This window comes from Bos indicus x Bos taurus, chromosome 8, assembly GCF_003369695.1.
Source record: "Bos indicus x Bos taurus breed Angus x Brahman F1 hybrid chromosome 8, Bos_hybrid_MaternalHap_v2.0, whole genome shotgun sequence".
In the NCBI taxonomy this organism is placed as follows: domain Eukaryota; kingdom Metazoa; phylum Chordata; class Mammalia; order Artiodactyla; family Bovidae; genus Bos; species Bos indicus x Bos taurus.
Window position 1 is genome coordinate 96,565,712 of NC_040083.1, and position 288,358 is coordinate 96,854,069.

The 288,358-nt window shown below is 43.0% G+C and overlaps 1 protein-coding gene across 8 annotated transcripts; it reads left to right on the forward strand.

The window, feature by feature from the left end:
- Positions 1-45,548: 45,548 nt before the first annotated feature.
- ZNF462 (zinc finger protein 462) lies at positions 45,549-202,966 on the forward strand. 8 transcript variants are annotated; one of them, XR_003512380.1, is made up of 14 exons: positions 48,463-48,715; positions 105,795-106,044; positions 107,220-112,828; positions 113,583-113,747; positions 115,328-115,614; positions 119,300-119,418; positions 124,530-124,721; positions 158,417-158,684; positions 160,565-160,701; positions 170,767-170,990; positions 194,345-194,477; positions 198,711-198,834; positions 200,153-201,189; positions 202,249-202,966. XR_003512380.1 is itself a non-coding variant. In XM_027550445.1 (13 exons), the coding sequence occupies exons 2-13, from the start codon at positions 105,822-105,824 to the stop codon at positions 200,358-200,360; spliced, it is 7,689 nt and encodes a 2,562-aa protein (XP_027406246.1). In that variant the 5' UTR covers positions 45,549-45,630; positions 105,795-105,821; the 3' UTR covers positions 200,361-202,966. The 8 variants fall into 8 exon arrangements, 7 of the variants coding, with proteins under 7 accessions (XP_027406246.1, XP_027406249.1, XP_027406244.1 ...); XM_027550445.1 differs by lacking the exon at positions 48,463-48,715 and adding an exon at positions 45,549-45,630 and having other exon boundaries at positions 200,153-202,966; XM_027550443.1 differs by having other exon boundaries at positions 200,153-202,966.
- Positions 202,967-288,358: the final 85,392 nt, after the last annotated feature.

The following is a 288,358-nucleotide window of genomic DNA, read 5'->3' on the forward strand; positions in this document are numbered from 1 at the left end:
AGAACTTCTGGTTCTGTTTCTTATTATTGCTTTAATTTTTTTTTTCCTTCAAATACAGATTCATATCCTCAAGGAACTCAATATTGAGTACAGTGGTGCCCGAGTCTTTTTGTATCTGTAAGCCACATTGCACAGTTTTTGGGATCTTAGTTCCCTGGCCAGAGATTGAACCTGGACCCCGAAGCCCTGGAAGTATGGAGTCCTAACCACTAGACCACCAGGGAATCCTCTGTAATACACTTTTAAATACTAGAATTTGGGTGTGAATTTGAAGGGTTTAACTTTCCCTCATCAATTACAAAGCACTGTTTCATGGTTGGAATAGAACTGTGGACTGGCTTCGTATAAATTTCTGATCTCTATTCATTCCTGGCCTTCCATTGACAATTCTTACCTTTTCCTGCAGCAAACACCATCCTGTTTTATACCACATTGTACAGCTTGCTCAGCTCATCATACCTTCTGACAGAAGTCACTATAATAAATGTGTGTACTCGGTTGTAGCAAAAATTAGCCTCACACTTGAACCCAACGTTAGTAGTACATCAGGGGAAGATTCAGGATCTAGCTGTCAGTCTTAACACAATAGCCAAGAATCACTGACCTGTTTCAAGAGACAGATTTGTAAACAACTAATTACAGCATAGTCTAATGGATTCCAGAAAGGGAGGCCAATGCAGAGGATGGAACAATTCAGTCTTCTTAAGGGGTTACCAGAGCAGGCTTCACAGAGATGTGAAATTTTCAGCTGGACCTTGAAATATGAGTAGAGTTATGCCTACCTGAGAAGGCAAGTTTGGAGGAATGTGGAGCAGAAGTGAAGGGAATGAACTGGGCAGTCATGGTGGCATGACATTTCCTCTTGCAGTCACAGAAGAGGGGGTGGACCTGTGATTGTGAGCACGGCTTGTACTAAGAGAGAGTGTCAGCCAGACCATGCCCAACAACAAGGAGAAGAGAGCCTTGTAAGATTATCTATGAACTTTAAGATAGAAATAATAATTATTATCCTGAGATACATAATACACTCCATACTTCAAAAGAAATTTTGCATATATTATCTAAGTTGGCATTTACAATGACTCATTATTTATTCTGTACTTCAGAAAGGTTAGATATCTTGCTGATAACCACACAGCAAATACTCAGCTTAAACTTTACATAAAATGCTCTTTCCATCTCTCCTTTAGCAAAAGCAGAGCATCTCCCCTTGAGCATCTCATAGACTAACCATCATGGGGAAATTAACATGCATGTTTATGCTAATGCAAATAAACAAAAGACAATTACTGAGTAAATCAAGAAATTGAGGTAATAGAACTTTTTCTTTTTTCTAGCTTATATTCTCCAAAATTACACTTTTCCAAGGAAAAAAACAGAAACATTGTGAGTGTACCTTAAATGGAAATGGTAACATTTCTCTAAATTTCAAATTATTCATTTTATATTTAAGAGTATTGCTTTCTTGACTACAAAGTAATTTATACTCATTTTATAAAATTTGAAGAAGAAAATCTCACTTTAATCAAATCATCTGTTAATATTTTGAAGCATTTTTTGTTTCTATGTATTAATGTTTGCTGTATATACGTACCTCACGGGCCACCAGTTTATTTCTCAGATTGCTCATCTACAGAGGCGGAAGAGAAGACAAGCAGACTATCTGAATTATGTAAAACACTTCATGCTGAACAAGTCCCAAAATAGGATTGCCAGGATTTCTCTAAGTCTCGCTATTGGAGCAAATATAAGAATATCGCAAGGAAGTGTTGACCTAGTTCAACAGAAGATATCTGAACCTTGAGAGTATATTTATATTGTTCAAACCCAGAAATCCCAATTGGACATACCAGAGTGAATAGAAAGGATGTCACTTTGAGACATGTTCTAATAGGCAAATCACAGCTCTGTGGGCCCAGAAGGATGGACTCATTTCATGAATCTAAGACCCAAAAGGCATTGCTACCACTTGCTGGTCCCCATGTCCTAATCTGAATGCTAACCTATATTGCCAAAAACATAGGGTCAAAACATGTTAAGATACAAACGTGAACAATGAGCTCTAGAACTGTGAAGCTGGTTCTCAGCCCTAAGATAGTGGCCAGTAGGGAAGTCAGAGAACAGAAGGACATTCTTAGGATCAGAAAAGAGAAAAGTAACTTGCCTCCTCATCCGTGCTTCCTGTAAAAGACAAAAGCTTAAGCAAGGATCACCCAAAATAACATTCTGAAAAGAACATGATTACCACTTGAAATAAACAAGTTAACCATGAATCATCTCAGCTACCCCAGCTGGAAATACAATGCCCCCCATTATGCCTGGATGGAAAGGATTATTACACATGCCCCATCTCTGTGCTTTTGCTACCACTAGGCATCACTTTGGCACTTAATGAAGCTTCCAGCTCCAGGATCTTGTTCCCATTCATAATGAGTAAAGGATCCAATCTCTACACTTCACAGCTAAACTTCTCTCTCACCAGTGGTTATAAAATCAAAAAACTTTTTTCATGGGATTTGTCTGTGTTGGGAATAGTGTTCATCTTTTGTAGATGTCAGCTTTGGAAACCTCTGAGGACTGTCATTTATCCCTGCATGGTATTTTCAATTACTTAAGGAATATGCAGAAATACATCGATCCCATATACACCAAGCTTCATGTGAAGTGCTAGGAGGAACAACAAACTTAAAGTTTCTTCTTTCTGCTCTAGACAAGCTTGCAGCCTGTTAAGACAGATATAAATAACACAAGAGCCAGACACATGTCAGAGGAATATACAACTGAACACTATGTGGGGAGGTGGTTACGATGATGGACTAGAGGAAGATAAGACCCTGAGAGCTATAGGCAGAGCCATCTAATGGAAAACAGACTGAAGTCAGAACCTAAGTTCAAGTCCTGGCAGCACTACTTTCTAGTTGAGTGACCTTGGGCAACCTGGTTGAGCCTTTGAACTAGATGGCTTTGTCCTTTTCCTGCCATAAAACTCTATAACTCTCCATGACACAGCCTGAGTTACAATGAAGGTGAAATAAACATTGTGTAAGTAGAGAGGAACAAAAGGGCATTCAGGATAGGAACAATGCCATCCAAGAGTGATGGATTGTGTGCAGCAGGGAAGACCCTAAGGCGATGACAGTGGTGCCTTCTGGATTGACAGTAAACAAAAATAGACTATTGTCAGGCCAGGCCTCCCATTTGCTCTCCTCTCCCAAGCGAGTGTGTTAGTCTCTCAGGCATGTCCAACTCTTTGTGACCCCATGAACTGTAGCCCGCCAGGCTCCTCTGTCCATGGGATTCTCCATGCAAGAATACTGGAGTGGGTAACCATTCCCTCCTCCAGGGGTTTCTTTCTGATCCAGGAATCGAACCTAAGTCTCCTGCACTGAAGGCAGATTCTTTACCATCTGAGCCACCAAGGAAGCCCCTTAATACTAGCAGACCTAGAAATAAGAACCCAGGCATACCTAGACAACCATCTAGATAGGCAAAAGGTAGGGTTCAGAAGGGCTCTGTTCTGAGGACTTTAGCTTTGCCGGAACCATTCTGTTGCTTATGACAGAAACTAGTTCAAACTAGTTTAAATAGGGAAGGATTTATTGAAATAATACGGAAGGATGTGATGGGATCTAATTGTAGAACTTAATAATCAGGTGTTACATGATCTAGAATGTCGTCAGGCATCTGCTTATTCCTTCTCACTCTCTGAGCCATATGGTTTCTTTGCTGTGCATCAAACTTCACTCTCTTCTTTCTGCACACCACCTTGGTTATTCTTGTCCCATTCACCCCAGGACCGTAGCATGGGTTGTCTCTAACTGGTCAGTGTAGCATCTCAGTGTCCAACATTTAGGATACAGTTTTGAAGACTCATTTCAAATTTTAAGGAGAGCCTCTGATTGACCACTGGCCAGCTGATCAATTCATAAATTCTCCTCGAATTATCAGAGGTCAATAAAACATGGAATATCTAATTCTGGCTCCTCCATGGCTACGAGTGGAATAAGTTAAGCCAGAAGAAAAATTTAGCTATGACAAGCAAATCAATTACTGTCTTTGCTACAAGCTCTTAGTATAACTTAGACATCTTATGGGCTAAAGAAGATTAGGTGGACTAACTTAACTACTTATCATCTATAACATAATGTTTTAAAGAAAATATGCTCAAGTTCCAAATTGCAACAGTGTTTTGGGGAAATATATTTTTAATTTGGGGGCCATTTCTATACAGTGTCTACCAACTAAACATGACATCTGAAATGAAGGCATTGGTCAGACTGTGTTTCAACTTGATTCAACAAAGACATTCCTTCATACCACAAAATCTTTAACACTCTGAAACCTCTGCCTTTATGTGGAGAACAAAAACTAATCACTTAGAAAAGAATTTACTTAAAAAAAAAAAAAAGAATTTACTTTTGAATGGCAGATGAGTGCTGAGAAGGTAAGATGGCCATGCTTCCTCCAAGACATTAGCGTGAACTTCAAAAGAAGGAACCTAACCTTTGTTTGATGTCAGTCATATACCAGAAACTGTACCAAGGGCTGGACAGGTATTTTCTTATTTAATCACAAAAAATCCTAAGAGGAGGCTATTATTAACCCCACTCTCCAGACAAAGGAACTGAGACTCAGAGAGGACAACCAACTCACAGAAAGTTCAAAAGCTGTGTAGAGCCAGTACTCAAATCGGGATCCATCTGACTTCAAAGGACATGCTCATTCATTTCCCTCCCTCACTTGAATCAGCATAGTGGTAATGGACATGAACTCTGAAACTAAACTGCTAAATTCCTACCCATCTCCATCTATCCTTGGCGGGTCCTATGATGGAAGCAAGTGAACCTGTGCTTCAGATTCCTCAGTAAAATGAGTTATTTAGAACCTATTTCAAAGGCTGTTAAAAGGATTCTGTCATTGTTGTTCAGTGGCTAAGTCATGCCCAAATCTTTGAGACCCCATGGACTGCAGCATGCCAGGCTTTCCCGTCCTTTACTATCTCCCAGCATTTGCTCAAATTCATCCATTGAGTCAGTGATGCTATCTAACTATCTCTAGAGAGTTAGAAGGATTAAGTGGGTTTAAATATGTAAAGTGCTTAGAAAAATCCCAAATACAACTTAAGTGCTGCATCACTGTCTTGGTGTATTCCATTGGGATTCCTGGGTTTGAGAAGTACTAGCAACTTAGAAAGCTCTCAAGGTCCAGATATCTTCAGCTGAACTGAATCAAGGACTCCTTGCAAACCCTATTTGCTCCAATAATGAGATTTGGAGTGATTCTATTTTGTGGTTCATTCAGCCTGCAGAGTTTTACATAACTCAGATGATCTGCTTGTCTTTTCTTCAGCCTCTATTGATGAGCAATCTGAGAAAGAAATTGGTAACCAATGAGGTACATACATACATATATGCATAGAAGTAAAAAATGCATCACAACTATTATTATTATTATCCCCACATGGCTTTGGAGGCTATGATCCGTGAGCAGATGATTGATGCTCTGAAAAGGGAAAAAGCATTTGCTTAGATCCGGTTATCAGCACACAAGAGTATTTGCAAACTAGAAAATGTGTTCTAAATGTTGAAGAAATGTAAGGAAAGCCAAGAGAATATACTTACCCAAGGAAACAAACCGAATGTCTCTTAATACAGACATTTGAGAATGAGAATGGACCAAATACTAAAGAAGTAGAATCAAAAATAAAATATGCAATCAAAGTCATCTTCGGTACTGGCCCTGGGAGGATAAACTAGTAACCTAATAGGTGTTTTCCATCTTTGAATTCAATGACTAGAATAGCAATGAAGGTGTTAGCTCAAAATTGGAATGCTATAGCCAACTCAGGTCTGCAGAAAGAAACTTTTTTATTACCAACCCACACCGTGTCTGGCTTAAACTAGTGCTGACTGACCGCCATTTTCATAAGTGCTCACCCACCATAACCGTGTTTTTACACATTGTGTGCAATCCTCCTGCACACATGCATACAATTATAGCTCTGGCTACATGAGCATTTGTGTACAGATAGATTTTGAAAGGTAATGTTCATTCCTGATGCCTCGGTTCTCTGTTTTTACATTCAATACACACAAGATGAAAGCATATTTCTTTTAGAAGGGAAATAAAAAAAAGGTAGCTGACATAGTTCAGAATTTATGGGTCAAATATTAATTCCCTGAATATTTCAGTAAATGAGTATTATACATGTAATGTGCAATGTTTATCAAAAATGATAGTGTCTGTTGGGGAAAAGAGGCCAGCAGGAAGAGAAAGCCGTAACTTTCTTGAGACTTTATTATCAACATCACTTGGCCTACCTATTAAAATAATGATGATTATGTCTTTAAAGGTAAAAGTATGCTTATACTGATCACATTAATTTTCTTATGGTGGTAATCAGTTTGAATGACAAGGTAAGAATATTGAAACTAAATAACCACTAATACTCTTGCAAGGTTATTAAGAATAGAAGATTTCTCCAGATGGTCTAGAAATTATGCCCGTTAAATCAAAGTTAAATAACATATGGGTCAAATTCCATGATCTTAAATTCAGTAAAAGTGTATTTTTTATGCTATTTCTTATATTACATGAATAGATTAAATATACTATTAAATGAATAGATTTTATGATATAAAATGAATAGATTATTACCTGAAGCTTTCTTATCTTCTGCAAACAGGTATTTGTTGAAATGGTATGTGACCCACAAGAACAAACTTGTCTTTATGGATGTGAATCCGATATGGCAGAAACCTTTTCAAAGTTCCATGTCACATGTTCTTTCCATTGTTAAGGACCTTTAAGGATATATTCTAAGTGCATGTAAAAGTTATTTCCATTAAATAAAGCATTGAATACTATATGAATCTCAAAAGGTGGTAAATCATAAAATACTATCTCAAACTATTACGTTTATAGACAGTCATTGTGAAATATACAGGTGCATGGAAAAATTCCTGAATAACGATTTCAGCATTTCACTCTAATTAAGCTTAGAATCCTTCAGTTGCAGAAGATGAGTATTGCCTATTCGGTTGTTTTGTTTTTCTTTCTCCCTTTGTAGTCTAGGGACAGAAAAAATAACTTGCTTGCTTAAAGTCTCCCACCTTGGATTTTTCCCCTAGGTGCTTGCATTTACAAAAAGAAAGTCCTAGGGTCCTATGACATGGAGACTCTCATTGTACAGTTTATAAACAGAGAGCATCCTTTTCTGTAGGGTACCAGCCAGATGCCATGTTCAGAGCTTGTACAACCCTCATTCACTCATATATTCTTTTTTCAGCTAATAGGTATTCATTGTGCCAGACACTGTTCTGAGTGTTTCATGTGGCTAAAGACAGAATAACAGTCAAGTAAGGAACACAGAAGAAATCCTTCATTCTTGAAGCAAGGCACTGATTATACAGTACCTCCTTTGTTAACAATAATTGCTTGTTACCTTACAACGCTATCCTTTAATTAGAAATGCCAATACAAGAAAATGTTAACTAGGTCTCGCACCTATTATCAAATATAAGATATGTCAAAATCACAAGTAGTTGTAGAAATGCACACTCCTAATAATAATGGTAGGAATAATATGATAATAATAGTAACATCTACCACTTATTAGTGCTTCACACGTGCTTGACACCATGACAAACACTTTACATTTAACCACTAGACAGTCAGTTCTCTTAGGGCAGGAAATATGTGTTTTGTTCATGACTACATCTCCACTGTCAGGCAAATTGTAAATATTCAAAAAGTACTTTTGTCAAAAGAGTGAATAGATGAATGAATGAATCTATTACTTCATTAAATGCCTGAGCGATAGGTATTATTACCTATCTTTACAGATGAGTAAACTTAGGTACACATGACAGAGATGAAGTATGCATGGCAAAATTAGAGTTTAACTCCAGTTCTTCGGTGTTTTGTTTTGGCAGTGCTGTGCAGCATGTGGGATCTTGGTTCCCTGCCCAGGTATCGAACCCGTGCCCCCTGAATTGAAAGCCCAGAGTCTTAACCACTGGACTGCCAGGGTTAGCAGCCCTTAACTCCACTTCTGAGGGACTCCAAGGCCTGTGATCATAACTACTATGCAGAATGTCTCCGGTATTATGGGTCCCAATTCTCACTTTTTCATTGAATTAAACATTTTGTTGTTGTTGTTCAGTCACTAAGTTCTGTATGACTCTTTGTGACCCTATGGACTATAAAACTCCAGGTTTTCCTGTCCTTACTATCTCCCAGAGTTTGCTCAAATTCTTGTCCATTGAGTCAGTGGTACTACCTAACCATCTCATCCTCTGCCACTCCCTTCTCCTTTTGCCTTCAATCTTTCCCAGCATCAGGGTCCTTTCCAATTAGTTGGCTTTTTGCATCAGTTGGCCAAAGTATTGGAGCTTCAGCATTAGTGCTTCCAGTGAATATTCAGGATTGATTTCCTTTAGGATTGACTGGTTTGATCTCCTTGCAGTCCAAGGGACTCTCAAGAGTCTTCTCTAGCACCACAAATCTGAAGCATCAATTCTTCAATGTTCAACCTTATTTATGGTCCAACTCTCACATCCACACATGACTACTAGAAAAAACCATAGTTTTGACTATATGGACCTTTGTCGGCAAAATGATGTCTCTGCTTTTTAATATGCTGTCTAGGTTTGTCATAGTTTTCCTTCCAAGGAAATTTAAACATATTCTTGATTAAAATAAGCATACAATTCTCTTTCATTTGATAAATCGATTTGATTACCTACTATGGTTCTTACTTTTTTCATCCCATCCCTCTATAAACACTAATTCAGACTTTATTCAGAGCACCTATAATTAACTTTCAAAACAAATGTGTCTTAAAACAAGTCTTCTCCCTTCCACCCCTAAATTCAACATTTGCATCCCCAAAAAGCAGAGAGCCCCACAGGGATGCACAAATGTTTTCAGTAACTCAAATCACTCCTCTGTGTATTGAAATCTGATGTAGTAAAAGGAACTCAAGCACCCGGTAAGGCCAATCTGGGCTCAAGTCCTCCTCACCCCATTACTTTACCAGCTGTGTGACCTTCTTAGTTTGACTATGCAAGGCTCAACTCTTCAAACCTAAAATGGGAACAATTAGAGGAAATAGTGATAGAGTATCTGCCAAGTTCCTAGTACAGTACGACATATGAGACTCTCAATAAATATCAGATTCCTTCGGAGAACACGTTAAAAGGATACAAACTACTGGCACAACCAGGAGCAGATGGAAATACTGGTGTGTAGTGGTTATGCCCCTTCTGGAGAACACCACCAAGGAGGCAGGCAGGAGAGTTAGCCTGGGCAACTCTGCTGCAGGCCCTGGTCGACTGACAGTCAAATGAAAAGACCCCGACACTGGGAAAGACTGAGGGCAGGAGGAGAAGGGGGTGACAGAGGATGAGATGGTTGGATGGCACCACTGACTCAATGGACATGAGTTTGAGCAACTCCAGAAGATAGTGAAGGACAGGGAAGCCTGGCTGCTGCAGTCCGTGGGGTCGCAGAGTCAGACAGGACTGAACAAGAACTACGAATGTATACTCTTCTCCAGGAAAGATGCTCAGGGGGATGGTCCTTCAGTATGAAGCGTGGAAAGGGAGAATTGTCCCCTGACACAGAGCCTGAGCTCTGTGGTCAGAGGTCAGTGTCATCTCTGGTAGGGGAAGTCTCTGGAGTAGAAGCTGGTAGAGGGTACAAGACATGGGACTGGACGGCTTTGAGATTCAATCCAGTAGTTACATACTCTAACTTCTGACCAATTTGCAAAAGTCATTTAAGTGATCTCAAATGGCTTATAAGTGTATCAAGGCAGAACTCCCAGGTGTTGAGGGAAAGAGACGAAAAGAGAAAATTTACGTCACCCAGAGGGCAGAAGCTCTAAAGCTGATTAAATTGTTTTGAATGGAACTAGGAAGCAGCGCCAAACCGACTTTCAGAAAGGCACTGGCTCTCCCTCTGCCCAGCACCCCAAGAGGGCTTTCTGGGCTCACCGAGTATTCCTAAATACATGTGAGTGCAGCCTCAGATAGACCATTCTAAAAGCATACAGGAAAAATAACCTATCAAATTTCACATCGAAAAGAGAAAGCTCTGCTCTCTAGCCTGGCAAAGAACATTAGCAGCGTACTGAATATCTGATCTGTGTCTTTTACTAGAGAGATACAAAAACAAATAAGAAAAGGTTTCTATCCCCAAATATTTTGTAACCAAGTGGAGGAAGATAGCAACCAACATGGCAGAGTAAACCGATCACTAAACAGAGGTACAAATAATGTGCTGTGGGAAAATAAAGATTCAAACTAAGAAACCAGAAGACAGTTCCATGGAGAAAGTGAGTTTGAAGTTTTGAAGGATAAGCAGGATTTATACTAAGGAAGAAAAACACATAAAAATAACCTCCCTAATTAAATTAAAAAAAAAAAAGGACAAAGACCAGGGACAAGCAATTTTTTCCAAAATGCAATGTAAATGACCAATAAACACACACACACAAAAAAAGACTAATCTCACTTATGCTCAAAAATGCATATGAAAATAATGCCAAATTCTTTTTCATCTATCAGATTGGCAAACACTTCGTAAATGATAATACTCAGTATTGGCACAAATAGGGATATGATGTGTGTAATTTTTATGAGACATCAAGCAATATATATCGAAGTCCTTAAATGTATAAATATAATTTAACCCAGTAAATCCAAATCTAATATTCAGAGGGGCAAAAGAAATCAGTGAGACATGTAAAGACAAGTATCAAGGCATTATTTATAAAAAGAAAATATTAGAAAACACTTGAAGTGAAGTCGCTCAGTCATGTCCGACTCTTTGCGACCCCATGGACTGTAGCCTACCAGGCTCCTCCATCCATGGGATTTTCCAGGCAAGAGTACTGGAGTGGGTTGCTATTTCCTTCTCCAGAAAACACTTAAATGTTCAATAACATCTGTATAATATGATGTATCCATTAAGTATATTTTAGAAGTACATTTAATGACATTAGAACTTTTCCATATACAGTAAGTAAAAAAGAGTTCTAAATACATATGTATGTATAAATAAAATATGTGTATGCTTTTAAGTAAAGACTAGAAGGTATGTACAAAGATATAATTCTACTTCTGGATTACGAAATTATGTGATTTGATTTCATACTTAATAACTTCCATAATAATCCAAAGTTTTAATCAGAAAAATAACGCTATTTAAAAACAAGTGTTTAATGACTCAGATTTAGATAAGTGGAGAAGTGAAAATGACATTTTAGGCCATGTCAAAGAACAATGTGGGTAAAGACAAAAAGACGAATGTGAAAGACGCTTTTGGAAAAGATAGAATAGCCCAAAAAGGAAAATAGCAGTAAAGTGACTGTGGAAAAACAGTCAGAATTACTAAGACCTTGACTGCTATGCTCATGAATTAGGCCTATATGTAGTGAAGATACTTAAACAGAGTGATTTTGTGATCATGTTAGTTTGTAGGGAGGTTATTTAAATGACAAATTGGGAGATATAGGATGGATCAAAGGGGGAAAACTAGAGTCAAAGAGATTGTTTCTATTCTAACCTAGCAGTGGCTTCCAAACTTTTTAGACCATAACCCACACAGTAAGCAATATGTTTCATCCTGAGACCAGTACATTCACACACACACACACACAATTATCCTTAAATATGACTAAAACAGAAGTTTTATGAAAAAGTCATACCCTTCTCTTGTGAAATCTATTCTACTGCTTTCTCTTCTGTTGTGTATTATTCCTTTCAACTCTATACCACTGCATTTTATTTTTTTAAAATGCTGGTCGTAACACCCAAAACGGAGAAGGCAATGGCACCCCACTCCAGTACCCCTGCCTGGAAAATCACATGGATGGAGGAGCCTGGTAGGTTGCAGTCCATGGGGTCGCTAAGAGTCGGACACAACTGAGCGACTTCACTTTCACTTTTCACTTTCATGCACTGGAGAAGGAAATGGCAACCCACTCCAGTGTTCTTGCCTGGAGAACCCCAGGGACGGGTGGGCTGCCGTCTGTGGGGTCGCACAGAGTCGGACACGACCGAAGCGACTTAGCAGCAGCAGCAGCAGCAACACCCAAAAATGATTTCATGACTTACAATGTGACAACACTACTCTGGGAGAAATCCAAGTCTCCCTCCCTTCTCCCCAGTTCCACTCCTGGGGAGCAGAGCAAGCTCCAGTCATGGGTTAAGACCAAGAACCCACTGCCGGGCCATGATACAGGAGCCAGAGCTTTCCAGAGAAAGAGCCAAGGGAGAAACAGTTTTTGACCCCATGTTGAGAAATACTCAAAGGGATCTTGTTCCTTGGTCTCCCCTTCTTTGAAATGCTGCTCTGGCCTGTAAATCAGTTCCCCTATAGCCAGTGGGATTAAGAAGGCTTGGTCCTTGTCTTCACCCTCTGCCAACCTACTCCAACCACAGAAGTCCATCAGCAAACTCAGCTTAGCCCAGAAGAAAGAAGCCTGGCAAATAAGCATTGAACACAGACACAAGCAGTCCTTCCAGCTGGCCTGTCATCCAACCCAATTTCCAACATAGGAATTTGGAACAAAAGCTCAAGCCACCAGAAAAATATGGTAAACTGGTAGGCTGCTGTTGGTTTCCGGAGAAGGCAATGGCACCCACTCCAGTACTCTTGCCTGGAAAATCCCATGGACGGAGGAGCCTGGTAGGCTGCAGTCCATGGGGTCACTAAGAGTCGGACACGACTGAGCGACTTCCCTTTCACTTTTCACTTTCATGCATTGGAGAAGGAAATGGCAACCCACTCCAGTGTTCTTGCCTGGAGAATCCCAGGGACGGGGGAGCCTGGTGGGCTGCCGTCTATGGGGTCACACAGAGTCAGACATGACTGAAGTGACTTAGCAGCAGCAGCAGCAGCTGTTGGTATCACTTTCCTTTGGACACAAATTCATAGGCAGTGACTATGGATAGAAGTTGTGTTTTCATCTATCCTGACAGAGGATTCAATTGTCTTAGTGAAAGGTGATTCAGGCCTTACCCAGGAGCAGAGTCTGTGGGGATGGCAAGTAGAAGGAAAATCAAAACTTCTCTGTAAAAGAATCCGCTAGATTGCAAGGCCAGTTGGATTGAGGCAGGGGAGGAATGACAGAAGAGAGGAAAGAGAAAGTGGCGGTGAGGGGATAGATTTGGCAGGGATTAGCTCCAAGGTTTTCAGTTTGGGAGACTGAGATAGAAACTGGATGTATTCTGACATTAACAAGGATAGAAATATGGGAAGAGGAGGAGGCTTTATGGAGAAAGTAATAAGTTGTTTTGGTCGAGTTTCATGTCAAGGAAAATTCAAAGCAAAGGAACAAAGGTATTATATTCTCCTCTCTTGAAGTATCCCTATTTTTTATGGAAGGAAGCAGATAATAAATCAATTTATTATTATTACACATTTCTGGACTTAAAGTGAGCTAAGACATCAGCTACTGCACATGTCAGATGCACACAGCAATACTTTGACACTTAACCAAGTTTTCTTGTTACCTGTTCATTTACAAAGCTCCAAACAACTGGCAAATTCAGGGGTTATTACTTGCAATTTGTAGATGAAAAGCCTAGGCACAAAGATTTGAAGAGGCTTGCCTGAAATCACATTTAGTTCTGGCACTTTTTACCACTGCCTGTTCTATTCTGCAGCCCCCTCTTATTAAACAGGGAGTGTGTAAATTTGACCATGAGAAGAGAGGGGGAAGTACCAGCTGAAGAGGTCCAAGTGCCAAAGTCATCTCTAAAAGGAATTTGGAATATTCCAGAAGTCAGGATTAAAAGACATGCCTTACTCAGACTGTCAGATAGAATAAAATTGTTGAACATAAAATCTAGGCCATTAGAAAACATCTTCATAATTTGATGCTAGTTATGAAATTCAGACCCAATGAAATCCACCTTACAGCTTTACAATCACTCAGAAAAATCATTTCAGAAAGAAACTAGAAAGGGAATTAATTTTGTTTTGTTTTGTTTTGAATACTCTTATATTTTCTTAGGCAGAAAAAAGTTTTCAACCATTTTGCAAGCATGCTAAATGACCATATATGTTTTAGCCATCTCAGAAAGGTTAGTATGTATGAATGATGTTTGTATTAACAATTTGCTTTTGATGTAAAAACAGCTGAGTCAGACTTTCCTGGTAACCAGTGCTGTGGAGAAAGAAGAACTTTGGATTCAGGGAAGCTAGGATTTTAATTCTGGGTCTACCACCTACTAATGTGCTGATTGCAGTTGGACAAGTTGTAGCATAATTTATCTGGGCCTCAGTTTCATCATCTGGTAAATAAAAACAACAATACGCACCTTACATATGGATGTAAGGATTAAAAGAGATATAAATGTATATAAAGCCCTGAGTCCAATGCCTGACATACCAGAAGCTCAAGGAACAGTCACTATGATGATGAAAAAGAATGAAGAATAAAACAACTGCATATACCAGCTTAAAAAAAAAGTAATTTTTAGGTCACTACAACAAAATTCTTTCTAGAAGTTTCAATCTTTTAATAAAACACAACCAATACTTGTGAATATATGTTTGGTTCTAACACTCATACTTTGGGTAAGCATGAAAAAGACACCTTGTCTTCTTTGGCTCAGATTTTGCAAAACACCAGGATAAAACCACTTACTTCTGACCTTTCCAGAAACAGTGAATATTTGCTTTTGAAAGATCAGACAGGGTTAGAAGTTTCCTCTACCAGAAGTCAGTCCAGCTCTTGTCTTCAGATAAACACATACACATTCATCATCACGAAACCATTTCAGACAGATAAGCCTTTTGGGTCTAGGTTTTCAGAAAGGAAACGTGGCTATTATTTCCTTTCTAGGGAACCCATTAAGATATTTATCAATTTACACTATTGGGAAAATTTTCCTTGGAAATGAACACAATGTCTATGTCTCAAATGTATTTCCTAAGGTTCAAGCCTTAGCAGACTTCGTGTACAATTGGTTGCTACCCTCTCAAGAATACCTCTTTAAATATTGGAGGATTTATAATAGCTTCCTCTCACTCTTCTCCAGGATGAGTCATCTGAGTGTCTTTAACCTCTGCAGTGCTTGCTGGAATGCCCTGATTCTATTCAAGTGCGTGGCACCCCATGAACCTTAATAAAATCACTCTGGACAAACTGGCTAACGGGTTGACTTTTGCCATAGATCTTATTTCCCAAACTTCTAAACATGCCTGTAGCTTTCCTGTCCAAGTTCAAATATAGTATAACACATCACAAGTGCTGAGAAGCAGGAAGCCCATCACTGGATCTGGCGCTGTAGTACTGAGTGGAAAATACCATTTGTTTCCTTGAAAATCTATCCTTGGTAACTGGCCAATTGGGGAGCAAAGGGTTAACACTGCCATTGGACGTCTTTCCAGCCTACTAGCTCTCAGATGACAGGGAAGGGTGGTAGGGACTGGAATTCCTGGGGCTATTGAACAGGAAGTTGGAGAAAAGGTCTAAGGGTCTAATGGCCTCCTAATTAAGGACTTCTAGTCCACAACAAGTTTATTATCAGGAATTGTCCCACAGGAAGAAAAGGAAAGGACAACAGCAGAGGGGAAAGTCACTTTTGCATTGAGAACTGGCCAGCCTGGAGGCTGGAAGGCAGAAGACCTTTCCAACATGTGAAGAGCCAAAGAGTACCTTTTAGTATTTGTTTTGATTATATTTGCCTGTAACCCGGCAACTGGACCCAGATGCCAGGAGCCCAAAGAGAACACTGCTGGTGACTGGTGTATGGAAAGAAAAAGAATTACTTTTGTTTCCTTACTTTTATGGTTCTTCTCAAGGTGAGTGAAAAGGGCTAGTCAGGACCTTTTGAAACTGTTTAGAACCCTTACTCATTTTTCTAACAACAGCCAGGATGATTTATAACACCACATGTTCTCATTGGTGGTTTCCTCTTTTTTATTTTTGAAGACAAGACACAAGTGGGAAATGTGAATCTTGAGCCAGGGTAAAGCTGATCTTTTAAAGCAACCGAATGAATTTTCCAGTTACTGTCTGCCCCACCCCCCAATCTGGAGGCTTTCTTCCCTGAATCAGAGTTCTCCCCCTTACAAGGGCGATCATGGCTCAGAATCACTTGAAACTTTTGGATTTCTTGAGCTCCATGTTGCTCAAGATTCTAAGTTGCTTCTGCTTAATACATTCCCTTTATTTTACTGGAAAAAAAGAAAGTAGTATAATCAGTGTAGAAAACTGATTAGAGCTTTTGTAAAATCACACTAAAATGATTTGAGAGACAAAAATAACATTATTTCAATAGATATATAGAAAAAGAGAATACAAAACTAGGTCATTCTTGATAATCTTTGTAACTAGGTAAGTCTTCTTTCCTCAAGCTAAATCCTTCTTCTTTTAGAATTTAAATTCTCTTGTTCTTAACTCTGTGGAAATAGGGAAGAGAGAGAGAGAAAGGACATGTGTGCACATGTGCAGAGGTGTGTGTGCGTGTGGCAGTTTTATTTTAACCATCATCACTCAGGCATTTGAAGACAACTATTCATACAATCCTTAACCTCTTCTTTTCTGCAGAGGTGTGTGTGTGTGTGTGTGTGTGGCGGTTTTATTTTAGCCATCATCATTCAGGCATATGAAGACAACTATTCATACAATCCTTAACTTCTTCTTTTCTAGATGAATTACTCCAAATTCTGATAATTTCACCCTCCCCCCTATCTTGCTTGATATGTTAGAAAATAACTTTAAACTAAAATATTTTATTATTTCTTAGTTAATTCAAAGACTCCTAGAATTTCCCATGATATGTTGGTTTAAATGGAGAAATGACAAGTAAATTTAATTTGGTGGATTAATTTTGTGAATGGGTTTTTTTGATTAATCAAATATTCTCCATATATCAATATTCAAAAATGTTGAAATATACCTAATACTAAAATTATGTATAACAGAATTTAACCACTCTGATGATTCAGATGGCATTTACAAATCCTAACTTACTTCAAAAACAGTTTTTGAGAGTCCATTATGCAACTTTATGTTGGTAACCTAAAGTCAGTCTTGATGGGAGTATTTATATCACTGCTGCTGCTGCTGCTAAGTCGCTTCAGTCGTGTCCGACTCTGTGCAACCCTGTAGATGGCAGCCCACCAGGCTCCCCCGTCCCTGGGATTCTCCAGGCAAGAATACTGGAGTGGGTTGCCATTTCCTTCTCCAGTGCATGAAAGTGAAAAGTCAAAGTGAAGTCCCTCAGTTGTCTTCAACTCTTCGTGGCCCCATGGACTGCAGCCTACCAGGCTCCTCCATCCGTGGGATTTTCCAGGCAAGAGTACTGGAGTGGGGTGCCATTGCCTTCTCCAATTTATATCACAGTAAGCAGTAAGTTCTTCTATAGAAAGACCCAGTTGTTAAATATTTAGTAGTGTACCATTGGGCTTCTTGGTCACTGTAACAAATATAATGACCAAATACCTATAAAATTCTAATTCAAAAAAATCTATACCCTCAACTGTGCTGCAAAAAAAAAGTAGAATAAATAGAGACTAAATAAATAACCAAAGTCTGAAAGTTTCCCTCATGCTGAAAGTTGCAAAAATGTAGCTTGATTTTAATTATCATTGCATGCTCATTCAGTCTTGTCTGACTCTGCAACCCCCTGGACTGCAATCCACCAAGCTCCCCTGTCCGTGAAATTTTCCAGGCAACAATACTGGAGAAGGTTGCCATTTCCTTCTCCAGGGGATCTTCCTGACCTAGGGATTGAACCTGAGTCTCCTGTGTCTCCTGCATTGGCAGGCGGGTTCTTTACCACTGAGCCGCCTGGGAAGCCCCATTAATTATCATTAATAACCATTTTCTAAAGCAAAAAAGTTGCCTCACTAAATGTGAGCAAACCAATTCTACATGCTGAAAGGACAATGTTTTAAATGCTATTGAAAAGATTAAAGGTGGTACTTAGCTGGTGGTCCAATGGCTAAAACTCCACACTCCCAGTGCAGGGGCCTGGGTTCGACCTCTTGTCAGGAAACTAGATCTCGCATGACTCAGCTGTAAGAGTGCCCATGCTGCAGCTACAGATCCCACACGCAGCAACAGAGACCTCTCATGCTGCAAACTAAGACCAGGTGCAGCCAAACAAATAAATTGTTTTTAAATTCTAACTTGGAAAAAAAGTTTAAAGGAGATTTACGATGTAAAGAATCCTTGAAAATCAGTAAGAAACCTTCACAAAGTTACAGATACTAATTTTGAAAAAAAATTTACATATCATGATAGGCAAATATTTTAAAAACTAAGATTTCTTTTATCTATAAGATGGGCAAAGCTTAATTTCTTAATAAAAACATCCAAAGTTGGTACAAGTACAGAGAAACAAACATTCCTACACTGCTAGTGAGAACTTAAAATTTTCTGGAGAAATTAGCAGTGTTTCAAAACCCTCAGAAATCCTCTCTCCAGTACTTTATCCTAAGAGAATAACCAGAGTTTTGAAAAAACTAATTATTCAACAGTATTAGATTGCTAAAGTAAATTAGATTATTAATTTTCTGTTAAAGCAGCTACGTAGCATTGGGCGTTTCATACAGCGTTTCACATTTAAGCAAACAAGGTAAAGGTCTAGTAATAAGTCTGATGGCAAGACTTTTGGGGAACAAAGTTAGGGGCACAACTGAAATCCTCATACAGCTAAAAATTAAGATTACGCATCTTAACTATCATTGGGTTGCACCCTGAAAACCTACAAGGCCTGTTCTTGCCCAGTTTTAAGACCAAAGAAAGAGCTCAGAGTCAGCAAAAGAGACATCAGGGGTTTGGGGGTGCTTACAGGTCTGAAGCATTGTCCTAGAGCGACACTCGAGGGTCAGCGGCGGGCAGGGCAGAATATGGCGCCGGCTATTCTTCCCTGGGGGGTGTGGGGGGAGGCGTCGCCAGTTGTAGGGGAATTAATATTAGGTGGACTCAGTTACCAGGGAAACCAGCTGAGGGGCATGCCCCTCACAGCCCCTCTTGAAAAGGACAATCAGTAGCAGGTCTGTGAAGTGAGTAGGGTGTAGGTAAAGCAGACACTGGTCTGGCAGGGGATGCACAAAGAGCAAGAGAGCAGTCATCCTTTTTTTGTTATTGCTGGTTTAAAATATTTATTTATTTTGCTGCGTTGGATCTTAATTGCCGTTGGAGAGATCTTTCCTTGCAGCGCAGGGACTCTGGGGCTCCAGAGCAATCACTGGCGTTCAGTTGTAGCGGTGCTCTGGCTTAGTTGCTCTGTGGCAGGTGGGATCTTGGTTCCCCACTGAAGGATCAAACTTGCATCCCCTGCATTGCAAGGCAGATTCTTAACCACTGGACCACCAGGGAAGTCCCTAAGAACAATCGTCTTGAGTGGCATGACCGTAGAACTAACAGCCTTCATTATCAAAAACAAAGCAAATTATAATAGTGTTGTTCTGTTTACTAAGGCCCCAAATCATGCTCTTTGGTTCTGAATTCCATTTCTTCACACCATATACAGTCTTCCCTTGTACATTTCCAATAAAAAGTAAGCTCGTCACTCTTTTAATGTGTTTTTGTTCAAAGCTTCTATAGATATTGCCATGACCCCATATTGTGCTATTTTATCTCTTGTCCATCACTTCAGTAGCCTTCTAATTGTTCTGTTTCCCTTGCCCCTCCATGGTGCAGCACCAGACACTCAGCACTCTTAAATACTCAGCCCTTAATACAGCCTCCATGTTCAACTGTCAAGGTTGGTCGCTCAACACCTCTATGAGCTTCCCCATCTCTAGCTCGAGTCTGGCGCCCTTCCTTCAGCCTCTCCAGCTCACGAGGCACACGTTCTTTCCAGAAGCTGCTCCCAGCGCAGTGAATGGACTTCTCCCTGTCCTCCCCACCCACCATCATCTCCCTCCTCCTTACATTTTTTTAAATCTTTCATTTCAAATCTCACTTTGCTGTTGTTTTCTCCTCAAAGAAACCTTCCATGACCTCTCCAAATATTCCAGGCTCTCCTAACTTTTCTGTCAGGGCCCCTGCTGTCCCACCTTTGTGGGAATTCAGAAATTTGTCCCTCTCCAGATGATAGCTGGAAATAGCAGACAGAGCTCTGGCTGATGTTCGGGCCTCACTCACCCATTGGTCTGCAGCTTCCAGGTGAGGCCCAACCTGTCCTTATTTAACAAGTATCACAGTTTTCACTTTTACTGGCCCAGTAAAGGTCACTTTTCATTTTACTGGCCCAGCCTCTTCTAGTCTACTCACGAGAATCTGTAAGTTTCAGAAGGTCAGTGATCTTGTCTGGATTTGCTTACCATCGTATCCCCATTGTCTCACACAGTGCCTAGCTCAGAACAACCACTTAATAAGTATTTACAAATCAATGAAGGGGTCTAATCTTCCTTTTTGTCGTTGTTATTATTCTCTCACCCTTTCCACTGCTGATAGTCCACACACAAAGACTACTTAAACCTACCAAGAAGACTCCAAAGTGACTTTTTACACCAAAATTACACTGGGAATAGGAGTCACTTAAGAGCCTCAAAGGGAGAAGGCAATGGCACCCCACTCCAGTACTCTTGCCTGGAGAATCCCATGACGGAGGAGCCTGGTAGGCTGCAGTCCATGGGGTCACGAAGAGTGGGACCACTGAGCGACTTCCCTTTCAACGAATTGGAGAAGGAAATAGCAACCCACTCCAGTATCCTTGCCTGGAGAATCCCAGGGACGGGGGAGCCGGGTGGGCTGCCGTCTATGGGGTCGCACAGAGTCAGACACGACTGAGGCGACTTAGCAGCAGCAGCAGCAGCAGCAAGAGCCTCAAAACAAACAAACAAACAAAGGAAACCACCATTTCCACAAGAGATCCAGCACATGCATTATCATTATTCAGTGTTTCATCATTTTTAACACGTATTTAATTTGCATTGTTGTTTTCGTTCAGTTGCTCAGTAGTTGCACTCCCATGGGCTGCAGCACGCCAGGCTTCCCTGTCCTTCATCTATCTGCATTGTAAATGGTCAACGAAGAGACAAATATTTAGAAAATGTAAGGATGAACTTGCCTGGTGGTCCAGTGGTTAGGATTTCAGGCTTCCACTACAGGGGCATGGTTTCAACCCCTGGTCGGGGAACTAAGATCTCTCATGCCCCGAGGCATGGCAAAAAAAAAAAAATTAAGGTTTCAGTCTAGTTTGGCAAATAATTTTAAAGCATTTCTGAACTAACAAAAAAGGGATGAGGAAGATGACAAGAGAAATGACTAGGTTAAAATCACACTGAGGAAGGGAAGAACCTAAAAAGTAAGATTTACCAATCACCAGTTGTACTTAAGATTGACTAGGGTTTGTAGAAGGCTCAAATCCAGTCCCCCTACACCCTTTTTTTTGGCCTCAAAACATGCAGGATCTTAGTTCCCTGACCAGGGATCAAACCCGTGTCCCCTGCACAAAATCCTAAAACTGAAACTTTGTAACTGCTAGGGAATTCCCTGAAATCCAGTCTTAATCTTGGCAGATTGCAAAGAAATATCAGATTTCACTGATTTGATAAGTATGAAAAAAACAACAACTGGATTTCAGCTTTAGACAAAGAATTAAAAGAAGACAACTACATGTCTATAATCTTTAGATTGATGTTTTATAATTTTCTAAAGAATTTCTCAGAAATGACACAGTTATTAGTTAAGATAGGTGGAGAAAATACAAGGCAATGAACACACATCAATTTAGATAGAAAAGAAGAAAGAATGAGATTCCATGTCTTGGACTAATTGGATAAATGCAAAATCGGTATTATTGTCCTTTCTTCTTTTTCTCTTGATTTTCTAAACATAGCATATAGGTGAGTGAAAGTGTTTAGGAAGAGGGCCAGTTCACGATTGGAAGGGGAATTCTTAGTCCTTTTTACTTTGAAATCCAAATCCTACTGGAAATACAATACACCTGGGGGAAAATGGGATGCTTATAGAAAATATAATCAAAGTGGGAAGGAAAAAACCCCACTGTGTTGGCCAAAAGTCCTTTTCAGTTCAGTTCAGTCGCTCAGTTGTGTCCGACTCTTTTGCGACCCCATGAATCGCAGCATGCCAGGCCTCCCTGTCCATCACCAACTCCCGGAGTTCACTCAAACTCACGTCCATCAAGTCGGTGATGCCATCCAGCCATCTCATCCTCTGTCGTCCCCTTCTCCTCCTGCCCCCAATCCCTCCCAGCATCAGAGTCTTTTCCAATAAGTCAACTCTTTGCATGAGGCGGCCAAAGTACTGGAGTTTCAGCTTCAGCATCATTCCTTCCAAAGAACACCCAGGACTGATCTCCTTTAGAATGGACTGGTTGGATCTCCTTGCAGTCCAAGGGACTCTCAAGAGTCTCCTCCAACACCACAGCTCAAAAGCATCAATTCTTCGGCGTTCAGCTTTCTTCACAGTCCAACTCTCACATCCATACATTACCATTGGAAAAACCATAGCCTTGACTAGACGGACCTTTGTTGGCAAAGTAATGTCTCTGCTTTTGAATATGCTGTCTAGGTTGGTCATAACTTTCCTTCCAAGGAGTAAGCGTCTTTTAATTTCATGGCTGCAGTCACCCTCTGCAGTGATTTTGGAGCCTTTTAGATAGGTATATATTGGGACTTCCCTGGTGGTCCAGTGGCTAAGAACCCAAGTCCCCAACGCACGGGGCCCAGGTTTAATCCCTGGTCAGTGAACTAGATCCCACATGCCACAACTAAGACTGAGAAGAGCCAAATAAATAAATATTTTTTAAAAAGATAGGTATATAAACTTATAAAATCAATTTCATTTAAATATTCTACATTCCCCAGTGAATGGAAAAATGTAACAGGAAACTTTTAGAGATTAATAATGAGAATGAAAATCAAGTCTTTTGACTGATTAAATAAGTTACAGTCCATATTCTTTTTTTTTTTTCACATATTCTATACTTTCATCATCAACTAAGATCTTGTAGTATTTGATTGAGAGGGAGACAAGAGATCTTGTAGACGAACCTTCCCTGATCTCTAGCTGGCCTGTTAAATCATTCACAGTACATGGTTTGGGTGCCTGGTTTGTGCCCCCAAAACTGTGGTGGGCGCTGGGGATTCAGCAGGGAACAAATCAGAATCCCTGATCTCAAAGAACTCATGTTCTAGTTGGGAGAGGAGGGTAACGTACAAATGAAGCAATGTGGAATAGGCCAGATGGACAGTGTTTGTATGTGTGTGCTTGCAAGCACAGGTGTGTATTTGTGTGTGAAGTAGATGTGATAGTGAGGTGAGGGAAAGCATCTCAATAAGGGGACATTTGAATAGAGACTGTGGTGAAGAGAGTGTCCCTGAGGATACATGATTGCAGAAAATTCCAGGGAGAGGGAATAGCAAACACCAAGAATCAAGTAAGAGAAAGTAGGCCAGTGTGGTTGAAGCAGCCTGAGCAAGAAAGAGGGTAGTAAAAATACAGCTGAAAGGGTAGTGGAGACAAGGTCGGGTCAGACCCTAGAGTCTGAGATAATCCAATGCACTTCGGATTTTATTTTGTATGAGCTAGGATGCCTTAGCTCATACATTGTCACTAGATCTGACAATGTTTTAAAAGAGCCACTCAAGGGAATTCCCTGGTCATCCCGTCCAGTGCTTTCACTGCAGGGGGCAGAGATTCCATCCCTTGTCACTGAACTAAGATCCCACAAATATACACTGAGTGCAAGATTATTCTTCAACAATATGTAATACATCTTTTGAGTAATAAAATATGGCTTGATTAATATAAGAAGGTATAACACTCTGCTCACATGTTTGTATCTAGAAATATCTGGAAAATCTTCAAGTTTCTGCTGTGTAGAAAATGACAGAAAATTACTGAAATACAAATACTATAAATAGCATTCTTTTCTTCTTTTCATTTTAAAATTTATTATTTCATTCCACCTAGTACCAAAAAAGATTTCATCCAGCTAAAATAAATGTTGTTGTTCAGTCGCTCAATTGTATCCAACTCTTTGCAACCCCATGGACTGCAGTATGCCAGGCTTCCCTGTGCTTCACTATCTCCCTGAGTTTGCTCAAATTCATGTCCATCGAGTTGGTGATGCTATCTAACCATCTCATCCTCTGCTGTCCCCCTCTCCTTTTGCCTTCAGTCTTTACTAGCATCAGGGTCTTTTTCAGTGAATCAGCTCTTTGCATCAGGTGGCCAAAGCATTGGAGCTTCAGCTTCAGCATCAGTCCTTCCAATGAATATTCAGGGTTGATTTCCTTTATGGGTGACTGGTTTGATGTTCTTGCATTCCAAGGGACTCTCAAGAGCCTTCTCCAGCACCACAATTTGAAAGCATCAGTTCTTCGGTGTTCAGCCTTCTTTATGGTCCAACTAAAAAAATATTAATACTTTTTAATGTTTTTATGGTGCAGATGTCTATGTGAGTATCACTAAAGTGAAATTATTCATATATTTGTCCAGTGAACTACCATTATCTCAAGGAGCTATATTTTCCCCCTGACAACCAATATGTCTTTATTAAATAGATGCTAGATACAAGTCTTAGTAATGTTTCTTTACTTTCTACAGGGAGCTTATCCCCACAGATATTCCTGTAATTGGCAACACAGACCATCTAAAGTTCCGGTTCTTATTCAAGAGCTCAGCTATACCAAACAAACAAAACACTCGGTGGCAGAATTCCCTTCCAGTCCAGTGATTAGGCCTTGGTAGCCTCAGTGCTGTGGCCCCGGGTTCAATCCCACATACCGCAAGGCACAGCCAAAAAAGAAAAAAAAATCCCATAGTGGCAAGCAATGATATTAATAGGGGATTGACTGAAGCACAAGCAGTATATCCTGTTCTCTGGGTTGTCCTGGAGGAGGTCAGACCGTGAGAAACATGTCCATGTAGGGACATTACTTTTGCTTTTCTAGAACTACTGTCAACTAATCTAGATTTGGCGTTGTCCCACCAGCCTATTCAGAGGCTGCAGATGAACCCACAGATGCAATGGTTCTCTTAAGTGTTTTGAAAATAAAAACAAACAAAAGCTTGTTTTGCCTTTATCTGTTCAACGTCATGTCACTATGTCTTACCTGTATGGACCTTTCCTAGACACAGGAGCCTATACCGGGCATGTCTGTATGCTATCTGAACATATATAACCATCTGTTTCTCATACTAAGTAGGTCAGATACTAACTTAGCTACGTGACTGCATCTCTGATTGAACAATAATAATAAAGGAGGATTGATTAATGAATCTATTCCAATGTGGAAGAGGTCATTAATAGCACAGTTCAAAACTCCTCCTTTGCCTTGGTCTTTTGAAGAGCCACAAAAACATTGGGCTTTGTGGATTGAGGATTCTGTAAAGCTGGGAGAGATACTTAATAAAATGGGAAACAATATCAAGACTAAAAAAACGTTAGGCAGTCTGAAATGCTAAGCCAATTTAAAAGATTGTATTTAATAAAAATAATAATATAGTCTCAATTTAAGAATTAAGAACTTGGTCTCCCAAGTAAAATGGAAGAGAAAATCAAGATATATGAAACAGACTAATATTTGTTTAAAAAAAAAAAAAGTGAGGTAGGACTCCCCGGTGGTCCAGTGGTTAGGACACTGGGCTTCAAATGCAGGGGATATGGGATCGATCCCTGGTGGGAGAACTGAAAAAAAAAAAAGAGGGGGCTCTGAGTGGTATTATGTTGACTTAATATAAGTAAATAACATGACTGTAATCAAAAGCTAGAGCCACTCGTGCAAATATTAATGGAAGTTGACATTTAAATGAAAGTCAGTCAAACCTCCCCTGTACTACTATAGCATTAACTTCTTGTTTTAGTTCAAAACCCTGTCTCTTAAGGACAGCATCAGGTACACATCTGGAAAAAGAAAACTGAGACTGTGGAGCTCTGGAAATATAGCACCAGATGAAAGAACTGAGGCTAGCCAATGCGAAACAACAAAAATTTCAGCCAGAGGTAGAGGGTTTTTTGAAAGGGGCGGAGGATGGATTTTTTTTTTTTCCAGACTATTGAGAACTCTCTGGTAGAAAAGCAGGTGACATTCTGCACACCTCCAAGGAGAAAAAGCAAGAGTATAAACTATTTGAGGGTGGAAACCATGTCCTCAATATTGTTGTATTCGTGGTAAGTCCAGTTACATTGGAGGTGTTTTCTGATGCTCACTGAGGTATGGAACTGACGCTCCAAAAAGGCAGATGCCTGCGCTGTATAGGAAACACCTGTGCAAGACATGAAGCAACAGTCTTTCAATATATTGAGTTTCATATCATCAGAAAGGTGAGTTCAGATTAAGAACACAGGCTCTGGGATGAGGCTGACGTGAGTTTGAATTTTAGCCCTGTGAATTAGCTGTGTGACCTCAGAAAATTACTTAACCTCTCAGAGTCTTGGTTTCTACCCATAAATCATGAATAGTGGTAACTAGTTTTCGGTTTTGTTGTGATGCTTAAGTTGAGAAAATCTATGTGAAAAGTCAGGCAGTGTCAGCAACAGTAGTAAACATTTAATAAATCATAATTATTATGTTGGCAGAAACTATTTTACAGTCTTCCAAGAATGTCGTGGAAGGGATTCTTGCATTGGATGGAAAGTTGAATAAATAATGTCTTGGTCTTGCTCAATTCAGAGATTCTCTAGTTCTGTGATTTCTCAGCACGATTCTTCTTCTTTTAATATTTATTTTTTTAGCTTTGCCAGGTCTTAGTTACAGCACTCAGGATGTGGGACTTTGAGTTGCAGCATGTGAACTCTCAGCTGTGGCATATGGGATCTAGTTCTCTGACCAAGGATCGATCCTGGGCCCCCTGCATTGGGAGCGCAGAGTCTTAGCAACTGAACTGCCAGGGAAATCCTACTATTCTTTATTATATCCTTAGCATTTTACAAATGTCTCTAGAATTGCACTCATCTCACTAAACTTAAAGCACTAAATTAAAGCTAACCTCAAGCTCCTCAATAGAAAAAGCTATCTCTTGTTCATCTTCATCCAACCATCTCATCCTCTGTCATTCCCTTCTCCTCCTGCCTTCAATCTTTCTCAGCATCAGGGTCTTTTCCAATGACTTAACTCTAACCTCCAGAGAAGGCAATGGCACCCCACTCCAGTACACTTGCCTGGAAAATCCCATGGATGGAGGAGCCTGGTGGGATGCAGTCCATGGGGTCGCTAGGAGTTGGACACGACTGAGCGACTTCACTTTCTCTTTTCACTTTCATGCTTTGGAGAAGGAAATGGCAACCCACTCCAGTGTTCTTGCCTGGAGAATCCCAGGGACGGGGGAGCCTGGTGTGCTGCCGTCTCTGGGGTCGCACAGAGTCGGACATGACTGAAGTGACAGCATAGCATAGCATGCTGCTGCTGCTGCTGCTAAGTCGCTTCAGTCGTGTCCGACTCTGTGCGACCCCATAGACAGAAGCCCATAACTCTAACCTCAGCCATTTAAGAAACCAAACACGTACTTGTTGAGCACCCACCATGAACCAGTTGTTTTTCATATGTAGTCTCATTTAATCTGTTCATGCAGTTATGACAGAAATATTATTTTACCTACTTTGTAGATAAAGAAGGTGAGTCTCCGAGAACTTAAAAATATTCAAGTCACACGACTATGAGGTGATAAATATGGGATTTGAACCGCTGTCTGTTTAATCCAAATAATTAGCTGTCCCTTTTTAAATATTTTTAATTGCAAAGGCAACATGATACATGCTTATTTTGAAAAATTGGAGCAGTTAGAAATGCACAGACTACAATATTAAAGCCCCCTTATAGATAATTTTCCCCAACCCCATGCATTATATTAATATTAATATCCTCCAATCTTAAGAAATCATTTGTGAAGGCATCCTATTAGATACTATTGAATGCATTTGAATACTTACATGATATAATATATAAACATAAAATTTGTAAGAAATATAATATTAAATTTATAATAAATACAGTATATTATATATAATTATTATATTGATAATTATATATAATAATAAATATATTATAATATAATATTAAAATGTAGTTTAAAAAATATATATGGTAATTTTTTCATTTCATGGTATATCTTGAAGATCTTGCCATGTCAATACAAATAGATCCATCTAAATTGTAATGGAAACATAAAAATTTGTTAATAGCATAAATTTACATGCTATAATTTATTAAATAGTTCTACTATTGTTGGATATTTAAGTAGCTTCAGATTTTCTTCTATTAGAAATAATACTACAATAAATAATTTTGTGCACAAATGTAAATATTTCTATAAGTTGGATCCTTAGAAGTATAGTTTTGGGCTCAGAAAGCAATGAATATTTTAAATTTTTAAAAGTATTTTTTAACTTGTTTTTTAGCCATGGAACAAGCGTGATTCTAGTTCCCTAACCAAAGATCATACCCCCGTGGAGTCCCGACTACCAGACCATCAGGGAAGTCCTGAATATTTTTGATTTTGACAAACCTAAACCTTGTATTTCCACATCAACACTAAATAGTATCAATTTTCAAAAAATATTGATGATCTGATGAATGATTTCATTCACTTTATATTATTTCATATTTTATTACATTATTTTATTTATATTATTTTATCATCATATTTTACCATTATTATAACTTTCACTTCCACAATTATTAGAGACAAGATTTCTTCCTAATACATATTTTGCCCTTTTTGAAGGCCTCCTGGGCTTGATGATCCCCTATATTCAATTAGAAATTGTAGACTGTCTTTTTCTTATTGAATAAGAATAATAATATTTACCCTCTGTTATATATGTGGTAAATGTCTTCTCCAGGTCTATCATCTGGCTTTTAACTTTCTTCACCTATAAAATTTATTATGTAGATTAACTGGTCAATCTAGGTCATTTTAGAACATCTTTTCACACCCAACATTATAAACATATTTCTCAATGACTTCAGTATGCTACAGTTTTGTTTTTCTGTCCTTATAATTTTAATCCATCTGGAATTTATTTTTGTACATGGTGTGAGAAAGGAATATAATTATTTCTTCCCAAGTGGAGACATTTTTCCAAAATTAAATCTAAAATAATCAGTTATTTCCAACTGACTTGAAATAGTAAATTCATTATCCACTAATCTTCGTGTGTACATAGGTGGTTTTGAGTTTGTATTCTTCGCTGTGCTCCATTCTTACTTTGCCACTTATATTCTATTCTTGTGCCAGTACCACACTGTATTCGTCACTGTATCTGTGTAATTGTTTTGATATATGATGAGGAGTTCGGCTTCATACCATCCTTATTTTTTTAAATTTTCCCCTTATAAATAAACTTTAGAATCAGTTATCCAATTAAAAAAGAAAAGGTCATTTTGATTTGGACCACTACTAATTTGTAGATTATTATATAGAGAATAAAATTTTACCATATTAAGGATTTTCATATGAGAGCGTGATGTGTCTCCATGTTTTCCAAGTCTTATAAAGTATTTCAGTAAAATTTCTTTATATCATCACACAGGTTTTACATATTTCATTGCTTATTTATTTTAGAAATGTTATGAATTTTAAAACTTTATTGAAATATTGTTGTTTTATAATGTTGTGTTAATTTCTACTATATAGCAAAGTGATTCAGTTATACCTATATATATATGTTCTTTTTTCATACTCTTTTTTATTATGATTTATCACAGGATATTGAATATTTTCCCCCATGCTATACAGTAGGACCTTGTCGTTTATCCATTCTATATATAATAGTTTTCATTTGCTAATCCTAATTTCCCAATCTGTCCCGTTATGATTTTCATACAAGTGGTTGGGATCGTCTATTCTTATCATATTTTCTACTTGGAGAAGGAAATGGCAACCCACTCCAGTGTTCTTGCCTGGAGACTCCCAGGGACGGGGGAGCCTGGTGGGCTGCCGTCTATGGGGTCGCACAGAGTCAGACACAACTGAAGCGACTTAGCAGCAGCATAGTGACATTCTGTGGGAGTCATCTACCAAGTAGTTCTCTGATTCCTTGTCCGTTGCTAACAAAATCCTAATTTTATTTGAGGTCAGTAATGGACCCATTCCCAGAGGATGAATCATCCATCTTTGGTCTAAGCCAGTCATGGCAATCTAAATGATTGTGACTTCTGCTACTTGCTCACATTTCCTGGCATACTTGCTACCAAGGCTGGCCATATTACCTAGCATTATGCAAATTATGATACTTATTCCTCCTTGACCAAAGTAAAACCCCTTTGCTTCTGCCCTCTTGTCTTCCTACTCTCACTGCCAATGAGTAGGCATGACACCTGACTGGGATAGCCATAACGTGACCACGAGGCCACAAACACGAAGAAGAAAGGCAACAACTTGAGATGATGGGCAGAAAGATGCAAACTGCCTAGGCTCTTGAAGACGCTACGGGGCCACCGAACATACCAGTCAACCGCCTTCTTCCACATTCCCTTTTCAGTTCTAGTGGTTGTGTAGTTGCTAAGTCATGTCTGACTCTTTCGTAAGCAAAGGTTAAACCTCAAGTAATTCAGCATCCTCTAACTGAAGCTGAATGCAACCAAACCTATTTAAATATTACTGGAACATGGGGAAATTATTGATTTTTGTGTTTCCCTTGTCTTCAGTGTTCTTACAAAATTCTGAGTTCTATTCATTTTTAAGAGGTTTGTTTGAGAGTTTCTAATTTGCTTTTGCAAATAATGGCAGTTTGGCCCCAATATTTATGATACTTATTCTTACATTTCTTGAATTATTTCGAAGGTTGAGACTTTACTGAAATGTTGAGTTGTGTCTATGGATAATAGATATTTTCCTTTTCAGTTCCTGACCTTAATGGGAATGCTTCTCATACTTCAGTAATAAGATATTACTATTATTTTTGAAAAATATCCTGATAATAATTTTTAAAAATATACTTCAAGTCATGGGGCACTAAAAATTCAATTTTTTTAAAATCAGAAATAGGCATTAAATTTTATCAACGACTTGTTTGATATCTATCATGTTACTATGTTTATCACATAGTAATTCTACTGTGTACAGTTAATGTCATGAACTATAGATATCCTGGTTTTGAACATCCTTGCTTTCTGGGGATAACCTTATTTATTTTCATTCATACACTGTTGGATTTTTACATAAAATATTTCATAGTGACTTTTGTATCTATATTTACAGGTCACATTCTTATAAAGTTTGATGTATTTGGTTTTCTTTGTTGGATGGTGGGATGACAGAATAACAACATAAAGAATGAGCATAAACTGTTTCAATAGCATAGGGCTTCTATTTAAAAGTCTCTGTATTAAAAAAAAAATTTCTGTGAATATCTATTACTTTACAATAAGAGTTTAAAAATAAATACATAAATACATGCATATATTTATAAAGAGGAATTATCAGTTTCTATAATGTATACTAGAATTTACCTAGTACCTTCTGGTGTGGTAGAGAAGGCAATGGCACCCCACTCCAGTACTCTTGCCTGGAAAATCCCATGGATGGAGGAGCCTGGTGGGCTGCAGTCCATGGGGTGGCTAAGAGTCGGACACGACTGAGCGACTTCACTTTCACTTTTCATTTTCATGCATTGGAGAAGGAAATGGCAACCCACTCCAGTGTTCTTGCCTGGAGAATCCCAGGGACGGGGGAGCCTGGTGGGCTGCCGTCTATGGGGTCGCACAGAGTCGGACACGACTGAAGCGACTTAGCAGCAGCAGGAGAAGGCAATAGCACCCCACTCCAGTACTCTTGCCTGGAAAATCTCATGGACGGAGGAGCCTGATAAGCTGCAGTCCATGGGGTCCCTGAGGGTCGGATACGATTGAGCGACTGCACTTTCACTTTTCACTTTCATGCATTGGAGAAGGAAATGGCAACCCACTCCAGTGTTCTTGCCTGGAGAATCCCAGGGACGGGGCAGCCTGGTGGGCTGCTGTCTATGGGGTCACACAGAGTCCAGCATGACTGAAGTGACTTAGCAGCAGCAGCGGGTAGTATCACATAAGCCTCAATATTTAGTATTCTCTCTATTGTTCATATTTAAATGGTTTATGTTTCAGTTTGGTTTTCTCTTTGACTAAAGGTTATTATGAAGTTTCCTACTATATAGTTTGTGTTTGGTGATGTGTCCATCCTTTGGCAGTTGTTTATAGTTTTATTGCACTCTGATATATGTGTTCTGCCTGCAATAGTTTTTTTTGGCTACACCAGTTTGTGAGATATTAGTTCCCCAACCAAGGATGGAACCCAGGCCTCTGGCCGTGGAAGTGTAGAGTCCTAACCACTGGGAAACCAAGCAATTCCTGATTTCAATATTTATTGAGTTTTTAGAGCTTTTATTTTTGTGGCTGAACGAATAGCCAATTTTTGTAAATGTTCCATGAGTATTAGAAAAAGAGTATCAGGCACATTGTTCCATACATATATCTATGATGAATTTTAATGATTTTGTTACTCATTTCTTCTATATCCTTTCATATTTGGGGGCCACTTGTTGAGGCATGTCAAAGATCTACAATTATTGTTATAGTTTTGTAAACTTTTTGGTGGATATAACAGACTGCATATATTTTAAAGTTATATTATTAGATACAAAAATGTTAATTATTCCTTTTATCAAATAAAATGTTTTTTTATTCTGATGTTTTTGGTCTTGAATTTTATTTTGTCTGTTATCATATTTTCTCCTGCTTTCTTTATGGTGATACTTACCTGATTTCTGATTACTATCTTTTATCTTCAAAAATTTCTGGTCATTTCATTTATGACCTATTTAAATAGCTGTTTACCCTTTCTATTTCTAGGACTATCATGTTGTTTAATATCTAAAAACTGACAGATTCTGTGAACTTCAAATTTCAAAAAGGATATAGAAGAATTATATAACCCATTTAATAAATTTGATTAAAGTTCATGGCTACTTTGATTTATTGGTACGAGAGTTTCTATATCTTAATAGAGTAATTTCATCCATTAAGATTTATTCTAAAAATTGACATGAGTATATTAACCAAACAGTTTTATTTCTGACATCTTATTCTTATTCTGACATTGTATTTGTGTTTTCTCTTTTAATTTCTTCTTGTTTGTTTACATCTTTTTTCTTTTACTGCATTAATTGTGGCTCAGACGGTAAAGCGTCTGCCTGCAGTGCGGGAGACCCAGGTTCAATCCCTGGGTTAGGAAGATCCCCTGGAGAAGGAACTGGCAACACACTCCAGTACTCTTGCCTGGGAAATTCCATGGACTGAGTGGCTTCTCAGAGCCTGGTAGGCTACAGTCCATGGGGTCACAAAGAGTTGGACATTACTGAGCGACTTCACTTTACTTTTACTTTACTTTACCTTTTATCTTCAAAAATTTCTGGTCATTTACTTTTATTTATGACCTATTTAAATAGCTGTAACCATTTCTATTTCTAGAACTATCATGTTGTTTAACATCTAAAAACTGACAGATTCTGTGAACTTCAGATTTCAAAAAGGATATAGAAGAATTATACAACCCATTTAATAAATTTGATTAAAGTTCATGGCTACTTTGATTTATTGGTATGAGAGTTTCTATATCTTAATGGCATCCGGTCCCACCACTTCATGGGAAATAGATGGGGAAACAGTGGAAACAGTGTCAGACTTTATTTTTCTGGGCTCCAAAATCACTACAGATGGTGACTGCAGCCATGAAATTAAAGACGCTTACTCCTTGGAAGGAAAGTTATGACCAACCTAGATAGCATATTCAAAAGCAGAGACATTACTTTACCAACAAAGGTTCATCTAGTGAAGGCTATGGTTTTTCCTGTGGTCATGTATGGATGTGAGAGTTGGACTGTGAAGAAGGCTGAGCGCCGAAGAATTGATGCTTTTGAACTGTGGTGTTGGAGAAGACTCTTGAGAGTCCCTTGGACTGCAAGGAGATCCAACCAGTCCATTCTGAAGGAGATCAGCCCTGGGATTTCTTTGGAAGGAATGATGCTGAAGCTAAAACTCCAGTACTTTGGCCACCTCACGTGAAGAGTTGACTCATTGGAAAAGACTCTGATGCTGGGAGGGATTAGGGGCAGGAGGAGAAGGGGATGACAGAGGATGAGATGGCTGGATGGCATCAGTGACTCGATGGACGTGAGTCTGAGTGAACTCCGGGAGTTGGTGATGGTCAGGGAGGCCTGGCGTGCTGCGATTCATGGGGTCGCAAAGAGTCAGACACAACTGAGCGACTGATCTGATCTGATTTGATCTGATATCTTAATAGAGAAATTTCATCCATTAAGATTTATTCTGAAAATTAACATGAGCATATTAACCAAACAGTTTTATTTCTGACATCTTATTCTTATTCTGACATTGTATTTGTGTTTTCTCTTTTACTTTCTTCTTGTTTACATCTTTTTTCTTTTACTGCATTGATTGAATTTTCTTATTCCTTTTTCCTTTATGAATTTTGATTCTCTATTACTTTAATTGACTTAGTATTGAGATGAAATAAAGTTGAACAGTGAAGGGCAGTGTAAGGCATTAGATTCAGAGACCTGAACCTAACTATATTAAGAAAAAAGCTTAGAATTCTCTGGTGGTCCAGTAGGTGGGCTCTGTGATTTTTAACTGCAACAAGCACAGGTTCAATCCCTGTTTGGGAAACTAAGATTCCACATCCTTTGGGACATGGCCAAAAAAAAGAAAAAAAAAAAAAACTCATGTAAAGTTTGAATGAATTTTTAATCCACTAATGTGCCTATAATTTTGTGAAATGATAAAGCCACCATTTAGGGGCATGAGCTAAACAATAACCTATGTTCTTCTTGAGGGAATTCAGACTGAGTTATACAGAGGTAAATTTTGCTCAAAGAATTAATAATATCTAAAGAATACTGTGATCATTTTCAGTTTAAAGGGATAAATCTGATAATAAAAGAGTAAATTAAAGCCAAGAATAAAACTGACACACATCTTCTAAGTTCAGTTCAGTCACTCAGTTGAATCAGAGCATGCCAGGCCTCCCTGTCCATCACCACCTCCTGGAGTCCACCCAAATCCATGTCCATCGAGTTGGTGATGCCATCCAACCATCTCATCCTCTGTCGTCCCCTTCTCCTCCTGCCCTCAATCTTTCCCAGCATCAGGGTCTTTTCCAATGAGTCAGCTCTTCACATCAGGTGGCCAGAGTATTGTAGTCTCAGCTTAAACATCAGTCCTTCCAAAGAAATCCCAGGACTGATCTCCTCTAGAATGGACTGGTTGGATCTCCTTGCAGTCCAAGGGACTCTCAAGAGTCTTCTCCAACTGCTACCGCTAAGTCACTTCAGTTCTGTGCAACCCCATAGATGGCAGCCCACCAGGCTGCCCCGTCCCTGGGATTCTCCAGGCAAGAACACTGGAGTGGGTTGCCATTTCCTTCTCCAATGCATGAAAGTGAAAAGTAAAAGTGAAGTCGTTCAGTCGTGTTCAACTCTTAGCGACCCCATGGACTACAGCCTTCCAGGCTCCTCCATCCATGGGATTTTCCAGGCAAGACTACTGGAGTGGGGTGCCATTGCCTTCTCCAGTCTTCTCCAACACCACAGTTCAAAAGCATCAATTCTTAGGCGCTCAGCTTTCTTCACAGTTCCACTCTCACATCCATACATGACCACTGGAAAAGCCATAGCCTTGACTAGATGGACCTTTGTTGGCAAAGTAATGTCTCTGCTTTTGAATATGCTATCTAGGTTGGTCATAACTTTCCTTCCAAGGAGTAAGTGTCTTTTAATTTCATGGCTGCAGTCACCATCTGTAGTGATTTTGGAGCCCAGAAAAATAAAATCTGACACTGTTTCCACTGTTTCCCCATCTATTTGCCATAAAGTGATGGGACCAGATGCCATGATCTTAGTTTTCTGAATGTTGAGCTTTAAGCCAATGTTTTCACTCTCCTCTTTCACTTTCATCAAGAGGCTCTTTAGTTCTTCTTCACTTTCTGTCATAAGGGTCATGTCATCTGCATATCTGAGGTTATTGATATTTCTCCCAGCAATCTTGATTCCAGCTTGTGCTTCTTCCAGCCAAGCATTTCTCATAATGTGCTCTGCATATAAGTTAAATAAGCAGGGTGACAATATACAGCCTTGACATACTCCATTTCCTATTGGAACCAGTCTGTTGTTCCATGTCCAGTTCTAACTGTTGCTTCCTGACCTGCATACAGGCTTCTCAAGAGGCAGGTCAGGTGGTCTGGTATTCCCATCTCTTGAAGAATTTTCCACAGTTTATTGTGATCCACACAGTCAAAGGCTTTGGCATAGTCAATAAAGCATAAATAGATGTTTTTCTGGAACTCTCTTGCTTTTTTTAGAAAAGGCAGAACCAGAGATCAAATTGCCAACAACATCTCCTAAAGTAGATGGATAAATGGAAACAGATGGATAATCTAAAATGTCACTACATACAAAATTATAGTGTGCAACAAAGGTGACCTTCCAATTAATTGGGTAAAGAAAGAATGTTTTTTGAAATAATTCTGAGACAATTTAGTTAATGATTTGGAAAACAATTACATTTAATATCTACCTCATATCACATTTTAAAAATTAAATTCTATATCAATTGTAGAATTAAATGGGAAAATAAAAATCTTGGAATTAGTGAAAACACAACAAATCATGTAAAAGAATTGTTGTCCTATTACGGGGAGTGAAAGCCTTTCTTATACTATACCAACAAGAGACACTATAAAGAAAGTGATCAATAAATGTAAACACACATTTTTAAACTTTTAGGTATCTAAAAGCATTATTAAAGTTAAAAGTAAATAAAAACTAAGAAAAATATTTTACTACGTATTAGAACAAATTAACATTCTTAATCTATAAAGTGAACATCACAAGTCAATGAAAGATACACACACAAAATATACATAAACAAAAAAAAAATACACATTAAAAAAAAAAGCAAGAACAGAAACTATCAAACTGCAACAGGAGAAATATAAAGAAACAAAACAAGATTTCAAAATTTTTTCTCTGTTTCCTACATTTGCTAAAATATACGTTACTTTTATAATCAGGAAATACATCTATAAATAGATAGAAAAAACATATTACTATGTCATGTTGGGAGTTTAACACTTGACAGTGTGGAAAGATGATGCTATCTGGAATCAGAAGTCCTAAGTTCAAGTCCAAGTGTTCGTTGAATGACCTTGGGCAAAGTCACTGGACTGATTGGAGCCTTGGTTTCTCCAAACAGAAAATAGAAGAAATAATTTTCATGTCATGAATTGTTGTGAAGAATAGATTTTTTTTTTTTTTGAAGAATAGATTTTTTAAATGTATGTGGGAAATACTTTGTGAGATCATTTAGAGATGTGTAAGATTCCTATTTCTGATCTAGTGCATTGGGGCTTTTCCCAGCTTTGGGCAAAATCTGTGTGTCTTCTCACAAATACCATGTCCCTTTGCTGTGTGAGGGCTTATGTTTCTGAGTTGTTCAGGTGACAGCTCACCTGAGATGTCTTGGATTCTCTAGTCATCTCAGTGGATGGGACAGGAGCATCCACTAGATCTTCACTGTGGTCAAATGAAGCTGAAATAACAATCACTGTTGCTTTTCTTCTTCCATGTTATATGCTTTACCATTCAGCTCTAGTATCCACAGAATTAATCTGACAACCAAGTTGATACTATAATTCCAGATTCATGACATTTAAAAAGTCCATACTAATTTCAAATTCAGGGCACTGTTGTAAGTCAAATGAGACCACCGGCCGATCTCCTTTTCCAGTGGTAGAAATAATTCCTTTGTGAATGCTGCGTGATATCGAGTGAGCACAAAACGGCTAGAACAATCAACTTTTCTTCTTTCACATGATCCCCGATAAGCAGAACAGTGCTATCTTTCTACATTTATATCTCTATGAGAAATAAAAGCAGAATTATAATTGTCCCAGTGAAAAACCTTACACCGCCTTTGTCTTTTTTTTTTTTTTTTTTTTCTCCTCTTGGTCAGAAGCCTATAAGAACCCTTTTAGAGTGAAAGATGAAAAGAAAAAGGTGAAGGGAAATCCCTAAACATCCCCAAGGAACAGCAGATGTGGATCTATGGAGAACACAATTAGCTGTTCTGCTAATCCTGTGAGGTTAGAAAAAAAGGATGAAATGAATTGAAAGTCATCAAAATAATTTAGAGAAAGCATTAAATTATTTATTGGTTGACTAAGCTGTTAATTACTGCTGGTTATGTAAAGTACAGTTTCTCATGTCTGGGAAACCTTAGAAAGGAAGAGAGAGAAGCAGGAGGGTGGGAAGGAGGGTTGGAAAAGTTCAATACCAGCTCAAGGAAGTCTCTTTTGCTAGAAGAGACAAATTAGATGTGATGGAAATTGCCATAAAGAGGATCTGGGTAGGTCTGGATCTTTAATAACTTGGTCTGTAATCATGGGCAAATCACTTTTCCTTGAGACCATTTTCTCATCTGCAATAGATCAGTAGTTTTCAATGTGCTCCCATAGAACAGTGCTGATCCAGAAGCCAGACTAATGAACGATGGTGATGTCTATACAACTCACAGAAAAATTAAGTGAAAGAAAATGCTCCCCATCTGCTATAGTTTACTTATTTACATTTATTATAACAATTCCTACATTGTGTGGACTTTTCTGAGCATACACAACCATTTCTTGGATTTGAGATATCAATACAAAAATATTTTTCTTGATTTTAAGATTTTTCTTTTCCACTTTCAAAAAACCTGTGGCTCTACTGCCACGTCTGGTGGCTGAGCTTTAGCAAATGACAAAGTAAACTAATGAAGAGAAATAAATGGTAAGAGAGGAACTTAGATACAATTAACCATACTTAGTTTTTTATTTCAAATGACCGCTGTTGATTTTTAAGATTTGTTTACATAGTAATGAATTTCTTTCATTATGTGTGCATATTCTGTTTTTGATTTCCTGGACTAGATACCTAACTCTTGACTCCAAATTTAAGGCTCTTCACCTATGCCATCTCACATTAAAACTTTGAGAACACAGTTCATATTAGCTTGCAGTTACATATCTTCATATTCTTTACATGCATTAAAAAAATCCTCATAACTACAACATTATAAATCAACACCAATGCAAATTAATTTTAAAAAATCCTAATAGCAATTCTTTAAGTATTTAATTATACTTCTTTTACAGATGTGGAAACTAACACACAGAGCCCAGGGTTATCACTTGTAAGACCAGGAGTTGGAAACTGGTGAGTAGATGTTCATTGTTAGAGCTGGATCTGTCTTTAGTATAAATATTAAATCAATAAACACTCACTTAAAATCTGCACCTTGAAAAACATCAGAAAGATAGTAAAAAATAAACTTGTTCTGCATTGGAGACACTTAAAAGAACATGTATCCATGACTAACTTTTGTGAAATACTGTTTTTAGCCCTTGCTGGGAAATTAAACCTCAACATAGTAGACAGGAGAGAATATGTTTCAGGATATGTTTTATCCTGAAACAGCAATGCCTATGAAATCTACAAGGGTCAGTCACCAGGTGGTGGGTGGTAGATGCAAGGTCAAGTTACCTTGGTGCTGACAGTTATTATCCAAAATCTGTTCTAGAAGCATGGAACTGTGGGTAAAGGCTGTTTGGGAAGCTAAATGAATGCGTGTAAAAATTTCTAGGTGTGTGTATTTTAATTAATGATTAATAAAATCATATATATGTATATTTACAAATTAGACAAATATTTGATTTTGTCAATCTTTACGATAGAAGAGAAATCTTGTGGGACTTCCCTGGTGATCCAGTAGCTAAGACTCTGCACTCCCAGTGCAGGGGTCTCAGGTTCAATCCCTGGTTGGGGAATTAGATCTTGCATATGAAAACTAAAGATCCCAAGTGCTGCAACTAAGACCTGACTCAGCCAAATAAATAAATACTTTAAAAAAGAGAGAGAAGGAGAGAAATCTTGTAAAGCTAGCAAACTTTATTTGGAAGTTCTAAAGTTTTATCTTTCTAATTGAAAAAGATATTCATTGTACAAATATTTAAAAACCTAAGAAGCCACAGCAGAAAATGATATATAATGTACCCATAATTACATCACCTAGAAAAAATTACATCACCTAGAAACAATTACACCACCTGGAAAAAAACTAGTTAACATTTTGATTACACATTTCTAATAATTCTTCAATGCCTAGATATACACACATATTTACAAATATGGGACAGTGTTATTATATTGTTTCAAAATCTATTTTTCTCCTTATCAAAAATCATGTAACTATTTCACTATCATTTAATTTTTCTTATAGAATTTATAGATATATAACTTCCTATAGGGATTTATCTGGCAGTCCAGTGGTTGGGACTCATCACTTCTGATGCAGGGGGTACAGGTTTGATCCCTGATCAGGGAACTAAGATCCCACATGCTTCGGGGTACAGCCAATAAATAAACACATCTTCCTGTTACATGGATGAACATACTTTAACCATCACTTATCGTTGGGTATTAATGCCATAATTAACTCCTTTGTACAAAAAATTTTGACGATAGTTGAGTTTTCCTAAGTCAATTTTTAAAAGTTAAATTCCTGGGTTAAAGACCTCTATCAATAACCACAGATATGCAGATGACACCACCCTTATGGCAGAAAGTGAAGAAGAACTAAAAAGCCTCTTGATGAAAGTGAAAGAGAAGAGTGAAAAAGTTGGCTTAAAGCTCAACATTCAGAAAACTAAGATCATGGCATCTGGTCCCATCACTTCATGGGAAACAGATGGGGAAACAGTGGAAACAGTGTCAGACTTTATTTTGGGGGGCTTGAAAATCACTGCCGATGGTGACTGCAGCCATGAAATTAAAAGACCCTTACTCCTTGGAAGGAAAGTTATGACCAGCCTAGATAGCATATTCAAAAGCAGAGATACTACTTTGCCAACAAAGGTCTGTCTAGTCAAGGCTATGGTTTTTCCAGTAGTCATGTATGGATGTGAGAGTTGGACTGTGAAAAAAGCTGAGTGCCAAAGAATTGGTGCTTTTGAACTGTGGTGTTGGAGAAGACTCTTGCAAGTCCCTTGGACTGCAAGGAGATCCAACCAGTCCATCCTAAAGGAGACCAGTCCTGGGTGTTCATTGGAGGGACTGATGCTGAAGCTGAAATTCCAATACTTTGGCCATCTCATGCAAAGAGTTGACTCATTGGAAAAGACTCTGATGCTGGGAGGGATTGGGGGCAGGAGAAGGGGCTGACAGAGGATGAGATGGCTGGATGGCATCACGGACTCAATGGATGTGAGTTTGAGTGAACTCCGGGAGTTGGTGATGGACAGGGAGGCCTGGCGTGCTGCGATTCATGGGGTTGCAAAGAGTCAGACACGACTAAGTGACTGAACTGAACTGAATACATCGAGAAAGATTGAAGTTTTTCATATTTCCACTAACAGTGAACTAGAGGATCTATTTTTCCATATCTTCAGGAAATGGGAATTATATATATGCTTAACAAATGGAAAAGGTAAATAAACATACATATATATATATATATATATATACACACACACACAGTATCTATTCTAATTTTTAGGTATAAAAGAGCATCAGAGCTTTCATTCACAAAACTGATAAAGATAACCTTTTTTCATATAGGTCAGTAGAAAATTTCCTTTGATAATATTTGGTAATGTTTTTGAGATTATATGGAAGTCTAGATTTCAAAATATAAGAGTAGAAATTGGGAGAACTGGATTTTAGTCTTCTTTACATTATTACGGTTGGAAGGTCTTAAGTTTAATCACTGGTCCTAAATTTCCTTTTATATATAAAATGAACTCATAATATTCAAATATTCCTATTGTCCCTGTAAAAAGCAAATTAAATTATCTTTGTGAAAACCAGATACGGTGACACTGTTCTATCAGCAATATTAATAAGACACATTAATAATTACTAGATACAAGAAAGTGGGTTCCACCATTTAACTTTAAAATGTTTTGAAATACTTGAACAGATAATTGACAATTCAGTTCAAACAGTCAATACTATGTATGTGTATGTATATATACACATGTATATGTATATATGGTTTATATATTTACAGAACTTATAGAGATCATTTAAAAGTTCTACAGTTTCTAAAATTTTTATAAGTCAATTTACTATTGATATCCTTTCAAGGTGATTTCTGAGTGTATGCCTTATGAAAAAATATTCAGTGATCTTAATTTTATATCTAGGCTTTTAACATAGTATGAGGCCATTTTTCTGTTTAATTACAAAATCTTCATAAATAATTGTAAGCGGCTTAATATGTCATAGTGAGGATTTATTGACTATGATTCCTCTTAATCACAAGTTACTCTCAATTGTTTATTTTACGCTATCATTTTTTTTAATATAAATCTTTTCTACATTTTTGACTGTTTCCTTAGGGTAGGTTCTAAGAGGTGGAATTAAGGGAACAAAAAGTGTGAACATTTTAAGACTTTAAATATGTATTGTTAAATTGCACTGAAAAGCCTTGTGCTACTGTTTAACTCCTCTGAGAACGTATAATGCAAAGGCTTACTCTGGGGTTATACTAGCGACCACTAGACCATACAACCTTCTTCTTATTTTTTAAATTATAAAAATGATTCCTGTTTGTACACCAAAAAGTAATTCAAACACTTTCTTTTACACCTTTCTCATTCCTTACCATTAAGAGTTTGGCAGGTATACTTTCAGACTAATTTTTTAATCCAAAATCTTTTTTTCTTTATTCTAGTTTTAATAATAAATTTCTTTTGATGTGTATTGAAATTTTATATATAAATAGCCCACCAGATCTGTGATTTCATGAGTATTATTATTTTTGATGGAGATAAGATTTTTTTAAAGTTTATTTTAAAATAATATATGTTAAGTAAATAACAGTACAAGTAGTATGGAAGCATGTCAAAACAAAAGAAAGAAAGAAATCAGAATGATAACTTTTAGGAAGCTGTGTTCCTGACCAGGTTACATCCCTTCTCTGAGGTTCAGTTTGAGTGTGAGTGGTAGAAATCTGGAAATACTGGTGTGTCTGCTGGATGGGACACTCAAAAAATGGCCAATCTTTCAGCTGTGTCTTTTTCTTATGAATTTTGGTTAATACAATCATAGATGGTCTAACACATCTTCTTCCTAAAAAGATCTTCTCTAGTTAGAATTTCATGTTAAATTATAAGTTAAGGCAAGACATTGGCTTTAAAGTAAAATCCCAAAATTTTAACAGAATATTACTGCCTAATAACTCTGTAGTATGAACAAAAATGTTTAAATTAATGTTTCCTTATTGGCCAATGTCCTGTATTGTTTTCGAGTGAGTAAAAATCTAAAGTTCTGTGTAAGTCCACATAATGGGATTTTAAAGCCAATGGTTCCTGGAGAACATCATGCATTTAGACTTTGACTTATTGTCTCTTATTCATCTTTGTACCACTAGTATTCAGCTGAGTATGCCATATCGTAGATGCTAAACAAATACTCAATTGTTGATGGGTATTCCACCGAATGTTCCATACTACAGAACCTAGTTTGGTAGGAGTGTAAATTTAACTTCTACCATTTGGGGAAAAGACTTTAAAGAAAAAGAAAAATTAGAACACTGGTATTGAAACATCTTTGTTATCCACAGGCATATATGCAAAGACTCACGTAGGGTAAGTTTAATATTAGTTATTGCAATTTCTCTTCCTTTGAGAGATATTCAGAATCATGAATTATCTGTGTTTGTCTTCTTCCAGTCACTTCTTGCTAGGCATGGACACCAGTCAACTAGTTACATGTGTTTAGATTTGGGTTTATGAGAAAATACTGATTTTTCTGTAAGGGATCAGAAAGACGTGTTAGTGACTTCACTTATTTGATATCTGAAGTCCATAGTTATCCAATTTGAAGTCTTAAAAAAAAAACTTTTTAAAGACTAATTTTCAACAAGAGTAAAAGATTTTGAAAATTCAAAATAAATAGCCCATTGAAAATAATAAATGCAAATAGTAAAATGACTATATTGAATTGAATGGAAAAGTAGTTTTACATAGGGCAGGAAAGAAAATACCTCCAAGTTCAAGAGGTGTGTGGTCAAACGTTTAAAGATGAAATATTGTTTTGCTAAAATCATCAGCCTGAACAGTTTTCCAGCTGAAATTTAGAAAGTGGCATTTATAAACTGGAATTTTTTTTTGCATAGTTTTCAGGAAGCAGGGCTTTTTTTTTTAATATGATATAATGTCAGTATTGAACCAATGACATTAAAACATTTATTCACTCTGGTTTCGGTTGAAATTCTATCTTTTTAATGGAGCTTCTGGACCAACTCTTCTTTCTTTCCATGATTCCTTCCTACAGGGGATAGACATCCCCTTTCCCTTCATAAACACTTTAAGACATTTGGGTGCTTTCCTTTCCTAACCTTTAGAAACCAAAATGATTTATAGATTATCCCTATCCTGCTAGGGTTGGGCAAGTAAGTGGATCATATTTGCATGGGTCACTTTGATTATAGGACTCTACTATTTCTTGAACTAAAATTGCAAGATTTATTCTTCTATTAATGCTCATAAAGGCACTCTTCTGATGAGCCATAATTTCCCTTTATGAGGACTGTGTATGCTAGTCACCCACGATAAGGGAGAAGAAGGTCTGGGCTTCCCACATATTCCTATTTCCTGGAACATAAACAGAGTCCTGAAATACCATATCACTCCAGGGGAATAATGGCATAGGGTACAGTAACAAAAGGCAAATTTCACGGAGTCAACATGTCCTCAGGAGACTTGCTTCACATTGTTGCCTGTGTACAAAATCTAAGCTTTTCCATTTTAATTAAGAATTTTATAAATTAACCCTCCTGGTGGAGGAGAGAGCCCACCAATGAGGCTTATATTATCTTTGTGAATATTCTTAGGGAATGAAATAGCAGGAGGTGTGAACTTTCTCCTGTTTATCTTAATGGTCCGCTAATGGCAAAGCATAATTACAGTTACTTAAGCGCCAAGTCTGTCGAGGTTTTCATTAAAACCTTCAGCTTCAACACTTTACTTGAGTGACCTAGCTTTTATTTATCCAAATAACTTTCTTATCATTTGAAAGAAAACCACCCCCAATAAAAACAAGCAAGCAACAAAAAGCACATTCCCCGACCATGTTTATTTCTTTCATGTTAATTTCTTTCGACTATTTTTAGATGGATAGTTCAGGCACTTGTGACTTCAAAAAATGTCGAAAAATTTGTGTATGGTGTCATGAACTGAATTTTTAGCCTTCTCACATTAAAAAACCAGGGCTATGCAGGAGTTTTCCAGTAGCTTGCTTCACGGCTTTGGGAAGTCAATTTGCTTCTAAACCAGAAGATGGTCTTCTCAAGAGTATCCTGTATTTGGAATGGAAACTGAGCCATTGTCCCTTTCGCCCAAAGCGCCCATTTGAGAATCCCGAAAGCCACCTATCTTCTCCATCAGTCTCTGGATCTCCTCGCTGCCTTTGTCCCTTCTAGACGTGGAGGCTTGGAGAGGAGGTTTAGTTTCCAAGGATTGGAGCGTTTGAAGGGCGGGGCCATCTCCAAGTCCATCTCCCCTTTTTGTCCTCTTCTCCTGGGACGGGAGGGAGGAGCCAGGTCCCCCCACGGCCGGTTCGGGAGCTATCTCGGTCGCTCGAGGTGAGTCTGAAAGGGCGGCAGCCCGTTTAATTGCAGCGCAGGTTAATTTCTTGAGTTCACCGCAGTCGGTCCGCCAGCCGCTTCCCCGGTCTTTGCCAAGTGGGTTTATGAGGTCTGAGGCGTGTTGGGGCGCGCTCACGTTCTCGCGAAAGGCTCCTCCCCAGGGCTCATTCCCCGACTGCGGGAAGCCCTTTGGTGCCCCAGGAGCCCTGCGTTTCCTCTGACCTCGTCGCTTCCTCCTCTCTCCGCACCGCCGGGTTCCCCGCGCCCCTGCCCCCCTGCCCCCAGGGAAGAGCGGCCCCCATCTTAGGACTTCCGACCCAAGCCATCCCAGAAGGTACCTTCACGTCGATGAAGATTTTATCACAGCCTCCAAAACCCGACAGTGATAGGAGCTTTCAACCTGAAATACGATTGTTATTTTCCCGGTGCAGAGCTTGACAGAAAAAGTCAGCTTTTTATTAAAGACAAAGAGGTAAATTATCAGCCGGGGCAGTGGAGGGACGATGGAGACCTGGCGCGCTTCCTCTTGGTGCCACGAGGAATTTATGGGGGAGCGGCGGCCAGCGCTCAGACATCCCTGGGGTCCTGTGGGGGAGGAGCTCGGGGCAGAAGGACTTCCCCAGGTCCCTCCAGGCACCTGGAAGGGGGAGTCCTCCCAAGCCTGTACAAAGCCAGGGTCACTTCAGTCCTGCCGAGTCTTCCCGTCCTCCTCTCTCCTTTCTTCTTTCTCGGATTCCCGTTTCCCTTTCGCCTCGGAGCTTTCCCCTCCAGGTTTTCCTCTCCCTACTTTTTCTCTTCCCTCTCCCTCCCCCCTCCTTTCTTCTCCACCGCACGCGTAGAGTGTCATTTATTTATTTATTTATCACCCCCGCCATCAACACCCTTTTAGGGCTCCCAAGCTTTTCAATGTGAGTGGGAGGAGAAAAGGGCAGGAAGTGTTGACTGGAAGGGGTTGAAATCCTGCCTCTGGGTGAGAGATTCTGCCCCGGAATAAACGATTGGGGAAAAGGTGGGAAAACGAGTCAGATCTGTTTATAAAACCCCGCTATCTGGTGGGAACCAACTCCGCGCGCGTCTCCTCCTCCCCTTTATTGTATGGGCTTATGGGGATGTCTGCCCGGACTGTTGTTGGGGGTGGATGGGGTGGCCGGGAGGTAGTGAGTATTACAGAGGACAATCTTGCCTTGGATCCTCTACACCGCGCCTTCTCCACCGGATGCGCGCTCCCCAATGCAAAGGAATCCAGCAACATCCCCCAATTCAGACGCGGACAAAAGAAACTTTAATTAAGGTCTCTGCCCCTCGCGCTGCGTGTTTCTCTCTCTGTCGAGACTGTTGATGTCCAACTCGAGGATGCGAGGAATAGAAATGGTACAAGCAGCCCATGCCCTTGAACTTCAATTGCTTCTGACTTGCTGTATTGATTTTTTTATACTGTAGGCACCACCTCCCGCCCCCTCCCCCATCAAATTAAAGCCTTAGGAGACGTTGGACTTAGAGAGGAGAGTAAACGCACTCCTTTGCAAAATAAATAGTTCAGAACGATTTGTGGGAAATTACACCAAATAAAAATTCAAGGTGTGAAAGCTTCATCTTGGTTCTCTTGTCTTCAACACCATGACACCTTATCATTAGTAGCTCTGATTGTTACTTTCTGAGCTTTTAGATGATCAGCCAGAAAGTGCAAACAACGCCGGGCTGGAGGGTGTAAAGTTATTTAAGTAGGCTTTTTTCCCCCTTTTGGTGCGCCGTCAAAACACTTCACAAGTTAGGAAAAGAAAGTGGTGGTTCCGAGGCTCGGAATGATGGGTTCTTTCGCTCCCCCAGCCCCCCTCCCATATCAGAAAAGAAATAAAATGCACAATGAGTCTTTATTTCGGAGGAGAAGACTTCAAAATACGTGCCAGTAATGGACAATTTGAGCTTTTCACTGGAGATACTCACACCGCAAGCTGGAAAGGGATTAAAAAGCCCCACGTGGTTGATCTGGGTTTAGACTTGCAACCTCTAGTTCCCCATGTATGTTCTTTTGCAAAGATTGGCCTCTAGATGGATGCGTGTGAGGGACTCTGGGGCCAAGACTCGGCTCCTCCGGCAGGGCTGATGGTGGGAGCACTATGAGCGGCCGGGCAGGGTCCTCACTGGGGGCTTCCTCTGCCGGCCGGGGCGGCCGGGTGCCTCCGGGACGCGAGCGCGCACGCCTCAGTCCGGCCGCCGCGCTCCTCGCACCGCCTTCTCCGCAGGTCTTTATTCATCTCATCTGCCTCTTCCCCTTCTCCTCCTCCTCTGCCTCCTTCTCCTCCTCTTCCTCCTCCTCCTCCACCACCTCCTCCTCCGCCGCCGCCACCGCCTCCTCTTGCATCTCACTGGCCTGGCTCTGTGTTGCTCTGAGTGACAAAGACAATGTCCCAGCCTTAACTTTGCAACCACCTTGCCTCCTTCTGGGGTTCAGCGAGGGGGAGGGGGACAGCAGCCGCAGCCTCAGCATCTCCTCCACCTTCTCCTTCTGCTCTTCTCCAGCTCTTGGATAATTCTTCCCGTTCCCCCCCACCTCCAGCCCTTTCCTCATTTCTTTCTTTCTTTTTTTTTTTCTTCTTCTCTCCCGCACGTTGTTGTTGTTATTAGAAAGGCTTCGCGCACCCCCTGGTGCTCCGGCGTTTTGTGTGGCAGAAGATTGTCTGCCTTCTCTCTTTCTGTCTTGCTTTCTCTCTCCCTCTGGTTGCTCATTATTCAGAGAGAGACACAGAGGGAGGGAGAGAGAGAGAGAGAGCGCGCGAGGGAAAGGGAGAGGAGAGAGAAGAGGAGAGAGAGAGGGAGAGAGTGAGAGGGAGAGGGAGGGAGGGAGAGAGAGGGAGAGAGAGACGGATATCTCAGGTCATCTGCAGCTGCAGCGAGTCTGAGGAGCCGAGGAAGGCAGGGAAGATGGCGATCCTCCATTGCTGAGACCCGGCAGAAGCACATGAGACTCCCAAACAACTTCCACAACAATAACCCGAGCAGGAAGAGGAGAAAGAGAAAGAGGATAAGGAGGCGGTGGGGCTGGAGAACCCGAAACACCTCCCGGCGCCGGGACGCTTCTTCTGTAAGTTACTGCAATTAACCAGCACCTCGGGGTGGTCCGAGTGCTGCGGGGAGGAGAGCGCGGGGTGGTGGAGGCACAAACGCGCTCATTCATTCGGCCGAGGAGGGTTGGTGGAGCCGGGAGGAGAGGAAGTCCCCTGCATGGACTGGCTGTTGGAAGAGGAGAAGAAGCGAGAGAGAAGAGGGGGAGGAGGAGGAGGAGGGAGAGAGCTGGAGGGGGAGGAGGAAGAGGAGGAGGAGGAGAAGCGAGGGAGGAAGAGGAGGAGAAGGTGGTGGTGGTGGCAGCGGAGGTGGCTGTGCTTTTCCTGCTGGCTGCTCCTTCTGCTGGGGGGCGGGGGGAGCGGAGCGCTGTGGCTTAATTAATTTCGTGTAGTTCTAGGGAGAGAAGAGAAAATGAAAGATGAGTGAGAAGAGAGCCGGAGGCTTAGGACGGATGCTCCGGGTGTGGGGACAGGAGTAGGGACCGAGAGGGGGGCGGAGGGCGGGAGTCGAGGAGACCTGAGCCGAGAGAGCCAGAGGGAGCGAGCGAGGGGCAGAGGAGGGAGCGCTCCCGGCCGCCCCGACCTGAGCGGGTTGACCTCTTTCTTTCTGTCCCTCTCCTTCTTTCCCCCTCTCTGTCTGCCTGTCCCCAGCCCGATGGCAAAGCCGTGCGGATTGGCACCCCCCTCTTCCTCAGGTATTTGGCTCTCTCTCTCTCTCTCTCTCTCTCTCTCCCCGAAGTTGGGATGCGGGGTCGGGATGTGTCGGGGGGTGGCGGCGGCGGCGGTGAGCAGAGAGGCGAGGAGCGGGGGGCGCCGGCCGGGTGGCGGGGCGGTGGGAGTCGGGGAGGGGGGCGCAGGTTCAGGAGCCGCTGAGGAGCTGTCTCCAGGCTAGGGGTTCAGAAGCGTCTGGTGGAGGAGACAACGGTTTCTGGAGAGGAGAAGCCATTACACACGCTTGGCTCTCCTCTGAGGAAGGGAGAAAGGACCCCCAGGCAGAGGCCCGGGGGTCGCCTGACTCCTGGTGCAGTTCCCAGGGGTCTGCCCTCCTTCCAGGCGCGAGGGGAAGCCGCAGCCGCCCCCCATTGGAGCAGCCCCTCTCTTTCCCTTTCTTTATCTCCCTGTCCTCCATTTGCAAGCTGTCTGCTTTGGTTCCAGTCCAGACTCCAAAACACAAAGCTTCTTCTCACGTTCATTCTCCAGGCTTTTCACCATTCCTGGAGGAACCCTCATTTTCTTTTCATTGTAGCTTCTAACCTACCGAGAGGGAGGGAGGCTGCCTGGAGTTCCTTTTATATTCCTCCCCTACTTAAAAAAAAAAAAAAAAAAAAAAGTTTCATTTTTAAGCACGCGTCTGGGATGGGAAAAGACCAACCAGTTGGGGCTTTCTCCCAGGGCTCCCGGGGGCTGTGTCTGAGTGTCTGTGTTGGCTGTTTGGTTTGCTTTGGTTTTGTTTCTGGAGGTGGCTTGCAGGATTTTTGAGGAAGTAACTAGTTTGGTTGAGAGCTGGGAACTGAGTCAGGTAAGCCCGTGTCATGTTGTAACTCCACCAGAAAATGGAGGAGAGCGGGTTTCCAGGAGACAAAGCTGAGAAGTGTTTATAAAATTATGGATGTCTCCATTTTGAAGCTCTGTTGGTGATGGCTGGAAGAGGAGGCTTGCCTGCCTTCTCCTTCTCCCTTTCTAGGGGGCGAATCTGTGGTGGTTCCTCACTATCTGTTCATTATGCAAGGAAATGAGGGGCTTGGAAGGGCTTCTCAGATATTTCTCCCACCCAAGGAGTACTTTCACAAGTTATGGAGGCATTTGTTTCCATTTTAAAGTAAACTTTTGGAATTTTTCTCTCTCCTTTTGAGTGGACCTGTAGGGTTTTGACCTCCTTTGGGAAAGGCAAGGCAAAACCTTAAACATATTTTTCCACTGAGGTCCTTCACAGAACTTTTAAGCTGCTCCAGGTCTCCTGCAAGTCACCAGGAAATGTGATTTCCTCATTGTGAAGATGGTGGTGGCCCTGAGCTGAGATTTTTGGAGTTCTGGGGCTTGATTATCATCATGTTTTGATGCACTGCAAGACTTTATTGTCTGGTTGGGGTTGATTTCTGCAAAACAACAGCAGCAACAGCAAATCTTGCAAGATCTCAGAGGAACTCTTTAAGACTGGCTGACACCAGTTTCTGGAAGGTCTACATTTCTTTCAGGATGCTCCATTTGTGTATTAGGCCTTCTTTTAGCTCCTTTGTTTTCCCTCTTCTCTTCCATACTGCCTTTTTTTTTCCCCTTCCTTTTTCTGTGTTCTCAAGTACTGTAAGTCTTCAGGAATATCAGATGTCTTCTTAACAGTATCACTATGGAAACAAAATTTTAAAATATTATGTCAGTTGAGAAAACCTTCTGTCCAGGTAGCTTCACCTTTCTAATTGGGAGGAATTTATTAGTCTTAGAGGAAGACATTTTGTGAGGATGATTTGAAGAAAGGACCCAAATCTACCCAGTCCACACACACACTGATTGGAGTTCTTCACGGATTAGTTCTGGAGAATGTATGTAATCAATCCCAGTAAAGAACTAAATCCTGAAATGCTTGAGGAATTTATAAAAGCCAACCATGAAGATGTTGCTTTTCCATTAGGTAAGGTAGCCATCTTGAGGATGAGGGAAGATGTTGGAAGAATATTAGATGGACTCTTGAAGATAGGTGAGAAATGCTCCACAGTGGAATGGAGGAGATTCAGAACCAGTTAATTTATTGGAAAGAGGCTGATTGGACCTTGTTTTCAATTAAGGAGGAATATAGAAAGGTACCAGCTTCAACAGAAATAAGGAACACATTGGTGAGCGACTTATACCAGCTTTTTTCTGGCTTTGCTTTCTCATTATATGTCAGATTTGTGTGTGTATATAAAGTTCTTTATGTCTACAGTATTTCTGTACAGATTGAGGTGGTTTTAGATTCCAGATGTAATTATATTCTGTTGAGTAACTGGGAGCAGTGTCATTCAGTAAATGCACCGTGCTGTATAAGACAACATCACATTTTTCGAACCAAACTGTTGTGTCATTAATTGAGGGTTATTGTTCTTTTGAGAGGTGTGAAAGGAGAGAAGAAATACATGGTTCTTTAGCTGATAATTGTCCATGGTCAATGAAGTAAAACCCCGCTTTTGCAGACCTAGATGTATGGTTTTCAGGATTCTCAGTTGATGTGTATACTTATTTAAAAATACTCTTCAGAACTCTGCTTCTTTATTAATAACCTAGGGCTCTCCAAGAGCACTTAAAAAAAATCTTACTTGCAATCGTACCTTTAATTACTCATTTTTGAATGTTATTTCTGATACCATAACTTTTGCTCTTAAGTAGAATGTCATCAATGTTATATTTAAATTTGCTAATGTATATATGTATATATATGCATGCTACGTGTTCAAACTCAGAAGTTCAAATGCGATGGGATAAAAAGAGTTATTTGGGGAAGTAATTACCAGATAATTTTGCACCTAATTAACCATATATGATTATGTAAACATAAATAAATTATTTGTTGATCTTGAAGCAAACTTCTATGATATCTTTGTTGTTGGTGGTGATACCAGGACAACCAGTTAATTACTTCTCTCAGTGGGGGGAAGAATCTGACAGACTGGTTGCCAGTCTAGCAGTTTGACTCATATTTTTTACTTTGCAACCAAATATTTTGGTGTTTTTGTATGTAGACAACCTTAGAGCTAAGCTTTTCGGGGGCGGGGGGTGGGTGCGGAAATTAGGTATCTAAGAGGCATTTTGGAGTTTGCGAATGTGTTCCAACCTGAGACTCATCCATCTCCGATGCTCATCACCAAGAGAAGCACCATTATATTCAAGACATGGTTTCTTGCTTTTTTCTAGATATGTGCATTCGAAATGGGACAATTACTTTGGATAAACCACCATGAGAGAAATAAAGAAAGTGTCCAATGGAACCTTCTCGTTTGATGTCAAAACTCAGAGATCCTTTTTGTTTTGAGACACCAAGTTGATGAGGCTTGGTAGGCAAGCTTTTACCTAATTTGCTCTGATATAATCACAGAGAGAAATCATTCTGGAGACTGTGTGAACTGTGATGTACCCTGCCATAAAAAATACTCTTGCTGGGTCTTCGGATTCCATAATTTTTCTCATATTCGATTTATGTCTGCCTAATTCATTGATCACATTCTCCCATTTTCTCCTTAATCTTTGGAATTGGAGATAACTTTTAGATGAAAACATTATATATATATATACACATATATATATGGTAATATACATATACACATATATTCTTTTTTTCTAATGAGTCTTCTGTAAGACAATAGGGGAAAAAGAAGTGCAACTCTACTAGTGGATTTTAAAGTACTTGTAGTTTTCCTGAAAGGAAAGAATGGTAAAGTTGCCTTGGGAAAGAGTCCTGTTTTCTGTGTGATGGAGTTTAATAAGGTCTAGTCTGTCTTGGATTCTTCCTAGTGTTGAGATTTCTTGATTAAGGTAACCTTACTTATCTTCTTTGGTATGTGCCTTTATCAGTCTTACAGTTCACTGCCTCTTGGGACAGAACATTGACAAAGCTGCATTGAGTGTTTCGAGTTGATGGCTAGGAAACAAGCTATTTCTCAATGCCATACTCATAAATTAGGAAATGATAATGAACTCAAATTACAAAGGATCTGACATGGGTGGATGATTGGATGGTTGGTATATGGAAACTAAGGAGGGAAATATTTCCAGTGTCTATTACTAAAATCTCGTGAACTGAAAAAAAAAGTCATTATCCATGAGTGTGTGTGTGTGTGTGTGTGTAAGCCAGTATCTTGTGAAGTTCACATACTTAGGAAGTTGGTGGCTTTGAGAGAAACATTAGGTGGGTGTTGGTGACCTGTTAATTGATTATGAGAAAACAGAGAGGAAAGTAGATAATGTTAGAAGAAAATTCCTCTTCTTGTGTGATATGCCAAGACATCTGGCAGATGTTATGTTGGACCCTAAGGAATGGACAGTTTAATTTTAGCGCTAGCAAGGAAATGGGAAGTTCTAAGCTCTTTTAATAGCACAAGTCTTAGTTTGGGGAAGGTTGCTTAAAAAAAGAAAGGAAAAGAGGCATTTATTGTAAGATAAAAGAAGGCTGGAGAACATGGGGATTAAACTGAGATTTTGGGGCTGGTGGACAAATGCATTATTTCCCAAGTGGAAATTAACACTAAAAATCAAGTCAAAGCTGACTGCTTGATAACACCCTAAACAATGAATATGAAGTCAGAACTTCTCATTGAGTTGCTTTGTGCCTTAGAGAGATCTTCTCCTTCACCTCTGCCCCTCCCCCTGCATTGTAAGGAGGAGGAAACTGGCACAGAGACCTTGCACAGGTCAGAAAGTTCATTTGTAACAAAGCCAGGCCTAGAACTCAGGTCTGCTGACTCCCGCCCCAGTGCCCTTTCCACTGCCTGTGAGTGTAGCAGTTTGTGAAACACCAGCTCTCCTCTCCAGAGCGCAAGGCTGTCTCAGAAACTCTGAAACCATATGCTAGCGGGGCAGGAGTATTGATTTTTTTTTTTAGTTGGTCTAGCACGTTGGGGAGCCTGAGGCCGAGCGTGGTCATTCACAGGAGTAATACGCTCCAGAGGCCTGTTTTGTTCATGGGACTTGTAGCTCTTGGGTTTGAAGCTGTGTCTTTCTTCTGATTGTCCTCCTCCCTGTGCTTCTGTCATCCAGGGATGGGGAGTTCTTTTCAAATGCCCTTTCTTTGGAAGTTTGTCTGGGTCTATTGCAACTTCCCGAAGTGCCCACAATTGGACTCTGAGGATCTGTTTTGCAACCTGGTACAGATTTCAACTGGCTTGCAGATATGCCATTTTGTAATACTGATGAATGGCCGAGAATGAAGTCTGGTCTTTAGTGATGACTGGTGGCTTCCCAGTTTTCCAGACGCATCTAAAAATGTGTCCTACATGTATCTTGTCGAGACCCAGTTCTCTCCTGCAGACCTTTGACTAGCTATTTCCTGTGCCCCAGTAGACACGACGTCTTCCTTAAAATGCTGTTTGAAAGGCACGTGCCACATTTAACCACGAGAGAGAGATGGGATAGTGCTTTAAGGGTGACCATGGGTTTCCATTCCCCATTCCACTTGGACAAGTGAGAGTAACTTTGTAAAGAAGAAGAGGGATGTTTGGAAGTTTCCACGTTTTCTAAGCTTCTTCCAAACGAAAGCATAAATTCTTAATCCAGGAGGCAGTCTGGAGAAGGTAGGGCTGTATGTGGACTTCTGGCAGAAACACAGTTAACGCTATAAACAGTTGGACCTCAGTGTGGCACTCCTCCAGATGAGTTGACTGTCGAAAATAAAATGTTCCAGAAGAACTGGGAGAACAGGAAAGAAGTTAAAACAGCATGGTTTGCATGCCAGTACTGAAGGAAGAAAAAAAGTGTGGGGTTGGGTTGGCGGGGCCTGGGGGGCGGGGTTGGGGGGGGTGGATTGGAGAGAAGATAATTCTAAGGGGAACTGTCTCTGGGATTTATAAAAAGAGGAGAAGTTTCCAAGTGAGGGGAAAAGGCATTTTTATGAATTAGGTTGCATTGACAGTTTATTAGGAAGTTCTTTGGAATCTTTTGACCCCTTGAACTTTGTATCGGAAAACTGCACACACTGGGAATCTGGATTTACGTTTTCTGCTCTGAAATGCTGTTGTCAAATGTGTCTACTTTCTAAGGGATCCTGTCCTTATCAGTTGACCCACGCCTAGGATTTGTAGCCTTGGGATGTGTGGCTCCAACACCAGGCTGGATTTTTCAGGGCTTGGAAGGACAAGAGGTAGAGTAGTTTGGGGTGAGAGGTTCGTCGTATGGTTCACCTGCAAAAGCATTGTGCTTTTTAATTCTGGTGAGCAGATGACTTGGTGTCTTCAAAGCATTCTTGCCCAATTCCTAGCTGGAGACAGTTTCTTTCTTCTTGGGTTATTCTTGGAGAGAAGGTTTCTTTTTGTGCCACGTCATGGGTATTTTGGTATTGATTTCCTTGCTTTCATGTATTTGCTTGTGTAGTTCACTGCATGTTGCTTCTGAATATTAAAAAAGCACTTCTGTAGGGTCTGACCACAGCTTATCCCCTCCAACTTGATTCAGAGAGCAGAGCCTACTCCAGAGGGTAACAGGAAGATGAGGGGAGGGAGAGTACTTAGTTGTCCAAAAAAAAAAAAAATCTTTGAAGGCTTAATTCAAAAAGTGACTTGCCAGGCTTTCTAGTAGGTTTTTCACCAAGACCGTGCAAGAAAAGATGAGGAACATTCCTCTAGCAAACCCATGGGTCCTGACGAAAATGTTTTAGGATCCCTTAGTGGGAAATGAAGCATTTGTCTAAGATGAGGAGGCCAAGACTTACCTTTGGGTTGAGATTGGTTTGAACACAAAAGGAGCTGGAAGCCCAGGCGAGACAACTGTGTCAGAAGCAATTAAGCCCAGGATCTGTGGAGAGGCTTAGCTGCCACAGAGCCCAGCTGGGGAAGGCCAAACTCGCTCCCTAAGCCCTCGTCTGGCCAGTTGAACCAGAACACGAGCTAAAGCCTTCGTATTTTGGAATTCTTCTCTTCCCTGTTTAGGTTCAAGACTGGGAAAGTCTTCAGTTTTGCTCCCCATCAGCTGAGCGCTTTTCTCTTGAACTGGGAAATACCAGAGGCTGGGTGGGGGAGGGGGTGGTGGTGATCTTCTCAGAGGGAACATTCTCCCTTTTTAACATGACAGATGTGCCTCTAACGTTGTACTTATTAGTCAGACAATAATTGTGCGGTGGCACAATGTGGGATACTTGAAAGATGTTTGCTGCACAAAGGTTCCCATACTCACCTGCAGATTAAGAAATGGGTTTCTAAACCATCTCATTTCTCTTGCTAATGAAAAGCTTTGGAAAGCACCTGTGAATCAGAACTCCAGCTGCTTTCATGCTAGGGGAAGTTAGGCCTTGAAAGGATACACGGATTAGCCCGTCAGAAAAGCAAACAGTGGCATCAGCACAAGTAGAAAATAGAGAGGGTTGTTAAGCTAACAGAAAAGTAGGCTAAAGCATTGCCGTAATTACGTGGTGGAAATTTGCTGGGGAGGAGAGACTGCTTGGATAAGAGGAGGAGAAGAAGAAGAGAGGTGGGAGAATGATTGACAAGTCAGGGGAGAGAGGGCTGTCCACTGGGAAGAGCCTACAGGAAGAAGGGCATTGCTTTTAAGAAAACAATAAAGCAAGTGGAAAAAGACCTTGTAATTTGGTACCTATTGCACGTGAAATATGAAGACCAGGGCTCAGATCGACATTCCTTGGTCAGTCCTTATTGTAAAAAAATAGAACTGGTCTTGGGAGACAATTTATGACTTTGGGGTTAAAAATACGGCATTGCCGGTAAAGGACAGATGGAAGGTTGATGGAGCTGGTTAAGTAGATGTTGGTGGAGATTTTCCTGGAAAAGGAGTGAAGTCGAGAATAGAGCACAGCAGAAAGTAGCTGCATTATTAATGGGCAGAACATGTGATAGTCCACGCTAAGGTTATCCATAGAGCTTCTCTACCTGCATTCTGGGTGTTAGAAGTGAGGAACAAAGAAGTGCTTATTTCAGAGGCCAAAGGCATGGAGCATGATGACTACCTGTGTCCAGCTTGGGATTAAGCTGTTTGCTGGAGCCAGGCATCACAGGCTGGTCTGTCAATCCAATCCTGGTATTTTAATGTCCAAAATAAGGCCACCATGGTCCAGAATGTTCAGCTATTCTAATCCTTAATTACATCATCCTCTGTGTCATGACCAGTAAGTTTGCAGCCGAGCATCAGATCACCCAACCCAGACTGTACCCGATCTGGGGGTCCTACTGTGGGGTAAAAATTGAACACTGAGTTATAGGCTAAAGATGGCCAAAATGTAGATACCAGCTAGAGATTATGTAAAGATTTCTATAATAAAGTACTTATCACCCAGAAATTTTTCTCTTCTATCTTAAATGGTCTTCTCTGAAGACTGTTAATTAGTATTTCATAATGATAACTGGGGAAGGGGTCTGGATGGAAGAGACCATTTTCATTTGAATGTCAGAGTTCAGCTACAAGAACTTCTGGGCCAGCGGGGGTGGGGGGTGGGTAGGGGGAAGGAAGAAGCGGAGGTGGACAGCAGTCAGGAGTTAGCAGATACAAACTATTCTATTTAGAATGGATAAACAATGAGGTCCTATATAGCATGGGGAGCTATACCCAATCTCCTGGGAGAAAACATAATGGAAAAGAATATAAAAAAAGAAAGCAAATGTGTGTACAACTGAGTCACTTTGCTCTAAAGCAGAAGTTAATACAATACTATACTTCCATTGGAAAAAAAAAAAAAAACAAATTCCTCCCCCTTCTGCTGTCAACTGAGTATTGTCCCTTCTGATGTTGGGCAAGAAGAAGACCTTGCAAAAGGAGATTAAATATGATTGCTTCATCAAAAATTTCAGCCAACTTCTCTGTAGAGTGGGAATATCACATAAACCGTTAACAAAATGCTCACAGTTAATATTTAATACGAGGTAACATTTGTTTAGCATTGAATGTGAACCAGGAGCTGTTCGAATGGTAGAGAAGGCTGAGGTTTGGGGAAGTAAAGTAATTTACGCAAGTTTCATGGAGATAGGGGGAGCCAGGATGCACACACAGGGGGACCACCTCCTGACTCTCAGCTGCTGGGAACTGGCCTTGGTTATTACTTAGTATGCTAATAGCTTATGTTCCTGATGGTTTATCTCTTACAGTTGCTTATGCCAGGAGTATATCCTGGTGTTCTGGAAGGAAATCTGAGCTTAATGGAAAATTAATTGTAATATATTAGTTGATATGAGAGATATAACTTATTGTAATAGCTTGACAAAGTGTGTTTAACTAGAGTGCCCTCTCTTTGTTCTTCTGAGTTACAGAGGAGATGGTGGGGGGGGAGGGTGGAAACACACAAAAATCCCAAGAGACCATGTGGGTGGAAATTTAGAGAATAAATATTTAAAAATTGTACTGTATTGAACTCAGTATTATAATGTAATTATACACCTGGCTGTTTAAAAGGTGCCCCTCCCTGTTACAAGCAGAAAGATAATGCTGTGTGACTTTTTTTTTTAGGAAGAGATGATGGTTTTTTTCCTTGTGAGGGCCCCCTTTGAAAGTCTCAGTGCCCTATGTTGGCTCTGTTTACTGGAAGCACAAGAAATGTTTTTCAAAAGCCACACAGACGTATTTGAAAATTAGTTCCACTGTCTAAGAGTGATTTTTGGAAAATAATGCCAGTACTCTTCAAAGCTTGGGTGCTAGTATACTCCAAGCCTTTAGTGATCACCATGTGCTCTGTTTAGATCCTGGAGACATGATGGGTGTTTGGGTTTTATTTGCCTCTCCCTGAAACATCACAGTACAGTAAGGAAGCTGTTGTTCAGGGATGACCACAAATGCCCTTAATAGAGTAACAAGCTGTACTAAGGGCCATGGAGCAGGTCCAAAAATCCCTCAGATATCTAGGACGGTAGCTTTTCTGTAGGACAGACAGTTGGGCGTTAATTGCTGAGTAGACTCTTTAACCTCCAGGCAACTCGTGTTGGTTTTCTAAAACCTTTTTAACTTTGCCATGGATCTTTTCAGGTGATCGTCTGTCCTTAGACAGACTCCGACCCAAAACCTGGCTAGGAGGAGAAGCATGTGTCCTGTTTATAAAGTGTCCCAGAGGAGTCACAGAGCCATTCGTTTTTAACCTGTCATCTGTATCATTATCTACCAAACTTATCAGAACCATTATTTTCTTAGATTAAAAGCTTGTAATGGGAAAAAGGCTCAAAAACAACAACAACAAAAAACCCCAAACAAGAACCCAACAGATCACATAGTTGAAGAGAGTAAAATTGACCTGTACCAAAGCATGGGATTCTTTGGGTGGAATTTCTAACGTAAGAACCACAAAGACTCTCTTCAGCCTTCACCATAGTGCCTAGACATCTAAGATGCTCCCTCACACCAGCCTGTTTCAAGGACCAGACCTTCAAATATTTCTTTAATCTTCCTCTTAATTCTCTAAAGAGTCATCTCCCTAGGCTACCCTCAGGAGCATTGCAGAAAGTGTAAGTAAATTGAGTCAAGGTCTCTTTATCGGTGCAGTAACATCCACTTGGGAACAGGACATTGAATTTGAGAATACCCAAGATCTAGGGAGGAGAGGGAGCTTTAGAATGTGTTTGAGGAGGTAAATGTATAAAGTTTATGTATTTAGGGCTGGTGGAGAAATCTTCCATTATCCTGAAAAAAAAAAAAAAAAGACAAAAATCACTCATCTCAACACAGATTGCATTATAATGTGAAAAAGCACGTTGTATAGATCACATAAAATAGCATGTGCTTGAGAGAACAGACCTGCATCCTTCCACTGGTGTGAAGTTCCCATCGTTTTTTCCATCTTCTCCCATGATCTTGCCTCTCGGTAATTTTGGGTGTGCTGAGCAGCGAAGTGGAGTTGAAGAACAGATTTCAGCTGCCCCTGAATTTCGTCCCCACCCCTTGGTTGCTTCTCATGTTTGAATCCCTCATTCAGTCTCTCTGACCAGTGGCTGTTGCTTGTTAATAGTGAATGAACATCACCCATAGGTCCTAAAATGAGCAAGTGTTAAATGTTATGTGATTATTAGGGGAAAAACAAGATAATCTAGTCAGTGAGCGTAATTAGGTTGTGATTGCCCAGTTGCTGCTTCATGATAATTATATTCATAACCCCGTTTCTAGACGTCAACTACAATTATCAAAATTGACCCCAGCTCAGGTAAGTGTTAGCAGTCTTCTCTGAAGCAGCTTCTGAAGGGTGAATTTCGGATGTTTCCAGTATTTTCCTCCTGGTCCTTTTTCCCTTCTTGCCAACTTCCCATCCTCTTTTCCCCTACTTTAGTAAAGAAGTTGGTGGCAACATCAGCTGTCTGTGTCCCATGCATACATTATATGGCTTGAACTGATGTCTACAGAAAAATAAACTCTTCAGTTTTTAAGAGTCAAACATGGCTGAAAAACATTAATAAATCAGCGCATGGGAATCTTGAAGCATAAAAAAATAAAAATCTGGCTAGATTTTCCCCTCAGGCCATGATACCTTTTCAGTAGATTGGAAGTGATTCATTTGAATAAATCTTTTATTTTATAGGGCATAGTCTTAAAGTGAAAAAGAGAGTTATCTGTGTTTAAGATGCTGCCTTAGCCACATGATCATGAAAGTCTGAGTATAGAGCAAGGGCTTTTAACTTTATAGGATCCTCCCCCTCCTTGTTTGCAAATTCATGACATTTGCTGCCAGTGTATTCCAAGAGAAAAAGAACATGTCATTGCTAGGGGACATCCTTTACTGTTACCTCTTATATGAAGTCAGTGATTTCTAGGAAATACAAACAGCAACCTGTATCTGAAGTGGGTATGTCAGTGTGACACTGTGAATCACTGGGCCAGATTGTCACTTGGCAGCCTTCCCTTTCCGACATGCAGTTTTATGGGGAAGTCATGCAATTAAAATTTGCACACTATGGCTGAACTTCATTGCATTGAACTGTCTGAAGAACAACTAGGAACTTGGCTACCATGTCTGTGGGTATATGGGGGTGTATGTGTGTATTAATACATAAATATGTGTAAGTATGTAAATATATTTTACATAGATAGGATATTCTTTTTGGGATGAGATGCTTATTTTTTGCTGAAGCATCAGGAATGCAGATTTCTCAGGTTTTCTGTGTGAACATGCAGTTCTTTGTGCTGGCATCTTATGAAAAGTGTGTAGTGGGTGGAACATACTCTTTGAATCTTGAACAATTGCAGGATAAAATTTGTCTATGTTCCTTCCTAGCTGTGTGACCTTGAATATAATCACTTAACCTCTCTGTTCCCGCGATTGCCTATCCAGTAAAATGGGGATAACATTATGAATCTGTAGAAATGACATAAGGGCTAAAAAGTATCATGTGTGTAAGGATTCTCGTTCATAATGGGCCCTAGGAAAACGATAGTGTCTTCCTCATGGATAGAGAAACTGAGGTCGAGGTGTGCTCTGAGGGATTTTTCATGTGTGAATTGTTTTGCTCTTGGTCTTAGACTCCATGTTTGGATTAACTTTGCACCATTTCTGTCTTACGTGATGAGTGGTCCTCGTTGCTGTGGTCCATTCACAGGTAGACTTTTCCAGGTTGTGACCCTCTGGTCTGGCTGGCTGTGGACCCCGCCACACTCCGCATGTGCACATGTGCTCAGTAGGGATTCTGTCAACCACTCGAGGGTGACGCCACGTCCTCTTGGAAAAGTGTACTTACTGTCTCACCTTACAGAAATATTCCCTGCAGAGTTGTGGGAACAATTTTTAATCAATGTGAACTTCTTCGAGCTTTTTAGGAGAAAGGTGTCATTCCTCCTGTTTGGCATCATTCTGGCAAAAATGATCTAAGAATACCGTATTTGTTCAATGAGAATACTGGGCCGTGCTGTCTTTTATAAATGTTGATTGCTTCTGTATGGCTTCACTCGGGTAGGTAGCTCTGAGCCGGCTGGAGGGCTATCCTGTGGCCTTGCTTTGGTCCTCTCTGTGCAAATGTTTATTTTAATAGTCCATGTCCACTTCGTCTTACTTATGTCCTGTAATATCAGATGCTTAGAGATCTCAAGGGTAAGGAGGCTAATTTTAGAGTGCCTTCAGGGTAGATGATATTTCAAAATGTGGAAGGGTGTTGGTAGGGCCTAACAAGACTTAGCTAACCTGGTCTGCTCCAAGTCACAAGAACATTCATTGGTGGCTCTTTGGTGGCAGTGTGCTGGTGATGGTGGCAGAGATGGAGAACATGTAAGTGGTTCTTGGGTAGGCCAGTTGTGATTCTTCACCTTTCAAAGCGGATTACCCATGGAGCCTTATGTATTTAGTTTTACATTTTGAACATTTACAGAGACATAAAGAAATGTTTAATTCTTTTAAAAAAATTATAGTTGCTGCTTTAAAATTGTGTGCAGAGACTTTTGAGGAGGAGGAAAAAAAAGTGACCATTGATTGCTTTATTTACTGGTGTTCAGATCTTTAGGATGATCTCAAATGAGAGCTTTTTGGTCTCAAAGCGTGGACCCCCAAATTAAAGAAGTAGCGGTAACTCTGTGGGTGTAATCTTTGGTTACAATAATGTGGAATGCCCTCAGGAAAGTAAGAAATGCTGGAAGACACAGGAGGGGTTGTAACTAGGCCTTCCTGGGCTGGCAGAAAAGCTCTGGGACTGGAAAGATCTTTCCATTTTCCTGGAGACCTCAGGCAGGGATAGTTTGGAGGGCGGGCGGGGACGGGGGCGGGGGTTGCGGTTTGCCGCCTTCATCTGTGCCAGTTCTTTCTAAGTTGTAAGATCCTTACTCATCTGTGACAACCAAGTTGTAGAAAAGTGATCGACTTCACTTGGGTCAGGTTCCTCATTTGCTCCCGGCCTCTAGTTTGTCTTTAGAGTGGAATTCCCTCTCTGGTGAAGGCTCAGAGGCATAATGTATGTAAAATACCCAGCACCCTGCCAGGTACTCAGTGGACGGCCAGCCACCTCTGCAGTTCATTTGCAGTGATCAATTACTGGCCATCCACTGCCTCTGGCACAGATGGCTTGCTTCTTGCCATTTATCCGCTGCCTGGCTTTGCGCTCCTAGTTAGTAGTTGTGGGATGATGATAGAGCTGGAAAGAATTTAGTGTCTTCACTCTCATAAAATGTGTTTTATTGATGCTGTTATATTTAAGAACTATGTGCCCATTCATCTCTATTCATTCATCAACCGTTTACTGAGGGCCCTGGGAGTACCTGGCATGCCTGCAAGAGTGCCTAGGTGGTCAAACCCAGGGGAGGTGCAATCTCTTAACCAGTTGTGTTAGCTCCTTTGTTTTGGTAATTGGAGTGATTATGGTGGAGATAGCTGTCCTTAACCACATTTAACTGCGCCAGAGGGTGGTGAACCCTTGGCTGGAGGCTGGATTCCTATTTAGATGTGTGTATTTCTGAATCTTTGTGTGTATGTATTTACAATATAATTTGCTAACCTTGTCGTTAATGCTGCTGGGGTGCGGAATCTGGCAGATCATTTAAATATTTACTCCAAAATATCTTGTTCTCTGTTGGTGTGAAGTCGAGTTTCCAGTTATTTTTAGGTCATTTTCATCTTAGCAACCCTGTTGGAGATGAACTAGACACACTGCTGTAAACTGTCCCCACATTTTGGTAGAATTTAATAAAGTAAAGTTGAATGGTTTGGTCTCAAGAGGCAAACAGACCATCTGGTTAGCAGAAGGGTTAGGTTGAGTATTGCATGGCTGCTGAGAGGGCCACAAAGCAGCCCTGACCAATGCACTGGTAATATGTCCAGTTGCTGAATGCATAAAGCATTGAAATGGTGCTTTCAAGTCTGCCGAGCCAGCAGTTCTGTTACCACCGCTGTGACGCAGGAGATAATTCAGCTGGGCAAGCGGCAGCATGGGGGTGGATCTACAGTACAGGATGTGTAATGTCAACATGAAGGATTGGAGCTGGCAGAAGGAAGGGAAGCACTCATTTCATGCCAGTGCAGGAAGCCTAGAGAGATGCTTCCCACCCCTCCACCTCCCCTTTGCATCTTGTCCTCTTCTGGAGCTTTCCTATGATGTGTTAAATGACTACCTTGTGTATGGTCCATGGCACAACTTCAGCTGATTTTCTGCCTCTTTTGGAATCTGTCAGCATAAATGGAGTGAAGCACATTCTGCACACATGTAGGGCGGACAGAGGCAGGAGTTCGCCACACAGCCCGGGAGGAAGAGAAAGGGCTTCATGAGGCCAGAGCATCTTTGCACTTGAGATGGAATCCCATTGTACATCCCTTTGTGCTCAGCTTTGAGACCGGCCATCCGTTCAAAGGCTGCAGTCATCTCGGAGCATTGTCCTGCAGCTGTAGTCAGGAGAAGGCTGCAGAATGGCTCCAGAATGATTTTGCAGAAGCTCGGCAATTACATAATTGCTATGTAACTGGAGAGAGCCATCAGGGTTGTCTAGTTCTTCTGGAAAAGAAAGCTTCTACAGTTCGAGGGGGAGATTGTTTTCCCTTGTGAAACCTGAAAGCTGATGAGCAAGTACAGCAAGCCACCAGGCTGGAACGGGGTCCTCTCATGGGCTTGAGAGGGCACGAAATGCACAAGTACACTTGGCTGGACACTCAGTGGACTTCGCAGCTGTGTTAAAGGAGAGAGGAGGGGGGTGAAGTCACTGACACTTTGAAAAGTGGATTCTCATATCAGCTGAACTCGCTTCTCATACCTGGGACTCCCTTCTGTATGAAGGGAGTATAGAGTATTGAAGTATAGAGTATTCCAAGCTCCCGTTCCTAGGAATGGGACCAGCGGAGTTGCACTTGATCACCAAGAGCCCTCTCAGTTTCTGCTGCCTGCTTCTCAGAAGGATCTCACAGCCTCTCTTGAATGAATACTCCCAGATGCAGATCAGCAGAAGCCCTGTAAGACCTGCCTCTCATCAGCTGTTCCTAAATGCTGCAGCCCTCTTGGGTGTCAACTCCTGATATAGCGCTCGGCAGCCTTGGGGCTGGAGCAGACCCGACAGTTTGCCTGGGAAGACCTCACAGTCAGAAATGAATTCCTTCTTTCAGCCACCTTACCACTTGTTTTCCCCTGTGGAGAAAATAAATACTGAGGTGGAGTTGCTTAGATGTAGGCTCGAGGGTTGCATTAAACCAGTCAGAAAGCTTCATCAGATACATGGAGCAGTCACCTAAAATTAGCCACACCTCCTAACCCAAGTGTGGGTTTCATGTTTATTTATGTTAAGTAGCTCTAAATTTCACCAAACCCGCCTTTCTGGGGTCAGTTTTGTGGGGCTGGTAGAGTAGAAAGAGTGGTTGTTGGGGCACATTTTTATTAATGGCAGAAGCTAGGCCTTTCATAACTATGATACTCATCTATAGTTTTCTATTTCAGTGTGTTTATAGTTAGAACTTCAGTGTAAGGGAAAATTGTACATTGCAACTCCTTTGTGAATTAAAGAATAGCCAGCAAGCAGTATAAGGACTTGGACTTCCAACATGGTTTAGGTCCATAGATTCCTAGACCTTTTACCTTTAGACCGCTGCTTGACTCTGTACCCCCCGGGTTGAATGCTGAGGTTGACGGATGCAAAGAATTTCTCTCAGAGGTTTGAACCCTGTGAAATGATGCTGGTGGGTTTTTAAGGAGCCAGCCTATTGCAGCACCGAGCTTTTATTTTGTAGCAGTCTGGAAGGATATAGGATCACCCATGGTGACCCTCGTCTGCGTCATTCCTGGCAGGCCTTGGCATGCTCCAGCAGATGAGTAAGGACGAGGGCAATTGGCAGGAGGACCTGCTGAGTTCATCTTGCTTCATATCTTAGGAACTGGCCTGACCTTGTTCCATCATCAGTGTTTGGGCACTTTGAGAAACACTGGACCCTCTTTGAAGGGTCCTGGAGATTGTGTTGGGAGCAGTGTGCTCTCATACTGGGAAGGAACATCTGACTCTAATGCAGAGATCCAGCAGAAGGGAACCCTTTGCTACCAGTGTTTGGAGGCCCCCGAAGACCTTGGCAGTGAGAGTCATGATATGTAGTGGGAAGAACTTAGGCCACAGAGCCAGTGAGTAGCTGTGTGACCTTGAGTGAATGATTTAATCTCTGATCCTCAGCTTCCTGATCTAGAAAGAAAAACTCATTTTGTAAGCTTTTTGTGGGGAATAAATAAGATCACCAGTGTCAGCCTCTGCACAGCCTGATACATTGTGGGCACATAAAAAATACTAATTCCCTCTTCGCCCACCCTCAAGTCTCTATAGAACCCTGATTGTAGGTAGGGCACTGTTGAACAGTGACTGTTTGATAAGGAGTCAGAACACACTTGAATCCACATGAGATCCCTGTGAAGGGGCTCCTTGAAGCTTGTCCTGGTGGGACTGATAAACATTTAGCTTCTTGGCTTTAGGAGCCAAGCGGTATCTTTTATTACATGGTGATTTTTTAAGAGCCAGGGTGCTCCTCAGTGAAACAGGACTCCAAAATCTGGTAAAGGGGAAGAAAAGTAACCTTAACCTCTGTTTGCACTATCTTGAACATTCTATGTAATAGATTATTTATTAAATTCCTTCGATGAGGTTCTGGTGTTTTCGTTTTGACTGAGTCCCTGAAAAGAGAAACCTGACATTTCCTAAGAAGAGCACTGATGGGAGAGATTTGGGTATCCAGAATTCAAAAGATGGCCCAACATGCGTGACTCTTACGGGCTTCTTTTCTTTGGTCTCCAGCCTAGAGTGTCATTCCTTAGGTTGGTGCTCAGGGAAGCCTTGTTGACTGTTTCCCAGGGAAAAGACCTTACTTAGTTAAAATTTAGCTGTATCAATTCGGAAGGCCAACCACTGGTTTGTCTCATGGTCAGTTACTGAATGGAACCAGCCAGAAGCTGCAGAAGGGCTGGTGCAGGGTTTCATCTCTGTATGTCAGTGCCTTGCAGAGTGCCTGGCCAGATATAATCAGTGAGTATGGGCTGAGTTTTCAAAAGGTTGTATTGCTCCTAAATGTCTTGTTCCCCAAACACATGTAGCTTTCTGAAAACAATCATTTTCTCTTAGTTGCTTTTAAGCCGTGGTGGCTACTGAAAACCTCCTAGACATCCAGCATTCAATTTTAGTAAGTAGAGTTTTTTTAAATGGAGATTTGGCACTGACATTTTAATTGAAAAATGAGAATTAATATAAATGCTTAATCAAGGGAAACTGCCCAACTCTACGATCTGTATTAAATATGTTTTGGAAGTAAGAATGTGTAGATTGCAGTCTAGGTCAAAGAAGCCAAAGAGAGTTTGATTGTTGGTAGTTTCTGAAGGCTGCTAATTTGAGCATGACGGTTTACTGGTAGGATCCTAAATGACTCTGCAGGCCATTGTAAAGTTAGATTTCATAGAGTTGAGCCTGAAACATTGGAGAGGAAACGTCCAAACTCGGGAGTACTCAATGATTCAAGGCCAGTGGTTCTAGAGGAAATTAATTTGTTGTTTTATATGAAAAAAGAAGACAGATATTTTCCCAAGACTTTATTTGGCTTGTCAAGCTTAAGTGGATCGTGGCATATATTTCATGGAAGCTCAAGGAATATAGAAAAGTTATAGAGGGAAAAGATGAGCATGCAGTGTTTCCTATTGTTTAACAGAATTGGAAGAATGAATCAGGGGAACCAGGATAGTAGTCATGCCCCTTGAAGATGGTCAAGCAGGTTCAGAAAACATGTTTCCTCACCTTTGTCTTTGATTCCTGAACATTTCAGTAGAATGTTTAAACCACTGAAAGTCTAGGATGTGCAGAAGCCTTCTAGGTATGAGGTGACCTTGCGCTATTAGAGAAACCCTTGGATCCTGTTAGTTCCAACCTCACTGAAGGACATATTCTGAAGAGCCAGCTCATTAAGCAAGCTTTTGAAGGGTGTGCGCTGCAGAGCAGTTTCCTGTTATTTGGTTAATGGTTGACCTAGTTCTATTGCCATATGCTTCCTGGAACGCATTCTAATATAAAGTATGTGTTAAAGCAAGACTAGGATAATAGCAGGAAAGTCAAAGCCTTTCTGAAGCAGAGACCCTGTGAATGTTGGCCCAGTGAAGGCAGAAGAGTGTATGAACAGAAAATGAAAAGACTTCTCTTCATGGTCTTATTTTCGGATTCTGATTTTAATCCTCCTATTGCATCCCAGTCTATTCTCAGGAGTTGCATTTTCCCAGGGTACCTCATACAGAAGCCCTGCATCTGTGTCCTTAGGTATTTCCTATGCATGCGAGGCGAAGTTTGACATTCAGGTACCCTGAGAAAAGTTATTGCTTAAAGGGAAGATGTGATTTGATGTGCCTAAGGACAGTTGATTTTATTCTTGTGTTCTTATTTCTGTTTCTGTATGGCCAGCAAGGGATTAGTCCATCTTTTGGTCTGAAATTTGGTTGGAATCCAGTCTAAGTCTGAGACTCCTTTGAATTTTTTTTTTTTTTTTCATTTTACCTGGACTCAGCAGCCTTGGTTGGTTCATTTAGATGGATAAGGGAGCCCACACAACCCCGGGGGCTGCTGAGCAAACTTTGCACCAGACACAGTGTTTGTTTTAACAGCTTCAGAATGTGAAGAATCTGTGGGTCTCATGTGCTGAGTGCTGGATATTTGGGTGGTGGTGGAGGCGACTGCTGTTCTCTTCGTTGCTCAGAAAGCAAATGTTTGAGGAACCACAAATGTGGGAATCAGGTGGGAGGGGGTGGACAGGTCCTTTTAAATTTGTTTTTTGGTTTTTGAATCACCATTAATTGTATAGAGCGGTGATTCCTACAAACTGGGCTGATCTTCAGAATCATTTGGAGAACTTGGAAACAAAAAAGAAGATTATTAAAAATAGATTTTCAGTTTCTACCATTGGAGAGGGATTTAGTAGGTCTGGGGTGGGACCCCAGAACGTGTGTTCTTTGAAGTCAGGTTTAGGAACCACTGGTCTCGGAAATCGTTAGGTTGGCACGGAGGAGAGAAGCAGCCCCTGGTGCTTTCCTGTCTCACATGCAGGATGTAGGAAAAGGAAAAGAGATGCTGTCAGAACTTGGTATTTGTAGCTGCTGAAAATTTGAGCTATGGAATAGGCTTTCGTCTTTCCTTCCCCAGGAATTCAGTACCTCCAGGGCACCTTAAGGGTACAGTATACCAAGCGCTTTAGGTTTGGAGAAATGTCATCTTAGTGGCAGGCCACTTACTATGCTTCACCACCACTGTTATCCCCCATCCCCCTTCTTCCCCTCCCTCCACCATGGAGGCCCATGTTAGCAGAATATCTGTCATTCATCAATTAAATTGGATGCAGTTTTTTTTCATATTAGTACCTTTGGCAGAAACAAACGGAAGTTACATTGTGCTGATTTCTATATACAAAGAGATTGCTGCTGAGCCATCCAACTAGCTGTGTGTGTGTGTGTTCTGTTAACAATAAAGAGATGCACCTGTTGGCCAAGGGTTTGCTCCATATGACTGCCTGCCTGTCCCGCTCCCTCTGATGTTGGACCATTCGTGGGTCACTGACCCATTTGTGAATCAGAATGACCTTGACTACAGGATCACCCTGATCTGGGGTCTAGTAATGTGCCTGATAAGTGATAGATCTTCAGTGCTTGGTTGGTGGATGAATGAATGAATGAACCAGTTAAGTAAACATTGTCCCCAACAGAGAAGAGGTAGCTTAGAGAGAAGATTCTGCTTCAAAGCAATGTGTTTGGTCAATGTAACCTTTTCAGGGTGTTTCTTCATTAATCTCAACAAAAAGGAAGATGCTCCTGTTGCAGAATTTGACTGATCACTTTGCCTTGCTTTTTCTCAGGAAGCCAATTATTTTTCTTTTTCAAAATTTTATTGGAGAGTAGTTGATATACAATGTCGTGTTAATTTCTGCTGTACAGCAAAGTGATTCAAGTATACATATGTGCATAGTCTTTTTCATATTCTTTTGCATCATGGCTTATAACAGGCTATTGAATATAGTTCCTGTGCTAAACAGTAGGACCTTATTGTTCAGGAAAATTATTTTTTTCTTTATGGTGTTTGTCTCCCAAGTAATCATCAACATTATGGCAGAAAATCCCCCCACACATAAAAGAGTGGCTACAGAACAAATATTTTAAAGATGTTTGATGTTCTTTCTCCATTCTTCCTCTGAACTTTGAAGGTCTTCTTGTAGGGAGTGAGAAGCAGGTTGTTTTAGAAGCAGCAGAGAAGAAACAATTGAGTAGAAAGAAGAAAGTTGAATGTCTCTTCTTGACGGTCATTTGTTAGGAACCAAGAACAGTGATCATGGCCTCAGAACTCATGGTCATGTCCTTGGCATGCTTAGAAGCTCCAAGAATGGAAGAGAGTCTCTTCAAAGTTATTTTGAGGAGTTGGACACTACCTACCAGGCTTCTAACGCTTACCCAAGTTAAGAGGTTGAAGTGCCTCCAAGGCTTTAAGTAGCAGCTGAACATGTGATCTTGTTAACCCCGAGATGTTGCTGAGCAGTGACTCAGATCACTGTGGCAAGCGATCCTGGCCCATTCCAGCTGCCCCAGCAGAAGTCAGCATGAGGTCACCCTTCAGGCATATGGTACAGAGCTCATGCCCCCATCAGGACTTTAGAACCAAGACAACCTGAATTGGCTCTTCTGTACGAGGGACTGCTGTTGAGGACCGCTTGGTGCTTGGGACCCATCTGATTCCTCAGTGTTTCCAGTTCCTTCCTCCATCCCTGACCCTCTCCCCTCACACACACCACCTGAAGACACAGGGAAGATGCCAGACAGAGTCCTCACAGTGCTCTGCTCTTTGGATGTCTCCTCATCTAGATAGACGGAGGCTTGTGTTTGCCCCCGGAGAAGGTAAAGTATGTTCAAGGTCGCCTGACAAATGTGCGATGCCTGTTTGGAATCAGATAACAGCCTTGAACCGTTTGGCTTTTACTAAATACTAATCAACTCATACCCAAGGTGCTGGCATGTTGGTCTTCTCAGGAGAGATGACTCATGGAACGTCTTCGATTTTGTACAAAAGGCAGTATGAGGGGTGGGGTGGCAAGAAGATAGCTGAGGTGGTTTACTCACCAGACCACCCTTGAAACTTTCTCTGCCTTTTCATGATGACTCCAGTGTGTTTGTGTAAATCTGAAATTATTTTGAAGCTTGAAACATCTTTCTGTTGAGCCGAGTAAATGTGTGTCTGTTTCGAAAGTTGATAATGACTCAAGGGTTTCCAGCTCTCAGGATTCAAGCCACTGCATGTTGGCAGTGACATTGGATCCCAGTTTTATAAATAAAATGCTGGGGTGCCGCCTGCAGGATCCAGACATAGTCTGTGAGCACATTCTAAATCTTGACCCATGGGTACACAGCAGGTGTCAACTACAAAAAACAGGAGGAGATAGGGTCCAAAAGGGAAAGGAGTTCCTGTCTTTCTGCCTTGAATGTCGTCACTGGTTATATTCAACGGGACAACATCTCAGGCTAGAAGAGGCCCATGAAATCATCGTGGCCAACCCCTGTATTGTGCATTTCTGGAAAGGCTACGGTGATTTGTCCAAAGTCCACAATGTAAGGAGTTAGTTAAGAAGCCTGAGATGGAATTCAGTTTGCTGTCTAGACCATCTATGCATATTCCCCTACCATAGTGCTGGCAAAGAGCTTCCAGTTCTTGTGCCAATTTTAAACGATTGGTGGAGACCGCCTGGAGCCCCACTTGGAGGAGTCTGTGCCTTGTCTAGGCTTGTTGGGAAAGAGTGTGGAGATGAAGCAGAGAAGGAGAAGCCTGCAGGAGAGGGGAAATCCTTGGTGGGGGCACTTCTCCGTAGTTGCAAGTATGTGTTTTAAAGTCACAGACTCACTCCCTCCCAAGTGCCTACTCTCTCAATTCATCCCACCCTCCCCTTTTCCCACTGTGTCCACAAGTCCTTTCTCTGTGTCTGTGTCTCTATTCCTGCCCCGCAAATAGGTTCATCAGTCCCGTTTTTCTAGAGTCTATATCATACTTGTGTTCAGTCTTGTCTGACTCTTTATGACCCCATGCACTGTAGCCCACCAGGCTCCTCTGTCCGTGGAATTTTCCAGGCAGGAATATTAGAATGGGTTGCCATTTCCTACTGCAGGGGATCTTCCAACCCAGGGATAGAACCTGAGTGTGTTGTGTCTGTTGAATTGGCAGGTGGATTTTTTTTTACCATCGTGCCACCAGAAAAGCCCCAGATTCCATATATCTGTGCATCAATGCTATCTTCTTCTTTGTTCTTACATATTGTCCACAGTTTGCCTTTCATTGCCAACCTGCTGGAAGGGACCTCCCAGAACATCTACATTAAATCCCTTCCCTCTGTAGATGGTTCAGGAAGGTTGTAAACTTGTCCAGGGTCAAGCAGTTAAGTTGCAGAAGCCAGCCAAGCTAAGATCCCTGGGTCCTGACCATCATGGCGCCAAGATATTACTTGATAGTCTTCCTACCTGTTAGATGAGATTTTGAAAGTAGATGGAACTTGGAGATCATTTATTTAATCTCATTTTATGCCAGAGAAATTGGATCCAAGATCGAGCACTTGCCCAATGTAACTAAGTTGTTGAGAAGCACAAAAACCCTCTAGATCTTGAGGAACAAAGCCAAACCCACAGTGTACACTTTGTTTCTCTCTCTTTCCTTTATTTTAATGAGAAACATGAACTGTTGATCACAGAATCCACCTGGGGCATGATTGCCTTGCCTCATGTTGGAACCTGTAGATGTTATACCGATAGAATGACCAAACTGTCTTTAAAGAGGACTTTTAGAAGTTATTTTTCGGTAGTTGACGTAGTAAATTTGGAAGGAAAAACTTTGGTCATAAATTTTCTTGTGATGTGACCCCTCACGAGGTTTTAAATATAAGTTTAGAACCCTTTCTGCTGCCAAAGATGAGCTGTCATTAGGATCAGTGGTAGGTATAAATGTGCCTGGGAATTTCAAGAGCATTGTGAGTTTGTGGCTGTCAAGCCCAGCTCTGGGCAGGCAGGGGAGTGGTGGTGTATAGATGCAGCTTTGTTTATCTGCAGGGTGTGGATCATTGACTACCAGAACTCTGCCATCGTTTTCTTGTGTATGAACAAAGTGTGATAATACTTTGCCCGGAACCGGGTCAGCATTTGGCAGGGAGGGAGCTCTGTTTCACAGGCAGAGCAATCTGTTAACGTGTAATTTGAGATCACCGCTATTGATAACAGCATAGTAATGGCTCTGTGATTTCTCATGCAGGTGCCTCCGCTGGCCCCTCTTGGCTGGTCTGGAAAACAGAATTGAGGCTTTCCTGTATTTTAGCATCTTCAGCGGCCAGTAGTTCCTCTTAAGCAATGCCGCTGCCGGCTGTTCCCACTGGCCATCTCACATGTATCCCTGTTCTACCGTGTTAGCCAGTGAATAGGGAAAGTCATCCAGATCTTGGTATTCAAAAGAATGTTGACTTCCAGACCTTTTGGCAAGTAGGTGAGGTAGCCACCTTGGTGCTTTTGCCCTCCGCTGGAACATTTCCTTTAGAAACATTGCCGCTTTTAGAATCATCAATAAAAAAAACGTTTCTTCAGCTCCTTCTGGAACAGCCATCTAACCTTGAGCCTTTGTTTTGGAAGATAATGGTCTAATTTCTGCACAAACCCGGGAAACAAACCACTCTTAAATTTCTTTCCCTCCCAGTCGGTTGTTTCAGCAAAATGATCCCCTTTCACTTTAACAAAAAGATTCCCTTTCTAGTTTAAAATATTCCGGATATGCTTTAACTTGCCTTGGGGTCATAGCACTTGTCTTCCAGGACTGATGAGTCTTGTCAGTTGCCCCAGGGTGAGAACTTTAATAAGCAAATTGCACACACCTGGTTTTGCAAAATATTGGCCTAATGGGGCACCTAGGTGGAAGTCAGTACTTCCCCTCCCTCCATACACACCCTTCCTCTGCACCCCCTTTAAAAGAGAGGGCTCAGAAATTAAGCCTCCCTGCCATTTGTCTTATAAAACTTGCCTGTCTCTTTGCTCCCCTGTTGGGATTGTTAACAAGCTCAGGTTGCTGCCATCCCCGCTGCTGTCTTTGGATTTGAAAGTCATGCCCATGGTGGGATATGGGATATGGAGCGGCCAGTCCAGTTAAAAGGGAACAGGGCTGCTGAGCGCTGCTGTGTCAGGTTGTGCAGCCCCTGCCCTGCTCTTTGATTTGGGGTTGCCCTTGGTGCTAGCATAGTCTTTCCTGGCTCAGGCTCTTGGCTCGTTGAAGAAAGAAAGCCTGGTAACCTGACTCTGAAGGCTAGACACCAGACTTACTTGTGTTTTACTCATTCATTTTGTCATCCATTCAAGCATTTACTGAACGTTTGTGCTAAACGTTGGAGATGGACAGAAAGACCAGCTCCTGTCTTCTAGAAGCTCATAATCTAGTGTTTCTATCTCCCAGAGTCAGCAGGTGTAACGCATCGCCACACCTCGTAGGGTGCACCGTCATGAATTTTCTTGGGCTTCTGTGCTCTCTCTATTTGCTGAAGATCAGCCCCCTCAATAAAGAGATTGGATGTCTTTCTTGTGATCTATTCTTTCAGATATGTCAGGACAGCCAGGTGATCAGAATGCAGGATCAGTTTCTTAAGAAGCTGCACGTGGCATTGATGTAGAGGTATATCCATACCAGTGAATGGACATCACCCTCCCCTTGAATGCTTTATGCTCTAGACTGATTTCTGCATTGACTGTGTTCCTTCTGCCTTCTTCTAATATGCCTATAGGATTCTCTGTTGTGGTTAAGTTGCTGAGTCGTGTCTGAATCTTTTGCCCCCCCACCATGGACTGTAGCCCACCAGTAGCCTTAGGCTAGGCTCTTTCTGTAGAGGGCAACCTCTGTACATGTCATTGCTTGACATTCTGCTAAAAGTTGATAAAAATCTGGTGACAGCATGCAGTTCTTTAGGCAATTAAAACCACATATAAGGCTTCCCTGGCTCTGAGTGGGCTGTGGATGACCTTCCTCTTCAAGTTTGTTGTCAGTCTGTGTTCCAGCCTTATTTGCATGTATGTACCTCAGAAATTCCAGTCATCACGCCAGCAACCCCTGAAGTACCTCTTTCAGGAACAGTGGAGATTTTTCTGGTTTCTTGCTTTGGAGGAGTTTCCCAAACATCTTTAGGAAAATTTGTTCATCTACTTCTAGAGTCCCTTTTCAGGCATATAAAAAGCTAGCATACTCTATAGCACATGAAACAGTTCAGTTAAATAATCTATATCTATATTCCACGGTTCTCTGTGCCCACAACCACAATGGGTATTCATTGTTTTATTATGTGATTAGGCTAAACACTGTTTGTGATGAGAAATAGTCGAGACTTGTCTCCACTCACGGGGCTACATTTTCGCTTACCTTCATTGTAAGGGTGAGTGTCTCAGGCTAGCCCAATGTGTCCAGGTCAGAGGGCATGTGCTTTGCTATGGAATTCCAGAGGTCACTCTCTGCCTTTGTCCTCGACACCAAAGCTCATGTCACTTGCATCATGCTGTGACATGAAACAATATTGCATCGTAGGGAGTGCATAATGGGGCTGTGTTGTCCAATTATCATGAGATTACCAAATACTTTTGCCTGGAAACTTGCCGGCAAGAGTGAACAGAGAGATGCCCCAAGCCACTTTCTCATCTTTATTCCTTAAGACTAAATGGCATTCCTAATATCCTCTGTACCTTTCTAGTTAAGTAAAAGGATGAGGCCTTTTTTTGGGGGGGGAGGAGGGGCACAAAGAATGTGGCTAGTGCAGGAAATCAAGATTTTTTTTTTTAAGCTAATTTGATGAGAATTAGTTTAAAAAGTCAAAAAGGTGGGGCAGAGAATACACTGGCTCGAAAAGGAGATGATGGATTTCTAGGAAATGGGAGATGGAGATAATTACCATATTGAAGAAAAGTTCTTGCTGGAATAAGAGTACTGAAGAAGTAACAAAAAGAGGCAAAAGAAAGCATTTTTTTTCTAGCACACAAGCTATGAAGCCCATCCTTTTTGGTACTGGAAATTCTGACATTTCTTGACTTCTCCCACTTTCTTGATTTTTTAATTCCAACAATGAATTCCCAAATCATCTTTCTTCATCTCTGTGTTTTCATCCTCCCTGAGTTATCTGTGTCCTTGGAAAGTTTAAAAACAAGTGGTATTTTCTTTTTTCTTTCTCTTTTCTCTTGGCGGACACACACAATGGGCTGCCTTTCCCCTTCTCTGTGTAAAGAATGGAAACAGAGTCAGCCGCCAGAGGAGCTCCATACGGATTGACATTCCTTGCTTCTGCTTTTGAAGTTAAGATGGTCACGAGAGAGAAAAATATTTTCGGTTCCAAGCCTAAGAAAAGGACATTCCTTTCCATCTTGGCACTCTTGTTTTCATGGTGTTGATTTCTCTGCGAATCATCTTTGGTCCCGTTAATACATCACATCTGAAAATGAAATCACTTGTGTAAGTTCTTTTCCTCACCACACCCTTGATTATAGACAAGGTGATGTTTTCTTAGATTTATCTGAAGTTGCTTAAGATATATTTTCCTGACATTTTTTTTTTTAAACCCTGGATCAGTTCCCATTGTTGATCAAGCACATTCAGAGTTTTCCAGAGCCCTGAAAGACCCATCCATGAATTTTGTTCTGTTAAACAAGGAAGAAAAAGGGGGAAAAAAAGTTTCATTTTCACCTTGCTGTAGAGAAGGGAATCTCAGAGGAATCATTTTCCTTTCAGGAAGATTGGGGTTTGTAGGTTAAATTCCACATTACACAAATTCCCTGGTGACAAAGAAGCCATGCGATCAACAGTCTTCCTTCAAAATGCATTTCTCAGTTGAAAGAGGAGGGGATTCCATTTGAAGCTGTTGATTAAGACATGAAGATAAGGTCTGAAATTGGTGGTGGCCCAAGGTCATTGGTAGAACGAATGGACCATTTGAAAATTATTAGCAGCTGGTTTAATAGACTTGTAATAACTACAGCTGTGTGAGAAAATCCACGCACAAGATATTTGGAATGTCCCCTTTGAGGTCCTTTCCTATTGTTCTAGAATGATCCTGGCATCCATTTAACAAAAGCACAGCTTCAATAGAAGATTAAGTAGCTTTATGCATGAGCATGTAATACAGGCTTTATTTGGTTTAGATTTTGGACCATCTTTGTATTTTTTTAATTTTAACTTAAAAAAAAATTCTGGCATCATTAAGCCTCTCACACAACCCCATATATCCCTGTGTCCCACATACTAAACCATGACTTCAGAGGCTCACAACATTTGAGAATTGTAATGGCTTGTCAGAGGAGTTCTCTTCCTTTTTACCTAACATTTTTTATTAAAAATATTTAATTTGTGTCATAGGATTTATGGCGTTTAATTTGCCAAACTCCAAGGCAGTGAAGAAGACACCTGAAGAGATGCTATACTTTCTACAACCCTTTTCTTAAAACACAGTGTTGATTTCTGGTTTTATACAGCCTAATAGATCTTGACCTTTGTAGCTGGAGGCAGGTGCACACACATGCATTCATGTATGTGTGCCTATATAAAAATTTGGTCTGCAGAGAAATAACGCCTGTTTGCTCCCTGTGTCATCTGTACCTTGCTAACCCAGAGACTTGACAGGGAAGAGAAATACAGAGAGCATTCCACCGGCTTAGGAATTCCACAGCCATGAGTCACCCTGGCCTCAGGCTTCTTGCCTCTTTGCCTCATCCTATTCCTGCTTTCAGAGTCAGAGGTCTGGATCTCCAGTTCTTAACTCTGGAACTGGGAAAAGAGGTAGAAGATGATACAGCTGACATAAGGCTATTCCTTATCTTAGAACAAATTTCCAACATACGCTACCAAGGCAGTAAAGTGTGGAAGTCAAGTTCATCTCGCCTTGTGTGTTGATTTGCTGAACTCTTCATCAATGAGACAGGGCTTTCAGTACACACTACGTACATTTGTTCTCCACCACAACGCTATGAAGCACATGTGCTCTCTTACCCACAAAGGTCAAGTGACTTCCCCAAAGTCACAGTTGGTGGAAAGCCAGGACAAAGTCCCAAACCTTGCCTTCTGACCAGTCCTTTCCAGGACACCATGGATGACTCACCCATGAATGACAAATGCTTTGTAGGCTTTTAAAGGAAGTTGAGGATATTCAGGAGACATCCTCTAACCTTGTGAGAATGTATCATTGTGGAAGGAAATTGCCATGCTCTTCATAGAATAGTCCTTCTTGGAGCCAGTGACTCTGATGGCTTGCTGTGGCTTATGTGGAATGGATTTTGGTGATGATTAAAGACACGGTAAAGATTTGATAAGACAGTAGATGCCCACTGAAATAGTCAACAGTCCTGTCATAATGGTTTCCCTTTGCCTTCACTCAGAAGAGATGCACCCTCATTTATTCCCAAATTAATGTGTTTTGTTAGTTAGGCTCTGATGGAGGAGGGGAAGGGAAATGTAAGTGGTACTCAAGAGAGGGCAGGCCCTATCATTTCTAAGGGCCAGATGACCCACTCTGTTGTCTAATCTTCACCATTATTATTCAGTAGGTCCTATTTAGCAGATGAGAAAACGGAGGCTCGGAGAGGTTAAGTAATTGTCACGCGGTCACATCTGTGTTAGGTGTCAATGCAGGACTATGAACGCAGGTCAGCTGTGCTCTTGCCCTTCGGCAGTGCTGGTACAGACCTCTCTGAGATTGTTGAAAAACATGGTTCTGGTGTTTCTGGAGGACCAAGAAGTCCTTGAAAATAATGGCTAAGAATTACTGGTGACAGACTACGTGCCCAAGGAGTTTTTATGTATTACCTCACTTGATCCTCATTTGATACTATAATTCTGTAAATAGTACTATCTTTTTTAAAACATTTCTTTTTGCAGGTGAAGAAACGGAGGCATAGAGAGGGTATACAATTTACTAAGACCAGACAGTAAGTAAGTGGGTACAAACCCAGGCAAGTATGCTCTGAGCCCATGCTGTTAATTGCCATGCTGGATGCTGCTGGGCAGGCCATTTGCCAGGTTCAAAACAGCCCTTGTTGGCCCAAGGTGTTTTTCAGCTGGATCAGCGCTGGGGTTGGTGCATTACAAAGCCAGCTTGACTTCATAGGTAGAGAGGGTGTGCTTTAAGGCAGATCTTTGTATCTCTATTCTTATAGAAGATGTCAAGATGTTATTTTGGTAATCCATAAAACTTAATGTGACAGACTCTCCTTGAATGGAAGAGATCCCTAACTGGTTAGTCTTAAGGAAAATGTAAAGATATTGTAGGGCTGTAGGTCGAGGAAGTGGTGTGATTAGATTAGCATTTAAAAATCTTTTACTCCAGATGTTCAGCTGCAGTAGAGGCTACCTCAAGGTGAATTACAGTGAAAACTCAATTGAATAAGTGCTTGGTTTTTGGACCCCCCCCCATTGTCCAATACAGTAGCCCTGAGCTATTTTGAGCATTTGAAATGTGCCTGGTCTGAATGGAGATGATGCTATAAGTCTCAAATAGACTAAATTTTTGAGACTTAATGGAAGAAAAATGTAAAATATCTCATGAATGTGTTTTTGTTATATGTTGAAATAATACTTTTGGGTATATTAGGCTAAATAGACTATATTACTGAAACTAATGACACCTGTTCCTAGCTGCCAAAAAATTTAAAATTTCTATATCTGTGGCTTGCATTTATTTCTTTCTGACAGTGCTAGTCTAGGTAATTTCCTTGCTGTCTTGGAAAATACATGAAAATGCCATTATCATATGTTGATGGAAGTACTATAGCTTGATGGAGTATCTCTGAGTACCATCCAGTTAAGTATTCCACCCTAAAGACTGTTGCTTCTTAAAGTTCTTGGATAATAGTCTACACCTTCATTGGCACTGTTCTTTTTAAAAATGCAGTTAAAAAATACAATTTTTCATCAACCATTGAAGAACTAACTCTTCTTGACAGTGTTGAATAAAAATCAACTTGGACCACATCTTGACAGTTACTTGCTGGGTCAGAAAGTGTTGACCAGGTGGTTAGATCAGCCCTCAGAGCATTAGCTTTTGTCATCTCTCCCTTCTAAATACTGTGTAGGTTTGACCACCTCCTCCTCACCTCCGGGACATCTTCCTGGCCAGTCCTACTTTGTCTCATCCCTGGACCATCTCAGCAGCTGCTTTAGCAGCGTGTCTCTCTTCCTGCCCTCCTCGCTCCCCTAGAAGTCCTTCCTATTGCTGCCAAAATCATCTTGAGAGGATGTAGCTTTCATTATATCACATTCCCCTGATTAAGGATGGTAAGAGTTCCCTGATGCTCTCCCACTGAAGGGAGGGAGGGAGGGAGGGGCCTGACATTTGAGACTCCATCGACATCTTATTTCATCCCTATGAGATGGATATTTTTAGTTCCATTATACAGGTGAGGAAGCAGTTGAATATCTAGCCTGAGGTCAGGTGGTGGGCAGTAAAGCTAGATCCTAACTTCTAGGGCGAGATCCTTTTGTCTCTCTTTGCTCATACCTGGGCAAGTTCTACTGACCCAGCTGGCTGCTTAGCTTTCAAGAACATTCATTATCAAACCCATGGACCCACTGTGTCCTTTGCTTTCCCAGCTGTTCTCATCATCTTTGTACTTGGAAACTGTACCGTAACAATCCACGGTTCATTATCAAGTGTTTAGAATTCTTTATTCTCTACTTTCTTTTCTGTTAGTCTTGTCCCAACTCTATTTTAACTTCCATGAGAAGGAGCATGGCTCACACCTACCTTTTGTCTCCCCATATAGCGCCTTTCATACCCCCAACCACGTTTCTTTTTTCCCCCAGGTCTAGAACCATACTAGCCATCTAGGAGGCACTCAAGTGTTCAATAAATGTTTGGTGCTGGCACATGGTAGCTGGTCAATAAATGTGTTTTGGACTCAGTTGAAAATGATTTTTCTTTTAAATGAGGGCAGAGAGCTCCAGGTCAACGACTCCATTTTCGCCCGCCTAGATGCGTGATGTAATGGTCTTGGCAATGAGAAGATACTTCTAAGCCAGACTTTACCTCATTGAGTCTCAGATTTCTCACCTTATCTCAGTTGTGGGATGAAGTGGTCATGACTGGTGTCCCATGTGTCTCCAGGGGGCTAATGGATTATGTTGCCTCTAATATTTCCTGCAGGGACATTTAAGATGTACCTGTTTTGAAGTATAAGATAAAGGGTGCAGTCCCTGGCGAACAGTCTTTGTCTTTCTTGGGCCGCATGGAACAAAACTGAACATTAGATGGAATGGTTTGTTAACTGGGTTCGCTGATTGATTAAAGTTTGTGTTCCAGCCGAACCTTGCCTTCTCAAGTGGTATGGGATGCACCTGCTCCCGTGTGAAGTTCCTGTCGAGAGCTAGCAAAGCATTGCCGCTGGGCCCATCTGCTAATAGGCAGTTAGTGTTCTGTGGTCAGTCTTGGCTGTGCTGCTTTTGTTAACATGCCCACATTATTATGTGGACACATATTAAGTATTTACACACCAAAGTGATCACACACCCACGTGTTCCCTAATATGTGGGCTGACTTGTTGGACCTGGGGATTTTTTTTTTAAGGGGAACTGTTTTGCTTGTTTATTTCTCTGAAAACACTCAAACTTTTAAAAAATCATCTGCAGCTCGTAAAACCGACATACTAATAACAAATATACAAACATTCTAGAAGCTGGAATTCAGGGAAAGTGAAAGTCCTTTTTAACTCCACTCCCAGAGAACACTTCACCGTGGAGGGTTTGGGGAATATATTTTCTCATTGTTTTCCTGTATTTATATACTAACATCATTCTTATTACCATCATTATTGCATTCTGTTGTGCAGCTAATTTTTTCACTGATTTATACCTGTGAAAATTCCTTAGAATTTTCCCCTAAGAATTCCTTAAGGAGAAGCATGGGCTTTGTAATGCAGGCCAAGGAGCTGGATGCCTGGGGTACTTAGCTTTGGAGACAAGAGAGCTTTGCCTACTCTGTACTGAACCTTGACCATCAGTGGCCTCATTTCTGTTTAACATGTGGGTCTTCAAAGACATTTTTTTTGAGAAATTCCATAGAAATAAACTGTTTGGAGACCAGTTAGTTCTTTTCAATCCTGACATTTCCCATCCCTCCAATACATGAGCTTCCTAGAATACAGCAATGTTTTATGAGTGAAAATGGTATTTTGTAAGGACACTCTTCTTTGTCTGAAATTTCATTGCCAGAGGCAGGGACAGTATAAGGAACGTAGTAATGCGCACAAGGATGTGAAGGGAGGAGGGTGAAGGTAGAAACGTATCAGTAAGTTTCAAAATTTGCAAATCAGCCAGGAAGTCTTAAGACAAGGACAGCATTAAGATTAGGAAGGAGATAACTTAAATTTGAGAATACAGAGGGAAACCAACAGAAGGGTCCTGCTGATCTCCTGGTAGAACAGGCCCCCAATTCGTGGCCATGGAGGACTGAGGCTAAAGCCCATCTCTCATTGTGATGCTCAGCTCATGCATTAACATTCCACCTGCCCCCACCAGACACATGCCACCCTTCAGTCCAACCTGATGCCTTATTTTCTAGCTCCTGAGACACTTGCCCCCACATTTGCACAAGAAGGATGCATGTTACAATCCAAGTTCACATTTTTTGCATGGGGTTTTCTAATCTTGAAAATCTATATTGAAGTGTTGGGGTGGTGTTGTTTAGTTGCTAAGTCATGTTCAGTTCTTTTGCGACCCCGTGGACTGTAGCCTGCCAGGCTCCTCTGTCCGTGGAATTCTCCAGGCAAAAATATTGGAGTGGGTTGCCTTCTCCAGGGGATCTTCCCACCCAGGGTTCAAAGCCATGTCTTCTGTGTTGGTAGGCAGATTTCTTTATCACTGAGCCCCCAGGGAAGCCTATTAGAGTGTCTTATAACCAGTTTGTTTTCAACGGGAGGAAGAAGAGTATGTGGGTTCCAGAAACTGGCATGGGCTGAGGTTGAACCAAACAGACCTGGCTGCCAAGGAATTTATACTGCAGTGTAAGGAGACAGGCAATTAGGCAGACAGTACTGTGTGGGAAATGCTTGGGAGGGTTAGGAACACCTAGGAAGGGTCTCAGCTCAGCCCTGCAGTGCTGGACAGGGTTTTCTAGAGAGAGTGGTTCTCACTGGGGATGATTTCCCCCAAGTGTCTCCAGTGAGACCAGCAGAAACACTTTGGTTGTCACTACTGGGGGGGTGAATAGGGGAAGAGAGGGAGATGACACTGGAATCTGTTGGATGCAGGCCAGGGGTAATGCCAAGCATCCTCCAGTGCCCAGGACAGCCCTCCAACAACAAAATCTGGCCCCAGAGGTCAGTGATGCTGAGGTTGAGAGACCCTGGTCCCAAGTGAGACTGAAAGATGAATGCAGTTCTGGGGGAGACAGGCGGTTCTGGGGGAGACATTTCTTCTGTATCCAGGGGAAAGAGTTATTTTAAAGGAGAAAGCAGGTTATGATGGAGATGGTGCAGAAGTCACGGTTGAGTTACATAAGGAGTAGAAGTATTCTTTCATTGGTCCGAAGAAGGTCATTCCTGACCATGGTGCGTTTGTTTCTGCAGAATGGTAGTTACAATACCAGATGGAGAGGACTGAGGGAGAAGGAAGGAGCATGAAAGCAGCTTGTCTGTGAAAAGGGGGAATTCTTGGTAATTATGGCAATTACAGTTACATCTTCCTATATGCCAGCTACTATGCCAAATGCTTTGTGGTCATTATCCAGATTATTCCACACAACTACCCTATGAAATGTGGATTTCTGTGTGTGGATGAGGAAATAAAGGTTTGGAGAATTTATATATTTGTCAAGGATTCATATAGCTCATAAGGCATAGAGCTGAGATTCAACCCGAGGTGGTTTTGACTGTACTTGTATTGTTTTCCCAGGGGAGAATATAGGTCAGGGGGACGTGGAGTGTGTAAGTGTGTTTTGTGTGTTTTGAGGAGGGGTGAGTGGATAGGAGACTTTAAGATGGGAAAGACTTAGCTATAATCAGAGAGAAATTGAAAATGCAGACTAGGTGGGCTCCCAGGTGAGGCAGGAAAGGGTTGGTCAGAGCCCAGGTCTTAGATAGAAAGGAGTGGAGCCTGCCTTCCATGGTGGCAAGAGAGGAGGGGGAGGATAGGTACCCATGGGCAAGAGAAATGGAAAGGGAGACAGAAGCTGGAAACCTCTTCCACTTCTCAGACTGCAGACTATGGGTAAGTTTGAAACCATGAATTTGCAGGTATACCACTGCAGAGTAGGGAGACAACATTGAGTAACACAGATCCAAGGCTGAGATTCTTCTAGATGGTTATAGGGAAAGACATTGGTTTGAGCCTCTTAATTTGATTTCAGGAGGTCATCCTTATAGTTTTCCACCCACTTGCTTAAAATTCCTTTAAGGAGGAGATAGAGTATAGCTTCAATACATGGGTGGAGCAACCTGTTGCTTCAGACTTGATTATATGCAGATATAATCCATGAAAAATTGTCTTTCTGACCTTAAAGCTGGAGTTCCTGAAATTACTAGATAGGGATCATCTGACATTATTGACTTAAGGAAAGAAAGGAAAGGAAAGTGAAGTCTCTCAGTCGTGTCTGACTCTTTGTGACCCCACACTGTAGCCTACCAGGCTCCTCTGTCCATGGGATTTTCCAGGCAATAGAAATCCACTGGAGTGGATTGCCATTTCCTTCTCCAGCAGATCTTCCTGACCCAGGGATGGAACCCAGGTCTCCCGCATTGTAGACAGACGATTTACCATCTGAGCCACCAAGGAAGTCCATTATTGACTTAAAGAGTCATTAAAGAGTCAAATTGAGAAGAAAATGGAATGCCAGGGTTGGCAGAAGAGTCAATATTCTTGGTGAACTGAGGTACAGACCACTGGTAACCAACAATACCTTGCCAGCTCACTCTTGTGCTTGACATGGTGGTTTTAAATGTTAAAGTAATAACATCTGTTGAAAGAAAAATATGTTAAATTATGAAGTAGAAAGTGTCATTCACCTGGGCCCACACTCAGGTGAATTATCTGGTAAATACTAGAGACTTTATCTCATATTTTCCAATTGTTATGTCTCTCTGTTTTCTTGTACAAGTGCATTGGCTAGGATTTCCACAATGCTAAGTAATAGTGATGATCCTTGTCTGATTTTTATTTGAATTTTTATAATGTATTATTATTAAGCATGCTGCTGAGTTTTATATATATATATATATTAAAATGTTTATATATATCTTACTAAAACATTTAAATAATAAATAGTTCTGGAATTTCATCAAATGGTGTCCAGTCCCTCTATGTTGATGAAATCATTTTTTTCTTCTTTGACTTCCTAATATGGTAGAATATAGATTTTCTTTTTTGGCTGTGCATGGCTTCTGGGATCTTAGTTCTCCAACCAGGGGTTGAACTGCGCCCTCAGCAGTGACAGTCTTAACCCCTGGATCATCGGAGAGTTCCCTAGATTTTCTTGTACTGAAATACTGCCTTCCTGTAGTGAAGCCCATTTGAGCATGGAGTGATATTCCTCTAATATGCACCTGGATTTTATTGTGAATTTTTTCCCTAATGTTTGTAAGTGCATTGGTCTACTTTTATTATTTTTATATTACTATTTATTGTTTTGGCAGTGAGCTTTGATATTTATGCTACACTGCAGTGTGTTTGGAGATAAATTGGTGAAACTCTTATGCTTTAGACTTTGGACCGATTTAAAAATCATCTGATATACTGAATTTTTGAAAACCCTTCTCTGATTGGGTTTCTTTTCTTGGATTAATTTTGGTAGTGTATGTGTTTCCAGACAATCATCTCTGACACTTAGGTTTACAAATATTATTATGAGTTGTATATAGTAATTTTTAAATTATATTTTATTTTCATTTACATTCATGGATGTTTTCTGCTTTTTATTTTTTTATATTTGTGTTTTGCCTTCCCTCTTATTAGGCTAGATAGTGGTTTTTATTTAATTTTGCACAGAATTGCATTTTTAAAAAATAAGTGATTACTCAGTTTTATTGGGGTTTTTTTTGACTCCTGATTTTTTTATCTTTATCTTAATTAAATTCTTTCTTGCTGTTTTTCTTGAGTTAGGTATTTAATTCATTTAGTCTTATTTCTTGATTTACAGGAAGTATTATTATTTCTTCATAATTTTCATAGAGCTATGAAATTTCCTCTGAGTACAGCTTTTCTAAATTCTACATTTTACATAATAAGATTTTTAAAGTCACATTCTGTAGTTGAGTTTTTGTTTCTGGTTATCCTGATTGTTTAAAAGAATGTTAACGATTTTTTTTCAAGTGTTTGGAATTTCTAGTTTTCTTATATCCCCAGGTTTTGCTGCAGTGTAAATAGAAATGATAGGCTACTTTTTTTCTATTTGTAATTTATTATCTCTTAATTCTGGCATTATAGACACTTGTAAGCCTCCATGGGCATTTGAAAACCTTTGTAAATGTGTCACGCTGCTGCTGCTGCTGCTAAGTCCAATCAGTCGTGTCCGACTCTGTGCGACCCCATAGACGGCAGCCCACCAGGCTCCCCTGTCCTTGGGATTCTCCAGGCAAGAACACTGGAGTGTGTTGCCATTTCCTTCTCCAAAGCATGAAAGTGAAAAGTGAAAGTGAAGTCTCTCAGTCGTGTGCGACTCTTAGCAACCCCATGGACTGCAGCCCACAGGCTCCTCCATCCATGGATTTTCCAGGCAAGAGTTCTGGAGTGGGGTAAATGTGTCATACTTGCTTGAAATGAAGATGTGCTTCCTGTTTACACGGTACAGAATTTGAAATGTATCTCAATTTTATTAATTCTGTTAATTCATTCTATCCTTAGTTTTCTTTCTCCATTTAACATATTAAGAACTTACATCTGTTTCTTCTTGTATCACCTTTTTTTTCTTTCTCCAGTTGGTGCTGTTGGAGGCATAAATATTCATGATCAATCTTCATTGTGATTTTTTTTACATAATTTTTTACATTATTAAATATTCACATTTGGGTTTTTTTTTTTTTGGCTATGCCACGTGGCATGTGGGATCTTAGTTCCCTGACCAGGGATCAAACTTGTACCCCCTACAGTGAAAGGTGAAGTCCTAACCACGGGACAGCCAGGGAATTCCCTAAATATTCACTTTTAAACCTTTAAAAATAGAATTTATTTTCCTTTACATTTGTTGTTATTTTCTCTTTCTATTTTTACAAAAATTTGAAGCTAAGCTTATAGGCTTTTTTATCTTGAATTGAACCATGATTAATATTTATCAATATCCCTACTTTTCTTTTCTTGATATACATTGACCATAATTTTAAAGCATTTGTGTCATTTTGCTATATGTGTGTCCCTTGTAGACAAAATGCATTTGGAGTTTGTTTTTGAATCTAGTCTTGGAATATTTTCCATAGTCGTTGTCCAGTTCACAATTATGGTTTATCTTCTGTACTTGATTCTAATTAATTTTTTGCATGTACTTGTGTATTTCTATGCACTTTCCTTTGTTCTCTGTTTTTTACTCCATGGGCTGTGTTTTCTTTGATCAAAAAGAAATTAAAAGCTATGTAGTCAATTTTTATTTGTATTATTAATTAAAGTTTTAACTTTAACATCTCTGTTTATAAACTCTAGAAAGAATGCTATCACATATTTGTATATATCCTTCTGGGAGACTTGAGAATGTTCTCCCACATCCGTTTATCTTCTAAGGCTTCTTCACCCCCACATCTTTATTTTTGTTGTTATGCTTGAGGATTCCCAATTCTATATAATTTTATTGTTATTATTATATGGAATAGCCTATTGTTATTATAATTGTTCCCCTGAAGGGATTGTAATTTTGTTTTGTAATTATTATAAATTGATCAGTCTTTGTTTTTAATGTAAGTGGATTCAGCGTTCACATCCTTTCCTTACCTCTAAATTCCCTGTTCTTGAGATCTTGATTTTGAACTTTCCCTTGGATATACTACATCACTGAATAGAAATAGATTCTGAAGAAAACTCACTAAGTGCTGCATTCTCTTACCATGCTGATTGGAAAATGTGGGGTTTTTTATTATTACTTTTATACATGGTTGCAAATTCAGTTGGGAAATGAATACTCTGATCATGCTCTTTCTCTGTAGACATCCACTCACTTCTTTCCGTCATTGAAAGTTACTGGCAAGAACTCTGTGGCTGTCTGGACTTATATCTCCCTGCAATTGACTAAAAATCTTGACTTTATGGAAATCAGTGTTTATCCTAGAAAACTGTAACTTTACCAGAATGTCTCAATTTTGATGATTCTGTTACTTTTCTTTGGAACGTCAGATATTCCTTTATTTCAAGGAAGTTAGTTTCCATCACGGATTTGAGCATCTTTTGTTTTGCTGTCTACTTCGAAAATACCTTTTATCTGTATATTGGGTCTCTGTTTTCAAGCCCTCTTATCTGTCATCTTCTCTGTTTGCTTTCATCTACTTGTCCTTTTCCTCTGCATTTTGTGCAGTGTTTTGAAGACTGTTTTCCATATCATCAACTCTGTTTTTGGTTTGTGGATTTTGCCTCTTATTACTTTAATGTATTTATTGGTTCTGCAGTGATATTATTTTTGTTGTCAGTTTCTTTCTTCAACTGCCAGCTTCTCTTTTATCTCATTCTGATGTTTGATCACCTTATCTTTGATATCTTCTTTTATATTATCTGTTGTTTTATATAATATTCTTCTGTGCCCTGTTCTTTCAAAATAGATTGTTCATTGGTCTTTTCCATGCCATGTTTCTTTTGCTTTTTTTTGACCTCAGTTCATTTTTTCCTAACTTATCTTTAATTAGGATATACCTCTGAGAACTTTCTTTTGCCTTCCAAGTAAGGAGGGTAGTATCTTAAATTTCGTTCTGAAGTCCTGCTTAATTCTGCTTTCACAACCTGAATCTGGGTGTTGATGGCTTGTCTTTCTTCTGTAGCCTTCAGCAATCTACAAAGGTCCTGGCTAGATGCGTTGGTACTACACAGTTGATGAACTCTGTGATTCTAAGTTTTAAATCCTGCTTTTGATTTGAGGGTCCCAGTAGATCTACTGGTTTGGGGTGGGCAATTTTTTTTCTTTGTTTGTATTTTCCTCTTTCTTTTCCTTTACTCTAGCCTTTGTTTGTAATTTGAGACAGTTAGCCACCATTTTTTTTTCTGAAAGTCCCTTGGTCAGCTGAAAGCACATACCCTTCTTTTGAGGGATTTCCAAACACATTTATGTTTTCAAATGTTGATTCTTACAATGGATTTAATTCAGAACTGCGGCTTTAGGGTGATAATCAAATAACCACTCCAAGTTTGAAAGTGTTTTCTAGTAAGATTTTGTTTACTAAGAAAGCTTCCTGTCATGGAAGAGTCTAGGGTCCTCAGGATTTACCCAACTCTTTGTATTTTTTGGATGAAATACTCCAATTCTTTCCTTTGTGGATTGCCACATCCCACTTTAGAAATATCAAGGACACCATGTCATGAACGGTTTGAAATTATTCAGCGAGATGAATATCAGTATCAGCATTGTCTTGGCCACAGTGTTCATTCTTTCACAGATATTAACTCTGTTTTTTATGGGTGTGCTCTTACTAACTTCTAATGCTAGATTCTACAACTTAGTATTTTCCCAGTAATTGCTAAATAAGAAGTGAAATATTTGCAAACACTAGTCCTCTCCTAGGCTCTTTAAAGACTGCATAGCTATTATCATATTCACTCAATCAACAGCCCTTGTAAGTAAGATTCCCAGTGCGAAGAGAAGGAAACTCAGCATTTTAGCTGGTGGTCTCAGGGACTGGAAGGAAAAGTTGAGCTTCATCTTAAAACTGGAGTGAGCATCAAAATCACCCTGAGGGCTTGTTAAAAATATGGATTGTGGGCCCTACCCCAGAGTTTCTGATTCACTGAGTCTGGAGTGGAACATGAGAAATTCCATTCTTAATGAATTCTTGGCGGATGATGATATTGCTGGTCTAGGGACCTCTCTTTGAGAATCATTTACTTAAAGGATGAAAATTACGTGGATCTTCAAAATGTCCATGCAAGTATTCTATGGGAAGAAAAACACGGACATACATGGAGATCTCAGCATCTTCCTGATTTCTAAGTCATTCTTTTCATTATGATAAGGGACCCTTTCCTAAGAGATTTTACAGGGAATATTTGAAAAGTTAAAGATGATTTCTGGCCTTTTGGATACATTTAGTTTTTTAAAAATTTTTAAATTTATTTTTGGCTGTTCTGAGTCTTTGTTGCTGCACATGGGCTTTCTCTGTTTGCTGCGAATGGGGACCACTCTAGTTTCGGTACGCGGACCTCTCATTGCAGCGGCTTCTCTTGTGGAACATGGGCTCTAGAGAGCCTGGGCTTCTGTAGATATAGCGCCTGGGCTCAGTGGTTGTGGCTCCTGGGCTTAGTTGCTCCGTGGCATGTGGGATCTTACTGGATCAGAGATCGAATCTGTGTCTCCTGCTTTGGCAGGCAAATTCTTTACCACTGAGCCAACAGGGAAGTCCACATTTAGGTTTTCATATCCAACAAATGGATAGAGAGATCTATTAGGAATATAGATAAATCTATATACTTAATATATATGGTATTAGTAAACATGGTGAAATATTCTAAGTTGTGGTTGGTTCTAGGACATGAAAACATAATTTGGAGTGATGGCTTCACCAATAGTCTGGAATTATCAGTCTGAGCCACTTACTAGCTGTGCCACAAGAAGAAAGCTTTCCTGCCAGTCGTTTGGAGGACTGACTGCTCTTCCCCTTTGTTTAAATGAACTGACCCTGATATTTCCAGATACCCCTAAGACTCATTCAGCCAGCCTCTTCAGTGACTTTGTTGGCAGAGCACATTTTCCATAAGAAACAAGACGATGTTTCTCATGGGGTAGATTTGGCGGGCATAAAGCTACTACATAACCTTGTTCTGATTCCACGAGGTTGGATTCTGAGGGAAGATAATTCAGTGTTATAGCTCTCGTCCTTCTGTGTATACCTTTGTCAGCAACTTTCAGTCTTCCAAATGTGTTTCCAAAGCAGGGGCACACTGTTTGCATGCCTAAGAAGATCTTTGAACAGTCAAACTGCAGACGATGGATTTTGCACCTTTTCAGTTAAGCTCCTGAGTATAGAATTCAGAGTGGAGGAGACACTGAGGGTTATGCTGGAATCTGCCTCCTCAGTGAAGAAACACTCCTGTTAGTGAGACTATATGGAGCATGGACTTCAAGTGTGAATAGCTATTAATGAACTGAATAACATTTATAGAGCATTTTCACTGCTGATTTCCTTTCCCAAAATATGGAATTCAACAGATTTCCCCCCCTCCCCTGCTCCAGAGAATATGTTCCAGAAACCTTGGGCAGACTAATTTTCCTGAGACCTTCAGTTTCACAAGCTGAAAAATGAAAATATTGGGCCATGTTGGACTAAATGGTCTTTGAGATCTCCTCTCATAATTTATTGTTTCCATATTTTTAGAGAAGCCAAGGATAGAAAATCCTAAAGTGTTAGTCCACTCAGTCATGTCCAACTCTTTGGGACCCCATGGACTATCACCCGCCAGGCTCCTCTGTTCATGAAATTATCCAGGCAAGAATACTGGAGTGGGTTGCCATTTCCTTCCTCCCAGGGGATCTTCCTGAACCAGGGATCAAACCTGGGTCTCCTGCACTGCAGGCAGATTCTTTACCCTTTGAGCCACCAGGGAAGAGGTTGAGAAACTCTGCTTTTGTCTAATGTTGTTATATTGCGTTGGCCAAAAAGTTCATTCAGATTTTTCTGTACCACCTTACAGAAAAATCCTGAATGATTGTTTTGACCAACATGATAGTTCCCTCTACTGAAAAGGTTTATACAGTTTTGAGCTACAGGGGAGAATGGTTCCTCTGGGTTTCCAGAATCTTTGCAAACAAGAATTGAAAGGTTTTTTGGTGGAGTGTAGGCAACCAGACTGGAGAAGGAAATGGCAACCCACTCCAATGCTCTTGCCTGGAAAATCCCGTGGATGGGGGAGCCTGGTAGGCTGCAGTCCATGGGGTCGCACAGAGTTGGACATGACTGAAGCGACTTAACAGCCGCAGCAGCAGGCAACCAGACAGTCTAGTGAAGACCCAGGTGATGATTCCAGGTGTCACATCAGTTCAGGGGAGCTGAGCAGTGTTAGAAATACGTGGTGGAATGGTGTCACCAGAGTACCTTCTCCCATTTGATCCTTTTTGTTTCCTTATTTGGCTGCACGGGGTCTTCGTTGCTGCATGTGGCCTTTCTCTAGCTGTGGTGAGCGGGGGCTATGCTCTGGTTGTGGTCTGCAGGCTTCTCGTTGCAGTGGCCACGGACTCTAGAGCGCGAGCTCAGTAGTGGTGGCACATGGGCTTAGCTGCCCTAAGGCGTGTGGAATCTTTCCAAACCAGGGATAGTCCAGTCCCCTGCATTGGCAGGTGGATTCTTACCCACTGGACCACCGGGGAAGTCCCTCAGATAGTGAGGAAAAGTAAGATGGCCACTTCATATGACGAACAAGTGGGAACTTAGAAGTCTTCCTATCTCAGTCGTCAGCCAAGCACTGTGATGTGGCTTCATGAACTTTATTAGCTGACTGGGGGCAGGATCATATGGTGCTAAGTTTTATTTTGCTTTTCTGGTCATGGAAGCTCTCTGGAATTGCTTAGGTTCCTAAATGTTTAGTTTGTGTTGGTACCACTGGTTTAATTTCCTCCTGGAATGCAGGCATGCGTACACTCATTCATCCCACAGGTCATGTCAGGGAGGGCCAGATCTACGCTGGACCCTGAGGATATAAGAACCAGAAGGAACATAGTACTTATCCTTTGAAGAGTGATTTTGATTAGCCTGGGGTCCCATCACTTTGAGAGAAGATATTTTTTTATGTTGGAGAAGAGAAAGTGTGCATGATATTTTTCATAGAAATTTTAGTTGGACGCCGTGTGCTAACTGCAGGACTTGACGATTTTTAATGATGTTAAGCCCTTATCCACAAAACCCATAGGATCATCATCAGTGCAAGGGGCTTATCACTAAAGAAAGATGGACCAGTAGCATGCCTTAATGTTGGATTTTTCTTGAAACATTTATAGTAAAATGCCCAAATCAGAAAAATAAAATTATAGGACAGGAAGGCTGCTGAGGTCATTTTGAATCATAGAATCATAGAATATTTGAGCTTGCTGATCATCTAGTCCAGAGTTTCCCTGGCCAGGACCACATGAAAGGCTTATGAAGGCAGGTGGCTTATATTCAGAAACTGAAAATACCTCAAGACCACTCGTGACAGGGTTTCCAGCCTCCCCATTTTTGTCATTTTGGACCAGATCATTATTTCTTATGGGGTTTGTCCTGTGCATTGTAGGATATTTAGCAACATCCCTGGCCTCTCCCCATTAGATGCCAGTAACACCATCTCCTCAGCCAGTTGTGAGAACCGAAAATGTCTCGAAATATTCCTGGGCTGCAGTCTGTGGGGGCAAGATTGCCCCTTCTTGCGACCACTGCTCTATGACAGCGTAGGACAGAAGAAGACTCTAACTCTCATGGCCAATATTTTTATGTTCGATTGGAATCCAGTCATTCCTAAGGTCTGCTTCATTCATTCATTTGTTCATTCATTCAACGCATTTGCTGAGTACCCGTGGTGTGAATTGTCTCCAGTGCTGAAAATACCCATGTAAATAGACAGCCTGCTCTCAGGCCTCTGTTCTTGCAGAGGGAGACCCCACAGGTGTCATAGCCGCAGTGAAGCAACTTACAAGGCAGCATACCATGGTAGAGAGGATGTGAGTACGGTCAGAATGGTGGATGGGGACTCGGTTTCATGGGAGTAGGGAAAGCAGGCTAGTTAGATGGACTTGTGAGGAAGCTCCTAGAACTTTGAGCCCAGAACTGCATGAGGAGGAGTCAGCCATATAAAACAGGGCATTTATTTGTCTCTGAGTATAATAAAAAGTGAAGGATGAGTTAAATCAGAAAAAAATCTTTCAAACTGTAAGAAGAAAATTTTATAAAACCCTCCCATTGTACAAAAAGGTTGACTATCATAGTCTAATCTATCATAGTCTAATCTCTTCATTTAGCGAATAGTCCAAGTAAATGCTTCCAAAGACTTGTTCAAGGTGAAGGTGGCAGGAGAGGTTGTCACACCTGCTGAAAACGAATTCTTTTACTTGTTGGAGAGGCATTTCTGTATCCTTGTCTTTTTTTTTTTTTTTGAGCAGCTCGATAGTGAATAAGCTGAAAAGTTTGTTGCAAAGTGAGATTTATCATTAAGGATTTATGGAATGTGGGGCTTGGTCAAGTACCTGAGCCACTGTAGTGTTTTCACATGGTGATAAAAAAGAAAATTATGTTGTGTTGGCAGACAAATGTCTTAACTTTCTGCTTAGAAGTTCTTGAGGTGCAGCAAGTAAACTTACTTGGTGAGAGTAGATTGAAGATTACAAGAGAAAAGAAATTCCATCAGTTCAGTTCAGTTCAGTCGCTTAGTCGTGTCCGACTCTTTGCAACTCCATGGACTGCAGCACACCAGGCTTCTCTGTCCATCACCAACTCCTGGAGCTTACTTAAACTCATGTCCATCGAGTTGGTGATGCCATCCAACCATCTCATCCTCTGTCGTCCCCTTCTCCTCCCACCTTCAATCTTTCCCAGCATCAGGGTCTTTGCCAATGAGTCAGTTCTTTGCATCAGCGTGGCCAAAGGATTAGAGTTTCAGGTTCAGCATCAGTCCTTACAATGAATATTCAGGACTGATTTCCTTTAGGATAGACTGGTTGGATCTCCCTGCAGTTCAAGGGACTCTCAAGAGTCTTCTCCAACACCACAGTTCAAAAGCATTAATTCTTTGGTGCTCAGCTTTCTTTATAGTCCAACTCTCACATCCATACATGACCACAGGAAAAACCATAGCCTTGACTAGACGGACCTTTGTTGACAAAGTAATGTCTCTGCTTTTTAATATGCTGTCTAGGTTGATCATAGCTTTCCTTCCAAGGAGCAAGCGTCTTTTAAATTCATGGCTGCAGTCACCATCTGCAGTGATTTTCGAGCCCCAAAACATAAAGTGTCTCACTGTTTCCATTGTTTCCCCATCTATTTAAATTCCTTAGCTACCATTAAAAATATATATATTCCTAATTCTTGCTGCTGCTGCTACTGCTGCTAAGTCGCTTCAGTCGTGTCTGACTCTGTGCAGCCCCATAGACGGCAGCCCACCAGGCTCCACCGTCCCTGGGATTCTCCAGGCAAGAACACTGGAGTGGGTTGCCATTTCCTTTTCCAATGCGTGAAAGTGAAAAGTGAAAGGGAAGTCGCTCAGTCACGACCCCATGGACTGCAGCCCACCAGGCTCCTCCATCCATAGGATTTTCCAGGCAAGAGGACTGGAGTGGGGTGCCATTGCCTTCTCCATCCTAATTCTTGGGTATCTGCCAAATCCATACATAAACACATAGTGTGTTTTTCCTATTTTCCTGGAATAAGGGTGGGAGAACCAGTGGATCTGAATGGGCTAGTTGGTTAGTTTAATAAGAGGGAAGACAACCTTCTAATGATTTCTGATTGAGATGGAAACCAAGGGGAGAAAGAAAAAAGTCACAATCTTCATAAACAAGAGGACTTCAGAGTGTTCACAATTCATGATTCACACAAGCCCAGCCACTGTTTACCTTTCTAGAAAGCAATCTGCTTAGGGCTTTCATCCTGACAGGTAGTTAGATCAGGAACTAGGGTGTGATTATATTTTGTCAAATATAAGAAAGACTGGAAAGGTCATTGCAGTGCGTGAGTCAGGGCTTTGTGTACCACAGATGGAGGCATTCTTGGGGCAATTCTCATTTAAAGAAGCGACTTGTCTGAATTTTCTGAGCAAACCATGAGCACAAAGCCATGAATAAGTCTTGCAGGGATTAAATTGGGATTTTTGTGGGCTTTCCCTCAAATACAAGAGGTTCTTATACTTCCGTATACTTTCAAAAGCCATAGATCCTTTCATTTTGTTTTGTTTTTCACCAAAAGTAATAGGGAGCAAAGTAAGTTGTTCAAATGGTTTCTGGATTCATTTACTCTGTGTGTGTGCTCATCTCAGTCGTGTCTGACTCTTTGTGACCCCATGGATAGTAACCTGCCAGACTCCTCTGTCCATGGGATTTTCCCAGCAAGAATATTGGAATGGGTTGCCATTTCCTTCTCCATTTCACTCACTGAAACTGTAGAATTTAGACTTGGTGGAGTTGGCCAGACTTCCTGGGCCAGGCACAGATCTGGCCCTGAAGACATGCCCAAGGCCTGTGGTCACAGAGACCTTCAAACCCACAGAGGAGCTGCTCAGAGCGTGGTTTGGTCTTTCATGATGTGGAAGATGTCTTTGAATGCAGCTTGTGCTTACTCTGCGTCTTAATCAGTTCTGTAATGAAGACCCAGCAGCATATCTGCAACTTCCCTTTAATTTTACAATTTTTATAATGAGAGTTCTTGTAGTGTGCAAAGTGCCTGTGGAAATGCAGCCAGCATTCTGAAGAGTCTATGAAGGATCACCGTGATTCTCTGTCTCCGCCACTGGGGCGAGGTTTGGCTTTAGAGGCAAGAAATCAGGTCTTTCTTGGTCTCCAGGCTCAGACAAGAATGTCTTCAGAGTTTCCAAGGAACTTCCAGATGGACTCATGACATTTCAGAGAATTCATTCAATCCAGAGAATAGTTTTCTGTCATTTGGAAGAACAAAATGAGCCGGGATCTCATTTGTCATGGTTGCCTTTTGAGAATTTTAGCATGTGGAGGCGTCTTCATTTGTTTTGTTGCTCAAGGAGAATATTGTTGAGACGCTTCTCAGAACAGGATTTATCTGGCGAACTGCAGGTTCCCCTTCCCAGACAATGAAGTCTAAAGCTCCTGAGATACCACCCTGCTTCCTCCCTTTCTTTTCTAGTCCCTTCTCTCCTCTTTTATCTCCTTGTTCAAATCACACGCTTCCTTTTCTAAGGACAGGAGAGCTGGCAGGCTGCCTATTGGCCTGTTGGCCTCAATTAGCCTTATATCATTGCAAAGGAATGCATGAATTCTCCAGAAGGTATGTACTATCTCTTTCTGTATTAGACACTCACTACCTGCTTTCATAACAGATCACTCAGAATGGCTTCTTGTTTACATATCTGATACTTTTGGGGGGGGGGTCACTTGGATTAAATCATCTCATTTGAATAATGATCCCCAAGGTACCTGTTATGAAATATTACTCCAACATGCTCTGTAAAACTTGAAAACTTGATTCAGGAGAACAAAGCTAAAATAAGAGAGAACCTGAAGACTAGCATCCTTGGTGGGGAGGGGGCTGGGGTTATTAACCTGCAGACTGTCTGTTTCAGACTTTGTCCTGGAGATGCACCAGGCCAACCACGTGAAACAGAGGCCATCCATGGGCATTGGCAGCACTCAGGGTCACCTAGTATTTCTCTGCTGCTATTTAAATTCTGTCTCATCTTGAGGGTTACATATGTGACTGCAAATTAATCCTTTCTCTTCTGAAAATTTGGTTTTGAGGAACAGCTGTGTCTCCCTTCTGAATTCCTTAATTATTTATCCTTCCTGATATGTTAAAGCTTTCATTAGTGTAGTGAATTGCCAAGAGCACACAGAACTGCTTAGATCATGTAGCAAGCAGTATAAACATTGGGTAGGACATTTGAAGACACCACACGGTGAGCCAGAATCTATAGTTGTACCAAATGTGGGATTGATGGAGGTAGCTTGTTGAAAGTTCTTTGTTGGTTTATTTTGCTGGCTTATTATTTTGTTAAATCACTATACCATAGGAAGAATATGTATGTCATTGGTAATTATTTGGAAGTGTTGTAACAGAACTCCTGTTAAATTTGGAGGGCGCATGCCCATGTCTGAGTTCAAATTAAATCAAGAAAGTTATTTTATATCTACATAAACATATGTATATATGTATGTGTAGAGAACAAGCACCCTATGATATATGTGTGTGTATATGGGCATGCATGGGCTCTGGTGTGTGTGTGTATATACACATATTCTGTATTTGCATTTGTAAATATGGTTCTATAACAACTGTTTCTGAAAGGATGTTTTACCTCCATTTCTTGGAACACTCCTGGTTGGAAAGATGCTTTAAACGATTTTTAAATTATTAGCACTGCCACTTGGACTATGACAAGGGTAAATGATAAGTAGTGATACACAACACACCTTGTTGCTGAAAGTAGCAACCCACACATACAAGTGGATTAGTGATTTTTCCCCCCTCATTTTTCAGCCTAAGCATGAAAATTCTTCTTTCTTCCCAAACCACGTTCTTGGGGCTTGAAATGAAAGGTGTTAACCTCCCAAAACATCCCTCAGCTCTTTAACCTCCTCATAGCAACAGTTTCTGATCTCAAATACATTTGCATTGTGGAATGATCTTTTAAGTTTCTGATTTTTCTGTCTTCCAGCTGAACAGTTCCAAAGTTTATGCCTTCCACTACCTGACCTTGGGTAATTGGTTTTTCCATTCATAGGAAAGGAGAAAGTAAAAGCACAGACAACAGGTGCTCACTAAAGCCTTTTCTTAAGAGTTATGATTCAGGAGAACTGGGAAGTTCAGCGTCTTATAAATGAAACTGGGTTTCTGGAGTGGACAGAGGAAAGGCATCTTACGGTGTTTCTAGTTCTATTTCTCAGAGGCTTTGAAGCATATAATTAGTTGCTCCTGAATCCCTGTGGCTGCAGTGCTTCACGGCTTTATTTCTGGTCTGCAGTCCTTCAGTCCGGGAACAGTGTAGGTCCAGACAAGCCCTGCACGTTTTCACGTGGACACTTCCTGGAGACAGTTGGGATTCTGACTTGAAAATACTCATGCTGCATGCAAGCTTGGAGAACAGTGCTCCCCAGCCTGACCCGGGTGCAGGTTGGTGGGGGCAGGATTGTGGAAGCACCCTCCAGCAACCCAGGGTGCCTCCCTTCTCCTTTTGGGTCTGAGCATAAGTGGGGAGGACCCAGGATGAACCCCTGGAATGTAACCTTTCACTTTCACAGGAGGAAAACAGAGGCATAATGGGCCCCTGGGAATTCTAAACACAGAACATGGTAGGCAGATGGTAGAAATTAAAATCAGTGATTTTAAAAAATTGAAGTATAGTTGATTTACAATGTTGTGTTACTTTCTGACATACAGAAAGCAATTCAGTTATACATATATATATATATATATATATATATATAATATATTCCTTTGCAGATTCTTTTCCGTTAGAGTTTATTATAAGATATTGGACATATTTCCTTGTGCTGTACAGTAGGACCTTGTTATTTCATATATAGTAATTTGCTAATCTCAAACTCCTAATTTATCCTTCCCCCCACTCCCCTTTCCCTTTTGGTAACCATAAGTTTATTTACTATGTCTTTGAGTCAATTTGTTTTGTAAATAAATTGACAATTGCTGTTGTTAAGATTGAGAAAGAACAGCCACTGGCCATTCTTTCCATTTCCCTGTTCTCAAGTGTGTATTGCCAACCTTTCACAAGATCTCTGGATTTTCCTTAAAAATGTCTTCAAGAGTTTATCCAACATGAAAGTTGGGTTTTGGGTTTTTCCATCAAAACCCCACCTCGTGAAACACCCAGCCTATAAATGTAAAGTGAACAAACCAACCAAGGGTAATCAGTAGTAATGCAGAGTCATGGAAAATTGGAATAGTCTAGAGCCTAGACCATTCAGGTATGACCTAAATCAAATCCCTTATGATTATACAGTGGAAGTGAGAAATAGATTTAAGGGACTAGATCTGATAGATAGAGTGCCTGATGAACTATGGACGGAGGTTTGGGACATTGTACAGGAGACAGGAATCAAGACCATCCCCATGGAAAAGAAATGCAAAAAAGCAAAATGGCTGTCTGGGCAGGCCTTACAAATAGCTGTGAAAAGAAGAGAAGCAAAAGGCAAAGGAAAAAAGGAAGGATATAAGCATCTGAATGCAGAGGTCCAAAGAATAGCAAGAAGAAATAAGAAAGCCTTCCTTAGCGATCAGTGCAAAGAAGTAGAGGAAAACAACAGAATGGGAAAGACTAGAGATCTCTTCAAGAAAATTAGAGATACCAAGGGAATATTTTATGCAAAGATGGGCTCGATAAAGGACAGAAATGGTATGGACCTAACAGAAGCAGAAGATATTAAGAAGAGGTGGCAAGAATACACAGAAGAACTGTACAAAAAAAGATCTTCACGACCCAGATAACTACGATAGTGTGATCACTCACATAGAGCCAGACATCCTGGAATGTGAAGTCAAGTGGGCCTTAGAAAGTATCACTACGAACAAAGCTAGTGGAGGTGATGGAATTCCAATGGAGCTATTTCAAATCCTGAAAGATGATGCTGTGAAAGTGCTGCACTCAGTATGCCAGCAAATTTGGAAAACTCAGCAATGGCCACAGGACTGGAAAAGGTCAGTTTTTATTCCAATCCCAAAGAAAGGCAATACCAAAGAATGCTCAAACTATCGCACAATTGCACTCATCTCACACGCTAGTAAAGTAATGCTCAAAATTCTCCAAGCCAGGCTTCAGCAATACGTGAATCGTGAACTTCCAGATGTTCAAGCTGGTTTTAGAAAAGGCAAAGGAACCAGAGATCAAATTGCGAACATCTGCTGGATCATGGAAAAAGCAAGAGAGTTCCAGAAAAACATCTATTTCTGCTTTATTGACTATGCCAAAGCCTTTGACTATGTGGATCACAATAAACTGTGAAAAATTCTGAAAGAGATGGGAATACCAGGCCACCTGACCTGCCTCTTGAGAAACCTATATGCAGGTCAGGAAGCAACAGTTAGAACTGGACATGGAACAACAGACTGGTTCCAAATAGGAAAAGAAGTATGTCAAGGCTGTATATTGTCACCCTGCTTATTTAACTTATATGCAGAGTACATCATGAGAAAAGCTGGGCTGGAAGAAGCACAAGCTGGAATCAAGATTGCTGGAAGAAATATCAATAACCTCAGATATGCAGATGACACCACCCTTGTGGCAGAAAGTGAAGAGGAACTAAAGAGCCTCTTGGTGAAAGTGAAAGAGGAGAGTGAAAAAGTTGGCTTAAAGCTCAGTATTCAGAAAACTGAGATCATGGCATCTGGTCCCATCACTTCACAGGAAATAGATGGGGAAACAGTGGAAATAGTGTCAGACTTTATTTTTGGGGGCTCGAAAATCACTGCAGATGGTGACTGCAGCCATGAAATTAAAAGACACTTACTCCTTGGAAGGAAAGTTATGACCAACCTAGACAGCATATTCAAAAGCAGAGACATTACTTTGCCAACAAAGGTCCATCTAGTCAAGGCTATGGTTTTTCCAGTGGTCATGTATGGATATGAGAGTTGGACTGCAAAGAAAGCTGAGCTCTGAAGAATAGATGCTTTTGAACTGTGGTGTTGGAGAAGACTCTTGAGAGTCCCTTGGACTGCAAGGAGATCCAACCAGTCCATTCTAAAGGAGATCAGTCCTGGGTGTTCTTTGGAAGGAATGATGCTCAAGCTGAAACTCCAGTACTTTGGCCACCTCATGTGAAGAGTTGACTCATTGGAAAAGACTCTGATGCTGGGAGAGATTGGGGGCAGGAGGAGAAGGGGACGACAGAGGATGAGATGGCTGGATGGCATCACGGACTCAATGGATGTGAGTTTGAGTGAACTCCGGGAGTTGGTGATGGACAGGGAGGCCTGGCGTGCTGCAATTCATGGGTCGCAGAGTTGGACACGACTGAGCGACTGAACTGACTGACTGAACTGAGAGGTTTCACATTAGGAGGACTATCACATTAGGTGTTAGCTTATTTGGGAACAAACCCATATTCATCTGCCTGCCAATCATCATGGATGGTGTTGAGAGTCTAGTCTTCCGATGCCTGTTTGACCTTGAATGGTCTGGAGATATTGCACTGGGAGTAGGAGATGGGGGTGGGGGGTGCTTGTTTGATTCGTAGATTCATCTCATGACCTTTTGAAATAGCATTTCTTTCTAGTTAGTTCAGAAGCTTTCTCTTCTGCTTTTGATTTTGCTGATTTGGTCAGTGGGAAAAAAAAATATTGCTAATAATCTCATTATTGCAGCTGTATTTTTAAATAAAGTAAGTAGATAGGAGATCAAGGCTGTTAACTTTAAACCATCATTTGGTAGCTATCAGTGTCTGGTTTAGCCTTTTAGGGTTGCTGTTCTTTCTCGGTTGATGAAACAGTCAAATATGCAAGAGTGTATTTCTCATCTTTGTTCCCATCTTTGTTGTTGGTTTCTCAGAGGATTACCATCTGCTGCAAAAACATCCTTGGGTTGATGAATGGGTCATCCTCAGGTCCGGCTTTCTTTGTCTCTCTCCTCCCCTCCTCCGTCTCCTCCTCCTCTCGCTTCTTGCCCATGTGTTCGTCCTCAGTCTCATAAACACATCAAGTCTCTGTGTCTTTGATTGTTGAGGCCATGCTGGCAATTTCTGTTTTCTTCTTCTGTCAACGTCTCCAGGAGCAATGTGTGCACAAAGACAAAATGCCTTTCAGAGGAGGCTACATCCTCATTTCAGGACATCAGATTGAAGGCCGTTCAGCTGTACCTGACGCTGGTTCTCTCAGCAGCCTGGAGATTAACCTCTTCTAAGGCTCTGCGCTATTTTTGAGGTAGAGTCTGCAACAACATTAAAGCTAGAACCCATTAGGAAATCACTTTCATCATCTCTTCTTTTTCCAAATCAGGGCCTTTTTTTTTTTTTTTTTCCTGATCTCCTAACCCTTTAATCTCCTTTGTAGCAGAACAAGAAGGCTGTTGATTTGTGTTTGGATCCAGTGAAGTCTGAATCCTTGATAACAGCTTTGGAAGACACCAAGATATTAGAGACCCATGTGGAGAGATGAATTTCATCTCGGGGTGGATGACTTAATGCCAAAGGTGTCCTGCTTTCCTTGGGCAGAACTGTCATTTTTTGGGTGGATGTAGTGAGAAGGAGGTTCAAACTTTCCAAAAGACAGACAGCAGAAAGCCTTCTGTTACATTATTTCTAAAGGCTTGAAGTTTTGAAGGGAAGAGATTTTGTTTTCCTCTCGGCTACACAATGGAGCTTTCAGAGAACCTCTTTTAAAAGGAATAGCTACAGCCTTTGTGTTGAAGGGTGTGCCTGTTGGCAGGGTCTGCTGATGCAGACAGACTGGCTGGTGATTAACAAAGGTCATTAGACTTTGGAATCCAGCAAGCAGAGTCGGATGGTATGTCTTCTGTGTGTGGAAGGACGACTCCCAAGAAGCCAAGGCATTCTGGAGGTTCCCCCCCTCCAGCACACCCCCAAAGGCTGCTGGAGAACAGGGTCATGTCCAGGAATGTCCTACAGTAACCAGGGCTGTGCTGGGATGAACGTACCAGCCCATCAATCATGGGATAAAAGAACCTTCGGGAGATCCTTGGTGAATGACATGTGAGGAGGAGAAAGGTGCTGCTTTTTCGGGAAGGAGTGAAAACAGTTCCTTCTTTGTTGAGAGGAGGAGGGCAGAGGAGGGGCCCAGACTGCTCCTCTCCTGTTTCCTCTGCCTGTCAGCCTGGCAGCATCCATCCCAGAGAAGCCATGTTGTGCTCGGAGGGGAAGCTCTGAGCTAAAATGGCCGCTCCTAAAGCTCAGAGGACTAGGGCAGCTTAGTGAGACTTAGAGCTTCAGTGACGCAGGAGCTCCTATCTCTTGAAAGTGTGATAAACACATTCAGCAGAGCTGTGGCTTGTTTGGCTGAGATGAAAGGACTAAGCTGGGGGGATGGGGAACGCACCCTGGATGATCCGCCTTTTTGCTGTGAAGTGTTCTAAATGCAGGAGTCGTCTGCACTATGGAAAAATTTGTTTTCAGGTCTAATGGGCTGTGCGAAAAGGAGAAGTGGGGTGGGGCGTCCGTGTCGGCTGTAATTTGATCCAGAGCTGATAGCAACCTCTTCCACACAATTTGGGTTGGTGCTGAGACAGAAAAAAGCTGGTGTGGCCCGGAACATGGAGGCTGAGTTAGCTGAAAAGAAGTCTGGTGCACAGTTCAGGGTTTATTGAAAAAGGAGAAACTGCTGGGTGAAAGGAGAGAAGGTAAATAAGTGCCTCTCGCCCTACGAGCGCAGGCTGTCCAGAGCTGGACTTGCCAGGAGTTATTTTCACAGGCTATCAGCAGGAGCATTCTTTCAGAGAAAATCCTCCTGTCATAACTCCTTTCACTACATTGACAGATTCCTCGACTTTATTCCCCTTGCAGAAATAATTGATCTTTTACAATAAAAGTATAGGAAGGTGCTAAATACGATCAACGTAGTGAAAGGTTTGGCTGTGGCTTTTGTGCTTGGACATCTGGTTCTAGATTACAGTGGCTTCGTAGAGTCTGCCATGAGCTCAGTGAAGTAACTCCGTCATTAGGATAATAACTGGGTATCTCGATTCAGGATATACATGAAGATAGGAAGGGCATGCCTTCTAATACATTTTTAACTTCTTAATGATGAGTCTCTCCATTGAGTTTATGGGAAGCTATGTGTATCTTTCAGTCACACAGTAAATAGCAGGGCAGAGGTGGCCAGGGCAAGTTTTGCCTTATTCGAAATCAGCTTCCCAGCTTTTTATGCCCAAGTACGCACTTCACATTCATAAAGGGGAAAAGTGGAAAAAGAGAAGGCCCTGCCTTAGAAGCCCTTCTTCCAAACCACATGTGTTTCTGTTGCCTTAGTGTGAATCGAGGTACCAAGGTGCAACTTGAAACTAGAAACTGGATTGTCATCTAGAGTTGGTTGTTTGAGAATCTCATGAGAAATATTTTATGACCTAATTAGATTGGAGAAGCTGTTAGGTTATAATTGGTAGGTAGTAAAAAGCAAATAACCATTTAGCTCATGAAAAAAAAAAATACACTGTGTTAGAAAGGGAAGGAAGGAGGAGGTGTATCTTAATATCAGTTAAGACAGTAGAAGAATGAAACGTACAGTAAAAGCTTTTTCCACTGCTACTCTGAGGCTCCACACTGTTTCACATTTGGTGATAACACAATGATGTTCTTGTATTAAAACAGCTAATGAAGATTGAAGTTCACTCTTTCTTCTATATGGGCAGTCTCTTTACTTCTGAGAAGATTCCGGTTCAAAAAGAAAATAGGTCTCAGCCAGAATCAAAGTCAGTATAAACTTACCAAGAAATCCAAAATCAGTCAAGACATTCAAAAACTACAAAAACTTTTGCAGTATTAAGGGTTTTCTTGACAAATGGCATTTGAAGATATATCAAGCTAGAAAAAGTTTATCTTTTTTTTTTCCTCCTTTCTTTGAAGTTATGATGTCAAGGACACCATTCCTATTATGTCCGATTTCCTTTCTTTGACCACTGTTCCATCTGGAAAAGTCCAGTGAGAGAAACTGGCTGATACTGGAATTCTTCCGTTAGTGGACTCGTAGCCCCACCAGCTTGGGGGTATGCAATGAGTGCAGGCCTGAAGACGTTTTGTTCTGCCTTCTGCCCCAGGTTCCTAATGTGAGAGAGTAGACCCAGATGATGGAGGTGCTTCAGTGTGATGGCTGTGACTTCAGAGCCCCGTCTTATGAAGATCTCAAGGCGCACATCCAGGATGTCCACACGGCATTTCTGCAGCCGACAGACGTTGCTGAAGACAACGCGAATGAGTCACGATCTGGGTCCATGAATGCCAGTAACCAGACAGAGGTGGAGTTTTCATCTATAAAGGATGAATTTGCGATTGCAGAGGACTTAACAGGTAAATCTGTCCTAGGATCGACGCGTCTGGTGTATTTCACTACCCTCATCTATTTTGAGCCTATAGCTGTGGTTCTTTTTTTAAAATTTTTTGACAGGAAAGTAGGATTTACTGGTGGGCATGAGTAAGAAGGCGATAGCACCAAGACTCTCATGAGTGCAGAGCCTACCATTTGTCCAGAGGGCCACGATAAGGGGTGTATTTGACCGAACAGCCATCTGGGATGAGCCACTTTTCTGCACCATATTTCCAATTTGTCTGCAGGAAACTTAGTAAATCCCCACTTCCTGGAGGAGTGGCTCTTCTAGTGGCCTGGGAACTTGAACTTGGCCTTGTGGAGGGCCTCAATCACATACTCTTTGTTCTACAACTTGGTACGGATGGATATTATGACTTGGCCAACGTGAACCCTGGCCACTATGTCCTGGGGCTTTCTAAAGTCCCAGCACATACCCTGTCTGGAGCTTGGATTGGGGTTGGCATGCCAGTCAGGAATGTCGCCTGGAGGGGACTTTCTTCAGGTTCCTTAGAGCAACCTGTACAGGCAAAGGCTGTGTACCCTACTGAGGCAGCTGTAGCTATGGTTCTTGACATGCACAGCTCCTACAGAGTTTCTTGCTCCTTGTGAGCCATTTTTCTTTTTTATTTGGCTGCACCATGCAACTTGAGGGATCTTGATTCCCTGCCCGGAGACTGAACCCAGGCCATGGCAGGGAAAGTACCAAGTCCTAAGCCCTGGAATCCCCCTTTGTGAGCCATGTTTGTGATTTGGGCATCATGTTTCTCTTGTTGAGTAGCCCAGGCAATACTCCTTTCAGCTTCCTTATGTCTCTTCGCTTCCTTTCAATTTGGAGCATAAGGTAGTATCTTGGAAAGTTCTAGAATGAATATCGCAGTTTGTGAAACTTGCACAGCTCTGTGCGCATAGATAGCGATGAGGGGGGTCTTGCCCCTGAAGCCGAGCACTCTCTTCCATCCACGAGCGGCAACACGTGTATGTTCATTAACACTTTGTTACTACTCTTCAGGGCCTCATCTTGAGATGTTAGGCCTTTTGAATGTGATGTTTATTAATGAAGAATAATTGAAAAGCAAACTGGATTTGCATGATTGAGTTTCTTGATTTGCTTTTGCTTTGCTCTTCTCTTCCCACTTACCTTATGCTTTCTCTTTAGGTCAAAATGCAGCCGCGTTGGGGACTGGAAGTTACTATGGCCATAGTCCAGGATATTACAGTCAGCATATTGCCCCTAATCCCAAACCAACAAACAAGTTTTTTCAATGCAAGTTTTGTGTACGCTACTTCAGGTCAAAAAACCTCCTCATTGAACACACTAGGAAGGTCCACGGAGCTCAAGCTGAAGGGAGTTCAGCCGGACCCCCTGTTCCAGGATCCTTAAATTATAATATCATGATGCATGAGGGATTTGGAAAGGTCTTCTCTTGCCAGTTTTGCACATACAAGTCACCAAGGAGGGCAAGAATAATTAAGCATCAGAAGATGTATCACAAAAACAATTTGAAGGAGACCACTGCTCCCCCCCCTGCCCCTGCTCCAATGCCAGACCCAGTGGTCCCACCCATGTCCCTGCAGGACCCCTGCAAGGAACTGCCAGCAGAGGTTGTGGAGCGCAGCATCTTAGAATCCATGGTCAAGCCACTGACCAAGTCTCGAGGCAACTTTTGCTGTGAGTGGTGCAGCTATCAGACCCCCCGCCGAGAACGCTGGTGTGACCACATGATGAAGAAGCACCGCAGCATGGTCAAGATCCTGTCCAGTCTCAGGCAGCAGCAAGAAGGGACAAATGTGCCTGAGGCGCAGAACAAGAACGACCTCAGCCCCACTTCTAACTCCACCTATCTGTCCATGAATGCTGCCAGCCGGGAGTTACCCAACACTAACGTCTCCAACTTCAGGGGCTCCATTGGCAACTCCATCATGAGACCCAATTCTTCTTCCACTTCCAAGTTTTCGCCCATGTCTTACCCTCAGATGAAGCCGAAGTCACCTCACAATTCTGGCCTCGTTAACTTGGCGGAGAGATCCCGTTACGGAATGCCCGACATGACCAATTCTGCTGACCTGGACACTAACAGCATGCTGAATGACTCTAGTTCTGATGAAGAGTTAAATGAAATAGACAGTGAAAATGGCTTAAATGCTATGGATCACCAGACAGTAGGCATGTCTGCAGAGCAGCTGATGGGCTCAGAGGGCAACAAATTATTGGAGACCAAGGGGATCCCGTTTAGAAGATTCATGAATAGGTTCCAGTGCCCCTTTTGTCCTTTCCTCACCATGCATCGACGTAGTATTTCCCGTCACATAGAAAACATCCACTTATCTGGAAAGACAGCCGTCTACAAATGTGATGAATGTCCGTTTACTTGCAAGAGCTCGTTAAAACTTGGGGCTCACAAACAGTGTCACACGGGTACCACATCAGATTGGGATGCTGTGAATTCCCAGAGTGAAGGCATTTCCTCCTCACTGAATGAAGGTGTCGTGTCTTATGAGAGCTCAAGCATCAATGGCAGGAAGTCGGGGGTCTTATTGGATCCCTTGCAGCAGCAACAGCCACCCCCGCCGCCGCCACCGCCACCACCACCACCTCCGTCACAGCCACAACCACCGCAGCTACAGTCGCCCCATCAGGTGCCACCCCAGCCCCAGCTGCCCCCGCCGCCTCCCCCGCCACCTGCGCAAGCCCCACCCCTGCACCCCTACAAGTGCACCATGTGTAATTACTCCACCACGACTCTGAAAGGGCTGCGAGTTCATCAGCAGCACAAACACTCTTTCTGCGACAACTTGCCAAAATTCGAGGGGCAGACCTCAAGCCTGCCATTGGACAGTGAGACAGACAGCCACCCCTCTTCCAGCAACACTGTGAAGAAAAGTCAGACCTCAATTCTTGGGTTGTCCTCCAAGAACAATTTTGTCGCCAAGGCCTCTAGGAAGCTCGCTAACGACTTTCCGCTCGACTTATCGCCCGTGAAGAAGAGGACCAGGATTGACGAGATAGCAAGCAACCTGCAGAGCAAAATAAACCAAACAAAACAGCAAGAAGATGCGGTGATCAACGTGGAAGATGACGAGGAGGAAGAGGAGGACAATGAAGTGGAGATTGAGGTGGAGCTGGACAGGGAGGAAGAGCCGCCGGAGCCCATCCTGGAGGTGCCCACGCCCTTCTCTGCCCAGCAGATCTGGGCGAGAGATGCCCCTGAGCCCCCGAAGGAGCCCAACTTCAGAACTGTTGCCCATGATTACAATGCCACCAATGGGGCTGAAATAGAGCTCACCCTTTCTGAAGATGAAGAGGATTATTATGGCTCCTCCACCAACATGAAAGATCACCAGGTTTCCAATACTACTCTGCTCAACACCCAGACTCCTATCTACGCAAGTGAGCACAATAATGAAAATACCGACTTTAGTGACTCGGGAAGGCTTTATTATTGCAAACACTGTGACTTTAACAACAAATCTGCCCGGAGTGTCAGCACCCACTACCAGCGCATGCACCCGTACATTAAGTTCAGCTTCAGGTACATCTTGGACCCCAACGATCACAGTGCAGTGTACCGGTGCCTGGAATGCTACATCGATTACACCAACTTTGAAGACCTGCAGCAGCATTACGGTGAACACCACCCAGAAGCCATGAATGTCCTCAACTTTGACCACTCGGACCTGATTTACCGGTGTCGGTTTTGTTCCTACACAAGCCCGAACGTCCGAAGCCTGATGCCACATTACCAAAGAATGCATCCCACCGTGAAGATTAACAATGCCATGATATTTTCGAGCTACGTGGTGGAGCAGCAGGAGGGGCTAGGCACAGAATCCCAGACGCTGCGAGAGATCCTGAATTCGGCTCCGAAGAACATGGCCACGTCCACTCCCATGGCCCGTGGTGGCGGTATGCCAGCTCCGTACCCCAAAAACACTCCTTCCAAGACCTTTCCTCCAGAATGTGAAAATCAGAAGGACCCCTCGGTCAACACCGTTGTCGTGTACGACTGTGACGTTTGCTCCTTCGCGAGCCCCAACATGCACTCTGTGTTGGTTCATTATCAGAAGAAACACCCAGAAGAAAAGGCTTCCTACTTTAGGATCCAGAAAACCATGCGAATGGTGTCTGTGGACAGGGGCTCCGCCCTTTCTCAGTTATCATTTGAGGTGGGTGCTCCAATGTCTCCCAAAATGTCCACCATGGGTTCCCCACCCCCCCCACAACCCCCGCCACCAGACCTCAGTACTGAGCTTTACTACTGCAAACACTGTTCCTACAGCAATCGGTCAGTTGTGGGAGTCCTTGTCCACTACCAGAAAAGACACCCAGAAATAAAGGTTACTGCCAAATATATCAGACAGGCTCCTCCCACAGCTGCAATGATGAGAGGGCCGGAGGGGCCCCATGGCTCCCCCCGGCCACCTGCCCCTATGCAACAGCTCAACCGGAGCAGCTCCGAGAGAGATGGCCCTCCCGTGGAGAATGAGATGTTTTTTTGCCAGCACTGTGATTATGGGAACCGGACGGTCAAAGGGGTCCTCATTCATTATCAGAAGAAGCACCGAGACTTCAAGGCCAATGCGGATGTGATCCGGCAGCACACAGCCACCATCCGAAGCCTCTGCGACCGCAACCAGAAGAAGCCTGCCAGCTGCATGCTGGTCTCCCCCTCGGGTGTGGAGCGGGACAAAACAAAATTGCGAGCGCTCAAGTGTAGGCAGTGCTCGTACACCTCCCCCTACTTTTATGCCCTGAGGAAGCATATCAAGAAAGACCACCCTGCCCTGAAGGCCACGGTCACGTCCATCATGCGATGGGCATTTCTAGATGGCTTGATAGAAGCTGGCTACCACTGCGAGTGGTGCATCTATTCCCACACAGAGCCAAGTGGTTTGCTCCTGCATTACCAAAGGAGGCACCCCGAGCATTACGTGGATTATACCTACATGGCCACCAAGCTCTGGGCGGGGCCAGATCCGTCCCCTCCCTCTCTCACTATGCCAGCTGAAGCCAAAACATACAGATGCAGAGACTGTGTTTTCGAAGCCCTCTCCATCTGGGACATCACCAATCACTACCAAGCATTCCACCCATGGGCCATGAACGGAGACGAGTCGGTGCTGCTGGATATCATCAAGGAGAAAGATGCCGTGGAGAATCCCATGTCTTCCTCTGAAGACCTGGTGGGCACTGTGAGTTGTGAAAACAGTATGCCTGGCCCGCTTGCCGAGCAGGAAGGCGAATGCCCTGAGGATGCCAGGCTTTCCCCTGAGAAGACCATCCAGCTTGCCTCAGTTAACCCCGCCATCTCCTCCACCCCATACCAGTGTACAGTGTGCCAGTCTGAATATAACAACCTGCACGGCCTTCTAACCCACTATGGGAAGAAGCACCCAGGCATGAAGGTGAAGGCTGCCGACTTTGCCCAGGACATCGATATCAACCCCGGCGCTGTCTACAAATGCAGGCACTGCCCTTATATCAACACCCGCATCCATGGGGTCCTGACCCACTACCAGAAGCGACATCCGTCCATCAAGGTGACCGCAGAGGACTTCGTGCACGACGTGGAGCAGTCCACCGACATAGCCCAGAACGACGTAGAGGAGACGAGCAGGATCTTCAAGCAAGGGTACGGCGCCTACCGCTGCAAACTGTGTCCCTACACACACGGCACTTTGGAGAAACTCAAAATCCACTATGAGAAGTACCACAACCAGCCGGAATTCGATGTCTTTTCCCAGTCGCCCCCGAAGCTGCCCATGTCCCTCGAGCCCGAGATAACCACTGAAGTGAGCCCCTCCCAGGTCTCGGTGACGGAGGACGAGGTGGGAGAGGAGCCTGTGTCCACGTCTCACTTCGCTACCTCGCACCTCGTGTCCCACACTGTGTTCCGGTGCCAGCTGTGCAAGTACTTCTGCTCCACGCGGAAGGGCATCGCCCGGCACTACCGCATCAAGCACAACAACGTCCGCGCCCAGCCCGAGGGCAAGAACAACCTCTTCAAGTGCGCCCTGTGTGCCTACACGAACCCCATCCGCAAAGGGCTGGCTGCCCACTACCAGAAGCGCCACGACATCGACGCCTACTACACCCATTGCCTGGCGGCCTCCAGAACCATCAGCGACAAGCCCAACAAGGTGATCATCCCGTCGCCGCCCAAGGATGACTCCCCGCCACTCAGCGAAGAGCTGCGGCGCGCCGTGGAGAAGAAGAAGTGCTCCCTGTGCGCCTTCCAGTCCTTCAGCAAGAAGGGCATCGTGTCCCATTACATGAAGCGCCACCCGGGGGTCTTTCCCAAGAAGCAGCACGCCAGCAAGCTAGGGGGCTACTTCACCGCGGTCTACGCTGACGAGCACGAGAAGCCGGTACTGATGGAAGATTCGGAAGAGAGAGGTGGCTTCGAGAAAGCCGAGGTAGAGGGAAACGAAGGGCAGGACATCGAGTGGCTCCCGTTCCGCTGCATCAAGTGCTTCAAGCTGTCCTTCAGCACGGCCGAGCTGCTGAGCATGCACTACACGGACCACCATAGCCGGGACCTCAAGAGGGACTTCGTCATCCTGGGCGGCGGCCCCCGGCTGCAGGGCTCCGCCTACCAGTGCAAGCACTGCGAGAGCAGACTGCAGAGCACCGCCGAGCTGACCTCGCACTTGAACATTCACAATGAGGAATTCCAGAAGCGTGCCAAACGTCAGGAGAGGAGGAAACAGCTTTTGAGCAAGCAGAAATATGCAGATGGTGCTTTTGCAGATTTCAAACAAGAGAGGGTAAGGATATGTTTTGATTTCCCTTCCCCCAGGAGGCCTCTCATCACTGGTGCCCACATGCACTTCTTCGCTGCCAGCCAAACCGCTCCGGGCTTCCTAGTGACTTAGCTTGCCAGAGAGCTCAATAAGTCAATTAAACATTTCGAGCTTGATTATCTCCCCCATTCTCTGCTCACCCTTCTCCACAGCCCCGGTCCTCCTCCCTGTGGTCCCTCCCAAGGCTCCCCAGGGGAGGGTCGGGTGGTTTTCCTGTATTATCCGAGGCCTAGTTCACGACAACCGCTCGCTCTCTTAACCAAGGCAGTTGTGGGCCATCTCTCGTGTCCTTAGTGCTCAGCCATGCCTTGGTTTGCAGTGTCGGCTCCACGAACCAGACATCTCCAGGAATAGATTTTTGTTTTTCTTTTTTTTTTTGGTCAAGAAGTTCACTCATGGCATAGCTCATGCAACGTTTCACCTGCATAGTTGAACGATGGGTTTGAAAGCCAGATAACTGGGTGGCAGTGACGATGAGGCTTCTGCACCAAGAACTTCTCTCCTTACAAGTCATCACCTATTGGGGTTCCGGAGACTTTGCGTAGTCGGCAGCGCGCCTCGCCTCTGATGAATTCATTATGTAAAAATGCTCGCATATATCTCCCTTGGTTTTTAACCTGCTAATCTGCTGTAACATAAAATCTAGTAATCTGCAAGAATAAATGCCGGCCATTAGGGAGGGCTCGGAGTACTGATGGCTACCACTGTATTTTACCAGCCTTTTGGTCACTTAGAAGAGGTGCCAAAGATCAAGGAGAGGAAGGTGGTGGGCTACAAGTGTAAATTCTGTGTGGAAGTGCATCCGACGCTCCGAGCCATCTGCAACCACCTCCGCAAGCACGTCCAGTATGGCAGTGTCCCCGCCGTGTCCGCCGCCGTGAAGGTGAGCACTGGGAAGGTCTGGATGAGAAGTCTTGTATGTGAGCCATTCGTGTTCCTAATCCACGCCGCTGCTCAGAGACACTCAGGAAAGGGTGTCCCAGATGTGGGCATTCCTGAGTTACACTGGGATCGGTCTGGCTTGTTTTGATTTCTTTACAGGTTGGATCCTCCTCATCTTCTGTGTCTCCACCCGGTTGCATTTCGATCTGGTTCCCTTCCACGCAGATAGTTCAGTGGAAACAGAAGATCCGGGCCTCAGGATACAGGAGGCTTTGGGTCACCTTTCTGTGCTGTGTTTGTTTGTGCTTCCAAGTGTTTCGAGCTCCTGAGAGGAGCCCCGTGGGTTCTCTCCCCATCCTCTTCTGCTCCTCCCACCGCCTGACTTCTTGTCTGTCTTTCTCCTATGGTAATGATACAGAGATCCCAGGAGAATGTGTCTTTTAACTTCTTATTCTGGGTCCTCAGAGGAGCATTAAGAAACGTTAAATCTAAAACTGAAAGCCTTCAAGTCACAGTTGACCCTGTGAGCCCTTTGGCCTGATTTGTCTCCCCCATCCCCTTTCCCTATATGTTGCTGAGAAGTGCCTCCCCTCTGCCTCCCACGTGTTATCAGGCCACCTGTTTTGAACATCACAATCTTAAATATTAGTCACTGTTTTAATAACCAAGCCGAAATCCCTGCTTTCTAGGATGTTGTTAGCCACTTCGAGCAGAGAAGTTAGTTCAGAGCTCTGCCCTATCTCTTTGGATACATGAATGTGTTTTTGTCATCGGCCCTTCCCGATCTTGCGTCCTGTTTTGCCATCGTGGCCTGGAGGTAAAGCTTCCGCTTTTCCCATTGAAGACTGGAGCCTTCCTGCTGGCGACACAGCTGTGAGTGGTGCTGGGACCAGCAGTGGCCATGTCCTTGCCCGCCATCGTGGTGTGTCCCAGCCTTGCGTCCCCCAGTCGCTCGAGGGAGACAGAGCACCTCTTCCTGTGTAATCAGTAATCCAAGGAACCACCTCGAAACACAAGCAACTTAAACCCAGGCTTCTCCTTAATTTTTGTGTTGACTATATAGTAGCCTTTGGTCAAGGGGTAATGTTACCATATGTGGGCTAGAGATGAGCATGGTGGCAAAGAGCTGGGTCTTTCTGTCTCCTTCCTCTCCTGAGGGTGTTCCAAGGCTCCTAAATGCCCAAACCATTCTGTTTTTCCTTCTTCCTGCCTCTCTTCCTTTCTCAGAGCCGTAACCCTAACCTGCTTTGTATCAGTTTCAGTAGGATCCCAATTAGAATTTTCTTTGTAAGATGGGAGATAAGGGAGTGAACTGTCTTCAAAAGTGGGAGAGCCCCTCCCTCATAGTTCTCAGACAGTAGCAACCTATGTCCAGATGTTGCCCTCCTATCACCACCACTGCATGAGGATGGCATTTGGGTGTGCCCTTCCTCTAGGGGGAGCCAGAGAGGCAGGGGAGGAAGCCTTACCACGAAATGCCGATGAGTTTGGGAGAATGAAGGGAGAGGAGGAGAGCTGGGGGCAATGATGTTGGATATTTATTTTGTTGGTGGGGCATGTGTGTGTGTGTGGTTCTCTTAGCAGGAGGCTGAAGACCCTTCCCACTTGTTCCTGGATGGACTGGAAGCAGCCAAAGATGCCACTGGCGCCCTGGTGGACCGGGTGGATGGTGAACACTGCTTGCTTGATGGAATGTTGGAGGATGAAACCCGGCCGGGGGGATACCATTGTAGTCAATGTGACAGAGTCCTGATGTCCATGCAGGGGCTGCGTTCTCATGAGAGGAGCCATCTGGCCCTGGCCATGTTTACCCGCGAGGACAAGTACAGCTGCCAGTATTGCTCCTTTGTTTCTGCTTTCAGGCACAAGTAAGTGCTCACCGAGTGCCCACAAGTGGTAACTGGGGAGGGGCGCGGAAGGCCCGAGAGGTTGGAGGAGTCTCGAGACCCCTGTCATGGTTCACGCCCACTGTTTAGCTGGCTATGTTACCTTGAGCCTCAGTCACGTCATCTGTCAAATGGGGCTGAGAACAGGAGACTGTTCACTTGATACCAGACTTGGCAAAATCAAGCATTTTTTTAAAAACTGGAGTGTACTTAATTTACAAGTTTGTGTTAAGTTTCAAGTACATAGCAAAATGATTCAGTTACACACACACACACACACACACACACAAATATGTACACATATTCTTTTTCAGATTCTTTTCCAGTATAGATTATTATTAATATAAGATATTGAGTATAGTTCCTTGTGCTTTACAATAGGTCCTTGTTTACGTATTTTATATATAATAGTGTGTACTTGTTAATCTCCCTACCCCGCCCCCAACTATCCCCTTTGGTAACCATAAGTTTGTTTTCTGTGTCCATGAATCTATTTCTGTTTTGTAAATAAATTCATTTATATCATTTTTTAATATTCCACATATAAGTAATATCATACGATGTTTTTGTCTGACTGACTTCACTTAGTATGATCATCTCTAGTTGCATCCATGTTGCTGCCAGTGTCATTATTTCATTCTTTTTTATGACTGAGTAACAATCCATTGTATACATATGCCACATCTCCTTTATTCATTTATCTGTCAGTGGAAATCTAGGTTGCTTCCGTGTCTTGGCTGTTGTGAATAGTGCTGTTGTGATCATTGGGGTGCATGTATCTTTTCTAATCACAGTTTTCTAAATTGGGCATTTTTTAAAAAAATGATGGTTTGGGAGGAATTGCTATGATGTACACCAGGAAAGACCGGAGAGTACATGAGTTTACTGGTGCATCTGTCAAACATTCATCCAGAACCTAGTCGTCATAAGAGGAAGTAAGTTTCCATTTGGGAAATTAAGTGGCTAAGGAGGTAAAATTAGGACTGCTAATCCATGTGACCAAAGAGTCATTGCTTGGCATTTAAAAAAAAAAAGACCTGGAATGGTAAAGAAGTTTATCGATGCTGGAGAGATGCTTGAAATGTAGTGGGGTTGGGAGAGGGAGCTTTCCACTCCTTGGCACAGCTTTGAAATTGCACGTTGGGTTTTTATGTGAGGCCGTTCAGAGTGACGGGAAGAGGGATGGTTCTGAGATGCAACAACCTTTTGTTGCCTTTCTCTCACAACTGTATGAGAGAGAAATATTCAATAACACATTCTACAGTCTTGGATGAAGGTGGCTGATTGTGAGGCTGACATGCTGTTTATTTTTATCATAATTGAAAATAAATGATGGGCTGTTTGCTTCTTCAAAAAGATAAAGTGCTAGTTAGTGGTTGTTGAAAGGCAAGAAGAGGAGATGCTTCTACGGAGGTTAGGGAGGGTTGCAATGGCTTTTATGATTATACAGGACCTAGTATCTAATCTTTGTCATCAGACTCATGCCCTGGCCTCAAACTAGTGTAGTTCTCACCTGTTCCATAAATGTTTGTTGAACAGCGACTCTCTTTTCTGACACACAGAACCTCAGTAAGTTGTTGTGAATAAATGAATACGCTCTGTTGTAAATGCTTTGGGGGGAATGTAAAGAATAGGACACGGTCGGTGGTCTAAGGGAACTCAGGGTCTAGTTGGATTATAAGTAAAGCAAGCATACAAATGACTGGGCAACATAATGCACATGTCTTTAAAAAATGTATCAATAAAATGCTACAAAGTTTCAAAGAAGAGAGGTGGTACATCCACTTTTGAGGGATCAGGAAGCTTTTATGGAACAGGGAGTTTTGGAGTCAAGTCTTCAAGTCTTCAAGAGGAAGGTAGGACTTGAAGAGTTTGGAAAGGACATATAGTATGAAAGGAAAGATGAGAGGCCAGGGTCCTGAGGAAGAAGGTGACGTTCAGAGGCACTCAGCAGGGGGTCCTGTTGGACTTTCTTGGGTGGGGGCCACAAGATATGCAGGATCTTAGTTTCCTGACCAGGTATCAAACCCATGCCTCCTGCAGTGGAAGCATGGAGTCCTAACCACTGGACCGCCAGGGAAGTCCTTGGTTGGACTAACTTTTAAATGTTACAGTGGAAGGTAAAGTCTGAATACTTGAGACCATATTTGGGATCTTTGAATGTGGAATGCATGCTTTGTAATTTACATTACTGGTCAAAGGAAGACTGTAATGAGTAGGACATCTTAATCACTGACATTTATCAAGCCTCACTGTGTGCCAGGCACTGTGCTAAGTGCCTTCAAGCATTATCTCATTTTATTCTCAGAACAGCCCTATGAAGTATGGTGCCATTATTATCTCCATTTATGGATAAGAGAAGTGAGGCCTTTTAATGTAGAGAAGTTGTGTAACTTGCCCAAGGCCACTCGGCTTATGAGTAATAGCTGGTGTTTGATCCCAGGCAGTCTGACTCCATCGCTTGTGCTTTTGAGTTGGGAAAAAAAAAATGGTGGAGACCAATTAGGAGGGTCATGATAGATAGCTGAGCCCCGGGTTAGAATGGAACTTTGGAAACAGTTAAGGGAAGGACGATCTTCATGGCTTGGAAAAATTGACTTCTTGGAGGGGAGATGGGACAGAGTACAGTACAATTGACATGGAGGTTTCCAGTCTGGTTGACTGACAGCATGGAAGTGTTCTTTCTAAACACAAGGAAATGAAGAGAATGTGTTTTGGATTAAAAAAAATAACAAAACCAACACTTCTGTTTCGGGTTGGTTGAGTTTAAGATAGCTGAAGGACATCCAGAAGGAGGTGTCCTGAGGCAAGGGAAAGTGCTGCTTAGGAGCTTGGGAGAACATTATATATTTAAATGCTAAGAAGTACCGTTCCCATATGAGTCATTTAGAATGGAATCTAGTTCTCTGGGGCACTGATACAAATTAGAACATCTTCCCACACCTTGTTTGGTAGATTTATTATTTTTTTAACAGTAGTAATTATTATGAAATACTGGGAGTTGATTATAATAATTTCTGTATAAGTTGCTTCTGAAAGACTGGTATATAGCAAACATGGTTTTATCAGAAGGCAAGGCCAGCCTTTGGATCACGCAGCTTCCTGTAAACATGCCTGCCCTGGGCCTCCATATTTATAAAGACTTTGGAAACAGACAGCCCATCGCAGATAGTCCAGCTACTTTGAAAGCTCCCTGCCCTGCACAGGTGTTCATGGTGGAATTAAGATTTAAAAAGAAAGTCAGCCCTTTTTACATACAAAATTTCTCTAAATCTCATTTTTGGCGGGGAGGTGGGGAATAAGTTCAAGGCCTCTTTGATAGACACTCCTCACTGACTGCAGAAAACTTAAATTTGTCTGTATTTTACCTTTTGTTTTTGGATGTCCTCTCCTACTTTGCAGTGCTTTAGAGAAGGGAAAATAAGTCCACCAAGACCTGTTTCCACTGCCATGTCTCTCAATCCAAAACCATTTTTGATTTCTTCCTTCCTTTAGCTCCCCCAACTCTTGCCAATCTTTTTTTTCCGGTTAAGTGCCATCCTTGGAAAGTAACAGAATTACTTTGAACAGCTTAGAAATGGGATTTCTGGAAAAGGGCAATGAGAAAATGTTGGATGCTGTTTTTAATCCTGTCATTTCCTTTTTTTTTTTCTCCTTCTACATCAAGTTTGGATCGCCATATGCAAACCCACCACGGACACCATAAACCATTCCGATGCAAACTCTGCTCCTTCAAGTCCTCCTACAACAGCCGGCTGAAGACACACGTCCTCAAAGCCCATGCTGGTGAGTTGTTGTTCGCTGTACACTCGTTCTCTGAATTTGAAATCTAGTAGTCTTTAATTTTAAAGAGGGAAATTTTAAGTCTCTTGCTCCATACACATGAGAATAAGCTTTCTTTGAAATCGTCATGTATTCAATTTTATCTCAATCTAATAAAAATTAAAGAATGGCCTAAAGGCAAAATAATACTGAGCTCCATGTCACCCATGTCATAGTCAATTCATTCAACTAGTATGTATCCACTAACAGATTTTTGCTACTCAAATGGGCTCTGTTTTTTTTTTTTAAGAGAAATTTCTAAATTACAAAGACTTTCTAATGGAAGTGCAAGAATTGGTACATCTACTAAAAGTAATTTCCAACTAAAATAAAGTTATAATCTTAGAAATGTTGAAAGGGGCAGAGAGAAACCAGGATATCTGAGATTTCTCCTGAGATGCCCTTAGATGCATTTCTATGCCCCAGATAAGAAGAGACTTTGGGTCCTGAGTGTCCAGGAGCTGTGCTGACTCTGTTACTCTGTCTTCTCATCGGGCTGGTTTCATGAACATCCCTTAACTACTAATAAGATGTGATATTAATCATCTTATTTAATCCTCAAAACAGCCCTAAAGAGGGTGGATGCTGTTGTCACTCTTCAGGTGAAGCTACCGAGACTCAAAATTAAGTGTCCTGCTCATGTCCACCCTCATGACTCAGATGGTAAAGAATCCACCTGCAATGCAGGAGCCCCTGGTTTGATCCCTGGGTCAGGAAGATTCCCTGGAGAAGCAAATGTCTAGCCATTCCATTATTCTTGCCTGAAGAATTCCATGGCCAGAGGAACCTGGCGGGCTATACAGTCCATGGGGTCGCAAAGAGTCGGACACGACTGAGCGACTGACACTTAACACTTTGTCAGCCACAGAGCCCATTCACTAAGAATTTGACTCCAGAACAAAAACCAAACATCCTTGCACTCACATGGTGCTACCTCTCTCTGTTTTGCTCTTCTCTACTTGGAATATGATGGAGATGCCCACAGATAGCTAATCAGAACTCGGCCGAGAGAGGAAAGACAGTGGCAAGGGGGCCCGGGGGCATTTCCCATGATTCCTCAGTCCTCTGAGAAGCCCGACTGCACATCGGCCTGTGGCTCCCTCTCAGAGGTGTTGACAGCCCTTCAGGAACTTGCTTCAAACACAGAGGGAAAATGGGGAGTCAAAACACTTTAGAATAGCTACCAATACTATCAGAGATTCTTCTAGAGATCAAGTCTTCTCCATGAGTTTCTTCAGCTAAGGATTTAGAATACTAGTTGAATTCTAGTTTTATATTGTTTACTTTTTTATTAGCGTATAATTGCTTTATAGTGTTCGTTAGTTTCTGCTGTACAATGAAGTGAATCAGCCCTATATAAACATATATCTCTTCCCTTTTGAACCTCCCTTCCACCCCTCCCCACCACGAATTCTAGCTTTAAATTTTTCAATCAGTTAGAACTTTCCCGTCTCATTTATTAAATTCCATTGTATGGTTATAAAAACTTGTCTCTTCATCCCCTGTGGAAATAAGACCATCTCTCCATTATTTCCTGAATGCTGGGTTCTGTTGAACTGTCTTAATGGAGTAAAACTACTGAAGCCTTAAGTTCACAGCAGTTGTGGGGTAGGGCAGGGGGTGGTCGGCAGATTAGCTGTATAGGCTCTTCTCTGTTAGTATTTTTATATCTCCCAGAACATTTTACTAAATTCCAAGGAGTAAGAGGCTTTGGGGATCAAACCACTCTTTCCTAACTGGTGTATACTGTAAATTATTCAGCTGGGACACCATCCTCAGAAGTTTTTCCTATAGATCTCAGCCTTGTCAAAAACACTTTACCAATGGGAGTTGGGTAAGTGATTTGGCCTGTGGGAAGGACTTAAAAATAAAGTGCCACAGGCTACACACTGACTCTAGGGCACTGAGCTGAAGCGTATATTCTTGGAGCTGACCAAGCAGACTGGCCTTCTGTGCTCACTGGTTGGCAAGAAGAAAGCATCCAGAGAGAGTGGAAGCAGCGTTATCTAGTTCTCTACACACCTGGGACCACTGGTATCTATGACACAGCTCAAGTCAAATCATTTTCCAAAAAGACTCTTGACTTGTCTGTTCTGCTCGATAGACTTTATTTTAAAGGGTAAAACCAGATACCTGGATTGGAATTCTCTCTCAGGTTATGCCACTTACGACCACCCATCAAGGTTCATGTAGCCGTCTTTGCACTGAAAAATCGAGAAGTGAAATAAGAAGAGCAGTAGTATATAAAATGACATATATACTTATTATTTTAATTGTTTATTAAAATGTTTATTTATTTGGCGGTGCCTGGTCTTAGTTGCAGCATGTGGGATCTAGTTCTTTGACCAGGGATCAAACTTGGACCCCACCAGGGAGGGCCCTGTATTTCTTATGTTAGTAAATATCATTGTTCATGCCCAGCATTATCCTGTAGCTCCCAGGCCATGGTTTGCGGAGCGTGGAATTGACTGATGTTCTTGTTTGGGTCCTCTGACTTCTTTGCGCTTCCCTTCTGCTTTGGGCTGTAGCATGTTGCATCGTTCAAGGTTTCGTGTGGGTCTCTTCAAGGCTTTCTTGGAAATGCAGGCTGTGGGGGTCATCAGTTGTAAGAAGGAGGCTGAATGCAGGACTTTGGATGCTGGGCTCGCCTCACATGAAACCACTCAGTAATTTTCCACTTAGTAATTAGGTGGCAGGAAGGTAACCATCACAACAGGGTGAGAGCGAGGATGGAGGCTTACCTGCTCTGCCTTGCCTTGCTCTAGTGAGCATTTGTCTGTAGCACATCAGCAGCATCGTCCTCAGTTCACATTCACTGGTCCTCTCCTCTGGATTTCACATTTTACCTTAAAAATAAATTTTAAAAATACATGTTCGTTAGAGAAAATTTGAAAATGAAAGAAGAAATGCAGTAGCCATTCACAACCTTATTATCTAAAGACCACTGTTATTAATATTTGACAATATTTCCTTTCAGCCATTTCTTCTGTAATTATTTCTCATAGTTATGATTATAATTTAATGTATTATGCCTTTCTATTTATTTTTCTGAGTATCAGAATTTTATTTTCCTATGTATGACCAAATCTTTAAGAATTAATTTTAATGAATAGTAATTTATCAAGAAGATATACCCACATTTACTTAATCATTTCCCTGGGGTTGGAGACTTAAGTTGTTTCATCCCTTTTTTAAGCATAAATAATGTATATTTCTAAATAGAGATTTCTAAGTATTAATGGATATTTCCTTAATATAAACTCTCAGAAGTGGAATTATTGAATTTCAAGCCTGAGCTTTCTAAATTTATTGTTGTTAAAAGCAAAATTGCTGTCTGAGTTGATTGTACCAGTGTTTGTCTGTCCAATGACGTATGCATGCCCATTTTACACCCTGCAGTTCATTTAAAAGCTGGCTTAGGGCAAAAGTAAATCATATTCTCATTTAACTTGATCATAGTGATCTGTGCTGTATTTCAGTGGTATTTAAAACAATTAAAAGGAAAGTTCTTTTAGAAAACAAACTTATGGTTCCCAAGGAAAGAGGGGGGATAAATTGGAGATTGGGACTGACATGCACACTGTTCTATTAGATAACTAATAAGAGCCTCCTACTGTTTAGCACAGGGAACTCTACTCATCACCCTAGAATGACCTATGTGGGAAAAGAATCTAAAAAAGAGTGGATATAAATATATATGTATAACTGATTCACTTCGCTGTACAACAGAAACACAACATTTTAAATCAACTATATTCCAATTAAAATTAATTTGAATAAAGCAAAAATACTTATTTCTACTTAGGGAAGTGAAAGTCGCTCAGTTGTGTCTGTTTGTAACCCCAAGGACTGTATGCTGCTGCTGCTGCTGCTAAGGCACTTCAGTCGTGTCCGACTCTGTGCGACCCCACAGACGGCAGCCCACCAGGCTCCCCCTTCCCTGGGATTCTCCAGGCAAGAACACTGGAGTGGGTTGCCATTGCCTTCTCCATTGTGTGAAAATGAAAAGTGAAAGTGAAGTCGCCCAGTCGTGTCTGACTCGTAGCTACCCCATGGACTGCAGCCTACCAGGCTCCTCCATCCATGGAATTTTCTAGGCAAGAGTACTGGGCCATTGCCTTCTCCGAAGGACTGTATAGTCCATGGAATTCTCCAGGCCAGAGTACTGGAGTGGGTTGCCTTTCCCTTCTCCAGGGGATCTTCCCAACCCAGGGATTGAACCCAGATCTCCCTTATTACAGGCAGATTCTTTACCAGTTGAGCCACAAGGGAAGCCCAAGAATACTGAAGTGGGTAGCCTGTCTCTTCTCCAGTGGGTCTTCCTGACCCAGGAATTGAACCAGGGTCTCCTGCATGGCAGGCGGATTCTTTACCAACTGAGCTATTTCTATTTCAATGCCCTTTATATTGAAAATATAAAATAAATATAAAAATATATGAGCTACACAAAGATGCACACATGTTAATGTATTTATACACCTCTGTTGTTTAAGAAATCACTTTGACTCATTTCTGTACTGTTGATCAGCTAGGGAAATAGTTTTGTTCTCAAGTTTGTGAACTGGTCCAAAGAAAACCGCACACACAGGATGTGTAAAATCCAGAAGGCCTAGAGTCATCGCGGAAGTGAGTTATGAGGGTGGCACAATAGTTTGCACTGAGTGACTTGGTGCTGGGAAAGCCACCCATCAACCCTTGGAATACGAATGAAGTGTATTATTTTCTGTGCATGATGCAAAGGCTGAAATGAAAACTGACATAGTCATTTCTGTTGTACAGACAGAGGGAGAGGGGGGAAGACTTTCTGAGGGAGCTAGCTAGACATTTGATTTCAGGCTCTGCTGGGGAATCAATTATAGGCTCCTTCGCTAAACTGAGCATGGGATGAAGAGGGACCAGGTCACTTGATGCCGGGGGGTGGAGGTGGGGGGTATTGCCGAGGGGTTGATCTGAGAGGGTTCTCAGGAACCAGGCAGCTTGAGGCGTGCTCCCTGGAGTGAACTAACCGCGTTATTTCCACCCGCCTCCCCCCTTCTCCCCTCCTTCTCCTCTGCTGTCCCCGCTGTCTTCTCCAGGTGAGCATGCCTACAAGTGTTCTTGGTGCTCCTTTTCCACCATGACAATCAGCCAGCTGAAGGAACACTCCCTCAAGGTCCACGGAAAAGCCCTGACCCTCCCCAGGCCACGGATTGTCAGTCTCCTCTCCTCGCATGCCCACCACTCCTCCCAAAAAGCCACCCCAGCCGAAGAAGTGGAAGATTCCAATGGTAAAACCGGGCTTCGAAGCGGGCATCAACCATTGGGGTGGTGGTGGATGGGGATTAACAGCCAGGCCTTCTTTTTAGAAGAAAATCGTATATGAAAACGTGATGGTTCAGGTGAAGGAAGAAATGTGAAAAGGTTGGAACAGTATAGACTTTGGAGGTGGAGGGTGAAGTGAACTGGGTGAGCATCTGTTTGGTTCCGAGACAAAGCATGTCTGCATTGCTGTGTGTGCGCAGCTTATGGAGAGAGCGCGTGTGTGCTGGGTTCGTGTTGAGTTCTTCCTTGGTGGTTGAGCGCAGGAAGGTGAGGAATGCTGGGCGTATTTCTTTGTTTACTTATTGGTATGTATGCTGTGAAGTGTTTGGGGGTACCAGATGTATACATTAACACAATTCAGAGTGGGAATGGAAAGGGTGAATGGTGGGGATGTGTCATTTTGGGGTCACCTTGTGATTTTTTTTTTTTTTTTATGGCTGAAGAATGATGAGGAAGCATCAGTTGAAGGGAGGGAGTAACTGCCCACTTTCAGAGCTTCACAGGCTACACCCGGGAAGCCCTGGAGGGAGTCTCCTCATTGGCGGTGTAATCAAAGCTGTACACCAGAGAGGATGAGAGCGAGATGGCCAGTGTGGCAGAGCCGAGCAAAGGATGGTTTGTTTTGATCAGCCCAAGAAACGGAAGGGTGTTGATTGCTCACCTCAGATGACTGCAGAGTCACATGCTTAGGAGAGGAAGAAGTCTGTAGATTCTTGTTGACATAGGAGACCTAGGAGCTGCTCTCTTCCATGACCTTCTGGTGTTGACTGCCTTCTGCAGCATCTCTGGTAACCGGTTATCTACCGCCAGCCTGAATACTTCTCAGGTCAGGGAACAGACCGTTTCCCAAGCAAGGTCTGTCGTTACGTCCTTGGTAGGAGCTTAAAGGGCTGGCTAGAAAGTTCATGGGCCCTTCGGAACAAAGGCTTGGCTTTGAGTCTTATTTCGCTCAATGCCAGTTGTGTTTTCCTGGGCAATCTTAGCTTCCTACACTCAAAGGTCAAATTGGATGATGATACCTACCCCTTGATGACCTTGAGAGATTAATAAGAAAAGATATACATTTAATAAATGGTCATTTTATTCAGCAATTTACATCCCTGGATTGCAGTTTTGGTCTTTGAGGCCGAAGCATGAACTTGGGGTTACGTTTAATGTAAGGGTTTAAAAAGATAGACTTCTCAGGTTACCTGAAGATCTGACAGCCCCAACACGTCCACGTGGTCTGACTATCTAATTAGCAAAAGAGTAAGTAATGAACCTTCATTCAAAAGGTCTGAGCAGAGAAAACTGGGAGGAAAAGGAAAGGTAAGTCCTGGGGCTAAAAGCTCCCTTTGCTGAGTTGCAGAATTTGGTGGCCTTTCCTTTGCCAATCAGTAAACACCAGGTTAAACGTAGTAACTCCTTGCTGGTATTCCTGTCTTGAAGGACTTCTGTTTAACAATGAAGGTTTGTTATTATGATGGTGGCTCCTGATGAAGTGAGCACACTTACCTTCTCTGCTGATGTGTGGCAGTTTAGCCTGTGTTTGTTGTTGGTGTTGTTTTCCAGGAAAATTTAGAGTCTCAAAGCTAAGGGGGCGGGGTTGGGAGATGGGGGTAGGGAACACATGTGAAACACTACAGAAAATGTCCCCATTGCACCTTGAGATTCTGTTCCTTGGAAGATATTGGTATATTACAACAAAGGGCAAAATAGAATTTTATGTAATTGTAAGGTCTTCACATGATAACAAACACTCACATGATTGTTAATGACTTGCTTTTATCTGAAATGGAAGCTATGTTTGTGTAGCCATTTGGGTAAAATGGGGCTTCCCTGGTGGCTCAGGTGGTAAAGAATCTGTCTGTAATTTGGGAGACCTGGGTTCGATCCCTGGGTTGCAAAGATCCCCTGAAAAAAGGAAAAGCTAACCACTCCAGTATTCTTGCCTGGAGAATTCCATGGACTGAGGAGCCTGGTGGGCTACAATCCATGGCATCACAGAGTCAGACATGACTAAGCAACTAACACTTTCACACTTGGGTGAAATAGATCCACCCAAGCACCATTCCTCACAAAGGCTTTTCCTGGGACATTTGTCTCCATGGTTCACCTTCTTTCCCCTTTGTCCTCCTCTCTTGGAAGGTGGGTCTTAGTCTCCAGCACATGGACATCCTGCAGACCACTCAGTGTATGGCTCACCTTCCTCTGCGTGCGTGCTAGCTAAGTCACTTCAGTCATGTCTGACTCTTTGTGACCCTATGGACTGTAGCCCACCAGGCTCCTTTGTCCATTGGATTCCTCAGGCAAGAGAACTGGAATGGGCCGCCATGCCTCCTCAGGGGATCTTCCCGACTCAGGGATCAAACCCGTGTCTCATGTTCCCTGCATTGGCAGGTTCTTTACCACTAGTGCCACCTGGGAGCCCTCCCATCCTCTACATAGGCTAAAAAAGAGTCAAGTTCAGTCAGTTTCCTGAGCCTGTACTCTCTGCCAGGAGCTATGTGATGCACAGAAGAATCATAAATTAATACAGTATCATTCTGAATGCCCCGAAGTTCAGAATCAAATGTTTAGAAGATATTATCAGCATGGTTTTGAACTAACCACAGCTCTTAGCCTGAAGCCTCACCTTTTTGAGGGGTGATTTCTGATTCTTGGAAGCTAGACAAGGTTAGGACCTTGGGAGAAGGGTGGTTTCAGAAACATGATGAAATGATATTGGCTAACTCTCTGTGTAACACAGGTAGTCTATTAGCCACAGGGAGATAAGTTGCAGTATTTAAAAGTGTTTTTCTCTTTCTGTAGAAGAAAGGATAATGAATGTAAACACTCTGGGTGGCCACTCTAGTGAGGCTTACACAGAACTCATTGGATCTGTGCTGATTTCAATGTATGTAAATAATCTGGATCAGTGGGTCAGGAGTGATTGTTTAAGTGGGATGAACCTAAAGGTTTAAGGTGGGGTAATGCACCCCACTCCAGTACTCTTGCCTGGAAAATCCCATGGACGGGGGAGCCTGGTGGGCTGCAGTCCATGGGGTCACTAAGAGTCGGACACGACTGAGCGACTTCACTTTCACTTTTCACTTTCATGCATTGGAGAAGGAAATGGCAACCCACTCCAGTGTTCTTGCCTGGAGAATCCCAGGGACGGGGGTGCCTGGTGGGCTGCCATCTATGGGGTTGCACAGAGTCGAACACGACTGAAGCGACTTAGCAGCAGCAAACAGAAAAAAGGTTTCAAATGGGCTCTTCTCATTAATGGATAATATGGAAAGAAAAATTAATAGTTTGTCCATTCAATCAATATTTTCTTGAATCCTTTCTATGTAGGTGTTGTGTGATTCAAAATGCCCAAGAATGACAGAAGAGGTTGAAAATGGGCAGGCTGTTTGCTGGGGAACCGATTGGTGGATTCCTAGAAATGGTTACATCTGGGGGACGAAAAAACAGCTGTGGGGCTAGACAGTAGCCTGTAAATCATGCCTTGAATGGTGTTTGAAACACGCATGTGAAATCCAGTTGCACATTTTAATAGGGAGAAGCTGTGGGGCCGTTGGCTCTCAGTTAAGGTTTCCCACACTGCCAGGTCGCTCTGAACACAAGAACCAAAAATGTGTTGCAGGCCTGGGGGGAGTAGAGATCCGTAAAACCAGGGAAATCACCAGTGTGTCCTTGGCTTTCTGATCCCCTAGTGAGACATGTGAATAAAACGACTTGACATGCTCGCTGCTGTTTGCAGTGGTCAAATGTTTGCAGTCTTGAGAGTGAGCCAGTCTTTTCCGGCAGAAGGAAACTGCCTGAGCAAGAAGGTTCTTCCTAAGCTGCTTTGCCTCCCAATCCAGAGGGGAGCCCTACAGGGGAGAGAAGGGAGCCCTCCAAGAGAGCGAGGGAAGCCAAGAAGGCAGCCGTGAGAAGGTGGGGGGTGGGGGTGGGGGCTGATTGCTTTCCCACTGCCTGGCCACACACTTGCTCTGGACATAAACTCTTAGACTCTGGGCTGTCAGTCTTGACATGTCTCACCAGCATGTGGTCTCTCTGTGTTCTCCATGATCTGTGGTTGGAAAGAAAAGCAGTGCTGCTTCTGTGTGTAAGATAATGGGAAATGACACATAATTGCTATTCTAAACAATGCATTAAGTTGAAATCATAAGGTTGTCAACAAGAGGAAGTGTTCTGCTGTGTTTGTGTTTACTGGGTTCCTTCTGCCATATAAAATAGAGGACTGGGTTGTATCAAGCTTTTTCTTGGACTGCTTTCAGGACAGAAAAACACACATATCCATATACCTATAAAACAAGAGACAGACTTAGAACAGTGTCGTTTCATGATGAGGTTTGTTTAGGTCTGAGTAGTTCCCCAGGGCCTGGGTGGTGGATACATAATTTGAAATTCAGCTCTATCCTTTGTAAGAGGTCAGGCCAATGGTGACATTCCATCTTTTTCCTACTTTCAGTTTCTTTCTTCGCCCCGTCCAGTTATGCCGCACAGAATGGCCTGCTTTAGGAAGCAGCTACTGTGGTGCGCTTAAAACAAAAATCAGACACTAAGACCATGTGCAAAACACATAAGGTATATGAGAATTAAGACAGTTTTTAGCCTGTGCCCTAATGGCAACCTAGGGAAAACACCCAGAACTTTTGGTCATGAAATCCTTCTTCGTGTAAGAGAGCTCCATATAGTCCACCCAACAAGAGATGTCTTTGCTAGTATGAATTGGTAGAAAAACATAAGGAGCTTCGTGATTTTTTTTTTAATAAAGCAAAGGGTTTTCTGTTACAACTTTTCAGTTGGCTTTTCAGTTATAAACTCTAGAATGATATTTGATCAGCAGCATTTTTTATCAGGGAATCTCTCCTCAAAAAACCACAGGCACTTCTCATGTCGTATCAAAATCTAAGTTGTCTGCATTGCATACAGACTTTACCACTTGGTCACACGTTCTCCATCCTGTGTGTTCTCACCAACAAATCCTTATGTTTCCAACCATCTCTGTACTAACTGCACCCAGCACCTGAGGTCATCATTTCCATTTCTGTGCATTCGAAGGAGCTCTGCTGGGAGCTTCGAAGAATTTCCTGTGTGCTTCTGTCTGCCAGTCTCTGACTTTAACTTCTGCTAAAGACTGACATTTACCAGCCATTGGGTACTCTGATTACTCATCCATTGATGATCTTCTTGGTATTCATTTGTACTTGTGGATATGCTTTTGGTTCTGTCCCCTAATTTTCCAGTCGAAATAGTTAGATACTTATACTGACTTCTTTTAACTGGCCAACAATTTCTTGTAGGCATCACAGTTTTGCAGTTCAGTTAGTTGTTCTCCTAACATGTCTGAACCAAGCTGTACAAGGGTAAGTTTATTTCATTTGCATTTAAGAGGCAAGTTCAAAAGATAAATGATCCAAAGATGTAACCTTAGGGATTGCTGTAACAGAAACTTTCTGACGCATCAGTCTGCCAAGAGGAAACAATCTTCCTTGACAGAGTATTTTCAACTTTATTGTTGTTCGCTGGATAACAAGACCTTCTGTAGAAGTGGGAAACTGCAGGTTGAGACAAGTTGTAAGCCTTTCCAGTCCTCAGGAGGAGACAGAAAGAGTGGTGGTGCTGGGGACATGGGCATTACAAGTGTAGTCCCCTGGTAGCAGAGCCCCTTAGAGCAAGCACACATTATCATTTGGCCCTGGAATGGAGTAGCTTTTTTTTGTGTGTGTCTTTGTCCGAAAGCATAGAGTGTTTGGTTGTAGTTAAATCCAATTCAGAGAAGCTATAGAGTGAAACTAACCAACAAAACTCATAGATTAATAAAAAATTTTTATTCTGCTTGAAAATTCTGCCTGCCAGTGTTTTGACATAATATATGAGTTAGAGGAGGCTTGTTTTGCTTGATTTCTACAGGCTATAAATCAAGGATTTGGCAGACTTTTTCTGTAAAGGGCCAGATAGAAAATACTTTCAAGTTTGTGGGCCACAGAGTCTCTGTTACAACCATTCAACAGTGCCATTATAATGGGAAAGCAGCCATAGATAATATGTAAACAATGGACATGGCTGTGTTCCAATAAAACTTTATATGCAAAGGCGTGAGCATGGACATGGATTTGCCCTGTGGGCAGCTTGTCACTCACCCCTACCATGGTGAGTGGAAAAAATTATAGTAGAACCCATGAAATTAATCCCATCTTTAGTAAATGTCATTATAGACCTTTATAGTTAACATATAGGCTATTCCTAGAGGTCACTTAAAATATAACTTGACCTAAATACATGCTTTGTTTCATATATGATATGTAAGACATTAAGTAGAGCTTTAAAATATTAGTGTGTGAATTACACTTAAGCTCAAAAGAAAATCTTCTCCAAGAATTGTATTGAATCTAGCACCAAACCATCAATTCATTTAACCTTGACTGCAGCAATACTTAACACTTAAAAATTAAGATCTGAGATGCCTGCTTTTTGAAGAGAAGCTTTTCAGATTTCTAAATAGGTAAGACATAAAATACAAACTTTAAGAGGATCCAATTAGTTGCTAGGACATCAGAACCTTCCACACAGGTTCCAGTTGGCGATCAGATTTCTCTTGGGGTGAAAGAAAGAAGAGGTGGTTTCTTTAAAAATGACAATAATGAAATGGAGACTCTCCAGTGAATAATTGTGAAGTACCAAGATTTACATCGTTTTTAGCACATGGGATATGAGACATAATTTTAATGGCTTGGCCATAATTTTTAATGGGTTCTGCTGGTCTTAAAATTATCTGGCCAGAGAACACTAACCTTCCATTTTTGACATCAGAATTTCTACATTAAAATGTGATCTCAAGTTTACTTTAATGCTTATTATGAAGAGTGGCATTTCTACTATAAAAACCTAAGACAGAGTCTGTAAGTCCCGGGGTGCAGAGCAGTACAGGTGATTCCGCATCTTCTGTTTGATATCCAACAGTCTTTGGTGGTGAAATTATTAGACCTTGCCCCCGTCAGCAAATAGAAAGCCTCCAAAATTATCACTGCCCTAAAGTTGAATATCATGTGATAGACCCTTCCCAAGAAACCCACCTGCCTGAGATGGGTTTTTGAATTAGCCACATGGGTCTGTGACTTTTTGAATTAGCCACAGTTTCATGTGCCAAGGATGGAAAAAACATTTCAAGTGAAAGCTTTCCATGTCCTGGGAACTCAGTCAACTTGCCCATCTCCCTCTTCCCATGCCAAGAAAAACATTTGTTCATCAGAAATACAAGCATATACTACCCAACTCATTCAGAGCTAGTTTCCAGCAGCTCCAGAATTTGCTGCATAATTCCACAGCTTACTGTTGGTTGGAGATTACCTTAAGGTCCTCCAGAACCTCAGTGTGGGAAATATCTAAAAGGAAGAAGAAATTTATTCTTTGGCAGAAAATGCATTCAGTTGTTAGTCAAATCATCTGAAATTATTAATCTCAGTTCTTTTTTGAAAGAAAGAATTTTTCTTTGTCCTATTGTTGCCCACTTCAATTTTTCCCCCCCTGGAACCAGAGCTAAATGTTTTAGTGCAATTATATTGAATATAAAATCCCTCAAACTCTTTTGAGACTTCTTGTGATTCATAGATCCTCTCCTGTCTTCCAAATTCTGTTCTGCGCTAGAGAATTTTACACAAGTATTGGATCTGGGAGGATGAGTATGTGTGAGCCATGATTCAAGTGGTAGAAATCCTGGGACAGCTTTGCTGGAACAGAGGGTATGTCCTGACCAAGATGGGCATGTGAAAAAGAATTCTCAGAGCTGAGATGAGAAGAAGATGCCAGAAATAACCTTCTCCAAACAACTATTACTTATCTTCTAAATTATGTGAGTTTTGATTGTATGGCCCAGTATGTCCAAATGATGCACATGTTTTTTCATTCATTCATAATCCTAAATAATAATATCCTATAGAAAAATCCAACTGATAGTAGTTAGAAATAGTGAGATAAAGAATGGCCAAAATGATGGGAGCGGTTCAGGTGTGAACAATTCTGCTTGCCTTTTCCTGAAGTCAGTCCCTTGCTGTTTTTGCCCAGAAGGGCCGTGTTCCTATCAGAGGGCTCTTCTACTTTGTAACTAGTTTCAGAGTCATCAGCCTCAACCCAAAGGAGGTGTTTGGCTAAGAGGGCAGAGCCCAGCTAAGATATTATTTACCTGTTCACTGCTCTTGGAGAAGTCATTCCAGGGTGAGGCTCTCCAGCTCCTTAGGAACAAAGAATATTCTTATGTGCCTCGTGTAAGCCACCCTCCTTATATCATCTGTTATGTTCGTGTTCTGTGAGCCCTCCAGCAAAGCTCCATGATCACTACAATGAGCAAGGCAGGACCTTCCTTCTAAACCTTCTCTGTAGTCCTTGATTTTTAGCACTGCTGGTTGTCCACTTCCCGCCCCCCTCCACACACACACCCAACCCCGACTAGTTTTAAAGTCAACCCTTCTGGCTTTTTATAAGGATTCTGCCTGTCACTTTGTTTTGAAGTGATAAAATTATTACAATTTTTATTCTGCTGATTGCCTTAAATTTACCATCAGATTTAATATGTCTAATGAGTCAGAGGTACAGATTATTAGTCTTATTTTATAGAGAAGGAAACTGAGACCCTGAGGGCTGAAATGATGAGTTCCAAAGTCACAAAACCCATATGTGGTAGACCTTGTCTGAATCCAAAGCTCACGCCCTTAACCTTTGTTCCATTTCATCGAAGACTTGCAGCAGAAACACATAGCCATAAATGAGCCAGAGTGCTGAAGACGCAACCTCTTCTTATGTGTCTGGGGGCTCTGGAAGTTTCCAAAGGAAGCTGAAGCCAAATTTTATTGTTGATTGATATTTAGAGCCTAAGTTAATAGACACATAGAATTAAGTTAAAAGAGCAGAATATAATGAATGAGATATTCTGCTTGCAGATTTTATTGACTATAGCCATAGAAAAGAGGAGGAATTGACAAGTCCTGGAGGGCTTCTTGACAGATGTGGGGGCTCAGGCTGAGCCTTGAAGGGCGAGTAGGAATTTTACAGCTGAATGGAAGTCCATTCTGGTAGGAAGAGTATCAGAAGCGAGCAGACTTTGAGAAGAAGGGATCCTGGGACAGCCAGGAGACCGGTCTGGCTGGAGTAGGGGCTTGTAGGGAAGTTGTTGGGTGGACAGTTGGCAAGGTGACGAGAAGTAGAACCAAAGTGTAAGGGTGATTAACACCAGGAAGAGGCCTTTGAATTGTTAAGGGACAGGCTAAACAAGGAAGACCAGCATAAAGGCCCTTGTCCCCTTCAAAAGTAGAGGGTACTTTTAAACTATGGGTGCATCCTGCTGATCCCTGTAGGTATCTTCAAGAATGAGTGTGCTTTAAAAGTAGTCAGTTTATCCCTTTTTAAGTCAAGTTATCCCTCTTTAAGATGCTACATAGACTTTTTCCTTCTGATTACAAGAGTAATACCTACTAGATTAGAGAACAGCCTTATGGCAATGTATACCATGAGATGTGAGGGTCACCCATAATGCCAGCCTCTCTGTACCCAATAGAGTCTTAATAACAATCAGCTGTGGAATCACTTAGACATTGGTTCTTTGCATATACAAACAGGCTCTGTTTTGTTATTTTAATTCTTTTCAGAACTGATACTACAGTATACAAACTACCTTTATTTATGTTTTTGTCTTTACTTGAAAGATTCGCTGTTTGACTCACTGTAGTTTTAAAATGTGAGCATCCATATTTCAAAACAAACCAACAAAATGATTCCCCTTCAGATAATAAATACTGAGTACCTAAAGGCTTGAAGTATTTTCCCGTGTATGTGATATATGTGTTTAAGACGGGAGTCTCAGAATTACATAAAGCCTCTGAGGTTTAGCCAATCAAAACTTCATTTGTCTAGTTTAAGTTTCACTTATCTTCTAAAAAATTACTTAAGTCTCTTTTCCTACTGCTTAAGACTCAATACATTTGAAATATTGGCAAATGGTCCATAAGTTAAATGACAATATCAAGATTACAGACTGTCTAGACTGTTCAGAGTAATGAGCTGAAAATGAGATTCTGTTAGGATATAAATATAAAACATGTTGGGTAGCTTCTGACCTTTGTATTCACTTCCATTACTAGGCTTGCCAGATATTCTTATAATTATCAGTTATCATATCTGTCTCCCCAGCTAAACTGTGTGCTCTCTGAGGTCAAGGACTATTCCAGAGTCTTAGCACTTGGCAGGCCATTCAATAAGTATTTCTTGATTTGAATTAGTGCAGCAAAAGGGGAATAGACAAAACAAGAGTTTATGTGTGAAAAAGTCTGGGAATTCTAGTGACTTCAAGCTCACCTGTGTCACATGATGTTTGGAAAAATCCAGTGGTATTGGGCTGCGTGAGTATCGTGATGCTGCGTCGCACTTGGTTTCCTTGGGCACACTTCTCTCCTCCAGTTAACTAGCTTTGTGCCCAGCACCCATAATGGCAGCCTCATCTCCCTTTCAGTTCTCTGCAGCCAAAGTCACTAATCCCTTTCCTCCTAGCAGCCAAGAGGGGCAGTGAGTGCAACCCTTACTTTCTGCTACCTGTTCAGAATATTTCTGCTTCCTTCACTTTTCGAATGTCTGCTCTCTGCTTATTTCCTTCTCCTTCTGGAATGTTCCTTCTTCTTCCACAGTGAACTCAGCGCCAGGTTCACAACCTGCCTTTATATCCTAGCCGTGACCATCGTACTTTGGAATTTTAATATACTAGACTCAGTGATATGACCCAATGAATATTTGGTCTCTTCAGATAGGGAGGTTCACCTCCACCACCCTTCATCTGTGGCTGGACTCTCCATGAACACTGTGCCTCCAGCATCTCATACTCTTACATTGTCTCTGACCATTGCTCATCCCTTGTCTACCCAACCCAGACCCCAGGCTCAGCCATTTCAAAAGGACTTTGTCCTGTATCCTGTGGCTCTACCTCCTTTGTTCTTGTCTGGTTTCCAACCTGTCAGATCCCAACCCTGACTAACCCTCTCACTCCTGTACATCCTCTGATTTCTGCCAGTCCTCATGGCTCTAATCTCACACTTTCCAAATCAGTTTTCAAGGTTATCTTTGTTAACCACAAATCTGGCTTAACCTTTTTAAAAATTGAAGTATAGTTGATTTACAATGTTGTGTTAATTTCTGCTGTACGGCAAATTGAGTCACACACACATATATATACATTCTTTTTTAGTGTTCTTTTTATTATGGTTTATCACAAGATATTGAATACAGTTCCCTGTGCTATGCAATATGACCTTGTTTATTCATTCTGTGTGTCATGGTTTACACCCACTAACCCCAACCTCCTGCTCCATCCCTCCCCCAACCCTCTTCCCCTTGGCAAGCCAGGTTTGTTCTCTATGTCTGTGAGTCTGTTTCGTAAATAAGTTAATTTGTGTCATGTTTTAGATTTCACATATAAGTGATATCATACAGTATTTGTTTTTCTGTTTCTGATTTAGTATGGTAATTTACAGCTGCATCCGTGTTGTTGCAAGTGGCATTTTTCCACTCTCTTTTATGACTGGTAATCAGTTCAGTTCAGTTCAGTTGCTCAGCCATGTCTGATTCTTTGCGACCCCGTGGACTGCAGCACACCAGGCCTCCCTGTTCATCACCAACTCCCAGAGTTTACCCAAACTCATGTCCATTGAGTTGGCAATGCCATCCAACCATCTCATCCTCTGTCGTCCCCTTCTCCTTCCACCTTCAAGCTTTCCCAGCATCAGGGTATTTTCCAGTGAGTCACTTCTTTGCATCAGGTGGCCAAAGAATTGGAGTTTCAGCTTCAACATCAGTCCTTCCAATGAACACTCAGAACTAATCTTTAGAATGGACTGGTGGATCTCCTTGCAGTCCAAGGGACTCTCAAGAGTCCTCTCCAACACCACAGTTCAAAAGCATCAATTCTTCTGTGCTCACCTTTCTTTATAGTCCAACTCTCACATCCATACATGACTACTGGAAAAACCATAGCCTTGACTAGACGGACCTTTGTTGGCAAAGTAATGTCTCTGCTTTTTAATCTGCTGTCTAGGTTGGTCATAACTTCCAAGGAGTAAGTGTCTTTTAATTTCATGGCTGCAGTCACCATCTGCAGTGATTTTGGAGCCCAGCAAAATAAAATCTGACACTGTTTCCGCTGTTTCCCCATCTATTTCCCATGAAGTGATGGGACCAGATACCATGATCTTAGCTTTCTGAATGTTGAGCTTTAAGCCAACTTTTTCACTCTCCTCTTTCACTTTCATCAAGAGGCTTTTTAGTTCCTCTTCACTTTCTGCCATAAGGGTGGTGTCATCTGCATATCTGAGGTTGTTGATATTTCTCCCGGCAGTGTTGATTCCAGCTTGTGCTTCCTCCAGCCCAGCATTTCTTGTGATGTACTCTGCATAGAAGTTAAATAAGCAGGGTGACAATATACAGCCTTGACGTACTCCTTTTCCTATTTGGAACCAGTCTGTTCCACTGTTGTATATATGTACCATGTCCTTTATTCATCTGTTAATGGAGAAGGCAATGGCACCCCACTCCAGTACTCTTGCCTGGAAAATCCCATGGATGGAGTAGCCTGGTAGGCTGCAGTCCACGGGGTCGCTAAGAGTCGGACACGACTGAGCGACTTCACTTTCACTTTTCACTTTCATGCATTGGAGAAGGAAATGGCAACCCACTCCAGTGTTCTTGCCTGGAGAATCCCAGGGACGGGGGGAGCCTGGTGGGCTGCCATCTATGGGGTCGCACAGAGTCGGACACGACTGAAGCGACTTAGCAGCAGCAGCAGCAGCAATGGACATTTAGGTTGCTTCCATGGCTTGGCTGTTGTGAATAGTGCTGGTTTGAATGTAGGGGTGCATGTATCTTTTTGAGTTATTGATTTACTTTTAAAAATGTTTGAGATTTATTCCTGTATAACATCAGTCTACTTGTAAGTTTTTCAAAGTATTTTTGTTGAATGAAAGAGATGGGCATGTGGTCAGATCCAAGGTGATAGAAGTTGCAAGTAGCTGCATTGTTTACCTTGCCTGTCCCAAAGTGAACGTGAATAAACGGAGTGAGTAGCTAGAGAGTTAGTAGCTGTGGTATCACAAATTTTTACATTGTGCTTGTGAGTTGTGATTTTCCTGTTACTCTGATTTAATAGTATTTTAAAATGTTGCCCATGGGTAAGTTTTTAATTAGGAATACAGAGAAAGAAAGGTGAAGAAATCTACATCTAACTTGCATGCAAGCAAGAATAATGCCACCAACATATCTGTTAGAGGGAACAGTTGTGATAACTCAGTTAAAGGCACATGTAAAGTATAAGTAAGCTTCCAAACTGAGGCTTCCCAGGTGACTCAGTGGTAGAGAATCCGCCTGCCAATGCAGGAGACACGGGTTTGATCCCTGGGTTGGGAAGACCCCTGGAGGAGGAAATAGCAGCCTGCACCAGTATTCTTGTCTGGAGAATCCCAAGGATAGAGAAGCCTGGCGGGCTACAGTCCATGGGGACATAGAGTCAGACACAGGTTAGTGCTGAGCATGCACACAAGCTTCCCAACTAACACATTAAAATCCTCATGTTCTGTATATTGTTAACAATAAAATAAGACCATTTTTGCTAATATATCTATAGTATACTTTTGCATCTTGGTTATGTTATCTGCATAAGGAAAGACTGGGGGGAAAACTCCCTAAAAAATTAAGTTCAGTGTTAAAATACTAAATGGAGGGATTTCCCTGGCAGACTGTGGTTTAGACTCCATGCTTCCACTGCAGGGGGAACAGGTTCTATCTCTTGATGGAGAACTATGATCCTGTATGCTGTGTGATGTGGCCAAACATAAATAAATAAAATATAGGCTAGAAAGATTTATTTTTTCCAGTTCTGTTTTTTCCCCCATTGGTTTCACTGTTATGTGCGTCTATCCCTGTAGCTTAATAAGTAGGTGTATAGTCCTTTTCACTACATTTCTCCCTCTTCTAACTTTCTGGGATATTACCTAAATCACAGTATCCCTAGGGAAGAATGTTGGCTACATAGATATCCACCCATTGTATGTTGCCAGGGCAGAAAAGAGTGTCTGAGAACTATGGGAGGAAGGAATGGTGGCTCTGCGTTAAGTCAAGGGCAGGTTTAATATTTTATTTACTTATTTACCATTTTCTAAATGGGGAGAAGGCAACAACAGTACGAGAGAAAGTAACTTTCCTATATACTGAATAAATTGGTGGTTTTTACACTAATCATCATCACTCAGTAAAGGGAGTGATGGTGACATAAAGCCATGGGAAGTTAAGCGATGCTGAGGCCAGCTCCATCCACAGCCCCAACTCTCCATGTGGACCAGGTGGAGCATCTTTGATCTGGCCCCTGGGCTTCCTGTACCTGGAAGGGGTAGAAGGTGATTGACAGCAGCATGTGAGACAGGAGAGGTCCTGCTCTAGGGAGTCTGGTAGCCGTGGCCCCCGCCTTGGGCACCCCCGCTCGGCAGAAGCATCTGAGGGTTCCACAGAACCTCTTCCTCAAACCAGCATGATTTTTGTCCGGTGTGATTTTGGAGTCACGCTGCGGTGCTGGCGTGGAGCACAGCTCATCCTGCGTGTCGCTAAGTGCACTTTGATTGAGCCGATGCCAGGAGGACCCGTTTTGACCCAACTGGAGCTAGTGAAAATGAGGGGCAAATGGTGTTTTCAAAGCCAGTTCTCCATATAGATCATCTCTCTGTAATAACCTGTGTGGGGTTGCTGGACCCCTGAGTTTAAAGTCCAAATCCAGAAAGGAGCACCGGAGTTGGAGGCCAGGGATCACCCAGCATGTGCAGCCTGGGGCAGAGGGCCTGACTGCCTCCATCTCACACGTGTGGCTGAGATAAATCACTGACCTTCTCTTACTTCTTATTCATAAGATAATGATGCCTATTTGATAGGGTTATTTTGTGGCTCAAATGAGATAACATATGAAAATGCTTTCACATTCTAAATTACCGTAGAAATCTTAGACACTATTAAAATAGCATAGTAGAAGTAAATTCCTTGTCAATTTATGATCATTTGTCAGCAACCAGGGATGAATGAGGGTTTTTTTTTTTTTAAGGCAAAGGAAAAAAAAACCTTTCACATCTTGTTATGGAAGCTTAATGAAATCTCTTAACATCATGAACTATTTCTTGGGAGTTTAATTCAGAGTTTGGAAAGTGTGCTTAAATGAGAGTCCTATTGATTTGAATTTTTTGAACTTTGGGGTTTAACTGAAACCAGCCACACAAGAACCTCTTTAGCACTTGATGTCCTAATAGGTAGATGTAATGCATTGAGAAGACCCTAAGTTAGACATTATTATTATTATTATTATTATTGGCATTATTATATATTTAAGTTAATGATGACTATCATTTGTTGCATGTCTATTAAATACATTGGTTTAATCCACACAGCATTTCCATTAAACAGAAACGTCCATAACCACCTCCTTGCTGTTTTTGGAAGGGGGAAAATCACCTTGAGCATGGTCACAGTTTCTGCCTGGCGGGCTTGGGGTAAGAGTTGGGGTCAGCCTGCCTCCACAGCACTGGCTACTGTGTCACACTGTCCCTAATCTCAGTTCTCAGATGTGTTATTTTTCCCTGGGAGACTAAAAAAAGGAGCCCCTTGAGCCCCAGGAAAGTGCTGGGACTGTTTTACATACTAAAACCCTTCTTGGATAAGACCTGCAGTTTTATTCCCGCAGTTGGGATCTTAGCCTCCAAATCTCTTGAAAGAACCAATTACTCCCAACTTAGTTTTCCTCTCCATGCCTTCTTTTCTCCAACAGCTAGAATCTGTGCCTTCAGCATTTTATTGAAGCCACTCATGAAGTGACCTCTTGCTGGCTGGCTCCAGAGACTGGCCCTCTGGGAAAGAGTCATTCTTCCCTTGTTTACACCCGCTAACCGCCACCCCCCCACCCCCCGCCATCCTCCCCTGGCCTCTCCGGAATCCCTTGCCATGTGACTTTGGCCCTAGCTTGTTAATGAAATGGCTTTTACAAGGATGGGCAGCGACTCCAGACAAACAAGTCCCCAGCCTCTGCCCCTGCCTCATCCTTTTTTTTGTCCGTGGCATTTAAAACTGCTGGCCTTCCTCCCCGGGAGACTCCTCCCATGGTTTGGGTGCTCCTGTATGTTTCAGGCTCTCTGCTGGCCTCTCTGATGATACTGTCTCTTTCCTCTGTTTACATCGACAGCTGCCGTCACGTGGACCCCGGTCTGGTCCTCAGCCCTTTCTTCTGCTCTCTTCCTCTTCACAGACACTTGTGATCGACTTTCACTTTTCTGAGAATGCCATCAAAATCTCTGCATCCAGCCATCATCAGGTTAAGCCCCAGACTGTCTTTTTCTATCCACTCCTCACGTTATCCACTTGGACGTCTCACTCAACCTCTAGGAACTCATGAGCTTTCGCCCAAACCTGTCCCTTTGCCAGGGCTCTTGGCACCAAGCTAGAATCTCTTGGTATCTGTCAAATACCTAACATATAGTAGATATAATATTTTTATGATGAAACAAACCATTTATAATAATGAACCCAGAAGAACATTAAATCACTTTGTGTACTGTGTGCTAAGTCGATCAGTCATGTCTGACTCTTTGCAATTCTATGGACTGTAGCCCACCAGGCTCCTCTGTCCATAGGATTCTCCAGGCAAGAATACTGGAGTGGGTTGCCATGTCCTTCTCCAGGAGATCTTCCTGACCCAGGGATTGAACCCAAGTCTCTCAAATCTGTTGCATTGGCAGGCCCACTCTTTACCACTAGTGCCTGGGAAGCCCACTGAAACACTTTACAAAATAGTATTTTGTCTATTGAGTTGAGTCTAAATGAGTCCTTGGGTTGGCACCTAGATGCTAAAATTAAGGAGCAAAATACAGATAGAGAAGCATTTTGGATGTTCCTGAGACACTGTATTTGAAAAACAGACCACAAGTTCTTGGCTGATGCTTGCACATTTTTGATGTTTGCCAACGTGTGGACGCACCGCCTGGTTTCCTGTGCTGCCTTATTATTTTCTTACAGGTGAAGGGTTGCTAGGGAGCAGAAAAGGTAGCCTACTTGGTGTCCAGATTTCCTTCCCATAGGTAGGGCCATAATCTATTCCAGATGTAAATGTAGCGTGTTCAGTAGAAACAATAGGAACTGAATTTCAAATAAACGATTCCAAGCTGCTAGTAAAATCCAGAGGGGAAAAGTTAGCACGTTGGTGTTTTCTACTTGCAAAGACCAAGTATGGAGTTGTAGGCAGCTTCATCAATAAGGAGCATGCTGCTTGTTGGTTTTCCCTCCCAGTGGGCATGCGGTTATGCCTAGCTGCTTTCCCCATCTGAGAGATGGGGCAGGACTCTGGGTGCAATTTATAGACACAGAAAAGGTAAAAAAACCCGAAGCCTTTATCTCACCTGGTTCCTGCTTCAAGCCCTCCAGTGGCTGGCTGCTCTGCCTTCAGAGCAGATTCCAAGCTCAGCGTGGAAGCCAGTGTTTGAGCCTGTTTCTCTCAGAGTCACTGTCATCCCTTCTCTCCGCTGTGTCCCTCACTGCAGCCGTTCTGAATGCCTTGTCTGCATGGGGTCCTGCTCTCACCCTCCAGGCCTTGCTAGCCTTTCCTGGAGTGTCCTTCTCCACTTACTTTCTCCTGACCTCCTCTTTGTTTCACCCACTCATCCTTGAAAACTTGAATCTTGTCTTCTCCAGAAGCCTTCCTAACGCTTCCTATATGACTGAGGGCCTCCTCACTGTTCACGTCTCTGAGCGCTCTTTAGTGTCAGAGCTGATCGTACTCTTGTATTAATAAACGTCTGACTTTCCACCACCTTAGACCATCCACGTGTTTTTCTCAATTTATTTTATTGAGGTCTAGTTGATTTACAGTGTTGTATTAATTTCTTCTGTAGAGTAAAGTGATCCAGTTATACGTATATATACATTCTTTTTCATATTTTTTCCATTATAGTCTATCAGCATAAGTATAATTCCCTGTGCCATTCAGTATGGCCTTGTTGTTTCCCCATTATGTATGTAATAGTTTGCATTTGCTAATCCCACACTCCCACTCCGTCCCTCTCCCCGCGTTCTTGGCAACCACAAATCTATTCTTTATTTCATAGAAAAGTTCCTTTGTATCGTATTTTAGATTCCACATGTAAGGGCTACCTGCTTCTTGAAGGCAGAGGCCGTCATTTTATTTTGAGTTCCCAGAGGGTGGCAGATTGCCTTGTGCACACAGGCAGGGAAGGAAATGAGCTGTGTAAGTGAATGACTCCAGTCTTGAGCGTTGACGATCGTGGTGCCGCACACTGGCCACGACCCTCTGGAGGCTGAGGTACGTAGTGGTGCGATGGTAGGGTTGCCTCTTCGTACAGATGCTTGCGTTTCTCATGCTGGGTCTTGGGCAGATACTCTGTGCCCAGCTGAGCCAGCAGTTCCCAAGAAAGATCAGAGGGCATGGGTAATGAAATAAAATCCCAAAGTCCATGCAGGTTAAGAAGTTTGAGACAAAACCCCTCAAGAGATAGTGGGATAAGCCAACCAATCGACCAATACCTACCTACTGTTGATCAGATGGGAAAAAGTGCAATCAAGAGAAAGAAAACACCATAACAGGCAGAAAAGGAAAGGAGCAGGAGTGTCAGGGAGAGACGTTCATGAGAACGTCGCTGATGGTGGCGATGATCACCACACCTACCGGATTCCCAAGGACCTTGCTCAGAGCTGGAGGTGAGCGACTTCCCTGGTGGTCCAGTGGCTGAGGCCCCACACTCCCAATGCAGGGGACCTGGATTCAGTCCCTGATCAGGGAACTAGATCCTGCATGCCGCACCTCAAGATCCTGCATGCTGCAGCTAAGACCTGGTGCAATCAAATAAATATAAATATTAAAAAAAGAAAGAGAGCTGGAGGTGATGTTAGGATGAAATAGACCCCACAGTGGTTGCCAGGAAAGCCTCTAAAGTTTGGGAATTAAATTTACTCTGATGTGCCTCTTCATAGCAATTGTGACCATCCTGTGTGCTGAGCTGTCTAACAAAATGGGGGTGACTTGGTGTGTTATTTGGGTTGAATCCTGCCTCTGGGCTGGATCCAAGCTCCTTGATCAGTTCCCTCCCCATGGCAGCCATCCTCACCCACAGAATAAAGCTCTTCATGCAGGAAGGGGCAGTGCAGTTGGCTTTGCCCAGAATCAGTCAATCAGAAACGAGCAGCTGAACACCTGCCATGCGCCCAGAGCTGGGATGAATGTCAGTTACGTCTGTGTAGAGCGGTGTAAGAGATGCCCGTTCCACTCCATCCCGCAGTCCAGATAAGGAGATCAAATTCTTCCATCTACAGAAAGCTCTCCATAAACACCAAGAGGCAATTAATCATTTAGTGCAAAATATACCACGTCAACTTTAATTGCTGTGGGACTGAGGCCCTTAAAGAACCCCCACTTCAGCCATGCCAGGCATCATGCTTCACACACTGCTGTCCTCTGTCCACGGAACCCTATGCAGCTGTCAGTGTCACCAGCTCCATTTTACAAATGAGGAACCGGAAGTCTACTTAAGGGAGAGTGCCCAGGGTTACGAGGAGGCGTGCGTGCATGCCCCGAGGAGCTGAGAAGTGGCCTATTTCCCAGGTGCTCCCTTGGCTTTCCTATCTGTAAAGTGGGAAGTAACAACATGGCTTATGTTACAAGGTCATGGTGAAGATCAAGGAGAGACTTTGTGAGGAAGCACCTGCCAGAATTGCTGACCGGGAGCCGCGAGGCCAGTACAAGATGAGCCTGGGTCTCACTGCCTGGTCCCTCTGCTTCTGGGAGGCTCATGCCCTCCGCTTGAGCCCAGCATCACTAGCACTTGTCCTGAAGGGGAGTTTGGAGTGAGTGGAGAAGTGTGTGTCCTAATAGAGGAATAACTGCTTTAACGATGATTAAAATATTTAACTTTATCTAGAGCCAGCATTTTCTTCCCCTGCTTGGGAATAAGTGAAAAGAAAAGAAGGAAAGGGTAAGAAACCCACTGGGTGTGTTGGTTCAGAGATGCCCGCTGCTGGGAGACAATTTTAGAATAACTGTGCACTTTAAAGTGTGGCTGCTTCCTCTTGTTCTTGATCCGCTGTGGTTGTTCTCACCCGATTTCCATACCGTCGCTTAGAACTCGACACGTATCTAAATATATACACTTCTCTTCAGATGTGTTCTTTCCTCTTGATTTCGCTGAGCTTTTGAGAAGTCTCTGCCTTGTTCCCTGGGCGGGCTCTCCCTGGCCTGATCATCGCAAGCCGTATGCTGTGACCACCTCCTTGAAGTCAGTAGGTATCTTCCCTCCAGTTGAACCTTGAGGAGGAAGCACGGTGGCCTTGCCCACAGCCTGTGAGCTCTAAATACCGTCTGAAGTTGCTAGCAAGCTCTGGACAGTGGCGGCCAAGTCACTGATACAAAGAGGCTTTTGTCCTCCACGTTGTTCATTGGATTTTCTGTGTGGTAAAGACATCTATACGATCTAAACGAACAGCGGGAAGCATTACTTCCTCATCACACAATTCCAAAGAATCACAGGTGAATTATGCGTTCGATATTGCGAGAGCATCTCAGTGAACAATGGCAGATGCCACCCAGAGCTTCCTCCCGAAAAAATAGGAGAAAGAGGCTCCTTCGCCACGCGTTCATTTGCTTCCTGACAGATTTCCAGCCGGTTTCAAGGCGGGTTTCTCAAGAACACACACTTTGAGTTACAAATATCATTTATTTTTTTTATTTTTATTTTTTTATTTTTTTTTTCTAATTTTATTTTATTTTTAAACTTTACATAATTGTATTAGTTTTGTCAAATATCATAATGAATCCGCCACAGGTATACATGTGTTCCCCATCATTTAGTACAGAGGAATACCTGCAATGTTTGCTAATGGATGTGGCAGAAAAAGAACATGTTTTCGAAACTGGGGCATGCAGGAGCCCTGGGTTATGTTCCTGTCTCTCCGTTTACTGGCTGGATGACATGAAACCGTCTCTGCTTTTCTGAGCTACCAGAAGTCCTTCCACAAAATAAATAACCTTACCCTACGTATCTGGGAGGAGAGTGTATCCATGGTGGAGGAGAACTGGTATTTCATGCAGTGAGGATGCACTGCTGAATGTCATCCAAGAACACATCCTGGATTGCAGAGGCGTCTATTCTCATGGCCTTAGGAACTGACGGTGGTAGCAAAGTCATGGTGCATTTAAATGCACGGTACCCTTACACCTGTGCATTTTGCAAACATCTGTACCTACCACAGATCTGTGCCTGCCAGTGGGTACAAAAAAGGAGAGAGAGCTGCATACTGATTCATCTGAAGTGGCTCCCACATGTCCTGATACCATCTATTTCAGAGTTTAGACTTATTGCTGATTTAGGGTGAAAACCAGAAATTATGCCTGTGACTTCTTGGGATGGCCATGGATCATGAATTTCCTGCCATTCAAATTTTCAGATGTTCCAGAAGTCATTCTTCAGGTAATTAAAAAAAAAGCCCCAGACATATTTCAGTAAAAGTGGATCACTATTTCAGTGGGCCGGCTCTATTAACTTCAGTGTTCAAAGAGAGAGTGACATTTGGTTAATTGGATTTTCCTGTTAAATCTTGGTTTTCCAAAGCAGTTTTCCCAGTTTGAACTCTTTTGGGCTCTTTATACCATGTTTATTGAGCACCTCTTTTGGCTCAGGCCCTGAACTAAGTTCTGGGAGATAATGAACTTTAAAAAAATGTGATGGATAGATGGATGGATGGATGTGTGCATGCACAGATATCCTACTTGCAAAGAGATCATAGTCTGCTGGAGGCAAAAATAAATTAACCTGCATGCAGGAGAGCGTGAAGGGGGAATTGAAGAAGTGTATCTAGAAAGATCAAGGAAGATCTGCATAGTGATGGTAAATTTGAACTGAATTCAGTCTTGAAAGATGAATTTGCCAGGCTGAGAAGTGGAAGAAGGATATTGCAGGGATATTCAAGGAAACGGTGAAAAAGACCACACGCAGTGAATGTTAGAAACCTTCCGCGTGGCTGAGAGTAGCACGGAGTGGGAGCAGGGTGGGTGTGGACTGAGGTAGGTCTGGGAAGATGAAGGTGGGCTGGGACACCGCTGTTCAGAGGTTGGACATTTTCCTTGTAAGAAGACATGAATACCTTGATCATACTTTTAGAAAACAAAGGGAACTTAGGGGGAGAAGACGCTTGAAGATAGAAAGCCAATTAGGAACATCCTGCAATGCAAGTTTACACAAGCAGCCACAGGGACCTGAACCAGAAGCAGGAGCTGTGCAACCGTGAGTGGGTCACAGATATGGGCTTTACAGGAGGTTGAACCAATAGGGCTTTCTCAGTCCTTCAATGGAAGAGAAATGAATCAAAGATTCGTTTTGATTTGGTTGGGTGGATGGTGATGCCACTGTGGAAAAATGATACAGAGACAGATTGTCTTGTCCCCCACGACAGGACCTAATGACTTGCAAGTCCAGGAATCTTCTGTTTTAGATCAGACTTGCCTGAATTCCCTGCCAAAATATAGAGAAAATGAGAACATGAAGCTTCTTGCCAGTAAGGCCTTTGAGAGACCCTTTCAGTGACCTTACGGATTATGAGATACTAAATCTCAAAAAGGGACAGTGGCTCTTTTTTTTTTTTTTTAAATACTGTTTTTGTCATTTTGAAGACTTAACTTTTTGTTTTGTTTTCCCTGATCATATTTCAAGGTTTTGTTTTTACTCATCAGAATGACAGGAAGTTTTCAGTGTGTGTTTCCTTCAAGTTTGGCCTCAACCTTATTTTCAGGATTAGGCATTTGTTTTTCCGTTTGCCTCCATGACAACCAAGCCCAGAATTCCTATATATAGTCATCCAGCGCCCATTGTCCTCCTGGTCATTGTATCATAATCTTGTGCACCCAGGCCAGAGAACTCTCCTGATGACAGAAGACAAGGAGGTGCCGGAGTCCTTGGCCTGGAGATTTTCAAGGCATAATCAAAAGAAGGAAATAAAGTCACATGGCTGCCTCTAGAGATTTATGTTCCCCCTTTAGATACTATCCAGGAGGAGCTGAAATGGCTTGTGTTCCAAAGCTTAGTTTCTAGTAGTTTTCCTTCAGAATGGCCCAGTCTTTTATCTGGAGAGCCTTTTTGAGAATCTTCCAAGGAAACACTTGGGAAGTTGCATTGGTGATTTGTAGTTGGTCGTGTTGTGGGCACCACATTCTGTTCCCTGTTAACATGAAGCGAACAGCAGGTATCTTGAGAAAGAAACTGAGTTTCAAACGAATTCAGATAGAACCTAAGAAATCTTAAATAAATATTTTGAATCTGTGAATCATCTTGACAGCTCTATGTGACATACAGTTTTTTGTAACTTAGATAGACAGAGGTATAGGGTAGAATATAAGAAAATTGCTCACAAATTCAATCCAACAAACATTTTCTTAAGTACCTTTTTTTAATGAAAGGACTGTCAGTCTCTGGCTATAAAAGCACACAGGATACTATTCCTGTCCATCTAAAATGTAAGTCCCACAAGGGCAAGATCCTTGCCTTTTTTTTTTTTTCACTGAAAGGTACCCCAAGTGCCTTAGAAATAAAAGCCTCTCAATAAGTATTTTCTGAATTAATATAAAATAGAGTCAAACATTGGAGAAGGAAATAGCAGCCCACTCCAGTTTTCTTGCCTGAAAAATCCCAGGGACCGAGGAGCCTGGTGGGCTACAGTCCATGGGGTCACAAAGAGTTGGATACTACTGAGCAACGAAGCATAGGGGCAAACATATGGACAGATACAGTTGAAACTTATTTGATATAATCAGACCTGGTTTCCCAGTAATATGTGAAATTTTCTTAATGCAGGGAATCCTTTTGAAAATGCCTTAAGTGTTTTATTTTCATTTAAAAGTGCATTCATTCAGGGACTTCCTTGGCAGTCCAGTGGTTAAGACTCCACACTTCCACTGCAGGGGGCATGGGTTCAATCTCTGGTCGGGAACTAAGATCCCACGTGCGGTTCAGCCAAAAAATAAAAAAAAATTCATTCATCAGGATTGTGTTGTAGGATCAAACTTGGTCTTTTGATTGAATTCCCCGTTTTTCTCTCTTGCATAAACCACAATCACCTATACTAGTTCTGGTTTTAGGTTTCTTTTAAGTTGAATGATAATTTAGACATTTATGAAAGAGTCTTAGAGCAGAGTCCTTCTAGATTTTTATGTTCTCTTTAATCTTTTATCTTGCCAAAATGTAATTTGACAATAATTTTTTTAGCAACTTTCTCAAATCTTTTCAAAGCATTTTCATAGCTTTCATAGAAATGGAAATTTTTATACCCATCTTTCATCCTTTTTAGTAATATTAATTAAGTTGAATAAGCTCAATTATAAATATAACAAGTACAAAAAAATTTAAGAGAAAATAAGACTGATTTTTGTTAGTATTAACACAACTGCTGAAAGCAAAAATGGGTCGGCCTGATAGAGAAAGTCCCAACAACCAGCCCGTTTCCTGTTGCAATGGAATGCTTTAAGGTCAAGGCATTGATATGCCCAAGTTTGTTGGTGGAGGTTGCTTAAGAGAACTTATAAGTGTAAGCTGAAGTCTGATAAGGTCCAGGTGAGGATCACAATGTGTGTTGGCAAAACACAGAGGAGAGAAGGTTTCTGTCTGGGTTTGGGAGGGAAGGGTTGGGCTGGGCTTTGAAGGATGGGTAGGGGTTTGCTGGGCATGAAGAAGAGGAAGAGCCTCGGGTAGTTCTTGACCACGGATTCCCAACGATGATATATGTAGAAAGTGCAAGGAATTGGAAATTAACTAAAAGTGAGGCTGGAAGCACAGGGTGAGACCAAACTACTGAGCTATGTGTACCAAGGAATAGACTTTATCCTTGAGCCCTGGGGCATCATTATCATATTCCTGTAAAAAGTGATATACATTATATGTCTGTGACATGTACACTTGCCAAAGTAGAATAGATCTAGAAGGAAGAAAGACCAGCTCATAGGGTGTTAGAGATGCCCATATGGGTTCTATGGACCTGAATGAACAGTGAGAAAGGAAGGCAGGGGCCTGGAGAGGAAGGTGATTGGAAGTGAGAAGTGATCTGTGTCTCTGGGAAATGTGCTACCATAAGAAATGCCTGACAGTTGAAAGGAGGAGTCCCACACTTTGGGCTTGAATGAAGCGTTGAGTCACTGTCGCACATTCGGAGCACCAGAGGAGATGTTTGAGCAAAGATGGTGGCTGTGTGCAGCATGCTGAGTTTAAGGCGTCTGCCAGACACCATTTTTCAGCTTTAGATGAACTCAGGTCCGGTCTAAGTTTGCCAATAAAGTAGGAAGGTTCTCTTATCTCATTACCAGCAGATCCCTGCATTGCTGTAATGTCCATGGAAATCCTTGGACCCTTTTGTCCTTTGCCTGGGTTTCTTAGCCGTTGTATGATGGGAGCTGATGCTGTTCCAGAAGCTTCCTGGCTATTAACTGAAGTGTGTCTTTAGCCTGCTCTCTTACCATTGTTAGTGTGCCTTTGTCAGTCTTTTTCCAGAAACAGTAGGATGTATTTCCAGCACATTTAGGTCCCACCCCCATGGGCTTCCCTAGTGTCTCAGATGGTAAAGAATCTGCCTGCAATGAAGGGAACTTGGGTTCAATCCCTGAGTTGGGAAGATCCCCTGGAGAAAAGAAAACGGTAACTCACTCCAGCATTCTTGCCTAGCGAATTCCATGGACAGAGAAGCCTGGAGGACTATAGTCCATGGGGTCACAGAGAGTCAGACATGACTGAGCCACTAATACTTGCACACTTTCCAACCCCCTAACTTCGGGCATTTAGAAAATTTGTTGTTAAATTATCTACAGGTAATATTCTGTTTCTGTTTTCTTACACTGCCAACCTTTAGTTGCCAAATCACCTGCTTTTCTGAAGAAAATCATAATCCGTTCATCATTTTGAACACTATGCTATTTTAGGATCTGAAGATGTTTAATCTTCCCCTAAGCGATCTCTTTCAGCCTCCAGTGTACAGTTTCCCACTCAGACTCATCCTCTGATCTTTCTTTCTTTTCCCTGTAGGCATTAAGTCACTTTTTTCCCTGTTGTGAAAAGAATGTAGTTGTTTTAATTTCTATTTATGACTAAAGATGGAGGTGTGGTGAGCTGAACACTTAGGTAGCTCCATGTTTGGTGTTGCTTTCGTTAATAGACACACTAGCTGATACTAATTCCATTTATTAGTGGAAATCAAGGTTTTCTTGACATCCTCCTTCTGTCTCTCTCACTCCCATTTCCGTCAGTCACCGTGTATGGCTGATTTTGTCTTCTCCACTAGGACCATGGAGATAAGTGCTCCCTTAAGACTTCTCTGGGGGTGCAGGGTGTCCCCATCAATTATTTACACGTCTGCCTGAGATGGTGAGTTGCTTGAGGGCAGGGACCGCATCCACCTGTTCCAGAACAGGGTCTCACGTGGACTTACATACTCAGTAAATGTTTACTGAATGAATGGGTGTCATTTAACCATCCCCCACCCCCCACACCCACATCTAACATTTGCTTGCCTGAAATCTTCTTGTCTTTTATTTTCTCCTGGTACTTTCTCCCTGATGCAAGAGCCTCTCTTCTAAGTCTGCTTGAAAATCTAGCTCAAATAAAATGTGGTTGCTGGCACCAAGGTACTTCTGCCACTTTTTCACCTTCACTCACACCTTCTCTGCAGAGCTGTAGAAAATTGAGAATTGATCCTCTTGTACAGCCTCCTTTTTAGGTCACTCAGCACGTTAGGGGGCTGTCCTCCCACAATTTACTGCTCAATTGACTCTTAACTCTTCCCTGTGTCTTCCTTAATGTTGCAATAGTTAAACTCCCCTGTTACTGATCATTTGTTCTCTTTGCTTCTTTTACTCCTTCAGTCAGTGGCGGGAAGTGTGTTAGATGTGGAGCAGGCATGTATTTCCGTAACAGCCAGCTACTCTGTGTCTCTAGATCTGGGCTTGTGGAAGGCGCCTCTAGTGCCTTTTTTCTTTCTTTCTGGCTGTGCCTCATGACTGGGGGGATCCCCTGACCAGGTATCAAACCCCCACCCCCTGTGCCTTGACTTTTTTGACCACGTGGTTTGTGGGATGCCCTGACTAGGGATTGAACCCGGGACTCCAGCAGTAAAAGCGTGGAGTCCTAACCACTGTACTGCCAGGGAAGTCCCACCTCACACCTTCTTTGACTTTGAGTCCCTAGAGCCTGCTCATGGCCTGGCACGAAGAGGGTGTCCACCAAGTGTTTGTAGAGTCAGAATATTCAAGCAAGCTTCATTCTGTCATGGTTTATTGTTCTTCCAGAGTTCAAAAGATTTCCAGTGATCGTTTCTGTGCTGGTGCGTTTTTGGAGAAAAAAGAAAAAAACTCTTTGAATGGATACTTAACATTGGTTTGCCCAGAATTCTGGGGAACTGGAATGAGAGTCAGAACTTTCCCATTTCTCCAGGAACCTGACTGAATGGGAGTGGCAGGAGGTCAAATCTGAAACTTAACGCTTTCTATGGTTTGAAGTCCTGAGCTGTCCAAGAGCCACAGAGAGCACCCGTCTCCCATTGGTATTCGGATACCTTTCTTTCCCAGCCAAGTTCCCCCTAAGGCATGTTAGAGCATGATTATTTGAGGGCAGTTTACCCAGCATCTAATCGAAGGACATGTGGGCCGGCACATCTCCAGTTCTGGGTGCTTGGCCGTGCTTACTTGCGCAGCACGTGTATGCAAATACCTGCTGGGTTTTTGTGTGTTTTTATAGAGCATTTTGAAATGTTGGCTATTCTTTTTCTTTCCCAGGAATCTTACCTTGTTGATTCTTTTCTTCCCCATGTGCTCATTTTAGTGTTTTATTGGTATTCAGTTGAATGTTATTTTCTCTCTAATTTCTCTCCGTTTGGATGTTACTTTCTGTCTTTGTGCCACCTTCTCTTTCTCCTCTCTGCTATGAGTGTGTTGCCAATGGAACACTCAGGTGTTATTTGGTGTTCTTCTGACTTGCATTGTGGGACCCCAGAGGTCAACCTGTTGAGTATAGATGCGTAATAGACAAGACTCATATTTTAAAGTCAGACAGATCTTTGTTCAAATCCTACCTCTGCCTCTCAGTACCTGTGTAGCCAACCATTCTCAGCCCCAACAACCTCATTGGTAAAACTGGGATGAGAATCTATGCCATACGCAGTAGTTTTGGGAATTCAGTGCTGGCTGTTGGTAACTTCCAAACCCACACCTAGAACGCTGTAGCTGTCCACGCTAAAGTTCTAGTGTGAGCCTGCTTTTACAAAATCAGTTTCCTATTATAGACAGTTTACAAAATGAATAGCTCCATGTAACTTAGTTAAATTTATTTTATAACTGCAATTATAAATCATAATTTAATTTCCTAAACTCTGTCTATCAGTTCAGTTCAGTTACTCAGTTGTGTCCGACTCTGAGACCCCATGGACTGCAGCACACCAGGCTTCTCTGTCCATCACCAACTCCCAGAACTTGCTCAAACTCATGTCCATCAAGTCAGTGATGCCATCCAACCATCTCATCCTCTGTCATTCCCTTCTACTCCTGCCTTCAACCTCTCCCAGCATCATGGTCTTTTCTAATGAGTCAGTTCCTTGCATCAGGTGACCCTAAGTATTGGAGCTTCAGCTTCAGCATCAGTCCTTCCAGTGAACAGTCAGGACTGATTTCCTTAAAGATTCACTGGTTTGATCTCTTTGCAGTCAGTCCAAGGGACTTTCAAGAGTCTTCTCCAACACTGCAGTTCAAAAGCATCAATTCTTCAGCACTCAGCTTTCTTTATAGTCCAACTGTCACATCCATACATGACTATTGGAAAAACCATAGCTTTGACTAGATGGACCTTTGTTGGCAAAGTAATGTCTCTGATTTTTAATGGACTGTCTAGGTTGGTCATAGCTTTTCTTCTAAGGAGCAAGCGTCTTTTAATTTCATGGCTGTAGTCACCATCTGCAGTGATTTTGGAGCCCCAAAAAATAAAGTCTCACGGTTTCCATTGTTTCCCCATCTATTTGCAATGAAGTGTTGGGACCAGATGCCATGATCTTAGTTTTTTAAATGTTGAATTTTAAGCCAGCTTTTTCACTCTTCTCTTTGACTTTCATCAAGAGGCTCTTTAGTTCCTCTTCTCTTTCTGCCATAAGGGTTGTGTTTTCTGCATATCTGAGGTTATAGATATTTCCTCTGGCAATCTTGATTCCATCTTGTGCTTTATCCAGCCTGGCATTTCATATGATGTACTCTGCATATAAGTTAAATAAGCAGGGTGATAATATACAGCCTTGACATACTCCTTTTCCAATTTGGAACCAGTCCTTTGTTACATGTCCAGTTTGAACTGTTGCTTCCTGACCTGCATACAGATTTCTCAGGAGGCAGGTAAGATGGTCTGGTATTCCCATCTCTTGAAGAATTTTCCACAGTTTGTTGTGATCCACACAGTCAAAGGCTTTGGCGTAATCAATGAAGCAGAGGTAGATGTTTTTCTTGAACTCTATTGCTTTTTCTGTGATCCAGGGGATGTTGGTAATTTGATCTCTGGTTCCTCTTCCAAGTCCAGCTTGAACATCTGCAAGTTCTCTGTTCACATACTGATGAAGCCTGGCTTGGAGAATTTTGAGCATTACTTCGCTGGCTTGTGAGATGAGTGCAATTGTGTCTTAGTTTGAACATTCTTTGTCATTGCCTTTCTTTGGGATTAGAATGAAAATTGACCTTTTCCAGTCCTGTGGCCACTGCTGAGTTTCCAAATTTGCTGACATATTGAGTGTAGCACTTTAACAGCATCATCTGTTAGTATTTGAAATAGCTCAACTGGAATTCCATCACCTCCACTGGCTTTGTTCATAGTGATGCTTCCTAAGACCCACTTGACTTAGCATTCCAGGATGTCTGGCTCTAGGTGAGTGATCACACCATTGTGGTTATCTGGGTCATGAAGATCTTTATTGTACAGTTCTTCTGTGTATTCTTGCCACCTCTTCTTAATATCTTCTGCTTCTGTTAGGTCCATACCATTTCTGTCCTTAATTGTGCCCATCTTTGCATGAAATGTTCCCTTGGTATCTCTGATTTTCTTGAAGAGATCTCTAGTCTTTCCCATTCTATTGTTTTCCTCTATTTCTTTGCATTGATCACACAGGAAGGCTTCCTTATCTCTCCTTGCTATTCTTTGAAACTCTGCATTCAAATGGATATATCTTTCCTTTTCTCCTTTGCCTTTTACTTCTTTTCTTTTCTCAGCTATTTGTAAGACCTTAAAAAGGCAAAATGGTCATCTGAGGAGGCCTTACAGACTCTGGTGTATAAGTAGTCGGAAGTCAGAGACCAACATTCTTTGCTGAACTGCACATCTCAGGGTTGGATTAAGAATGGATGGACTGACACCCTCTTGGCTGTTGGTTCCATTGTAGATATATCTGGCCATGCCAGGGGTAAAGAGGGAACTTGTGTGGCCAGCAGTTGGGTACAGGGCTTTTCTCTGGATTCACTCTCCTGTACTCTACCTGCTGTATGTTCCCATGACCACAAGTTGGGCCCTCTGAGCAAGCACAGGGTTTCTTTTTTTACTTTCCTTTCTTAAGCTTGGAATGAAAGAAAATAGCCTTAATGATGATTTTTAACTTATGTGACATACCCTTCACTGCTAACAATCTGTTTGTCTTTCTAACTGGGCACAAAACCACCCTCTTCTGCTCTTCTGGCCAGGCCTCGTGAACAAACTGGGATTTTATGTAGCTCAGTAGGTAGACTTTTTGGGGATAAGTGAAATCAGATATACTCACATCTTTGTCATTTTAGTGCCTGAAGTGTTAAAGCTTGTATTATTCACAAACTCCAAGTGAGAGCGAGGAAGAGTGTGTCTTGGCATGATAGAGGACAATAAAGCTCTCAGGAGACCCCAAAATTGTCACCTTGGCATTCTTTCAAATGTATCCTAAGTGGTGGGATCTGCTTATTTTTGTAAATAAACCTGCCCACCTGATTCTAACCAGGAAAGAAGGATTTTATGACACAGGTATGTAGAGTTGTTCTTTTCACACTGCCATTTGAGACAGGTGATGAATTTCCTCTCTTGGAATGCTTTCTCCACGACTTCTTGCATTTTTATTTCTTCAAGTTTCATATCACAGAAGTACCGGTGTGAAAATCCAAGAATTTGTTTTTTTGCGATGGAGTAATTAATATGCCTTAGTCCCTAGAAACGAGAAAAAACGTATTGTCAAATGCTTGGGAAAGTTTACCCAAGAGAGTTGTTCATGTGCTAGACTAGGGGTGATGAAAGGTAGGGGAGACAGATAGACCTGGTTTATCATCACATTAGGAGCCGCTTTGTGATTTTGGTATAAAGGGATTGAAGCTGTCCAGTGTCTTGTGTCCAAGGTAGCATCCGTGCTAACTTGTGGGCCTCACTGAAGCGGGTGCTGAGTCTTGGAGGCAGTTTTTGTTCAGGCGCTCAGTCGTATCCAACTCTTTGTAACCCCATGAACTCACCAGGCTCCTCCATCTATGGGATTCTCCAGGAATACTGGAGTGGGTTGCCATTTCCTTCTCCAGGGGATCTTCCCCACCCAGGGATAGAGCCCAATTCTCCTGCATCTCCTGCATTGGTAGGCAGAATTTTTACCACTGAGCCACCTGGGAAGCCCACCTTGGAGGCAGTGGTAGCTGCTTACTGAGAAATGGACTGTTCCTTTGACTTGGTCTCTAGGTAGACTTGTGAATGGTCAACAACTCAGGGCAGTTGGACCTGACTTTGGCCTTGTCAGTAGCAGAATTTCTTTCCTGCAGAACTGAGGTCAAGCCAGAACCAGTGCTGCCCAGAGGTTAGGGCTGACCAGGGTGGTGGTGCTTACCCAGGAGCTCACGTTCCTGTTAACAAGAGAGGCGGGCAGAGAGTGCCTTTTGCTTCATTGTGTGTGTGTCTTAAACAGAAACTAGTGTTGAGAGCTTAAATAGAAAACATCTCAAACAATCCATGAAATGGTAAACAAACCTGCTATTGAGGGAAAGAGAGAAGTTGACAATTGCATTATTCTTATCCTGAGTGGGTTCATCAACTAGGGTCGAGGAATAAAGAAAAAGGAGATAAAAAGAATCGGGTGAAATGAATTCAGTTGTGTCATTTCTTTCTTCCTTTGTCTTCGGTTTACACCTGGTAATGAACCCATGGAGGCTCGGAGATATTGTTCAAGTTTCCTTTTGTTTTATTTGTGTGTGTGTATGGCAGGTTTGTTTACAATTTCCAAAGGGTTTTTTTTTTTTTTCTTTTCCTCAATCCTGAGGAATACAAATTGAGGAGCGGGAGGAGAAAACAAGAAGGGGAGGTATTTTAGTGTTTTGAAAACAGGAGGTGGCCCCACAATACAGGAAGCTGCTGTCATTGTTTTTCCTTTCAAAGAGGCCGACGGGATGGATGGTACCAGTTTCATCAAATGTGGGTTTTTACAGAGCCCCCACGTGTCCCACCTGGGGGAGTCACACTTTGGAAAATTAAGTGTCCATCAAATCAGGAGGAGGCTGGTACAGTTTCTGTCCCATTTCACCCCTGCTTTTTTGAAAAGCGTAAGAAAAGAGCCCTTTGTTTCCTTTTCAAGGAAAGTTACACTGAGATTCATCTGTATGGGATTCACAGAGCCCATCTGTGTCATTCATGGGTAGCCATAGGTTATACGGGACAATGCTGATGACAAGTGCTGGTGAATTCCTGACTTCAACATTCAGACCGGTGTGTTGGGAAAAGGTTGAAGACCTTTTATTTTTCACTTCCTTTCTCTTTCTAAAACTTAAAAAAAAAAATTATTTAAAGAGGAAACTGAGATTTTTCTCACCTACCTTTTACATCAGATTTCCCCACCGCATGCCAGCAGAGCTTCACAGGCTTAAGATTTGTGCCTGTCGCTTCCGACATTTTCCTCCAAATTGCAAAACTTTCAAAATACCTTTCAGGGAGACTTGTTTGGAATTTCATTTTAATGGGATTTATGAATAAATCTCCATCTTAATGCTGACTAAGCTTTAAACATCCATTCCTGGAGAACACTATTGGATTTTTATATTTTAAAATTTAAATCGCTTGACAGCAAAGGCATAAAACATTTTTATATTTGTGAGTGCCATGTGCTTGAGCATTTCTGTTGAAGACCCTTTTTTTTTCTTTTTTTCCGGTTGGCTTGAATAATTCTGTTCTGCAAAGTTGGAGATACTGCATCTCCTACTTTGCTTTCTCATGAGGATGCCTGTGTACATTATGTGGGTTCATTTATCTCACCTACAGGGACGGGTATTCTGTGGCAGCCTGTTGCCACACTGCAATTTCCTTTAAAAAACAGTTTACTTTCTTCCTTCACTTTGAAACCTTTAACCTCAGAATTTTATTTTTAAATGCCATGAACCCTCAAAGTCAGGTTAAAAGAAGTGACGCTTCCTCCCTTCCTGCCTTTCCCCAGAGATGCGTTGTAGAATGTAAATGAAGATGAAAGCTGGGATCACAGTCAGCCCCCTTAAGAGAAAAGTACTCGAAACTTCTTTCAGGGGTTTTCAAGTGTCAGACCGCCACTGTGTTCTCTGTGTCTGGCGTCATTTTCCCCTGTCTGTCCACAGACTCATCCTACTCTGAGCCTCCAGATGTTCAGCAGCAGTTGAACCACTATCAGTCCGCTGCTCTGGCGAGAAACAACAGCCGTGTGAGCCCCGTGCCTCTTTCTGGGGCCGCGGGGGGCGCTGAGCAGAAAACGGAAGCCATTCTTCACTGCGAATTCTGTGAATTCTCCTCTGGCTATATCCAGAGCATCAGGCGCCATTACAGGGACAAGCATGGCGGGAAGAAGCTCTTCAAGTGCAAAGACTGCTCCTTTTACACAGGCTTTAAGTAAGTGATGCGAAGAACAGCCTTGAGAAACAAGGTGGCTGCGCCTGCTCCGCCCCTCACTACACTCTTCCCTTACACTCCTCTATCTGGAGTTCAAGGGAGGCCCTGCCCAAGGGATGATGAACAAGTCGGGTCCAGTCTTCACAAAAAGAGGCTAGTTCCAGATACTGCTTTTAGGTTTGGGGAAGGGATGAAGAGCTATATGAGAACAAATGAGTTTAAAAATCAGAGCAAATGGGTGCCCAAGAAGTGTAAAGGATTTCCCTGACCCAGCGTGTGAAGCAGTGAGTATTTTCCCATTTGGAAATCTGTGCCCTCCACCTCCCCACTTTTTATTTTGTCTTTGGGAAAAACAGTCTTCTCAGAAGCAAAGTCAAAGTCAAGAGAGAACATCCAGCGATAGTGACAGTCTGCTACCCTTGTAAAGAATTCTTATTTCTTAAGATCATATTATTGAAAGAGAACCAAGACTTCACACTGGGAAGACTAAATTTGAACAATCACAGAAAGATTGTCCCCACATAGAAAAAGATAATCCACAGTCCTTTTTGCTCCTGAGTATGACAAAGATTGGAGTGCTTCCTCTCATTTAATCTAAGCTCCTGTGATTTCATCTCATCCTGGGAGATTCCACTTAGGGTCATAGTTACTAGTGTAGAATATGGAGCCTGACTGCCAGGGTTTGAACCCCAGCTTTGCCACTTACTGCTGGTGTGACTTTGGACAAGTTACTAAACCTGTCTGTGTCTCTGGTTCCATATCTGTAAAATAAAGATAATAATAGTACATACCTCATAGGGCTCTTGTGAGGAGTAAAATAATAATAAATGAAGCTATAAAGTGCTTAGCATACTGCTTGGCACAAAGGAAACACAAAGGAAATGCAAAATGTTATTGTATCATAGAAAGCTATTATAATGAGATTAGATGCTGTATTACAGGTATGAAGCTATTATTATCTGCTCCTGTTGCAGTCAGGGCCTGGGCTTTAGGTCTCTCCAGTATTTCAATACATACTCCACAAGGAGAGGCTGGCGAGGATGGGCTTCATAACCCCTCCAAACTTGAATTGATAGAAAAACAAGTCTCTTTTCCAGCAACATCTTAGTCACTGGGATTTGATGGAAAATGTGTAACATCTCTGACTGTTAATGTGGTTCAGTTGTTTTATAGATAAATATGTATGTGACCTTAGAACTGAGAGAAGTCGAGAAGGACTCAGATAACAAGGGCCCATTGACAGGTGTACATGTTTCCCCAGAGAGAGGCACTCGGGTTAACAAGAAGAGGACCTTGCCCATTAAACTTTGGGTTTCATCCATTTTTATGAGACATTTAAGGCTTTGTAAAATTTGAAGTTTTAAAAAGGATGGAGCGAGGGAGGCAGTGGTACCCTCCACATTCGAGCTGGTACAACAGCTCTGAGCATCTTTACGTGGTCATTGACCTTCCTGCTTTCCCAAGCAACCCGCCCTCCCTCCTTCCCTGGGAAGAGTCACCGAGGCAGCTGATGAATCATCCCAGCTTCTCCTTCCGAGCATGATGAGAAATCCATTCTCGTAGGGATTTTGTTTTATATTTTTAACAGGCAACTGCTCATTTTCAAAAATAAAATGGGGAGTCTGTTTCTTTTTTTTTTCCAAACTTACCCTGAGCCCAGCCAAGTAGCAAAATTTCCCCCAAAGAAATTTAGCACTGCAGAAGAGTGTTCAGTCGTTGCCCAAATAATTGAGGAACTTGTGCTCAGCAAGCACGATGAACCACTATAGTTTTGGGTAACCCACCCCCGCAGCAGGGTGTCTCCATAGGACTGCCGGCAAGGGGTATGAATGTGATGCTTCTGGGTCCCACTCATCGCCTTTCTCCCCGCTCCCTCCCAGATCTGCTTTTACTATGCATGTGGAAGCCGGGCATTCGGCGGTCCCCGAGGAGGGCCCCAAAGATCTCCGCTGTCCTCTCTGCCTCTATCACACCAAATACAAACGCAACATGATCGACCACATTGTGCTGCACCGAGGTAACCTTCTGAGCTTGGTTTTCTTGGGATGCAAGGGGTGGAGGGAGGGTGGCTCGGGTGGCATTAGAGGGAAGCTGTCTCAAGGTGGCAGCAACTCCTTTTCCCCAGTCCCTTGTTCCTTCCCTTATCTCCCCAAAAGAAATCACAGCGGTCACCCCAGTGACAGCCAACAGGGTAAGAGCATCTTTCTGCTGAGAGGATTTCCTCCACCTGGAGAGAGGCAAAGGTGATGGAGTCCGCAGTGAACACTTCTGCGGGGCTTCCCTGTGAGAGAGAGATTTTACATCCCGGGTCTTCTGCTCTCATGACCTTGCTAAGGAGGGAGTGAATGAGAAGCAGAGTGGGTGGCTGAACTCAACGGTGAAAGGTGAAGAGCCCTGTAGTTGTAAGCAGTTCTTTGAAGGAAGACCAAAATGATGATCTCCAAAGCAGAATGTGGGATTTCCCTTGAAGTGGATGGAGAAAATTCTTAAAACTAAAAGTAGCCTGATATATGTTAATTTTTATTTTTTTAATATTTTGTGCCACACAGCATGTGGCATCTTAGTTTCCCAGCCAGAGGCTGAACCCACATCCCCTGCATTGGAAGGGCAGAGTCTTAACCACTGGACTGCCAGGAAATCCCAGTCTGATACATGTTAAACGCCATAGACTGTGGGTTTAAATTCTGTTTTTAAAGCCTCTTGTGTTTCACCTCTTCTCCATAAAGAGGTGATGACTGCCTCTGAGGTGGCGTGTTGGGTGTCTAGCGTGTTCCATGTGGATGCATCTTGGGTGTTTGTAAACGCTGGTTCCTTTGGTATATTGGGATACTTCTTTTAGTGATATATTGGGATATTTCTTTTTGGTTTTTTCTTTGAACTGAGTTTACTGCTGGCCAATCAAAATACCATTAAACAACATGTGCCCTCTGCATTGGAAGGAAAAATATGCAACAACTATACTTTGTCCGGAAGAGATTCCAGCCAGAGGTGGATGGAAAAAGATGACTAGAATACCCGTTACTATTTCCACCTACTGACCTTTCTGTCTCTGCTTCCTTCCTCCCTCCCTCCTTTGCTTCCTCTTCCTGCCTATCTTCCTTCCTTTGCCTCTAACCTAGGAATGCTTTTCAGTATTTGCCACCTGAGACTCAAATGCATTAAGTGTCTTCTGCTGCCCTGCGGAGATGTTACTCTGAAATGCTGGGTATTCAGGGGGCATTTCCCCAGAGCCACTGCCTTTGGCTGGTGCATTTTGTGACATGTCACCCACGTCTGCTGCAGACCCCACGGAAGATTAACCTTCAGCACCCTTAGGTCTCCCTTCTCCCCAGGCAGACTCGAGACGTGAGATGCCTGCTGGCGAGGACGTCCGCCAGTAAGCCGTACAGGAATGTTTAGGCAGGAACTCCTGGGATCCCTTGTGGTATGCTGCCTCAGTCACCTGGCTTTTGGTCCCTGGGCCCATGTATCTGTCAATGGCTCCATGTCCTCCATTGCTTGGAAGAGGCCATGAGTCACGCTACTGTGGAGCAGACAGGAGCGGTAAGACCCCGCCTCAGCGGTGGAGTCTAGTTTCCATTTGCTGCCTGCTGGGATCAAGCTTCCCAGGTGGCACTAGTGATAAAGAACCTGTCAGCCAGTGCAGCAGATGCAGGAGACTCAGGTTTGATTCCTGGGTCGGAAAGATCCCCGGGAGCGGGGCATGGCAACCCACACCAATATTCTTGCCTGGAGAATCCCAGGGACAGAGAAGCCTGGTGGGCTACAGTCGGTGGGGTCACAAAGACTTGGACGTGACTGCAGAGACTTACACGCACACATGCCTGCTGGGATCAGAGTCTTGATGCCTAATGCAAGCTCACTGACTTTCCTTCCCTGAGCTGAGAGTCCAGGAAATGAGAAGGCAGAGAGAAACACTTAATGCCTGGAGCACGCCACACCTGACCCAGTGCTTCTCACACACGGTCACTTCATCATCCACCCTCACTGGGGGGCATGATACTTTGACCTGTAGTCCTGTCATGTATGTGAGGCTTGAAGCTGGCAAAAACTATTTTTTCTTTGTTTTAGTGTAGTGTTTTAGGGTCATTTTGGAGAAGGCAATGGCACCCCACTCCAGTACTCTTGCCTGGAAAATCCCATGGACGGAGGAGCCTGGTAGGCTGCAGTCCATGGGGTCACTAAGAGTCGGACACGACTGAGCGACTTCACTTTCACTTTTCACTTTCATGCATTGGAGAAGGAAATGGCAACCCACTCCAGTGTTCTTGCCTGGAGAATCCCAGGGACAGGGGAGCCTGGTGGGCTGCCATCTATGGGATCACACAGAGTTGGACATGGCTGAAGTGACTTAGCAGTTAGGGTCATTTCACAAGAAATTGAAGATACGTTAAAGATAGTTGTGCAGAACTGTAGGATTAAAAATGAGAGGAGATTGGGGCAAATGCAGAATAAGGGAAAAGTAGTTGAAAGTTCATGTGAAAGTATGAGAACACTCACCTAGAGTTTTAGTGTCTGCCACAAGATACTGTGCGTTTGTTAGCAGTGGGCTACTGTCTCAGCCCTGGGACTCCAGCCCTCTGTGGGGGAGACAGCAACAGAATCAATTTGATTTTGGGTGTTCATTAGACTTTTGCATGTTCAAGAATCTGAGGTGCTGGAACCTGAAAGGAGTTTCTCCAGGGGGTTCTCCTGAGGGGGGGCTGTGTGAATTAGTGCATGCTGCCCCCAGCCTGAAAACAGTGGTGAACTCCCCCCGAGCCCCCTCCCTGGACCCGTGAAGGTAGAAGTAGTTCCACCAGAGTCACCCAGCCCGTGAGCAGGGAAGCTGTGTGTCAACCCAGGTTTCTGATCCCATGATCCATCCATCGTATTGCCTGTCACTGGTTATTTACAGTCTTTTCTGTTTGTTTACAGAGGTAATTTATATTAGAAGAAGCATCAGCATATGTAGAATTTGTCCTCATTGGGGTCAGAAAGTGCACAATCTGATATGAACATGAGTATTTGAGGATTGTTGTAATAGTGACAACACCCACAGCAACAGCAATAGTTACTGTTACTGAGGACTTTTTAGGTAGCAGGTACTGTGCTAAGTGCTTTCCAGTGAGTCATTTCATGGAATTTTCACAAAACCCTAAGTGGTGGGTGTTAACTGTTATCCCTGATAACAAGGGAGAAAACAGGTTCAGAAAGATTGAGCATCTTACCCAGGTCAAATGACTAATAAGCGACCCAGCTGGGATCTGATCCCAGGCCTGCCTCACCCCCAGTCCACGCCTTTACCCACCAGGCATCACTGTCTCACCCTTGGGAAGGTGGTTGGCGTCACCCCATTGAGCATTCCAGTGGCTGTGGTATCTGGGTCTGGGGATAGAGTCGTCTGAAGGTTGGGGGTCAGAGATGGGGACCCCTGAGCCACAGGGAGGCAGGGCACTTTGGGATAGCCTGTCTGCCATCTGCGTCCTGGCCTGGCTTTGGGGTCCATCTCCATCAAGATGGCAGCTCAGTGGGAGCTAGTCTTGACAAGGAAGACAGGGTTGGTGGGTGTCTGCCTGGCAGTTTTGAGTTGGGGCTGATCTCAGAGTAACAAGACGTGGCTCTCTCTGCACCTGTGCTCTCCTTACTCTGTGGATGAATAAACATCTTTGGTCTCTGGGGCCTGCAGTAAGAGATCTTTCTGAGACTTTGGTTAATTAAAATACTTGGAATGAATGGCAAGAAAAACAACTTCTGAACTGGCCCTGAGAATAAGCTGCTGTTTGCAGGAATACAGTCTCCTTAGCTTTTTGTCCAGACAAATTGCTGTATTTAAATAGGGAGGAAGGAAAAGGAATTCATTCCACTCCTGGGTGATCTGAATGAGAAATCACATTGGCTGCTACAAAAGAGAGCTTTCTGTTGGTCCATGCATTCAGTAGACATGTATTATTTGGTTGCTCCTTGCTGTACCATGCTGGGTTCTTTGGGTTAAGATGGGGTACCTGAGAGCCAGTCTGCCCTCCTCAAGAAGATGAAGTGTGTGCATAAGTATGTTTAAGATAGTGAGTGATAAGTACCTAGGAGATTGACAGTGGCAGATGTATTTCTGTTTGGAGTAGAAAAAGGTGGTGGTGGGGGGGTAGCTTTCAAACTGATCCATGATAAGATTTCAGCAGTCAGAGAGGACTTGAGGGGGGTGTATTCATTATGTAGGGGACTTAACAGAAATGGATTATTTTCCCGTTTTGGAGCCTAGAAGTCTGAAATGCAGTTGTTCGTAGGGCTGTGTTCCCCCTGAAGACTCTAGGGGAGAATCCTTCCTAGATTCTTCCCAGCTTCTCCTGGCTCCCGACTTTGCTTGGCATCCCTTGCCTTGTAGCCATATCACTCCAGTCTCTCCCTCCCTCTGCACATGGCCTTCTTCTCTCTGTGTGTGTGTCTCTGTTCTCTCTTCTTCTTACCCTAACTTTAGGGCACACCCCAATCCCATACGACCTTATCTTCACTAACATGCAAAGACCTCAGGTCTCAATAAGGTTACATTCTGAGGGGCCAGGTGGACATAAATTTCTGGGGGCTCCATTTGACTCATTACAGAGTGTAAGGAAAATTTTAACAAACCACCCAGGTGAGTAGAGGGAAGATGTGTTTACAGAGTGAAATTAGAAGGTACTAGGAGGCAAGGCTAGAAAGGTATATTCTGGCCAAATGAAAGAGGGCTTGGATCCCATTGCAGGAGTAGAATGCTACTCTGTAGACAGTTGGGAAGCTGGGGTACTGATGAGATACCTGGAGAGTTCTAATTTAGCAGAGATAAAGCCAAGGATTATAGACCCATGTCTTTGAGGAACCGTGAACTTAGGTCAGATCAACATTTGATGAGGTTCACCATGATGGGACCAGTGTAACCAGGGAAAATTAAGCCCTGAGACTTCTGGTTCAAGGAGAAAGTGGTATGATGTTAGATGGGTTTTCATTCATGTTACAAATGTTTATTGAACACCCACCACATGCTAACATTGCTTTAAGCTCTAGGGATACTGCCAGGAAGAGTCGGACAAGGTTTGGGCACTGAAGGAGTGTGAACTTTAGTAGGAAGAGAGACAGTGAACAAGGGAAGAAATAGTTTGAGTACATCAATGTTTTTGGTTGCTCAGTCATGTCCAACTCTTTGCAACCCCATGGACTGTAGCCCACCAGGCCCCTCTGTCCATGGGATCTCTGCAGGCAAGAGTGGGTTGCCATTTCCTTCTCTAGCAGATCTTCCTGGCCCAGGGATCAAACCCAGGTTTCCTGCGTTGTAGGCAGATTCCTTACCGTCTGAGCCATCAGGGAAGCCAGAGTACATTTCTACTCAGTTCTTACAACCATTGGAAGCACAATGAATGCCTCATGTGTTGCTTGGCCTGGATGTCCCTTATATACCTATAGCAAACCTGAGAAATTGGGCAAAAACTGAATTATAGGCATGAAACAGTTTCATCAAATGTTCATAATTACAGAGCTGTGTAATCACTGAGATTGGTCTCCAGTTGGCTTATAAACTTAAAGTTTCTTTTTTGCAGCCTGTAACCTCAATACACACGTAAATGCTAAATATAACTGAACCCTGCAGGTGGGTATGTTTTTAGAACAAAACTAATCTCCCCTAATTTATCTGATCAGTATCATTTTTTCTTGAGGGGGAAAAAAAATACTACAGTGAGACTGACAGTCTTTCATCTTACTCAGTGAAATTACATGTTCTCTTCATCCCCATCACATACTTCTTCCTGTTAAAGGTACAGTTCCCAGCTCTTGTCTGGCTTGAGGGTAGCTTGGCTAACGTCAGAACTTTTTACAGGAACTGTGTGCTTACGTTTACATGTGTCTGTTTATGGTTATATTTGGGGATGGTGGCTTTCTGGTCCTCAGCGTTTGTCACTGGTTTGTGAGTCAGAGTAACAGATAGATCTTTGGTTTGGCTCAGCGGGGGTCTAGGCCTTCTACCATGGCGATCTGCATTCAGAGTTGGTTGGAGTGAGTGGCTTTCAAATCCCCACCCACCCCTCAGCCCCCACCCCCCGCTACCCCCAGCCTGGCACACTGTGGGGAGGAAACCCACGTGTGTTGTGGGCTGCCTTTCAGGAAGAATTGTTACTTGGTGATTCTGGGCTCCACGGTGATGTGGGTTTTTTTCACTCTTTTGAGTAGAAGTGACCCCCTCTCCCCCGACGCCCCCCTTAGTGGTGGCGATTTTACAGATTATTCCCCCCCGCCCCCCGGCACACACTTCTGGGCTCTTGATGAACCTTAGCACCCACATGCTTTAGTGTGGCGCTGCGGCAGGCTGGAGCCTCTTGAGTGTTGTATCCACCTGCAGCACTCAGTATCTTTTAAGTATGAGTCTCTGATGTCACCCACTCCAGTACTCTTGCCTGGAAAATCCCATGGATGGAGGAACCCGGTAGGCTGCAGGCCATGGGGTCGCAAAGAGTCAGACACAACTGAGCAACTTCACTTCACTTCACTTCAGATGACAGACATGATCTATCTTGTAGTCAAAACTGGTGAAGTCATAATATTTTTGCAGTCAGTGGTGGAAGCTGAGTCACAATGAGTGTGATTCAGGCCTTGATTTCTTACCCAGGGTAATTTTGAGAGGTGTGAAGTCAAGAAAAGACCCACAGTTGTCACTGCCCCCTGTAGGAAAAGCCCCAAGTGGCTGAGCTTCTGTAGCCAAGACAGGGCTCAGGCCCTACCTGGAAACAGTCCAGTCTCCCGGCTCATATCCTTCACTGGCCTCCACCATGAATAACTCATTCAGAAAATGCTGTCAGTCCTTTGCCCGCCTTTCAGAGTCTGTCTTATTTTTTTATTTTGGTCCTGTTAGCCATGTTTGTAGAAAGGGGGGTGGGGAAAAGGTAACTTTGTTTTCTAAAATTAACACCCATAACCCATATAACTAAGAGACTTGGGAGTTATTATGTCTTAGTTTGGAAATGAGGAAGTCATACCTTTCAGAATAAGTCATCAGGGAAATGACCTTTTATGAAATCCAGGAGATACTTGAAAGAAATTCAGATAAAAATGGTTGCCTTAGACACTGAGAGCTTTTGCGATTTTGAACTATTAGGAATAAAAGGCTGAGAAGTGCACGGCATACAGATTGGATGTGACTGGAGAGTTCTTTATAGGAGAGACGGAGGAGGGTGCATGCAGGCAAAGGTCAGTAGACCTGGGCTCCCAGGCCACAACTTTGTGCTGAATTAGAGGACTGACTTTGAGGAAGTAGCTCAACTGAGCTGGTTTCAGTTTCCGCTGAAGACTCTCAAAACTGACTTTGCAGGGTGTTGTGAGAATAAAAAGTAGCCAAGAGAGTCCAACACATAACCATGCTTGAAAGGTAGTGAGCCCTTAATAAGTGGGAGTGGCTGTTTCCATTCAGTGTTACAATTTCACCTCCAAGGTATTATTCTGAACGCTCCCAACTTTGTGCAAAATGCACTGAGACACACATAGTGAAATTGGAAACTGCAAAGAAAACTAACCAAAGGAATTGAAAAGGAGACCTATAAGAAAAACCAAGTTTGAAAGAAGCGATTATTTACAGCAAAGAAGGGAAGGCTGGAGAGCAACTGAATGACTGTCTTCAAGATGTTGGAGGCATCGTTATGTGGAAACTTCCAGCTGTTCTCTGTCTCCACCGAAGTGGACAGAACCAGGGCAGGTGGGACAGGCCAGAGCCAAAGAAAGAGCCGGGGAAGCAGTAGAAATGGCAAAATTGTATAAGTCAGGAACAAACACAGAGCAATGGAGGGGGATGCAAGTCTCAAAGAACGTGCCAGAAAAGTTCACATCAACACTTCCCCATGACCTCCTGAGGTGTTGGGTGTGGGGGCCGGTCTCCTGGCTTCAGCCTGGAGCCCTATCTCTTGCCATGGGCGCCAGCCTGCTCATGTCTACACGTCCAGGGTGGCTGGACTGAACAGCTGGCACTTGGCTTGGAGCAGTGTCTGAACCAGGGTCCATCTTGCCTTCTCACGATGCAGCTGTCTGGAGGCATCTTCTGTTGTCACGATGGGGAGGAGGGGGCACTACTGGCTTCAGTGGGCAGGGGCCTGGGGTGCTGATATACATCTTACAATGCATAGGAAACCTCCCAGAGGAAAGAATTATCTGACATCAAAACATCAGTAGCGTTGTGATTGAGAAGTCCTGGGTTAGAGGCATAGAATGACCGTCGTAGCCCTGGCTTCCTTCAGGCTTATTGGTTTACATCAGAGCATTTTTTTCTCCTCCCATTTACACAAAACCATGGAACTAACTGAATGGTTAGAAGACTGTTACAACATTTGCTATTCTAAGAAAATGTGTGGATTCCATTATAATCATGTGTTTCTTAGCTGCCTGTGACTTTGGTTTAAAAATATTTATATTTCTAAATAAGCGACTGACTCTTTGTATAGGGAAAATAACATATGCATTAGAGCTCCCGGGAGTATGGTGCAGACACCAACCTTCCACGCTTCCTCTGCCCACATTCTCGCTGGCCAATTAATTGCTGCATTCAGGGACTCCCAAGGCAGGGACTGCCCTGCAATGAGCATGTGCTGGTTAAGAGGCAGGCAGGCCTTCGTGGGAGAAACTCTCCAAAGGGCAGACACAGGCCAGCCCAAGAGGGAGGGCTCCCAGAGTGAGCGACTTCAGCGCACAGCATCCTGATGCTCTATGAATGTTGCTCCTGGTGACCGAGGATATAGCGCGCCTTCCTGACTTAATAATACATTGCTGTTTCTAAATAATATAAGTGTATGTTGTGTGCGTCCATTTGTAAACTTTCAGAGTCTTCTGAAATCCAGACACAGCATGAAAACACATGCTATATTTGATCCTTGCATAAATAGCACAGATTTTAATTTTATCCCAGTTATGGATATCTGGCGCGTGTGCCGATACTCTGGGCAGACTGGTGTGAAATTTAATTTGAGCAGTTAAACACAAGGGTGAGAGAGTACAAAATAAACAAGCACACACACACACTTCCAGCCTTACAGCATTTGGTACGTTAACGGGAAAAGCACCCAAATCCTCTCTCTTTTATTTTCTCCCTTGGTGACAATCACGTTACAGATTTGTCTGAAAAGGCACAAACCCTCCACATCTCCCACGCCACCCCCACCCCACCTCTCCCGGAAGATTGCCTGTAGACATTTCATCTGCGGGAGCTCTTCCCGAGCTGGGGTTGGAGTTTCAGTGAATGAAAGTGTCCAGGATTCTTTGTTTTCAGATTTGATCTTTGAGATTCTTTTGGTTTCAAGAAAAGGCAAACAGTCTCCTTGAGAACGTCTTGGAAGGAGAAACAGGAATGGAATTGGAAATGATGGGAGAGAACCGATTTGCAGTTCGGTAGACAGACATGGGTGGGGTCCCAGTTTAGGCAGAGTCTGTGACCTTTGGAGATGGACTTGAAAGCTCAGTTCCTTGTTTTACTACTTTGTAGAAATGGGACTAACTTCGGCCTAACAGTTTCCAGGGAGGTATACAGTGGTGGCACATAAGTGCTCCAAAAATGTCATTTTCCTTACCCCTTATGGACATCTTGTTTGTGTTGTTGTTTAGTTGCTAAGTCATGTCCAACTCTTTTATGACCCCACAGACTGTATTTAACCCTCCAGGAACGTCTGTCCATGGCATTTCCCAGGCAAGGACGCTGGAGTGGTTAAGGACATCTATGTAAGCCTGAATGCCACTTGCTGGGGAAGTAAGATAATTGCTGTTGATAATCATTCATGTTGGTGAAACTTCTATTCTTGGCTCCTCCTTTAATCACCTCCATTCAGAAATCCACAGCACCTTTCAGCCCGCCCACTCCTATTTATAGGTCATTCTGGATATCAAGTACACAGCGCTTTTGGCCTTAGAAACACCCACGTGTCCCAGTGGACTGTTGACTTGGGGGGCGGGAGGAGGGGCAGTGGCATGTGTACACGGTTCACAGACCTGCAGCCATGAGAAGTTTCAGCAGTGGAGGGGCAAATTTTCCCTTATACTCCCCAGAAAGACCGTCTGCTTTCCATCAGTAAAAGTTCCCATCTTTGTATTCAATTTGTTTCCACAGAAGAGCGGGTTGTCCCCATTGAAGTGTGCCGATCCAAACTGTCCAAATACTTGCAGGGAGTAGTTTTCCGCTGTGATAAGTGTACCTTCACCTGCTCCAGTGACGAGAGCCTCCAGCAACACATAGAAAAGCACAATGAACTGAAACCTTACAAATGCCAGCTCTGCTACTATGAGACCAAGCACACGGAAGAACTGGACAGCCACCTTCGGGATGAGCATAAGGTAGGGGCCTGGCCTCCCCGCTCCCACCCTCGGCACGGCGTTGGGAGGGGCCGGGCCGAATCTAGCTATGCCGCTCTGTGCAGGACAGACGCACGTGCTAAAATAATGTTTAAAGTGAGGTTCAGTTTATTCCATTATCAATGAACTGTAAGGTCATTTTAGAAAATTGGAACACAGATGAGGGAAAGAAAACCATCCATAATGCCACCCCCCACGCCTAACTGCTTAATGCTTTTGGTCTCTTCTGTACCCACTTCCTTCTGTTTTATTTCGTTCTGAGAATATGCGATCCCTTCTATGAAAGAGTGTATCTTCCCTTTCTTGTTTTCGTCTTACCCTAACTAGAGTACTTTACCATATTATTTTAAGTGTATTATCACAAAGCTTGATAATTTTTTTCTGTAAAGGGCTGGGTAGTAAATATTTTAGGCTTTGGGGGCCAGATGGTCTCAGTGGCAACAATTCAACTCTGCCCTTGAGGCAAGAAAGGAGTCCTAGAGAAGACATCAATGAATGGGCATGGCTGTGTTTAAAAAAAAAAAAAACTATTTACAAAATTAGGCAACGGGCTGTGGACCCGTAGTTACTGGCCCCCTCTTCTCTCTGATGGCTCTGCCAGCAAGAGTCTCAGTCATGTAAGTTGTTTCCCAATATATTGCTGACTACAGACATTTTCCAAGGCATTACTATTCATGTCTAAGCACTATAAGGACTGTAAAATGTGTGTTATATTTGCGGGATGGAACGAATTGGTACAGGACATAAAATACGGGGTTTATGAAAAAAATTCTCTTCCAAAAGTCTGCTGATCAGAGGGTAAGATATCCCAGGTGGCTTCCTCACTTCTCGGAGGATAGCGTAGCACGGATTAAGACCATTGTTTCTGGTTTTGTATATTGTCCAGAGTTCGGGGAGTGTGTGTGTGGAGGGGGGCAGGGGGAATGATTAGTATTTGTTTCATGAAAAGAGCCTGTTGAAATGTTTTGTAATTAACCAACAAATCCCAAACATCTAGTGAGTGTTTACTTAAAGCACAATGAGAAGCACTTTGGTATTGTTTCCTTTTTCTTGCTGTGTGCTGTCAGTGGAAATACAGTTCCTCTTTTCTGCACTTAGAAACCCAAGTTAGAAAGATTCCTGTCTGAGTCATCAACACCCAAGGGTTAGAATTTTTCTATAGGGTGTTGAGAGAAGGCTGAGCTTTATCACCCACCTACCATTTAATGGCATTATTCCTAACTTCTCTACTTTGGAATGCATTCATTTTCTAATGTGTCTCCGCAAAATGAGAGCAGAGAAAAGCCTGAATTACCTCACTTAAAAGCTTTTAATACCAGAAAAAAAAACACCAAATTTTAATGCCCTTTCATATTCAAACTTCCTTGGCATTTCTGCCCCCACACTGAAAGGAAAGTCACTCATCTATGTCAAGCTAAGCTGTTTACATTCATGTGCTTGTGTCTTATTTGTGTTACCACCTCAGGTCTTTTTATTATAATGTTGAAGCCATCAGACTAGTATTTTGGGACAGAGCAAACCTGGAAGATAGATTCTTCCCCAGTGGCTGCATAGTAGCTGTGAGTCACTGGGGAACTCCAGACAAGACTAGAAACCATACCAGATACGGAAGCGGGCGGGAATGTGCGGGCTTTAGAATAAGCATCAGGCAAATGGGTTACTCAGGAAGCTAGGAGCCCAGTTAAGAACTTCTGGAGCCAAACAGACCTAGGATTGAATTCTGTCTTCACCACTTAACTATAACTGCTTCAGCAAGTTACTTCAATTTCTGTATCTGTTTCCTGATCTGTAAATGGGAATTGCATATCCTTAAATACTTTACTCAGAAATTTTGTAAGATTAAACGAAGTCCTGGTATCTCCCACACTTTGAGAACCATGTCTCAGTCTGTCTGTGAGTTGGTTAGAGCTCAGGGTTAACAACCACCCATCAGAAAGGCAGTTATGGTTCCTAAAGACCTAAAATAGACTATAAAATCACTGACTATACTCTGCACTTTAGACATGGGCTTTGATATGTTGTATTTTCACTATGCTGTGCTTGGTTCTTTAATCTTACTCTCTCATGGTTGACCAGCTTATTAAGTCCAATGAGCACCTAATTGAGGCTAAAGAATCGCCACTCTCAGCATGCCTAATGATCTTCATCTTTGTCTCAGTTGTTGTTAAATATATGAGACTTGTGCTTATTAATGATTCCTTCTTTTCTAAATGACGAATACAAAATGCAGTTTGAATTTTTGAAATAATTACCCAAACACTGTTTTATAAACAAAGACAGCTGCTGAAAGTGAATTTTTGATTGACAGTAACATTATGCATTAATTAAAAATGGTCATTCCTTGGTGTAAAGGATATACAGAAGTCTGATTTCAGCATTCCTGAAAAGGCTATAAGAGTGTCAATATACAGTGTACTAAAGAGAAGTTTGCTAATGATTGAGATACAAAAGTCAAGAACCATAAGGTAAGGATGAGAAATTGAAGCCAAAGAATTGGAAAGGAAGAAATAAAACTGTTTTTGTTCATAGATAATGTGATCTTTGTAGGTAGAAAATCCTAAGTAGTCCATTTAAAGAGATATTGGAATATTCATGAGTTTATCAGAATTGCAGGATACGATCAATAATAAATTTCTATACACTAGTAATGAACAATCTCAAAATGAAATTTTAATATCAATTTCATTTATAATGTCAAAAAGAATAAAATGCTTAAGAATAAACAAAACTGTGAAAGCTGTATGCTGAAAACTACAAATGCTATTGAGAAAAGAACTAAATTAATGTAATATATACCGTACTCATGGATTAGAAGACTCACTATTGGTAATGCTTCCCAAACTGATCTACAGATTCAGTGTAATCTATCAGAATCTCAGTAGGCTTTTTTCTTTGGTAGAAATTGATAAACTCACACAAAAATGTATATAGAAATGCAAAGGATCTAGAATAGCATAAGCAGTATGAAAAAAGAACAAAATTGGAAGACTCATCCTTCCTGATTGCAACTTTTACTGTGATCAGTGGTGCAGAAGAAAAAATTCAGAAATAAATCCTGATATATGTGGACAGTTGATGTTTATCAGAGGTCCCAAGGTAATAAGGAAACAATAGTTTTTCAACAAGTAGTGTTGTTACAGTTGGATTTCCATGTGGAAAATAGAGATTGTTGACCCTTATGTCACTCAATGGACATGAATTTGAGCAAACTTCAGGGGATAATGAAGGGCAGGGAAGCTTGGTGTGCTGTAGTCCATGGGGTCGCAAAGCATCATACACCACTTAGCAACTGAACAAGAAACACAATGTCACTCAAATTTCTCTTGGGAAAAAATTCTTAGATATAATAGCTGTGATCATTAAAAAAAATCAATAAATCAGGTGTCATCAAAATTAAATTGTTGCTCTTCAGAAGACTTCATTAAGCAAATGAAAAGGCAAGCAACAGATTGGAGGTAAATATTTGCAAAATAACTGTCTAACAAAAGACTTCAACCAAAACATATAAAGAACTTTTGCAGCTCAGTAATAAGAAGAGTAACAGTTCAATTAAAAATGAGAAAAAGTTCTGAATAGGCACTTTATGCAGGAGGATATGCAAATGAGCTCATGAAAAGATGCTTAATAAGACTCACCATTAATAAGACCCGTCCACTAGAATGGCTAAAACCAAGAAGACCAACAGCACCAAGTGTTGATGAGGATGTGAAGAAACTGGAAATCTCACACGTGGCTGAATGGAATGTCATCTGGCACATCTGCTTTGGAGCATTTTGTCAATTTGTTTAAAAGTGAAACCCACGCTTTACCATCTGATCCCGCAAGTCTGCTGTCACCTAAAGTGGCTGCATAAACAAAATGTGCTCTATCCAGACAGTGGAATGCTACTGATCAGTAAAAGAAATGAGCTACTGATACGTGTACCAGTGTGGCTAAATCTCAGAATCATCATGTTAAATGGACAAAGTGAGTCATTCAGTCGTGTCTGACTCTTTGCGACCCCCATGAACTGTAGCCTGCCAGGCTCCTCTGTCCATGGGATTTTCCAGGCCAGAATACTGGCGGGGGTAGCAGTTCCCTTCTCCAGGAGATCTTCCCAACCCAGGGAAGGAACCCAGGTCTCCCACATTGCAGGCAGATTCTTTACCATCTGAGCCACCAGGGAAGCCCAAAGCCAGACACAAAATACTAGATGTGCGATTTCTATAAAAGGCGGAATTAAGGAGACAAAGCAGATCAGAGCTGTTTGGGACTGGAGGTTTGGAGCAGAGATCGATGGCAGACGGTATGAAGGTGCTTCTTAGAGTAATAAAAGATGGTGCAGGGTTGTACCAGTGCATACATTTACTAAAACTCATTGAAATGTTCATTTGAAATAGGTTAATTTTATGGTAATTATACCTCAGTACCTAAAAGATGCAAGTTCCCCATGAGCTGACACATGGTCAGCCTTCAGTACATGTTAATTTTCTGCAGTCTTCTTACAAGGTGGATCTTGAGAACAGATAGATCTATAAAGATGCAGAGATCCAGATGAATGTGTATATTGTCAAAAATAAAATGTGCAAAAGACGTAGCTGCTGCTGCTGCTAAGTCACTTCAGTCATGTCCAACTCTGTGCGACCCCATAGACGGCAGCCCACCAGGCTCCCCCGTCCCTGGGATTCTCCAGGCAAGAACACTGGAGTGGGTTGCCATTTCCTTCTCCAGTGCATGAAAGTGAAAAGTGAAAGTGAAGTCGCTCAGTCATGTCCGACTCTAGCGACCCCATGGACTGCAGCCTGCCAGGCTCCTCCATCCATGGGATTTTCCAGGCAAGAGTACTGGAGTGGGGTGCCATAAGACGTAGCAATTGGTTCTAAACTGAGGTTTACTTGCTTTTCTAGTAAAATGATGTGTTGAGTGTGTTGCTCATTACATTCTTCCACGAGTAGCTTTAGGTGATTTTGTGTGGTGGAGAGAATATATACAAGAAACTAAAAGACACTATGGGATGTATTTTCAGTCACAGGAGTTCATTAAACAGAACTGGACATTCAAAACTGGACTCCTGAATTCTGCCTGCAAAGCTTGTAAACTTCAGGAATGTTTCTGAAGATGTCAGACTGTATCATTTCATGGACTGGACAGAATACTAGTTCAGCAGAAAGGATCCCTGAAATCAAATAAACCATTCCATTGAAGAAGCAAACTCTGAAGTGCCCTGGATTTACACTGCTGTGTTTATCCTCAGAACGCGAAGGTGAAATAGAAAAGGATTGACAACCAGTACTTTCATTTTTTTTCTTTTTATTTGTTTTAGCACCTTCATTTTTTAGGTGACACAGAATCTTGTCTTCCTCGATCTTTATCTTTGCACCAGTGAACAAAGAATCTTGCTTGTAATCTCTTGGAATCTAAAGTAAACAGTACAGTCTATTTAGAATTTCAGTTCTTCATCCTTCAACTCCCTTTTTTTTCCTATCTCACAAGGTCTTCTCGAAGTGGACTATTCTATCCTTTCAATCTCCCTTTATGTTCCTCCCTCTCTCACACACACACTCACACACACACACACAGAATGAAATTATATGTTAGTAATGCCATTTATTAGCAATGCTGGTGCAAGATGAAGATGTAACATTTCTAGGAACCTTGAAGTCATGAAAAAAGCCAAACCTCACACTTCTCACACTTAGAAAACCACCCATATATTTTTCTTTGAAGAAAGTTTAAGTATCTGCAGTACCTTGTTAGTGTTCTTTATGGTTCTGAAGTCTCTTTGCTAGTTTAAGGAACATAAAAATATATTATCTCTAACATGGTTTGCTCGTAAAATTGTCATGTTAGCTATATTAAATTTAGAAGGATAGTCTATTCAGGCAATACACATTCACTAATTGAATTTACTTTGAAATGTTTTTAATTTTTTATACAAATGGAGCCTCAGGCGGCTGAACTCTAAGGAACTCGTATCTCTTACTTTTTGTCATTTTGAAGGAAGCAGCAGAACATTCAGCTTAGGAGGAATCGCCAATGTTTTACTTATTCCAGTAAAATTGTTTCACTCTCTGGACCAGTGAAATCTATGATGGCAAAAAAAAAAAAAAAAAAAGTCACATCAAATATTTGTTTCCAGCAAAGGAAATGAGAAGAAATAAAAGAAGAACCTTCGCCGACTCCAAATCATAAAATACACTTCAGGCCATGCTTTTTGGACTGGGTTTACTTTCTGAACTAAGTCCTAGCATCTAGCTTTATCACCTCCATGGGTTCCTGCGAGCTGAAGTCTTTCCAAAAGATTGTCATTTCATCTCTGCTCTCCCTCATGTTAGTTGCTTCTGAATTTGTCAACCATAGACCTGCTTCTTTCATGTATTTTGGAAGACAAAAAAAATCAGAGGTAGATGAGCAAAAGGTGTGGTAATTTTTCAGAGGGATGTGCCTGGCAGAACCGTAGTTGGTATTTCTCAAGTAGGTATTTGAAGATGTTCTTAACCTGTAACCTTTGGAACAGTCCACTAAAGTCTCCCGCCAGTGGGACTTCCCCTAATGGTCCAATGGTTAAGATTTGACCTTCCAATGCAAGGGGTGAGGGTTTGATCCTTGAGCTAAGATACCACATGCCTTATGACCAAAAAAGCAGAATATAAACAACAGAAACCATATTGTGACAAATTCAAGAAAGACTTTAAAAATGGGACACATCAAAAAAAAAATCTTAAAAATGCATACATTTGTTGCTGTTCAGTCTCCCAGTCGTGTCTGACTCTTTGCGACCCCATGGACTGCAACACACCAGACCTCCCTGACCCTCACCATCTCCCGAAGTTTGCCCAAGTTCTTGTCCATTGCCTCAGTGATGCCATCCAGCCATCTCATCCTCTGACGCCCTCTTCTCCTTCTGCCCTCAATCTTTCCCAGTCATCAGGGACTTTTCCAGTGAGTCAGCTGTTCTCATCAGATGACCAAAATATTGGAGCTTCAGCTTCAGTCTTCCCAATGAGTATTCAGGGTTCATTTCCTTTAATATTGACTGGTTTGATCTCCTTGCTGTCCAAGGGACTCTGAGGAGTCTTTCCCAGCAACACAGTTCAAAGGGAATGGCAAACCACCCCAGTATACTTGCCATGAGAACCTCATTAACTGTATAAAACACAAAAAGATATGCACCGAAAGATGAGTTTCCCAGGTTGGATGGTGTCCAATATGCTATTGGGAATGAGCGGAGGACAACATACTTACGTGCATACATAAAAAATAAAGTATCCAGCCAAAATGAATGGCCTCTGCTTCCAAACTTGCGTAGAACTTTCCTTCTTCCTCTATTCAGGCACGTGTTCATGCAGCCTCAGCTTGTACTTAACTCTTAACAAGATTCTGTCTTGCCACTGGGTGCAACATTCTTAAAATGGAAACCACAATATTTACCTCTCTTTCCTTCTCAAATCTCACCATGGTGCCCTGCGTATAATTAAGTCTCCAGTAGTTGGTTGCTAAATAAATCAATAAGTGAAATCACTTTTCCGATGAGAAATTTTAAGTATCCTGTTTGTCCAAATAACCAGAACATGGCAGCAGCAGCACCTTGGCCTCTGGATTTCGAGTTCTGGAGATTGGCAGCAGCTCAGTTGGCCGACAACAAAGTTCTTTGACTTTAATGATGCCTTTCACGTGGCTTTCTTGAGTGCTTGTGACTGGGGTTGTGCTGAGATTCTTGAAATGATTGATTTGGTCTGGACTTTTGCTAAGTCAGGTCTGGCAACAGCGTGTTTTCTGTTCTAACTCAGTGATCGCAAAAGAAAGTAGGTACTCTCCTTGACTTCTGTGCCCCGTACCCTTTACCAGCCTTTATTCTTACAGTCCTTGTCCTTAAAATGGTTTTTACTTTTGAAGAAAATATTCTTAAAAGATTCTTCCTGCTTCATCCCATCAAATTTTGGAATGAATGTTATTGTCACGGTACTTTTTTCTCCCTTCTTGTGTTCAGCCAGTGTCCCATGGATAATTTTTACATGTTTTGTAAGCAGTTTTGCATTTCAACAGATGATCTGTATTCTAATGGGGAAAGCTGGCGCTGTGTCGCCTGAAGGTGTGAGTTCAAACCTGGCCCATCACTTACTTGTTTTGTGTTCTGTTTTCCTCATCTGCAAATATGGAAGATAACACATAGCTTGCAGAATGATCATAAGGGTTAAGTGATATATGTAAAAATGACTGGGTTAATTTTTAGCATATAATTATTTGGTAAGCATTTAGAAAAATGTCCAATTTTATTAGCAAGCAAATTTATACCTTGGCATACAATATTATGAAGTCCTTTATACTTTATGATTGCCTATGGGTTTTTATGTTACTGGTAAATTCAGATAACATGTGTTATGTGTCAACTAGATGACTGGCCTTATACTCTGCACTGAGCCTGTAAAACTAAATAAGAAATGGTCGCTACCCTGGAAGAGTTTATAAGCAAGCAGGTGAGATGAGCTTAAACAAAGAGTCACAACCAGCATGGTAAGTACTGGATAAAGGTATCTATCAAATAGGAGGGCAGCATAGTTGCATAGCAAGTGTGGTGTCATGGCTCATCTTTCATAGAACCTTAATACACTGTGCTGCACGTCTTTCCTAGAAGCTTTTCCAAGAGCTTTGATTGAAAGGCTCGTTGAGAATTCACGACTTTTACCTGCATCTTTGACCATCTCCCTGTAAAATTCATAGAGACAGCACTTTGCTGAACCTTTGTCCCACTGGTTCCTTTCCCTCATTCCCATTCTGACTTTCAGAGACAGGCAAAGAAGATCCACTGGGGAAACCACCTGAAGGCCTGAGTCAGGGGTGGGCAGACACTGGCCTATGGACCAGATTGGAACCACTGCCTATTTATATGGTCTGACAGCCAAGAATGGTTTTCACATTTTTTAATCAGATCAGATCAGTTGCTCAGTCATGTCCGACTCTGCGACCCCATGAATCTCAGCACGCCAGGCCTCCCTGTCCATCACCAACTCCCGGAGTACACTTAGACTCACGTCCATCAAGTCAGTGATGCCATCCAGCCATCTCATCCTCTGTCATCCCCTTCTCCTCCTGCCCCCAATCCCTCCCAGCATCAGAGTCTTTTCCAATGAGTCAACTCTTCGCATGAGGTGGACAAAGTACTGGAGTTTCAGCTTTAGCATCATTCCTTCCAAAGAAATCCCAGGGCTGATCTCCTTCAGAATGGACTGGTTGGATCTCCTTGCAGTCCAAGGGACTCTCAAGAGTCTTCTCCAACACCACAGTTCAAAAGCATCAATTCTTCGGCACTCAGCCTTCTTCACAGTCCAACTCTCACATCCATACATGACCACAGGAAAAACCATAGCCTTGACTAGATGAACCTTTTTTGGCAAAGTGATGTCTCTGCTTTTGAATATGCTATCTAGGTTGGTCATAACTTTCCTTCCAAGGAGTAAGCGTCTTTTAATTTCATGGCTGCAGTCACCATCTGTAGTGATTTTGGAGCCCAGAAAAATAAAGTCTGACACTGTTTCCCCATCTATTTCCCATGAAGTGGTGGGACCGGATGCCATGATCTTCGTTTTCTTAATGTCGAGCTTTAAGCCAACTTTTTCATTCTCCACTTTCACTTTCATCAAGAGGCTTTTGAGTTCCTCTTCACTTTCTGCCATAAGGGTGGTGTCATCTGCATATCTGAGGTTACTGATATTTCTCCCGGCAATCTTGATTCCAGCTTGTGTTTCTTCCAGTCCAGTGTTTCTCATGATGTACTCTGCATATAAGTTAAATCAACAGGGTGACAATATACAGCCTTGACGAACTCCTTTTCCTATTTGGAACCAGTCTGTTGTTCCATGGTTGACAAAAATCAAAAGAGTAATATTTCGTGACATGTGAAATTACATGAAATTCAAATTTCAGTGTCCCTAAATACAGTTTTCTTGGAACACAGTCACGTTCATCCATTTCTGTACTGTCTGTGACTGCTTTCAAGATAGAGGATAATTGAGTAGTTGTGACAGACTATGTGGTCCAGAAAGCCTAGGAAAACTTGCTCAACTGGCCTTTCACAGGAAAAGTTTGCTGGCCTGGGCCATCAGTCCTTTTACATCTTTGTAACTACGTATTCTCAGTTTGTGACTGAGATGGGCATTTCTGATGTAGGAGGCAGTTTTTCCATGTTCTCTGCTGTCACTTCTTCTAGAAGTAAAAAGTTCACTTGGCCTTTCTCCGTAACAGAAGCATGCACTGGTAGGTGATGTGCACACCCCGATCGGGTGTCTCTTTTTGAATGTACAAGTGTTAAGTCGCTAGGAGGGGGCCTCTGGAAAGGTTAAGTAGATTTTTCTTCATCACATCTCCTCCACTTGATGTCTGCTAGGCAACCTGAAGATGAGAGCACCCAGTGTCATTCGTCCCTTTACAAGCAAGTTTTTATCAGTCTTTCCTGTAAAACTGGTTTGTCCCCCAGGACAGTATGAAAATGCATGTGCAACTTGGTTATATTTGTAAACCACATAACACTCCTCTCCTCTTAGAAGTAAGAACTCTAATAATTCTTAGAAGAATTCTTAGAAGTAAGAATTAGTATGGAAATTCTTTCCTCTGCTAAGGACAGATCAAAACCATTTGCTGACTGGCTAAAAAGCAGCTAACAAAAAGACAAAGGTAGTGCTGCAGCTTGAGCATCCAGCGTGAGCGTGGAAGGGTTTGCAGTGTCCCCACTTCAGTGTGAAGGGAAACAGGTTTTGCTGCTCACTGGCACTTCATCTCAATTCCTTACTAGACAAGTTTCCACACAGTTCTCAGTGAGTAGCCCTCACAGGTGACTTTGGGTTCATGGACATTCACAAATAACTTTCACAGGATATGAGGATCTACATGTAATGTTACTGTCTTGAGTGATTATGTATTTGAACAGTCTACCCTTTAAAAGCGTGGATGGCTTCTTCTGCCTTCAGAAGGCTCCAGGGAGCCAGGTTCTAGAACGCATACTCAGCCTTGCTCTCTTTCTCCCTCTGTTGTGGCCCTTTTGGGAAACAAGGTGATAAACCGCTTCTCATCTCCAGAGAAAAAAAGTGAATGTCCCTCCATAGGTCTTCTGACCCATTAAGAAGTTGGTCAGATACCCACCAATTTCTGGGTCCAGAAAGTACTGATCATGTACCAGTATGAACATTTTAGAAGCCAACTTAGAAATATATTGGAACTGTAATATAAGATCTGTATATCATTTGACTTTGACACTTGATTTCATGTCTGAGAATTTAGCCTATAAAATCTAAACATGAAAGAAAGGTTTATATACTGGAAGTCTTACTACTGTGTTTTTTTTTAATTAATGTATTTTTAAAAAATTTATATTGGAGTATAGTTGAATTACAATGTTGTATTAATTTTAGGTGTACAGCAAAGTGGTTCAGATATATATATATATCCATTATTTTTCAGACTATTTTCCCATATAGGTTATTACAGAATATTACAGAATATCCCCTATGATATACAGTAGGTCCTTATTAGTTATCTGCTTTATATGTATAGTGTATATATGTCAATCCCAATCTCTTTATCCCTATCTGTCTTCCCCCCATAACTGTAAGTTTGTATTATACATCTATAACCCAATTTCTGTTTTGTAAATATGTTCATTTGTGCCATTTTTTTAAAGATTCCACACATAAGCGATACCATATGATAAATGTCTTTCTCTGGCTTACTTCACTGAGTGTGATAATTTGTGGGTCCATCCATGTTGTTACAAATGTCATATTCATTCATTTTTTTATGGCTAAGTAGTACATGGTGGTTTTGGAGAAGGCAGTGGCACCCCACTCCAGTACTCTTGCCTGGAAAATCCCATGGATGGAGGAGCCTGGTAGGCTGCAGTCCATGGAGTCGCGAAGAGCCAGACACGACTGAGCGACTTCACTTTCACTTTTCACTTTCATGCATTGGAGAAGGAAATGGCAACCCACTCCAGTGTTCTTGCCTGGAGAGTCCCAGGGACGGGGGAGCCTGGTGGGCTGCCGTCTATGGGGTCACACAGAGTCGGACACGACTGAAGTGACTTAGTAGTAGTAGTACATGGTGGTTTAGTTGCTAAGTTGTGTCTGACTTTTGTGACCCCATGGACTGTAGCCTGCCAGGCTCCTCTGTCCATGGGATTCTCCAGGCAAGAATACTGAAGTGGGTTGCCATTTCCTTCTCCAGGGGATCTTCCCGACCCAGGAATCGAACCTGGGTCTCCATCATTGCAGGCAAATACTTTACCGACTGAGCTATGAGGGAAGCCCAAGTGGTATATATGCACCACATGTTCTGTATTCCTTTCTCTGTCAGTGGACATTTAGCCTGCTTCCACGTCTTGGTTATTGTGAACTGCACTGAACACTGAAGGACGTGTATCTTTTCAAATTATGATTTTCTTCAGATTTATGCCCAGGAGTGGGGTTGCTGAGTCATTTTTAGTTTTAAGGAACCTCTATACTGTTCTCTCTGTTAGGTCCATACCATTTAATAGTATGAACCTAACAGAAGCAGAAGATACTAAGAAATACACAGAAGAACTGTACAAAAAGATCTTTATGACCCAGATAACCACAATGGTGTGATCACTTTCCTAGAACCAGACATCCTGGAATGCAAAGTCAAGTGGGCCTTAGGAAGCATCACTATGAACAAAACTAGTGGAAGTGATGGAATTCCAGTTGAGCTATTTCAAATCCTAGAAGATGATGCTGTGAAAGTACTACATTAAACATGCCAGCAAATTTGGTAAACTCAGCAGTGGCCACAGGACTAGAAAAGGTCAGTTTTAATTCCAATACCAAAGAAGGGTAATGACAAAGAATGTTCAAACTATCACCCAACAATTGCACTCATCTCACATGCTAGCAAAGTAATGCTCAAAATTCTCCAAGCCAGGCTTTAACTGTACATGAACCATGAACTTCCAAGAGTTCAAGCTGGATTTAGAAAAGACAGAGGAGCTAGAGATCAAATTGCCAACATCCATTGGATCATAGAAAAAGCAAGAGAGTTCCATAAAAACATCTGCTTTATTGACTACACCAAAGCCTTTGACTGTGTAGATCACAACAAACTGTGGAAAATTCTTCAAGAGATGGGAATACCAGACCACCTTACCTGCCTCCTGAGAAATCTGTATGCAGGTCAAGAAGCAACAGTTAGAATTGGACATGGAACAACAGACTGGTTCCAAATCGGGAAAGGAGTATGTCAAGGCTGTATATTGTCACCTTGCTTGTTTAACTTATATGCAAAGTGCATCATGTTAAATGCCAGGCTGGATGAAGCACAGGCTGGAATCAAGGTTCGGGAGAAACATCAATAACCTCAGATATGCAGATAACACCACCCTTATGGCAGAAAGTGAAAGAACTGGAGAGCCTCTTGATGAAAGTGACAGAGGAGAGCGAAAAAGATGGCTTAAAACTCAGCATTCAAAAAACTAAGATCATGGCATCTGGTTCCATCACTTCATGGCAAACAGATGGGGAAATACTGGAAATAGTGACAGACTTTATTTCCTTGGGCTCAAAAATCACTGCAGATAGTGAGTGCAGCCATGAGATTAAAAAACACTTGCTCCTTAGAAGGAAAGCTGTGATCAACCTAGACAGCATATTAAAAAGCAGAGACATTACTTTGCTGACAGAAGTCCATCTAGTCAAAGCTATAGTTTTTCCAATAGTCATGTATGGATGTGAGAATGGACTATAAAGAAAGCTGAAGAATTGATGCTTTTGAACTGTGGTGTTGGAGAAGACTCTTGAGTCCCTTGAACTACAAGGAGATCCAACCAGTCCATCCTAAAGGAAATCAGTCCTGAATATTCATTGGAAAGACTGATGCTGAAGCTGAAGCTCCAATACTTTGGCCACCTGATGCGAAGAACTGACTCATTGGCAAAGACCCTAATGCTGGGAAAGATAGAAGGCAGGAGGGGAAAGATAGAAGGCAGGAGGAGAATGGGATCACAGAAGATGAGATGGTTGGATGGCATCACCAACTCGATGGACATGAGTTTGAGCAAGCTTCAGGAGTTGGTAGTGGACAGGAGAGCCTAGTGTGCTTGCGGTTATGGGGTGGCAAAGAGTTGGACACGACTGAGCGACTGAACTGAACTGACTGATACTGTTCTCAATAGTGGTTGTACCAATTTACATTCTCACCAACAGTGTAGGAAGTTTCCCTTTTCTCCACTCCTTCTCCAGCACGTGTTGTTTATAGACATTTTTTGTGGGAGCCCGCACCATGCCGCATGTGAGATCTTAGTTTCCCAACCAGAGATCTAACCTGTGCCCCCTACTGTGGAAACTTAGGGAGTCTTAACCACCGGAATGCCAGGGAAGTCCCAACTTGTAGACTCTTTAATGATGACCATTCTGACCAGTATGAAGTGATACATAATTTTTACGATTTATATTTCTCTAATAATTAGCAATGTTGAGCGTCTAGTAATATATTTATTGGCCATATGTCTTCTTTGGAGAAATGTCTATTTAGATCTTCTGTCCATTTGGGTTTTTTGGTTTTTTTGATATTGAGCTGTATGAGCTGTTTATATATTTTAGGCATTACTCCCTCATTGGTCACATCGTTTTCAAATATTTTCTCCCATTCTGTGGGTTGTCTTTTCATTTCATTGATGATTTCCTTTGCTGTACAAAACATTTTGAGTTTCATTAGGTCCCATTTATTTTTTTTAAATTTCCCTTACTCTAGGAAATGGATAGAAAAATACTGCTGTGATTTATATCGAAGAGTATTTTGCCTATGTTTTCCTCTTAGGGTTTTATAGTATACAGTCTTATATTTAGGATTTTAATCCATTTTGAGTTTATTTTTGTGTGTGATGTTAGAGAATGTTCTGATTTCATTCTTTTACGTATAGCTGTCCAGTTTTCCCAGTACTACTTATTGAGTCAGTTCAGTTCAGTCCCTCAGTCATGTCCAATTCTTTGCGACCCCATGGACTGCAACCAGGCCTCCCTGTCCATCACCAGCTCCCAGAGCTTGCTCAAACTCACGTCCATCGAGTCAGTGAGGTCATCCAACCATCTCATCCTCTGTCATACCCTTCTGCTCCTGCCTTCTCTTTCCCAGCATCAGGGTCTTTGCCATTGAGTCAGTTCTTTGCATCAGGTGGCCAAAGTATTGGAGTTTCAGCTTCAGCATCAGTCCTTCCAACGAATATTCAGGACTGATTTCCTGTAGCATTGACTGGTTTGATCTCCTTGCAGTCCAAGGGACTTTCAAGAGTCTTCTCCAGCACCACAGTTCAAAAGCATCAATTCTTTGGCGCTCAGCTTTCTTTATAGTCCAACTCTCACATCCATATGTGACGATTGGAAAAACCATAGCTTTGACTAGATGGACCTTTGTCAGCAAAGTAATGTCTCTGATTTTAATACACTGTCTTGGTTGGTCATAGCTTTTCTTCCAAGGAGCTAGCATCTTTTAATCTTATGGCTGCACTCACCATCTGCAGTGATTTTGGAGCCCCCTCCCCCAAATAAAGACTCTTACTGTTTCCATTGTTTCCCCATCTATTTGCTATGAAGTGATGGGACCACATGCCATGAACTTAGTTTTCTGAATGTTGAGTTTTAAGCCAACTTTTTCACTCTCTTCTTTCACTTTTATCAAGAGGCTCTTTAGTTCTTTACTTTCTGTCATAAGAATGGTATCATCTGTGTATCTGAGGTTATTGATATTTCTCCTGGCAGTCTTGATTCCAGCTTCTGCTTCATCAGGCCAGCATTTCTCATGATATACTCTGCGTATAAGTTAAATAATCAGGGTGAAAATATACAACTTTGATGTACTCCTTTCCCGATTTGGAACCAGTCTGTTGTTCCATGTCCCATTCTTACTGTTGCTTCTTGACCTGCATACAGATTTCTCAGGAGGCAGGTAAATTTTCCAGTTTGTTGTGATCCACACAGTCAAAGGCTTTGGTGTAGTCAATAAAGCAGAAGTACTTGCTTTACTTCTTGCTTTTTCTTGCAGAACTCTCTTCCTTTTTCGATGATCCAACGGATGTTGGCAATTTGATCTCTGGTTATTCTGCCTTTTCTAAATCCAGCTTTAACATCTGGAAGTTCACAGTTCATGGCTTGGAGAATTTTGAGCATTACTTTGCTAGCATGTGAGATGAGTGCAATTGTTGTGTGATACTTTGAACATTCTTTGTCATAGCTTTTCTTTGGGATTAGAATGAAAACTGACCTTTTCCAGTTTTTTGGAATTTCCTCAAATTCCAAAAAAAATTTGAGTTTTCCAAATTTGCTGGCATATTGGGTGCAGCACTTTCACAGTATCATCTTATAGGATTTGAAATAGCTCAACTGGAATTCCATCACCTCCACAAGCTTTGTTCGTAGTGATGCTTCCTAAGGCCCACTTAACTTAAGATTCCAGGATGTCTGTTTCTAGGGAAGTGATCACACCATTGTGGTTATCTGGGTCATGAAGATCTTTTTGTATAGTTCTTCTGTGTATTCTTGCCACCTCTTCTTAATATCTTTTGCTTCTGTTAGGTCCATACCATTTCTGTCCTTTATTATGCCTGTCTCTGTATGAAAAGTTCTCTTGGTATCACTGATTTTCTTGGAGAGATTTCTAGTCTTTCCAATTCTGTTGTTTTCCTCTATTTCTTTGCATTGATCCCGAGGAAGGCTTTCTTATCTCTCCCTGCTATTCTTTGGAGATGTGCATTCAAATGGTTGTATCTTCCCTTTTCTCCATTGCCTTTCACTTCTCTTCTATTTTCAGCTATTTGTAAAGCCTCCTCAGACAACCATTGTGCCTTTTTGCATTTCTTTTCTTGGGAATGGTCTTGATCACTGCCTCCTGTACAGTGTTACAAACCTCCGTCCATAGTTCTTCAGGCGCTCTATCAGATCTAATCCTTTGCATCTATTTTTTACTTCCATTGTATAATTATAAGGGATTTGATTTAGGTCATACCTGAATGCTCTAGTGGTTTTCCTACTTTCTTCAATTTCAGTCTGAATTTGGCAATAAGGAGTTCATGATCTGAGCCACAGTCAGCTCCCGGTCTTATTTTTGCTGACTGTATAGAGCTTCTCCATCTTTGGCTGCGGAGAATATAATCAATCTGATTTCGTTGTTGACCATCTGGTGATGTCCATGTGTAGAGTCTTGTCTTGTGTTGTTGGAAGAGGGTGTTTGCTATGACCAGTGCATTCTCTTGGCAAAACTCTGTCAGCCTTTGCCCTGCTTCATTTGTACTCCAAGGCCAAATTTGCCTGTTACTTCACGTATCTCTTGATTTGCTACTTTTGCATCCCAGTCCCCTGTAATGAAAAGGACATCTTTTTTGGGTGTTAGTTCTAGAAGGTCTTATAGGTCTTCATAAAACCGTTCAACCTCACCTTTTCAGCTACTGGTCAGGGCATAGACCTGGATTACTGTGATATTGAATGGTCTGCCTTGGAAACAAACAGAGATCATTCTGTCATTTTTGAGACTGCATCCAAGTACTGCATTTCAGACTCTTTTGTTGACCATGATGGCTACTCCATTTCTTCTAAGGGATTCTTGCCCACAATAGTAGATATAATGGTCATCTGAGTTAAATTCGCCCATTCAAGTCCATTTTAGTTCACTGATTCCTAAAATGCTGATGTTCACTCTTACCATCTCCTATTTGACCACTTCCAATTTTCCTTGATTCATGGACCTGACATTCCAGGATCCTGTGCAATATTGTTCTTTACAGCATCAGACTTTTCCTCCATCACCAGTCACATCTGCAACTGGGCGTTGTTTTCACTTGGCTCTGTCGCTTCATTCTTTCTGGTTTTATTTCTCCACTCTTCTCTAGTAGCGTATTGGGCACCTATCAACCTGGGGAGTTCATCTTTCAGCGTCATATCTTTTTGCCTTTACATACTTTTCTCAAGGCAAGAATAGTGAAGTGGCTTGCCATTGACCTCTCCAGTGGACCACCTTTTGTCAGAACTCTCCACCATGACTTGTCCAAAGAGACTGTCTTTTCTCCAGTGTACGTTCTTGCCTCGTTTTAATTGGCCGTAGGTACATGAGTTTATTTCCGAGCTTTCTATCCTGTTCCGTTGATCTGCATTTCTATTTTTGTGCCAGTGCCATACTGCTTTGATGTCTAGCTTTGTAGTATAATTTGAAGTCAGGGAGCCTGATTCCTCCAGATCAGTTTTTCATTCTCAGGATTGCTTTAGCTATTCAGGGTCTTTTGTGTTTCCATACAAGTTTTAACATTTTTTGTTCCAGTTCTGTGAAGAAAAATGCCATTGGTCATTTGATAGGGATTGCACTCAATGTGTAGAATGCTTTGGGCGGTATAGTCCTTTTGACAATATTGATTCTTCCCATTCAAGAACATGGTATATCTTTCCATCTGTTTGTCTCATTTTCAGTTTCTTTCATTAGCATCTTATAATTTTCAGAGTACAGGTTTTTTGTCTCCTTAGGTAGGTTTATTCCTAGGTATTTTATTCTTTCTGATGTGATAATAAGTGGAACTCTTTTCCTTAGTTTCTCTTCCTGATCTTCAAATGTTAGTATAAAACATTTCTGTGTATTAATTTTATATTCTGCAATCTTACTGAACTCATTGATGAACTTTAGTAGTTCTCTGGTGGCATCTTTAAGATATTCCATGTATTGTTTTCATGTCAGCTGCAAACTGTGACAGTTTTACTTCTTTTCTAATTTTGATTCCTTTTATTTCTTTTTCTTTTCTGAGTGCCATGGCTAAAACTAAGCCTGAAAGCCTTATATAGGAAGGCTTACTACTGCATTTTTAATAGTGAAAAGCCAGAAATAACCAAAGGTAAACTCCACATGGGAAGAGTCAAGTAAACTATAATATATTCACTTGACAAAGTATTATATGGTGATTGGATGTATACATATATTAAATGTATACATATATTAAATAGATGTATATAGAGATTGATATTTATCTCATACCAGGCATAAAAAATACTACTGTACATCATCTGTGAATAGAGAACAGAGATACAGAAATGTAACAACTTCTTCACAGGTACTCTGTATAGGTTGTTGGATTTTACATGATTTTTTTTTCCGTTTGCTAATTTTTCATTGTATATATTTGTGGGAAAGAAAAATATATTAAATGAAGATGCAGACACCTAGTAATTAGGATGGAGAAGGCAATGGCACCCCACTCCAGTACTTTTGCCTGGAAAATCCCATGGGCGGAGGAGCCTGCTAGGCTGAAGTCCATGGGGTGGCTAAGAGTTGGACACGACTGAGCGTGTCCACTTTCACTTTTCACTTTCATGCATTGGAGAAGGAAATGGCAACCCACTCCAGTGTTCTTGCCTGGAGAATCCCAGGGACGGAGGAGCCTGGTGGGCTGCCGTCTATGGGGTCGCACAGAGTCGGACACGACTGAAGTGACTTAGCAGTAGCAGTAGCAGTAATTAGGAGGTGAGAACCATGCCCACTTCAATCTGGACACCTCGCTGGCCAGTGCAGATCTGGCTGAGCTGCAGGGTGTCTGTCTTCATGGAGTTTGTTCTTTTGGGGAGGCAGGCCAGAAGATGTTAATTACTGAGTTTGTTTTTAATTACAATATAGTTAATTTACAACATTGTGTTAGTTTCAGATGTACAGCAAAGTGATTCAGTTACACATATGTATGTTCTTTGCTATCATAGGTTATTATAGGATACTGACTACAGTTCCCTGGGCTATGTAAAAGGGGAGGGCAGGGGAGGCTGCTGTGGAAGCCTCGAGCAAGGATATTTAACCAAGCAGGAATTGAGGGAAAGTCCCCCAGATGCAGTGACATTGGAGTGAGACTGGTATGGTAGGCTGAGGAGGAACCACATCAGGGAGGCAGGCTGGACAGAGTTTCACACGGAGGTCACGGCCTGTGCAGAAAGAGGCGCAAAGTCAAGAGATTGGCCTGTTCCGGGAACCTCTATAAGTTCAGGACTGTGGGAGCAAAGGGGAGTCAGCAAAGGGGAGAGGGTGGACCAGAATGTAAGATGATAATCAGACACGTAAACCACAGTAAGGAATTGGGGTTTTATCCTCAGGGCAAGAGGAGATTGACATGAGCAGATTTAATTAAAAAAAAAAAAAAATTCCCTCCATTCAACCACACTGGACGGATAGATATAAGAGGTGGTAAGCATGTACACAGGGAATCTGGCAGGAGGGAGGGAAGGGACAGAGGCTCATAAATGCAGCCAGAAGGCTTACTTTTGTATGATGATGACTCCTAGATTGCTAGTTTGGAGATTAAAGATATAGTAAGAACTCAACCCTATAAAGAATTTTTAATTTAAAATCTAATTACATAGCAAAAAGAAAATTCATTTATTTTAGAAATCTTTAGGACAAATACATCCTAGGTGAGTCCCTTGGGTGAATGTTATACCATGAAAATGTCATGCACTCCTAAAATTGTGCAAAATCCAAAATGCTAACAGTTTTCCTGTAAAAGGAGAAGAAAGAGGAAGGCGGAAAAGAAAAAATAACATTTGGTTTGGTGACAGATCTCCTTCTGTCACTGTGAGTTCCTTGATAGGCACAGGGCCTGGCACACGGCAGGGCCGCTGGGAGTCCTGAATGAATGAATCAGTGAATGAATGAGCACAAACTGCTGGATTAAAGAAGGTGTTGGAGGATTGTTTTTTGGCCTTTCTCAGTCTCATTATTTTTGTTTCCTGGCAATGCCCACCTCTCCTGCCCGTTCCACATGCCTGTAGCTGACCTGGCTGAAAGTGGGGAGAAAGTGACAGGAAAAGGCTGCCCCTTTATGATGTGAAGTACCGATCATTTCAAAAATTTTTTTCTTTGCATAATTCAAAATTAGGCCAGTTGGAATCTTGCCTCCTTTTCCTGAAAAAGAAAAAAAAAAACCTGGCAACCCAGAAAACTTTTATTCGGATATTTGTCATAAATGCTATTTGATTAAAATGTAGACTTTGTGGTAAAACATAACTTCATAAATATGCATTCATGATGCTTCTTATACACATTTCCAAAAGCCAAAAATTGGAAAAGGCCACATTCCCAGAAAGGGAAAGGGAAACCACAATTTGGTGAACTGTTGGGTTTCAGGTACTATGATGACCCTCTTCATCGATACAGACAAGGACACTGAGGCCGTGTATGTTCAGAGCCCTGTGGTTCATGGCAAACCCTAAACTTGAACTCAGCTCTGTCTGACTTCAAAGCTCCTGCTCCTTGTGCCCTCCCTTTTTGCTTCTTTGTTATAAAAATAAATATTTTTAAAATCTATATAGGTTTGTAGGCATGAGGACAGTAGATAAAACCCTAATTAGGAAGGTAGTCTAAGCAAAAGTCCTTTGCTTGACAGGTATCGTGAACTCTTAGAGGGAAAGAAAAGGAAGAAAGATTCTAACTGGGCTTCCCCCTCTTCGCCATAGTCTGTTGTTCATTGGCTCAGTCGGGACCGACTCTTTGCGACCCCATGAACTGCAGTACGCCAGGTTTTCCTGCCTTTTACCATCTCCTGGAGTTTGCTCAAACTCATGTCCATTGAGTCGGTGATGCCGTCCAATCTTAATCTAATCCTTTTTAAAACTTTTTTTCATGAGCAAACAGGAATTTGCCTTCCCTCAGGGTTTCGTGCTGTGATCATGGAAGACCTCTTTTCCACCCTCACGCTGAGCTGTTTTCCAAGTCAACTGATTTCATTCTTCCAGTTGTATCAATGGATTGTTTCTCTTTTTCTAAGAGAGCTTTTATCTTGAGTTTTCTTCCTCGTTTTCAATGCTGCTGACCCGACCGCCACCCTCACCCCCCACACACACACATGGTGTCGTGGGGACAAGTATTACACTTTCTCACAGGACTGTCTGCTGGCCCTGATACTCTGAGGCTCTCTGTTGCGCATTTGTCACAGTTGATGATGATGTTTCCATCTGCCAGGCATATGGAATTGGCGGTGCTCAGCACATCTTTGTTCCAGCCTGGTCCCAGGGAATATTTTGGAACCGTCTTGTAAATTCTCCTTATCATCTCCTGCGCCCTCATTACGTGCTATCTCTACTGTAATGGCTATGGAAATCTGCCTTGGAGTCTAATTAATGAAGTCTGTCTTCCCTCTTCAACTCAAAACTCTGTGCCTCAGGAGGCCAGAACTAGGTCTCATATATGGGCCCCTCATGGGCCCCTCCCTTGGCCCCCACCAGGGAAAGCATGGAACCCATCGCCGTGCTGGTTTGAGTCGTCTTGTTGGCTTGGCTCCTGTGCTGTCATTCTTGATCATTCTGTGCATGCAACTGAAGAAGTTCGGAGAACAGATTAATTGAAGAGGGGGCAGTGTGTGCTACCATTGTTATGAGAACCCCAAATAGAATATCCCCACAGAGTTTTCACGGGGTGAGTTTTTATTTCTCTTGGATGATATTTTTGAAGCCAGTTTGGAGTCCCACATTATTCTAACCACATTTTATATAAACATAAATCAGCCACAGTTAACACTTTAAAAGAGTTTTTAGGAATTTGTCATCTAGATTTTTCTCAGATAATCCCAGCTGTGATGAACAGGCTGTGGTCAGCTTCAGAAACAGTAGTAATACTAAACAGTAACAATACTGTCTGACGCTTAAACTGGAGTTAGGAACTGAGCAACTGTCATTTGGTCAAAGCTGGGACAGCCCCACAGCCCTCCAGGTTGATAGGCTGTGGTGGAAATGTTGGGACTCTCTCTGCTAGTTTTCAGAATACTTACAGAGCCACTTTCCCTCCAGATATATTTGAAATTTGGGCTTCCCTGGTAGCTCTGATGGTAAAGAATCTGCCTGCCAAATGCAGGAGACACGGGTTCAATCCCTGGGTCGGGAAGATCTCCTGGAGGAGGAAATGGCAACCCACTCCTGTATTTTGACCTGGAGAATCCCATGGACAGAGGAGCCTGGCAGGCTACAGTCCATGGGGTCACAAAGAGTCGGCACGGCTGAGCGACTAACACACGCACATGAAAGGAACACCTTTGAATTCAACTCAAAAAACGTTTATTGGGCATCTACTCTACACCCCAGGCTTCATGAGACGTGATTTTCTGCCAACTGCAGCTCGCATTTCTAACTAAATTTGGTAAGGAAGTTCCAGTGAAAATGAACGTGGGAGCAGAAGACAGATGTGCCTAGAAGAGGGTCAAAATGAAGAAAAGGACCACTTAGGCACTGGTGTGATTTGGTCCTGGTTCTAAAAACACACCCATAGGAAAATGACGTTGGACGGCTCTGTCCTCCAGGGAGAACGGCGTTCAGCTGTGGTTTGTGATTCCACTGTTTTTGGGTCTTTTTCAGGTAAGCCGAAACTTTGAGCTGGTTGGACGGGTTAACTTGGATCAGCTGGAACAGATGAAGGAGAAGATGGAGAGCTCTAGCAGTGATGATGAAGACAAGGAAGAAGAAATGAACAGCAAGGCTGATGACAGAGGTTGGTCCCGTCCCTGCCCCCTGAGCCCCAGATGGCATGCAGCCTGGCCGTGGGGAGACAGAAGGGAGGCAGAAGGTTGTTGGAGGAGGAACAGAAGGAATGATCCTTCTTCGTTAAGTAGCAGAACAGACTGGCTGCAACACGTCAGGGGCCATGTCTTTGTAAACTATTACCAGCTAGAGAATCTCCAAGGAAAACAGACGTTTTCTCTTTAACTGTAGATATACATTTGTTAAAAAATACATGGCGATGATTTGTTTTTATTCAGGAAAACTGTTATCTGGGGAATCTGCAGAGTAAGGACAGACAGCAAGATGGATGGCCCTGTAAAAGCTATCGAGGAATGTAAATGAATTTCCAGTTGAATGCTTATTTAAAATTGCTGCTGCTGGGGTGTCTTTTGCTGGGGTTGGGGGGAGGGAGCCACAGAGGGCTTGAGCCTGAGGTCCGAACCCCTCCATGTGTCCTTCTGCATGGCCCTCCTCTTAACCCCCTGGCTTACTGCTTTTGCTTTGTAAAGAGAGAGAGAGAGAGAAGGAGACCAGTGGCATTTGACTGTCTTTACAGGGGATAGTAGGCAAAGTTTTGAGGGACTTTTATACTGGTTTTCAACTTGCTGTGATCCCGTAATTATTTTCAAAATGAAATTTTTTGATGTTTAGTTGTAGACATACATTTACATGATCTAGAGTTGGTATTCTGTATTGTTCGACATAGAATATTGTGGAAAAACCAAGATACTACCTAAAGAATATAGATTGGGATATCTTACTGTAGTTATTGCAGACCTATCAAAAGCACATGGATAACCTAAACCTGAGAAATAAATATGATGTCATCCCATTGATGGGGAGAATGGTATTAGTTGCCATTGCGGAACACCATTATGGACCAAGCCCAGTGTCAGTGGGTTTTATTTAATCTTATATACAGTTAGAGGGCTCTGCAGTTGGTCTCTATGGATTTGGCTCCCAGTTCTGCTGCTTTTTAGTTATATGACTTTGGGTAAATTATTTTATTTCCTGCACATTCATCATCCTAATAATAACAACTTCCTAGGGTCACTTCCTTAGGGTCACGTAAATCTTAAATGAGATAGCACACAAACATTATTAGTCCAGTTCCTGGAACACAGTAACCACTTAATAATGATGATAAAACCCTGCAGTGTAGATGGCATTATTGACATTTTACAAGTAGGGAAATAAAAGCCCAGAATATTTAAGAGCGTGTTCAAAGTTAAAACAAAAACTCTGGAGGTTGGGGTTAAGTCTTCTGGCTCCAAAGGCAAAGTGTCTTTACATGCTGTGCCACGTCCCCTACCCTTTGTGGATGTTCTTCATTGATGGGAACCTGGCCCTGAATTCCGTCAATTCAGTGGTCTTTGGGGCCTCATTGTAAGGCTTCCTTTTGTGGAATTGCTTGGGTTTTCTTGCTAGTCATTTTGCCAGCCTAGAAAGCCGACTTGGTGGTCATTTTCTTCCAAGGTTCTCCCTCTTCTTTTTCTTGATTCTTCCTGATTTCCACACCATGCCTCCATATTTTATCTCCGCTATAGTACGAGACCACAGCTAAGTGATGATCCAGTTTGGCTTCTGAACCCCCATGCCTGTGGTCAGTGGATAGATAGAGCACCCACACCATATAGACTGATTGCCCTTGTAAAGTTACGACTTTTATTAGTAGGGGCACAGTGATCTATTTCTTACAACGGCTGTGATTCAAGAAGCATGGGTTTTAAATTTTCTCTTCCTTCTTTCTTAAAAAGCATTTCACAAATATGTCCTTAGCGATGAATTCTTTAACGTCGTCTGTGCATTGTTAACAGAGTTCTCTCAAAGAGGAAGCTTGTGGCAGAGGGCACACAGGCTCCTTGTCTTCACAGGGCTCTGTGCCCCACCATCCCTCCCCAGGAAATGAATTATTCCTCATTGGAGACCATGACTTTTTAATCTCTAGAACCAAGCATGCATGGTTTTACAGGATTTAAGCATCGCAGAGGCAAGAAGCCCTGTTAGTCCTCCCCTCCCCTGTGCCACGTCCAAAATAATAGCATAGACGATGAGAAGAGAGGGCAGCTAGATGTGCACGGCACCAGTCATGATTCCTTGACTGCCCAGCCCAGCCGCCCCCTCGCACGGGCACTGTGGCATCAGACCAGCTCAGTTTGCCTGTGAAGAACTTCATGGTGTCTGATCGCTTCTCCCTAGAAAGCGCAGCCTCCACATTCATGAGCCTTAACCTCATGGGGAGAAAAGACTTGGGGGTGGAGAAGCCTGTGTTCCTCTCTCAGAGGGCTGGGGATTTACATGAGTAACTTCCAGTCATGTTAATGGGGAAAACCTTCCCGTCCCCCTCGTTGATTTTTGAAAGAACAGCCTCCTTTGTCTCATCGCCTTGGAATCAATTTTCCACCATCTAGGTGTATTCTTGCCAACAAGAAGAAACGGCACACAGTAGCCTCGGGGTGTTTTTGCCAGACGTTCTGTCTTCCAGGAGTAGAGAGAGCGGGAGGTGGCGTTAGCACAGCTCTGGGGCTAATGGAAGCCATTTGATGTGTGACAGGTAATGATTGGCCTCCTCCTTTGAGGATGAAACAGCATGAGCCGTTGGAAAGAATAGATGGTTGGTTTCATGTTTCCTCAGGGTAAGCAAGTGAGTGTGCCAGGAGCAGGCCCCCTCGTTGGCAGCAGAGACCCTCGTCAGGCGCTCCATTCGGGGGGCTCATGTCCTTGGAGCTACCCCGTGCCCAGCGTGCCTTCCCAGCACGAGAATCCAGGAGAGGCCTGACCATGGCCACACGGCAGGTCCTGCCTCAGAAGGCAGCTCGGAGGGACTTTGAAAGGGAAGAAACCAGGCATGAAGAAATCAAATGCGCCCAAGCAGTGTCCTCCCCACCCCCTCTCATTATGCAGTTGGGAGGAGTCAGGAAGGCATTCTGTTGATTTCTTGCCCAAGATAATCCCTGCTAAGGAATTAATGCGCAGAGCAGATGGTGCTGTCTCATTTCCAATGAAAAGAATCAAGGAAGATAGTCTGTGCAATTATTTTTAATGGCTTGTGTGGTGATCTTCTTAATTTGTGAGAAAATGTTTCATCTTTTGTTAGAACTGGCCCCATTCACAGTGCTTTTTGTGCTGCAGATGAAGGCAGCTCAGAGACACCTAGCCTGTTAACATCATCCTGAGGATTTTTTTTTATTAGATGGAGTATTTCAACCAGGAGACACCTTCCTGTAACACCTCGTGAGTCCAGGCACACGGTGATCAGAGGGGCAGAGATGAGCAGCGTTTGTCTGTGAGCCCTCACTCTCCGGCATGGCTGCAGAGCCGTCTAGGTCCTGCTGTTTATTACCCATGTGAAGATCTGGCCCTGTCTGCTATAATGAAAGACATATGGGCTTGGGACCCAGGATAACACAAAGGCCATATAAGCTCTCGTCTTTGAGTTTGCCAGGAGGCGGGGCCTCCAAACAATGAGCCAGTCAGTCCCCATTTAGCAGGCCCCTCAGGGCCGAGGAGGAAGTAAAACGATAGTCACCACTTGATTACAACAGACCTGTCCAGAAAGGCGTCTGCACATCCCCATGTTCAAGAATACACCGATGGAGGGCAGCTGGCCAGAACCCCTGACTAGCTGAGGACACGCTTTCACATCCCCGTCTCCCGCCGCGTTCCTGCTCGGTTCTCTGCTTTTGGGGCTCGTTTAGGGCTTGCAGCCACCCTGGGAGGTGTGGATTAAGATACCCATGGCAGAGGACCACAAGTGGTGAGCCCTCAGCTTTCCCTGGGCCGTGTGGACAGCTTGAGGCCTTCCTACAACATGACCTGGCCTTGGTGCTTTCAGGAGCCTGTGTTCTTGTTAGTGAGTGGAGAAAACCTGTGTTAAATAGAAAATGAATAGGTGCTGAACTGTGAGGCACCGAGACAGAGCACCACAGGAGAGAGAGAGCTGATAGAAGAAAATGCTCAGACGCCATTGGGATGAATGGAAGGGGTTCTTAAGGCAAGACAAACTCGGGTTATTGGTGACAGAAACAGTTGGGAGGTGGAGAGAGGTGGGGATGCCTAGGGCCTGGGAACAGTTCTCGAGAGTTTCAAGAAACAATCCTTTGGTGAAAGGCCAGCAGGAGAAAGAGTAAGGAATCTGGGAATGGGAGGAGGCTCCTAATGAATATTGACTTCTCTTCTGCCCCTCCAGCTCACAGGTAATACACCTGCTTTCTCCTCACAGATCTCTTGAGGTTTTCGGACCGTGGGGCTGCTATCAACACTGAGAAGCGTTTTCCGTGTGAATTTTGCGGACGGGCGTTTTCCCAGGGCTCTGAGTGGGAAAGGCACGTGCTGAGACACGGCATGTAAGTCCCGCGAAGGCCTTCGCTCATCGTGCGAGGTGGCGGTGGCTCCTGACAATACGTAGACCCCCGTGTGTCACACTTCCGGGTCCGGGAGGAGAGGCAGTTGGTCACGAACTGGGTTTCTCCCTTTCCGCTGGTTTTTAAAACGGTCACCCAGACACGAGTCACAGGAGGAGAGATCGTCTTTACGATTGACAGATCCCGCTCAAGCCCTCGTGTAGAGCGCTCTCTCCAGCCCGTGTCCCTTCAGCTTTCGTTAGCATGACGTTCTCTGTAGAGCGTGGACCGGGGTCCAGAGATCTGGCTTCTGTTCCTGCCTCTGTGATGACTCACTCCCCGAGTGGCCTTGAACCTTCCCACGCACCTCTTGGTGCCTTCAATGCTCTGCCTCGGGGACAGAGCCTGCTTCTGCCTGCCTCCCAGGTAGGTGGGGGCACACTGCAGAACACTCGTAAGACCCTGAACGTAGCACTGTCCCCCAGACAAGGCACTTCCAGGCCAGCAGATGCTGCGATAGCCTAGGAGTTGGTCCCTTAAGCAGAAAATGCCCAGAAATAGGTAGCATCTAGACTTCAGAGAATGTAACTAAGCTTCCCAGAATATAACTAGGATGAGACACGGGTCTCATCTCCAGGTTCTTGCTTTTTGTTCCCTTCTATGGGTCTTTCCATTAACTCTTTAATACCCGAGTTGCGCTTTCAGTCCTGATAGGTATAGCAAATCTGCATTTTCTAGGTTCCTCTGATGGATCTGAGCATGACAGTTCTTGCTATGACCACTTATGACTGTGTTGTTCCCAGTATAGGAGGGAACCTAAGATCATTATGTTGCTCTAGAAGCAAAGAATGATGTAATCAAAACATAGTATAATGGATAGGTCTTCCCTGCTGGCTCAGATGTTAAAGAATCCTCCATCTGCAATGCAGGAGACCCAGGTTTGATCCCTGGGTTGGGAAGATCCCCTGGAGAAGGAAATGGCAACCCACTCCAGTATTCTTGCCTGGAGAATCCCATGGACAGAGGAGCCTGGCAGGCTACAGTCCACAAGGTCGCAGAGAGTCAGACACGACTAAGCAACCAACGTTTTCACTTTCTTTTCATTTTTATAGATTCAGATTTTTAATAAGATAACCAGAAATATATGCGCTAAGTATAACAGGTAGCAGGGATAAATCACCCATAGTCCAGTCAATTTGTCTGTGGCACTTGTAAGACCCCCAAGACCTTTTTAGGGTCAGAGACATAAGGAGGTGAATGTTTTTTTAACTAGGAAAAAATACATGTACTCACCTGTCACTCCCCATGAATGTTTTCCCAGGGCATTGAATGACACCAAGCAGGTGAGCCGAGAAGAAATCCACCTGAAGGGCAACATGGAGGACAGTATTAAGATGCCCTCTATAGAGGAAAAGGAAGATGATGAAACAATCGGGATAGACTTTTCCTTAAAGAACGAACCAGTAGCCATCTGTGTCGTAGCTGCTGACAAATCTCTCCTGGAGAATGCAGAGGCCAAAAAAGAATAAGCGTTTGGTGAAATTCTTAATCACCCCTTACTTGAACCATGATGAAAAAGAAAAGTGGGAGGGCTGGCTTGGGCTGAGAAGGGGGGGACAGAAAAGAGAAGACAGAACAAAGCTGCTTTTTAGGACTGAACAATCTATTTTCAAAGCACTGGTACCTGTGTGAGTGAGTATGTAAATTAAAGTTATTTAAATGGTTGGAATATGTGGCTCCCTTTTCCATCACTACACCTTTCCTTCCGGATCTTCATCGTGGAAGTTTCGTTTGTTGCGGAAGCACCAGAAGCACCTCCCTTGCACACCTGTGCATCATGGTGGTCTTGGACAGTATGTGGAAACAGAAGCTCCGTGACAGTAGAAGACTTCTCTTAGGGGAACAACTTTTTGACGCACAACTTTTGGTGCGTTTTTCTAGTTTTAATACCTTAAGCTTTTTCAAGACCTAACTGCAGCCGCTTTGGGAAAAAACAAACAGAAAAAAAAACAAAAACAAAAAAAAACCCAGAAAACAAAAAAAAAACTGCTTTGCATAAAACAGTCACCTGTTTCCTAGTACCTCAAACTTAACCAAGGGAATTCTCTGCATTTGTCAGTACTACCTGTCGTCATTGTGGTTAAATGTAGAGAGAACTGCTGGGCAAGATGGTGAATGGAGAAAAAAAAAAAGAGTTTTAAAGAAAGGAACACAAATTGTGCTTAAAATCCCCACGTGGGTTTTATTTCTTAAAATACTGTGATTTTTTTAATTATTTTAGTAAAAAACAAGACAAAAAAAAAGAAACAGACTTTAATTATTAGATAAATGTTTGTGAATTGTCATCCTTTATTCCAGGTAAGCTGTTTATTAGCGTTCAACTATAATTTAGAATTTGGTAGATTTCATGTGAGCTAATTTTAAGGTGACTTTGGAGTTTTGTTTGCCACATGTTTATTTTCTATCAGTTTGAGTGTTACAAACACAGCACAATTCAGTTTTCATATAAATTGTTTTTTGTGTGTGTGTTGTTATTTTGTTTTGATTTGGGGGCAAGGGAGATTTAGTTTTTTGTGAATAGGAATGTTTTTATTTTAAACATGGAAATAACAAAGAAGTTAACGTTTTTTTAATTTAACTAAAGAACCAAACTTTTCGGCACCTCTATGCAGCTTGTGGGCCAGACGAGGAAGTCCTCTTCACCCTTTCGTTGCTGTCAAATTTACACATTATCTGTCTCACACAAATAATCTCTGTTAGGATGGGCTGGCTTTTGTGTGTGATTTCTAAATCTGTGTTCTTTTTTTGTTTGCATTGTGGGGTTTTTTTGGGGGGGAGGGGATTCTCATTTATTTTTCAGGACAAGGGGATGTGTCAAATCCCATCCCTTTGGTGAGAGTGTTCAAGAAATACTTATATCCTACAAGGAGCCTGGAGAACTACTTTTTGTTTTTTTTTTAATCTAGCTGCCAGCTGCTCTGTTTCCCCATATTAGCTTTTTCAGGAGGGAGCAGCTTAGACGAAATCTAAGTCTACATTTATAATACGTTCTGATTGTGAACAAAGGGTTTCGTTCCAAAAAAGTAGAACTTTCCTTGAATCCTAGGTTTTAGAAGCCTGTGTGTGAGAGAGCTTGGATGTGTGTGTGGACATGTGTGTGTGTGCGCGAGTCCTTTGGTTTTCATGTTTCTTTTTGTTTTTGTTTTTTTTAACTTGGAAGGGTTGGGGGAGGGGGGAGAAAGGGAAGGGAATTGCTGAGATGACAGTGTCCCACACAGCTTCAAATAAAATCCATGGAAAGAGATTGCATTTGTGGAATAAGTGCTTACTTGAAAAGCATGTTCTTCTTTTATTTTCTTGCTGTCAAGAATTTTTATTTGTGGGTGTTTGTTTTAATTTAAGTTTTTTTTTTTTTAGGGATGGGGGCCATCATGTGGAAAACCAGAATGTGGGGAAAGTGTGAACTATCTAGACAAAGATTCATTTTGTGTCCATATTTGTTTTTAATTGGCCTCATTTCAAATGTGCTAAACAGTTCCATACCTGGATTGGGTGTTTGTAATGGTTACCAAAAAAGCAAAAAAAAAAAAAAACAAAAAAAGGAAGAAAAAAGGAAATAAAAAAGGAAAAAAAGAAAATAATTGTGACATGCTTTTATCACTACTTTATTTTTCAAATAACATGTAAATATTGTAATCCATTGGATTTTGTTTTGCTAACCTGTTAATAAAAATATGGGACCATTATCCTTTTAACAAGGCTAGAATGTCATTTTTTTTTCTTTTTTCAAACATATACCTGATATTTTGTGGCCGCACATTTTGGATGCATTATTATAATTCTGTTGACTGTAATGACATAGAATTTACAACATGTTTTTTGTTTAATTTATACAGAGGACATTTTTTTTTCAGAGCTTGAGAGAAGAAAATAAATAGCAAAATGATAACCTATTGACTCCAATAATCAGTGTTTCCCAAAACTTGATAAAAGATAGGGAGATCCTGAGTTCTTGAAGCCAAGGGTTTAAAAAAAAAACAACAAAAAACACACAAGTAGGTTATTCAAGTTGTTTGCAACATACATTTTGTAATGAAATGTGAGAAATTAATAAAGAATTTTTTTCACATGTGTCTATGTGCATCTGTTGTAAATCATTTACAGATATGACTACACATATGAAATGTAGAAATTATATAGCATTGCTTTTTCAATACATGTGCATGAGAGCTATTTCAAACCATTGAATCTAAACCATTATGGAAAGCAAAGGTGACTTTAAGGTGAGGTATGAGCTGGGATTTTAAAATGTTAACATTTCTGCATCAGATATTTATAACCAACTGGGGGAATTTTATGAAGGGAATATTTTCTGTCAAAAATGGGAATCAGGGACTTCCCTGGCAGTCTAGTGATAAAGACTCCAAGCTCCCAATGCAGGGGGCATGGGCGCATGGGTTTGATCCCTGACTGGGGAGCTAAGAACGCCCACAAACTGCACGGCGTGGCCAAAAAAAAAATGTGTGAATCAAAGTGGTGTATGAACCTTCAGAAGGAGAAAATGCCAGTGACTGAACATCATCTGGGGACCCTGAACCCATGAGCACGGTTATTTTCATCTAACTGCAAGTCACAACCATTGCCACAAACTATCTTACTCTGCATCCCGCACCAGTAATTATCATCATTAACTTATTCTTTGAGCTACCCTGTTATAAATCAAAGGAAAAATTAATAGTCATGAAACCTAGAAGAGTAAATTAAAAACAGCACTGATTTCTAATCTCAAAGCTGTTGTACATGATCTGCCTTCATCAGTGTTAATGGCTTACATCCAGAGCCCACTGTAAACTTGATTTTCACCCTTTTTTATCATCTTCACAAAGATTTTAGGAGACTTACAAGAGTGCATAAAACCCAACTACAGAAAACAGGTAAATCAAGACCCACGGGGAAATGACTGAATAGCAAAACCATAGTAGAGAATTGGCAAAAATGCACTCAATGAGACCATACATATGCTATGTACTTGGCTCTGAGCTTCCTGGGAGGCATGGCATAAAAGGTTAATTCAAAAGCAGTTTTAGTAACTTATTATTGAATGTTCAAGAAATATTCAACCTTTTCTAGGATTTCCGGTAAAAAAGTTTCTTGTATGTGTTTTCCTACAGGAGAGAAAGTGATATAATGGACTTGTTCATTGTAAAACATAGCTATTCCTTTTGTGAAAGTGAAAGTCGCATCCGACCCTTTGTGACCCCACAGACGGTATAGTCCACAGAATTCTCCAGGCCAGAATACTGTGTAGCCTTTCCCTTCTCCAGGGGATCTTCCCAACCCAAGGATCAAACCCAGGTCTCCCACATTGCAGGCAAATTCTTTACCAGCTGAGCCACAAGGGAAGCTCAAGAATACTGGAGTGGGTAGTCTATCCCTTCTCCAGGGGATCTTACTGACCCAGGAATCAAACCGGGGTCTATTGCATTGCAGGTGGATTCTTTACCAACTGAGCTATGAGGGAAGCCCATTCGTGGCCTCCATCAAATATTTAATGAACATTGTTTTTATTAAGTTCATGTCTAATCCATACTCCCACTTGGTTTTATGTAGAGGGAACTGGAATACACTGAAAAATTAATCATGGTAGGGCCTGTAACAAGACAACTGCTTAGCTCCATAGAGTTAGTTAAGTTAGTTTTTAACACAAATTTCCAGTGAGGGTCAGTGGGAATGCCTTTCCATCTAGTGTCTCAGGAATTTCAAGCTCCTCCATCTGATGTTGCTACCATCTCAACCCATGAATCCTGGGAGTCATTGCTGAGAGCTTGGAGGTGGTCTCCCCACTCAAATGCCTCACCCAGGAAGTAGCACACACTTCCAGTCTTGCTTCCTGGGCTAGCCCTGGTCATCCAACCAACCCCACCTACCCAAAGGGGCTAGAAAGTGTGCAGTTTGTCTACCAACATGCCCAGGAAAGACTCAAGCTGGCAACCTCTACAGTAATCAGGAACTTACGGAAGTGTTCCTTTGGAAACAGAAGGGAAGACAGATACCCTCTATTGAATAGGAAGCACAGAATGGGGACTTCCCTGGTTGTCCAGTGGCTAAGACTCCATGCTCCTAATGCAGGGGGCCCCTGGTCAAGGAACTAGATCCCACATGCTGCTAAAGTTTACATGCCATAACTAGGACCAAGGGTGGTCAAATATTTTTTTAAAAGAAGGAAAGCATGGGATGCTGGTCCAATCACCCATGCACTTCACCAGTATTTTTGAGCAAATGTTTGGTGCTAGCCACTGGGTAACAACAAACAAAACAGACGTGGCACTTATCTTCCAAGAGCTCACAGATGACGAGGACAGAGATGCAATGTGAGAGAATGCCCACCACTGAAGGTGTCAGGACTCGCAGGACTGTTAGGCTCCTGTTGGGAAGGCTTTGCCCCCACCTCTGTGGCTGCTGGCAACTTGAGGGGAAAGATAGCCTTGACTGAATACGTTGTCTATATTCAAAAGCACACAATTTGGTTTAGGGAGGCATATGAGGAATTGGTTACTCAGTTGGCTCAGACAGTAAAGAATCTGCCTGCAATGCAGCAGACCCAGGTTTGAACCCGGGAAAGATCCCCTGGAGACGGGAATGGCAACCCACTCCAGTATTCTTGCCTGGAGAACCATGGAGTGGAGCCTGGTGGGCTACAGTCCATGGGGTCGCAGAGTCAGACATGACTGAGTGACTAAGCACGCATACATTTGGTGAGTCTTCATCCCTAGGCATAAAAAAGATTCCTACAGGATATGCTGTTTCTTTGTAACTATCCAAATTTCAGGGCCAAAGGGTCTGATGGGGACAATACTAGATGATAGGGACTATATAAGATCCTTCAAAGTACTGTGCTTATCATTCCCTGGAAGTGTCAGTTTTTTCTCCAAACAGCCTGCCCAGCACATAGCCTTCCCTCTGCCTTCAGTATTGAACTTTTCTTTACTGGAAATTACCTATCCCTTTATGATTCAGCCTAAGTGTAACTTCTGATGTGAAGCTTTCCCTGAATTCCTTCAGGTCATGGACGGTCACCCTACTTATCACCTGTCCCCTGTCTTAATAAACATTTATTAGAGAGTCTTTGCCTTTCTTCCCCACCCCCAACTCTAACAAAAGTCTCAGAGACACATTGCTGTCAGATGCAGCTAGCCTTTTTAAATTCAAATATATTCCTGTTGATACCAAGTGTTAGCTCTCATCTGATTTGGCATCAATGTTACATTTTCCTTCAGAGCTTGAGATTGCTTTTTTAAATATCTAAGTAAAAATATGCGGCTTGGTAGATGAAAAACGTCTTTGTCTGAAACTCTAGGCTCTAGGGGAGAAAGCGTCAAGAGAACCAACCCCAGCCCTCCCGCTCCTTAAGAGCTCACTTTGGCCATCCTCCTCCTGTCTTGTCCAGAGCTGAATAGAAAATGGATGGGGAGGTCTGCTGGGTCTGAAGGTTAGACAGCCATGCTGGCCAGCTGGGGAATTGGGGGAGCAGAAGCCAGAAGAACTGGCAGTGGTCGTGGTGGCTGCAGTGGGGATGTGTGGCTGTGGCAAGCTGGGTAGATGACAGTGTTGAGATGCGTATGGGTGGAAGCAAGCAGGCAAGAGTGAGGATGCGAGCTGTCGAGGGAGGTTGGAGGGAAGACTTCTTTTTGGAGTTCGAGTGATTGGGATGTGTTCATTACACTTGAGTTATGGCAGCTGCAGGGGAACTGTGAAGCAAGCTCATGATGAGATCCAGGACGCAGTAGAGGAAACAACTTTGCAAAGAGGAGGGGCTCTTTCTATCCGTGGGAGGAGAAGGAAAAGGAAAGAGAATGTGCTATCTGCACATGCGGGTGGGAGGCGCAGGGGCCCCTGAGTTCAGAACCTAGAACCTAGGCTCGGAGGCGGAATACCGAAGCGGGGGGTGGGTGGCGCGTCCACAGGTTAGGATTTGGAGCTGTATTTGAGGACCAGATAGAAGAGAACTGAGACAGAAGGCTGAACGGGACTGGAAACGTTCTCTGTATGATAGGGAAAAAGCTTACTCGGTGGATCCAGGGTCCTTAGAGGATCCATAGACCTTCTACAAGAACTTCCCTGAATACCTACCTCGCCGGCCCCCAAGTTGTTGCTGTTTACTCGCTCAGTCAGGTCCAGCTCTTTGCTACCTCATGGACTGTAGCCCACCAGGCTCCTCTGTCCATGGTATTCTTAAGGCAAGAATAACGAAGTGGGTTGCCATTCCCTTCTCCAGGGGATATCCCTGACCTGGGGATCGAACCTGCATCTCCTGCATTGTCAGGCGGATTCTTTACTACTGAGCCACTAGGGAGGCCCCCTGCCCCCAACACACACACACACACACACACACACACCCCACTAAAGAAAGGAAAAGGAGAGAGAGAGAGAGAGAGAGTCAGCTCTTGGAATCAGAAGGGACACTTCCTTTCTCCGCCCACTTAATTATCTGGCTTTTTGAATTAGGGGTGGAAAGCAAACTTGCCTCGTTTCTATTCACAGTTTCCCTCTTGAGTTTGCTCCCATTAATGAAGCAGCTTAGTTTGGTTTAGCTAACTGCATGCATGACTTCCAAAAACCACATCACAATGCAGGAGGAATGCAGCCTCTAGCTACGCTACAGCGGCTTTACCACATTGTTTAAAGAGCGGAGCAGAGGCCGCGCCAGTGCCTCTGAAATCCATTTAAGACGTGTGAAAACATGAGATCGAAATGCTGACCTCTCCTTGAAGCTGAAAGAACCTATTCCAGGGGGCTGTTTGGAACACTGCAGCTGCAGGCCTGGGCCCATCCGAGACTCTGCAGGCCTCCAGCTCTCAGGGGCCTGTGTAGCCAGGAAGCCCTACCTCTGTGTTCTCTGCCTCCTGCAGGGCATCAGCCTGAAGGCTGCGGGGCACCTTGGAAGGGGAGATGCTGCTTAAGGAATGGTTGCGGAGGCCAGAAGAGGAGAGGGGTCATCAAAGAGCAAAGAGAAGAGGGAAACCTAATCCAACCGCTTGGGTCCAGGTCTGTGCCATCCGCTGCCTTTTCAGAGGCAGGTCAGGGAGGGGACTGTACCCAGATGGGCTTTTGGAGCTAATCCAGATGCCAAAATGTTTGAGGCATCCTGGGGCAGGAGGTTGGCCATAGAACTTGGAACTTGATTAACATGACTGAATTTTTATTCTGTGACATGAAAATGCACAGAATTCTGTCATGGAAAATAGTGGATAAATAGAGCACAGCTGGTTAAGAGTGGAGTCTCCTCTTCTCACCCCCATCCCCACTTCTTAGGCTGTCTACTGGTCCTCAAGCCCACCTGCCAATTTTGCCAGCAGGTTGAGTGTCGTCTCTGTTTCACATACAAGGATATCAAGACCTCTACTGGGTTGGCCAAAAAATTCATTGAGGTTTCTCCATAAGATGGTACAGAAAAAAAACAGAATGAACTTTTTGGCTAAGCCGTGTTACCCTGAGTCCCTGGCTGATTTTTGCCCCATTGATTCAACTGTATTATGCTAATCATCATAAAGGCCACAACCTGAAGAGAACTTTTTCCATGTAATTGTCATCACATCGCCAAGTCCTCCTACTTGATGCCCCAGGCTTAAGTCTTCAGCTTTGTCAAGACCTGAACCCAGGCCCTCTAATGCCTGACCCCCCTTCACCCCCAGGGTCCCTTGTTCACTCCTGTGTGAAGCCTACTGAACAAGTTTACTCCAGAAGACCCAACCTCAAGGATGAGCCCCTGATCAATCCCAATGCAGAACGGTTCACTGAGGAAAGCAGTTTCATACAAGAAGGGGTAAGAAAGACCAGTATGCCATAGTCAGCATGCAGACAGTTGTTGAGTCTGGAGTTCTACCCTCTCACATTTCTGCCCCAAAGACCGAATTGATCACCTTGACCTGAGCACTCCAGTCAGGAAAGAGATTACGAATCAATATATACACTGATTCCAAGAATGGATTCCTGGTGCTCAATGTCCAAGCTGCCTTATGGAAAGGAAGGGGATTACTAATAGCCAAAGGGCCCCCTGTAAGACACCAGGTGAAAATTCTAGAACTCTTAGAAGTGGTTCAGCTTCCAAAGGAGGTTGCAGTCATTCACTGCAGGGGTCACCAAAGGGGCCACACATTCCTTATAAGAGGTAAAACCCTGGTCAACAAGGCTGATGAGGCAACAGCCCAAGAACAGCCAGGCTGGGACGTCCCTTGGGACTTGGCCCAGTGGCTAAGACTCCATGCTCCCCATGCAGGGGGCCCAGGTTCGATACTTGGTCAGGGAACTAGATCCCACATGGCTGCAACTAAGAGTTCACATGCTGCAGTTAAAGACTCCATATGCCACAATGAAAGAAAAAAAAGAATGCTATATACTGCAAATAAGACCCAGAGCTGCCAAATAAATATATATATATATATATATATATAAAGCAAGCTTTACAAGCTGCAGCTCTCAGACTCAACAGCCCACCCTCCCCAGTGATGCCATCTTACACCCTGAAGAACTCAAGCGGCCTAACCATGGGGATGGAAGAGGCCTCTCCGGGTGGCTGATAAAAGATAACAAGCTTCTCAGTCCCCAGGCCAAGTAATGGAAAACGATTCAGCACTTCCACGTATCCTCCCACTTAGGGCAGGACTCTCCCTACTCAAACTAGTTTACTCAGGCGTTCTGTGTAAGGGATTGTTCCAAACTTTAAAAAGTCACCAGGGCTTGCGAGCTTTGTTCCTACAGTGACTCAGGAAGCCACCCCATTCCTCCACCCCTAACTCAGCCCACACAAGACTGGGGAACCCATCCAGGGGAAGACTGGCAGATGGGCTTGACACAAGCACCCCCATGTAGCAGAGGGAGATGCCCACTGGTAACACCTACTAAACGGACATGAGTTTGAGCAAACTCTGGGCAATAGTGAAGGACGGGGAAGCCTGGTGTGCAGCAGTACATGGGGTCACAAGGCTCAGACACGACTTAGCAACTGAACAGCAACAAATTTATAGCCAGCTTTACAGGGTGAAGAGAAGCTTTCCTTACTGGGAATGAAAAGGCAATAGAAGCATCCAAATTTCTGCTTAAAGAGAGAATTCTTTTTTTAATTAATTTATTTTAATGGAAGACTAATACAATACTGTGGTGGTTTTTGCCACACATTGACCTGAATCAGCCATGGGTGTACATGTGTCCCCCATCCTGAACCCCCTCCCACCTCCCTCCCCATCCCATCCCTCTGGGTTGTCCCAGTGCCCCAGCTGTGAGTGCCCTGTTTCATGGGACTGGTCATCTATTTCACATATGGTAATATACATGTTTCAATGTTATTCTCTCAAAGCATCCCACCCTCACCTTCTCCCATAGAGTCCAAAAGTCTGTTCTTTATATCTGTGTCTCTTTTGCTATCTCGCATATAGGGTCCTCATTACTATCTTTCTAAATTCCATACATATGTGTTAATATACTGTATTGATATTTTTCTTTCTGACTTACTTCACTCTGTATAATAGGCTCCAGTTTCATCCACCTCATTAGAACTGATTCAAATGCATTCTTTTTAATAGCTGAGTAATATTCCATCATGTGTATGAACCACAACTTTCTTATCCATTTGTCTGCCGATGGACATCTAGGTTGCTTCCATGCCCTAGCTATTGTAAACAGTGCTGCAATGAACATTAGGGTACATACGTCTCTTTCAATTCTGATTTCCTCAGTGTGTATGCCCAGCAGTGGGATTGCTGGGTCATATGGCAGTTCTATTTCCAGTTTTTTAAGGAATTTCCACACTGTTCTGCCATGAAATTAAAAGATGCTTACTCCTTGGAAGAAAAGTTATGACCAACCTAGACAGTATATTAAAAAGCAGAGACATTACTTTGCCAACAAAGGTCTGTCTAGTCAAGGATATGGTTTTGGCCGGTAGTCATGGATGTGAGAGTTGGACTATAAAGAAAGCTGAGCACCAAAGAATTGATGCTTTTGAACTGTGGTGTTGGATAAGACTCTTGAGAGTTCCCTGGACTGCAAGGAGATCCAACCAGTCCATCCTAAAGGAAATCAGTCCTGAATATTCATTGGAAGGACTGATGTTGAAGCTGAAACTCCAATACTTTGGCCACCTGATGTGAAGAGTTGACTCATTGGAAAACACCCTGATGCTGGGAAAGATTGAAGGCGGGAGGAGAAGGGGATGACAGAGGATGAGATGGTTGGATGGCATCACTAACTCAATGGGCATGAGTCCAAGTAAACTCCGGGAGTTGGTGATGGACAGGGAGGCCTGGTGTGCTGCAGTCCATGGGGTCACAAAGAGTCAGACACGACTGAGTGACTGAACTGAACTGACACTGTTCTCCGTAGTAGCTGTACTAGTTTGCATTCCCACCAACAGTGTAAGAGGGTTCCCTTTTCTTCACACCCTCTCTAGCATTTATTGTTTGTAGGCTTTTTGAAAGCAGCCATTCTGACCAGCTTGAGATCATTGTGGTTTTTATTTGCATTTCTCTGATAATGGCTGATGTTGAACATTTAAACAGATAATTCTGAGATATGGATTACCAAATAACTTACAGGGTGATAATGGACCTTCCCTCACAGCCAAGCTCACCCAAGAGCTTTCCCCAGCTCTGGGTATTAACTACTGCCTCCACTCTTCCTGGAGGGCCCAGTCCCCAGGCATGTTAAAAGAAGCAAATCATGTTCAGAAAAGAAGACTTGCTAGGTTGTGCCCAGAGACTTCAGAAAGCTGGGTCTCCCTCCTTCCTCTAGCCCTTCTAAGGACCAGGATGACCCTAAAGGGGATTTTAAACTAAGCCCATCTAAAATGATTACAGGAGGTTTTTCTTGACTTCAGATCTCTGATAAGAAAACCCATAAAGTGGTCTCCCACATTGCTGCTGCTGCTGCTAAGTTGCTTCAGTCGTGTCCGACTCTGTGCGACCCCATAGACAGCAGCCCACCAGGCTCCCCCGTCCCTGGGATTCTCCAGGCAAGAACACTGGAGTGGGTTGCCAATTCCTTCTCCAATGCATGAAAGTGAAAAGTGAAAGTGAAGTCGCTCAGTTGTTTCCAACTCTTAGCCTGAGCCAATTTCGAAGGGCCCTCAAAGAATACGGAAACAAAGCGCTGCCCACCCCCACGAAAGAAAAGGTCGAGGTCTCCATCCAGTCAGGGATCTTTGTCCTACTAAAAGCTTTGAAGAACACATCCCCTGAGGACCAGCTACAACCAAAATGGAAAGGACATATCGAGTGTTACCAAGTATCCAACTGCTGTTCATCTGTAGGGAATTACTAGTTGAGTGAGTGTGTGTGCATGCACAAAGTCACTTCAATTGTGCCTGAATCTTTGCAACCCCATGGACTGTAGCCCACCAGGTCCTCTGTCCATGGGATTCTCCAGGCAAGAATACTGGAATGGATTGCCATGCCTTTCTCCAGGGGATCTTCCCAACCCAGGGATCAAACTTGCATCTCCTATCTCCTGCATTGCAGTCAGATTCTTTACCCACTGAGCCAGCTGGGAAGCCCATCTGTCTAGACTAAAACCTGTATAAGTCCCAACAAGAACAAGAAGAGACCTATGGAAGTGGGAGCCCTGGGATACCTGTTCAGGGCCATAGATAAGTGACTTCATGTGACTATGATGGGTTGGCCTAGGCACCCTTGTGTTTCTGACTATCATGTTTTTATTCTGCCACTTTTCAGAACCCCTCCTCCTGGTAAACATCTTTGTTCTGGCTGGGTCTAAGAGGAAAAAATACAGTAATAAGATATCCAAAGTCATGATCCTTCTAGTTGGACTTCCAACAATCATTGTAGCTCAAGGAGAATGGGAAAATAATGCCTCAGTAAACATAACTAAAATAGTCATCTGGGGAGAAAAACTAGTTACTTGTTGGGTCTGCCACAAAAACCCTGGCTTACAACAATCATTACAGGTACAAATAGGTACACACAGAACCTCCTCCTCACCATACAATCATGAGGTACAACACCCCTGTTAGGCCCAATGTCTTGCCTAAATTTAATTCTTTTTAAAATGTGACTTATACCTTTTCTATTCATAAAGGCTAATTTTGTCATAGGGATTCCCTGGTGGTTCACAGTAAAGAGTCTGCCTGCAATGCAGGAGACCTGAGTTCTATCCCTGGGTTGGGAAGATCCCCTGGAGAAAGAAATGGCAACCCACTCCAGTATTCTTGCCTGGAAAATCCCAAGAATGGAGGAGACTGGCAGGCCACAGTCCAGATGACTTTTTTCATCCAGAAAATCAGTCATGCTTCCAATGCCACTGTAGCTCTAATGTTCTCTTGGCTACTGTGAGCCTCTTTGGAATAATCCCCTGGCCACCTGATGGTAATATCACCATAGTACTTTGGAACCTGGCATTCCCATCATTACCTCCATTCTGTATGTTTAGAATGAAATCCAGGTAGAGGGTGCCTACAGGACAGGGATGGAATGCACTAAAAACTGGGCGAAAAATTGCTGGGCCCTATGGAAACGGAGGATGAGATGGTTGGATAGCATCATGTCCAACTCAATGGACATGAGTTTGAGCAAACTCCAAGAGATGATGGACAGGGAAGCCTGGCGTGCTTCAGTCTATGGGGTCGCAGAGAGTTGGACACAACTTAGCAACTGAACAGCAATATGAAAAGGCGGGTAAAAACCCTCTGAATTCACCATTTCATCTAAGCTGAGGGCATGGAATACTCCTGGACTTAAACTATTTTGCATATATTAATGAGCTCCTGTTCCTGCATTGCATTCTTAATTTGTTCCTTTCATGCGTCTGGACCGTTGCTTCCTTGTTAAATTCTTCTGTTCCCAGATCTCTTACTGCATCCTCAGAATGTGTCTGGATATGTGGCACTGCCTAGAACAATGGTCCAAAGACGAGTGCACCCCAGGGTCATATGGGCCCTATATAAATGCTTATCCTTCTGTGGATAATGTGTGGCCAGAGAGAGCCTGTCCATTAGAACATGTGGTACCATTCATGTTCACAGTATATAATAATGCTCAGGACCATCCCAGGAAGGCCGTCGGATTAGTGGCAGGAATAGGACTGGCAGGGGGCGTGGCAGCTCCATGGGGAGGCTTAGCCTACCACGAGGTAACCCTGGAAAATCTAACCAATACTATAGAGAGCCCAGCCCTGACCACTGGAAATACCCTAGACAGACCTTCCACTTCTTTAACCTCACTGGCCAGTGTGATCACAGGCAATAGGTTGGCCTTGGATTACTTGCTGGCCTAGCAAAGTGGTATTTGTGCAGTCACAAACAAAAACTGATACAGTATACCTGTGTGAATAACTCGGGCCAAACTGAGAGGGACATCAAAAAGATTTATGGGCAGATGGCTACACCCTACAACCAGGGTTCAGACCCTAATGCCATCTGGTCCTCCATTAAGGGCGCCTCCCCGGCCTTACTTGGCTCCTGTCCTCCTCGGCCTAGACATGGTCACGCTCCTCCTCCTCTTAGGAGTTAGACATGGCCTCAACTTCTCGGTAAAGCTGATGACTTCCGGGTGACAACAGTTCCGTGTCAATATGACAGCTGCGTAAGGGTTCTAGCCTATACCACCCTGCACTCAAAACAAGGAGCTGTCCTGCCCCTGGCACCCCTAGACCGGGCAGCCAGGGATTTTTACCCCCTGATAGGCAGTGTCCACTGGAGAAGGCGATGGCACCCCACTCCAGTACTCTTGCCTGGAAAATCCCATGGATGGAGGAGCCTGGTGGGCTCCAGTCCATGGGGTCGCTAAGAGTTGGCACGACCGAGCGACTTCACTTTCACTTTTCACTTTCATGCATTGGAGAAGGAAATGGCAACCCACTCCAGTGTTCTTGCCTGGAGAATCCCTGGGACAGGGAAGCTTGGTGGGCTGCCATCTATGAGGTCACACAGAGTCGGACATGACTGAAGGGACTTAGCAGCAGCAGGCAGTGTCTACACCCCTGCCTAGCCCTGAAGCAGCTACAGAAGATTAACCCATTGTCCCTCTGCTTCTCATGAGAGCATAGGAGTGAAATCTCTGAGGAAGCATGAAACAGGAGGAAAGGGACAAAATACAGCTGCAAGATCAGTGAAGAAGGGACACAGCTGTTGGGCTGTGATAAAAACTGGCTGGAACTGGCTGAAACCAAGGTGGTTTTGAGGATAGTCTAGTCATTGACCTTTAGCTCATTATGCCTTGATTATAATACACCATTTTACTCCCCCTTAGGCCATAGCAGTTCTGAGGTGGACCATAAAAGACCAGTGGGCAGTGGCCCAATTCCTGGGAAATCCCCACCCTTCTCCTAAATGGAAAGAATATTCCTCCCACTTGTTAGTGTATGAAATTACTCAGCCCATCAAAACCAACAACTCCATGTCCTGGGGCCACTCTCACTTTCTGAGCCCGTCTGCATTCTGCCTATGAAACGTGTCTCTCTCTAAATAGACTTGCTTTCCCTTTCCTTTGTCTGCTCTTGAATTCTTTCCTGCATGAAGCCAAGGACCTCATCTGGCACCCAGTCCTAAGGACTCTGTGGGTCCCAGGACATGACATTCCCTTCCCTACAACCACCATATACTTGGTATAAGGATTAAATATACAAAGCACTTAGCACAGTGCCTCTCCATGATCTGTGCCCAACTCAAGTAATCCAACCTTCTCCTCATCACGGTGGTTCACTAATTGCTCAGAACCTTCATTTTCCTATCTGCAGAGAAGAGACCACACCTTGTTGCTCTTAGAATGGCCTCTGATAACAGCAGGAAAGAGAGAATGGGATGTGTTTGGCCCTTGGTAGGTCCTTGATAGATGGTCACTGAATTTCTACATCTACTGATCTTCTTCTTGCTGGGCCCTGCAAAAAGGGAAAGGAGTTGGCTTCTTCAAGTATACTGTGTAGTCACAGAAGAGATTTAGCTTCCAGTATGGGCTCTGGGGTCAAATAAATTTGGGTTTGAGTGCCAGGTCCTCTTCTTTGCCTTACAAGCTTAGACAGCTTTTTAGCCTTTCGATTCTTCATAAGATGGAGAATAGTATCTACTGTGAAAATGCAGTGAGATACGGCAGGTTGTGGACCAGAGGAGAGCCACAGAGTGTGAGATGCATGCTTCCTGGGGGAGGTGCTCTTTAGCTTCCTATGATGTTTGCATGCCTATGAGCACACCTGCCCACCACGCATGGGTATGTGCTAAGACGCTTCAGTTGTGTCTGACTCTTTGTGACCCTATGGACTGTAGCCTGCCAGGCTCCTCTGTCCATGGGGTTCTCCAGGTAAGCATACTGGAGTGGGTTGCCATACCCTTCTCCAGGGGGTCTTCCTGACCCAGGGATTGAACCCACGTCTTTTACATCTCCTGCATTGACAGGCAGGTTCTTTACCACTAGCACCACTTGGAAAGTCTGCTCGTCCTAAAAATGCTCAGTAAGTATCTGCCACCTGATTGCCTGATGCATGAGGCAGGAGAACTTTAGTATCAACTTCTGAGAGGAGGCATGGTCCAAAGGGACCTCATGATTTCACCAGCAGCTCAGCTGGGTCAAGCTGGTGCTCATGTTCTCAAAGCCTTCATGTCAGAGGAGCAGGTGTCACCCTTGTTCAGTTCAGTTCAGTCGCTCAGTCGTGTCTGACTCTCTGCAACCCCATGAATCGCAGCATGCCAGGCCTCCCTGTCCATCACCAACTCCTGGAGTTCACTCAGACTCATGTCCATCAAGTCAGTGATGCCCATCCAGCCATCTCATCCTTTGTCATCCCCTTCTCCTCCTGCCCCCAATCCCTCCCAGCATCAGAGTCTTTTCCAATGAGTCAACTCTTCGCATGAGGTGGCCAAAGTACTAGAGTTTCAGCTTTAGCATCATTCCTTCCAAAGAACACCCAGGGCTGATCTCCTTTAGAATGGACTGGTCACCCTTGTAGATATCTTTTAATTTTTTAAGCATAATTCTTCTTGAGTCTTCTAGAAACAGAATCATTGCTCTGCAAAATGCTTCTCTGCAAGTGTTCAGAGGGCACTTTTAAAGTTTTACCCATTCACCCCCCTCAACACTCCCACCACAGCCAGAAAAAAAGCACCTTCCCCAGAACTCACACAATAGCTCATCATGGTTTGGTGGAAGTGATGTGAAGAGATGTCTGGTTTCTATTCATTATCCTAAAATCAGTTATTCAGTCTGGCCAGAGACAGAAATATAGTCACTGTCCTGGTTTAAACATAAGCAGTACAGGACTCTGGCTTATGGACCTGGTGAAGATGCTGGAAGATCCTGCCTAGCTTCTACAGCACACATGCAGAGCCCTTGGAAACAAAGGTTCCAGGTCATTAAAGAATTGAAAGCAACAGCAGTGATGATGATAATGATGTTAGTATCAATCGAATACAGACTACAGGAGAGGCACTGGGTTAAACACTTGCCATGGATAATTGTATTTAATCCTCATAACGTGTACACAATTAGAGAAAGGGCTTCTCTCTCCTCACAGTTTACTAACCGAGTGCACACTCAGCTGTCTGGTCCTTAGTCTTTAGGGAACCAATAAGCATCAGCATTTGAGGGCAAAACATTTTCTACTCCATAGCCTGCTGGCTGGAACTTTTTGAAATTTTAATCTGAGCACATCTCAGGCTTACTGTATATCTCCTTTTTCTGGCAAATTCCCGCTCATCCTTCAGATCTGGGCCAATGTGCTATCTCCTTGGGAGGTGCTCTCCAGTCTTCAAGGTCAGGTGAGGTCCTCCATAGCCTTCAGAACTCACTGAGCTCATTGCACTAAAGACTCAGAATGCAAATGTCTGCTCACTGCGAGCTTCTCCCCCTCACCGACTGGCTGCATCCCCAATGCTTGGCATTGTGTCTGGAACAAAGTAGGTTGATTCAGTCAAGATGCTTTGTGCTGCAAGAAATAGCAAATCCCAACGCAAACTCCAATGGGTGTAAACATTGAGGAAACGTATCATTTCCCAAAATCAGAAGTCCAGGCACACTGTGGAAACAGGTGTAGTAGGACCAATGGCTCAATCACATCAGGCTCAGCTCTGATTCTTTCCTCTGACCACTGTTCATATCAGCTCCACCTGAAAGCTGGTTCCCCTTGAGTCACGGCACGACTTTCAGTGCCACACACTTCATTGTTCGCATGTAGAAGGGACACCTCTTCCCGAGCATAGTCTATAAGTTTCTCGTAATCTGATTGAGTCAATGGAGCTTGGCTCACACATACAGTCCTGGAGCCCTGCCAGGTCATCACCATCATCTGATTGTCTTAGGTTAATCATGATTTCCATCTGGAGCAGGGGTGGGGTGGGGGGAAAATCTGGGCTCAGTTAGGAAGGAGGAAAAGGAAGCTAGATGTTGGCTCTGCAACCAGCAGTACCCCTTCCATGAAAAAGTGAAAGTATTAGTCAGTCAGTCATATCTGATCTTTATAACCCCATGGACTGTAGCCCACCAGGCTCCCCTATCAATGGGATTTTCCAGGCAATAATACTGGAGTGGGTTGCCATTTCCTTCTCTAGGAGATCTTCCCGACCCAGGGATTGAACCCTGGTCTCCTGCATTACAGGTAGATTCTTTACCGTCTGAGCCACCAGGTGCTAAATAATAATTTGGTGGGTGATATAATAAAAATTAGAGCATGGCCTGATGCTCCTAGGAGTTTTTCCAGTGCAGAACAAAGTCAGAGTGGCTGAGGCACTGGAATGTCCTTGGTTTGGGGAACCTTTTGCTGATCTAGGAACACCTGACTCTTGGCTCCTTTCCAGCCTGATGCTTCTACTCCTCAGCCATCCTCTTGCTCAGAGAGAATACTGGTGAACTTGTCCAGTTGCACAAAAGCATTAAGAGTTTAGCAGGCAGTAGCCACATCCCCCCATCGTAAGCCATTTCCTTAACTCTGGCAAGGTGCTTAGCAGACCTGATGCTCTTATGACCCAACCTCTTCAGGCCTCATCAGTTTTCAAGAACCAGAAGTCTCTCTTTGGAGACAAAGAGTTACCATCTTTCTTCCCCAGTCTGTGTACTATAGTCTACCCAATCCACTTCTCAGGAGAAGGTGGGGGCGGCTGGTAATAAGGGCCTTTGGGATCTGATGGGTCCCGACCCAGAATGGGATGACTGGATGATCACTTACCCTCTCTGAGCCCTTTTTCCCTTTCCTGTGTAATAGAGTCTTTATAAATAAAGCACCATCTCCCCTACCTTAAAGAATGAGCTTCTGCAAACTGCCAGAGTAGGAGAATTTGTTTGTTTTGGGGACCATGCCATGTGGCAGGATGCATCTTATTCCCTGGCCAGGGATTGAACCCATGCCCCCTACACTGGGAACATGGAGTCCTAACCACTGGACTACCAGGGAAGTCCCCAGAGTAGCAAAATCTGGATTTGAGGAAATTAAGACATTATAGAGAATTGGGGGAAAGCAGGGGGCAACATCAGCAATAAGCCTATAAAAGGTCTCATGAATATATATTTAAAAGTTTTCCTAAAATAGTTTTAAAGGACAAAATGGCATGATATTTAACACATATTAAAACACGAATAACAAGTGCTATCCAATTAACTTCTATTTACCATCCTTTGCTTGTAAGAGCATTTTCAACATCTGCCCCCACACCCTCACCGCCGCTCCCCACCACCACCTTACGTTTACAGGAAATGCTGGACCGTCAGACTGTAAGTAAGCAGATTAAGAGGCGGTTGTTGGTTGGCTTGTTCTTGCTTTCAGGGCTCCATCCATATACTCATCATCTTTCTGTTGGTTTGCTCGGGTACTGTTTTCTCCCACTCCCCAGAGACCCAGGTTCCAGGCACTGCTGAGAACAAACCCTATGCACCATCCGTCTACACTGGGCCTGCTCCTCCCCTAGGGCTCCCAGTCTCAGGGAAGCACAACCACTTCCCCAGCCACCCAAGGAGAAATCTGGGCACTGGCCCTGACTTCCCCCCTCACCCAAGCTCCTCGGGCCCCGTCCGTCCTCAGCACAGCACCCCTGAGTCCATCAGCCTCTGACCACACTCATTCCAGGTGCTATAGCTTAGCTTTCATTACTTATCATTACTTACCACTGCAATCTATCTGGCTTCCCCCAGGCCAACCTAGCTATGCAAGGCAGCCAGTAAGGAGACAGATTGGACTCTGCCACTCCCTTTCTTCCAGCCTCTCAGGACTCTCTAGTTACACCCTCCCAGGCCCCGGCCCCATAGACAGCAGTCAATAAAGAACACCCTGCAGTCCCCTAATTATTCCTCACACTCTGTGGATGCCCCATGCTTTTCTACATGCGGATCCAATTGCTTGAAACATTTCCCTCTACCCCAACCCATCTAACCTGTCTTTGCCCTTAAATACTCAGCTCAGATGGAACCACCCTGCCTCAGTTTTATAAAATGAGCGTAATAATAGGGCCTACCTCATAGGTGGTTGGAAGGAATCAATGAGTTCACCCATATAAAGCAGTAAGAATTGTGCCTGGCAGTTAGATAAACAGTAGTTACTATTATCCTCTCCATACTCCCAAGATGTATGGACCATACTCCCAAGATGAGGTGCTTCCACACTGCCCCACACTTCCCTCATCACAACCCTCCCCATACAGGACTCAGGTGGAATCACTAGACTGCATTCCTCAAGAGCCTGTGACGCATGCTAAGTCACTTCAGTCATGTCTGACTCTCTGCGACCCTATGGGCTGCAGCCCACAAGACTCCTCTATCCATGGAATTCTCCAGACATGAATACTGGAGTGGGTTGCCATGCCCTCCTCCAGGGGATCTTTCCCACCCAGGGACTGAACCCTCGACTCTTAGGTCTCCTGCATTGGCAGGTGGGTTCTTTACCACTAGAGGCTGGGAAGTCCGCTGGAGAGCCTACCCAGGTCATATTTATCTCTGTGCTCAGAGTAGGGCCGGGAACACTGAAGGGCTACAGTGAATGCTAGTTAAATGAATAAAGATTCAAGTCAAGAAGCCTTTTACCACCACCTGGAAGTCATCCCAGGTGAGTCACAGAAATTTCCTCTTCTGGGACTTCCCTGGCCATCCAGTGGTTAGGACTCCACACTTCTGCTGCAAGGGGCATGGGTTTGATCCCTGGTTGGGGAACCAAGATCTCGCATCTCCCCAGGCTTCTGACAAAACATCCTGAGATGTCTGGGCTTCTGCCCCAGCACTCCCTGACCAGAGACAACCCCATCAACCCATGATATTAGTAGCACGACAGGGTGACTCCTTTGCTTAAGAAAGGAAGGAAAGGGGACTTCCCTGGTGGTCCAGTGGTCAAGAATCTGCCTTCCAATGCAAGAGACTCAGGTTTGATCCCTGGTTGGGGATCTAAGACCCCATATGCCTTGGAGCAACTAAGCCCGCATGCTGCAACTAAGACCCAACGCAGCCAAATAAATATTTTTAAAAAATTAAAAAAGAAAAACCATGAAGAGGGAAATGACATAGTCATCACTGTCAACCTTGGCAAATAAACGCTGCTATTACACACTCCAGAACTCGAGCAGCGACACCTAATTAGGCACAGTTTCAATCAGCAGCACGATGCAGTTAGGTGGGAGCGCCAGGGTATGAGTGGCTCATTTGCACTCAGAAGAGATGAGGATGTTGATTTTCATGCAAACACTGTCTCTAAGATTCCCAATTAAACACACACATTAATGTGTTTAAGGCCTTACCTGGCGAAATACTTTTTCCGAGAAAAGGAGCAGGGAAGTGTTATGGCTATGTTTCTGAGTGGCAGCAGCAGGTTTATTAGGACTTGTTTTCTGATTATAAAAGTAATATCTTTTCATTGTAAACACCTTGGAAAGTAAAGAGAACAATAAAGAAGAAAATAAAAATCTATAATAATCTTATCACACACTTGATCCTATCACCCATTTGATTCATTCTATCCACAGTCAGTAACTCACTCAGTAAATGCTTGCCTCTAGTCCCAGGGCTTTAAATGTTGTCTTTATGCACATGTTTCTCAAATTAATATTTCCAGCCTCCTCCTGTCCACCAAGCTCCAGACTAGGTGTCAAGGGATAAAGCCCTGTGGGTATTTAATAGCATCAGAAACTCAGTGTGGCCACAGTAAACCTGTTGCTTTCTACCCTCTCCTCGCAGAACTCTTTCCCCCTTGGATCTTCCCCAATAAACACCACTGTTAGTCACCCAGTTACTAAACCTAAAATTAGAAGACATCATGACCTAACCTTCCCACACATTATCCATCAACAAGTCTTAACCTTACCTCCAAAAAAATCCCAGTTTCCCATACATCCTCCATCTTTACTGCCATACCCCAAGTGCAAGAAGCCAATATCTGTTGCCTGGAATTTTAAAAAATAATTTTATTTATTTTTGGCTGTGCTGGGTCTCCATTGCTGCGTGGGTTTTTCTCTAGTTGTGGCGTTTGTGGGCTTCTCGTTGCAGTGACCTCTCTTGTTATGGAGCACGGGCACTGGGACACATGAGCTCAGTACTTGCAGTTCCTGGGCTTTAGAGCTCAGGCTCAAAAGCTGTGGTGCAAGAGCTCAGTTGCTCCGTGGCATGTGGGATCTTCCCAGCCCAGGTATCGAACCTGTATCTCCTGCATTGGCAGATGGATTCTTTACCACTGAGCCACCAGGGAAGCCCTGTTGCCTGGAATTTCATAAGACCATTTCCTAACCCATTTCCTGGCTTTCCCTCTTCTTTGTACAGCAGTCAGAATGATAGCTGGCTATTTTCTTAAGCCAGATACCCAAAAGTAGAGTTGCAAAACACAAATAATTTAATGTCTTGATTATATGTATATGTATTCAAGTCAATTTCCAGAAATCATCTCCTAATAGCCCGTCCCAGCAGTATCTGAGCATCTATCTAGTTCTGAGACAGCATCCCCAGTTGCACCACACACTTGGCCAAGAGCAGCCCTGGATCTTTTCATCACTGGCTTACATTCCTATCTCTGCAATTGACAGAAGCAATGATTCCTTCTTTGATCTTTTCATATCTATATACCAGCACGAATTTTCAGTCTTTGGCACAAATGAATCAAAAATATAATTAACAATATTTTCTTATAATTGAAGCTAGTATCTATCTCGAACCCCCATGTTGTCTAATGGTAGTGTTTAGTCACTGAAGTGTCTTGACTCTTGTGACCCCATGGACTGTAGCCTGCCAGGCTCCTCCATCCTTGGAATTTTCCAGGCAAGCATAGTGAACTTGCCATTCCTTTCTCCGGGGGATCTTCCCAACCCAGGGATCGAACCTGAGTCTCCTATACTGCAGGCAGATTCTTTACCAACTGAGCCACCAGGGAAGCCCTGAACTCAAACCTACTTAATTCTAAATACACTAAATCACTTAGGGGTTTTCTATGCTACCTCATACCAGACCACCTGACCTGCTTCTTGAGAAACCTATGTGCAGGTCAGGAAGCAACAGTTAGAACTGGACATGGAACAACAGACTGCTTCCAAATAGGAAAAGGAGTACGTCAAGGCTGTATATTGTCACCCTGCTTATTTAACTTATATGCAGAATACATCATGAGAAACGCTGGGCTGGCAGAAGCACAAGCTGGAATCAAGATTGTCGGGAGAAATATCAATAACCTCAGATATGCAGATGACACCACCCTTATGGCAGAAAGTGAAGAGGAACTAAAAAGCCTCTTGATGAAAGTGAAATAGGAGAGTGAAAAAGTTGGCTTAAAGCTCAATATTCAGAAAATGAAGATCATGGTATCTGGTCCCATCACTTCATGGGAAATAGATGGGGAAACAGTGGAAACAGTGAGAGACTTTATTTTTGGGGGCTCCAAAATCACTGCAGATGGTGATTGCAACCATGAAATTAAAAGACGCTTACTCCTTGGAAGGAAAGTTATGACCAACCTAGATAGCATATTCAAAAGGAGAGACGTTACTTTGCCAACAAAGGTCCATCTAGTCAAGGCTATGGTTTTTCCAGTGGTCGTGTATGGATGTGAGACTTAGATTGTGAAGAAAGCTGAGTGCCGAAGAATTGATGCTTTTGAACTGTGGTGTTGGAGAAGACTCTTGAGAGTCCCTTGGACTGCAAGGAGATCCAACCAGTCCATTCTGAAGGAGATCAGCCCTGGGATTTCTTTGGAAGGAATGATGCTAAAGCTGAAACTCCAGTACTTTGTCCACCTCATTCGAAGTGTTGACTCATTGGAAAAGACTCTGATGCTGGGAGGGATTTGGGGCAGGAGGAGAAGGGGATGACAGAAGATGAGATGGCTGGATGGCATCACCGACTCGATGGACGTGAGTCTGAGTGAACTCCAGGAGTTGGTGATGGACAGGGAGGCCTGGCGTGCTGTGATTCATGGAGTCGCAAAGAGTCGGACACGACTGAGCGACCGAACTGAACTGAACTGAATGCTACCTCTGAGATTTATCTAAGTTGATAGACATAGCATTATAGGAGGGACTTTATAGAATCATGGCCCCAGACAGAAAAGGGGGAGTGGGATATGGTTTACAACTGTCATCTGTCCTGGCTGGAATCTACTAAGAAGAACTTTGTGTTTTATAGTCTTTTTCAGCTGAGATGTCCCCTACCCACCAGAAATGCCAGATGTCAGTGGATCCAAGCAGCCCATGTCTGACCCTCAACAGAGGGTCAACCGTCACTGGGGCTCTTGGGGATGCAGGGAGCTTGCAGACAGTCCTCCATGGCTGTGGGGCCATGCTCAGTCCTGTGTCCTGCTGCCATTCCACTTCCACTTCAGTCCCTGCACTGCCTCTCTGGGCTTGTGTTCGGGGAGTTCTGACCAGGCCCTTACTGCAGGCTTTCCAAAACTATCCAAGCATTTGATCAGCTCCCGGCCTGGGATTAAGCTCAGAGAGGAGAGGATTAGCGTGGTAAACGTGCAGACACGCTGCAGCCCGGATCCCTTGTCAAGGAAGGACTTGCAGCCCAGCTGCAGGGAGTGAGCGAGTCAGCAGATGGCCTCCAGCTGTCAGCTCCTCTGAGATGCAAACAGCCACCTCTCTCAAGGTCATGCCCTTCCCAGAGCATCTTGTGCTGAAGACTAAGGTGGAGATATAAAGGTTCAGCCATTTCACGGACCCAGAGTCCATGGGTGAGCGATACTTGCTCCACGGCTTTTGTCAGGCTCGCATCCCAGTTTACATCCCCCTTGGCCCAGTGCTGCTTTCTTATCTTTAATTTCTTCGATGCTAATTCTGTGTCAGCATTTTGCACTTCTAACTTCACCTGAGTTTGCTTGCAGAGAACCGATCCTGGAACATTGCTGAGCTGAGCCATGTTTAGGGGTCCCTCTCAGAAATACTCAGATTATTCTACCCCTCTCAGAAATACTCCTACTCTGCTGCTTCTCCTAGGACCCCTTGGTCTCCATACATGTAGCCTGTGAAAGCTCTATAGACTCTACACAACTAGACCATGAACTTCTAAAAATATTTTAACATTTATTTTTTATATATCATCACATAATCTCCCCAAATCTATTATAAATATCATAGCATATGGCTCTTGGCACAAGAAAAGCCAAGTTTTTGAAACTCAGAAACCTTTTCTATCAACCTGTTTTCTTTGCCAGGACTTTGAAAAGGCTCTTTGAAACTCAAGACTGAGAACTGATGCCTTTGTTCTCTTTGTATGACTGTAGCCTCCCTTCCTTGAGGCGGTGAGCTTAGACTGCCCTAGCTGCTGTCTGGAATGATAGAAAGTTCCCATGGTATATTAGAAATGTGGAGGTGGGTGTGCGTGGAATATGGAAAATACTTGAGCTAACTCAAAATCTTATGCTAGCTTATTTGCTAAATACCCATAGCCTTTTAAATGCCACTGAAAACAGTTGAAGCTGCAGTCTGTGCTGGTTCTGAAATCCAGACATGGGAGGTGAAGCTATTGAGCTGAGAGTTCCCTAAAATCATAATTGCGCTACTTAAAAGCTAAATGATGTTCTATTGAGGACTTGGAAATAACTTTTCTCCTCAAAAAAAAGATGTGAAGTCATCTGAAAAAGAGTAGCATATAAAAGAGTAGCACTCTCTTACAGCTCAGTAGATATATCCTTCAGAAGATGGACTTAGAAATGTTTAAGCTATATCAAAATAAAGAGTTCCAATAATTTTTTTTTTTTTTTTTTAAAGAGACTCCCTGGTGATCCAGTGGCTAAGACTCTGCTTTCCCAATGCAGGAAGAACTAGATCCTGCATGCTGCAAATAAGACCCAGCACAGCCAAATAAATAAATAAACATTAAAAAAAGAAGAGAGTCCCAGAAGCTAATGCACACAGTCCTACTGGAAAGTCCTTACCTTTATGTAGGTTGAGGAAGGCAAAATGTTTATTCTGTTACAGTGGTGACTCACAGTGAGTCACAATCTGTTGAGTCCCTCCCTTAGAATCCAGACTGGTCCTCTGACACATATTAACCAACAGACTGCAGAGGAAGTGATGCTGTGTGGTTTGGGGGCATAAGGCTTAAGAAGACCTATCTACTTCCACCTTTATGCTCTTGGGAACTCCAAGCCCCCATGTTAGAAGACTGCCAACACTGCTGAAGAGTCTGTATCGAAAAACCATGGAGAGAGAGGGCCTGAGATTATGTGGAAAGGGAGGAGGCCCAGTCATCCCAGCATTCCCGCTGAGCTGATCCCTCACTGACCTGCCAACTGAAAAGGGCCACATGAGTGACCTCCAGTCAGGCCAGTAGAAGAACTGTCCTGCTGAGCCCAGTTCATTTTGAAGATGAATAAGAAACAACATATAACAACTTCTGTTCTAAGTTGCTAAGTTCTGTGGTTGTTATTGCCTATTCAATTCACCTTACTCCCTCTATGCTAATTCCTGGATCACCCAACAACTTTCCAACCTATTCCTGACCCTGAGCTCCTGCCCAGCCATGCCACTCTGACTTCAGGGAAAGAAGGCACTAGTGCAAGACTGGTGAGAACCTTCTTCCTAGCTTGCAGAGGGCTGACTTCCCACTATGTCCTCGCAAGGCCTTTCCTCAGTGTGTGCGTGCAGAGAAAGCGCATGCTCTCTGATGTTGCTTCTCATAAGGACACTAATCCTATCGGATCAGGGGCCTGTCTTTACGATCTCGTCAATCATCTGCTTATAGGCCCTGTCTCCAGATACACTGACACTGGGGGCTCTGGCTTCTCCACATACAACTTTTGGGGAGACAGAAACACTCAGTCCATAACAATGGGTAAAGATACAGATCAGTTAGAAAGCAACAGGGAAGGGAGTGGAGGAAGTGCCTGCCTAGTGGCTGTTTATTGTCTGTGACCTAGGATACAAGATCATCTGTTGATAATGAGTGGGACATGGAGATAGTGGAGACCAGAGGAAAAGCACAAAGCTTTAGAAAAGAGTAAAGGAAGAAGGAGACAGGACAGTGGAAACCTTGGCATTGAAGATTGAAAGCCCTATTACAGGTGAAGGCATGGATGTGAAATGAAGCTAACCCAGAGCATGGGGAAGCACTTTAATTTGGGAGCCATCAGGGGTTCAGGAACAGGAACACAGGGGAAAAAAGCAGTGAATTTATCCCAGGTAGGAGAAAAGGAAGGAGGGGAGAGGAGAGAAGGGGTGTGGGTAGGTATGTGGTTGTGGGTGTGTGAGTGTCTGGAGTTGGGGATGGAATGAGGGGGGTGAATGTTCATGGGCTCCAGGCTAGGTTAGGAAAGGAGCAAAAATGAGATGGAATCAGAAAACTTGGGATAAAAGTAAAGAGAGGGCTTAGGAGTATCTGAAAAATAGCCTCTCATTTCCCTAGGACTCATGAAGGTTAATGATTCTATTTGTGTCTAAACCTGCAAAGCTGGGTTTGGTAGCAGTTCAGTTACCTTTCAGGCTTGGTGTCTTTCTTTTCTAGAATGGACTGCCTAGCTCACACATTCATCTGCTGGATCATTTTTGTTACAAAGCCATAGAGATAATGGGAAATTTGTATGAAATTGTATTTATAAAGACAGGCTCCTCAAGAAAGAATAATTGAGAATTTCACTAGCTGAAAAAGACACATTTCCTTAGAAGACAGAGATGATTACTTGAGGTATCTGTGATAGGACTCTCATACGTCAGTGGTGGGAGAAATCTCCCAAATGGTCCCCAGTCGTGTCCATAGCCTGGCATAGCGTTGGGGCCACCAGCTCAGCCCCTCCTAGCTATGTGACCTAGGGCATTTAAATCAACTTTCCTGAGCCTATTTCCTAACCTTGAAAATGACTTCCCTTCCAGGACTGTGGTGTGGGCAGAATGAGACAACGGATATGAAATCCTGCAAGGGTTAGTCACTAATTACTTGGTGGAAGTAAGTGTCCTACCAGTCCAGATTACTTGAAGGCTGATGTTTTTAAAGAGCAGACTTCCCTGGAGGATGATCTGGGAGAGGCTTACTCACTGCTTTAAAGGAAGTTCCTTCAGGTCCCATTCAGGTCTACTGAGGAAAACTGAAGTATTGTGGAGTCCACGAAGCTTGCTGCCCATGTCGGAAGCAGCTCCTGGGCCGGGGGCCGTGGTTCTCAAGCTAACCATGCTTCACAGGCACCTAGAAGGCTGGTTAAACAAGATGGCCACATCCCTCCTCCAGAATTTCCACATATAGCAAGTTGCCAGGTGCTGCTGCTTTGGTTCAGGAGCCCACACTTTGAGAATCATCACTGATGAAAAATAACCACAGCCCTGATGCCAGGTGTGGCTCCCCACGTGGCCTCTCTTGTGGAGACACCAGCTCTGCTCCCTGCTAGCAGAGGAAGACAGTCTGCATTTCATAGATTAGTAAGGACCCTTTGCCCTTCTTTCCTAATCAGTGGTCAGAAGTGAAAGTCACTGGCTCTTAGTGATTCAACTTGAGAGCTGGCTTGGCCAGTGGTCCAGGGAAGAGGGTTTAACCACACACCTAAATGAATGGGTTTGATCAATAATTAAATGAGCTGTTTCTGGCATGATTGTGATGGTGAAGCCATGGTCACGCCGCCCGGTGAAGGAGGCAGTTAGGAGCGGTTTTGCTTGTTCATGCTGGGTTCAAAAGGGCTTCAGGGAGTCAGAAACTGAGCCAGACAGAATAAAAATAATTTTTAAAGAAGGAAACCAGCCCTACTGAGAGGTAATGGTGAGAGACTATAAAGTGTTGCTAAGGGTGGGTTTCTAAACCTCTTTCTCATACTTGGGAGTTGCCAAACTTATAAACTTGAGTCCACCTCCCACAAAAGAGACTGAAACTGCCAGGCTCTTGCCTCCTGGCCCTTCCTGGCATTTATGGGACCTGATGGAGACTCTATCCTTGTGTGCACTAACTTCAGACTCCACTAGAAGTTAAAGACCCAAGAAACAGGCATCACCAAGAATCCACCTGCCAATAGGCAGGACAACAACACTGAGTTTCTAGAAGCATCTGGGGCAGCAGTCCAAGAAACCTCACAAGCATACAGGGTTTCAGGTACGTGAACCGTGGTACCTGATGCCTAGGGAAGGCTGCGCTGGTGCCTCCGCCAGGCCAGAGCTGTGCCTGCTGGCTGCAGCCTGGTGTCAGAGGGATGGCAGCGGGGTGGGGACTTCTTGTCTGTTTTTATAACTTTTGCTCCCAGTTAAGAACCCTGTGCAACTCAGAGTATGTTCCAAATAAACTCTTAAATCAAAAAAACTAACTTTGAGTTCTGCTTTTTCATTTTTTAGTCACTTTGAACAAATCTCTTAGCCTCTCCAAGCCATAAGTGCTTAAACTGAAAATGTTATTTAGTGGATAAATCTTTTGCGACCCTGTGGACTGTAACCCGCCAGGCTCCTTTGTCCATGGAATTTCCCTGGCAAGAATACTGGAGTAAGTTGCCATTTCCTTCTCCAGGACATCTTCCTGACACAGGGATCAAACCTGAGTCTCCTGCATTGGCAGATAGATTCTTTACCACCAAGCCACCAGGGAAGCCCAAGCTGAAAACAGAGTAGAGTAATTTCTACATAAAGGAAGAAGGGGAGTAAAATGAAATAAATATGTGAAAATGCTTTGAAAAACATACCGTATTATAAAAATGTGAATTACTACATTTATATAAATACAGGCTAACACCCATGCTCTCTCGATGACAAAGGCTATATTTTGGCCCTTCCTCCAAATTAGCCTTTTTCTTCTCTGGGCTCATCAGTAACTCAAAGCATATCTGCTTAAAGCATTTTCACAATGAATTTTAATTAGCTGTTTACTAATCTATCCCATTGGACTATGAGTTCCTCAGAGGTAGAATAATTAGACCTTTTATTTTCCTCTGATGTCTATTGGTACATAGTAGGTTCATAGTCATTGTCAGTTGCCTGAAAAAAAATTAAAATTTGCTGGGGCCTCCATGAGTATACCAGGAAGCTTACAGCTCAGATGTAACTCTCACTTTCTTCCTTTCTTCCTTTGAAGCACTTTTTGAATCGGAGGCAAAACACCCCAACGGACAAAGGGAGCAACTGGATGGAATACGCTCCTGGCGAAGCTCCTACAGGTACAAGTGATGGACACAGAGGAGGAAATGCGTCTTAATTGGTAGCGTGAAAAACATTTCCCAGGTGCTCCACTGGGTTGTAAGTGCCATCTGTCCTGCCACAGAGGATTAGAGGGAAGAACACCTCGCTCTGGGTTCTGGGGATGGTGCAGGCATCGAGGTGAGTGTTGATATTAACTTGTCTGTGCTCTGCCTGGATAATTGCAGGCGAGGGAATCTGTCTAGGGTTTCTTATCTTGAAATCAAATGGATGAGACAGCGGCAGGTTTTCCGTTCCCAGGTATTCAGCTGCATTTGCTACAGGGCATTCTGGGAAGAATTAGAATTCAACAATTTCTGGCCTATTCTGAAAGGTTCTGGGTCAATATGTGTGCTCAGTCGCTCAGTTGTGTCCAAATTTTTGTGACCCCCATGGCCTACCAGGCTCCTCGGTCCATGGGATTTCCCAGGCAAGAATACTGGAGTGGGTCGCCACTTCCTTCTCCAGGGGATCTTCCTGACCCAGGGATGGAACACGAGTCTCTTTCCTCTCCTGCGCCACCTGGAAAGCCCTCTTGGTCAATATACTCCATGTTATTTGATGCCTGATCTTTCAAGGGAATGAGAAATAAAGTTTACTTCTTCATTCTGGCCCTGTCTTCTCTTAGACATCCTCTTTTACTTATTTACTAACTCCATAATTACTGAGTTCCCATGAAGGGGCCAAGCTCTGTGTTGGGTCCTGGGGACACGAAGGAAGAGATGACATTTTTTTCTGAACTCAGGAAGTTCACTTTCTTGGATGGGAGGTGGGGAGGGCGTCAGACATGTAAACAAAATGCAACACAATGTAATAAGCGGATATAATAGATACACAAAGAATCCTGGGGGGAGAGAGAGAGGGATATATATATGCATTCATACATGATATCCGATGGCATTATTAGCTAAAAGATTCCTGGAACTTTCAGCTACTTTGGCCAATAAATCTTTTTGTGTAAGCTAGTTTGCTCCCAGTTTTAGGCATTTCCAATAATACAGGAATCACAGGAGGGCTGGGTGCACCAGAGAGTATGTTACATGCAATGCCGTGAAAGAACAAGGCCTGTCTTCGGAATATTGAGTTAATTGATACAACTGCACTTTCATCATATGGTCCAGATGATTCTAAACATGCACAAGAACCCCTGCTTTAAAGAGTACCCATCTATTGGTATCTGACAAATCCCAATTTTGATCCTTCATTGAAGCAGATTTTTTCAAAAACTTTATACAGTTACTCATCACACTCACCCTATGGAAATAAGCTTAAGAAAATTTAATCCTATATCCTTGGCTTTCAATACCAATATGCTTCTTGAAAGGAAGACTAAACAATATATCTAAGTATTCTTTCTAAAATAAGGGAAAGGAATCTTTCTTTAAACAAATGATGGCACCTGGTTGGGATAATGTTTCTCCTTGGCACCCACAAAGGAAGAATCAATGGGTAAGGAATACATATACATCAGTATTACTGCTTGGAATATTTTGGGGAGGGCAGCATTATATACATTGATGAATATTAAGATGTTAATGCCCTTTTGCCTAATTCATGTGTAAACCTGATGTCTTGTCCTGCATAAAGTAATCTTTATGAAACTTCCCTGGTGGTCCAGTGGTTAAGATTCTGCACTCCCAATGCAGGGGGTATGGATTTGATCCCTGGTTGGGGAACTAAGATCCTACATGCCAAATAATGCAGCCTAAAAATAAAATGTATTTTTTTTTAAAGTAAAACTCAATGAGGAACAGCAGTCCTATGTTCAGTAAAACAGTAATAAAAGAATGACATTCAATTACTACGTAACTTCTCTGTGTCCAGCTTTGTGTGGTTATATGCTTCTGTGGTAATTATAGTCATCCCATTTTAGAGATGAAAAGACTGAGGCCCCAGGGTATTTAAATAATTTGCCTGCAGCTAGTGGAAGTCAGGATGGGAATCCAGGTGTTACCTTTCCCCTACACTCACCTCTCTGTCTCCCCAATTCCCTTATTAGTTGTTCCAAATCCACCCTCAGTGTTTGCTTCTGGGCAAGTGAGTTTCTGGCTCTTTCAGTGTCTACAGTGGAAGGTGATCTTTCAGCAAAGAAGTCCGAAAGAAGAGAGGGAATAGCCGTTTGGAAGGTTGCCCCAGTAAGCCACATGGGACAAGGCTGAAAATACTAGAAGCATTTACTCCTGAGGGGAGAAAGGGCATGATGACTCTTCCCAAACATCCCAAGTCCCTCACTTGAGTACTTTAGAACAGTGGTCCCCAGCCTCTTTGGCACCAGGAACTGGTTTTGTGGAAGAATATTTTTCCACAGACCAGGGGGTGAGAGGTGGCTTCAGGATGATGCAAGTGCATAGCATTTATTGAGCACTGTGTTTCTATTACTATTACATCAGTTCCACCTCAGATCACCAGCATTAGATCCCGGAGGCTGGGGACCCCTGCTTTAGGAGGTTAACCTAGGACAGCGGTGGAGAGGTCAGTAAGAATCTTCTAAGACCAGTGATCAAGAGAATGGGCTGAACAGCAAGGAGGTAAGTGATCTAAGGAGTTCAGACCCAGGCGGCAGTTCGTGGGGAAGAGGAAGCGCTCTGGTCGCAGACAGACTGGGGTTGGTCCAATTCTGCCACATCTAAGCTCTGCAGTCTAGGACAGATGATTTACACTTCCTGTCTCCTTCCTCATTATATATTAATATCTTAATAATACCTATTCTGCAGGCTTGTGAGAATTAGAGGTTAATACATATTCAGAGCTGCCACAGAGCAAAGGAAATAATACTACGATAATGGTTGCCATAGATTGGACATCTCTCTTAGCTGTTTTAGATTCAAGAATCCAACAGCAAGCGTGGAGCCCTGAAATATATTACCTGTAGAGATCCCTCCAGGGTAAAGAGAGCTTTTGTAATCATCACTTCCCAAAATGTGGAGAGAGTGCAGCACTGGTGGGAGGACAGGGGAAGTATTCCACAGGAAGTTTTTTTCTTGCTGCGTGCTGTGTTGTGGGAGGGGTCGGAGAGGTTCCCCTCTTATGTATATTTCATCTCCAATAAGAGATCAGTTTGCTCTGACGTAACCGCAGGGAGCCCGTTATTTACCCTCGATCCCTGTAAAATTCTCACTACTGAGTTTACAGTTGATTGATTGTTCATTCCACATACTATAATTGCTTCATTAGAGGCTTCAGATGGTTCATTGTGTTGGCAACTTCCTGTAAAACTGTCTGCACAATCAGGGCCAGACACATGCCACTTGAGTCATCAGGAACTGAAGCGTTTGTTTGTTTGTTTGCGTGTATGTGTGTGTGTTTGCAAAAGGCAGCATATTACAGGGGGTTTACTCCTGAGGCCGGGTACTATCCTGCCAGCTGGGGGGGTCAGCACAGGGGCAAACAGATCTCCGTGATCTCAATCACTGCACGGCCAAAATTACCATCCTTTTATTTATTTTGACAGTACCACATGGCATCTGGGACCTTACTTCCCTGGCCAGGGATGGAACCCGTGTCCCCTGCATTGGAAGTGTGGAGTCTTATCCACTAAACCACTAGGGAAGTACCAGCATCCATTTGTTAATGACTCCCTGATTTATAGCTCCAGCCCCATGTGTCTCGGGAACTTCGGAACGAGATAGCCAAACACCCTTGCTTGGATTGCTCCATGGGCATCTCCAACCAACGTCCCTGATACTAAATTTCCAATCCCCACTGCATCCACACCCCCAACCCTGTCCTCTCCTATCCCCATCTCAGTAGACACCACCATCCATGCAGCCACAGAGTCTCTGGTCATCGTCCATGTGGCCTCCAATTCCCCATGCTTACACCCAATCACCAAGCTTGATCAATTCCTCCTTCTGCTCCTTTTTTTTTTTTTGGTCAGTGGGGCGCTCCTTCATTTCTATGGTCACTTCTTGGTCTAAACTTCCATTATTTCTTCCATGGATACAGCAACAGCCTCTTCTATTTGAGCTCCCTCCAGCCCACAGGAGCAGAGCCATCTATTAAAAACTCAAGCCTGATACCACCACCGCCATATTGAAAACCAGGAGGCTTCCCTGGTGGCTCAGTGGCAAAGAAACTGACTGCCAATGCAGGAGACACAGGTACGATCGCTGGTCCCAGAAGATCCCACATGCCCAGGAGCATCTAAGCCCGTGAGCCACAACTGTTTGGACCTGTGCTCTAGAGCCTGGGAGCCACAACTGCTGAAGCCCTAGGCCCTAGAGCCTGTGCTCTGCAACAAGAGACGCCCCCGCAGTGAGAAGCCCTCACCCTGCAAGTAGAGAGTAACCTCTGCTCACCACAGCTAGAGAAAAAGCCCAAGCAGTGACAAAGAACCCCGCTCAGTCCAAAATAAATAAATAAAACTTTCCAGTGTTCTCAGGGGAAAATTCTTAACTGACTATGTTACACCTGGTTATACCTTTTTCTTAGCACCTTATATTCCTTGCTCGTCTTCTTTTTCAAACAAAATTCCTTATTCTTCAGAACCCTCCTTACTCCCTGATGTCAGGAGCTATTGTCTTTCTTGTTCACCACTGATTAACCCCCTGATTATCAGGCTGCCAACAACAGAGAGACAGACATGACTAGCAACTGAACAACAACTACAACCTCAGAGAAGGAGCTGAGGAACTATCCACTGACCTGAGACGTGAAAGAACAAGAAGGTGTTTCTGTTAGCTGGCTTTTCACCCCTTTCCCCTTTCACCCCTTGAGGGGTGGAGAGAGGAACACTTCAAAAACCAAATGGCAAAACTTAACAAATCCAATCACCCTGAGGATGGGATGTAAGGCCCCTCACAATTGTGCTTCTGCAGCCTCAGCTCCCCCAATCCTACACTCTTCTCCCACATTCACCACTGTGCTCAGTGCCAGGAATTTTCTTTGCTCCCCAAACACCCCATCTCGTTCAAGACTACCACTGCTTTTCATATTATATTCCTCTGCCAAGAAAGTCTCTTCCCTCCTTCCTTTCCTGGGGAAATCTGATTCCCCCTTGAGAAGTCATATGGTCAACAGCCGTATCTCCAGCTCCCCAGGTAAAGATAGCTGTTCCTCTCTTGTCCTAGTCTGCTTGGGCTGCCATAAAATAATGCAAGAGACTGGGAGGCCTGAGCAGTGCATAGTTAATTCGTACACTTTGGGAGGCTGGGAAGTCAAAGATCAAGGTGCCTGCATAGTCAGGCTCTGGTGAGAACACTCTCCCTGGCTTCTTGCCTTTTTGCTTTATCCAAACATGGTGAGGAGAGAGCAAGCTCTCTGGGGTCTCTTCTTATAAGGGAGCTAATCCCATCATGAGGGCCCCACCCCTACCCTACCTGAACATTTTACTATGTAATCATTACAATGGCTATGAATATCTAGCACTTGCTATAGACTTCATATTCTTTATTTCATTTAATTCTCACACTATACCAAGAGGGTGGTACTTTTGTCCCCATTTTAGGAATGAAAAAAAAAAAAAAGTTTCCAAGTGCCCAAAACTATACAACCACCAAGGTGACCTCAAGCCTGGAACTGGGGCTGCTGACCCCGCAGCTAGGATTTAACCACTCTCCCATTCTGCCTAGACCACCACTTGGTGAATATTTCTGTATAGGGACAGATAGACAATATTTTGAACTTCCTGGGCCACACATTCTCTGCCATAACTATTTAGCCCTGACCCTGTATGCAAAAGCAAGCAGCCACAGACAGTACGTACATGAACAGATACAACCTGATTTATGGACTCCAGAATCTGAATTTCATATAGTTTTCAACGTGTCACAAAATGTTCTCCTCTTGATTTTTCTTTCCAACCACTTAAAAATGTAAAAACCATTCCCAGCTCACAGGCTGCACAAAAACACTTCGTTTGCTGATCCCTGGCCTAGACAACGGCAACTTCAATAGTAAATATCTATTTGAGATATTTCACTTCTCCAGCACCTCCTGTCCCATAATTGTCATTCCATGTCTCCAACAGCCTTCTTAACATTTCCCACCACAGGGTCTTCTAACCCGTTATTCCCTCGGCCTGGAACGTGCATCCTCCATAGAGCAACAGGGCTTCTTCCTCAGGTCCCTTCCCAAACGAGGCTTTGTCAGCGAGGTCATCTCTGGCTGTCACAGCTGCAAAGCTGTCCCAGCCCTCATCACTCCTTTCCTCCTCCATCCTGCTTTATCTTTCTTCTTAGCACTCATGACCCTCTATCCAACCACACACCTTCCCCACTTATCCTGTTTATTATCTTACCTCCATTAGAATGTGAGCTACAAGCAGGCAGGGCCTTCTGTTCTGCTCACAAATGGAAAACCAGAACCTAGAAGGATATGTAGCCTAGTGTTCTTGCCTGGAGAATCCCAGGGACGGGGGAGCCTGGTGGGCTGCCGTCTATGGGGTCGCACAGAGTTGGACACGACTGAAGCAACTTAGCAGCAGTAGCAGCAAGAGCTAAATAAATATTTTATCAATCTATTCATGCACCTATTGCACCTATCTATTCATGTTCATTCATTCAGTCATCCATGAACATCTAGCACAGAGGAGAGTCTCAAAAATAAAAGCCTAGGGACTTCCTTGGTGGCCCAGTGGTTAAGACCCTGTGCCTCCAATGCAGGGGCCACAGTTTGATCCCTGTTCGGGGAATTAAGGTCCCATACGACCCGTGGCAGAGCCAAAAAAAAAAAAAAAGCTTGAACAAATAGAGAAGGTATGTATCCAGTTTCTCCTGAGATCTTCCATTTTAGGGTTTGTGGAAAAATCTCGTTTTCCCATGGAGTTTGCACAGGATGAACACAGGCCCTTGCTTTTCCCTCTGGCCTCCCTGTGAGGTCCTGATCTGTGCTGAGATTTCTTTGAGGCGTGAACTCCTGACCCTGTTCCTTCTGGAATGCCGAGCTGGAGGCTCTTGGGGAGGAGGCAGGACGTGACTGGGGCCTGGGCATCAGCCCCAGACGGGAGCAGCAGATGGAGCCCGGGACAGCTCGGTAAGGGAGGCACAGAATCCTGGCAGAGGAGGGGCAAGGTGAGTGCCAGGGCTCCTGGGTGGGCTGGCAGAGGAGGACGGGCTTCTTGTTAAGTTAATTGAGGTAATTTTTGCTGCCACCTCTTGGATAGTGACAAAATTCTCCTTCTTCCAGTGACTGATGGCATCTCTGACTCCTGCCTCGTTCCATTGTACGGAGATAGTGGTCTAAATTTAGCTCCATTTATTTAGCTATTCCTTAAAACTTTGTCACTTAAAAAATAATTATAGGATTTCTCTGACAGACTCTGTAATACATGGAGTGCACCAAATTACAGGTATAATTTGGAGATCCAACTGGGATCGCCAAATAAAACTGATAGCTGTGGCCTAATTCCAGAGTCATCCATGTAGCCACTGGAGAGACTGTGTTCCTTAGTCTCCTCTGTTTAAACTGCGCATTAAGCTGAGAGGGTGAAGGAATGAAAAGAAATGAAAAGAAGTGGTCTCTAGCCCCAGGTATGGATCTGGGGAAAGTTCAGTCTTCCTTCTGCTTGGCAGAGCTAAGAAGACCACCCAGGCTTCCAGAAAGTCAGACATGCTCCCCACAAGTGCAGAGGAAGCCAGGCTGAGGCCCTGCTCTGTCTATCCACCCAGAGAAGAGCCTGACATAGGTGACCTCTGGGAGAGGGCTTTTATTCTTCTCTTAAAAAAAATAAAAAATAAGAAAATTCTTTTGGATTTTCTGTGATTGTAAACTGCAGAATCCAAAGTCAGTCTCCCAAGGGAAAAATGGTGCCCAGGAGGAAAACAATGGGTCCCTTTGGGGAGTGAAGACCCCACTCTGTGGAGTCCTGGTGGACATAAAAGCCAGGGGAGATGAGTAATTCTGTTTTCGATTCATTCCACAAATGGTACGTCGTTCCCACTTTGGTAACGTCCCTGGCAACCTGCGGCAAAAACTGGAACAAGGGTGATCTGTTCAGCCTAAAACCTTACAGAGGAGCCCGGGAAGGGCAAAGAGGGCCCAGGGAGTAGCGTTTGAGTAGTGGTTGAGCCTAGAGGATGGTGCTGCCCTGCTGGTGAGCTGTTGTGTCTGCAGATTTTAATCACACTCTCCACAGGCGGTTCATTTTGGCTTCCCAGGGTGCAGTAAAGGGCTCTCTGATCATATATCTTTCCCTGGGGTGCTGGATGGAGGCTAGGGTCCAGGGCTGTAACTAGCCCTTCCAAGGTTCACCCTGGCACACCTGTGGGCTCAGAGCGCCTTCAGCCCTACGACCCAGCTGGTCCGCTTGGAAGGGATTGCCTTGGCTCTTCACTCCAAGCTCTGTGTTTGTCAGAGTCACTGACTCAAGCCTAGACCAAGGTAAGTGACTTGTCAGACCACAGAGCAAAGCTGAGGCCATGTTGTGAAAAGGAACCGGGTCTCTGTGTCTCAGTTCAAGGCTACCATGTGTCAAGCAACTCCTGGGCCAGTGAGAAGAGCACTGGCTTTGGAGCCAGACGTTCTTAGACCGGAATCCAGACCCTGCCACAGAGGCACGGGTAGGTCTCTCAATGCCGCTCTTTGCCCATCTGTGAAGAGGGGATGCTCATCTCTGCCGGGCCTCCTGCCCTGTGCAGTTAGCAGAATCAAATGCTCCAACCCCAGGGAAAGTGCGCTGTAAACGGCAAAGTGCAGGTGAATACTGCTCACTTTCACAGTTTCTCATCCGTGATTCTCATCCCACAGGGGCCCATCCAGCACCCAACAGGACAGCATGTATGGACAGGAATGGTGCCCGGGGAGGGTGGAGGCCCACATGCCTCTTTAAAAAAAAATTTTTTTTTAATTTATTAAAAAAATGTTTGACATGTACACACTGCTGGATTTATTTACTTACGGCTGTGCTGGCTCTTTGTCGTTGCACACGGGCTTTCTCTACTTGTAGTGTCCAGGGCTTCTCATTGTGGGGGCTTCTTTTGTTGCAGAGCATGGGCTCTAGGCACAGGGGTTTAATAGTTGGGGCACACAGGCTTAGTTGCTCCAAGGCATGTGGAATTTTCCCAGACCAGGGATCAAACCCATGGCCCCTGTGCTGGCAGGTGGATTCTTATCCACTGCATCACCAGTGTGTGCGAAGTTGCTTCAGTCATGTCTGACTCTTTGCGACCCCACCGACTGTAGCCTGCCAGGCTCTTCTGTCTGCGGGATTCTCCAGGCAAGAATACTGGAGTGGGTTGCCATGCCCTCCTCCAGGGGACCTTCCTGGCCCAGGGATCGAACCCATGTCTCTTATGTCTCCTGCACTGGCAGACAGGTTCTTTACCATTAGCGCCAGGGAAGTAAGCCCCCAAATGCCTCCTGATCATGTCCACCTGACTGTGCCACCTCAAATATGGCAGCAGGTCCATAACAGGACACAGCATCTTCATCTTTGGGAAGGATCATTCATGGGTCACTGAAGGCGTGAACCTGGTGGTGTGTAGGGTGGGGCTACATTCCCCAACTCCTCCTGGGTCCTGTTCTTTCCGAGCTGTAGAGATTCTAGCTTCTAAATCTCCAAGAAGCACCCAGCTCTCCCTCTGCTTGGCCATGTCCCAGTTCTTCCTCCCTTTAGGGCTCTGTTACGTTGCTGCGGTATCTTCCTGACCAGGTTCTCATCCACCCAACTCACCCTCCGCCCAGAGCCATTCAATTAGGCCATGCCACTTCCCTACTAAAAACCCATTAAGTATTTCCCTCTGATCTTCAGCACCAAATCCCAGCCTTTTATCTCCCTCCCAGAGCACTTCTTGAGGGGCCAGACTTCACTTTCCAGCCCCCTTTCCTGCAGCTGCCCACCCAGCAGCCCCATCATGCTCCAGGCACTTAAGTCTGCGCTCAGTTCTGGGAAACCTTCTGGATGTTTTCATGTCTTTGCACTGCTCTTCCCTCTGGCAGGGAGACTATCCCCTCTACATTTATCCTTTAAGTCTCCCTTGAGAGGCACTTCCCCCAGAAGCCCTGTCCGCCCAACTGGCTTCAGGGAGGTGCCCCCCTCCCCTGCCATGGCAGCTCATGCCCGCCTCTTTCCCAGCTCACCAATCCTGGACCATTACTGCCTGGTTTCCTCTCCTACCAGAATACAAGCAGCATCTCGTCTCCTTCAACTTCTGCTCTCCAGGGCCCAGAACAGGGCCTGTGGTCCTTAATCAGTGTCTGTGGACTGATATGGTAAAAGTAATACACACACCAAACATTTCCTGAGGACTTAGCCAGCCAGGCACCATGCTTAGTGTGCACATTATATCATTTAACCCATACAACAACCCTAGGTGGTAACTAATTCATATTCCCATTTTACAGGTAAGGAAACTGAGGCATGGGAATGTGAAGGGTCAAATGTTTCATCAGTGGAGAATAGAGCCCACAGCTAATTCATGAATGAAGCGATGAATGAGGAAACTGAATGCCGGAGGCAGAGTGACTCAAGCCTCTGCCCAGAATTATAATCGGAGTACATTCCAGTGGCAACAGGGACCATGTGATTCTGAGTAAAAGTTGCAGGAAATGAATTCTGAATTCACCACGGGAACTGGAAGACCACCAGGGCTCATTACAAGTAAAGAATCTGCCTGTAATATAGGAGATCCATGTTTAATCCCTGGGTCAGAAAGATCCCCTGGAGGAGGAAATGGCAACTCATTCCAGTATTTCTGCCTGGAGAATTCCATGGACAGAGGAGCCTGGTGGGCTACGGTCCATGGGGTTGCAGAGTCAAACACAACTAACACTTTGATTTCACAACTCTTTGAAACTAACCAGCCATCCCACAATTCTGGAGGCCTGAAGTCACCATATTCCTAACGAAAATGAGGGGAGAGAGGTTTTCCTCATTTGTTTTCCTTTCCACCTGCCCCGTTTCATCCTCTTCAGCCCCCCCTCACCCCCCACCCCTAGTCCACTGAGCGATTCCCAGCAGCACGAGCCTCCCTGGCAGCCGGAAGAACCACAAACCCCACCCCTCCCTTCAATTACTGCCCCCTCCCCCACCTCGCCGATCCCAGGCTATGCCAAGCACACATGAGGGCAGAAAATGCTTTGAAATCTGTATGCGGCAGAGGTTGGGAAGGTTGGAGAGAGCAATTTTTGTTTCACATCATTCCTTTGTATAATGTTGTATCCTTCTGACAAGTCCGCATAATACGGCTGAACTTCACCAATTGCTGCCTTAAGAGAAAACAGTGAAGACCTATCTTTAATGTCAAATGAACAATGGGCAACCTTCCAGAGGAGGAAAATGACTTGCTTTGAAAGAGTTGGAGAAGAAAAGTGCAAAATGTTCCCAGCTTAACGGGAGGGGGGAAGAAAGTCAGCAGCTGTGTGTTGGCACATCGGCTCCCCGGCTGCAAGCCCAGGGCGGCCTCCGCCAGCCTCCCCTGGCAGGCGGGCCCACAGGCTGCGCAGGGGGCCTCTGAGCTGGGGTGGGGACAGACAGTGGTTGTTTGTTCCTGGGGAACACTGAGCCAGCTGCCTTCAGCCCAGGTGTGTGTGCGGGGACTCACACACTTGGATGTAGAGCTCTCCCTTCAAAGACAAGGGGCCCCTGAAAGTGTGTGTGGAACCCCCTGGAACCTCAGCCCCTGGTTCTCCATCTTCTGCTGGAGCTTTCTGTTTGCACCTCATCGTTTCCCAGGTGGCTCTAGTGGTAAAGAACCCACCTGCCCATGCAGGAGACCTAAGAGACACAGGTTCTATCCCTGGATGGGGAAGACCCCCTGGAGGAGGAAATGGCAACCCACTCCCGTGTTCTTACCTGGAGAACCCCACGGACAGAGGAGCCTGGCAGACTGCAGTCCATGGAGTTGCAAAGAGTCAGACACGACCAAAGTGACTTAACGCACTCTCTGTGAGTAGCCACTTTCACTAGGCACTGAGATTTTGACCAACATTGCCACCAAGGCTTGGCACAATGAACACTCTTTCTTTATTTTTCTCTCTTTCTTTCTGCTATTATGTTTCTGATTTATTTTTTAAATTTGTTTAAATTTATTTTTAATTGGAGGATAATTGCTTTATAATGTTGTGTTGGTTTCTGCTGTACCACAAAGTGAATCATTTCCCTGTAGGACATTATCCTGTAGGAAATTTATCAATGTATATGATTTTCCCTCTATTAGGTGATGATTGTCTCAGAGGCAGGGACTTTGTCTTGTTCATGTATACATGCACATAGATATACACACATATACATATGAACTGACATGAACACGGACCTAGTTCAGGGACTGGCATATACCAAGTGTTCGATAAATGCTTGTAGATTAGAGGGTCTAAAACTCAACTTCTCAGTCCTGAGAACTTCTAGCAAACTAGAATTACCCAAGGAATTAAAAGCAAAATAAGACAAAACAATGACAGCATCCACACCACCTTGGAACTCCAGACCAGCTCAGACCCAGAATCAGACCCAGACCCAAAATCAGAAGCTCTGGGAGGTGGGGTTCAGCCACTGGGGCTTTTATGAGCCCTCTAGGTCAGAGGTCTCCAACCTCCGGTGGAGGCCCCTCATCACTAAGCATTACTATCTGAACAATCCCCCACACCACTTGAATTACTGTCTGAACTACTCCACTCCTCCACCCCCACCCACCCTCCTGGAAAAATTGTCTTCCATGAAACTGATCTCTGGCTCTAAAAAAGGCTGGGGACTGCTGCCCTGTGCTGTGCTGTGCTTAGTCGCTCAGTCATGTCCAACTCTTGTGCGACCCCATGGACTGTAGCCCACCAGGCTCCTCTGTTCATGGGGATTCTCCAGGCAAGAATACTGGAGTGGGTTGTCATACTCTCTTCCAGGGGATCTTCCCAACCTAGGGATCAAACCCAGGTCTCCCACATTGTGGGAAGATTCTTTACCGTCTGAGCCACCAGGGAAGCCCATGAAAACTGGAATGGGTAGCCTATCCCTTCTCCAGGGGATCTTCCTGACCCAGGAATCGAACCTGGGGTCTCCTGCATGGCAGGCAGATTCTTTACCAGCTGAGCTACCAGGGAAGCCCACTGCTGCCCTCGGTGATACCATTACAAGTTGTTTCCTTTGTCTAGAAACACAAGGCTAAATGACATATTAAATCCCCACCCCCACCCCAACACATCATACATGGTGGTGAAGAAAGAACAAGAGAGCTGAAATGAAGAGCTCCCTCTTAGAAAAACAGAGAGTGGGGCGCAGTATCTTCTGATCATGAGGTGGAGCATTAACACTAACACATGTATGGATGGGGATAACAGGACAGTGGGCAGAGATAACCGGGACACTTCTGCCCTGTGATGGAGAACGACCAGCCTGCCTCCCCTGGTTCCCCCCCGACAGCCTTGTCTGTTGACCCTGCAGTCATTACTAAGAGGGCCATTGGGTGGTTTTCCCTTCTCGGGGCTGTTCATTTCTTCCTAGAGTTCATGGGGCTGGAAATGCCCTCGATCACTTTGTTGCAGATAATCATTTGTCAGGTTTTGTGTTTTTCAGGCATTACAATTTTCTAAAACCTTAATAAGCTCTTGGTTGATTTGCAGCCAGTCAAATCCAAAGTCGGAATTATGGGTTCTTGAATGTAGACCACCGTCTGAAGGCTCCAGTCCCTTAGCAGCAGGCCTTCCAATTCTATCCATCTTCCTGATGACACACTGGGATGGGTGTAGGGAGGGGCAAGGCTAAAATTCCTTTTGCTTCCTGGCTGCATCCCAGAGCATAACTTTCTAGGCTGTGGAAGAAAGGAGATGTTGTAAAGTGTGTGAATATCATTCTACCTCTAGGTTCCAATCTTTTCTGTCTCTCTGTCTGAGCTTCCCTCACCTCACTTCAGCTAAGTTTAGCTTGAATAGAGAGTTCAGCTTTGCCAAACCACCACACTCCTCTCTGTCGGCCTGGACCGCTGACCGAGACAGGGTGGGCTCTGTCTCCTTCCCACTTAGCTTGCTTCATCCTTACAGGATGTTACTTAAGGCCTTATGAAGCAGCCAATCCTTTTCAATATATTTCCTTTTTCTATCTCTAAAACACAGTTCGAGTCTCAAGATAGTACATGTGACAGTTCAACCCAGCTGCTATGTGAGACATTACTGGGATTTCCAACTTCCCAGCCAAGAACAGAGGAATTCTTGGTGCTCTGTGTATGCCACTATGATTCAGCCAGTTCTAGTTTTTAGGATGCCACTTATAACGCCCCACTTCCAAAAGCTGATGTTGCTATCATTTAAGACCTACTCCCTGGCAAGTGAAAGAAAGCCACCTTAAGAGGGCTTAAGCAAACAGGGGGAATACACTGGTTCACCCAGATGGGTAGTTCATGGGGTCTTCTCTCTTTAGATGTGCTTGTGTCTAAGGTGTGAAATCATACCATCAGCCTGCTCTCTCTTGCTCTCTCAAAATCTCAGCTCTGTCTTCCTTTGTATTAATCTCACTATCAGGAGCCCCAGCAAAAAGAAAGTACCGCTTTTCTAATAGTTCCGGAGTCCCACGCTGACTCTCATTAGCCCAAAGTGGGTCACAGTCCCATCCCTAAACCAATCACCGTGGCTAGAGAGGATGCAATGCAATGATTGAGCACGTGCCCACACTTAGAGCCAACAAGTGAAAATTAAACCTAAAACACACAATCTGAGCTTCAGAAAGATGTTTTTCCCAAGAGAAAAGACTGATTCTGTTAACAGAAGAGATGGTAGCTGGGCAAACCATGGAAGTTCACTCTAACAATCATGACTGTGATGAATGGTGTGGCCCCAGAGCTAAGTCCAATGCCTGCCACACAGGGCATGCTCTGTCAATGTGTTGAATGAGTGAGTAAATAAGTGAATGAACTGAGAATATCTATTCCAATCACTCTATGGGGAAGCCCAGTGGAAAAGATGAACTCTTTAAAGACTTCCCTGAGGGACTTCCCTGGTGGCCTAGTGGTTAAGAATCCACCTTGCAGTGCAGGGGATGTAGGTTTGATTCCTGGATGGGGAAGCCCGTATGCTTTGGAGCCTGGGCATCACAACGAGAGAGTTTGTGTTCCACAATAAAAGGTCCCGTATGACGCAACAGAGACCTCAAGCGCTGCAACTAAGACCTAATGCAGCCAAAAAAAAAACAACCCAAACCTTTCCTGAGTTTTTATTTTAAAGCCTAATTTTAATGACTGCTGGATTTGCCTAACTGGAGATATAATCCTCTTCTCCTCATAGGGATCCTTCTTCCCAACACTGTCACCAGAAGGGAAATCTGGCAATATTTTTCCAAATGAAAACACAACAAATTTCTCTGAAGCAGCAAAGCTATATATTCATTCTTTCTTTAAATTTCTTTAAATAAATTTCATTCATTCTACAAGCATTTCTCAAGCACCTCTTCCATATCAGATACTATGCTATGTACTAGGAAATAGGTATAACAGATTATAATCTCTTACTTTAAGATGCTTAAGCCTATGGAGAGACCAACAAGTGATTTAAAAAAAAAATGGAGGCAGCTTATGGAGTAACAGATCATGGGCTTTGGAGTCTGACCCGGCCCCAGCACTGAATTCTGGTTCCACCTCTTAATTACCGTACAAACATCAAGAGTGTTATTAATCTTCTCAGGCTTCTTTTCTCCTTATCAGTAAAATTAGTTATAGTAATATCACCAACCTCATAGAGAGGTTGTATGAATTAAATGATCATATATATGAACAGCACATAGCTAGAGCCTGGCACAAATGGTAGCAATTCTGTTTGAGATTGTCAAAGATCAGAGGAAAAAACCCAATTCATTCTTTAGAAGTCAAAAAAGTTCTGATGGAAGAGATGAGAATGGAGCTGGTTCTTAGGGATGAGCAGGAGATCAGTGTAGCCGGTCTAAGAGGAGTGCATTCTGACAGAGGGAACAGTTTATTCAAAGCTTTGAAAACCCAGGGGAAACTGGTACACTTACAGAGCAGCACATATGTCTAGATGCCGGGCCTGTGGGTGGAATAGTGCTGGGAGAATAAAGGTATGAAATGCCAACATTTGGGGAAAGAACGAGGATCCCAGAACTTCTCTGTCCAATGGGAGTACAGGGCAACTGGGAACCCCTGACTGGTAACCATAAATCACCAGCGCCCCAGGTAAGTGGGTGTCAGAAGAGCCATTATCTCTCCCGTACACACATTAAGATGGTGTCTTTCAGATGGACCTGAGAAGTTGAGGGTCCATTTACCATTCCTTTCAAATGACTCTCAATAAATCACAGCATTTATTATTCACAATCTGGTTTGAATGGAGCAGAGATGTTGAGTCAGGGGTTGGGGGTGAAGGGTGTGTCTGGACTCCGAGGGGAAAGGTTGGGGGATTTAATGAGATAATATCCATAAAGCACTTTGATCTCCCAGAGGTGATATGCTGCAGCTCCTGCTCGGGGACTGGGAGATCCGGGGAGATAATGTTTCTAAGTAGAGATGCTAGCCTGAGCAATGCTAGACACAATGGAGGGTAAAGACTTGCTCCTTAAGTAATTTCCTTATCAGCATCACGACCAGAACTATCCATTACATCAGGAACAAAGAAATGCTGGTTAGGGGAGTGAGATCCAGACACTCAGCCTTCCACGGCACGAAGGAAGAACCCACTGTTCCCACCATGACCCACAACACACCAGCCACCCAGGTTCTGGATCCTGAGCACAGCCTTGGTCCTGAACTTTTCTCTCTCACTGAGCTACTGCCCAATTTTCCAACCTAACTCAGACTGCCAGTTGTGACAGAGGCAAAGAGGATCAGGATCTAGAGTTCCAAATTCCTGAGTAGCTGCTTATAGGCCCCTCATGAGCCCACATCACAGAAAGAATATCCATCTTTTGCTAGAAACAGGATGGGCTTCCCTGGTAGCTCAGCTGGTAAAGAATCTGCCTGCAGTGCAGCGAGATACTGGTTCCATGCCTGGATCAGGAAGATCCCCTGGAGAAGGGATAGGCCACCCATTCCAGTATTCTTGGGCTTCCCTGGTGGCACAGATGGTAAAGAATCTTCCTGCAATGAGGGAGCCCTGGGTTCAGTCCCTAGGTTGGGAAGATCCCTTGGAGGAGGGCATGGCAACTTACTCCAGTATTCTTGCCTGTAGAATCCCCATGGAGCCTGGTGGGCTACAGTCTATGGGGTCGCAAAGAGTCGGACATGACTGAGCGACTAAGCACAGCACCAACAGGATGGTAGTGGGGCAGGGGGTGGAGGAGGACTGGGCTACACATGTGAGAGGTGAGTGTGTTATTCACTCCTCTCACACTGCTCAGCGCCTCCTCTTCCCTGGATCACTTTCTTATTCCTAGCCATCAATACACACAGACACAGGAGACGCTCCAGTCCCATGAAGGAAGCATTCTGGAGAGCATCCAAAAGCGTGAAACAGTAAAGGAAATTATCCACAAAGAAGAGAGAACTTTAATTTTCCTTATCCCCTCCCCCAAAGCCTGCACCCCTTCCCAGTGACCCACTTTTATGTCCCTGATGACTATTTGAACATAATCCATTTTAGAATTCCTTCTCCTTACACACGTACATTAGTTAGGATGAAATTAACTGCTGTGACAGAAGAACTCCAAAATTTCAGAGGCTCAACATTGCAAAAAGATGATTTAAAAAATTTGTGATCAATGTGTCTATTTTTCTTCAGTCATGGGGAGGGGGGCAGGGGGTGTGGAGAGAGTGCTATGGACCCAATGTTTGTGTCCTCCGCCCCTAGATTCATATGCTGAAGCTCTAATCTCCAGTGTGAGGTATTGGGAGGTGGACTTTGGGGAGGCAGTTAGGTCATGAGGGTGGAGCCCTCAAGAATCGTATTAGTGCCTTTAGAAAAGAAGTGGTAAAGAACTCAACTGCATTGCAGGAGACATAAGATATATGGGTTTGATCCCTGGGTCGGGAAGATCCCCTGGAGGAGGGCATGGTGACCCACTCCAGTATTGTTGCCTGGAGAATGCCATGGACAGAGGAGCCTGGTGAGCTACATACAGTCGATGGGGTCACAAAGAGTTGGACATGACTGAAGTGACCAACATGGGCTCATTAGAAAAGAGATGGTCTCTCTCTTCATCACTTGAGGACACAGCAATGGAGGCATCAGTCTGCCAACCAGGAAGAAGGCCCTCACCAGGAACTGAACTGGCCAGCACCTTCATCTTGGATTTCCCAGAACCATGAGCAGTGAATTTCTGTTGCGTAAGTCACCGGTCTACAGTATCTGTGTTACAGCTGCCCCAGCTAAGATAAAGTAGCTTGTGTTCCCTCCAGGAATTCAAGGCAACAGGCTCTGCCATCTTCATCAGGCGGCTTTCAGTCTCACCCTGGGGTTCAGCATCCAGTCTGCAAAGTGGGGAAGAACATGAGGGATCAAGCGTGAGAGACTGTTGTGGGCCAGGCCCTGCAGGAAATGCCTCGTATTCCCTGATGAGAATCCGGTTCCGAGGTCCGGGCTAAAAGTGAGGAAGGCAGGAATGCAGGGCTTCAGCAGCAGGCATAAGAGTCACCAGGTTTGCTGAGCAGCTCGCCAGTTGCCATGATATGGGTCTTCGAGGTCCAGATCGTGGAAGATTCTGTGAGAGGCAGAGGGGAGGCATTGGAGGAGGGCAGCAGCACCTGCAGACCCCAGTGAAACCAGTGGAAAACCACCTGGTGAGGGAGACTGACGCTCTGGCTGTGGAAACGCTGCTGGCAGGACCCGTATGAGCTGGTGAGCTGGACATGGGGCTGAGGCCGCAGAGGCCCAGGGCAGCGGTGACAGCTCTGGGCAGAAGTGGCCGTCGGGAAGACCAACCACACAGACAGTGGGACAAGCTTCGAGATAAAGACAGGAATTTACTTAGCTCCTTTTGGCCTATTTCTAAGTCTTTGAGGAAGACAACAGACATGTGGGAGGAGAAGAGGTCTGTGAATGAGATACAAAAATCCTCTGTGAGTGAGGGGAAGTGGCGTGGAGGCTGGTGAGTACCATCACAGGGGGTAGGAAAAGAACAGCGGGATTGCCTTGCGGAAGGAGGAGATGCAGAAGGAAAGAGAGAAAGGTGATTTTCTGGACAGGTAAGTGGGAGGCAGGAGGGGCCGACTCCCACGGCTGGGCCTAAGGTGGAGGCTGTGAGAGGACCCTGACGGGCACAGAGGGTTGGTGCAACCCGATCCCAGCTCAGGTGAAGTGGCGGAGGGTGTGCAGCAGGGAAGCCTGGAGGGTGGAAAGGAGTAGATGCCCAAGGCAGGGGGGCCAGGGCTGACCTGGGTGGGGCTTTGAGAAAATGGGAGAGGGGGGAAGAGAACCCCTGTTATGATCAGTGCATTTCACAGTATGTAAATCATACTCAAATTTATTAAAAAATGGAATGAACCCCATAGGGCAGTGGGGTTTAAAATGATGTAAATTACACAGAAAAATATCAACCATCTCAGGCAAAGGAAGAGACTTGTGTCACATATACATTTTTTAAGGCATGGAGTACGAAGAAGATAAAACTACTTTTTAAAGTGGACATATGGGAACTTCCCAGGTGGTCCAGTGGTTAAGACTTGGAGCTCCCAATGGAGGAGGCCTGGGTTGGATCCCTGGTCAGGGAAGTAGATCTCACACACCATAATCAAGACCTGGCCCAGCCAAATAAATAAATACATTTTAAAAATGTTTATAAAATTGGACATAAATGGCTAATACGTGAGCAATAATGACTATTTAAGAAATACCCAAACTCAAAGGAACAAAAGATCCCACTGTTGTTTCACTCACATTAGGCTTATCTGAGCTGGTGAGTCTTTCAGCTCAGGTTGGAAATGCCTGACAGAGAAGTAGAAAGTTCATTTCACTGGGAAAAGAAAAGGATGGATTCCACTTTAAAGGTTAAATTTCGATCTGGGAGCTGTAACAGCACTGTCAAATAATGATTATTGTTATTTTTACAAATCTATTTCACTTTAAAACAAGTTGGGAAATTTCTGACTTCGTTTAAATGAGACCTCCATTCTCCCAGCCCTGATCAGCCACCTGAGGCAGAGTCTCCTGCTGAAAAAGTGCTGTGCTGAGTCATTCAAATGGCAGCTCCCACTGAGAGAAATAACGGAGCCAGATTCTCACAGCAGAGCTGCTCAACAGTAGCAGGAGGGAGGCGAGGAGGAAAGCTAATTTTTCCAGGCAGATCTGAATGCTGCTTTTTCACAGGCACTCTTAGTCAATATTTATCTAGCTATTCAAAGAGTTATAACTAATCATTTATCTCTTTTTCCTTTTTGTCATATTTCTCTGCCTCTTTGGGGTACACTGAACGTGGACTGCAGAAGGAAGTCCCAGCCCCTTCATTGCAGATCTCAAGATGTCAGAAATAAAACTTCTGGCTGAAGGATGACCAAATTGTGAACCTCAGACAGTTGGTGCAAGACCTGTGAAAAATGAGGCTTACGCCCCCTTCTTTTGGGTATTGATTTAAAGAGGAATGAGAGTTGGACCATGAGGAAGACTGAGCACGGAAGAATTGATGTTTTCAAACTGTGGTGCTGGAGAAACCTCTTGAGAGTCCCTTGGGCAGCAAGAAGATCAAACCAGTCAATCCTAAAGGAAATCAACCCTGAATATCCATTGGAAGGACTGATGCTGAAGCTGAAGCTCTAATACTTTGGGTACCTGAGTCGAAGAGCTGACTCACTGAAAAAGACCCTGATGCTGGGAAAGATTGAGGTCACCAGGAGAAGGGGATGACAGAGGATGAGATGGTCAGATGGCATCACCGACTCAATGGACATGAGTTTGAGCAAACTCTGAGAAGGATAGGAAAGCCTGGCATGCTGCAGTCCTGGGGTCGCAAAGAGTTGGACACAACTGAGCAACTGAACAACAATGAACCTTTATGAGCTGCGACTTAGTCTCCTAAGAGTCTTTTTTATTTTTTTCCATGGTACCATTTTCAGTGGCTACTAACCTAGTCCTTCTCTGACCTACAACTTTCTCTGATTTTGGGCATTAGAATAGCTTCCCTGGGGGAAAAAAAAAATTCTTGTCTGCTGTTTTGAAATGTGGTGGGACACACAGTGGTTGCTGCCTTTAGAGGAATCAGTTCCACCCTGCATGTCTGTAATTATTGAGTAAGAGCCATGGAGGAGCCAAGCCCTTGCACCGAGCCCTCAATGGAGTTGTCATGCCATGCCTGATTGAAGTCCCTGGAGGACAAGAAGCCAGGGGATAAGAAGTCAAAAGTCAAGTTCTCCAGGCAACAGTCAGATAAGGCAGCTTGTGTGCACTGTTTTCTTGGGAAGGAAGTGAAGGAAGCAGGATTGGGTAGGAGACCACAGGGAATACGACCTGGGATGCAGTTCCTGTGGGTCCCAGGGGAGCTCTGAAGCTGAGGTGACTCTTCAGAGAGGTCCAAGGCTGAGCTGACAGGGCTGGGCCTTTGCATCCCACACTGAACAGTGATTGGATGGAGGCTGTCCTTGGGGAGGAGCCACCTAGGGAGACAAGACAGCACCCCTTCCCTGCCCTTCCCCACCCCCGCTGCCCCTGCAGTGGAAGCATGGCATTTTAACCACTGGACTGCCAGGAAAGTCCTCAACCTCATTTCATAAATGGAGGAACTGAGGCCAAAAAAGGAGGACTAATTTACTCCAGGCAGTAAAGTACAGTCATGGCAGAGCTAGAACGGGAACCCTGGTCTTCTAACTTCCAACACCCATCTTTTTCCACTGTCTATACCTGCTGCCTCTGCCTCCATTTTATTCTCACCGTGGCCCTAAAGCACAGGCAGGAAACGTATCAGATGTGATAAACAGATAATGTGACAGCAAAAGTCACAAAGCCACAAAGCAGAAGTATTCCAATCCAAGTTGGCTTGAGGACAAAAAGGGTGTTGTGTCAACCACACCACGCTGGGGGCCACTCCCAAGGGTCCCACCTCTAGTCAGTTCAGCTCAATGATCATTTACTGAGCATCTGGACACTGTGCTAGGCGCTGGTGATACAAAGATTGGACACTGTATCAACTTTCAGTGAGCTCACCTACTTAAATAGAAAAAAAAAAACCAGAAAAGTATAGATCAGTTCAGTGTTGCTCTGTAAACATTCTGATAGAACTAAACAATGCCATTAGGGTACGAAGGAGAACCCCCAACTCAGCCTGAGGGCTTCCTGGAGGAGGCAAATGTGTTTACATTTGAACAAGAGCCCCTCATTCTCCTTGCACACCCTCACCTGATCTTCCCTAGCTGGGGGTAGGGGAGTGGCTCCATCATCCACTTAGTGCCTGGAGCTGGGCACATAGAAGAGGGGGCCAAGGCCACACTTTCCTCCTTCACCCCACCTCCAGCAACCCACCTGTCCCTGGGGAGTCACTAGGCTTCCTCACCTCTCCCCTAGTCCCGTCTCTGCCTTGGTTTTAATGTCATGACTTCTTAAGTGGATGTGTAAAACCACCTCCTGCCTGGCTCTCTGCCTCATTCTGTTCCCTGCCCTTTCTGCCTGTGCCATCTTTCTATTGGGCAAATATGCCTCTGCTTTTCCCTGTTACAAATCCTCCTATGACTTCACACAGCTTTTTCCTGGTATGAAGGTCTTGATACTTCTATGGCTTTCCACGTGCCTGGAAAAGCAGGCATTAGTTGAATCCTCTTCTTTACCTTGCAAACGTCTACTCTTTCTTTAAAACTTAGCTCAGACACCCATCTCCTCCAGGAAGCCTTCCCTGATGTCCTGCTCTGATGGACATATCCCCACTGCACACTGTGAGCCCTTACCACACAGTTCTGTACTCAGTGCTCCAGCTGAATGTCTTTCTCACTAAGCTGTAAGCTCCTAGAAGGGAAGAGTCTATTTGCTCTGAATTCCAAGCACCTGGCACATGGAAGCCATCTAGTAATTGAGAGAGGCAATTTCAGGTAGCAGAAATAGGTTGCGTAATGGCATGATGGGGTGCAACAACGGTGCATTGGGGGGTTCTGAATGGCAGAAAGTATCGTGACAATGTAAAGAGGGGACATCATACTTCCCCTGAAAAGGATCAGTTCAGTTCAGTTCAGTCGATCAGTCGTGTCCGACTCTTTGCGACCCCATGAATCATAGCACGCCAGGCCTCTCTGTCCATCACCAACTCTCGGAGTTCACTCAGACTCACGTCCATCGAGTCAGTGATGCCATCCAGCCATCTCATCCTCTGTCGTCCCCTTCTCCTCCTGCCCCCAATCCCTCCCAGTATCAGAGTCTTTTCCAATGAGTCAACTCTTCGCATGAGGTGGCCAAAGTACTGGAGTTTCAGCTTTAGCATCATTCCTTCCGAAGAAATCCCAGGGCTGATCTCCTTCAGAATGGACTGGTTGGATCTCCTTGCAGTCCAAGGGACTCTCAAGAGTCTTCTCCAACACCACAGTTCAAAAGCATCGGATAGTAAATATTTTAGGCTTTGCAGGCCAAGAGGCCAAACTGAAGATACTGTGTTGGAACTTTTAATTTTTACTCTTTTAATAAACACCTGTTTAGAAATACAAAAACCATTCTAAGCTTGTGGTCTCATCTGTGAGTGGCAGATCTAGCTCTTGGATTGTAGTTGTCAGCCATTACCACAAAAGCTGAGCAGGTGAGGACCACCGTGAGTAAAAGGCTGGTGAGGCAGGCACATTGCCTGATCATTCAGGTGGAGGATTTCGGACTTGATTCTGTAATCAAAAATGAACCATCAAAGGGTTTTAGGCAAGGGAGTGAGATGATCTAATCTGTGTTTTATAAAGGTTAATTGGCCGCAGTGGAGGGGACTCTGTTCAACCTGGCAAACCCACCTAGCCGGTCACCACCTTCTGACTCTGACATGCAAGATTCATCTCAGATGAATCTCGAACACCATCACTTTCCTCAAGTGAGGAATTCCTGGAAAGAGATGTTTCCCCTCCCCCCACTCTCAAGATTGTTGCTGCTGCTGCTGCTAAGTTGCTTCAGTCATGTCCGACTCTGTGCAACCCCATAGATGGCAGCCCACCAGGCTCCCCCATCCCTGGGATTCTCCAAGCAAAAACACTGGAGTGGGTTGCCATTTCCTTCTCCAATGCATGAAAGTGAAAAGTGAAAGTGAAATTATGTCTGACTCTTAGCAACCCCATGGATTGCAGCCCACCAGGCTCCTCCGTCCATGGGATTTTCCAGGCAAGAGTACTGGAGTGGAGTGCCATTGCCTTCTCCCTCTCAAGACTACTATCTCTTATATCTTCCTGCATGAATTAGGGGCCTTGAGTTAGGTGGAACATTCCCAGGGACAACTTTTCTCCTCCCTTCCAAGACAAATGAATCAGCTCATTTAGAACCAACAGGACAGAGCCCACCAAGAACATTCCCTGTGGATCTGCAGACCCATTTCTGCCTGGGTTTCTTTCATGACAATGGTTATTTATCTGACCTTGACTTCCACATTGGTCCAACTCCCACACTTAGTTCCAAAACAGGTCTTAAATCACTCGAGAGACAAGCCAAGCCAGGCTGAAAGAGGAAGTAACCTTGGCAGGGTCTGTGTTCCAGCACACTCTACAGACATCAAAACAAAGCGAATCACTCTCCAACAATGAAAGCAAGATGTTGGCATCATCTTCAGGGACTGGCCCAAATTAAGATTGTTATGTCCGTGGATAAGACAGGCAACTGAGTCAGAAGGCATTCCATGGGGAGATCTTAGTAGCTAAATCAGATGATGACAATTACTGGGCATTACAAATTTATACACAAATGAAATGGGTTTTGCTTTTGAATGTCTATTTTGACTCAGGAGGCCACCTCCAAAGTGATTAACTATCTTAACACAGGCCTCTAGAGCAACCACACCGACTGTTACTGCCTATATTAACTTTCCTCTACACATTTCCCTCCCAGAAAGCAATCTTGAACCTGACTCTACTGACCAGCTGAGGTTCCCGGTAAGTATACTTCCCCATTGTCTTTCTGGTTCTACATTCTTACTGAATTTCCTTGGAGAGGAAATGTGTTTTAGTGCTGGTGTGAGATCCAAATTGTTAGCTCCAGGCTACAATGAAACCAAATTAGTCATTTAAGTGCTGAGTCTTCCAGTGCCGGCAACTCTGCTCCTCCCATCCCGCTACTTTTTATTCAGGTGAAGTGGCTTCCTTAGGTTCTGCAAAAATCCTCTGCAGATGATGTTACTAAGGGAGGCCACAGGTCAGACTTCCCCAAGGTCACCTATTTACAGCTTTTGATTTTATGAGTTCTATTTAGAATTAAGCTAACATGAATCAAATAACTTGAGACTGGACAACTCCAAAAGTTTTTAAATTATCTTAGGAAAGCCACGGAGAAGGCAATGGCACCCCACTCCAGTACTCTTGCCTGGAAAAATCCCCTGGACGGAGGAGCCTGGTAGGCTGCAGTCCATGGGGTCGCTAAGAGTCGGACACGACTGAGCGACTTCACTTTCACTTTTCACTTTCCTGCATTGGAGAAGGAAATGGCAACCCACTCCAGTGTTCTTGCCTGGAGAATCCCAGGGATGGGGGAGCCTGGTGGGCTGCCGTCTGTGGGGTCGCACAGAGTCGGACATGACTGAAGTGACTTAGCATAGCATAGCGTAGGAAAGCCATCATGAGAAGTACTTCTAATTCCCTCAGAATAGCATGCTCAGTATTCTGATGATCACAAGTTGTCAGGTCCCTAAGGATCTTATAGTCCAGGCCCTCATATTTTAATATCCTAATAGCAAACTTTAAAATGGCTATCCTGGGGTGGAGAATGTGATTGACACTTTGAATAAAATGGAATCCGTGTAAGACGTTGTGACTATAGCTAATCTAGCGAGTAACCCTTGGCTACTTTGTGACCTGTAGAGAATTCATTTACTTTCTGCTGTAGCAAGAATCCTTCTGTTCATCTTTAAGGAAGGGACCTTGGCTGACAGGACATGTTTATTTGGGTAGTCCTCAGAATCACACGGAGAAGGCAATAGCAACCCACTCCAGTACTCTAGCCTGGAAAATCCCATGGACGGAGGAGCCTGGTAGGCTGCAGTTCATGGGGTCACGAAGAGTCAGACACGACTGAGCGACTTCACTTTCACTTTTCCCTTTCATGCATTGGAGAAGGAAATGGCAACCCACTCCAGTGTTCTTGCCTGGAGAATCCCAGGGACGGGGGAGCCTGGTGGGCTGCCGTCTATGGGGTCGCACAGAGTCGGACACGACTGAAGTGACTTAGCAGCAGTAGCAGAATCACAAGGCTCCAGGAGTTAGAGGTATTATAGGACGTTTGTAAAGGATTATTTCTGAATTGCTAAACCACTTATTGACCTACTTTGAGGTTATCCGGTTAAGACCAGGACACTACCTGATAGAAAAAAGCTCCAGGAATAAGAGTAACCCAGACATTCCCACCAGCACCACCACCAACCTCTCAAACCTTCTGAGAACTGGGGAAGGCCTAGCATTTGAATTCTGCCTATTAGACCATATATTATAACCTGTCTTCGCAAAATATTAGGGCTTCCCTGATAGCTCAGTTGGTGAAGAATCCGCCTGCAATGCAGGAGACCCCAGTCAGATGCCTGGGTTAGGAAGATCTACTGGAAAAGGGATAGGCTACCAACTCCAGTATTCCTTCACAAGATTCTACCAAGTCCTTATTTTATACAGAGAGGTCAGCTTTGAGGGTCTGGAGTTATATTGCATTAGGGCAAAAATGAAGAGGAGAGGGATGGGCAGGAAGGAGAAGGTGGGATAAAAGGAGAGAATAACATGGAAGCATACACACTACCATGTGTAAAATAGATACCCACTGGGAATTTGCTGTATGACTCAGGGAACTCAAACTAGGGCTCTGTAACAACCCAGAGGGATGGGATGAAACGGGAGGTGGGAGGGAGGTTCAAGAGGGAGGGGACATATGTATACCTATGGCTGATTCATGTTGACGTGTGGCAGAAACCAACACGATATTGTAAAGCAATTATCCTCTAATTAAAAACAAATACATTTTTTAAAAAATAAAGAGGGAAGTCTACAATTCTATCAAAGGACTTCATATATGAGAGACCAGGTACCCAATTCACAAATCAGAACTCTTCAATAAGCAATAAGAGTTCAAATAAGCAATCATACACAAGTTTGCGGAATATGTGTGGAGTGTCACTGGTACGACAGTTTGAAGTGAGGACTGGGTTGGTCCACCTGTTCCAAGATGAACCAAGAAACTCCAGTTTGCACATTTACTGGCCATGGCAGCAAGGAGCCAACACACAGGAAATACATTAATGTTGACAATCTCTTTGCCCACTGTGCCAAGCTTAGTTTACTATCCAAAGTTACCCAGGTTATAGGAGAGAGATCATTATTCGTGGCTTCTCCACCAGAACTTACAGAATGAAGGGGAAATTCTGAAACTAACTTACTGTGAGAAGGCCTGAAGCTAGCAGAAGTCCAGTTAAACTTCAGAGTGGAGATTGTGCATGGGCCCTTGCTGGGCCCTAAATGAGCCAAGTGGCGGATATCTCAAGTTCCTCTTGCTGAGTTCCTGGCTTCTGCTTGGCAGACTCAATTGTGTTGGGCTCTCTGGGGGCAGGCGGCCCTCCTAACCAGCTCTCTGGATAATCTAGTTCACAGACTTGCCACTCATTTCAGGTACTTTGAACACACGCAAGGGTTCGGGAGTGGTCCTCCAGGGGTCAGCTCTTTTGTGCTTTCTGTGTAACGCTTAGCTCTGCAGGGCACTAGTTCCCCTTCTGGGGGCTGTTGGTGCCTTAGCTTTGGATCATAACCTGAATGAGGTCACAAGCAAGAGCTCTGCTAGACTAAGGCACTGATCACAACCCACCGACTGGCCAGGGCAGAAGAGCCCATTGTGTGAGTGGGGTCATCACTGAGCTTTGTAACTTTGCCTTCCCATTGAATGAGGGCCACCAACATCCAGTTTATGATCCTAGACCTTGCACCACAAAAATCTGGTCACTCCTTGAGGGTATCTTCCAGCTATACCACCACACGCTCATAAACTCCCAGAGCTTCTTGGTGTGGGAAAGAAGCTAAGGCTTGCAGTTGAACAGGTTCACTCAAGTGCCCTTGAGCTCAAGGCAGAGGGTGGGGACTCACCTTGGATACATTATTAACAAAAGAGTGTAGGCAGAGAACAGGAAGTTCTGCTGACTTAAAATAATGGCCAACACTGGTCAAGGATTGACCACATGGCAGATACTAAGCACTTTGCAAGGGGGGTGAAGTCATTTAAGCCTCCCAGCAATGAGACAAGCCCATACTGTTTTTGTTTTTAATTTATATATAATAAAAGTGAATCACAAAGAAGTGAAGGAATTTTCCCATAGTAAGTGGCCCACTTGGAGAGTCGACCCCAGGCTACTGACTCTTACGCCCCTTCTTCTGGATACAGCCCCCACTAGGACTATATTTCACATTCTCTCATCTAATGTTCCTGGATACCCTAGAGCTTTTCTAGTCCCGTTTTACAAATTAGTAGGTGAGTTTCAGAGAGGTTAAGTAATTTCCAAAAATCACATGGTAGCCAAATAGGCATTTCAGTCCCTGCCTCTAAGGCCTCCACTTCCCCCCATACAATACACTCAATTGGGTCACTTTTCCAGAAGTTTTAAAACCCATGAGGAAGAGAAAAAAAGGGAGGAGGTGGGAGAGAAGCTCAGAGGGAGAAAAGAAAATGGGTATTTAGGGGACAATGGAATTAACGGAATATTTATTTTCCGCATGTGTTATGGATCTGAAGTTACACCACGTAGGATTCAGAACATAAAAATATGGTATGTGTTACTTGGTTTGCAAACAAAATGTCCATGCCTCATTCATTTAATGACATGAAAGCCTAAGAAAGGACTAAAACAAACTAAGGCAATTAAAAAATAAACAAAAATAGGGCCCTTAGGGGATTAAAAAAAAAGGAAGAGCATGTTTTCCGCCAATTAAAAAAAAAATTCTTGTGGTTTCTCATCTTTGGTTTTACAGGGTTCCACAGCAGTCGCACACAATTAGCAGTTGACCATTCAGGAGAAAGTATTTTGGTGTAAGTGGGCAGCCTCTCTGCTTCACCCACAAAGAGGGGGGGTGCCCACTCCAGAGAGCAGCTGCCATTCATCCACCAGGCTTTTAGACTCGGCTTTTAGAGCCGCCCCACGGGGAAGGTCAATTGTTCATGGTCCCAAGGGAAGACATCAGTTTGCCTGTGACAGTCCCAGAATCACACGCACAATTGTTCCCGGGAAGTATTATAGGACCAACAAAAAGAAATCTGTGCTGTATTATTCTGTAGGTTCCAACTGGTTGGATATAAAACACAACAAAAAAGAAATTACATACTCGATGTGAAATTAGAGCATTTAACATTTCTATTTCTTTTAGACATTTTAATCTATTCCTCCATGAGGATAGCTAATGACTGTCTAAAAAGCTTTCGCCATTTTTCTAGTGCATTTTAAGATGCCTATTTTCTTGTGCTGGTCCTTCCAACAAAACCATATTCATTTTGTTCTTAGGATTTATTTCCAAGGATACAGTTCTTAGAGTAATTTAGGAATTATCCAAAGAATTATTAAAGGATTTAAGAGTCTTAATATAGCAGTATTAGTTTATTCTAAGGGGTCCTTCAAGAAAAAATTTTGAACGTCTGGTGGTGAGAAAAATCTTAGAAAAAATATCGAAGCAAAGGGCTTCAAAATGATTCATCATAAGAGGTGGAGAGAGGTAATGAAATTGTTATAAAATAAGTTTTCTCATATATAAATGTATACAGAGGCATGTTACATTTACATCAGGCAAATCCCCTTAATGGCGGTATGCTAATATTTTTCCTCAAATGCATTATGTTTTCCCATCATCATGAAGAGGTCCATGATGTGTAAGATAATCTGTCAGGAAGGATAATGTGTGTGTTCGTGAGCACCTTTTCTATTTACAGTTCTAGTCCTAAGGCTAATGAAGTTCTCCTTTGATCTCAGGCTTAATAAGAAGAACAATTTGGGTTTCAAAAGTTATATTTAATATCAGAAAACCAGTCCTTGAAGTGTTTCCTTGTGTTAGCTACTGCTGAATGAGCCAGAAGGTCTTAATCAAACAGTCAGCCTTGAGCAGAGAAGAGTACACCACAGCACAGTCAGTGACTTTGGGGGTGCTTCTCCCTGCTCCCCATTATGTAACACTGTGTTTTCATCCAGAAAGTATGAAGTGCATCATCTTCTTTAGTCACATATCACCCCAATGATGAGTAGAAAACAGAAATTCTCCTCCATAGAGCATTTCCATACTTCGTGGGAATGTGTGGTGAATGCTACGTATGCAAGAGTAAAAGACCAGGAGTCATGCTCAAGTGTAAAAGGGGGTTCCTGACTCACCTTGTAAGCTGGTGGGTCTGTGAACTAGCCAGCCGGAGCTTTTGCTGAGCTCCAGGGTGTCATTTGGAAATAGCATGTGGTACAGAGCTGACCTATGGGGAAAGGGAAAGGATGGTGACCAGTCCATCAGTACAATAGGATAGAAAAGTAGGACTTCTTGTGGTTGGGCAATAGACAAGGAAGCGAGGAAGAGGGAGATATATGGACTTGGGGTTCCAAGCCCAAGGTTGTTTAATGTGGGGTGCGATCCCTCTTTGTTCCTTACACAATCTCCAGTCCACATCACTCACAAATGCTACTGTACAAGTTAATCCCACAGTGGGGTGCATGGAAGAGAACAGGAAGACCCAGTTTCCTGGTTATATTCTCAATACAAGTAGTGATACCAACCCCCAAATCCACAGGCTTACAAATGAGTGAAAAATTATGAATGATGCGCTGCTTTCCAGAGGTGAATGACAGGGAACTGACACCAAATTCCTCCCTATGTAACTCAAGAGAAAGATCTATTTCACAGTGCAAGTGTTAGAAGTAAAAAATAAATAAAATTATAGATTTGTGTTGGACCATAAAGAAGGCTGAGCGCCAAAGAATCAATGCTTCCAAATTGTGGGGCTGAAGAAGACTGTTGAGAGTCCCTTGGACAGCAAGGAGATTAAATCAGTCAATCCTAAAGGAAATCAATGCTGAATATTCATTGGAAGGACTGATGCTGAAGCTGAAGCTCCAATACTTTGGCCACCTGATGTGAAGAGCCAACTCCTTGGAAAAGACCCTAATGCTGGGAAAGATTGAAGGCAGGAGAAGAGGGCAACAAAGGATGAGATGGTTGGATGTCATCATCGACTCAATGGACATGAGTTTGAGCAAACTCTGGTAGATAATGAAGGACAGGTAAGCCTGGCGTGTTGCAGTCCATGGGGTTGCAAAGAGTCGTACAGGACTTGGTGGCTGAACAACAAACAATGTTAAAAAGCTGTAACAGCACCAACTGAATGCCTCCCATTTCAAGAAGACAGACACATTATCATCAAGTGGTTTGGCTGTTCCTTCAACGGAAAGAAGCAGTTTGGAGTTGTGAAAAGAATACAGTTTTGGAGTTGGATGAATGAGACTTAGTTTTAGGAAGTTTATAGCTCAAAAGGGCAATAAGATACAAATTTGCTGTTCACTCAAAAATCTATTAAAAGGAAGAATGATGCAACATCAATCTGAGACAAGAAAATACCCCTGTGTGTGATTATAGGTCCAGAAAAGAGGGGCACTGTGGCGAATTTCTGGGGCATGGGGTGGGTATAGAGAGATGCATTCAGCCCGGGGGTGATGGGGAGGAAAATCTACGACCTGTTAAAAGTCTTTGGAGGCCATTCATTCTGTGCTGACAGGAGTCATTAAAGGCTGTGCTGAATCTTCAGGTTGGATTTTCCAGGTACTGGGGAGATGTCATAGGTTTCTGAGCAGGAGAGCAACACAATCAGAGCTCGGATTTGGGTAGAATACTGTGGTGGTTGTGTTTATTATGAGTTGGAAGAACAAAAGTGTGGAAGCAGGGAGGGCAATTGGAAATGTGTGGTTAAATCAATTATATTTTCTAAAGTGGCAACTAGAAAATTGTCTCCAATTCTTTGGAGATTTAATTACACATGAAGTTCAGAATCCATTAAGTTCACAGAACAAGAGAGAGTGTTCAAAAATGGAATTAGAACAAAGAAGCATGTCCCTGCCAACTGCCTCCATTATCCCTCTTCCTACCAGTGAATGTCAGAGAAGCTGGTGATTCATTTTACCATTTTCCCTTTTGAAAAAAGAAAAAACATTTACTAATGTTTTACATTGCTTTAAAGTCCATCCTAAAGGAGATCAGTCCTGGGTGTTCACTGGAAGGAATGATGCTGAAGCTGAAACTCCAATACTTTGGCCACCTCATGTGAAGAGTTGACTCATTGGAAAAAACTGATGCTGGGAGGGATTGGGGGCAGGAGGAGAAGGGGATGACAGAGGATGAGATATCTGGATGGCATCACTGACTCGGTGGACAGGAGTTTGGGTAAACTCCAGGAGTTGGTGATGGACAAGGAGGCCTGGCGTGCTGCAATTTGTGGGGTCGCAAAGAGTAGGACACGACTGAGCGACTGAACTGAACTGAAAGTTAACAACATGTAGCAGGCACAAATATTTGGGAGATTAATTTATGAATGAGGCCCTGATTTCTAGCTATGGAAAGAATTACTACAGACACATTGAGATTAACTGTGTACATACCACCTACAAGTTGACTTTGATGAAACTTTGATGAACCTTAGTCATTTCTCTCTAAAACAGTGATCATCTATCCAGTATCAGCAACCCTTTTATTTTTGCATCTGGGCCACTTAAGGGGAAAAAAAGTACATGTAAAATTTCTGTAAGTCAAAATGAAAAAAAAAAAAAAGCTTTATCAATTTATATGGAGAAATGTATATTCTAATAATTTATCTACTTATTAAATAGAAAAATGCTAATGAAAAACTTGGCACTGCTTTTCAGTCACTAAAATGTTAATTTTTTGCATATTGGAGAAATTGCAGCAAGGAAACAGCTTCCTAGTTTTTAACTTCATGCTTAAATTAGATCAAAGATGATATTATTTATCATAAATTAACACATAAATTAGATTCTGTGTGTAACGAGGTAAGCCACATGCATTCTTCAGGCTGAGGGTTGTTCATTGCTGACTTAGAAAGAGCGTTATCTTGGACTTCCCCGGTGGCTCAGTGGTAAAGAATCCTCCTGCCAGTGCACGAGACGTGGGTTTGATCCCTGGATCAGAAAGAGCCCCTGGAGAAGGAAATGGCAACCACTCCAGGATTCTTGCCTGGAAAATCCTATGGACAGAGAAGTTTGGCAGGCTATAGTCCACGTGGTTGCAAAGAGTCGGACACGACTTAGTGACTTAATAACAAACAAACAAAAACAACTATCTTGGACACATAGAAAATGAGTACCAGAAATGTGAAGTGATTTGCCTGTGGTCATATGCCTAATCACATTACTGAATTCTACCAAAGATCATTCATTTGGGATCCTGCATATTTATCGCCTTCATATTGTTTGGTCAACAAATATTTATGGAGCATGAACTAAACACTTTCAAAGTGCTGGAAAAGTAAAGGAGACTTTGTCTTCTTTGTCTTCGTCTCTCTTTGTCTCTTCTTTGTCTCTCCCCTAAATCCTAGTGAGGGGGGGAGATAAACTAGGTAATGGTAATGATAAGAATAAAAATAGCCATTCATTCAGTGATGAAAGGTATGAAAGAAAATCAAGCAGGGTAAAGGTACAGGTTGCTCTTGCAGAAAGAGAGTTAATTTTTTAAAGCAGTTTTAGGTTCATAGCAAAACTGAACAGAAGGTACAGAGATTTCTCATTTACCTCCTGCCCCCAACATCATGGCTTCCCCCACTACCAACATCCCCACCAGAACGGCAGATCTGATGAATCTACACTGATGAATCATTATTACCCAGAATGCACAGTTTACATTAGGGTTTGCTCTTGGTGTTGTACATTCTATGGGTTTGTTGTTGTTCAGTTCCTAAGTCGTGTCTGACTCTTTGCGATCCCATGGACTGCAGCACGCCAGGCCTCCCTGTCTCTCACTATCACCCAGATAATTTGCCCAGATTCATGTCCATTGAATCGTTGATGCCATCCAACCATCTAGCCCTTAATTCTGTCTCCTGTCACCTATTAAAGAAGGACTGTGAGTCAGAGTGGTAAGACCCCTCCCTCTGTTCCCCATCCCTTAATGAGACCAGTGCATCCCAGGCACACTCAGTACAGACTGGCTTCATCAGCCCATCTTCTTTAGCAAATTCATTAGGTAGCCAGGAAAGATGAAGGGGAATCTCCTTCTTGGTACCTGTATTAGTTTCCTGTGGCTGTTGTCAAGTGGGCCTTAGCAAGCATCACTACGAACAAAGCTAGTGGAGGTGATGGAATTCCAGTTGAGCTATTTCAAATCCTGAAAGATGATGCTGTGAAAGTATTGCACTCAATATGCCAGAAAATTTGGAAAACTCAGCAATGACAACAGGAAAAGGTCAGTTTTCATTCCAATCCCAAAGAAAGGCAATGCCAAAGAACACTCAAACTACCATACAACTGCACTCATCTCACACGCTAGTAAAGTAATGCTCAAAATTCTCCAAGCCACGCTTCAGCAATACATGAACCGTGAACTTCCAGATGTTCAAGCTGGTTTTAAAAAAGGCAGAGGAACCAGAGATCAAATTGCCAACATCCAATGGATCATCAAAAAAGGAAGAGAGTTCCAGAAAAACATCTATTTCTGCTTTATTTCCTATGCCAAAGCCTTTGACTGTGTGGATCACAATAAACTGTGGAAAATTCTTCAAGAGATGGGCATACCAGACCACCTGACCTGCCTCTTGAGAAACCTGTATGCAGGTCAGGAAGCAACAGTTAGAACTGGACATGGAACAACAGACTGGTTCCAAATTGTGAAAGAAGTACATCAAGGCATATATTGTCACCCTGCTTATTTAACTTGTATGCAGAGTACATCATGAGAAATGCTGGGCTGGACTGGATGAAGCACAAGCTGGAATCAAGATTGCTGGGAGAAATATCAATAACCTCAGATATGCAGATGACACCACTCTTATGGCAGAAAGTGAAGAAGAACTAAAGAGCCTCTTGATGAAAGTGAAAGAGGAGAGTGAAAAAGTTGGCTTAAAGCTCAACATTCAGAAAACTAAGATCATGGTATCCGGTCCCATCACGTCATGGCAAATAGATGGGGAAACAGTGGCTGACTTTATTTTTGGGGCTCCAAAATCACTGCAGATGGTGATTGCAGCCATGAAATTAAAAGACGCTTACTCTTTGGAAGGAAAGTTATGACCAGCCTAGACAGCATATTAAAAAGCAGAGACATTACTTTGTTAATACAAACTAGGTGGCTTTAAAAACTGGTAATGTACTCTTTTATAGTTCAGAGGGCCGAAAGTCCAAAATCAAGCTGTTGACATGCTCTGTGTGAAGGCTGCAGGGGATCCTTCCTTGCCTTGCCTAGTTTTAAATCCCATGGACGGAGGAGCCTGGAAGGCTGCAGTCCACCAAGTCGCTGAGGGGTGGACGCGACTGAGCGACTTCACTTTCACTTTTCACTTTCATGCATTAGAGAAGGAAATGGCAACCCACTCCAGTGTTCTTGCCTGGAGAATCCCAGGGACGGGGGAGCCTGGTGGGCTGCCATCTATGAGGTCGCACAGAGTTGGACACGACTGAAGTGACTTAGCAGCAGCAGCCATCCTTAGCATTCCTCGTCTTGTAGATGCATGGCTCCACCCCTCCCTCTTCACGTGGCATGCTCCCTACATACCTCCTGTCTCAGTGTCTCTTCTTTTTTATAAGGACACCAGTCATATTGGATTAAAACTAATCATCTTAACTTGATTACATCTGCAGTGACCCTATTTCCAAATAAGTTCACGTTCACAGGTACTGGGGGTTAGGACTTGAATATCTCTTGGGGCAGGGGAAGGACACTCTTCAACCCACAACAGCATCCAAAACCCTCCATGTACAGCTTACTGGAGAATTACATAACATCATCGTCCACACGCTGCAGAGAAGATTAAACTTCTTTCCCTCCTCTCTCCAGCAGAGACAACTGTAACCCCAAAACCCCTGAAGAAGAAACAATGATTCTTTTTTTAAAAAAAATAGTTGAGCTATGATTTTAAATGATTATTTTTAATTGTGGTAAAACATACATAACATAAAATTTACTATCTCAACCATCTGCTTAGTGTACGGGTCGGTGGCATTAATACATTCACACTGCGTATGACCATCACCACCATCCACCTTCAGAACTCCTGTTCTGCTAAACTAAAACTTTGTACCCATTAAACACTAACCCTCCTTTCCCCTCCCCCCGATGGCTCTTTTAAATATGGAATTTATCATGAATAGATAATAATTGAGTTGTTCTAAACCAAAGTTTTTATTTTATTTTGTATTATATACATACATATATATGTGTCTGTGTATGCATATGTATACACACATATGTTGATCAGAACTGAAAACAATGATTCTGGTGAGAAGGTCTCTATTGTGGAAAGACATAATAAGTAGTCTGGTGCAACTGAGAAAAGTTTTACACTGCTTGTCCCAGAATGTGACCCAATTCCCTCATTTGACTGATGAAATTATTGCCTAAGCAAAAGTGACTTGGGCCCCTTGAGAATATTTGTTGTAAACCCTCATGGGAAGGTGATACTGGCCCCATTTAAAAGTGCATTCAATTCAACGCTACAAACATTTGTTCATAGCTCTTATCTGTGTTAGACACTACTCAGAGCACTGGGGCACAGAAATAAATAACACATCCCAGCTCTCAAAAGCTCAGGTCCGTAGTTTAATAGCAGGAAATATCTGGTATTAAAAAAAAAAATACATCCTGCCTTTCTACCCTTAAAATATTTTTTAAAAAGATGCTGCCATCTTTTAACCTTCTTATTCTTTACTCCTCCACTTAGTCTGTTTCTGATCCCTGGTATTCTACCTTTAAAATATTTTTTTCGAGAGTCAGCTTTGCAAGGAAGGATGAAGTGCTTGTGGGTGTCAAAGAGACACCAGAAAAAAGTCCAGGAGAGTTCTGTGTTGGAAAGACAGTTTGCGAGCAATTAGCTGGAGGCAGGCACAGAACATCTGGTGACTATTATTCCCCAGGAGTGCCACATCTGGTGCTTCATCCTGGTTGAGGTGTAATTGTGTTCCTTCATCAAAGTATATTGCCCAGAAGAATGTAGGGCACTCTTTTCTAGGAAGCTCCTGGACATCCTGAATTTACTCTTTTTCTGCCTATTCTTAAATGTCAGTATTCTGTCCTGGGTCTTTTCTATGATACTTTTATCCTATCTCCCTGGGCCATCTCATATAATCCTGTGACTTTAATTATCATATATAACAACCTGATGACTCCAAAATTTAAGTTACCAACACAGGTTTCATTCCTCAACTTCAGAAGCACAGATTCAATTGCCGTACAGACATTTTCACATAGATATTCTGCTGGCATATTCCTTGAGCATGTCTAAAAGTTACCTATCTCCCACTGCCAAACCTCTTCATATCATAAGGCATATGTGTGTGTGTGTGTGTGTGTGTGTGTGTGTGTGTGTGTGTATTGTTTTATCTTAGTGAATTGCACTAACATCCATCCATTTTTTTCTCTATCACTGAGACATGGCGGGGAGAGCAACATACATAAGAGCCACAACATTCTCAATGGTTTTGGAATAAGATTATCTGAAATTAAGGGATAGGTAAGAATACATCACCGGGAGTTGGTGATGGACTGGGAAGCCTGGCACGCTGCAGTCCATGAGGTCGCAGAGTCACACATGACTGAGCGATTGAACCAAAGAACACATAAAGATTAATGGTGTGATCTCCAATCCCTGTGCCCTTTATACTGCGTTCCTATGCTTACATTGTGTTTAGTAGAGCATCAAAAGTCTGGCAAGGTGGAGATTTGTATAGACCACCAAGAACAGGCACATTAGGAAAAATTAAACTGGATCAGTATTCCATACTCCAAACCCAGGATTATCAGGGCTGTTTTCTAGTGAATCAGTGATTTTTAGTCCTTAGTTTAACTAATGGTTTTTGCAACTCTCTATATACTTAGTGGCTCAGACAGTAAAGAATCTGCCTGCAATGCAGGAGACCCAGGTTCCATTCCTGAGTCAGGAATATCCCCTGGAGAAGGGAATGGCAACCCCCTCCAGTATTCTTGCCTGGAAGATTCCATGGACAGAGGAGCCTGGAAGGCTACATTAGTTTCATGGGGTCACAGAAAAGTCAAACACAACTGAGCGACTAACATAGCTAATAAGAGAGAGAGAAAAAAATTGTCTTTATGGCCTGTGGGATTTTATCAAAGATTATTTGCTGCATAACAGATTGAATGTAAGGAGAGAAGGGAGAAGAGAGGGAGGGAGCAAGGGAGAAAAGAATGATGGAACAAAGGAAGGAAGACTGTTAAGTCATATCTAGGTTCAATTGGACCAGAATTCTGTGGTCAGTTAGCACTGTCTGCCATGAAGGTTGAATAATAACAAAGGTGTCACAAAGGCCGTGGTATGCTGGTAAAGGTCTAATAACTAGTTCTGGGAATTGGAGCTAGGGGTGGTATCCAGATTTGTAGCATTTACCAATTTATATGATGTAAACATCTCCCACCATGGCCAATTTCAAGCAATCAGTAAGTTGTGAACTGAAATAAATGAGCTGTATTTGCTGTCTGTGAGATAGTCCCATACTTGTCTTTTATGGGGAGAGAACCTGAAATCCAGAGAAGAAAAAAAAAAAACAAAACTGGATCAACAGAGACCAGTTTCTTGGCAAAACGCTGTCTTTCTTCGTGAAGACCTTCAGATACTGGCAAGAGGATAGCACCACAAGTCTCTGTCTTGAGAAGGTTTATTAAGAGCTGAGAGGTTATGTAGCAAAGACTTCTGGCAAGGGCCCAAGAGGTGACACACTCCTTGTTTGCCAGAAGTTTGGCCAGGCAGCGAGGTTTTTCAAACACTTGTATTTTGCTGGGGGAGCAACACTCCGCTGTAAACCATCAGCTTCTTTTTCTTGAACTCAAGTTGCTTCTTCAGGCTACATGGATCTGAATAAAAGGGCTAAGGAGCCGATCAGCTATCAAGTCAAATTTTATATCTCAAGGAGTTAAGCTTAGGGACATTCTTAAAATTTGGTGTATGTTGCTCAAAATAGAATTTAACTCAAAATTTAAAATAACGTCTAGGGGGACCTCCCTGGTGGTGCAGTGGTGAAGAATCTGCCTTGCAATGCAGGGGATGCAGGTTTGATCCATGGTCAGGAAATTAGATCCCACATGCCACAAAAGACCCCACATGCTGCACCTGGGACCTGGTGCAGGCAAATAAAATAAATAAATACAAAAAAAGAACACATAAAGAGAAACAAAAAGCAAAATTCACCCCCTGCAACTGCAGTCCTCATCAAGCTACTCCTCCTTCTATGACAACACTGAACATGCTCTGTTTGTTTCCTAGGGATATTCCTGCAGTGGACTGACTGCTCTTTGAGAGCAGGAAACTGTCCTTACTCATCTTTATTTCTTTCCCCAAGTCGAATTTTCAAAACATTCCAGACATGTCTCATAGAGCTTAGCTGACTGATTTGCTGAACTGAGAAACACAGAACCCTATAACCAAGTAGAAGCAAGGAGATGGAAGACCTGGGGGTTCATCCCAGCTCTCTCATCAATTGTTGGGTCATTAGACAAACCATTTCCTCTCTTAGGACCTTAGTGTTCTCATCTAGAAAATGAGGCAATTGGACTACAGAATCACCAAGATCTCTCTTGTCCTTAAAAATCTCAGTATTGATCAGTTTTCAGACTGCTTTGTTGCAGGGATGCATACTCTAATTCTATAAAAACTAGTGTCAGATAGGGTTGTTACATTTTTAATCAATATTATTTTTGTTTTTTTTCCTGAAACTTGAAGTCGTTGACTAAATTTTTTGTCTTAACTTTTTCCTAAAAGCAAAATGAGTGAGCTATTTCAGAATACAGCCCTGTTTACATCTGTAAAACTAAGTCAATAACCACTGTGTAATTGAAAGCATATGGTCTTTGAAGCCAGGTAGAATTGTACTTTTAATCCCGCCCCTTTCCATACTAGCTATGTAACACTGAGCAGATTATTTCACGTCTCTGAGCTCTGCATCCCTCATTTGAAAGAGAGACTATGAACCTCTTTATGGGGCTGTTGTGAGGTATCAAGGGGGAAAGATGGGGGAAGTGCCCAGCACCTAGCAGGCAGTCCACGCATCATTATGTCTTTGCCCTTTTTATCTACATTCAGTTTAAGAATATGCAAAAGCAAAAGAGACAATACTTCTGATCTATTTTTGAGTAAATACACTTAACATGTGAATTGGATTTGCTTAAAATAAATATCACAGAAACTCCCCCCATTATGGCATGGAAGCTTGCTATAGTGATAAACCACATTGAGACTGATGTATCCCTTAGCAACTTTATTAGTGCTCTTTGCACCCAATGAGCTTTGTCTGTAAGGTGAAAATGTTCATAGATGTAGAAGAAAGAGGAGGAGGAAGATTGGGAGGAGGAGATAATGGAGAACGAGGAGGAAAAGCAGAAGAGGAAGGAGAAGGAGAAGACAGAGATTTGGCTGCACCTGCCCTTTGAATTAGGGTGATGTGCGGGGAAACATGCAGAGTAGGAGGGATCTAAGTCAACGTCATTAACTTGAGCGGACTCTGGCTACTTGTGCAATTTACTTCAAGATCAGCTATTAACGACTTCATCTAGAACCGGAGTGGTTTATCTTTTTAAGGTTTTGTTGCATGTACTTTTTGAATTGTTATACAACTCACCACTATGAAGTATAGAAAAAATAAGAAAAGAGAGAGAAGAAAACACAAACAAAACATCATATTCTCTTATAGTGTTGTTTGCTTAACAAATCATATTTGCTCGTAATTTTTGTTATGTATTCACGTAGAATTACATTTACATCAATGGGATTAAACTAGACATCATGCTTAAAAACTTGCTTATTCCCACATAATTATGAACAAGTTTCCCTTATCAGTTGACATCAACACCATTATCATTTTTTTGGCTGCATATTATTATGTTGTAGGGGTGTACAAACAGTTAACTAATCCCATTATTTGTCACTTTGGTGTTTTCAGTACTGTGCAAACCACAGAATCACTTTGAAATTAGCCTGATCCTAAAAAGATAGACTTTAAACAAGTGAAAAGAACAGATTACAGCTGAAGTAAGCTTTGGAACTTCATTTCTCCAAGCTTATGGCACTCTTTCTAATTGCAGTGTAAGCACAAGAAGGGCTAAGGGAATTTCTGCAGCTGCCAGACATTTTGTAAGACTTTTCTTCTTTTTAAGGCCATAGACCAAGGGTCAGCCAAATCCAGCTCCCCATCTGTTTCTGTAAGGTCTAAGAGCTAAGGATGGCTTTACGTTTTTAAATAATTGAAAAAAATCAGAAGATTTCGTGACACGTGTAAATCATATGAAATTCAAATTTCAGTGTCTATAAATAAAGTTTTTTTCCACCTCACATACTTACCAAAGTTTTATTGGAGCACAGCCATGCTCATTCATTTATGTATTGCCTATGGCTGTTTTTGTGCTATGATGGTAGGGCTGAGTAGTTGCAACAAATATCTTACAGCCTAAAATGGCTAAATAAATATGACTGTGAACATAAGAAATTCTAGCTTTGAGCCCTTGGAGGGCATTGGCAAATTATGTAGAGGGCCATATTTTAGGCATATTTCCTCCCTTAAACTTTCAACTGCTCCAATCTATTGGAAGAGACTTTTCTGAAAGTACAGTCATAAGATGGAGCTGAGATACAATCACAGCTCAAAGGGACTGTTTCATGTGATGAAGAGGAGCTATCACACACCCCTTTTTCATAAAAGTTTCAGATCTTTGTGACTTTCTGATTTCATAACCACTAATTGAGCTCCTGCTATTATGCACATACGTGGCTTGAGGTATGTTGTGTCTGGGGGGAAATCCTAGTGTGAATTCAAAGACTAGAGTTTCTAAAACTTCTTCAGCTCTTGTACCCAAATGGGACTTCTTAGTGGATACCAGGTTGACCTTCTCTCTTAGCCCACCAGGCTGACCTTTTCTAGACTTCTCAGGCACAGTAAACCAAGATCCTTTGAGACCATGAATGTATCTTTAAAATTTTTATTTATTTGTTGGTTGCACTGAGTCCTCACTGATGCTCATGGGCTTTCTCTAATTACAACAAGCGGGGGCTTCTCCCTAGTTGCAGTGCATGGGTTTATTATTTCAGTGACTTCTCTTGTTGCAGAGCACAGGCTGTAGGTGTTCTGGCTCAGTAATTGTGGCTCCTGGGCCCTAGAACACGTGGGCTCCAATAGTTGTGGCATGTGGGCTTTAGTTGCTCCATGGCATGTGGAGTCTTCCCAGAACAGGGATCGAACCCGTGTCCCTGGCACTGGCAGGCAGATTCTTATCACTGTACCACCAGGGAACTCACTAAAATTAATGTGATAATAATACTATAATAGCAAACATCCATGAATATTATTTAACATCTATGTTCTAAGCTCTGTGACAAATATGTTACAGGCATTTCATATTTAATCTTCATAATAACCCCCAAATTAAATGTTACTAGTTCATTTTCCAACAAAGAAACCAAGGCTCAAGGAACCTAAGTAGCTTGCTCAAAGTCACAAATTCAGCTTGAGATACACAAGACCCAGAAGCCAGATCTGTCTGTCTCTGACGTCTTTGTTTATAATACAACACTATATTACAGTTTTACTACTCATTTTCCTTTAAATGCATACCCTCCCAATTTCTTTGAATTATGTCTGCTTTCCACAATTTGATTCCATTTAATTCAACTAATATTCAGGTTTCTATTCTAGGTTACAATACACAGCCCCACTCTCATTACTTTGAACAATTTTCTGCTAATCCTGTTTATGTTCATGTCTTGATTAAAAACAGCTAGTTTGCAACAGCCACACAAAAGATCTCATCTTAATTCTGATCTAGTGTCCACATCCACCAACCCTCCCTTAGAGGCTCTCTTAGCTCTATCTGCAAAGCTCAGCACAAGTGTACTCAACAAGGAAACCACAGGGACAGTCACATCCTTGAGCCCCTCCTGATGTCTCCTGGACCTTCCACAGCCCCTGCTGGGGTTCAGCCTTAAGCAATCATGTTCTATGATATGATACTCTCACTTTTATTTATTTGCTTATTTTGACTTAATGGAAATTCATTCCTCACTGTTCTGGGCTTCCCTGGTGACTCAGCTGGTAAAATATCCACCTGAAATGCATAAGACCTGGGTTTGATCCCTGGGTTGGGAAGAGCCTCTGGAGAAGGGAGCAACTACCCACTCCTGGTAGTATTCTGGCCTGGAGAACTCCGTGGACTATTCCATGGGGTCCAAAGAGTCAGACACGACTGAATGACTTTCACTTTTCACAGTTCTGGAGGCAGAAAACGTCCAGTATCAAGGGACTAACCAATTTAGTTCCTGATGAGAATCCTCTTCCTGGTTTTCAAATAGCAGTCTTCTTGCTATGTCCTCATATGGCAAACAGAAAGATCACCTTCCTTATGTCTCTATGATTATCTCTTTCTTCGAACTTGACATTGAAAAGCCAATCCATGCCAACAATTTATGAGTTCGTCTAGTTGCCAAAACAGGGACAAACATTGCTAATCAGAGCCTGAAAAAATTCAAAGCAGGAAACGCAGAGAGATTCACCCAATTGGCAAAAGAAGCTAAAGCTAAAAAGTTCCAAAGAACTAAAGTACTAGGTGCCATGAATGGGACCAAGGTATGAATAGAACAAACAAATGAGGTAGAAGGAGACATGCAGAGCAAAGGATTACAGAATTTGTAGGCAGAAGCAATTGCCCAGATGTACGTGGGCCAGACAGATAATGACAGCAATGATCCTTGCAGCCTAGAATTCTCAATGAGCTTCCAGACAGTTTCCATGTTGGAAACAGTTCTTGATTTCCTGTGAGTCTTTTTTGTCATATGTATGTTTTCACTGAATTTACATTTCTGGAAGTAGCTTAAGTCAGTTACGATACTTTGGAACCCCAGGAGACTAAGAAACACAGGAAACATAAAAAACTATTGGTTGACAGGCTGTCTGAAAGACTGAATGATGAGACTTCAGTAGTTATCTGTAGTTCCTTATATTGGTCTTTGTAGGGACATGGATTTTTTTTTTTTTTTTTTCTAGCTGAATGTGTAATTGGCACTATAACCCTTGGGCATCAGACAAACTAAAAAGCTTGTGTGTTAGGGGCCTTCCAGCACGAACCATCTGCAGTTCTGCAATAAGATCACCAAGGGCCTTACATGCCAGGCTAAGGAGCTCAAATTCCATCCTGTCACCATAGCAGATGCAAAGAAGAAAATAAAGATCTGCTGGAAAAAATGGAGTCATGATACCAGCAACTTTATTAACAATTATTGTGCTGAGGCCTCTTCCCAGGCTTGCTGTGTCAAACTGTGGCCCTTATTACTGCCATTTCCTGGTATGACAGAAAGGCAAGACTGATACCATTTCAGCAAAACATCAATCTCAAAATAAGGATGAACCTCTGTCAGTTGCAGTTGTCCTCGGGGGGTTGATGTCCTTGCAGCTGGACAAGGCTTCATTTCCCTAGTTGTGTGCTCGTCCTTATTAAAAGCTAGCAAATAATTGCTCCAAGGTTTTACAGTATCATCCATCCCTCACTGCTTGTGCTGGACACTTGTGAAATAGGAGGTGAATCACCTTTGTGAGGGCTGATAGAAATCTGTGAAATGAGGGTTTATCACCAGAGAACCCTAAGAACAACTCTACTCTAAGAATAGGTTACTTCATGTGATCCTTTCAGAGTCTCCAGCAGGGATGGCTAATGGAGTTTATCTGTTATGTTGACTCTACTGGTAACAATCTGCCCTCCCTCCCTGAAAGCATGTGTAGAAAACTGTTAACTTTTGACCATGCTCAGTGGAGAGAGGGCTATTTTCAATTAATAATGTCTGACAAGTACATAGGAGGGGAAAGAGGCAACATATGTGCCATGAACTAGAGTCAAGCATAGGTTCCTACAATGGATAATCAGTTTCTGCCCCTGTGATCATATGAAAGTGAGTCATCTAAAGATAAAATGTTTGAGTCTTTCAAGGACAGTTTAGGGGTGGGAAGAAGAAGTTAGAGAAAACGATTATTGTTCCTATATTTAGTTAAGGTATGTAATGCTTTGACCTTGTAAGAAATAATTGAGTTTCTTCCTATCTACAGTGTCAACATTTTCCATTTTCTGGCCCTGTAACCTTCATAAAATCATGAGATGTTGAACTTGGACTATACTTTAGATCAGATGAATCTAATACCCATATATTAAAACATTCCACTCAACAGCAGCAGAATAAACATTCTTCTTAAGTGCACACAGAACATTCTTCAGGATGGATCATATGATAGGTCACACAACAAGTCTTAGCAAATTTAAGACTGAAATCATACCAAGTATCTTTTCTGACCACAATAGTATGAAATCAGAAATCAAAAACAGAAATAAAGCTGGAAAATTCACAAATATGGAAACTAAACAATACATTCCTGAACAAGCAATGTGTCAAAAAAGCAAATCAAATATAGAAATAAAAATATCTTGAAACAAATGAAAAAGGAAATGCATAAATCAAAACCTATGGGATGCTTCAAAAACAGTCCTGAGAAGGAGGCTTACAGCAATAAGTGCCTACATTAAAAAAATAAATCAAGTAAAAAAACCTCACTTTATACTCAACAACTGAAAAATAAGAACATACTAAGCCTAAAATTAGCAGGAGAAAGGAAAGAGCAAGGATTAGAGTATTTTAAGAAGACTCAAATAAATGAAAAGACAGCCAGAGTTCATAGATCAGAAGACTCATTATTGTTACAATCTCCATACTATACTGAAAGCCATCTATAAATTCTATGCATTCCTATCAAAACTCAAAGGGCTTTTTTTTTACAGAAATAGGAAAAATCCTGATATACGTATGGAACCACAAGAGATGCCAAATAGCCAAAGCAATCCTGATAATAAAGAACAAAGCCAGAGATGCCACACTTCCTGATTTCAAACTGTACTACAAAGCTATAGTAATCAACTGTATCAGTTCAGTTCAGTTCAGTCCCTCAGTGGTGTCCAACTCTTTGTGACCCCATGAATCGCAGCATGCCAGGCCTCCCTGTCCATCACCATCTCCCGGACTTCACTCAAACTCATGTCCATCAAGTCAGTGATGCCATCCAGCCATCTCATCCTCTGTTGTCCCCTTCTCCTCCTGCCCCCAATCCCTCCCAGCATCAGAGTCTTTTCCAATGAGTCAACTCTTTGCATGAGGTGGCCAAAGTACTGGAGTTTCAGCCTTAGCATCATTCCTTCCAAAGAACACCCAGGGCTGATCTCCTTTAGAATGGACTGGTTGGATCTCCTTGCAGTCCAAGGCACTCTCAAGAGTCTTCTCCAACACCACAGTTCAAAAGCATCAATTTTTCAGCGCTCAGCCTTCTTCACAGTCCAACTCTCACATCCATACATGACCACTGGAAAAACCATAGCCTTGACTAGACGGACCTTTGTTGGCAAAGTAATGTCTCTGCTTTTCAATGTGCTATCTAGGTTGGTCATAACTTTTCTTCCGAGGAGTAAGCGACAGAATGTGGTCCACTGGAGAAGGGACTGGAAAACCACTTCAGTATTCTTGCCTTGAGAACCCCATGAACACTATGAAAAGGGAAAATGATAGGATACTGAAAGAGGAACTCCCCAGATCAGTAGGTGCCCAATATGCTACTAGAGATCAGTGGAGAAATAACTCCAGAAAGAATGAAGGGATGGAGCCAAAGCAAAAACAATACCCAGTTGTGGATGTGACCGGTGATAGAAGCAAGGTCCGATGCTGTAAAGAGCAATATTGCATACGAACCTGGAATGTCAGGTCCATGAATCAAGGCAAATTGGAAGTGGTCAAACAGGAGATGGCAAGAGTGAATGTTGACATTCTAGGAATCAGCGAACTAAAATGGACTGGAATGGGTGAATTTAACTCAGATGACCATTATATCTACTACTGCAGGCAGGAATCCCTCAGAAGAAATGGAGTAGTCATCATGTTCAACAAAAGAGTTTGAAATGCAGTACTTGGATGCAATCTCAAAAACGCAGAATGATCTCTGTTTGTTTCCAAGGCAAACCATTCAATATCACAGTAATCCAAGTCTATGCCCCAACCAGTAATGCTGAAGAAGCTGAAGTTGAACGGTTCTATGAAGACCTACAAGACCTTTTAGAACTAACACCCCAAAAAGATATCCTTTTCATTATAGGGGACTGGAATGCAAAAGTAGGAAGTCAAGAAACACCTGGAGTAACAGGCAAATTTGGCCTTGGAATACGGAATGAAGCAGGGCAAAGCCTAATAGAGTTTTGCCAAAAAAATGCACTAGTCATAGCAAACACCCTCTTACAACAACACAAGAGAAGACTCTACACATGGACATCACCAGATGGTCAACACCAAAATCAGATTGATTATATTCTTTGCAGCGAAAGATGGAGAAGCTCTATAAAGTCAACCAAAACAAGACCGGGAGCTGACTGTGGCTCAGATCATGAACTCCTTATTGCCAAATTCAGACTTAAACTGAAGAAAGTAGGGAAAACCACTAGACCGTTCAGGTATGACCTAAATCAAATCCCTTATGATTATACAGTGGAAGTGAGAATTAGATTTAAGGGCCTAGATCTGATAGATAGAGTGTCTGATGAACTATGGAATGAGGTCCGTGACATTGTACAGGAGACAGGGATCAAGACCATCCCCATGGAAAAGAAATGCAAAAAAGCAAAATGGCTGTCTGGGGAGGCCTTACAAATAGCTGTGAAAAGAAGAGAAGTAAAGAGCAAAGGAGAAAAGGAAAGATATAAGCATCTGAATGCAGAGTTCCAAAGAACAGCAGGAAGAGACAAGAAAGCCTTCCTCAGCGATCAGTGCAAAGAAATAGAGGAAAACAACAGAATAGGAAAGACTAGAGATCTCTTCAAGAAAATTAGAGATACCAAGGGAACATTTCATGCAAAGATGGGCTCAATAAAGGACAGAAATGGTATGGACCTAACAGAAGCAGAAGATATTAAGAAGAGGTGGCAAGAATACACAGAAGAACTATACAAAAAAGATCTTCATGACCCAGATAATCATGATGGTGTGATCACTGACCTAGAGCCAGACATCCTGGAATGTGAAGTCCAGTGGGCCTTAGAAAGCATCACTACGAACAAAGCTAGTGGAGATGATGGAATTCCAGTTGAGCTATTTCAAATCCTGAAAGATGATGCTGTGAAAGTGCTGCACTGAATATGCCAGCAAATTTGGAAAACTCAGCAGTGGCCACAGGACTGGAAAAGGTCAGTTTTCATTCCAATCCCAAAGAAAGGCAATGCCAAAGAATGTTCAAACTACCGCACAATTGCACTCATCTCACACGCTAGTAAAGTAATGCTCAAAATTCTCCAAGCTAGGCTTTAGCAATACGTGAACCATGAAATTCCAGTTGTTCAAGCTGGTTTTAGAAAAGGCAGAGGAACCAGAGACCAAATTGCCAATATCCGCTGGATCATGGAAAAAGCAAGAGAGTTCCAGAAAAACATCTATTTCTGCTTTATTGACTATGCCAAAGCCTTTGACTGTGTGGATCACAATAAACTGTGGAAAATTCTGGAAGAGATGGGAATACCAGACCACCTGACCTGCCTCTTGAGAAGCCTATATGCAGGTCAGGAAGCAACAGTTAGAACTGGACATGGAACAACAGACTGGTTCCAAATAGGAAAAGGAGTTCGTCAAGGCTGTATATTGTCACCCTGCTTATTTAACTTATATGCAGAGTACATCATGAGAAATGCTGGGCTGGAAGAAGCACAAGCTGGAATCAAGATTGCCAGGAGAAATATCAATAACCTCAGATATGCAAATGACACCACCATTATGGCAGAAAGTGAAGAGGAACTAAAAAGCCTCTTGATGAAAGTGAAAGTGGAGAGTGAAAAAGTTGGCTTAAAACTCAACATTCAGAAAACTAAGATCATGGCATCTGGTTCCATCACTTCATGGGAAATAGATGGGGAAACAGTGGAAACAGTGTCAGACTTTATTTTTGGGGGGCTCCCAAATCACTGCAGATGGTGACTACAGCCATGAAATTAAAAGACGCTTACTCCTTGGAAGAAAAGTTGTGAGCAACCTAGATAGCATATTGAAAAGCAGAGACATTACTTTGCCAACAAAGGACCCTATCTTACACCACTTAAAAAACTAACCTGAAATGGATTAGTGACTTAAATGTAAGACTTAATACTGTAAAACTGTATATATCAAAAAAGGTCCTTGACATTAGTCTTGGCAAGTATGTTTTTGGATATGACACCAAAACCAAAAATAAACAAAGATATAAAGCTTTTAGGAAACAAAATGGGAAAATCTTCATAATGTAGAGCTAGACAAAGTTCTTAGATATGACACCAAAAGCACAATCCATAGAAAGAAAAGTGATTAAGTTGAACTTCATCAAAATTTAAAATTTGCTCCGTAAAAGATTCAATTAGGATGAAAGCATAAGAATAAACTTGCAAATCACATATCTGACAAAGGACTAGTATCCGGAAGAATACTTAAGACAATATTAAAAGAACAAATGATCAATTAGAAAATTGGCAAGATACATGAAGAGACATTTTACAGGAAAGGATAGACAGAAAATAAACACATGAAAAGATGTTCAACATTTTTAGCCACTGGGGAAGTACAGATAAAAGCTACAGTGTGATATCACTGCATACCTATCAGAATAGCTAATATAAAAAATTAGCAACAACACCAAGAATATGAAGAATTGCTGGTGTGAATGTAATTTGGTACAGCCACTGTGGATAAGTTTCTTAAAACAGTTAAGTTTCTCTCACAGTTTCTTAAAACAACAATACCTGTAACTGCCATATGACCCAATAATTATCCTCACGAGCATTTGTCCCAGAGAAATGAAGACTTACATCAACACAAAACCCACTCGTGAATGTTTATTTTTATTTATTTTTTTCTTGTTTGTGTACTGTGTTTATTCAACAATCTTTTTAATTTCAGAGATTAAGAAGTAATTTGGGTTTTTTTAGTCACCCTTTTTCTTCTTTCATCTCAGTGTACTTCTTTTTTTAATTTAAATTTATTTATTTTAATTGGAGGCTAATTACTTTACAATATTGTATTGGTTCTGCCACACATCGACATGAGTCCACCACAGGCATACACGTGTTCCCCATCCTGAACCCCCTCCCACCTCTGTCCCCATACCATCACTCGTGAATGTTTAGAGCAGCTTTATTCATAATAGCCCAAAGCCAGAAATGACCTAGATGTCCTTCAATGGGTGAATGATTAAGTAAATTGTAGTATATTCATACCGTAGAATATTGTTCAGAAATAACTTTTTTTAAAAACTGTCAATACATGCTACAGTCTGGATAAATCTCCAGACAATTATACTAAAGTATGGAAAAGCCAACTGAAAAGGTTATATATTGTATGATTTCACTTACATAATATTCCTGAAATGAAAAAATTATAGAAAAAGAAAACAGATTAGTGCTTTCTAGGAGTCAGGGCTGATTGAGAAAGATGTGTGCATCTCTATAATAGGGCAACATGAGAGATTCATGTGGTGATGGAAATATTCCACATCTTGACTACACTAATGTGAATATCCTTGTTATAATATTGTACTATAGTTCAATAGGTTTTATTATTGGAGGAAATTAGATAAAAAGTACACAGAATCTTTCTATATTATTTCTTGCAACTGTATGTGACCACAATTATGCCAAAATTGAAAGCTTAAAAAAAAAAAAAGCTGAAGAGCTCCTTCAGTCCAACTCAATAATTTTACAATTCAAGAAACCAAGGCTCTGAAAGGAATCATGACTGAACTCTGTTCTTTGGCCACCCACTGGCCAATTTTTACTCAGGAATGGGAAACACTTTCTCAAGATTCAGCTTGGTCATCAGATTGGTAGGATGGAAACGCCTGTGCCTACCAAGTACCAGATCATCAGACCCTCCTTTGCACCAAGGCTCCCAAAGAAGGGGGTGGGTGCTGAGAACCACAAGGGACTGTGGGATATGTCCTGAATAGATTCTCCATAGAACAGAACAATAAGCTGGTCAGGACAGAAGACGGTTTGAGAAGGAACATGGTTCCAAACAGGTCAGTCTAAATGCAAAGGAAAAAACAGAGGAAACCACAGGAACTCATTGGAGGCAATTTCTGTAGCTGAAAGGTTTAGAAAGCGGTACTTGAATGATGGGAGGAAGGGAATTCAAGTCCTATTCCAATTTCTTTGCTGCAAGAAAGAAGACGTGGTGGGCCAAGGAAACAACAGATTTCTTAGACACTGAAGTCTCCAGAGCAAAAGACAAGTTTCAACCTCATTCTTTATTAAGGCAAGAAGAGCCCACAGGATGACGCTCAAATCAGTGACTACAAAGCTTTGAGAGAGCTCCAGAAAGACTTCCCTGGACACATAACTGGACAAGGCCTGGCTACCATCAGCTCCTTCCTGACATTCCCAAGGACTATCAACTCTTGTTCATAGTGCCTTCACCACTCTACTGTAAGTTCTACAAGACAGGTACTGTTTGGTCTTCTTCACCCTGTATCACTGGTACTCAGCATGAATCCTGGTGCGTCACAGAAGTCCAATAAATATCTGTGAAGTGGATGAACATTTGGCCATCTACTGTACAGATACAGAACCTGAGGACCAGAGAGGCACTGACCCAGAGTTCAACTGAGCATCAGTCCCAGAGCCAAGACCAGGAATAATGAAGATGATGAGAAGGCATGGACACTTTACTAAGCTCCTGGCACTGTGCTAAGTACTAGTCATCTGTTATCTAGGTCAATCCTCATCAGATGACTATGAGGCAGCTCTGAAAACCGGGTGCCATCCTGGATTTCCTCTTTCCTGCTCTCTCTCAGCTAATCCTTAAATTCTACCAGCACTACCCACAAAATCATCTGAATCTGACATCTTTTCTTTATCTCCACCATAATCTAAATCAGTGTAACTGATTACCCAGACTCCTGCAACAGCACAAGCTGATCTCCCTACTTCTACTCTTGCCCCTGCCTCACCAATTTATTCTCCACCAGTTGCCAGAGGGATGTTGCTACTGCCAGAGAGGCCATGCCATTCATCTGCTTAAAACCCTCTCGTTTTCCATCATGCAGTAATGAGATATACATTCCTTACTGCAGCCCGTGGGATCCCCCGAAGATTTGGCCCCTGCTTACTTTCTGACCTCCTCTACCACATTTCCCATTTCTTGTTTCTCTCAGCCACACTGGGCACCTTTCAGACCTCTAGCTCCCTGAGTTGATCAAACATGTACCTACTTCTCAGCCCTTTGCCCAGACTGTCCCATCCACCTGAAGTTCTTCTACCCTCTCACTGCCCAACTTCAGGTGCTGGCATAGCCGTTCATTCTTGTCATTCAGATCTCATTCAGATGTCACCTTTTCAGACAGGTCATCCCTAACTCACCCCAATCTAAAGTAGCCCCCTTAGTCATCATACTGTTTTGTTTTTTTTCCTTTATGGTACTCAAAACTACATAAACTTTTCTTGTATAATTCTTTTTACAAAAAGCAAAGTGAATCAGCTGTATGTATACATATACCCCTATTTTTCAGATTTCCTTCCCACTTAAGTCACCACAGGCACTGAGTAGAGTTCCCTGAGCCATACAGTAGGTTCTCATTAGTTATCTATTTTATACATAGCAGTGTATATATGTCCATTCTAACCTCCCAGTTCATCCCACCCCCATCTTTCCCCACTTGGTGTCTATACAGTTGTTCTCTACATCTGTGTGTCTATTTCTGCTTTGCAAATAGGTTCATCTGTACCATTTTTCTAGATTCTACCTATATGTGTTAATATATGATATTAGTTTTTCTCTTTCTGACTTCACTCTGTATGACAGGCTCTAGGTCTATCCACATCTCTGCAAATGACACAACTTTGTTCCTTTTTATGGCTGAGTATATATATATGCTCTGCTGTATACATGTGCCACATCTTCTTTACTAGCCATCTGTTTCCTTCACTGTCGCATTGGTCCCCAGAGTTATCATCAGCCCCTAAGACCTCATCTATCTCATTTACCACCATACCCCTCATATCTAGAACAGTACTTGCTCAGTGCTTAGTACAAACTTTTTGAATTCATGAATCATTACCCACTTTTCAGATGAGAAAACCGAGGCTCAGGGAAATCAAGTGAGTTGCCCAAGATCACACATTTATGAAATGGCAGAACTGGGATTCCACCGCATGTAGCCTCTCTCCAGAAACGTCACTTCAATCCAAATTTTCTAGAGCTGAGCACACTGCCCTACTCCCTCTACCATTCTGGATTCTTAGAAAGGAGGGACTGTGTGGTTTTTCCCTCTAGGGTTGCTGAGATCCCCAGATAACTCAGGCTTAAAGAAACCATCCTTCTCACCAGCATCTTGGGGAAGCATCGGCCCCTCCCTGCTGCCCAACCCACATGTAAAGGCATTTTGGCAGTGCCCACTCTGCCATTTAGGGGAATAGTCCTCATACAACCCCATTCCTGGGCCTCAGGTGGTAAAAACCAATTCTTTCAAAAAGTGATATATCCTGCCTGCCTTTTGGAGTTTAGCAGAAGATTCTAGCATGATCTGGTTAGTGCAGGCCACTCATCCTGGAGCAGTGTAGTACGACTGTGATCTTGAGAAGACATGACAGTGAGACATCAGAAACTACAGGGCCACACTCAGAGGACCCTAGATCCCTGGTGGGCCATCACCCATGGGTCAGCCTTGTCCATATTTGGAGAAGTCTCGGAAGTCGAAGGACCACAGTCCAGAAAGCATCTGAAGAAGGACAGCTTTGTCACAAAGCCAAAAGAACCAGTGCTTGGGCTGTGGGAGAGTGAGGTTGACAGAGGGAGCCAATTCTGCTCGTGCACAGGTGGAAGGGCCGGGATCACTTCTTGTCTGCCCATCCCCTGCCTGCCGCTGCATCTGAAGGCACCCGCTACGAGCCCCACAGCGAGTGCTCTGTGCATGTCCCGAAGCCCAGCACACGGTTGCCCCTGACCTCCTCATGCTGGCAACCACGTCTTGTGCTGTTTAACAGCCGTGAGAGGAGCCGTGGCCTACCCTGGGGAGTGTCTGCAGAGAGAGAGCAGGCACGGAATTGATTTTCAAGATGAACTGTCATCCCCAGCTGGGAAGCAGCCCGCCCAGGAACTGAGCAATCTTCCTGGGTTTTCCTCTGCTTCAGAAATCACTTTCTCTGCCAGGTGCCTGGCAAGGCTGGAATGGTGGGTCCTAGGAGAGGTGTTCCTGGCCACTGAAGGATGACGTTTCAGGGAGCAAGCATGAGGAGGCATCAGGAGAACTGGTAAGAAGCGCTCACCCTGTGCATGCTGAGTTTCATTTCCTTTGCTGTGTGGTCCCAGGCAAATTGCTTAACCTCTCTGATACTTTCACTCCTCATCCAAAATAAAACATCAACTGTTAACATCTATTTTATCATATGCTTGTGAAAGTTGGAGGTAATGTGTATTAAGTGAAAGTGAAAGTTGCTCAGTCCTATTGGACTCTTTGTGACCCCATGGACTGTATTATAGAGTCCATGAAACTCTCCAGGCCAGAATACTAGAGTGGGTAGCCTTTCCCTTCTCCAGGGGATCTTCCCAACCCAGAGATCGAACCCAGGTCTCCCGCATTGCAAGCAGATTCTTTATCAGCTGAGCCACAAGGGAATCCCAAGAATACTGGAGTGGGTAGTCTATCCCTTCTCCAATGGATCTTCCCGACCCAGGAGTTGAACCGGGGTGTCCTGCATCGCAGGCAGATTCTTTACCAGCTGAGCTATCAGGGAAGCCCCAGTGTGTATAAAGGCACTGGATAAAAGGAATAGTGGTGGTTACTCAATTCCCACCTCTCTGGTAACTGACATCACCTAAGGCTATTCTCCCAAACTAGGCTGACATTTTCAACAGGAACTATACAAAATAATAAGGGAGGTCAAAAAGGAAATGAACAAATAACTATCTTATTTGACATAGAAAACTGTTAAGTTTCCAGACCATGGTGGTTGAGATCACCTTCTTTCCCACCAAGCTCACCTACCCATTTCACCTCTAGATAGTCCATAGACCATTCTGGTCTTCAGAATAGAACTAGAGATTTAGTTTATCCCGAGACTGGGGCCAAAGGTTTTATTATTTTTGACCCTTTCCCTTTGGAATCTTCCACACCACAAGAATGCTTCTTTTGGCATAAGATACCTGGTTCCCACCTTACTTGTAAGACTATTGAGTCCATCTACTGAGGTTCAGTGAATGGCCTGGGTTATTAGTCATGCCTGCTTCAATGTCATGGTGTGCCCTCTCCTTTGAGAATCCAGTTCCCTGCCACAGTTTCTACCCGGCATTCAGTGTTTCTCATCTAAATCATGATCAGATCGGATGCTTGTTAAACATGCAGGGTCCTGGGGCACACCTATGCCTACCAAGCAGACTCTCTCAGAGTGAGGTTTGGAATCTGCCCATATAGAAACCTTAACTCATTATTATTCCTACAAAAGTTTAAGAACCACTCAAGTATAGTAACAGGAAGGATTCTTAAAATGTCCCTTCTGCTTTTATCTGTTGGAAAGAAGATGTAAACATCTGAGTGAGGCAATCCACCATGTGGAAGCATTTACTATCTATGAGCAGCCTCATGTTCAAAGAATCATGATGAGGAATCTTAGGGCAAAAGACTAGTTCCATATTCAGTTGATGAAAGTAAAAGAGGAGAGCGAAAAAGTTGGCTTAAAGCTCAACATTCAGAAAACTAAGATCATGGCACCTGGTCCCATAACTTCATGGCAAATAGATGGGGAAACATTGGGAACAGTGTCAGACCATTTTTGGGGCTCCAAAATCACTGCAGATGGTGACTGCAGCCATGAAATTAAAAAACGCTTGCTCCTTGGAAGGAAAGTTAGACAGCATCTTAAAAAGCAGAGATATTACTTTACCAACAAAGGTCCATCTAATCAAAGCTATGGTTTTTCCAGTAGTCATGTATGGATGTGAGCGTTGGACTATAAAGAAAGCTGAGCACCGAAGAATTGATGCTTTTGAACTGTGGTGTTGGAGAAGACTCTTGGAAGTCCCTTGGACTGCAAGGAGATCCAACCAGTTCATCCTAAAGGACATCAGTCCTGAATATTCATTGGAAGGACTGATGCTGGGGCTGAAATTTCAATACTCTGGCCACCTGATGTCAAGAACCAACTCATTGGAAAAGACTCTGATGCTGGGAAAGATTGAAGGTGGGAGAAGGGGAGGGCAGAGGATGAGATGGTTGGATGGTATCACTGACGTGATGGACCTGAGTTTGAGTAAGCTCTGGGAGTTGGTGATGGACCAGGAAGACTGGCGTGCTGCAGTCCATGGGGTCACAAAGAGTCAGATACGACCGAGCGACTGAACTGATATTCAGTTGATCTATACATCATTTCATGCAGCACAGAGCTGGCCAGCAGAACATGTGAATTGAATACTGAGTTTATGTCAACCTCCATGTGATGGGCAAAGGGGATAGAAGCATTTAATTTATTTATTTTACTGAATTTTATTTATGACCGTGCTGGGTCTTCATTGCTGTGCATGGGCTTTCTCTAGTTGCAGAGAGCAGGGGCTACTCCCCAGTTGCGGTGACTTCTCTTGTTGCAGAGCAGAGGCTCTAAAGCTTGGGCTCAGTAGTTGTGGTACACAAGGATTAGAGGTCTCAAAGCATGTTGAATCTTCCCCAAACAGGAAATCAAACCCATGACCCCTGCATTGGTAGGCAGGTTCTTAACCACTGGACCACCAGGGAAGTCCAGAAGCATTTTATTTTTATTTGAATGTTGCCAATATGAATTTAGTTTTTTAAAATTATAGATTGCATGTGTGTGCTAAGTCACTTCAGTCTTGTCTGATTCTTTGTGACCCTATGGACTGTAGCCTGTCAGCCTCCTCTGTTCGTGGAATTCTAGAATTCTGAATACTGGCTGCTGCTGCTGCTGCTGCTGCTAAGTTGCTTCAGTCATGTCCAACTCTGTGCAACCCCACAGATGGCAGCCCACCAGGCTCCCCTGTCCCTGGGATTCTCCAGGCAAGAACGCTGGAGTGAGTTGCCATTTCCTTCTCCAATGCATGAAAGGGAAAAGTGAAAGTGAAGTCGCTCAATCATGTATGACTCTTAGCGACCCCATGGACTGAACCCTACCAGGCTCCTCCGTCCATAGGATTTTCCAGGCAAGAGTACTGGAGTGGGGTGCCATTGCCTTCTCCATATCTCATGCTAGTAATCCAAAAATGATTAATTGCCTTAGGTAGGTATTATTGTCCTTAATTGCCTTCAGATCACATAAGATCAGTTGCTCAGTTGTGTCTGACTCTTTGCGACCCCATGAATCGCTTTTCCAATGAGTCAACTCTTCACATGAGATGGCCAAAGTACTGGAGTTTCAGCTTTAGCATCATTCCTTCCAAAGAAATCCCAGGGCTGATCTCCTTCAGAATGGACTGGTTGGATCTCCTTGCAGTCCAAGGGACTCTCAAGAGTCTTCTCCAACACTGCAGTTCAAAAGCAGCAATTCTTCGGCACTCAGCCTTCTTCATAGTCCAACTCTCACATCCATACATGACCACAGGAAAAACCATAGTCTTGACTAGACGAACCTTTGTTGGCAAAGTAATGTCTCTGCTTTTGAATATGCTATCTCGGTTGGTCATAACTTTCCTTCCAAGGAGTAAGTGTCTTTTAATTTCATGGCTGCAGTCACCATCTGTAGTGATTTTGGAGCCCAGAAAAATAAAGTCTGACAATGTTTCCACTGTTTCCCCATCTATTTCCCATGAAGTGATGGAACCAGATGCCATGATCTTCGTTTTCTGAATGTTGAGCTTTAAGCCAACTTTTTCACTCTCCACTTTCACTTTCATCAA

Coding starts and splice junctions, on each gene's coding strand:
- ZNF462 (XM_027550445.1), top strand. CDS start 105,822: ATGATGGAGGTGCTTCAGTGTGATGGCTGTGACTTCAGAGCCCCGTCT. Junction 158,685..160,564: donor TCCTTTTACACAGGCTTTAA/GTAAGTGATGCG, acceptor GCTCCCTCCCAG/ATCTGCTTTTACTATGCATG. Junction 170,991..194,344: donor ACCTTCGGGATGAGCATAAG/GTAGGGGCCTGG, acceptor GGTCTTTTTCAG/GTAAGCCGAAACTTTGAGCT.